This window comes from Schistocerca cancellata, chromosome 3, assembly GCF_023864275.1.
Source record: "Schistocerca cancellata isolate TAMUIC-IGC-003103 chromosome 3, iqSchCanc2.1, whole genome shotgun sequence".
Classification (NCBI taxonomy): Eukaryota; Metazoa; Arthropoda; class Insecta; order Orthoptera; family Acrididae; genus Schistocerca; species Schistocerca cancellata.
In genome coordinates this window covers 590,441,757-590,730,114 of record NC_064628.1, presented here as the reverse complement: position 1 = coordinate 590,730,114, position 288,358 = coordinate 590,441,757, and the positions used below count along the sequence as shown (strand labels likewise).

Here is a 288,358-nt window from a genome sequence, read left to right as displayed (position 1 = left end):
TGGGCTGAGCTAGCACATGGATGGGTGACCATCTGGTCTGCCAAGTGCTTTTGGCACTCAGCCCTTGCGAGGAAAACTGAGGATCTACTTGATTGAGAAATAGCAGCTCCGGTCTCGTAAACTGACATACGGCCGTGAGAGCAGTGTGCTGACCACATGCCCCTCCATATCCGCATCCACTGACGCCTGAGGATGACATGGTGGCTGGTTGGTACTGTCGGGCCTTTCAAGGCTTGTTCAGATGGAGTTTAGAAGCGAGGTTTCTTCTAATGTTTTCTGTTACATCTGAGGGTGAGTCAAGTGATCAACAGAAAGAGCCAATTATTAGTTTATACCCACCTTTGATATTTAGTTCTACCCATATAATCTCACATGTAGCTTCAGTTTCTATCTTTGCCAGCTATACATCTGAGGGTGAGTCAAGTGATCAACAGAAAGAGCCAATTATTAGTTTATACCCACCTTTGATATTTAGTTCTACCCATATAATCTCACATGTAGCTTCAGTTTCTATCTTTGCCAGCTAAAGTTTCTTGTCTGTTGGGAAAAATACATCACTTTCATTTCCTATCTGGCTATCCTTTCAATACACACTTACAGCCCAAAAATCTCAGTAATGTCAATCTCTGGCTTTAGCCAGCTTTCTGTACATAATTTCCTAGATATTAGTTGAAGAAAAAGAAGGTCCTTTAATTATTTATCTTACGGGTAGGCCTATTTATTTCCAATCTGTTGGTTAACAGTTCACGTGGAAAGATGATTTGCAGTGTTAGTTTTGTTCGCTGAATATGTGAAAAGCCTGACAACAGGGATAGCAAATACGTGTGAGAAATTGTTACACGAAGGGAGACAGTGCTAAAGTTAGCAAAAATTACCACAACTGATTTGGCTTTTAATTCCAGATGCTGATAAAAAAAGACTGGTTGTTCTAAAGACAACAGACCAATGAGTCTTAAATATCGACTATTTTCTGGAATGAATATCGAAACTGATGCGTTGCCGAAGGCAACATTAACACATAAAGTACGAGTTAACTACTTTATTTCAACTTGGTTATTGTAGATGGGTTAGCCGCTAAATTTACCTTTACATATTTGTCCAGTGTAAAAATGTCTACGTTTTTGGAGTTCACGTTTCTAAGACGAACTTTGATAATGACAACAGCTTCTGTTTGTCGCCAGTCGTAATCTGTTACGAGAATAGGCATGGCACACTGTAAGCACTAGATACTATAATAAAAGAGATAGCGCAGGGTTATTAAATTGCGAGTAAACTGTTCGCCACGTTGGATGCGCTACCATGGAGACAGAAATAACGTTCCCATGCCGTAACCAGCAACAACATTATTCAAGTTCTTAACGAAACAATGCCATACAGTACACTATACCATGGGTTCTCAAATTTTCGCCTTCGCGAACCCCTTCTAAAACAGGAATTATTTTGTCCTCTCCCCCTCTTATTTTTCTTACCATCTTCAGCACTTCTCATCTTGGCAAAAACCAGCTCACGATACTATATACTCCCGTCTGATTATTACAACTATGAGTTACAACAACAACAATAATAATAATGATTGGAAAATGTCCTTCGAGCACATCACAGTAAAAAAAAAAATTAAATTATCACAAACGTGTATGGTTGGTGGTCAAAGTAAAAAATTACACCTATGCGATAAATAATCATGGCTACAACACATGTGCACTTATTGTACAGGAGCAAATATGTTATTTCACTACATTTTTTTTATAAATTAGTTGGTTAGTTGAAGTTTAACTGTATTCACCGATACTGCTTTAGAATAATTCAGAATGTTTTTCACGATTTAAAAGTGATGATAGAACAGAAAGTCACTTAAATGCATTTTTAAAACTGTTATATTCAAGCCGATATCCATTAAGGAAATAATCGAGACAAAAAAACGCAGAAAATTAGGAAATTTTCTGACACTTGCACGTTTAGCGCGATGTGTGTTCTTGAATTTGTGAAGAAAGCAGATCAAGCCTTTTGTCTTGATTAATGCCAATGTGGGAATGTTTCTCATACAAGTAAGTGGATGCAGAAGGTAGTAACACGTGCACTGCTCTCCTTGCTAAATTGCATGATTCGTTCCGAGTCAGGGCTGGGAAGTTTTTGAGAGACTTCGAGTTAAATTCATTTCGAATTGTTCTATCACTTGAGTTCTATCAGCGCCACCTGTTCTGCTGTTGACAACTGGTCTCCTGTGATCATATCGAAGGGACAATGAATCCAATCATACTCAGATGAAGGTCCTGGAAATTTATTCTCGAACTGTCGACGAAGGTTTTCGTGATGTACTACACCAACTCTACTAATTTTACCTTCATCCAACTAATTTTCCTCCACGAAATCATGCAGACAAGAAAACATCTCAAATCCATACAATGCATATTGTTAACAGATGAATAAAGAGATGGACTGATTGATTAACCTTCAAGTTTTTTCTTGAACCCAAGCACTTTCTCCATCAGAAAGATGATGTCATTACGGCCTGGAAGTAATACGTTAAGATTGTTCATTTTCTCAAAAACGTCGACCAAGTAGCTCAATATTAAAACCATCTTTCGTTCAGGAACAGAACCGCGAGTATAGGACTTCTATTCAGAACGAAAAGACGAATTTCATACTTAAGCTCCAAATCGCGACGAAGAACTTTACCATGAGACAACCAACTTACCTTCATAAGCGATAGAAGCAAATCATAAGTGGCGCCCATCTCCTCGCAAAAAATGGAAAATAACCTACTGTGTTTAGCTCATGCGTTCACAAAATTTACAACACCGACTTCATCGTTCAGCGCGTTATTGATTTCCGGTTGTACTACTTTAGAAGCCAATGCCTCCATTTGTGTCAGACAATGGCTGAATTTTTTTTTAGGAGAAACAGCACACACTCTTGTCCTGATCTCCTTTTTAGTTCCAGTACGTGCTGCCGCCGCATTGGTACATATACAAACACAATTTGTCCATGACAAACTGTTGTAAAAAGACAAAAATAAAAAAATAAAAAAACGAGGGATTAGTAAGAAAGAAAATATGTTCGCCTGTAATCCTCTCTTCCACAACTTTACAAAATGGAATGTCCTCTTGCATTTCCTTTTCATAAAAGTAGCGTACAAAAACAAGAGGCTGGGAAAAATTTCCGATATCAGTACTGTCATCAAGCTCCTGCAATATGAATTTTGGTTTATCATGAAGACGTTCTAGCAATCGATTTTTCATGTCAGTGGATATTGCATCAATAAGACGAGCCACGGTATCGACTTCAGACTCTTGCCAAACCTTTCTCCATGGATAAATTCGCACATTTTGACAGCTGCGGGAAGAATTAATTTTTCACCAATGTTATGTGATTGCACACGTCGCTTAAAAAATTCGATAGGTTTACTTACATGGTCTGGATGTTTTGTCTGCAGGCGTCTATTAAGTTTTATGGGATTCAAGCTATCGTTGGCTAAAATCTCCAAACAAAGAACACGTTATTGTCGCCTCATTACTCAAGAGAAATCTGGTGAAGCCTAATGTCAGATAATCAACTCGATATTTATGCACTTTGGTTTTGCGTTTAGAGCTACTATTGCTGGTAGGAACAGAGGAAGGTGGGAAAGAAGAATGTACTTTCAAATTCGAGTCTTTTTTCTTTATTAAATAGAACTGGTTCATGGTGTGGGTTCCTGTAGTCATGTCCTAGTTCATGAACCACGGGCAACGTATGAGTGCCCAAGTAAGTGGTCCCGACATTCGGGATACCAGTTACTTTGAAATAAGGCTGGGCATCTCGGACATATTCTGAGTCGTGGTCACCTTTGTGCTCATACGGCAAAGACTACCAAATCCACCGGTTAGTCCCTCAGCCGTTAGGGGTAAAACCCAATGGGACTCGGGGCAAGTAAGGCTAGCAACCTGCTTCCCTGGTACTTTAAATATGATGCTGGCAACAATCAGAGCAAAATGCCTCAGACCTTTGGAGGTGACGGAGTCCCACCTCTAACTGACAAACCAAGGACTCCTAAGATACGACTTGGCAAACAAATGGTAATGAGATGGGGAGCTATTAATATCAATGGGGGCTACTCTGGGAAGAAGGTAGAGCTGGCAGGGGCTGGACGTTTTAGCTGTTAGTGACATTCGGGTAAGGGGTGAGAAAGAAGAGGAAGTGGGAGAATACAAGGTCTACCTGTCAGAAGTCAAAGCAGGAATAGCACAATGGGGTGTAGGGCTTTACATCAGGAAAGAAATGGAACCCAGCGTAGTTGCAATAAGATATGTAAACGAACGACTGATGTGGATAGATTTGACAGTGTCTAGCAAGAAAATTAGGATTGTGTCAGTATATTCGCATTGTGAAGGGACAGATCAAGATAAGATGGATAGTTTTTATGAGGCACTCAGTGATGTAGTTGTTAGAGTAAAGGACAAGGACAGTGTTCTGCTCATGGGTGATTTTAACGTCAGGATTGGAAATCGAACAGAAGAGTATGAAAAGGTTATGGGTAAATTTGGAGAGGATATGGAGCCCAACAGGAACGGGAAACAACTCTTGGATTTCTGTGCCAGTATGGGCTTAGTAATCACAAACTCCTTTTTTTAAACATAAGAACATTCACCGGTATACTTGGGAAGGCAGGGGAACCAGATCTGTCATTGACTACATAATAACAGATCAGGAATTCAGGAAGGCTGTGAGGGACACACGTGTATTCAGGGGATTCTTTGATGACACTGATCATTATTTAATCTGCAGTGAAATTGGGGTTGTGAGGTCGAAAGTGCAGGAGGTCAGGTCCATATGTAGGAGGATAAGAGTGGAGAAACTTCAGGATAAGGAAATCAGGCACAAGTACATAACAGCGATCTCAGAAAGGTACCAGTTAGTTGAATATAGTCAATTACAGTCATTGGAAAGGGAATGGACAAGGTATAGGGACACAGTACTAGAAGTGGCTAAAGAATGTCTTGGAACAGTAGTGTGTAAAAGTAGGATGAAGCAAACAGCTTGGTGGAATGATACAGTCAAGGCAGCCTGTAAAAGGAAAAAGAAGGCGTATCAAAAATGGCTACATACCAGAACCCAGGTAGACAGAGAAAGTTATGTTGAAGAAAGAAACAAAGCCAAACAGATAATTGCAGCATCCAAGAAGAAATCGTGGGAAGACTTTGGAAACAGGTTGGAGACTATGGGTCAAGCTGCTGGAAAACCATTCTGGAGTGTAATTAGCAGTCTTCGAAAGGGAGGTAAGAAGGAAATGACAAGTATTTTGGACAGGTCAGGAAAACTGCTGGTGAATCCTGTGGATGCCTTGGGCAGATGGAGGGAATATTTTGAAGAGTTGCTCAATGTAGGTGAAAATGCGATCAGTAATGTTTCAGATTTCGAGGTAGAATGGGATAGGAATGATGATGGAAATAGGATGACATTTGAGGAAGTGGAAAAAATGGTCAATAGATTGCAGTGCAATAAAGCGGCTGGGGTGGATGAAATTAAGTCGGAACTCATCAAATACAGTGGAATGTCAGGTCTTCAATGGCTACACAGGATAACTGAAATGGCCTGGGAATCAGGACAGGTTCCATCAGACTGGACAAAAGCAGTAATCACACCAATCTTTAAACGTGGAAACAGAAAAGATTGTAACAACTACAGAGGTATCTCTTTAATCAGCGTTGTGGGTAAAATCTTCTCAGGTATTGTTGAAAGGAAAGTGCGAGTTTTAGTTGAGGACCAATTGGATGAAAATCAGTGTGGGTTTAGGCCTCTTAGAGGTTGTCAGGACCAGATCTTTAGCTTACGGCAAATAATCGAGAAGTGTTATGAGTGGAACAGGGAATTGTATCTATGCTTTATAGATCTAGAAAAGGCATATGACTGGGTTCCTAGGAGGAAGTTATTGTCTGTTCTACAAGATTATGGAATAGGAGGCAAACTTTTGCAAGCAATTAAAGGTCTTTACATGGATACTCAGGCAGCAGTTAGAGTTGACGGTAAATTGAGTTCATGGTTCAGAGTAGTTTCAGGGGTAAGACAAGGCTGCAACCTGTCTCCACTGTTGTTCATATTATTTATGGATCATATGTTGAAAACAATAGACTGGCTGGGTGAGATTAAGATATGTGAACACAAAATAAGCAGTCTTGCATATGCTGATGACTTAGTTGTGATGGCAGATTCGATTGAAAGTTTGCAATGTAATATTTCAGAGCTAGATCAGAAATGTAAGGACTATGGTATGAAGATTAGCATTTCCAAAACGAAAGTAATGTCAGTGGGAAAGAAATATAAACGGATTGAGTGCCAAATAGGAGGAACAAAGTTAGAACAGGTGGACGGTTTCAAGTACTTAGGATGCATATTCTCACAGGATGGCAACATAGTGAAAGAACTGGAAGCGAGGTGTAGCAAAGCTAATGCAGTGAGCGCTCAGCTACGATCTACTCTCTTCTGCAAGAAGGAAGTCAGTACCAAGACTAAGTTATCTGTGCACCGTTCAATCTTTCGACCAACTTTGTTGTATGGGAGCGAAAGCTGGGTGGATTTAGGTTACCTTATCAACAAGGTTGAGGTTACGGATATGAAAGTAGCTAGGATGATTGCAGGTACTAGTAGATGGGAACAATGGCAGGAGGGTGTCCACAATGAGGAAATCAAAGAAAAACTGGGAATGAACTCTATAGATGTAGCAGTCAGGGCGAACAGGCTTAGATGGTGGGGTCATGTTACACGCATGGGAGAAGCAAGGTTACCCAAGAGACTCATGTATTCAGCAGTAGAGGGTAGGAGGAGTCGGGGCAGACCGAGGAGAAGGTACCTGGATTCGGTTAAGAATGATTTTGAAGTAATAGGTTTAACATCAGAAGAGGCTCCAATGTTAGCACTGAATAGGGGATCATGGAGGAACTGTATAAGGGGGGCTATGCTCCAGACTGAACGCTGAAAGGCATAATCAGTCTTAAATGATGAAGATGATGAAATAGAACTGCATAATTTCGGAGGAGAAGAGACACTTGGAGAATCACTTCCATGGAATCTCCTGTTGCCACTGCGAATCAGCCACTTATTCCCCGGGAACAGCGGAACTTTGCGACTTTACTTTAGATACGGTTAGCTATATTTACTGATGACGCATCAGAACTGAACTCTAGCTAATTCACTGTCTTTGAACTACTCCAGAAATCTGGCTGAAATCGAATGGACAGTGTGACAACGGCTGCGATTAAAGATCTATTTTTCTAGCCAGTGTTGCATGCAAGTTGTGGTCATGTTGTCGAACAGCTTAGGGTCACAATAGTTTTGAGTCGCGAACGATGGCAGCCGAGTTTAGGCTTGTTCTGCACACCTAAGTCATGTGTTCTCCGATAGCCAATGAGCCTTTTATAGTGTTCTGACCGCTCTGCCGTGAATGATATGTGTGGAATGCGAGCATTATTAGCGATCGTAGTGTTATTTAGTGAATTTGTATTCGGTTTGTTGTGAGTTGTCATAGCTGATGGTGGTGGTGGCCGACAAATTCTACACGAGCAAAAGCGAGGTATAATTTGCATGATACAGGCTTTCATCAGGCCCAAAGTACTTGTATGCGCGTACCGCAACTATCATTTGCAACCGCCAACAATGCAATCCCTGTCGTTGTCTCGACCTGCGTGAACCGGCATCATTCGTGGATCGGACAAAAGTGGTTGTTAAATATGTTGTTTGGTAAGTAGCTAATTCTACGGGTGATTGGTGGCAGGGGTTGGGTGATTGAGTATTACTCACTACTTTTCTTAGTATTCCAGCTGACCTCATCTTCTCGTCAGTTCTCGTGAAATAAGACAGCAAATTAACGGTAGTGGAGCTACCTGACATGATTCATGGAAATGAGACTGTGACACAAGCAATATTTTTTCACCGGAAGTTTCTTCCCTTCATAATATGTAATATAAGCATTTCAATGAAAGTACTCCCACTATTACTCTTGCCCCCCCCCACCCCCACCCCCACCCTTCCAGAGGGCGCGCTCCTAACTTTGAGGATGGCTGCTCTATATCGCCTATTGTTGTACGACGGAATGTTTCGGCCCTTTCCCAGAAAAGAAAAAGGAGGCAAATAACCATATAAAGGCATACAATAAGAATTTTTCACCAGAACATTTTTAAACAGTCTCATACAAAAGGTGATGATGATGATGATTGGTCTGTCGGGCGCTCAACTGTACTGTCATCAGCGCCTGTACAAAGTCCCAATTTTTACACAGTCCAATTCTTTTACACAGTTCAGTCTAGCCACTGTCACGAATGATGATGATGAAATGACGAGGGCAACACAAAACACCCAGTCCCTAGGCAGAGAAAATCCCCAACCTGGCTGGGAATCAAACCCGTGGTCCGGGCAAAAGACATATGATGTGCAGTAAATTTTCCATTTTTCTCCTCAGTGTGCACCACACAGCAATAAACCATCATCTCTACTGGAGAGTGAAATGACACTTTTTATTTCCAGTTTCATCGATCTGATTATAGAGAAAATTATTATGCATAACTCCCAATCCATAATGTTTTAACAGTATAGTTTCTTTCTGTCTGAAACTAGTTGCTTCCCAAACTTCCTTGCTTGTGTTTCTTTGAAAGTATCAGAGCCACTGGTGATACACAGGCTGTTTCAAAAGGAATATGCGTATTACAATGTACTGTGTTGTCAGAACTATAGATCGCTGCTCCACAGCTCGGTTAATGGAGGAACAAATCCGTTATCTAGTTTATATTCAGTGCTGGTTGTCTTCTGTTTGCTTGGTTACTGTAAAATGTTGCAAAGCAACTACTCCACAGCAGAAATCATTTTGTGTTCTCGAGTTCGTGAAGTGTGATTTTGTGATTACTGTACAAAGACGTTTCAGATGAGGTACCAAACTAAGGCAACTTCATTTTTCAACACGATAGCGCACCCAGTCTCTGAATTCACTGATTACGTGAATATCTGAATGAAACTCTACCGAGCTGTTGGATTGGTAACAAACAGCCGATAAGTTAGCACTTTTCGGATGGTCTCCACACACACCGGATTTGACGTCCTGCGACTTCTTCCTTTGGGGTTTCATTAAGGACGACGTTTATACATCAACATTACCACAGAATCTAGGAAAGCTGAAGATCAGGACCCATACTGCCATAACATCAGTGACAATGGACATGCACATCCGAACATGGGAGAAATTCGAGTATTCATGTGATATTGTTCTGTAACCTAAATTTGAGAGATTTGTAACTATCTGACCCAAGGTTCGTGGTTCTATTTCTTACAGTTTAATAAATATATTTGTTCGAAATACGTATATTCTTTTTGAAACACCCTGTTTAAGCACATATCAATATGTCCTAGCCCATAGATATTCCTACTGCATCAACAAGTCACAGCTTCCCCTTCCATCACCCTCCATCTTATAAATACGTTTTATATCTTTCAATGTAGGTTCCCTAAATCGTGGCGATAACTGTACTACATACATCGAGAGAAGAGTTCTGACAGCTGGCAGCGCAGTTGCCAGTATTCTACACAGACGGGCAGCGAGTGAGCAGCGGTCGCTCAGCTCAATGGCAACAATGAGGCGTTGCTATGGTAATGTAAACAAAAGCACACGATCTAATTGGCCGTTGTGGATGCGCGAATCACGTGCGCCAAGGTCGCGTCAGCTGTCAGAGCTCTTCTCTCGCTGTATGCATTGTAAACTGAAACCCAAGAACAAGCATAATACGGTTTCAACTCATACCTGAAAGCTACAACTCAAAGTTTCCTTATTTTACATGTTATTTACTTTTGTGGTTCAGTCTTACCTTATCTTCTCTTTTGCTCTGACTGTTTATTACCACATTTGATATCCACAATGTTCCTAATCTGCCTAACTTTGACTGTAGGTCCATGACTATGTCACTCCTTCCTGGGTCATGTCAAATACATTCTTTTATCATCTCTTATCTCTGTTATTTTGTCGTGGCATTTCTTCAAACCCTCTGCTACCTGTCATTTCAATAGTCACAATTTATATTAAAGTACTGGAAAGACTCTGTGAAGTAAGAGAAGATAAAAACAGTATATATATGGGGATACCATCTGGCTTTGAACCCTGCAGGAAGGATAGCGAGGGAAATTGCTAAAATGTATCGTTTGTACTGTCACAGGCATCATCAATAATGGAAAAGAAAAATTTTCACATCATACTCTCATCAAAATAGCAAATACTTTTGTAAATCAGTGTATTGTTTTACTCATCAACTATATCCTCATGGTGCATCATTACTTCATATCTGCTATACCACACAGCGCAGAATTCCTTGATACCTGGTATCCCTAAACTCTTGTTGTCTCATTACTACCTAATGTCGCTCACATAAATTCGAATTATCAAGCTCCATGGCTTCTTGCTCAGTGCTCCTATGCATTTGGCGAACATATATAAAAAGTAAACTTCAACAAATACACACATCTCACATCAATAGGCAGCTACAGACAATGATCTGCTTGATACTTCTTTTTTTAGTACCTTACCCATCTTCTTGACTTCTCCTGATGCCAACTGGAATTTTTACATACGAATACTCACTTTTACGACGTTAGGACTCCTTTACTTTTCCAGGGATTACTCCATGTTATTGATACATCTTCTTACAAGAGACCTGAGACTGGATGTCACATCCCTGCCCAGTCGTACACAACTTCTCATTCCTTGAATGTTTTGACATGAGACATGTGGCGTTTTTTGCCAATTGGTTTGCAGCTTCTTAGAGTTTATAATTCTATGACATTGTAATGAAAATTTTTCTGCACATGGTAAGGGCCACGAAATACATAAAAGAACTTACTGCTTAGATATCAGCTCTTCTTGGATCGTTTCTGTGATTGCAGTAAAACTTTGTCGCCTACAGTAACCTTCATCAGTCTTATCGGACCTCTCTGGTTTTCCTTCTTCTTTCAGCTTTCGTGCTTATCCTCTCCAGCACTAATTTTACATTTTCTTGGTGGCATTTATGTCTAACAGATGGCTAATCCTCTATCTTTTTATTAGATCTTCAAGTGGTTGGTTTCTCAGAACTAATATTGGTGCCATTCCAGTAGCCTCATGTGGTAAGTCATTGAACACATCTCGAAAATATGCCAGACACATGTCCCATGACCGATCTTAATTGTGACAGCACAAACGATACATTTTAGCAGTCTCCCTCACTATCCTGGCTGCAGGGTTCAAAGCCTGGTGGTATCATGATATATAGCCTGTTTTTATCTTCTTTTGCTTCACCAAGTCCTTTCAATACTTTGATATAAATTGTGGCCCACTGTCTGACAGAATCGTACTTACTTTTCTAATCATGCAAAGAAAGTAATTGTTGGTAGCTCTACCAGTGGCCTTTTTCAATGGTGCAAAAATTACAGATTTGGAGATAAGTTCAATGGTCACAAGTATGTATGGATACTCTTCTACATGAGATGGACATTGGGCCAAGAATGTCTGTTCTCATGACATCTCAGAGTCCTTTTGGTAGAACTGGGAACGTGGGAGCCTGACAGTTGTAGGTTTTGCCTTTTGACATGGTGCACATTTACTCTGTACCTTTCTTATGGTTATATCATTATTATTATAGAGAACTGACTCTCTCAACTTAGAGTAACACCAGTGGGGCCAAAATGAGCATGACCAAGGTGTGTATACCAAACTGTCTTACTGAAAAATTTCTCTGGGATACTCTGTAACCAACTGTTCTCAGCCAGGTTGGTACATCTAAATAGGATGCCATTCCTAATCAAGCATTATTGCCTAATGTTTGTTGCCATCCTGTCTCAATGGCTCTCCTTAACATCCCTTAATATTTGATACCTGTCCTGCTCTCTGCCAACGTTAGCAAGCATTGTATCAACAAAAATTTCAAATGTTACTTTCTTCAAGTATAACACATGAAAATTTTCCTCCTTGATCTCATTGTCACTCTCCTGCTCATGATTGTGCATCCACAACGATCTTTTCTTTTCTAGGGAAGTTGTGTTAGTTCTGTTGGTCGATTTTGGAATAACCAGGCAGGGAGGCAGCCCAACAGCTAACACAAAGAATATGAATAGGCATGAAATTTACGCAATGAGAGATAATTACAGTACTTGAAATAAAGTATGAATTCTTGTTGAAACTAAGTTTGGTGCCACGAACCATCTTCCTCGCAACATAAGAAAAATACAATGCAACATACCAATACTGCAGTCACACAAACCATATTTTGCAGCTAACTTGGAACCTAACAAAAAGTCAGTTGTTCGATTGTTACACATTTATGTGTTTAAGGATACAGGGTACTTATAATTTTTTATGACTTTATTAAATTCTATAGGCTTTCCTGATTACCTTGATATATACATTATAGAGTTTCAAACGAAAAATGTCCTATATATGCCAAATTTTAAAGTTACAGTCGTGTATGCCGCCACGCCCCCTTTATTTCTGTTACAGAAACCAGTATTATTTCGAAAAGAACTGTGAACTTTCTGTTTACATCGTTTATGTGTATGATACATTGTATATGTTGGTAACAGTGCGAGTTTCTAGTGTCTGTAAATGATTATCTTTGCTAGTATTTACTTTTGTTTCATTGAAGCAGTTTGTTCACGTGTTACTGAATGTTTGTTGCCAAGTGCTATATATATTTGTGGAAGTACATATCCTTTAGTGTGCAAGAAATATTAACTATGCCACACATCAAGAAATTCAGTAAAAGGAAAATCTGTGGTAACCAGGTCGCAAACAAAGCAAGCCACCTGTTGAAAGTAACATATGTGTCTGTTCTTTAGGGAAGAAACTCCCACTTGGCAAGCCTCCTGGTGATTCAAATTTTTGTGTTAACAATGACGCTGTTTGTAATGGATTTGTTGTTGTTCATGTGGGCATCTTATCTTCTTTGATGAAGGAAGTGGCGAAATGTAAACAATGTGATGGTGTAGGCTGTTTGGAATAACTGTACAACAAAGTAGCAGGAAGGGTTTAATATCAAAATTAGTTGTTCTGTCTTGATGCTGCAATAAATCTACCTCGACAATGACTTTGAACATTGTACATAATTCGTATGATGTGACTTTGAAGTTAGTGTATGCAATGCGTGCAATAGAAAAAGGAAACAAGGCTGCTCAAACGTTTTGTTGTTTAATGGACCTTCCTCCTCTTCATAGTAGGTTCACCAAGTAAAGAAAAATACTTTTAGATGCCCTGACAGTTGTGTTTAAAGCATCCATGAAACATACAGCAGAAGAAACTGTAAATATTACTGGAACCAGGGACATTGCTGTTGCACTTGATGGATCATGGCAACATCGAGGATATTGTTCCTTGAATGGTGTAGTAAAATATACATATCTGGAGAATGGAAAAATTGTTGATGTTGAGTGCATATCTAAGTACTGCCACACCTGCCATCGTAACACTGAAGGACATATTGAACATCAGTGTTCTAAGAATTATGATGGTTGCAGTGGACTTATGGAGTATGATGGAGCTCTAAAAATATTTCAGAGATTGGTGCCCGTTTATAATGTTAGGTATACAAAGTACTTAGGGGATGGAGACTCTAAAGCTTTCAAGAAAATTAATGAGTTCACTGTTTATGGTAATAATAAAACTGGAGTGTTGTGGACATGTGCAAAAGAGGATGGGTGCTAGATTGAGGAAGCTACAAAGAGAAATGAAAGGGAACTTGCTGTCTGATGGAAAATCCCTGTCTGGATGAGGCAGATTGACAGTAACTGAAATAGATATTCTTTATAGTTATTATGGACTGGACATTCGACGAACTGCACCTCTCAGTGATGTTATAGTAATGAGAAAAGCTGTATGGGCCACCTACTTCCATAAGTTGTCCACAGATGACCACCCTGTTCATCTACTTTGCCCTAAAGAAGCAGATTCTTGGTGTGTATACCAAAAAGCAAAACAAAGTGGTCAAATATACCATCATAAGCATTCTCTTCCTAAGCCTGTTATGAATGAAATAAAACCAATTTTTAGAGACCTGAGAGACCCTGATTTGCCTAGTAAATGTCTTCATGGGGGCACTCAGAATACAAATGAAAGTTTCAACTATTGCATATGGGAAATATTACCCAAGAATGTTTTTGTTTGACTAAATATATTAAAAGTTGCTGTACTAGATGCAGTGATATATTTCAAAGATGGAGTGATAGGAAGGTTGGAAGTCCTGAGAAATTTAGGCACAAAATGTGGCTCTAATATGAAAGAGCAATTGCTTGTGTGTGACAGAAAACAGGTGCATGAAGCTGAAAGATTCACTCTTCAAATTACCAAAGAAGCAAGAAGTGCTAAAAGGAATGCCAAGAGGAAGCTTGAATATGAAGAAATGCTGCAGGGTGGAGACTATGCTTCAGGAATGTTCTGAGGCACGGTTTTCTTTTTTTCTTAATTTCCTGCAAGTCATATTCTTCAGACTTCAGGTACAAATATTTCCTAAAGTTTGTGAAGCATTGCTCTGATTTTTTTCTGTAACTTGCAATAACCCATACTTATGTAGTAGATCTAAGATTTATTACAGAATCAACTAAATCATAGAAAAAATAACATTTTTATTAAGAAAAAATTATAAAAATTAAAAAGTAAGATGTGATATTTTTTTGTCCTTGTAATATACAAAATAGGTGGAATTAAATAGTTCTAGTACCTGAGCCATCATGTCATGTATATCTGATAAAAATTTGGTCTCCTTCAAATTTATAACATTTGATTAAATGGTATTTCAATTTGATAAAACATTGGAAAAAACTGCATCAGTTTCTTTGTAATTTTTTCAATAACCCTAACCAGATTCAAAAATAGACAAAATACTTCTAATTTGTTAAGAAAGTGTGCTGCATTGCCTGATATCAACAAAAAATCTGTAAAACATATACGTTATAAACTTTGCCTGAAAGAAATAGCTTTTGATTTTTGCATAATTGAGCTGGAAAAGTACCCTGTATTCTTAATAGAAGTCACAGTTAAGTTACGTTGATATTGTTTTACCTCCAGTTTTTCTTGGTTGCCGATCATACAGTCCGTCCATTAAATCTTGATGATTAGCACACACATATATATATATATATATATTTTAAGATGTCTTGCAGGATGGAGGAAATTACAGTTTCTTCTTATGATTGCAGGTAAAAGTGATGCTTAGAAATAAAAAATATTCTTGCATCCATGATAAATCTTAATATAAATTTTTTGCGTTCTTTCTTATCACACATAGCATTTACTACACTCATTGTTGATGCAGGAATAAAAATTACACGTCCTTCTCGTGTGAGATCTAAAACATAAGTGAAATTGAAAGGAAAGTTGTTAAAAATTGAGTATTCTCCTGACGTTGCTCTTTTGTTACTAAGATAACTTTAAAAGCCTCTCTTTGGCATCATCTGCGTCAGTGTACCAGTTTCTTATTACTAATGAGGAAAAGAAAACATTCATATAAATTGATACTGCGAGAAAAAATGGAAAGGTATTACAGAACTGCTGTGGATTCCTCCACAAAAATTTGTTCATTTCTTGGAAACGATGTACATGCTTGTGGTAATTTCGATGCTGTGACACAAGACCTCCAGCTTTACTGCCCAGGACCCATTGTTTACCCCTTGTAACGTGCTTATTCAGCAGAGAGGATTTCCATCGATCAGTACCCAATGACAAGGTAAGTTCCTTATAAAATAATTCTCCATTTATTCAGAGTTGAGTGTAGTTTAGCAAAACGTTTTGTAGGTTTGCACATGCCTACTAAGCGTCAACCACTTCACTTTTTAAAAAGAATCATTTTTACACAGGTTCATTGCAGAATTGCTGTCCAACTCTATTAATCATTTATTTTGCATAGAGTGTCTGCTTTCTTATGCTGTTACTCTTTAAATAAACTTATTTACATATTTACAATTTTGATATATCCATATATTACATATTATTGCTGACATTCCACTCACACTTACTTCATAAACAGTCATATAACTTTAGTTTCTAAATAAAAGGCTCACTGACATTCATATTATAGAGTAAACATGCATAACCTCAGTTACATCGATCATCCTTGTACACATATATACATCCGTATGTTTGTGTATCTCAAATCTTTACATAAGAAACATTATACATAACTCCGTTCACAATATTCATGGGAGCTTGTTATTTATTTATGGAACAGGTGGGAAAGTATCGTTATCTACTTCAAGTAGACTACGCGCTGCTTGTCTAAGTACACTTAGCATCGCCTCTAGGAAAGAAGGAAGGAATATGTTCGACTACAGGCCCATCGGGTTACTAAGGACAGGACGTATAACTCATATATCGTGTTACAAGAAGACTCTCAGCCAGCTTTGTTCATAGTAGATTCTTGTTATGTTCCTACTACATGAAATGGACATAGTTTACTTCAGACAACATGTAACTTAAGTACTCATGACACATGTGTAGGTCGGCCCCTGACTTGTTCGGCAGCATCAACTCTATATCATTATGATGTCACTTATTGGACTGCTATGTGTATACTATGAACTGTTCATTCATATCACTTACATATATCTTGTAAGAAATACGATATATATATATATATATATATATATATATATATATATGTAGTCCACTTAAGTTTATAGCTATAGTTATTCTTTCTTTCTTCCTATATGTGTATAATTCATATAAATAAGTGTGTGAGCGAGTTGCCATTAATTGTGTTAGCTGGTGGCTGTTTATCATGTCAGCTGTCTAATAATGAAACCTGTGGCCATGTTTACATGCGCATGAACGCGAGTTGTTGCTTTCACCTCGGCTGCTGACGTAGCTCACCTTTAAAATTACACCACAGTGGGTCACAAGTTCTGATCTGCTTCGCCACTCTTCACGTCAAGCAAAGCACTGTATTGTTTAATATCCCTCTCAGTTTCACTTACCTGCTACTTTATATATCAAAATACAAGTAAAATCTCTTATATCTAAACATGTTTCCTTAACGCTAGTATTCAAAAGAAAACAAATTAAATTACTATTATGTAAACTATGTATACTCATCTTCAGTAAAAGTACTTGTGTCAAAAATATTTATTCCACAAATGCCTTAAGTCCTTGTGGGGGTAAAGACCTTTGTCTCGACCAGTCCCCTCGTCAGTCAATCCATCAGCTCCAGGATATGGGATTTTGAAAATTATATACAGTCCTGTATAAAGTAATTGCCACTTCTTTTTTAACTTTGATATTATTGTTGACTTAGGATGTGTTCGTAACAGAACTCACTGGCCTTCAGTAAACTGTGTAAAATGTTTCGGTTTCCGATCATAGATTTTCTTCCTATATTCAGCCCTGTTTTCCAGTGAGATTACTGCTTGGTAATTTTCTCCTCCAATGTCATTTTCACTGCTGGTATTTTTGGTATGGGTGACTCCCATACACCCTTTTGTCTGATGTAAAACATTAATTCATTTGATGTGAAACCAGTGGAAGAATTTGTAAGATTGTTAATAATCTACATGAAAGGTGTGGCATATTCTACCCAATGTGAGTGAGTGTGCAGTGTGTATGTTCTTATGAACCGATTAAATTCTTTAAATATTCTTTCTATGGGCGGTGCCCCGTGGCGGAATCTTGATACTAAGATGTGGTTTATAATCTGTGATGTGATAAATTGCTTCCATTTCTGTCCTATAAAATAAGAGGCATTATCAGTAAGTATCACTGGTGGGTTTCCTATCCTCCTCAAGTAATCTTCTGCGATCCTTTTCCTGATAGAGGTTGCTGCTGCACTATGTACAATGTACATCTTAATATTTTTTGTAAAAAGATCGTACAGTGCTACTGCGTATCTTACTCCACCCTTGCCTCTCGGACATGGACCAGCTACATCCAGGGACATTAAATCTAGAGGTTGATTTGTTAAAATTGGGTGAAGCTCGTTATATTTGGAAGAGTTGGAATGTTTTGCCTTCTGACAGGCTATACATTTTCGCAGTACCTGAAGTACTCGTCATCTCAAGTTTGGAAAGTAGCAGTGTTTACCTATCTTCTCGGTACATTTACTTACGCCATAGTGTCCCCACACATCATGGGTGTGCACTATGAATTCCTCAATGTATTTCTCAGGAAGACAAACGCACCATTGTTCAAAATGATTCAAATGGCTCTGAGCACTATGGGACTCAACATCTGAGGTCATCAGTCCCCTAGAATTTAGAACTACTTAAACCTAACTAACGTAAGGATGTCACACATCCATGCCCGAGGTAGGATTCGAACCTGCAACCATAGCAGTCACACAGTTCCGGACTGAGGCGCCTAGAACTGCTCAGGCACCGCGGCTGGCACCACGATTGTTCTGAGTCAGGATGTTTGCAATGGAATAAAACACCTTTATTTCCCTCTACCACATTTTTACCTGCTCATTGCCTTCCTGTGTTAGTTTTTGTTTGATCTTGCTCCATCTTACGTCCTGTTGGATTGGATTGGATTGTTTGGGGGAAGAGACCAAACAGCGAGGTCATCAGTCTCATTGGATTAAGGAAGGACGAGGAAGGAGTTCGGCTGTGCCCTTTCTAAGGAACCATCTCAGCATTTGCCTGGAGTGATTTAGGGAAATCACGGAAAACCTAAATCAGTATGGCCGGACGCGGGATTGAACCGTCGTCCTCCCGAATGCGAGTCCAGTGTGCTAACCACTGCGCCACCTCGCTCTGTTAATGTCCTGTTGTTGCATGGTTTTCATTTGTTTACAGAACTTACTGTAGTCAGATTGTGGTATTTTACTTTGCATAAGCAGATTTCTTATTTCAGAATCTTGTTCCAAAAATTCACTTAATTCATCTAGACCTTGAGGTAACCTTCATAGAGCATTGGCAATGATGTTCTGATTGCCCTTGAGATAAATAATTTCGAAGTTGAATTCTTGCAGATGTAGACACCACCTTCAAGTCTCCTGTGCAGTAATCTGCAGGTCAACAAGAATGAAAGGGAATGGTGATCACAATATACATTTATACTCTTACCCCATAAAAAGTAATCAAATTTTTTGAATGCCCAGCCTATATCAAACTTTCTAATTCTGATAAAGAGTATGATCTTTCTGCCTCAGTCAAGGAGTGTCTAAAAAAATTTTAACCTTTGGCAATATTTTGCTGTCTTTCTCTCTCATATGGAACAGGCATGCCCCAGACCGTACAAGGAGGCGTTTGTGCACAGACAGAGGTCCTTCTCCATATCAGTGTGACCAAGCATATTTGCATTAACTAATGCCTATTTTTTCGTTCAAGGAATGGGATATGATGATACACAAGAAGTTTCATGTGAGTGAACATCCATTTTGTACTGCTAACCCTTGATAACTCAGGATTGTTTTCCAAATACCTGTGCATACTTAAATAACATATCTGTAAGTTCCTGTTGCTCCTGGATATTTGAGGTGCTGGACTCATTTAGCTTTTGCTCTACCATTTCATAGTTTGCATCTGATTCTGACACTTGTTCATTATAGAGAGTTTTTACAAATAATACATTAGGAAACACAGACTGAACTGTCACATCAGGCTCCTCCTCCTGCTTGACCTTCTTGTCTGTCATTTTTATTAAATCGACAGAAAATACCTGTTCGTTTACACTGAAGTAGCATTTACCACTCCCTATGTCAATTTGCGTCTTATAAGGTCTGAACGTATCCATCCCAATCAAACAATTTACTATTAATTTACCAATGATGGGAAATTATATTTGACCATAAGGTGTTCTATTTTCAATGGAATAAGTGCTAGTAACTTCACTAATTTTGATTTGTTTCCAGCGGCTGTCTGTATTCTATAATTCTGCATTGGTAACTTGGGAATCTTATCTTCTTTGTTTAACTCTTGGAAAAATTCTGTTGACATTAAACTAGTAGTTGCATCTGTGTCTAGAACCAAGTATACTTCCATGTCAAATATCTCTGTCTTTATAACTGCCTGTACTTGCTCTTCATACCAGTTTTCTTTAACTTCCTCCTCATATCAGTATACATCATCTTCCATATCACCTTGTTCCTCGTATCTCATAAAACATGAAAACATGTGTTTATAAGTGTATTGCCCCCCTCCCCCCTCACTCCATAACTGTTCAGCAGTGTGGGGCCTCACTGTGACTGGTAACCTAATCATCAATCATTTTGTCTAATAATTTAATCTGTTCCTCGCATTTCTTTACATGATTATTGAGTTTTTTATTTACAGCCGCAACTTGTTCATCCATCTTTTTATTTAGATTTTAAAACTGCTTCCTATTTTTCCTCACTCTTCTTGAACTGTTCTTCCAATTTTCCAAACTGTGCATCCCCATTTCCTTCACTTTTCTCGAATCGTTCAATCACAAAACAGTGCAGGTCGAATGCTGCTGGTTACTGAGATTTTTCTCATGACGGGCATCACTCTATGCGGAAGTCTCCATTACACATAAAAAATTTTATAGTCATCTCTCGTGAATTTAACTGCTGACAAACTGCTCAATAACATTTGCCTGACTTTGTTTGTTTCCTGCATCTGTGTCGCCTTATGAGTATTCACTTCAGGGCCCAGTGGAATCTACATTTTGAATATTCCCTTGCCGTACTTTCACGTCTGACCACTGTGTACTGTTTCTGAATTAAGTAAAAATTCTCTCTCTACCTCATTCACTCTCACTAAGCTCCTAGCTCTCTCTCGTGTGGATTTATGCATGCCCTAACAGAATCTCTAAACTTGATAACCTGCAGTAACATGCTCAGATACCATGTACATAAGTACTACTCACTTCTCTCCTAAGACAAAACACACAAGAGTACATAGGAAACAGAAAAACAAATAAAATCCCCCTCATAATTTTAATGGCGATCTTTAGGTGAACAATGATGGACATATACTAACCTCCCCTGTTTCTGTAATAAAATACATGAAATGGCTACATGCTAGTAACTAAAAGGATTTTTGTTAATTTTTGATTACTGAGATTAAAAGTAATTGTAGTTACTTTGATGATTATTGAGTTTACAAAAATGCAAATCCTTCTTCAAAAGTATGTTTTAAATGGAAAAAATTTCGTGGATCTAACTGCAGCGTCAGCAGTTTGCAAGTAAATGGATCCTGAGCAGAGTCACCATTTTGTTGGGTTACACCTCATCATGTGATGTATTGTAAGTAGGCTTTTAGGTTTTCTTATTGGTAACGCCATGTAGTGCTCTGTATGAAAAATCACTGGCTGTGCTGTGCGCAGTCTGTGGGTAGTTTGCATTGTTGTCTGCCATTGTAGTGTTGGGCAGCTGGATGTGAACAGTGCGTAGCGTTGCGCAGTTGGAGGCGAGCCGCCAGCAGTGGTGGATGTGGGGAAGTGAGATGGCGGATTTTTGAGAACGGATAATCTGGAGGTGTGTCCATCAGAAACAGTACATTTGTACGAATGGATGTCATGAACTGCTATATATATTATGACTATTAAGGTAAATACATTGTTTGTTCTCTATTAAAATCTTTCATTTGCTAACTATGCCTATCAGTAGTTAGTGCCTTCCGTAGTTTGAATCTTTTATTTAGCTAGCAGTAGTGGCGCTCACTGTATTGCAGTAGTTCGAGTAAAGATTTTTGGTGAGGTAAGTGATTTGTGAAAGATATAGGTTAATGTTAGTCAGGGCCATTCTTTTGTAGGGATTTTTGGAAGTCAGATTGCGTTGCGCTAAAAGAATATTGTGTGTCAGTTTAAGCACAGTCATGTATAATTTTTCTAAGGGGACGTTTCATATGTCGAACCTTAGCCGAGGATGCCTCACTGGAATCTTGATTTTTTTCTTGTAGTTTGTGTAATTAGTGTAGCTTTTGTTTATTGCTAGCGCGCAATTGTAGAGAGAATCTCCTTTGTAGCTGCAGTCTTTCATTGTTGTACAGTAAAACAGTTGTGGCATGCATGTAGATTTGCACCAAGTATTTCGCAGCTGCGCTTGCAAATTAACTAGATATTATTTTCAGTGCTATGTTAATGTGTTCTCTTATTTTTGCTCTTCAAATTGTGCTTTTCTGTGTTATCGTGTGAAATATTGTGACAATAATGGCGTGTGAAAAACGTAATACTAGGCTCCAAAGTAAACTGAGAAATGACAGTGAAGACGAAAGCAGTGTGTTAGCACCGCCGAGTAATGAATTAACTAATGTTCAAAGTAGTAATTTGGTAATTGTGTATAGGGAAATGGAGCGGGCTGCAAATAATGGCGTAGACAGTCAAACAAATAGTGAACAGGGAAGCATTATCGATCGATCGGTCGGCAACAGCTCGCCTCAGGAATCCGAAATGACAGGACACAATCTTACAAATACTGTAGATTCAGGTTTTGCGTCCTCACCGTTTTCTCAAATAAGACAAGACACATTTTCTGCTTTTCAAAATGCGAATACTGCCGGTTCAAATGCACTACCGAATAGCACTGAGGAACATGTTTCAGACACCAGTGCATTGTTATTACAGTTAATGCAACAAATGGGACAAGGGCTACAAAAGTTAGACGCAATGGAACAAAATCTTCAAAAGTTAGGCATGATGGAACAAAATCAGAGACAAACACAGCAAAAGCTTCAAAAGTTAGACGCAGTGGAACAAAATCTTCAAAAGTTAGACACAATGGAACAACACCAGAGACAAACACAGCAAAAGCTTCAAAAGTTAGACACAATGGAACAAAATCTTCGGAAGTTAGACACCATGCTTGAACAAACACGTGAAGATTTAACTACTGAGTTACATAACATTGAATCGAAATGTCAAAAAGTCTGTAATGACGTAAAAACACAAATTTGTGAGCATTTTCAACCTATTTTTTCGCGGCATGAAAATGCATTACAGAATCACGAAGCAGCCATAAAAGAACTGCAAACTATTGTTCATGAAAATCATGAGACCTTGTAAGCTAAAATTGACTCAGTTGCATCTACCGATTCGGTTACGCAACTTGCAACAACTCAGGTAAACTTAAAGGACACAGTAGATACGATTTCAACACAAATGGACACTCTGAAACTTGGTCCAGAAAAACACACAGAGGAAATAATTTCACTATCGGATAAAGTAGCCGAACTTTCAGATCAGTTCACTAACTTATCTACAAAGGTAGATGATGATCTGAATGACACAAGACCTGTAGCCTTCACTGACACTGAAGAGTATGAAAAAATTAGAAAATTCAAACAAAATCAAAATCAAATCAATACACAGTACAAAAGAGAAATCTGGGAAGTACAAGATCAGTTGGCACAAGTAATACAAGACTTACATATTTCAGAGGACACTCGCGCTCCAGTACTGGAAGAGGGACATAGAAATACGGAACAACCACAAAATAATAACACAGGACACTTCGGAAATTATGAAAGAAATTGGCAAGGCGCATTGAATTTTGAGATGGAACCGCCGAAACGAAGTAACAATGAGCGATGTGCGACTCGCCGACACGATAATTTTGACTATAAGCTGTTCATTACTACACGTAAATTCAAAACATTTAAGAATTCTGGCAACGACATTCATCCACGAGCATGGCTTCATCAAGTCTCTCATTGTTTTCCTCCCAACTGGTCATTGCAGCACAGATTAGAATTTATGTGTGGCTACTTAGAGAATGAACCAGCTGTAAGAATGCGAACGGTCATTCACGATTGTCACAGTGAAGGAGAATTTTATCATGCCTTCCTCTCAGCATATTGGTCTCAAGCTACACAAGACCGAGTGAAACATAGCATCATAATGATGAAACATTTCGAACAATCTGAATTCTCCAGTCTTGTGAAATATTTTGAAGACAGTACCTGTCAAACCCATACAGCCCCTCAGAACTCATCCGCATTTGGTTAATCAAATTACCTGAACATTTATGACATGTTATTTTGGCAGGACGTTGCAAAGATGACATTGAAGCTTTTCAGGGACTCTTACAAGAATTAGAAATTGACACTGACAATCGCAGAATGCGAAAACAGGAACACAACAAATGCAGATCACATCCGTTGCAATTCCGTGATGAAAGAAATAATAACTGGACACGACAAGGCTATTCTCACAACACAAATCGTGACCAAAACAGACACCACCCGTATGACAACTGTTAGCAGAGTAGTAATTACAGGGAAAGATCACCTCTCCGTGGTAGTGACTATCACAGAGACAATCAGAGAAACAGACAATATGGGAACCAAAATCATTATTATCAAGGGAGACAGAATAACTCCAGACGCAATGGTCCACCATTCAGTTACGATTCCAGGAGAAATTCTTCACCACGTGACCGACAAGAAAGAAATTATGGAATCTACCGACATGACGACAGACGATATAATCGTAACGACAGACCTGAATTGCATCAGAATTGGCGGAATTCAAACACGGCAGGGCCCTCTCGACAAGGTGAATTTGTAGAAGTTAGGTCTCCTAATCCCAATAACGACGCACGCCAACAAAGAGACAGACAATGACTCGCACCGCAGGCAGCCACGTACGTCGGCTGGCTCAGAGGAAAATAACATAGAGGCTAACCTTGACAAAAATTCCAGTATTCTTTACCGACATATACCACATGATAACTGCATTGAAGTTGAAACTCTATGTACTAGGAAGAGTAAAGGATTGCACCACATTTCACATGTAAAATCGTTTATTGAAAGATAATCTGCTTTTTAACTTAGTCTTTGCCATAAAATTTTTCGCTTCACATTATTAGTCTGCCTTGTCAGACTTAGAAACTGTTAACATGCAACAATGTTTTGAAGTTCACTATCCAGTCTAGAACCTAGGGAACATATTTAGACAGTATTTACGAGTGCATTGTTATAGTGAACAGACGACACAGTGTTATTGTGTGTGTACATTCTTGCTTGTTAGTTGCACGATTACGTAACGACTATAAGGCTGACATACTTAGAACATGTACCGGTACTGCTAATGAGATTTTAATGCAACATTTTGGTTTACTTGAAAATACATTCTAGATTTAAAGTACTTTCTGAGAGATACCAGATGACACAGTGGTTAGTTTATTTGACAGCTACACGATTATATCATGACACTACTAATAAGTGACACAATTTACATTGTTGCTTTTGCGGTGTATCTGTTTTATATCTGCACAGTTTTTCTGAATTCTTCTGGAAAGTAAAACATGTTTTAGTAGTAACTTTTGTGGTATAGCTACAATGAGATAGCCTTTTCCGTAGCACAACAGTACGTTACATTATAGTACTTTCTTGATCACAGTAAGGTACGTAATAACTAGGATATCTATATGCAAAGCATTTCACTTTCGTTTATGATGAGGTAAGTACACTGACTTCAGCAGAACTTTGCTTACAGAGGACGATAACTACGACACTTCCACAGAATTATCTTACAGCAAGATGCACATTTAGCGCTACGGTACACACATTTGAGTGATTTATTTTGTACTTAAACCATTTATTTTTCAAGATTTTTCAATTACAAAGAAAGTTTTCCATGATACATTTCATTCCATTGCTGTAATCTGTAACACCTGAGGGTATAATTACATTAATCCTCAGGGGGGTACACGCGTACTTTGTGTACCATGTGTTTGGCAAGCACAAGGAGCCCTAGCTAATATGGTATTTGCTTATACAACTTTACACATCGGTACCATATTCCTCTAACACAGAATTACATAGCTATCTGATTATTTAACAGAGATACAAACTTTTTTTTACTACGTCAGTGACAGATATTTACGCAATTACACAGTTGGATAACTTCACACTTATGAAATTGTATTTTGTCAGTACTTTGTGAAATGTTCATATTTTTTTGGAACCATTGTGATTCTATGAGAGCTTTGAATGATGTATTTGGTATGGGATCATGATTTTTAAAGTATGTTTGATGTAGATGAAACTTTTGACATGAGCAGAGAATTTTTTTTAGGTTTCGAAATTATTGCAGAAAGCTACAACATTTTGAGATTTGGCTGAGTTTTATGATGTTATGATGACGATGTGTATTACGCTGTTGCGGTATGTTTATGATGAATAAGCTGATGCTATATGAGGAATTTGATTATGCTACGTATTTATTATGATAAAATATTGAAGAAGTGTCTACGAATATGTATATGTGTAATAAAGCAAGGAATAATGAGTAGTGGTTAGGGACTCTGGTTTGTGAAAAAGGATGTTGGAAACCGAGAATTGTACTTTAAGAGTCATGAAATGTGTGTATATGCGTGAATGTGTCACTATGCTGGCGAAAATTTTTTGGACTCTGTTATATTTACAGGATTTTGTTCCTACAGAATTGAAACGCAAATTCTCGACCTGTGAAATTTTTGTATGTGACTGTCACTGTAGTGCAAACTGGTGTCGTAAATATTTCGGTAAGAAAGTTAAGTGAACACCTGCACTAATGCGTCGTGGGCACCCAGCAGCGCGACAGTCGCCTGGAAAAAAGCATTAGTGTGTGCCTTTCAGAGGCACAGGTGGAAAAAAAAGAGGCCATTATCCTCGCTATTGACATTTCTTTGTCGAAAGCATCGCAAGTACGACACGCTCAAACTTGAAAACATATGATTACACTGTGGAGCTCTTAATTTATGATATTTACTAAAATGCCTAATGAAAGGATGAGAAACATTTTACATCTATTGTCTTTCTAGCTGAGAGATTGCTCATTTTGTTTAATATCTGGTTTCCAGCTGTGTTGCAGCATTGGCTTTATAAAATAAAATTAAGTGCATTTGCTAATGTGAACACTTTCTGCCAACAGATCTATTAAATATTAATTTTATGATCCATATTCTTCGAAAAAGGAGCACTTGGAATGGAAAGAACAATAAGAAGGGATTAATAACAGTAACTGCATACATAATTTTCTTTTCAACTACTTGGTAATTTTTTTTGGTAGAGTAAGTTATTGTGATGCATCACTCTAGTGTTAAGATGTGACATAGGTATTAAACATTGCCATTTTTACTGTAATATTTTTTCTGCTTGAGCTTTGTCATGTTTAGGTATAAGTTATTGCATTTGCTGCTGCTGTGTGCGAGGCATAGTGCTACTAAATTTAACTTTGCATTACTCTGTTAAGCCAGTTTTAATATTGATTTATTTTTCTTGTTGCTGCACATTGGCTCATATTAGTTGTAATTTTGCATTTTATCTGTTAATTTAGATTTACTGCTGCTTGCTTTGCAAATTGGCATTTTTTGTCATTGCTGTTTGTGTTAATTTGTTATGTGCTGCTGCATTGCCTCGTCCCTTGGTATATATATCTGAGCTCAGTAGATTTAAGTTAGCTTAAGAGGGGGTAGACTGTATAAGAAACTAACTATGATGAATTGGAAGAAATGCATTGAGAATCTATAAGAAAATGGTTTGGCCAAAGAAAGTAGTGTACAGTGGAGAAAAACTATTTTTGAAAGAGGATGTGAACAGAATACAGAAAGCAGGCTTAGATAGGACTTTTTGAGAAAAATGATGAACGAAGGGAGATCTCCATGCAAAATACTGCAGTAAAACAAACCCTGTCCTTTCCCTTTGTCTTATCCCTCTATGTGTTTGTGTACCCTTGTGTATTTGTGTTTTTCCTGTCTTTATGTGTTTAGCTGATGTTGTTATGTTGTAGAATTTTTTTAATACTATGTTATTTACTTTGTAAAGATGTTTAGACATTATTAATTCTGTTCTGTTTTAATGCTCATGTGTGAAGTTGATGTTTCGAAAGTTATTCTGATCTTTTATGTATGTACTTATGCCATAATTCCTGTAACACTGATGGATATGTTTATTTCTATTATTTTGTAAAGCCTGTATTACTACAAATGTTATCTGTATTATTATGTTTTTAATGATGTATTTTGTACCTTTGTTATTGTATTCTTATGTTATAAAATTGTAATTGACACCAGTTTATCAAATTAAGTAACTTGTAAGTTACATTTCACTGCACACGTTTCTGTTGGTCATAGTATATGGACAATATGTGAGAAGTAGGGACTGTTAGTGTTTGCACGTGTGTTGATAATTCAGCAAGGGACTGGATAACAGCATTGCTGGTTCTAAGGACAATTCCAAAAACTTGGTGAATGCACAAGTGGTGGTTTATGGACTTGCTATATTGTCCGCAAGACTCTTTGATGGTGATTGTGTACCTGCACAGTCGCAGCAGATGGCTACTGGCCATCTCTACAAGGACTACAGTGGGTCTACACCTTTGATGACTCACCAATACCATTATTTCTACAAGGACTGCAGTGGGTCTGCAGCTCTGGTGGCCCACCAATACCATAATCTCTACCAGGACTACAGTGGGTCTGCTCTGTGATGGCCTACCTACCAATATTCTTCAAAATTTCGACTGACTCTGCTATGGGTTTGCTCTGTTGTGGCCCATTACCTGTGTGCATGTCAAGAGTCAGCACTGTCTTTCCATTGGAAGGACAACACTACTTCTTCAAGATGGCATGGAAATCCACTACTTCTGTGTCCATTCTCTTTTACTACTCAGACTTTGAGAAAAAAAACACTGTAATTTTACTGTGATGAATGATCAGGGCTGTCTTTATGGGACTGTGAGAAAATTTTAGCTTTTGACCAACATTGTATCAATAAGTGTGTGCATTTGATATCTTTGTTATTGTAATTATGAAAAATTTTATCAAATCGTTATTGGCCACTGCCCAAAACAATTTGTAAAATTTTTTGTGGGGAGCATGGGGGCTATGTAAGTAGGCTTTTAGGTTTTCTTATTGGTAACGCCACGTAGCGCTCTGTATGAAAAATCACTGGCTGTGCTGTGCGCAGTCTGTGGGTAGTTTGCATTGTTGTCTGCCATTGTAGTGTTGGGCAGCTGGATGCGAAGAGCGCGTAGCGTTGCGCAGTTGGAGGCGAGCCGCCAGCAGTGGTGGTTGTGGAGAAGTGAGATGGCGGATTTTTGAGAACGGATAATCTGGAGGTGTGTCCATCAGAAACAGTACATTTGTACGAATGGATGTCATGAACTGCTATATATATTATGACTATTAAGGTAAATACATTGTTTGTTCTCTATTAAAATCTTTCATATGCTAACTATGCCTATCAGTAGTTAGTGCCTTCCGTAGTTTGAATCTTTTATTTAGCTGGCAGTAGTGGCGCTCGCTGTATTGCAGTAGTTCTAGCAATGAAGATTTTTGGTGAGGTAAGTGATTTGTGAAAGATATAGGTTAATGTTAGTCAGGGCCATTCTTTTGTAGGGATTTTTGAAAGTCAGATTGCGTTGCGCTAAAAGAATATTGTGTGTCAGTTTAAGCACAGTCATGTATAATTTTTCTAAGGGGACGTTTCAGTATGGGTGGAGATCCTTAATTGGAATCTTTAATCAAATATCTTTAATCGACCCTGTATGTCTGATGTAACAAAATCATCACCCATCAAAACAATGATGTAGAAATTCATCTGATTATGATATTAGGCAATGAACTCAATGAAATCAGTTTATTACAAATGGAACAAACATCATGGTGTGTAGACAAATGCCTTGGCAATTTAGATAGGTGACCGGGGACATGATTCAAATAAATGTGTATCTTGACAAAATATTTACATTTACAGAAATCGTACCACAATTGATGAAGATTAGTGTGTAAAAACAGAAAAATGCTACAGAAGGATATGCGTGTGCATCTATTGCCAAAGATGAAAGAATGCTGAATCTCTTACTGCAACCATACTGAACATTGTTAGAAATGATGCGGATTTCCCTACAGATCACTTCGCTGATGTAGCAAGGTATCACCATTCCCTTAATCTGCAAGTCGTGACTAATGTGGCTTCAGTCAACTCTTTCCTGCCTGTGACAAAGTTCACCTTAGCCAGATGAGTGCCTCTTATTCCAGACGAGCCTGGAGAAGTCGTCTAGAAGTCAAATTTGCCCATTTAGAATCCTGCCTGTCTAGATGCTAAAATACACTACTGGCCATTAAAATTGCTACACCACGAAGATGACGTGCTACAGACGTGGTATTTAACCGACAGGAAGAAGATGCTGTGATACGCAAAATGATTAGCTTTTCAGAACATTCAACACAAGGTTGGCGCCGGTGGTGACACCTACAACGTGCTGACATGAGGAAAGTTTCCAACCGATTTCTCATACACAAACAGCAGTTGACCGTCGTTGCCTGCTGAAACGTTGTTGTGATGCCTCGTGTAAGATGGAGAAATGCGTACCATCACGTTTCCAACTTTGATAAAGGTAGGATTGTAGCCTATCGCGATTGCGGTTTATTGTATCGCGACATAGCTGCTCGCGTTGGTCGAGATCCAATGACTGTTAGCAGAATGTGGAATCGTTGGGTTCAGTATGGTGATACGGAACGCCGTACTGGACCCCAATGGCCTCGTATCACTAGCAGTCGAGATGGCAGGCATCTTATCCTCATGGCTGTAACGGATCGTGCAGCCACGTCTCGATCCCTGAGTCAACACATGGGGACGTTTGCAAGACAACAACCATCTGCACGAACAGTTCGACGACGTTTGCAGCAGCATGGACTATCAGCTCGGGGACCATGGCTGCAGTTACCGTTGACGCTGCATCACAGACAGGAGCGCCTGTAATGGTGTACTCAGCGACGAACCTGGGTGCACGAATGGCAAAACGAAATTTTTTCTGATGAATCCAGGTTCAATTTACAGCATCATGATGGTCACATCCATGTTTGGCGACATCACGGTGAACGCACATTGGAAGCGTGTTCTCGTCATCGCCATACTGGCGTATCACCCGGCGTGATGGTATGGGATGCCATTGGCTACACGTCTCGGTCACCTCTTGTTCACATTGACGGCACTTTGAACAGTGGACGTTACATTTCAGATGTGTTACGACCCGTGGCTCTACCCTTCATTCGATCCCTGCGAAACCCCACATTTCAGTAGGATAATGCACGACCACATGTTGCAGGTCCTGTACGGGCTTTTCTGGATACAGAAAATGTTCGACTGCTGCCCTGGCCAGCACATTCTCCAGATCTCTCACCAATTGAAAACGTCTGGTCAATGGTGGCAGAGCAACTGGCTCGTCACAATACGCCAGTCACTACTCTTGATGAACTGTGGTATCGTGTTGAAGCTGCATGGGCAACTGTGCCTGTACACGCCATCCAAGCTCTGTTTGACTCAATGCCCAGGCGTATCAAGGCCGTAATTACAGCCAGAAGTGGTTGTTCTGGGTACTGATTTCTCAGGATCTATGCACCCAAATTGCGTGAAAATGTAATCACAAGTCAGTACGTGTATAATATGTTTTCCAATGAATACCCGTTTATCAACTGCATTTCTTCTTGGTGTAGCAATTTTAATGGCCAGTAGTGTAGGAAGTAACTATCGCTAGAGCTCTTCTGACTAGGAAATATCTGTGCTCTATGTTTTTCGGCATAAAATAATTTTGATTTTCTGAATAATAATTTTTGTATGTGCCGAGCATTAAAAAAAGTTGTCTTACAAGACTCTGGTCTTCCTTCCTTACTCGTATTTCATATGGTTAACCAGTTAAAAAATTTGTTAGTCCTGGCACTCCAGAATTTCTCCACATTCTCTTAGTCTCTGTCTGTTGTAATGTGCTGGCAAATCCGAAAGAACTTCTGTAAGCACAGTTTCGTTTCCAGCTCCCACTTCTTAATTAGTTATGTGAACCAATGGTAACTGTTTTCACAGTTCCTTAACTAGTCAGTTACGTGGAACCTGAGCAAGGTGTCGGTATCCCCTGATTTTCAAACGAGCCCTAAACTTTCTATTGTCGTTCCACTTTCTGAGATGTTATCTTAACATACAGTGTTCTTTGGCGAATTTTGATTGCCTACAGTTCCTCTCCACAACGGCAGTTCTGCTGGGTCTTTGCCATTATGCGTAATGCACCAGTGACCATACAGGTCACGAAAAACAGACTAGGTCGTCCAGCACATCCTGGAAATATGACCCACATTGTTTGACTTCAGACAATCTCCGCCAGTGTGATCTCAGCTCAAAACACAGCGTGGCCTGACATTATATCTGCCTGGTATTTCCCTTCACATAGGGTCGAGCAACAGTTATACGAACGGGGGTGGGAGCTGACTTTCTGCAATTTGTAAAGATACTGTTCATCCCTTATTCTTCACGGAGGAGGAGGAGGAGGAGGAGATTAGTGTTTAACGTCCCATCGACAACGAGGTCATTAGAGACGGTCTTCACGGAGTCCAACTTGCTTTCACAGTCGCTTCTCATGTAGCTATGCATGCAGTTCAACATAGGAAACTGTAATCTAATTATTTAAGTATTGGCAGTCGCTGTAATGATTCACATTTCATTAGCTGGTGGAGATCAATTTATCCTTATTTATTCGACTCTTTTTTATGGGTTTTACGTACGTTACAAGACAGTTTGACAAAAATAGTCATATAGCACCTGGACAGCTATGCATTTCTCAGCCAACTTGGCTGGGCAGGTCCCAGCTACCTCGCTGGTAGTATAACAGTGTGGATAGCCACAACAATTCTGGACACACTGCTGCTTCGAATGTTTACCACGCAAGATGGCTCTCACTTGCGCTGCACTGAATGTAGCAGATGCCGACGTCTTTACGACAATGCTTACTGCTGAGGTCTACGAGATTTACACCTGATTATGCCTCAGTAACATGTATGCTGTGGACAGAGGCACATGGATGCAGTTGACTGACGCCAGGCTGTATAACATGACGAAAACCCACACCTGTAGCAGCTCCAAGCTTGTTGAAACAATAACGAGTATTCAACACCACTGTCTGTCTTGCTGCAGCCATCTTACTTTTGTGGACCTCACCAGCTCATCGAACCCACAACACCGCTACAGAACTATCAGTTTACAAATTAAAAACTGAAATATGCGCTACTGATATTCCACAATAATAATTATCTTGTAGTTCTTTGTGAAATGGCTTTCGGCTTTTTAGGCCACCCTCAGACAATTTTATCCCTAGTGATACATGCTTCTACATCCTTACATTTGTCCTCTAGCCATCCATGCTTAACAATATTGCACTTCCTGTCGATCTTATTTTTGAGACGTTTGTATTCCTTTTTGCCTGTTTCATTTACTGCATTTTTATATTATGTCCTCTCATCAATTAAATTCGTTATCTCTTCTGTTACCCATGGATTCCTACTAGCCCTCGTCTTTTTACCTACATGGTCCTCTGCTGCATTCAGTGTTTCATCTCTCAAAGCTACCTATTCTTCTTCTACTGTATCTCTTTCGCCTGTTCTTGTCAATCGTTCCCTAATGCTCTCTCTGAAACTCTCTACATCCTCTGATTATTTCAGTTTATCCAGGTCCCATCTTCTTAAATTCCCACCTTTTTGCAGTTTCTTCAGTTTTAATCTACAGTTCATAACCAATAGATTGTGGTCAGAGTCCACATCTGCCCCTGGAAATGTCTTACAATTTAAAACCTGGTTCCTAAATGTCTGTCTCGCCATTATGTAATCTATCTGAAACCTTCCAGTGTCTCCAGGTCTCTTCCACGTATAAAACCTTTTTTCATGTCTCTTAAACTAAGTGTTAGCTATGATTGAGTTATGCTCTGTGCAAAATTCTACCAGGCATCTTCAACTTTCATTCCTTAACCCCAGTCCATATTCACCTACTTCCTCCTTTTCCTTCTCTTCCTTTTCCTACTATCGAATTCCAGATCCCCATGACTATTAAATTTTCGTCTCCCTTAACTATCTGAATGATTTTGTTTTACCTCATCATTCATTTCTTCAATCTATGCTAGTTGGCATATAAACTTGTGCTCTTGTGGTAGGCATAGGATTCGTGTCTATCTTGGCTGCAATAATGCTGTTCGTAGTAGCTTCACCGTGTTCCTGTGTTTTTATTCATTATTAAACCTACTTCTTCATTACCCTTACTTGGTTTTCTTATTTATTGCTCTGTATTCATCTGACCAGAAGTCTCGTTCCTCCTGCTAGCGAACTTCGCTGATTTCCACTATATCTAACTTTAACCTATCCATTTCCCTTTCTAAATTTTCTAACCAATCTGCCTGATTAAGGGGTCTGACATTCCACGCCAGTTTTGTTTCACTGACGATGATGTCCTCCTGAGTAGTCTCCGCCTGGAGATCCAAGTAGGGGACTATTTTACCTCCAAAATATTTTCCCAAGAGGATTCCATCATCATTTAACCATACAGTAAAGCTGCATGCCCTCGGGAAAAATTATGGCTGTAGTTTCCCCTTGCTTTCAGTCATTTTCAGTAGCATTACAGTAAGGCCATTTTGGTTGATGTTACAAAGCCAGATCAATCATCCAGATTACTTCCCCTGAAACTGCTGAACCACACGTTTGTCTGGCCTCTCAACAGATACCCCTCCATTGTGGCTGCATCTATGGTGTGGCTATCTGTATCGTTGAGACTCGCAATCCTCCCTACCGATGGCAAGATCCATGATTCACGGGGGTTACCAGCATAACCTTTGCAAATGGTATCTGTCGATGGTGTCTGTCCAACACCTCTTCACAAGGTGGAGTTAAGTATTTGCTTGCCCTTTATGATCGTTTTCGAAATATGTCAAGCCATATGCCACAAAGTCAGCAGTAGCATCTGCCATCATCAGAATTATTCTTAGGCGCTACATAACAACATATTTGTCACACCTGTAACATCATACACATTCGGTGGAACTGACTGAGCCTTTTGAACATACAGTAAATGATTTTCCAAATCACACAACCCCTTATACACCTTCAGACTTATTAACTAACAATAAAGAATGTATGCAGGAGGAAAATGTGTGAATTACGCTAACTGCACTTACTAAATATGCCAGCATTAGAAAGAAAACTTATGACATTAGGTCATGTGCAGGAATATTTTGTTGGAGAAACTGTATTCCTTTAATCACATCCAAAACCTTCTGTCCTAAAGAAAAGAAATAGTAAATGGCAGCTACTGGATACAGGGCCAAATACGATTATCAGGGTTTTCCAGAAACAAACAAAATTAAAGGACTCCACAGTCACCAAGATTTAAAAAAAGTATCTGAGTGTGTAATAGCTATTGTTACATTTCTTGAACTGGGTAAATGTGAAAGGTGTAAATCCTTGACCATTGATTCACATGAAAACAATTTCGTATGTGAATGTAAACGGAAAGGCATCCAAGGTTTTTTGTGATGATTATGCTAAACTATCAAGTGCCTGTAAGGAAACACTAGAAAGTGAACCATTATCTGAATAGTTTTACTGCAGTGTACCAATATACTAAGGGTAGTGAGTGCTACATAACATTCTGAACAGTTAAGCAAGAAATAAGTATACAAATATGCTCCCATGTAATAATTAGAATCTGAAAGAGAATATGTATATTTTAGTCTTTAAGTTATATTGTGCATAATGAATGGTTATTTGAGAATGCCATTCCATTGAAATAGCTGAAGTTGATATGTGCCCTCAGGAAGAGCACTGTTAACAAAAAGTAGACGTTTCTGATGAAATCAATGGTTAGAATATGGCTGTGCTATTCTTTAATGGTTTGTACTTATGAGGTGAAGATTCATGAGCCTGAATGAGACAGACTTCCACTCCACTGACTTTAAATTTATAAGTAGAAGTGGTTAAGTGATGGGCAAATATTTTGTTGTGAAAGCTGTGTGTACAATGGGACATGATGTTCCTCTGATTGAGCTTATCTTTAGAATTTTAAGTTTAATTTTTCATATATTTGGCACTAGGCATGATCATTTTTCTGTTATGAGCAGATGAAATTATGTTCGCAGAATAGACTGAAATCTGTTGTCCTCGCCTTGAATAGTGCTGAGTCCTTACTGTAACAAATTCTTAAAATCATTCTTCTTCAGCGATCACAGGCCCTGTAGACCACGTCCTGCATCAACTATCTGCTTCCACCGCCTTCTATCTCTCGCAGTCTCTCTCCATCATGCAGAAATTCCTTATGCTGCGATGTCCTTCTCTATGTCATCATTCCACCTTGTACAAGGTTGGCCCAATGGTCTTGTTGTCTGGAGAGTTCCTTCAAATGCTTTTTGGTGATTCTATTGTTTTCCATTCCAGGAATGTAAAGACAAATGTATATCTACCATCATGTAAGTATATGTCATGAAAAGATTTTGTGTTTCATAAAAAAACATTAAAAAGTCGACGAAGGGATGAACTAGAAATGTGTTTACATAATATAGAACTCTAAAGTGAAATCCTGTGTTAAAACTGTTTTGAAATCTGTGCATGGACCCAAGTGCAATTAAGCATTTGTGAGTGGAATAAGAGTACTTGCAGACAAGATAATATGTGAGTGAAAAGTTGTATTTGATGCGTGTTGTATAGTGCAAACGGACAATTTTAAACAGATCGACAACGCATTTCACACACGCAGCCACGTAAACACAGTAGCCACTAGGCAGTATCACCAACTGACAGTTAACACTGCCCACATGTGTATCTGACGACAATCCCTGTGAAGCAACACAAATTTGATTGTCAGTGCTGAGTGTCGTGCCCATGGTCTGTTAAAAAATATTCAGATAACATGATCAAGGTACACACAAAAATATATTTGACAAGGAGGCTTGATGTGCCCATTACGAACAGTAGTGGTGTGTGGGACTGATTAAATGTACGTTGTGGTGCGAAATAATTGAAGAACTAATAAGATCTCCTATAACATCAAACAAAAACATTATAAAAATAAAATTAAAACGATATCCCATGATAATAACACATAAATAGCCCAGCTTTGTGTGTATTTCTCATAAGATCTGTTTGTATAAAAAATTATTATTAGTAGTAAGGACTTTTATTTCAGCACTATCACTAAGAATTGAGCGAAGACGTTTTGATCCTACTGAACGATTGTTCCATGAAACCTGGGCTATACTCAGCACCTGATGCCTGCATAGGTGAGAACCCAGGTAATTCGAGATCTTCTGTTCCAGTCCAGCTGTGTAACTCATCGCCTGGGTCCTAACCTTTTAATTGGTACCGTATAATAACCACTGACATCACCTGTGATCTGTCTGTGGGTCCACTCAGTATTCTTAGTTAGCAAAACCGTTTCAAATTCTTTTGTAAAAAAACAGGGAGAGTAATATCTAATTGGTTACTGAAGGAAACGTTGACAAATATTTATCTGTGTCTCTCATATGAACGTTGAACTAAAACTGAAAATATGTAAGTAATTAAGTAATAGGGCTTATGTAATCTGAGTGAAATTTTATTATCTTTAAATCAACTTCCTTTTATGTACATATGTCAACTAGGCAAGTCTATTCCATATATCTGTATATACAATGTAATATGTATTGAATGATTTAAACCCAGAAATGGAAAAATGACGCTATTTATGAATGTAAATGAAGTGTAACTATAACATAGTGAAACACGGTGAACTCAACAATGTGTGTCTGCATATGCAGTTATGGTTCACTGAATGGCGTCGTAAAGTTGCAAAAAAGAAACTGAGCTAACGCCATTCAAGGGGGCTATATAATGGAACAATATGTAAAGAAAACGCGTAAACTTAAAAAATCCTCTGGTAACGTTAAAGATACTTGTAGAATGAATAGCATCTATGATCCAAATTACATTCTGTCTTTGTTTGAAAGACAAATGCCAAGCCTCATCAGCTTCCAATTCACCTTTCTATAACTGGCCTTCCCCATTTAAACTACTAGCATAAGGCTGTCTCGTGTGTTCCTTGTATTGCTTAGACTAACAATAATTATTTGAAAGATAAAATATTTATCATTAGTGTTATCATTATTCCTTGGCCTAAAATTGCTTTTTCAATATTTTTGCAGCCTCTTTTAATGGTGAGCATCGAGCTAAGTTGGATGTTACTAATATAGTGACGTTATTGATCGGCCGTCATTGCTGCAGCCGTGAATGTGAATTGCATGGTTAGAAGAATCTGCATTTACTCTGAATTCCTGTAATTAAGTCTGATATCTTTTACAGAAGTTTAGCAATATTTATTCTCATGGTCATGCATCAGCTTGTTAGCAAAGGGCCAAGTACTGATTACACTTATTTCTACCTCAGTTCCTATCAGTAAGATAACCTGATTTCTCTTCTTACTAGTAATCAAGTACAACCAACCTTTAATATTTACTCAAGAGAAAGAGGAATGAGACTCCTGACACAATAGTTATGTTCTCTTATGGTGGACCTTCCTGTCCAGAATAGGGATTTCTTAGAGAAATGAGACTATTTTAATTTATATAGACTGTACTCATACTTGCATTTTTGTTTCAGTATTAAGCTTGTAATTTGCACTACAGTTTCAAGCAATGACAATACAGCATCCATATAGAAATGTCTAAATGGTTGTGGAAGAATTACACGTAGTTCCTTGCAGGGTTGGCAGAAGACTTGGAAGACACAGACCTCCAGTTGATATATGTGTTACAACAACTTTGTGGCCAAGGCATACTCTCATACTTTTATTATGTGAAATGTCTTTTTTGTGATTTGACTGGATCTTTGCTTCCCACGCACATATTTTTAAAAAAAAGGCTTCACCCTCTGTCATTTTTAAGTTTCACATTTCTCTGATGTAATTGTGTTTCACTTACGACATTTTCTGTAAAAACACAGAACTTTAAATAAGGTTAAGCATAAGTAGTAACGTCTCTGATAAAGTATGTATTTCTTTTCGTATGAGTTCTTTATATCTGTGACTACACAATAGTGCTGTGAAATGCGTTGTTATGCACTCCACCTGATTTTAAAACGTTAGCCACACCATGTGTAGTTTAACTTGAAATGTGAAAATAGCTTATTGTATCACATTGTACGCTGGCACAGAGACAAAACCAGAACAAGGGTCGCTTTCTCCCTTTTTTGTATATCGAATTAACTTCTGAGATAGTAAGTTGTAACGTCAGTAGACTGTAATATATTATGAAATTCATATATTCAGGATTTTAGTATGAATTGTGCTAAATACGAGTTGTGATGTACATATAGACAGTGCCCATAACTACAATGACCATAAGAAACCGTTGTTTAGGGCACCATCAGATGATGCTTCCCCAGCCCATAGATTTGTGGAATATGGCACAATATACTAAACGATCACATTTTTTTACTGTGACAAAATGAACAGAGGTGTGTAAACTAGGATATATGTATATTTTTGCTTTCATGTCTTGTTGTTCTTGCAGCTGCTGCAACTTTTTCTATTGTTTGACTACCAAGTAGCCTGAAAATGCTCAAGGGGGCGAAATTAGCTGATAGCTAAATTGTGAAATAAGGTGATTATTTCAAAACTAAAAACAGCCCACATAAGAAAACGAATTCCCTGAAATTTATGAAATGAATCAGATTTCTGATTGCACTTTGTAATGTACGTTTAAAATTAAATTAGTACTTGCATAGTTCATTTGTAATTTGTATCATCAGTACTGGAATGTCTGAGCAAACTTTCTCAGCTTTGTTCAAGAGGCTTCATTACTAATTATAGCAACTTAAATGTTTGGCTAATATAATAATTAGTTTACTGTTTTCTGCTTCATTTCATGCCAATATTTTCCACAACAATGGACTGTGGAAGTATAGTTTAAGTGAAATAAAGCAGAATCAATTTTTTTAATCATCCTGTCAATGTTTGGACCACACTTTTGGCTTGAAATGATACATTGTTGTACTTTCACTGGTTCTGAAACAATTTTATTCTTTTCCAGATATCTGGAACAGCTTATGTAATGGTTTAGTAAAGGTGCAAAATTTTAAGTATTTTGTTTCGTGTTCTAGAGGCACTTCATGACTGCACATAGTAGTTATGCAAGAAAAGATATTTCAGTATCTTTGGCAGGCTCACAGGGCTATAGTTTGACAACCAGTCTAGGTAGAAATCACTGATTAGTTCTGTGCCACCATCAGTCCAGAGATGATATGAGGACAGATTGACAAGTAAAGCTGGATCAAGAGTTAGTAAAATGAAAAGTGAAATGAACAGTGGAGGAAAACAGAAAAGGAGTTGGGATAAAAGCGAAACAAGAGTAAGAGAGAGAAATGAAGAAACCGAAACTAAAAAGTAATACTGAAAATTATGTGTGTAAGTAAAGAAAAACTACAAAAAATGTGTGTGTGTGTGTGTGGGGGGGAGGGGGGGGGTTTGTAAGTCAATGTGGCGGCATTGAGGATATACTGGAGAGTAATTTCCTATCTCCAAAGTTCAGATAAACTAGTACTTGGCAGGACGACCGAAACCTAGTGGTAGAGGCAGGAGTAAGTAGGAGTTGGTGGGTACAGGGGTCAGATTTAACAATGAAAACATTAAATTTCAGTATCAGGGACTTTGACATTGACGCAATAGTTTGGAAATTTCTCATAGTTTCACAAGAAATAAAACGAAAGTGATACAACCAGTGATGGGCATGTCATGTAAAATGTAAGAAGTTTATTGCTGGACCTATGGGCAGTTTACGAAACGTGTGAAAACTCAGTAGGACTGCTTAAATTCGGAGATGTGCATGTATTAATCATAGCAATAAGACATCTGATAAGGCACATTCATCCAAAAGGTTGTACCATAAGTTTTCTTGTCATGGAAGAAGTTGATCATATTCAGCTCACTGCCAACAACTTGCTTACAAATACAAAGAAACTGCAAATTCTACTTGACGTCGTCTTTAAGAGGAGGCAGAAGGCACTTCATATTGAGTATCAGTACACGTAATTAGTGGTGACACATGGCCGAATTGTATATGATTACAAGATAGATTGGCCCCATACCTATGTGTTCACTACGCTCTCGTAGCATTCACTTACAATAAAATTGCACACCAACGGCAATGGAACAGAGACAAATGAATAAAATCGACCAGATAAATATGATTCGTGGTGTCACTGTGATGCGAGAACTCAGGAAAATGTTAGAGGAGTTGGACCTACACATACTATGGAGACGGGAGCCATATTCCAGGCTGACACATGCCAGTTACAGCACAAATGATAACATCAGGTCATCGTCAACTGGCCGCGTTTGTGGTGTCAGATAAAGACATAAAAGCGATGCATCAACTCTGTGACGAACACGTGATAACGACAGAAGTAATGAGCGCCTTAGGTAAATTTTACATGCCTAATCAGCATGTAAAATCCAATAGAGTCAGGAGATACAATCACATATAGAACACTCAAAAACAGCAGCAATACTGGATCGACACGACAGACACATTTTCGTAATGGACGCAAATGCGGAATCAATATTGTGGCATAGCAGAGTAACGGATGAAAGAAGACTCTGCCTTCAGGACGCTAGACAAGAACTTGACCTTCATGTCATGAATAGGCCACTCGGCAGACTAGTTTCTAAAATCGCGAAGGTGCGGCAACAAATACGAAAATCACCCTTACAAACTAAAGGGTCAAGTGAGCATATTTTCAACTGGAAGGTCTGTGATGAACTTACAACATGTGACCCTAATCTCATTTGCTTCACAATTACAGACGCAGATAACGGCTCAGAAGCTAACATCCAGCCTGAGCGACTATACAATCTACCTAAATCGAATTGGGAACTTTTAAAGGCAGAATTCAAGGAACTGGATTTGGTGTTGACGCCGAAGCGGACGAATTGGCGCAAGCATTGCAGACAGCGCAAAACAAGGCGATCCCAGCGTTTGTTAGGAAGTCAAAAGGGTTTAAAATTCCCTGATGTCCCACCCTACGGCCCTTATGATGCAGAGCTAGACAGGCGAGGAGATACCACAAATGTCCTTTGGGGAAACAGAAAGACAAGGATGGTTGGGTTTCTATCGAACAGTCAAACAACAATATATAGAACAACTACACCAAAAAAGAGTAGAAAAATGGAAAGCATACAATAAGGACCAAATGGTAACAGATGTTTAAGATTTTCCATCACTGTATTATCAATTCTGAGACGATCCGACAGCACTATAACGACACACTGGGAGACATCAGTGCAGTACCCACTCAGAGCCTCATTTCCAGATGATACAATGATGGAAGATACAGAGTACCATAAACATCTTCGCTCTGTGTTACAAAAGCAACATGTGATTAACAGCCGGCCGAAGTGGCCGTGCGGTTAAAGGCGCTGCAGTCTGGAACCGCAAGACCGCTACGGTCGCAGGTTCGAATCCTGCCTCGGGCATGGATGTTTGTGATGTCCTTAGGTTAGTTAGGTTTAACTAGTTCTAAGTTCTAGGGGACTAATGACCTCAGCAGTTGAGTCCCATAGTGCTCAGAGCCATTTGAACCATTTGTGATTAACAGTGCTGTGATTCCATTTGCCCAGGAGGAAGTGAGACTGGCAATAAAGATGTTAAAATAGAAGAAAGCACCAGAATCTGACAGAATACTGACAGAAGTATTGCATCACCTAGTGGACCAAATTGTGTCATATGTAACAATGTTGGGATTCTTCAATTTCTCCAGACGTATTTCATGACGAAATAAATCTCGGGTGAACAGCCTGGTGGGAGTGTGCAAAGGACACAATATTTCGGCACTCGACCTTGTTGTCATCATCAGGTGTGTTGATGTACTGCCAAGGGCTCTTTCTCACCTTTTAACTTTCCCCTCCTTGGGGAAGTGTATTGAGGAGTTTGTAGCCTGTTGGCTTTTACTCCACAGTGTGTGTTGTGAGTGTGTGATTGTCTTTGACTGCTTTGGCTGTCTGTGTGTTATGTTGGTGTTCTGGCGGTGTCTAGTACTTGCCTGAGGTTGGTCAGATGTTGGGTGTTTTAAGGATTAAGGATTGGTGTTAGGATTTAAGGATTTTTGGGATTTTTCGACTTAGTCGTCGAAGATCGTCATGGGGCGTTAGTGCTTGTTGCGGGACATGTCATAGCGACATAGGGATTGGATAAGGTTATTTCCAGATCTGGAAGAGCTCTCATATAAAGCCCTTGCCAGATCCTGGAATCTTTCTTTGAGGAGTGGGATTTTGGCAGCGGCGTGCAGATCGTCAGTGGGGAATCCCATGGGTAGGTACAGAGCCCTCCTGAGGGCGCGGTTCTGCAGCCTCTGGAAATTGTCCAGGTGCTGCTTTGCTATGTATCCCCAGACAGGGCATGCATACTCCATTACGGGCTGTGTGAGGGCCTGATAGACGTTTAGTCCTACAGATCAGGGAAGGGAGCTGGTTGTTTTGAGGATTGGGTATAGTACGGACATTCTGGCGCAGACCTTCCTGTGGATCTCGTCTATATGGGGTTTCCACGTTAGTCTCGAGTCCAAGGTTACGCCGAGATAATTGGTGGATCTGCGCCAGGGGAGTCGGGATCCATGTAGGTGAAGGTGAATGGGGGGGGGGGGGGGACGTTGAGGGGGTCCGCGTCTCCCGAGTCTCCACGTGATCTACATAGCCTGCGTCTTTTCAGGATTGATGGTGATGCGCCAGCGATGGGCCCAGGTTTCTGTGTTATCTAAAACCCTTTGTAACTTACGAATGACCGGGTCATTATTCGCATTACGAGTGTAAAAGGCGGTATCGTCAGCATGCTGTGCAGTGTGCACCAGGGTGGGCCGTTGGGGGTGTCCGCAGTGTACAGACTGTACACAACGGGCCCCAGGATCGATCCCTATGGCACCCCAGCACGAATACGTCTTTTGGTGGAGGTGGCTGTTTCCACCTTGAGAGAGAAGGTTCTATTCGTGAGATAGTTTTGGATTAACCTGACTATGCTCCTGGGGAACCCTTGTGTGTATAACTTGTATAGTAGCCCTTAATGCCATACTGATTCGAAGGCTTTGGCTACACCAAGTAGCACTATCCCGCAGTAGCCTCTGTGGTTGAAGTCTTCTGTGGCTGCTTCCACTAGTCTCATGATCTGTTGTGGGGCGGAGTGCTTCTGTCGGAATCCTAATTGGGAATCCGGCAAAAGTCATTCGTTGGTGATGTGGTCTTGTATGGGAATAAGCAGGAGGCGCTCAAAGATCTTGTTGAGAGTTGGCAAGAGGCTAATCGGCCTGTAGTGCTGCGCGAATAAAAGGTTTGTGTATCGCGACCACTTTCGCGTGTTTCCAGTATGCTGGGAAATCGCAGGTACGAGTAATCTCGTTGATGACGTTCGCGAGGTATTCGATGGCCGAGGGCAGGAGGTTTTTAACTAACTGGTTGGTGACACTGTCGTGTCCTGGAGCCTTTTTTGTAGGGAGGGACCTAATTACTTTTGACACGCACGTCTCTGGGGGCGAGAAGTGGGGGTTCGTCTTCTGGGTCTTCATCAGCGTTGAGGAAGACTGACAGTTGGCGACGAACTACCTCTTCATGTTCTTCATCCTGGGGTTCTGCCGCTTGAATCTGCTTCTTGAAGGTGTCGGCGAGGGCGTTGGCGTTTTCAGCATGGCTGTAGGACAGACCCTTCTCGCCGTGCAGAGGCGGCAGCCTAGCGCGTCTTTTGGTAAATTGTTTGGTTGCTTGCCATAGTGTATGATCGTCTACTTTGAGGGCTGTGAGGCAGGTTTGCCATTGCTGGTTTCTATGCTCATTGAGCGCTACCTTCAGCTCTCTCTGTAGACGGTTGAGCAGCCTCCTGGTGGCCTGATTTCTGGTGATCTTCCACACTTTTGCCACTCTGTTCTTGTGACGGATTTGGGCTAGTGGATGTTCCGGGAGTTGTACTTGCAGGGGCAGGCCATCCCTTTGTTTGGGAGTGGCATCTTCCGCTGCCTGCAAGATGGTTCCTGTTAGGTCTTGTAGCGCTTGTCCTGCTGTTTCGGCAGTAGGTGGCGGAGCGTGAGCGATATCAGAGGCGACAGTTTCTCGGTATCGCTCCCAGTCAGTAAGTTTGTAGGACGTCTGGTACTGTGGGAGTGCTACCCATTCTCCCACATCGACCTCTAGAATCAGTTGGTTGTGATCGGAGGGCATTCTGTTGATTGTCCTTGCGGCCACAAACCCGGTGATCCTCCTAGTGAGGGCTATGTCTAACACGTCGAGCCTACCTCCATTTTTTGGAAAATGTGTAGGCTCGACCGCACCCCATGTTTCCAAGTGGTGGTCGCTCGCTAGTCGTTGCGGTTTGGCGCCTGCTCTGGAGGTTACTCTAGAGTTCCAATCGGGTGTTTGGCATTGAAGTCGCCCCCTATTATGAGTTTGCTTTCAGTTTGCCCTAGAGCAGCTATGTCTTCCTCGTCTATCTCATCTTGTGGGAGGTCGGTAGATTGCAACGATTGTTAGGGGTGCGGTGGCAGTGGTTACATCCACGGCCACTGCTTCGATTTTATTGGCAGCTGGTATGAATACCTGGTGGTGGAGGATCCCTCTTTTTATGTATATGGCCACTCCTCCGCCTTGGGTTGGCCTGTCTTTATGGTAGCTAAAGTAGTTGGGAACTGCCGCTTTTATTCCCAGTTCTAGGTGGGTTTCTCACATCATGCATATGTCGATGGAGGACTCCTTCATGAGTTCTCTGAACCTCTTGATTAACACTGCCGTCTGCGTTAAAGATGCACATTGCCAGGCCTTGTATATTTGGTCGTCTATCCATGATGGGGTTTTGTGACTACTGTGGAACTAACAAAGGGGAACGACTGCTGGACTGTTGCCTGAAGGGCAACGAGGATTGGAGTGTTCTGCTTCTGGGCATCACTGAATTCCTCCATCATTTCCATGACGAGGTTCATGGTCTGGACCATAATGCCTAACAATTGATACGAGGGGGTGGAGTGTGTGTGGGGTTCCCTAGAGCTTCCTCTGTCTTGGTGGACCTCGTCGTTGTTGTGTTTTTCCCGGTGTTGTTCTTGCGTGTGTGTCTGGTGTTGTGGTGACAGGGCTTGCGTCGATTTCTCGACGTTTTCGTGGCTCTTTGGTGGAGAGACCACTTCTGGATATGTTGCCCTTGGAGTGTCAGGCCTTGGTTTTACCCAAGTTTTGTCTGTCTGTGTTGTCCTGTTTTGTCTCTCTGTGTGGTTTGATGGGGTAGCTGTGTCTTGTTTTCGTGTGTGGGGGGCGGCCTTCGCACCCTTTGCCTTCTGTGTGTGTTTTTTGTAGCCCTCGCAGTCTTGGTACCCTGCCGTGTGATTTTTCCAACACAGCGCACAACATATCTGCGGGTGCATGTGTTTTACTGTGCAAGTCCTAGTGTCTTGGGGTTCGGCGCATTTTCTACAGCGCACGGGCATCTGGCAGTGGGCGGCAATGTGATCCAATCCCTGACACCTGAAGCACTGCACCACCTTGTTCTTGCAGCAGAGCAGCTCCGTGGTGACAGGGACTGCCAGAACAGTTTTTATCTCGCGCCTGTTCTGCGGTATGTCCGGCAGAGTGACTCGGAATAATGGTAACTTACTCTCTGCCTTATTTTTGCCCATCTGCTCTACGGTTTTGACAACAAAACCCTGGGCTGTCAGGTCTGTCTTGACTGCCTGGGCTGAGAGCCGTCTGGGGAGGTCCCTAATGACATTGTTTTTGTTCCTTGTCTTGGTGGTGGGGAACGTGTAATGCGGTACATTTTTATCTGTGAAGGCCTTTTTAATGGTGTTGTAGTCTTCAATGTTGTGTAGAGTGCCAAGGGACGGCAGGGGTGAGGTATATACCAGATTCCCCCTCCCCCTTCCTCGGGCGCTCCCTCCACCGTCCGCGCCGCGGTTCGACGCCCGGCTTGTGGCCTAGCGTCTACATCTACATCTACATTTATACTCCGCAAGTCACCCAAAGGTGTGTGGCGGAGGGCACTTTACGTGCCACTGTCATTACCTCCATTTCCTGTTCCAGTCACGTATGGTTCGCGGGGAGAACGACTGCCGGAAAGCCTCCGTGCGCGCTTTAATCTCTCTAATATTACATTCGTGATCTCCTCGGGAGGTATAAGTAGGTGGAAGCAATATATTCGATACCTCATCCAGAAACGCACCCTCTCGAAACCTGGACAGCAAGCTACACCGCGATGCAGAGCGCCTTTCTTGCAGAGTCTGCCATTTGAGTTAGCTAAACATCTCCGTAACACTATCACGCTTACCAAATAACCCTGTGACGAAACGCGCCGCTCTTCTTTGGATCTTCTCTATCTCCTCTGTCAATCCGACCTGGTACGGATCCCACACTGATGAGCAATACTCAAGTATAGGTCGAACGAGTGTTTTGTAAGACATCTCCTTTGTTGATGGATTACATTTTCTAAGGAGTCTCCCAATGAAACTCAACCTGGTACCCACCTTACCAACAATTAATTTTATATAATCATTCCACTTCAAATCGTTCCGCACGCATACTCCCAGATATTTTACAGAAGTAACTGCTACCAGTGTTTGTTCCGCTATCATATAATCATACAATAAAGGATCATTCTTTCTACGTATTGGCAATACATTACATTTGTCTACGTTAAGAGTCAGTTGCCACTCCCTGTACCAAGTGAGTATCCGCTGCAGATCTTCCTGCATGTCGCTCCAATTTTCTAATGCTGCAACTTCTCTGTTTACTACAGCATCATCCGCGAAAAGCCGCATGGAACTTCCGACACTATCTACTAGGTCATTTACATATATTGTGAAAAGCAATGGTCCCATAACACTCCCCTGTGGCACGCCAGAGGTTACTTTAACGTCTGTAGACGTCTCTCCATTGAGAACAACATGCTGTGTCCTGTTTCCCAAAAACTATTCAATCCAGCCACACAGCTGGTCTGATATTCCGTAGGCTCTTACTTTGTTTATCAGGCGATAGTGCGGAACTGTATCGAACGACTTCCGGAAGTCAAGGAAAATGGCATCTACCTGGGAGCCTGTATCTAATATTTTCTGGGTCTCATGAACAAATAAAGCGAGTTGGATCTCACACGATCGCTGTTACCGGAATCCATGTTGATTCCTACAGAGTAGATTCTGGGTCTCCAGAAACGACATGATACGCGAGCAAAAAACATGTTCTAAAATTCTACAACAGATCGACGTCAGAGATATAGGTCTATAGTTTGCGCATCTGCTCGATGACCCTTCTTGAAGACTGTGACTACCTGTGCTCTTTTCCAATCATTTGGAACCTTCCGTTCCTCTAGAGACTTGCGGTACACGGCTGTTAGAAGGGGGGCAAGCTCTTTCGCGTACTCTGGGTCAGGAGAGAGAGCTGCTCCCACCGTCCAGTGTGGAGCTCAGAGACGGCGCACCGTGCTGAAAGCGACGCTGAAGCAAAGGGTGTGACAGATCGCCGATCGGGAGATCTTGCTCTCTCGACGGCCCCATCCGACCCCCCAACCGAGATGGACCAGCTGTGTGACCCGGAAGTCGAGGCGGCTGATTTCCTGGGACTAGAAGACGAGAACAGAGTGGCAGATCGCCTCCCTGCGGAGCTTGCTCCGCCGGCGGCCCCATCCGACGCTCTACTTACGACGGACTGGTCAGTGAAGATCCAGGGGGAGGAAGGAAGGGAGATGAGATGGCATTATGCGGCCAATGCTTCGGCGGAGGCCGCAAGTAGCGGGGGGAGTCGCCGCCCGGGGGATAACACATTACTGGCGGCCACACACTGTCCGCAAACTACGGCAACCTGTTCCCAGAAAGGGAACAAGAAGAAGCAGAAGCGCACCATTACCATCGCAGGGGGCATGTCCTCTTACGCAGTAACGCGCGCACTCGACGTGGGGGAACCAAAGAACGCCACTGTCAAGATCGAGACACCAGAAAGGTTAACATCGCCCACTGAAGACCCAGTCAGATAAAAGACGTGTTCGCGGACACAGTTCAACGGACGGCCCAGTTCACGCTGGGGAATGACGGAGAGGAAGCTGAAGACACGGAGGACATGGGGGTGGAGGAAAGTCGCACTAAGAAGCGCCCAGCAGAAACGAGTCCGGAAAGCTACCGGAAACGTGCGACTACCGCCGCTCCTACCACCGCACCGACGCAGCAAACATGAAGAAAGGCGTCGTCGAAAGGGTGCAACGCCCCTAAGACGACCACTGACGCGGATGGATTTCAAATACCCAAACGCAAGAAGATTGGAAGAGATGTACAGGTGGCCACTGCTGCAGGCATGGTCGTTAAAAACCAGTTTGCTGAGCTCGAAGGAAAGGAGGAGGAGACAGCAGACCAGCAGCAGAGAAGCAAGGGGCCCCTGCCGCCACCCAACATGGTGAAATGGCCGGGCTCCTTTAAAGAAGTTAAACAGGCGATCCTCGCGGTCGTCAAGAACAACTTTACTACGAAGACAACAAGTCACGATATGTACAGAATCGTGACGCGAACCGCGGAAGACTACAAAAGCATTATTGACCTCATTGACGGTCACGGTCTAAACTGGTTCATGTACTGGTCGGAACCTACAAAGACGCTCAAAGTAATCTTCCGACCCCTGCCCTTCAGTATGGACCCACCAGTACATCAAGAAGCTTCTTGAGGCCAAGGGGTACACCCTAAGTACAGTATCCCGGATGAAGTCGCTGAAAGACAACGCAGACATACTGCTCTTCCAGGTCATACTGGACGACACACCGGAGGATAGTAGGATCTTCCAAGAAACGAGAGTGGGAATTGTCAGCGGGGTCACAGTTGAAAAACTGAGACCAGCTTCAATGCTTTATCTGCCAGGGAATCGACCACCTGGCAAAATACTGCAAAATGTCCCCACGCTGCGTAAAGTGTGCTGGGGAGCACCTGAGCCGGGAATGTCCGTTCCCGATCGAGAAGACACCCACGTGCTGCAACTGCAGTGAAGACCACGTCGCCAGCTTCCGTGGCTGCAAAGCCTTCAAAAAAGCAGCTGCAAAAGGGCGGCAGGCACCAGCGAGGAGAGTTCAGCCGGGAAGAAACTACGTTACTGTGGCAGCAGCGGCGACTGCGGCAGTGGCCGTAAGGGAAACGCCTGCAAGACCGACAAAGCAACACGCCGAGCAGGCGCGGCAGGCGGAGCGGCCAACCCGCGCAGCGGAAGGCGCTCCCCGACCGCCACGAGATGAGCACGAGACGCCGAGCAGGGCCGGCCGTACGCGTGGGCGCGGAGGAGGGAGGCCGCCACCTACGCCCGCCCCACCAGCTCCGACCACTGTAACCACCGAAGCCGCAGAACTACGACAGCTGCTGAGGGAGTTCAAACAGCCGCTACTCCAACTACCGCAGACGATCGTGTCTGCACTGATTACGGCCAACAAGGCCTACACCACAAGAGAAGCCAACAACACCCATGATGCATAATCAAATCATAGGTCTCACCGTCTGCGCATGGAACGTCAACAGCATAAGGCAGCAGGAGGGCGAATTTAGCCAGTTTTTACGCGAGGAGGCCGTGGATGTGTGCTTCGTTGTGAGACGTGGCTGAAGCCCGGCGTAAACGCGAGGGCACCTAACTATAGGTGCTATCGCGACGATAGACCACCAGCAGGCGGCGGAACTGCGGTCTACGTAGGAAGAACGCTGCGACACCACCAAATCCAGCTATCAGAGCTGACGCAACTAGAAGCAATAGGCGTCGCAGTCAGCACCTCAGTGGGTCAAGTGACCTTCATCGTCGCGTACCGGAAGCCTAGAGGACTCCTATGACAACAGGACTTCGAGACGCTGTTGTCAGTGAGTGGCAACATCTTTATCGGCGGCGACTTCAACGTCAAGCACCCGGTGTGGAACTCCAGGGTCACCACAACCAGCGGCTGGAGGCTTCTTAAGGCGGCCACAGATAATGACGCTATAGTGCTGGGGCCTTACGACCCTACACACTATCCCAAGAGAGGCCGCCCGGATGTCCCGGAAATCGAGATCTTCAAAGGGGTGACCCACGACGCAGTCGCAACGACACGCGTGGCTCTCATCAGATCACCTGCCAGTATTCTTCGATCTGAGCACGGACGGGACCGCATCACCTGAAGGACGCAAGACCTACTTCAACAACGACTGGGAACACTTCCGGGTGCACCTGGCAGAGACGCTCGCCGCGGTACCGGATCCTGATGTTGATGGCGTGGACGCCACACTCGCGGCGCTCTCGCATCTCGCAATCAGAGCGACTGATGCACCAACGCAGCACAGACATCAGAAGCCGCGGGATTTCTCCCGCCAGCTACCGCCGGACATCCTGCAGATGATGGGGGAGAAGAACCAGCTGGTACGAGAGTTGCACGTTACCCGCTAGGCGGCGACGAAAAATCGAATCAACCGAATGCACCGCACCATACAGTACGCGGTCGCGGAACACAGGAACAGGGACTGGGCTGGGAGGATAGCGACCCTGAACAGAGCAGACGGCACTGCTTGGCAAGCAACCAAGCAGTTCCTACGCAGGAGGCAACGAGTCCCACCGCTATATGTTGGACAGCATGCAGTGGCCAGGCCTGACGCCAAAGCTGTGGTACTGGCCGATACCCTAGTGGCCACCTTCACGCTAGTTGAAGAAGATGTAGATAACGACCACATCCGATTGGTGGAAGATAGGCTCCGTGTATACCTCGGGGCAGAAGGCCCTGAGGACTCCATCGAACCCACAACGGAAGAAGAGATTCAACGGCAGCTACGGCACCTCGACCACCGCAAAGCGGGTGGGTGGCATAACGCCAGCTTCGCAATCCTGAAGGAGGTCCCCCCAGAGACTGTGAAACTGCTCACGAAGATATTCAACGCCATCCTTAGGACCGGCCGCTACCCCATATCCCCCCCCCCCTTCCCGCCTGGAAACATGCGGAGGTGGTGGTAATCCCTAAGGCTGGCAAAGACAACAGGCCTATCAGCCTGCTACCTATAGTCTCAAATGTGTTTGAGCGAATATATGTCAGGAGACTGCACCGTCACGTCGGAGACGAAGGCCTGCTTCCCGACGAGCAGTCCGGCTTCCGAACGGGGCACGGGACAGTACATCAAGTGCTGCGACTAGTGGAGCAGGCGATGGGGGCGCTGGAGAGGACGTCTCCCGCGCCTTCGACAGCGTGTGGCACTACACACTAGCCTACACGTTACTAGTATGGGGAGTGCTGGTGTCACACGCCTGCCTGATCCACTCCTACCTGGCGGGACGTACCTTCCACGTGAAGATACAAGGCGGGACCTCAACAGCATGGGAAATAGCCGCTGGAGTCCCACAGGGCTCAGTATTGGGGCCCCTCTCGTATACTCTATTCACGATAGACATGCCGCGATCGCAACGGGTGCAGACGGGGCTGTATGCCTATGATACAGCCCTGTACACCAAGAGCATCAACCCACATCTAATGCGAGGAAGATTACAAATAGCCTGCAACGAACTGGGAGCTTGGGCCACAAAGTAGCGGCTCAAGTTCAATGTAGCGAAGAGCCGGGCTGTGATCTTCAGGAAGAAACGTATACCTGAAGCTCTGCCACCAATCCGCATCATGGGAGGCCCCATCCCATGGTCGAACACCGGCCGCTATCTGGGCGTCACACTGGATCGGCGCCTTACGTGGGAGACGCACATCGCCGAAATACGGGGTGAGCGCGCGGCAGAATGCGCCTCCTATACCCGTTCCTCAATACCACGAGCACACGGAAAGACGCTGTTTCTGGTACTTGTCAGGCCCGTGCTGGAATACGCCACCGTGGTGTGGGTGAATGCCGCCGAGACGCACATCGACAGTCTCCAGGATATTCAGAACAGGTGCCTGAGACTGGCATTACATCTTCTGCATGATTTCAGCATGGCCTAACTACATTGGCTAACGGGCGTGCCGATGCTGAAGGACTACTTCAAACAGTCGGCGAGACACTTCTATGCCGACACGAGAAGATTCACGAATCCTCTCATCAGGAATCTGGAAAACTAGATTTACTGGCGAGAGACAACAAGATGGCCGGACGTGCTACGAGAGTACCAACGCTGTTTAGGCAGCAAGAGGAAGGAGAAGGAAGAGTGTCAAACAAGAAGAAACAAACCAAGACGCGATGAACCGAAAATAGAACCAGAGGAAGAAGAAGGAAAAGCAGCTAGACCTGCTAACCGTTCAACCCAACGAAGCTGCAGCTGCGAGATGACACAAAGCAAGCGAAGCAAGCAAGGAAGAGTCTGGGTGTTCCCTCGTAGATCTGCACCCAGGGAGGTTTGCTGGCGGCGTTTCAGAGGTTCCTCCCCCTGCCCTCGAAGTCAGTACATTCTGGAATATTTCTATTTTCTCCTTAATCCGGGTAATGGCTGGTTCTCAAGCTGAACTGAACCGTGACAGTGGCTATTCCCTTAACCAAGCTTGTGAACCAGCCATTACCCGGATTAAGGAGAAGATGGAAATATTCCAGAATGTACTGACTTCGAGGGCAGGGGGAGGATCCTCCGAAACGCCACCTGGGCGCGGACCTACGAGGGAACACCCGGAAGGTGGCCACAAGCCAGGCGCCGAACCGCGGAGCGGACGGATGAGAGAGCGCCCGCGGCGCGGTAGGCGGAGGGAGCGCCCGAGGAAGGGGGAGGGGGAATCTGATATATACCTCACGTCCGGCGTTGTGTCCTTTGTACACTCACACCAGGCTGTTCACCCGAGAGTTATTTCGTTACAACAATGTTATTAAACAAATGTATTTTGCATGGTCAGGTGCTCAAAGACTGGAAAATCTGGAAATCATTACACTAAAAAAAGGGGGAAGACAAAGACCTAAGAGAACCGAAATCTTACAGGGTGATTAGTTTGCTAAATGCTCTAGGCAAAGTATAGGAAAAGCCTCCGCGACGCTGCTTGAGGGATCACAGACAGACGGTAGGCATGAGCCCCCTGCAGTACGGTTTCAGGAAAGGGAAATCCACCGAGGATGCAATAAACGCGCAATGAATATTGTGAGTACCTCAGACGACAAGTTTGTTATAGGCATAGTGATTGATGTGGTTGGGACATTTGATAATTTGTGGTAGTCTGCCCTGTCCAAAAGACTGAAACAGATGGATTGTCCCAGGTGTCTCTATGAAAATCTGTGAAAATATTGCACAGTCAGGCAGGTGCAATTAGAATGTCCTGGAAAGAAAATTGCGAAAGACATCACTGAAGGTTGCCCAGAGGCCTCTGTGGTCCAGAGTTTTGAGAAATTGGCATAGAACCATTACTGAAGCAGCTTCAGAATATAACAAATACTAGAGGCTGCATCGCCTACGCTAACACGAAGACTAAGTTAGAGGAAAAAAGAAGAGTAGTTCTTGAAAGACTAGGAAACTGGTGCATGGAAAACAAACTAACGATAGCAGATACCCCAAAACAGTTCATATGTTAATATGTTACTAAAAGGAACATTATTAAGAAAGAGAAATCCCAACAGAGTAAATCACCAGCTCGTGAAAAGAAAAGAAGTACATAGGTATCTTGGAATTAACATCGACGAAAAACATAACTTTCATGCATATGCAGAAATCATATACCAGAGAGGCATTAAAATCCTAAATAAAATAGCAATAGTTGTCCAAAGAAGTTTTCAGTTGCTACTAAATGCAACAAGAACGTACCACAACACAGTATTACTCGTTATTGTGGCCCACAGTTCGAGCGTTTGGGCTCATAGAGCCAGAAATGTAAGGGCAGCGCAGCGTCTACCTGGAGCATAGATAAATGTACTCCAGCACCTGACAGGCGGGTGTAAACAACACCGACCAAGGCGTTGCTGGTAATGTTAGGCTTGTTACCTTTAAACCTAAGAGTAAGAAAGAGAGGTGTACAATACTGGCTCAAAAAGCGCTAATATGATAAGGTAAAGGAGATACTGGGTACGAGAGCCGTATCGAAAAGGTAATATAAGCGTGCATGGATGGAGAATGACAAGAAATTTGGGACAGGGCAGGAACGGGAAGGAGAACCTCTCAACTCCTTCCTAACGTAAAAGAAGGAACAAGTACGACATATTTCCTTTTTACCAAGGGAGCTATATACTACCTGTCGTGAAATAGCCCGTATTACACTACTTACTGAAAATACGACAGCGTACAAGAGACACTTGTGAATCTGGAGCAACCAGCACCCCGGATCACATCATCTGGGAATGTGCCAATAGACAAAATGTTACAGAACAGGACAGGAATGCATTTAGAAATGTGACAGTCTGTAATATAATAAGGAATGAGGAAATGTGGCATAAGCTGAACTCGATGACTGCTAAGATATCACCTTATGAACTACAAGGCTGCACATCTGAAAGACAACCAAGAAGGGGCCTTACATCAAGTTAACGACACACGCCATGGCAGAACATCCACCTATAACAACATTCTGGAAGCAGTTAGGAGATGAGCCTCAGGGAGGATCAGGAAGAATTTCCTAACATTCTGACAGCCATCTCCCAATCTCTACACCTTGGGTGGCATAGCAGCACAGCAGCGCAGCCCCTGTTAATCCTGAGTTGCACCTCAGCACGCTGGAGGAGGGGGGAAGGGGGGGGGCAAGTTGACCATTCAGGCAAATGAAAAACCCAGCTTGGTTCTGATACTAAGTACTTAGTGTAGTTTAGTGTTGTGTTGTGTTGTGTTGTGTTGTATGAGTGTATGTATGTATGTATTAAACTGGGGACCTAGAAACGATGGAGAGGCTTTGTCGCACCGTAGCCCTCAATGGTTCACAATCCCATAACAGGCCACAGCAGTCCACCCACCCCACCGCCGCCCCACACTGAACCAAGGCTTACAATGCGGTTCAGCCCCCAGTGGACCACCCCACAGGATCGTTTCATACCAGACGATGTAACCCCAGATCTTTGTGTGGTAGAATAATGATGGTGTACACGTACGTGGAAACGGTGCTTGTGCAGCAATCGCTGACACAGTGTGACTGAGGCGGAAAAAGGGGAACCAGACCGCATGCGCCGAGATAGATGAAAAACCGCCTTAAAAGCCATCCATAGGCTGGCCGGCATACCAGACTTTGACACAACTCCAGCGGGTGGATTCGTGCTGTTGACTGGCAAGGCCTTCCCACTCGAAAAGCAGCACGTTAGACCGCGTGGCTAACCAGGCCGGATGTTGTGTGGCAGTAGAGTACATGATTATAAAATACAAAATTTGTAATAACAAATTGTGCATAGTGTAATATACAGTAACGTGTGCCTCCTGGATTTGGGATGAACACCTATCTGCGCACAAGATGGCCAAATGGTAATATGTAGACTTTTTTGTTCGGTTCTTATTCTTATTCTTATTCTTTTCATATAGATGTTCTATGTAGATTTTTCCCTTAAACAGCATAATGCTTAGTTATTACCAGTATTTTTGAAATTATATTAAAATAACATGCGCTACATTTATGCCAGTTATGGTGGACCATTGGGTATGTCCTTTTATATAGATAAAAGACCAAAATAAGATCAAACAAATAAATAATAATAAAAGTAACAATAAACTTTGACAAGGATGTTACAGAGGTTAGGTGAGGAACAGAAGGTGGTAGTAGGTGGTCTGGAAACGATATCATGGAGTGATTCCCTCATTTATGGGCTTGGACTGAGATTGCCATAGCCTTGGCAGAGTAATGTATTGAGGCATTAGGGGTCTGGGTGATACCAGGTGACAAAAGGAGAGTTTTTTGTAATGGGAGCTCTGTTTGTTGTAGAGTGAGAGGAAGAAACTACCTGGGAGACTTATATGTGGATAAGATGCGTGGGGTAGTTGTGGAACAAGAAAGTCTGATAGAGGTTTTTGGTGTAGGTGTTGCAGTATACGCTGGTGGAGCACATACATTGGCCATGTATGCGTAGGTTGCATGGAAATAGGATTAGCATCTCAACAGGAAAATATTTTGTTATTAAATTCAGAAACTGGGCAGAAGCTTTTAATATTATGTTAAGGAATTACATGTTTCCTGATGATTCAGCTAGGAAGTTTCTGGGAATGACGTTCAATGATTGCCTGAGATGGATTCCACACACACGGCAATAAATAGTTGTGATTCAGATACGAATGTAATTATTTCATTGACTAAAGCCAACCGTGGTGGCTCGTTCGTGTTTGAATCGTCCTTGGCGGTTTCACGTTGAGTTTCGTAAATGTGCGCGGTTTGAGGATGGGGTGGAGTCTCAGGAACGCCGGCGTTTGGACGGGGGCAGTTTGAGGTCCGGGTTTGAGGTGGACACGTTATCCCTACACGTCTTGGAGTGAACTTTCCACCAGTACCATGTGTGCTTGTTGGTGTATGTGCACTTGAATTTACGATTTTTTCATGGCGATTTAATTATTGGTTTTGTCTAGCTCTTGTTTCTGGCTCGGCAGTAAGCATGAAAGCACGCGAATGTGGACCTTATTTTAAAATTTGTGCTACCACTCTATTTAAACTATAACTGCATTAGTGTTTGTGTCTAAAATAATTGCTTGTTTCAATTTGATTTTAATGTAGTTTGCTATTCAACCGAACGGCCCCTGTGCCGACCGTAACTTTAAAGCTTAGCTCCCTTTTGAAATTTAATTGGCCACTGTGCCGTAGTCTTTGGAATACTCTACTTAAAAGTCTATAGCCAACCTTTGGTCAGGAGTGTGGCATTTTCCCAATTGTTCCTTTAAAAAAATTCTTTAAAAATTTATGACCTTGAAATTGAAATGATTCTGCTGTTAAATCGAAATCTGTTTTTTGGACAAATATTTAGCGACCCATGGTACCGTCTCTTTTTTAAAAGTTTGTAGGTTGCTGTTACATTTAAATGGTTTTTGCATTTTTTTAATTAGTCGGCCACCGAGTCGAATTTAAGCTTAAACCTCAATGTATGAGTTGGTTGTAATTTATTTGGGGCACTGTACCTCATTTTTCCAAGCATTATGACTTAAAACCTTTAGCTGGATTTGGTCAGAGATATTGTATTTCTCTGTTATTTAATTTAGTTTTTTAATATAAGAAATGGCCCATGCGGTCGGAAACTTCAGTATTTAAAATGGTCCTGGTACCGATTGCTTAAAGTCAGGAATTACCCGGCTCTAGATAACTGTATGCCCTTAAGCTGACACTTCTAACCTGTAGAGGCCCTCTTATGGCAAAAGATTTTAGTAACATTGCAGAGAGTCTGCCTGTTTTTTTAATTCTTAATATCGGCATTACTTAAGAGCCCTCTCCTGTACAAGTCCTCTTTGGGATTTTAGGTATATATATATATATATATATATATATATATATATATATATATACTCCTGGAAATTGAAATAAGAACACCGTGAGTTCATTGTCCCAGGAAGGGGAAACTTTATTGACACATTCCTGGGGTCAGGTACATCACATGATCACACTGACAGAACCACAGGCACATAGACACAGGCAACAGAGCATGCACAATGTCGGCACTAGTACAGTGTATATCCACCTTTCGCAGCAATGCAGGCTGCTATTCTCCCATGGAGACGATCGTAGAGATGCTGGATGTAGTCCTGTGGAACGGCTTGCCATGCCATTTCCACCTGGCGCCTCAGTTGGACCAGCGTTCGTGCTGGACGTGCAGACCGCGTGAGACGACGCTTCATCCAGTCCCAAACATGCTCAATGGGGGACAGATCCGGAGACCTTGCTGGCCACGGTAGTTGACTTACACCTTCTAGAGCACGTTGGGTGGCACGGGATACATGCGGACGTGCATTGTCCTGTTGGAACAGCAAGTTCCCTTGCCGGTCTAGGAATGGTAGAACGATGGGTTCGATGACGGTTTGGATGTACCGTGCACTATTCAGTGTCCCCTCGACGATCACCAGTGGTGTACGGCCAGTGTAGGAGATCGCTCCCCACACCATGGTGCCGGGTGTTGGCCCTGTGTGCCTCGGTCGTATGCAGTCCTGATTGTGGCGCTCACCTGCACGGCGCCAAACACGCATACGACCATCATTGGCAGCAAGGCAGAAGCGACTCTCATCGCTGAAGACGACACGTCTCCATTCGTCCCTCCATTCACGCCTGTCGCGACACCACTGGAGGCGGGCTGCACGATGTTGGGGCGTGAGCGGAAGACGGCCTAACGGTGTGCGGGACCGTAGCCCAGCTTCATGGAGACGGTTGCGAATGGTCCTCGCCGATACCCCAGGAGCAACAGTGTCCCTAATTTGCTGGGAAGTGGCGGTGCGGTCCACTACGGCACTGCGTAGGATCCTACGGTCTTGGCGTGCATCCGTGCGTCGCTGCGGTCCGGTCCCAGGTCGATGGGCACGTGCACCTTCCGCCGACCACTGGCGACAACATCGATGTACTGTGGAGACCTCACGCCCCACGTGTTGAGCAATTCGGCGGTACGTCCACCCGGCCTCCCGCATGCCCACTATACGCCCTCGCTCAAAGTCCGTCAACTGCACATACGGTTCACGTCCACGCTGTCGCGGCATGCTACCAGTGTTAAAGACTGCGATGGAGCTCCGTATGCCACGGCAAACTGGCTGACACTGCTGCGCAGCTAGCGCCATTCGACGGCCAACACCGCGGTTCCTGGTGTGTCCGCTGTGCCGTGCGTGTGATCATTGCTTGTACAGCCCTCTCGCAGTGTCCGGAGCAAGTATGGTGGGTCTGACACACCGGTGTCAATGTGTTCTTTTTTTCATTTCCAGGAGTGTATATATATATATATATATATATATATATATATATATATATATATATATATATATATATATATATATAAGATTCCGTATAATGTTGAATGATGTCTAACTGAGCCGGCCGCGGTGGTCTAGCGGTTCTGGCGCTGCAGTCCGGAACCGCGGGATTGCTACGGTCGCAGGTTCGAATCCTGCCTCGGGCATGGGTGTGTGTGATGTCCTTAGGTTAGTTAGGTTTAAGTAGTTATAAGTTCTAGGGGACTTATGACCTAAGATGTTGAGTCCCATAGTGCTCAGAGCCATTTGAACCATTTGATGTCTAACTGAAACTTGGTCCAGCCCTTCCTCGATTTCTTTTTCCCCCTTACGACAGCATACCTAGATTTCCCGTTCCATAGGGTGTGGTGACCGTAGCATCCACGGCAAATGCATATTCTCCATCACAGAATCCTGTAATATTTGTAGTAGTCCATTTTGAAGCTGTGCTCAAATTGCAACAGGTATGTCTACATCCCATACCATAAGATCCACAGAGACACTTCTGGGATTAGGTAGTGCCTTGTGCATGATGTTCGACAATTCCTCTGTCCACCTCAATCATCAGTTCTAATCCACTGAGCACCCGTGAGACGAGATAGGTCGTGTCTGCGTCGCCAGTCACATCCCTTGACCAATAACGACTGCAGTTGGAATATCGCGTTATGCTATCTACAGTGATGACATCAGACGTCTCCGTGATCGTCTCTGTGCACGTTGTACCTAGACGGCTACACTACATCTACATCTGCATGACTATTCTGCAAGTAACAATTAAATGCCTGCCAGAGGGTAAATAGAACCATTTCCATATACTTCTCTACCATTCCACTCTCGAATGGCGCGTGGGAAAAAGGAACACCTAAATCTTCCCGTTCGCGCTCTGATTTCTCTTATTTTATTATGATGATCATTTCTCCCTACGTAGGAGGGTGTCAAAAAAATATTTTCGCATTCGGAAGAGAAAGTTGGTAATTGCAGAAACCCGCATTTGTTTCAGTGACTGTCACCCCAACCCGAGTATCATATCAGTGACACTCTCACCCCTATTGCTCGATAACACGAAACGAGCTGCCCTTCTTTGCACTTTTTCGATGCCCTCCGTCAATCCTACCTGGTAAGGATCCCATACCGCGCAGCAATATTCCAGCAGAGGACGGACAGGTGTAATGTAGGCTGTCTCTTTAGTGGGTTTGTGGCATCTTCTAGCCGGCCGGAGTGGCCGAGCGGTTAAAGGCGCTACAGTCTGGAACCGCACGACCGCTACGGTCGCAGGTTCGAATCCTGCCTCGGGCACGGATGTGTGTGATGTCCTTAGGTTAGTTAGGTTTAAGCAGTTCTAAGTTCTAGAGGACTTATGACCACATCAGTTGAGTCCCATAGTGCTCAGAGCCATTTGAACCTGGCATCTTCTAAGTGTTCTGCTAACAAAGTGCAGTCTTTGTTTCGCCTTCCCCACAATATTATCTATGTGGTCTTTCCAATTTAAGTTGCTTGTAATTGTAATTCCTAGGTATTTAGTAGAATTGACAGCCATTAGGTATGTGCGATTTATCGTATACCCAAAATTTATCGGATTTCTTTTAGTAGCCATGTGGATGACCTCGCACTTTTCTTTGTTTAGTGCTAAGTGCCACTTTTCGCACCATACAGAAATTCTCTGTAGATAATTTTGTAATTGTAATTGATAAAAGGTTCAAAGGTGTGTGAAATCTTATGGGACTTAACTGCTAAGGTCATCAGTCCCTAAGCTTACACACTACTTAACCTAAATTATCCTGAGGACAAACACACACACCCATGCCCAAGGCAGGACTCGAACCTCCGCCGGGACCAGCCGCACAGTCCATGACTGCAGCGCCTTAGACCGCTTGGCCAATGCCTCGCGGCTGGAATTGATCGTCTGATGATTTTACTAGACGTCATCTGCAAACAATCTAAGGGGGCTGTTCAGATTATCATCTAGATCATTTGTGTAAATAAGGAACAGCAGAGGGCCTATACACTACCTTGCAGAACGCCAGATATCACTTCTGTTCTAATCGATGATTTACCGTCTATCACTACGTACTGTGACATCTCTGAGGCGAAATCACGAATCCAATCACACAACTGAGACGATACTCCATATGCACGCAATTTGATTAATAGTCGCTTGTGAGGAACGGTATCAAAAGCCTTCTGGAAATCTAGGAATACGGAATCGATCTGAGACCCCTTGTCGACAGCCTCTGTCTCTCATTTTATTACGATGATTATTTTTTCTTATACAGGTCGACGCCAACAGAATATTTATGCTTTGGGAGGAGAAAGTTGGTGATTAAAATTCAGTGAGAAGATCTCGCTGCAAAGAAAAATGACTTTGACATACTGAAAGTGTTGTTCAAGACAATCTGTCTAAATGTTGAGTAGTTTGTGAACGTGGCTTCTTACAGAACACTTGAATGAAAACCTCAATCAAGTAGGATCTTTCTTTCAAAGTGTTCATTGACGAATCGCGTTGTAAAAATACAGACAGACAATAAGGACTTGCATAAGCGGATGGATCCTTTAAGAGAGGATAGTCCTCTTCCAATATGTCAGTAGCCATCTCAGCTGCTAGTACCGCTACTCCAGTTTCTCCTTTTTCAGGTAAGGCAGGGGAGTATGCGTTAGCGTTTACAGACAATTTATTGACAACCTAGAAGCTGAGTTATTTGTTGGAAGATCAGTTATTACATACGACTAAAAGCCACATTTAGTGGGAAATGCTAAAATGTGTGTGATGTATCATGAGGAATTGCGGAATGCTCACACATTTGAAAGTCTGTGGGGGCATTTGCTACAGTGACATAGGAAGACATACTATGGGTCAAAAGTATGCGGACACCCCTAAAAAATACGTTTCTCATATTAGGTGCATTTTGCTGCCACCTACAGCCAGGTGTTCCATATCATCAACCTCAGTAGTCATTAGACAACGTGAGAGAGAGAATGGGGCGTCCCACGGAACTCACGGACTTCGATCATGGTCAGGTGATTGGTTGTCACTTGTGTCATACGTCTGTACGCGAGATTTATACACTCCTAAACTTCACTAGGTCGACTGTTTCCGATGTGATAGTGAAGTGGAAACGTGAAGAGACACGTACAGCACGAAAGCGTACAGCCGACCTCGTCTGTTGACTGACACAGGCTGCCGAAGTTGAAGAGGGTCGTAATGTGTAATAGGCAGACATCTATCCAGACCACCACACAGGAATTCCTTACTGCATCAGGATCCACCGCAAGTACTATGACAATTAGGCGGGAGGTGAGAAAACTTGCATTTCATGATCGAGAGGCTGCTCATAAACCACACATCACGCTGGTACATGCCAAACGACACCTCGCTTGGTGTAAGGATCGTAAAAATTCGACGATTGAACAATGGAAAAACGTTATGTGGAGTGACGAATCACGGTACACAATGTGGCGATCAGATGGCAGGATGTAGGTATGGCGAATGCCCGGTGAACGTCGTCTGCCAACTTGTATAGTGCCAACAGAAAAATTCGAAGGCGGTAGTGTGGTCGTGTTTTTCTTGGCGGGGACTTGCAACACTTTTTGTTTTGCGTGGCACTATCACAGAACAGGCCTACATTGACGTTTTAAGCATCTTCTTACTGTCCACTGTTGACGAGCAATTCGGGGATGGTGATTGTACCTTTCAACACGATCGAGCACCTGTTAACAATGCACGGCCTGTGGCGGAGTGGTTACATGACAATAAATCCCTCCATAGAAAACCTTTGGGATGTTTTGGAACACCGACATCATGCCAGGCCTCACCGACCGACATCGATACCTCTCCTCAGTGCAGCACTCCGTGACGAATGGGCTGCCATTCCCCTGAAACCTTCCAGCACCTGATTGAACATATGCCTGCGAGAGTGGAGCCTGTCATCAATGCTACGGGTGGCCAACACAATACTGAATTTCATCATTACCGATTGAAGACGTCACGAACTTGTAAGTTATTTTCAGCCAGGTGTCTGGATACATTTGATCGCTTAGTGTAGATAGTTGTAAATCACAGGGAAAATTGAATTACGTTTCTTAGCTGAAGCCATAGAAGCTGCGACAGCATTTGAGGAAACAGAGCAGTAAGTCAAGTCCACAGACATTTGGAAATTTTTCCTGCAGAAATCAAGTTCACTACTGGCCATTAAAATTGCTACACCACGAAGATGACGTGCTACAGACGCGAAATTTAACCGACAGGAAGAAGATGCTGTGATATGCAAATGATTAGCTTTTCAGAGCATTCACACTAGGTTGTCGAAGGTGGCGACACCTACAACGTGCTGACATGAGAAAAGTTTCCAATCGATTTCTCATACACAAACAGCAGTTGACTGGCGTTGCCTGTTGAAACGTTGTTGTGATGCCTGGTGTAAGGAGGAGAAATGCATACCATCACGTTTCCCACTTTGATAAAGGTCGGATTGTAGCCTATCGCGATTGGGGTTTATCGTATCGCGACATTGCTACTCGCGTTGGTCGAGATCCAATGACTGTTAGCGGAATATGGAATCGGTAGGTTCAGGAGGGTAAAACGGAACGCCGTGCTGGATCCGAACGGCCTCGTACCACTAGCAGTCGAGATGATGGGCATCTTATCTGCATGACTGTAACAGATCGAGCAGCCACGTCTCGATCCCTGAGTCACCAGCTGGGGACGTTTGCAAGACAACAACCATCTGCAAGAACAGTTCGACGACGTTTGCAGCAGCATGGACTATCAGCTCGGAGACCATGCCTGTGGTTGCCCTTGACGCTGCATCACAAACAGGAGCGCCTGCAATAATGAGTAGTGGTGCAAGGACAGCGTCGTGCCACGTTCCATTGTTGCCACATTTATTCAAGATTGCGGCGATGACGTCATTCAAGATGGCGGCATGTAGACTTGGCAACAGCGCATGACGTCATCCAAGGTGGCGGCTTTTGGGGGGACGATGGGTCAATTGGGCTACGTCCACTAACCTATGCCTCCAGAAAAATGGCGGGAAATTTGAATTTTGGCGGGAAAATAGGCCAATTCGTCTATGTCCACTAACCTAACCCTCCAGAAAAAATTGGCACCAAATTTGAATTCCAACAAGATAATGCATGCAAAACCTTACTTGTGTTTATTATTATTCATTACCATTTATTATTATTCATTATCAAAAAATGGTTGAAATGGCTCTGAGCACTATGGGACTTAACATCTGTGGTCATCAGTCCCCTAGAACTTGAGCATTTAGTACTTGTTTTGGTGGTTACTGGATTAAGAACTGTAATATTGAAGGTCATGTCTTCAGCGGGAATGCTTGAAATAAAGACTTCAGTCCCTATCCCCCTGCAAAATCAAAGGACGTGACTTAGGTTATAAGTGCATTTTATTATTTGACACGATTCTGATAGGTTAGCAGTGAAAAAAGATAAGTGAGCGCGAAAGTTCGTAGGATGTGGGATTTGAACTTGTGATAGATTTTTGATATGGATGTAATGCAAATGGCTTTCTCGCCGCGAAAATCGGACATCTTGAATAAATAATAATAAATGATAATAAATAATAAAAAATAGTAGTACAGTTTTCGAGGCATTATCGCGTTGGAATTTGAATTTGGGGCAATTTTCTAGTGGACATAGGCCAATAACAATAATAAAAAATAATAATAAATGATGAATGATAATTCATAATAATAAATGGAAGTACAGTTTTGCAGCCATTATCGCGCTGGAATTTGAATTTGTAGGGAATGCTAACCTAAGGACATCTCACACATCCATGCCAGAGGCAGGATTTGAACCTGCGACCATAGCGGTCATGCAGTTCCAGACTGAAGCGCCTAGAACCACACGGCCACACCGGCTGGCCTACTCATTATCATTTATTATTATTTATCGTTATTATTTATTATTATTGACCTGCCTCCACTAGAAAATTCCCTCCAAATTCAAATTCCAGCACGATAATGGCTGCAAAATTGTACTTCCCTTTATTATTATGAATTATCATTCATCATTTATTATTATTTTTTATTATTGTTATTGGCCTACGTCCATTAGAAAATTGCCCCAAATTCAAATTCCAACGCGATAATGCCTCGAAAACTGTACTACTATTTTTTATTATTTATTATTATTTATTCAAGATGTCCGATTTTCGCAGCGAGAAAGCCATTCGCATTACATCCATAACAAAAATCTATCACAAGTTCAAATCCCACATCCTATGAACTTTCGTCTCACTTATCCTTTTTCACTGCTAACCTACCAGAATTGCGTCAAATAAAAAATGTGCTTATAGTAACCTAAGTCACGTTCTTTGATTTTGCAGGGGGATAGGGACTGAAGTCTTTATTTCAAGCATTCCCACTGAAGACATGACCTTCAATATTACAGTTCTTAATCCAGTAACCACCAAAACAAGTACTAAATGCTCAAAATAATCCCATTGCACCTTACAAAGCGAGCATCCGAGCGCCGCTGGTGACATGTCAAACCCACATATCTATCCATCTAAACAGCCGTCCACTAGGCCTCAGGACCAGTATGCCGAAGTGGGCTCTCTCTATACCTGCTCTCCAGATATTGTCTAACGACATACACTGCACAAATGGATTCCTGAACAGCGCAGATCTCTATCCTCCCCTCCATCTCCAACTCGACATGTAAACGCTGTCTCCCCCAGCCAGCAAACCCAACGTCATTCACGCTGCGCTGAGAATTTCGAGTCACAAATCTTAAATACTCGCATATATAAAAGTCTATTCACTCCTGCCACCTTATAATAATTTTGTACAAGCATTTGCGCCCCCACATACTACCCAGCTCAATAGAACATAATAATTCCTTTTTCCACAGATAGTCATATTCGCTGAACAATTAAACATACTAAATTACGAATACATCTAATCAAATAAGCAAATACTTTTACCGGCATACATAACCCTCTCACTGAGGATAGTGCATTTAATATTATATACTTATACACAGACCCATGGTGACAATATTCCAATGCATACCTTGTCCTTCTAATAAAGATACAACAAGTTGTTTATGAAAAGCAGAAATATATTTTGTGAATCTTATTTCTTGAATCGCTGCAATTAGTATCTTATGTTGCTGCAGGATATCTGTTAGTTTTCTTAGTTTACTAGCCTTCAGAAGTGAGCTGACATTAAACGTGCCAAAGTAATTTGGGCGTTTGTGCGTAATCTTTGCAGGAGTCTCCGATACCTTCAAGAATGTTGGTGCAGGCTCCCCAGATTCCGAAGGCCTGCATGCGTCGTCCAAGACGATGGTGGATTGGGTACCACCTGGGGTAGTAGCATTTGCTGAGCTTTCCTCCATGCTTTTGTCAGTTGAAAAACTGTTTTTTGGGTTCGACCATGTTTCGCCCCGACCAAGATACTGCCAAGGTTGTGAGTCTTGGAGGCCCCAGCACTGATCGGTTCGCCGACCCAGCTTCCCGTTGGGATTGGTTACCCAACCATCCACTGGGTTGCTCGGCTTAACAGGGGAGTGAAAGAGGCTAGATGGATTCTCTTGCTGAATCCCATACATTATGGTTGCAAGTGACAGACAATGATGCGTTTCACTCACATTGGCCCAAAGTCACGAGGACTCCTCCCAGGTTGATTCCAAGGACCGTGAAAAGTACATTTTATTATTGTTTTTATTATTTTATTTCATTTCATGAGAAGAAAAGGATATCCAGAAGGTGAGGAGGAAACGAACTGAAACTTCACGTGTTGAGAGAGTATGTGATGTTATTTCAGAGATTACAAAAGCGAGTCAAATTTATAAAGTACTTCGAAGTATGAGCCCATTATCAGCACGACATTGCACGCTCTCTGGCCTGAATTCAAGCACTGATCTTGTTGGGAAGGGTGTATCCTCTCCTGAGACAAGCTGCCTCACAACTATAGTAAGTTGTCCTTAATATCCTGCATACTGGATCTGGGATAGAGTTGACATTCGAGGATGTCTCACACATGTTCTATCAGGGTCAGATCTGGGGATCTTTCTTGCCAGAAGTATCTCATCATCACACAAACAGTTCACAGAGACAACTACCACGTGTGGAATAGCATTGTCCTGTTGAAAAGTGGTACCACAGAACTATAGCATGATCGGTAAAACTTGAGGACGCAGGATGTCCGTAATGTACTGTTGTGCCTTCAGAGGTCCCCCAGTGACTACCATCCGATACCCAATGGCTCCCCACACCACGGCGCCAGTTGTAGTCCCGTAGTTCGGCTGCTGCTGATCTCCGACTATTGGTGAGGTATAGCACAGAATATTGTAGGGAATCCATTGGTTGTTCTCGAATGGTAGCACAGATATAAGGGGTTGGAAAGTGCTTGGTACACAGAACGACGATCCTCACTTGTGCTGGTGAGTCGCGTTTGATCGGAACCTTGACGACGAGCATGTGTGCACCACATTCCCGTGCAATCCAACATCGGACTAATGTAACATTCGAATGGCCCACAAATCTGGATATTGCACGATTCCACCACCGCCCAAATGAAAACCCACGATAATCCCTCTTTCAGACTCTGTCAGGAACTGATAACAATCACACGATTATGCAGCATCTCCGTGACCTTGACAGTGATCACTCAATATCTGACGCTCCTCATGAGCCTTCTATACCCTACGAGGCCTGGTAATAACTCCGGATACGCACAACACTAATGCACCATGGTGGCCATTGTACCTGCCACAGAGAATTGCAGCTCAATCACTCAATAACTGCCGATCTTGTGTATGTGTACAAAGTTACGCTGACATTTGACAATGTCATCTGGGTGCTTCACTTTTACTGTCAGGCAGTGTAAATGTTTACAACACATCACACATTAACAGATGTAATTAGCTTGTCTAAGCTTTGCGTCCTACCAGAATAGTACCTAAAGGTAATATCCGGAGTACCACAGGGAAGTGTGATAGGACCGTTGCTGTTTACAATATATATAAATGATGTAGTAGAAAGCGTCGGATGCTATTTAAGGCTATTCGCAGATGATGTGTTTGTCTATGCCAAAGTAGCAATGCCAGAAGATAGTAAGAATTTGCAGAACGACCTGCTGAGAATTGTTGAATGGTGCAGACTCTGACAGTTGATCCTGAACGTAAATGTAAGTATGTATTAAACTGGGGACCTAGAAATGACGGATAGGATTCTTCCCGCCATAGCCTGCAGTGGTTCACAACCCAACAACAGACCACAGCAGTCCACCCACCCCCCGCCGTCCCACACCGAACCTAGGGTTATTGCGCGGTTCGGCCCCCAGTGGACCACCCGGGAATGTCTCTTAGCAGACAAGTGCAGCCCCAAATGTTTGCGCGGTAGAATAATTATGCTGTACGTGTACGTGGAGATGGTGTTGGCACAACAATCGCCGACGCAGAGTAACCGAGGCGGAATAAGGAGAACCGGCCCGCATTCGCCGAGATAGGTGCAAAACCGTCTGAAAAACCATCCACAGACTGGCTGTCACACCGGATGTCGACACTAATCCGCCGGGCGGATTCGTGCTGGGGACCAGCATGCCTTCCCGCTCGGGAAGCAGCGCGTTAGACCGCGCGGATATGCGGGCGGGCCAAATAAATAACATATTGCGCATACATAGAAAAAGAAATCCACTACTGTACAGCCACACTATTGATGAAAAACAGCTGGATACATAGTCTTCTGTAAAATATCTAGGCGTAACTATACAGAGCGACCTTAACTGGAATGACCATATAAAACAGATGGTGGGAAAAGCAAACACCAGACTCAGATTAATCGGAAGAATCTTAAGGAGATGTAACTCATCTACGAAAGAAGTGGCTTATAAGGCGCTTGTTCGTCCGACTCTTGAGCGTTGTTTATCTGTCTGGGATCCCTAATCGAAATTTAGGGACAGCACTCTTCAGGAGGAGTCAGACAACATATTACTTCCCCCCACATACATCTCGCATATTGGCAACGAGCAGAATATTCGAGAAATTAGAATCAATACAGAGGCTTACCGACAATCATGCTTCCTACGCACTATTCACGAGTGGAACAGGGTTGGAGGGATCAGATAGTGGTACCGAAAGTACCTTCCGTCACACACACCATTAGATGGTTTGCGGAGTATGCTGTAGATGTAGATGTAGATAGTTACTTCGCGGAGAACACGTTGCTTTCCTTGTGTGAAACACTAATGTAATATGAAGATACACAGTAACAATACGTCGTAGTGACTGTGATTCATGCTTGTCTTCACAATAAACTACAGAAAATAGCATTGTGCTTGGCGGAATACATTGGCTTGTTCACCAAAGCAACAACAAACAGAATTAAGAAGTCTGGCATGAAAATGCGTTTAGTTGAAGGTAAATGTCACCAGAGCAGAACGAAAGCAGTTTTATATGTGCTTCACGGTCCTAAACACTGCTGCAGATGTGTTAACCAAACCACCTCTCTCAACCTTGCATCTGTATTTGCCACAGGCCAGATGTATAGTCACCTGGGCACATACAGGGCACAATTATAAGTTCTTTACGCTTTGCACATGTCGACAACACAAGAATCTTTCGCACAATGTATCCTGACACACAGCGCGTGCTGAAAAGTAATGCCTCCGAAGTTTTTACTTGAAAACTCTCAAAGCTTTTTAAACAAAACAAACGTTATTAACATTCTACATCTACATCGAGCCCACGTGTGACCAAGGTTGTTGCGCCTACGCTGCTGAAGTTTCGCTGGGAAACCATCACATATCCTCCATACGGTCTTGGTCTCTCCCCGTGCGGTTTCCATATTAATACAGCCATGAAGAAAGACTTTCGTCGCTTCGGACGAAGAGGTGCGCGCCTGGAATACAATCGTAGTTCAGTAGGCAACCGCAAGCATTTCCCCATGATGGCATTGACCATCTTGTCTCACTGTGGAATAAATTAATAAGAGTTAAGGCGATTTGTTTTTGAAATAAAAACAGTTTAGATACTTTTTGTCTACCTGTCTCGTTTTCATTTGATTGCCCCTCATAGAAAAAGCTGTGATCTGATACATTATTTCTTGTTTAGGTACGACTGTATATTCCGCTGCGCTTCGTTTTTTGATGCATAGTATCAAGAGTTAAGTTTCTTTGACATGCAGGTAACTTTCAACATGTAAGTCAGTTTTTTTCACTCCTTTGTCCGCTCCCTAAAGAAGAATGAGTAGCTCTGTAGCGCATATATCAAAATCCGTAAATGAGACTTCCAGTGTTACTTTCTTTTACTAATTGGCTCAAATGGCTCTGAGCACTATGGGACTTAACTACTGAGGTCATCAGTCCCCTAGAACTTAGAACTACTTAAACCTAACTAACCTAAGGACATCACACACATCCATGCCCGAAGCAGGATTCGAACCTGCGACCGTAGCGGTCACTCGGGTCCAAACTGACGCGCTTAGAACCGCACGGCCACACCGGCCGGCCTTTACTAATTCATGTGGGTTCTTTCTCTGGCATGTTTCACTTTCCATCACGTGTAACACCATTACGTGTCTTTCTTTTTTTCCTTTTGTGATGCCTGTGGTGCAAGCCGGTGATCGGATCTCGATCTGAGTACAGGTAGCCGTTCTGATCGCTGCGGTGCTAGGAGGGGGATACGTGGAGAATCCATTGCCACCGTCGCCTTTTAGCCCGGGAAAGATCTCCAGCACTCATTTAGACAGCAGGCCAGTGGCGAAGCGTCCATTAAGGCTCTAAGACTGAGCCAACCCAAAAAAATTCCGAAGTAATTCGTCCAAACTGAATTTTATCCGATCAGATCACGTATCCTCGTAAATGTTTTCAAATACAGCGTGCATAAAAAAGAATCATCCTATTTGGCACGCCTATATTTCTAAAACTAATAAAAATATTAAATCAATTTTGTTTTTTGATGAACGGGAAACTCCAAAAGTTTTTTTTTCATACCTTTTCATAGGTGTTGCAGATTGCAACACCTATGAGATGCAAGACATATGTCAGTGCGTTATTCGAATTGTTCTCACACTGCAGCGAGCATGTTTAGAGTTATAGCTTTCACAGCTGCTGTTATGCGATGTCTCAGTTCATTCATTGTTGTTGGTAACGGACGCATATAAACAGTCTCTTATAAACCCCATAAGAAATAATCATATGCAGTCAGGTTCGGCGACCTTGGAGGCCAGCAATGTAAGATTGAATCATTTGGTCCAGTGCGACTGATCCATCGTTCAGTAATCCTTTGACTTGAAAATTCCCGCACTCCCAAACGCCAGCGTGGTGGTGCCCCATCCTGTTGGTAAAGGAAGCCGTTCGGATCAGTCTCCAACTGTGGGAAAAGAAGGTCCTCAAGCATATAGAGATATATGCTTCCTATAAAAATCGACCGTACACCTTTTCCCATTGAAGCTGCATAGAACACATTAAATTTTGGAGAGTGCCTCTCATGCTGTACAACTTCATGTGGTTGTTCCATACCCCATACTCTCACATTACGACGGCCTTTCCATTTAAATGGAATGTTGCCTCATCACTAAACACTAAGCGTGGAAGAAAGCGGACGTCCTCCATCTTGTTAAGAATGAAATTACAGAACTCCACACGCCGGCCGGAGTGGCCGAGCGGTTCTAGGCGCTACAGTCTGGAGCCGCGCTGCTGCTACGGTCGTAGGATCGAACACTGCCTCGAGCATGGATGTGTGTGACGTCCTTAGGTTATTTAGGTTTAAGTAGTTCTAAGTCTAGGGGACTGATGACCTCAGATGTTAAGTCCCATAGTACTTAGAGCCATTTGAACCATTTTGTCCAGACAAGTGGGTACAGACTGCTGCTACCTAGCGGAAACCATGAAAAATTCGAGAATTTGCTCTTTCCAACAGTACTTGTTCACGCGCATATCTCAAATAACATAATAGTTATGATTTTTTAAAAATCGGATGATTCGTTTTGATACACCCTGTATGTATTTTACGTTTGAACTTCGCCGCAGCGATCAGAACGGCTACCTGTACTCAGATCGAGATTCGATCACCGGCTTGCACCACAGACTTCACAAAAAGAAAAAAAAGAAAGACACATATAGTTACAGATCTTGCATCGGAATGTCAGCTCGTTGGCTTGAACATGAACCTTTCCAAAACAAAAGTAAAGTCCAACAAATGGGTCCCAGCTGGAGATGTGAAAGTCAAGGACAGTCTACTAGAAGAGGTCAGTGAATATGTCTACCTTGGCCAGATTATAAATATGAAGGGAGACATAAGGCCAGAAATCTATCGACGCATCAAGCTTGGCTGGCAAGCATTTGGGAAGAATTCAAAAGTATTCCGATCAAAAATGCCAGTAAATCTGAAGAAAGCAGTATTTGATCAATGCATTCTTCCTGTGATGACGTATGGTTGCGAGACATGGACACTGAACTCATTTACAAAAGGGAAATTCAGGACAGCACAGAGAGCCATGGAGAGATCAATGCTGGGCTGTACAAGAAAGGACAGGAAAAGGGCAGATGACATCCGGTCTGTGACGGAGGTTAATGACATCTTAGAGACAGTAGGTTCCTTGAAATGGCAGCGGGCTGGCCACGTTGCGAGAAGAAAAGACAACAGATGGACGAAGCTAGTACTGGAGTGGAGTCCGAGAGAGCACTGGAGGCCTAGAGGAACACCACCAGACAGATGGGACAAAGACATCAAGAAGATCGCTGGTAACACCTGGCAGAAAACTGCCCAAGACCGTCCCACTTGGAGAAGACTGCTGAAAGCCTACCTGAATCCACGACTCGAAGAGGCCACATCATTTAATGATTGAATTGGCTGATGATGATGATGATATGTACCCGCCAGTATAATGCATCTCTTCTCTAGCTTTGTAACCAATAGCAACTCGGAATTCTGCTACTGTTACGAGCATGCGCAGGAAGCCCGTTTCTTTAACATCTGGGGTTTCTATAGCGTGGATAAGGTTTTTAAAAAGGTGGCTTTTGACTTGTTTCTACGTCTCGCCAGCATGTGGATACAAGCCTCGAACACGAATTTTGTAATTAAAAGGTAGTAGGTAGTGGTAGTAATTTACTGACTAGTGGAGTAATTTCGGTGTGCCCGGTCACGTGTGAGGTGTCATCGTCAATCTGTCTTGACACTGTGTTGTCGAAAGGAAAACTGTAAGTTGTCTAATATTTAAATCATTATGTTGTAAAGAATAGTATTGCTGACTATCTCAAACTACCAAGGACGCGTTTATTTCATCAGAAGACCCACTGAATTTTTTAACTGGAAATCCTGCATTCTTCTCTTATCTTTCTTTGGAAGATAAACTGTTGGTGAAACAACGAAAGCAGACACCAAATCTGCTTACCAAAAAATCTTGTGGAAAATTTGTAAAACGTTCCCAAACACAATGGTATAATTCAAAACTGTGGTTAAGTGGGAGCCTTGTAGGGAACAAAGTTTTTTCGTTTTACTGTGTACTATTTGCAATGGGTAACGACGGATTTGAATGGGGTAAGTGGAGAGTGGACGAAGAGAGTCTTCAAAATTTCCTTTTGAAAGCTAAAAAGCATAAATGTTCCATTTCATATAACACAGAAGCTGTTAAATACCATCATCTATGTACAGTTAGAATTGACCATGTCCTTTCAGAAGCAACACGCTAGGAAGCGTTGAAACACAACGAGATGGTTGATCGAAACAGAAGTATAATGAAGAGACATATTTCGACACTGCTTTTTAGCATGACAAGTGTCAGCTCTGCGGCCGCGCGGAATTAGCCGAGCGGTCTGGCCCGCTGGAGTCATGAAACGTGGGGCTGGTCCCGGCTAGGTTCGAGTCCTCCCATGGGCATGAGTGTGTGTGTTCGTCCTTAGGAGAATTTAGGTTAAGTAGTGTGTAAGCTTAGGGACTGATGACCTTAGCAGTTAAGTCCCATAAGATTTCACTCACATTTGAACATTTTTTTGTTTTGTTAGCTCATCGGGTTCTTGAGGAAGCTGAGGTATCAGTATATAAAGGAAATTATATAGAATCCTCGGATTTTTGGCAGAAAAAGAACCATACATGAAAGATCATTTAGTATCCGGTGGAGTATCAAAAGGCACTTCCTCTGACACACAGAATGATCTAATAGCTTGTATTACGGATGTTGTTAAAGAACAAATTTCAAGTGAAGTTAAAAATTGTATGACGTGAAATAAACATTGTAATAAGTAAGAAACTTTGGAAAGGTAGACATACGTCAGAAATGAAAAATACAATAAAATTATGTTAAACGAGACACTTCTCCAACTATGCTTCAAATTTCAATGAATATTTTTCACAAATCCTGGTTCAGATATAACATTTAAGTGACTTTAAATTTCGGTAACAACCACGGCATTGTCATACCACAAACAATATTTCCGTTTTGTTCGAAAGGTAGTAAACTGAACATTATTCTCGCACTACATAAAGAAAGGGCACATCATAACGGAGAATCGTATTTCCAATCCCCCCCCTGTTCTGTCATACGGGTATGTGTTCTCGTAAGTATATGGTATCCACCGATTCTTATCTTCCGCTCATTCTTTCTTCGCATCGATAATTTAACTTCGCCTACCCTGGACGTTCCAGCTATGCAGGGGCTCTTGAAACGCACTCCACAGGAAGTTACAGAAATACTGTCGGTATTTTGCATTGTTCACGATCTTTATATGTCTTTCCTGTATGTTGTTGTTGTGGTCTTCAGTCCTGAGATTGGTTTGATGCAGCTGTCCATGCTACTCTATCCTGTGCAAGCTTCTTCATCTCCCAGTACTTACCGCAACCTACATCCTTCTGAATCTGCTTAGTGTATTCATCTCTTGGTCTCCCTCTACTATTTTTACCCTCCACGCTGCCCTCCAATGCTAAATGTGTGATCCCCTGATGCCTCGGACATGTCCTACCCACCGGTCCCTTCTTCTAGTCAAGTTGTGCCACAAACTTCTCTTCTCCCCAATCCTATTCAATACCTCCTCATTAGTTACGTGATATACCGATCTAATGTTCAGCATTATTCTGTAGCATCAAATTTCGAAAGCTTCTATTCTTTTCTTGTCCAAATTATTTATCGTCCATGTTTCACTTCCATACATGGCTACACTCCATACAAATACTTTCAGAAACGTCTTCCTGACACTTAAATCTATACTCGATGTTAACAAATTTCTCTTCTTCAGAAACGCTTTCCTTGCCATTGCCAGTCTACATTTTATATCCTCTCTACTTCGACCATCATCAGATATTTTGCTCCCCAAATAGCAAAACTCCTTTACTACTTTAAGTGTCTCCTTTCTTAATCTAATTCCCTCAGCATCACCAGACTTAATGCGACTACAATCCATTATCCTCGTTTTGGTTTTGCTGATGTTCATCTTATATCCTCCTTTCAAGACACAGTCCATTCCGTTCAACGGCTCTTCCAAGTCCCCGTAGTGGCCGACTGAGCACAAGGCATAATGCTGCTGAGACAGTTCAGGAAGAAATGGAGTCTGTAGCCGGTTCGTCTATGCACGGGGAAGTCAGCGCTTGTGCAGTCGCACGTCGCACCGGCATTACATACACTATTGTTTGGTTGACACTGAGGCGTACCCTCCGATGCTATCCGTACAAAATCCATCGGCATCATGAACTGTTACCTGGCGATTTAGTGAAGCGGGGGGCATTTCCGATGTGGGCGTTTCAAAACATGGCGGAAGATGACGATTGGTTGAGTAACGTGTTGTGGACCGATGAAGCTCATTTCACGCTCCGAGGGTCTGTCAACGCCCACAACTGCAGAATCTGGGCTACCGAAAATCCTAGATCTGTCGTGGAAACTCCATTGCATGACGAGAAAGTCACGGTATGGGTTGGATTTACCACATCTACCGTTATCGGGCCTTTTTTCTTCGAGGAACTGCGCGATTCTGGTTTTGTAACTGCTACCGTGACGGGTGAGAGGTACGCCGATATGTTACAGAATCGCATCATCCCCAGCCTGGCTGATAAACACCTGCTGGAACGTGCGTTGGTTATGCAGGATGGCGCTGCACCCCATATTGCTAGACGCGTGAAAGATCTTTTGCGCGCGTCGTTTGGTGATGATCGTGTGCTCATCCGCCACTTTCGTCATGCTTGGCCTCCCAGGTCCCCAGACCTCAGTCCGTGTGATTATTGGCTTTGGGGTTACCTGAAGTCGCAAGAGTATCGTGACTGACCGACATCTCTAGGAATGCTGAAAGACAACATCCGACGCCAATGCCTCACCATAACTCCGGACTTGCTTTACAGTGCTATTCACAACATTATTCCTCGACTACAGCTATTGTTGATGAATGATGTTGGACATATTGAGCATTTCCTGTAAAGAACATCATATTTGCTTTGTCTTACTTTCTTATGCTAATTATTGCTATTCTGATCAGATGAAGCGCCCCATGTTATTCCAAGCATGTGTGTCAATTTGTACCTCTCTATCTACATTATTCCGTGATTTATTCAGTTTTCAAATTTATACTGACTTTTTGATCGCCCGGTATATTGTTATTCCTGTACAGGGGAGGATATGTGATTGAAAGTCGCTGCCTGTTATCGGCAAGTAAATACAATATTGCAGGGCCGGTGTTGTTAGGAAGAACGCTGCAATATTTCTTTGGACATTCATACAGGAACAGGCACTTCGGCGAGTACAGCTGTTATGAAATACGTGAATTGTATTCGCAGTTGCGAGTACGAATGACAATCGACCGTATAAGGGAACGAAAACAAATGAAAAAAAAGGAAATGACGATACTGACAATAATGTTGCCTATCCGTGGGATTTATTCCATATTGTGCAACATTTTGACAAATATTTTTCAGGAAGGGGCAAAGAGATTTTTTTTGCAAAAAGTAAGATGAATGTGGGACATTTAATTGCTGCCTCTAACATAGTGTAGTAATGGTTATGGTGCATACAAGAATAAAGATAAACATTTCACGGAAGTTAAATACACGACACCCGCCATCTGTCATTTTTACAACCAGCAATCAGCATTCTCACTAAGGTTATGCGTGTTCCGTTATAGATATGATTGTCGCATGTCGCGAAAATAAGGTAAAACAGCTCACAGAAGTAATTATACAACACCCACTGACTGTCATTTGTTCAACCAGCAGCCACCACTGCCACTGTATTAGTTATTTTTAGTTCAAATTGCCTTTCGCATGCACGACTTAAATGAACCATTATTTATGAATGAGTGACACGTGTGAAACATTGTCGAATTTCCGAATAAAAAATGCATATCAGAATGCAAGTTAGGCGGGAGGTCAAGTCAAGTGGCATATTAAGCTGTAACGTAGCACATTCTTATACCGTGTTGTTTGAAGTCGTTTAACGCTCAGTTCAGTGTCACTTGAGGTTTTTATCCGTTGGCTGTCGCTTCGACGAGGTGTCTTGTGTGCTAATCTTAATCTTATTAAATAATAATTGTATGCATTGTAGAATGTCAGACTGCGGTCCTTCGAGTACAAAGAAATCGAAATCGGTTTCAGTGAATTAGATCCAGAAAAACATAGTAAAACTTTCAAAGACTCTTGGCTTCAAATTGACAGATTGAAAGGGTGATTGGAAGCCGTTGAAGGTGACAATAGAAAGGCGAAGTGTAAAGCGGTAACTCGATTGCTACTTGCGGTAAGAGCGAACTAGGAAACCATGCTTCTAGAGTTAAACACATTAAAAATGTTAAAATTGTGCAAAGTAACACAACCGTTGGTGACAGTTTTACGAAAATGTGTGATGAAAGCAAACATGCGGAAAAAGTGAAGACAGTTGAAATAAGATTAGCAACTTATTTCGCAGGACATAATGTTGCGTTTTCAGCAGTGGACCATCTTGTTACTGTGTGAAGACATGTTTTTTCTGACTTCAAAATAGCTTCAGAGGTGACTTTAGGTCACATAGAGTGTACCAATATAAGGAAAACTCTTATTGCGAAGGTGGAAACTGATAAAACGGTTCAGTCACCAAAGGACATTAAATTTTCTATTCTGGTGGAGGAAAGTATGGGCATACCAGACAGCAAACATATATGCGTTTTAGTGAAATATGCTTCAACAACTGACGGGCGTGTGAAAACACAACTTCTGGAATTGATCCCTTTGGATGCCGAAGATTGCTCGGCAGAAAACCTATTCATAGCTCTGGAGAGAATGTTGAAAGAGAAGGATATTCCAAATTACAAATGTAATTGGTATGGCTTGTGACAACGCGTCTGCAATGTTGGGAGGCCGTAATTCTGTCATAACAAATTTTAGAAATGTTGTACCAAATATAATTGTTCTCAACTGTATATGCCATTCATCTGCTTCAGTTGCAAGAAAGGCATGTGAGAAGCTTCTCAGATCCTGTGGGAAGCTACGTATCTGGCAGTGCAAAGCGCTGTGCTATTTTACAGTGAGCCGTGCACGGCTCGTGTTCATGCCATTTATTGTTTGTTATCTTCTATTAAGGTATTGCCGCCTCTTTTCTTATTCCATTTACTGGCGTCACTAAATTCCTGCCTTATTTGCCCGTGAGCGGCAGCAGCAGCGCGTATCGATAAGTGCACTGTCGTACCGTCTCTGGAGCGACCGATAGTATTTCCGGGACGTCCTGTGTATGGAAGTGAGTTGGAGACAGACCAGCAGTGCAGTTGGGACGCACCAACAGTGAAATTGGGGACGTAGCCCCGATGAGGCACGGACAGCCAATGATCGCCGACCACTGGCGATACACATGAACTGTCCGACGGAGGGAGATTGGGACGGGACCACCGTTGGTTGGTCGTTCGGTGTGTCGTCTCATCGGCCGACGTATACTTGCTCCTTTCACCGTTTCCAGGTCTAGGCGGTCGGTTGGTGTGGAGCTGCAAGGAAGTCCCCATCGCGCGGAGTCGGGACAGAGCCGGTGGCGGTGTGCACGCGCGGTTGGACTGCGAGGTGCTGCATGCGAGTGCTGCGAAGTTCGTCGCCCACCGATCTTGAACACGAAAGTTGAGTCCTCACATAAGCTACTATCGAGCCTCAACTATTTACATTTCTTCGTTTGATCCTGGTCGTCGCTTTTAGGACATTCCCGCGAGCAACAACGTGTGTGTGCTTAAGTCAGCTAAGATTCCAGCCGTCTTTCTGTGGAGTATAACTTAACATAATTATTCCCTATTACTGAAGTTGACCAGCGGTATCTTCTGCCTTGTGGGCATTGTCGTTCTGGTTACCTGCCCTGGTCATTGACGTAATTTTAGACAGTGTATTTTCGTCGTCATGTTGTTGCTGTCCAGTTCGGCGTGTAGTTCGACTGCTGAGCTGTTGTTGGTCGTTTTGGGCGCCAATATTCTGTGTGTCGTTGTATTGAAATCTTGTGGTCGTTTTGCTGGTTGCGTGTAGTGGAACTGATCTTGTTCATTGGTCGGTCGGCTGTCTGTCGGTTGGGTTGCCTTCAGATTAAGAAGTCGTTGGACAGGCTGCCTGTCTCACCTAATTGGGCGCTAGTGTTACAATTCCAGGCCGACCCTTGGAAACTTTTGAGCGCGGTTCCTTGTGTGTGTTACATAGTAATCCCTGTTTGGGTTTTAGCTATTTGGATGATGTGTGGCTTTCAGCAGAGTATCAATATCTCTTAAATTAATGTTCTTGTCTTGCCCTTAAGGCATGAGATTGTTTTTTTTTTATATGGGGCCTTTAGCCCAATTTTACATGAGATGTTTTAAGATAAGGCTTTCGGCCTTTTAAATTGAAACTCTTCTCTAGGCCTTAAGCCGTTAAACATATTTGATCGGTAAGTGGCCTTCAGCCGAGTATTAATATCTCTTAAATTAATGTTCTTGTCTTTCCCTTGAGGCATAAGATTGTTTTAAGATAAGGCCTTCTGCCTTTTGATTGAAACTCTTCTTACTGCTTAATATGTGGCCTCCAGTCAAGTGCCATTAAAATTAAATTGCCTTCAGTCTGTTTAGATTGAAAATTTAGAAAATATTCTTGGGTGAAACCTCTAGAAGAACCTTGTATTTCAATTTCTTGCTTAGGCCCTGTGTCTTGAATTTTGAGTGTAGCCTTCAGCTGATCGAAGGTTAATCAAAGGAGATCGATTAAAGTTTTGAGAGTCTTGCATCCTTGTTGTAATATTTTGTGTTGATTAATAAAGTTTATATGTTGAGTGAAACTGACAGCAACTTATTTTGACCACTTTCCACATCCTAATTAACTCTATCCTGCTAGCCCAGGCATTTCATATAGGAATTTCAAGAATTTTTTGGAGTCGAACGTAAAAAGGTGCTTAAATTATCGGGTACACGATGAGATGTTTCACATGCATGTGTTGCTCGTCTACTGGAAAACAGAGGTGTATTTTTGTACCTGGAGGAGCCACAAATACGGAATGGAAGAGAGGTGGGTTCGGCAGACGAATATTTTCAACCGTCTTCCTGACGTGTGCTCAAAAGACAAGCACCAGTTTGACCACCAAACCTGATGCTAGGGACCTACCCCCAGTATGTCTGTGACCTGATAGTTATCAAGAAGCCCCTGAGGAGGGATTGGCAGTGTTACAGTTATCCAGCCGACCTTAGATTGCTTAGGCGGCTTGAAGCCCAAGTGAAAGAAATATTACAGGAGCAAAGAGACCACTGATGGAAGAACGGCTCATAAACGCAGAGCAGGGCATGAACCAAGTATGGAAGATCATGAAAGCGCAGAAGACTAGTCCTAGGGTATACAGGCCACTCAGACGTCAGAATGGACTAGTCTACGAAGACGAGGAGAAAACAGAAGTGCTGGCGACATCACTAGAATCACTGTTCCGAACTCATGTCAGTAGTAGGCAAGAGGAAGTAATAGTTGGACGAGTGACTGAGACAAGAGAAGCTGGAGACAGATTTTATGACGGTTTCCTATCGCCTTGTGTGTGCCTATATCAGACGACTAGAGAACAATAAATCCCCCAGTCCTAGTAAGGTCCATGTCCCATGCCTAAAGCACCTACCTCCTACGACAATCTCCTGTCCCACCACTTTATACAATCAATACCTCTCCCTCATCTATTCCCAGCTGCCTGGAAAACTGCTCACGTCATAACCTTACCTAAACTCAGTAAAACCCCCATCCTTCCCAAAAGCTATCGACCAATTTCACTCCTGTGGTTTCTTGATAAAGTAATGGAGTGTCTTATGAATAGAGAAATCACCAAATTCTTATGTGACAACCCCTGAGCAGTTTGGCTTTCGTCCAGAACATAGCGCCAACCACCAGTCTCTTTATCTGGTGGGATACATGTGCTGGGGAAGATATAGAAAACATGGTACAGGAGCAGTCTTTCTTAACAGCGAGAAAGCGTTCTACAGAGACTGGCATGATGGCTTAATTTGCAGAGTATCCCACTGAGACTTTCGAGGACACATGATCAGTATGAGTGACTCGTTCCTGGCTGTGAGTCAGTACTCCATCAGGTATGGCAAACATGTCAGTGCGATCAGGGATGCTGTGGCTATAGTTCTGCAGGACTCGGTTGTAGGCCCCATATTATACTTGCTGTACACCAACGACAAGCCAGAACTGTCAGGTGGTGAAATAGCGCTATATGCCGATGATACGGCCGTCTATAAAAGCAAATGCAATTTCAGCTTCATCACAAGGAAACTACTGGAGCACCTAGACGAAATCGTCTACTGATGCAACATGTGGATGGCTAAGACAAATCCAAAAATATCCATAGCATAATGTTCATGAACAAGTTTACCCCCATAACAGATAGAACTCTAAGACTGGTAAGGAACCAAAGAGGAATGACTCAACTACCTGTCTCGACCTCCAGATGGGTAGGTACACACCTTTTGCTAAGAAAGTTAGTAGGTCCCAAAGTAGAAGTTGCGCTGTTTACCCACTCCTCAAGAGTGGGGGGCTTACTCTAGGGACAAAGTTAAGGATATGTGGAGTGTCATTCTTCTGGTTATGTTGTATGGGTCAGGAGTTTGGTCAGACACTGATCTGTAGAGAAACTTCTGATGCTCTGCACCATTACAGACGTAGACCGTTAGATGCCCAACATTCTCATTAAGGGATTTTTAGGCGAACCATTGGCTCGTCATGCACCAAAAGGAAGTCAGGAAACTCTCATGAGAAAGCCTCCACTTCGACCCACCACCTTATCAGTTAAGCAGGCAATACCCCGACGCTTCAGATAAGAGGCCAATCTCCACTTTAATCAGACAGTTTAGGGCATAACAGATTACAGACATATGGTCATATGTACAGTTATTTAGACAAACAAACAAAAGCCATGCCCAAATATAATTCAGCCATACTATAAGTTGGAAGGCAAAGCCCTGTGGTGGTTCTATGGGACAGAAAAAAAGATACCTGAGCGAGCTATCTGGCAATCAACGTTAGACTATTACCACACAGTATCTGCTGCATTCACCAACTCTGCTGGCCACCATTGAGACTATTTTCTTTTAATTATTCTTATGTTTAAGCAGTAATTTGTAACTCTTGCTGTTAATTGTTCCTCTGAGTCTGGAAAAGTACTTATATTTCAGAGAATGGTCTGAAGATGGTATAAAAGTAAACGTATACTGATAATCATTGTAATAAATGTCCTTTATGCCATCAAGATCGTTCTATTTTTAACTTAAAAAACACTCCATTTGTTATTGGTAGTGTTTTAACAGACTACTTGCAAAAGGAAGTCTCTAAATATGTAAAAAGAAAAAATTACTTCACTGAAAATTAATCTTCCTCTAAATGCTAACAAAACCAAATATACGCAAAGAAAACTTATAACTTGAAAAATATTACTATCAAGTTTGCAGATTAGATTCTAAAAGATAAAGAAAGTTGTAAATTCCTGGGGGTGATGGCGGATAGGTACTTGATATGGGGGCGTGAAATTTCTAATGAGAAATATGTCCAGGACAGTAAACTCACGAACATCACTGATAATGTATTATGGGCTAGTCTATTGACAACTACACTCTACGACAGAAAACAAAATGAGAAAAAGAACCAGAAAAAAACGACACACCATGAAGGAATTTTTATATGGAACAGAAATCGATGGATATGGTGTATGCATACAGACAAACTAATGATTATAATTTCAAAAAAGAATCAGATGACTAATTCAAGAGAAGGAGCTTCACAAATTGAGGAAGTAGTGGGTTGGTCCTCCTCTGGCTCCTATGCAGCCAGTTGTTCAGCTTAACATCGATTAATAGAGTAGCTGGCAGTAGTAGGACAAAGTTCATATGGCCCCACTCTCCACTGTTGCCAAATGTATTCGAGATGGCAGATTCAAGATGGTGGCGATAGACATTTCAACGTCGCAATGATGTCATGGTTGGAAGTTTAAATTTTGTAGAGAAAATAGGTCAATTGGGCTACTTCCACTATCCTAACCTCCTCCCTTGCCTTTAAACTTACTTGCATCTACATTAAAGGGTAACAGAGAGAGAGAAGATGGAGTGTACGATTGAGACGAGGTAGGATTTAATGGCAGACTGCTGATGCATTCTAGAGAGGGAGAAGTTGCTGCAGGTCATTTTTCCTGATGTTCAGTCAGGATGCATCAGTTGTGTGACATAGTCTGCGTTTGACTCATATACAACTGGGTGTTCCATGTGGGTCTTAGAGCACTGTCTACTTGTAATCGATAACAGTAAACCTCTCGGTCATCAGAAGACTTCCATTTTATGTGTGATGAAGCGTGACACATTCCTCTAAACGAAAGAAGATTTATGCGATGTACTCCATTCCTCTGTCGCATCTTGGGTATAAAATCGAGACTTCAGTTTCATAACTAAGATGATTCTAAGTTAGTGATGGGTGTTTGTGAGACACTGAAATCACTGTGTATACATCTTCTTAACAGATGTGTGGTTTACACAGTTAGTGGTGGTATGAGATGTAATGTCACATGTCGGACGCCACTGCTATGTGTTTATCTGTTTCCTTCTAAGAGGCTCCATTACTAACGATCATTTTATATAGGACTGATTCGGGCATAGTATAATTTCTGAATCATAATCGGATGTGAGCAGTGGACACTATAAATCTCCAGAAAGCTCTATTGCACAGGTATCACACAGAGCCGCTTTTTTAAGGAAGTAGTTTTTTCGTTTTACTGTTTGTTACCATAGTTTATAGTAGACAAACCTTCAAGAAGGTTGTATGTCATGCACTGGAAATATATTTATTACAGTGGGATATTAACTGCACTGCATTCAACCTGGCTGATAGGTCAGAAACTGAAGCGATCTAACATTATAGCCTGTTTTAAGAGCAGAACCGTGTAGCTTTAGGACTGCATGTGTTTATGTCCTCTCTTACTAATACCCTCCTGGTACTGATCCCAGACACTAGCACAATATGGCTCTGAGCACTATGGGACTTAACATCTGTGGCCATCAGTCCCCTAGAACTTAGAACTACTTAAACCTAACTAACCTAAGGACATCACACACATCCATGCCCGAGGCAGGATTCGAACCTGCGACCGTAGCATTCCACTAGCACAATACTTCAAAACTGAGAGAGTAGTTGATTTATGTAAAATGTTTGGAACACCATCTGTTTGGAGCTCCATCATGAATAAAAACCACCCATTTCTTGTTCTTCTTAATCGTCCGCTTCTACAACACTTTCAAATCTGTTACTATACACAGATAAGGGGTGCTAACCTCCTCCACATGAGCGCATCTGGAGAAATCTTGAGCACTTGGATGGGCGAGGACTCGGCAAGGTCCATTCATTCAAGAGATGTGGAATTTAGCAGTCTATTTCTGGTCAGCTGCAGATTAAATCGATAACGGTACTGCAGGGTGGGCTGGTCAAACACAATGCGAGGAGGTCTTTCAGACTAATTTTATCCCAAGACTGCAAGAATGCTCTGTGACTCCTTTCTGCATAGAGATAGATCGTAAATTAGGCACTATGCTCGAGGTGCTAGAAATATGTAGAGCGCTGTCTGGTATTCTTTGATGATGTATATTTTCGAGAATTAACAGTGAATTGACGTATTTCATAGTCATCTATCTACATTCGCAATGATACTCGCAAAGTAGAGAATGGACGATTTAGCGATGATATTGAAATTGGGAAATATGCTGTTGCTGTTGCTGTTGGTCAGTGTTGAATTACTGTAAAATTGCTGATATTGTTCGCACTATCAACTGTGATGCTTATTATTACAGTACATCAACGGTGTCTTTTCCATCCCATCCGTCCACAAGTACACTGTTGGTCACCACTTAATAATTGACTGTCATCACTTGTTTTAGATGGAGAAAGAATTTTGGTGGAGGGGCAACACCTTCTGGAGATGGTTAGCACCAAAAAAGTGATAGCATACACGAATGCAATATGAGGAATCAGTCGAAACAGAATGCAGAGCCATCAGCTATTCCGTCACAGTGACAGATGAGTTTAAATGTAGAGGCAGTCAATCAATCACCTTTGGACTGCACTTTGGAAACGCTCCATGCCACCAAACTCTCCCAGTTTCCTTATATTGTTACAGTCTTTTATTTAAAATCATCCAGTATGTGTGGTGTATTATGGTAGCAACAGTAACAACATAATTTACGCCATGCGACGTCTAGTTTTCTGTGAGAGGCAATGGACCAGAACGTGTTAATGTTGGTTTAGAACCTGACACAGACCCCGAAGTCGTGGTGGAAAAGACAAAATGTTTGGCAGTGTACAAAGTGTGTTACTGTAGAAAAAAAAGCAATGTTTCAAACAACGATGCAGGGTCATAGGCAGCATCTCTCGCACCTTACAGTATAGTCTGTGGGATACGGTCATCCTCCTACAGTACAGGCGATGCAACTTTAAACTTGTCTGTGCAGTGGATCAATACCTGTATATTTAATAGGATCGTCACATGTGCTCGATGTCGGCACACAGACGGTATTTGTTTTCGATATATGGGAGGAGAGAGACACAGTAAAAATCTTATCAAGTTCTCTATAAGATGAAATTAATGGAGCTTTCATAGTTCGAAATTTTTCTCTGTTGGATGGTACAGAATAACGATGATAGCATGTTGGTGTGATAAAGGTGAATGGGCCCTGAGGTACACGAATCTGCTTTGGAGTGCAGTATCCGTATGTAGTTTGGGGACGCACCACAATGCTGTAGCAAAATCCTCATTCTTCTCCCAGTTCCCATACTGTCTTTCCCACTACCTCGTGTTGCAGGAGCAGGCTTTGTTTGGCGCTGACGTTACACATCGTACACTGTTGGCAGAGCTATGACAACTTGTTCCCATTTCCACCGAATGGTCAGAACATGGTACTGTCGCACTAACCCAGGTCACTCTGTTTCTACATGGGTTGGCCGGCCGGAGTGGCCGAGCAGTTAAAGGCGCTACAGTCTAAAACCGCACGACCGTTACGGTCGCAGGTTCGAATCCTGCCTCGGGCATGGATGTGTGTGATGTCCTTAGGTTAGTTAGGTTTAAGTAGTTCTAAGTTCTAGGGGACTTATGACCACAGCAGTTGAGTCCCATAGTGCTCAGAGCCATTTTTTTTACATGGGTTGCAGAAGGTGGTGGATATAGCTCAGTTCCGACTTAAATTGATACGATCACACGTGCGAAGTTACAAGAGGCATAGGGACTACCTAAAACGACATTCGAATTTTACTGTAGCAGATAGGTTCGATCAAGGTGACTCGTTTTGAGATATGAGAATGCCAGAAATATGAATCACTGATTCATTGGCGGCTGTAATCATTAAAGGACTTCTCCATAGGATCCAAGGTAGGTATGTGGTTGAATGGATAGACTTGATTTCAAATACCACACTTCATTTCTAGTGGATAGCGTAACACTAGAGATCTGAAAAGCCCATTTACATTTCGTATGACCTCAACCAGCACACCATCTACTGTTTGTGATCTTTCTCAATCAGCCTTTGCCTATAACCCAGTCGATATACCACAGAACCTCTGACATGGCGTCGAGGCACCATGCGTTACAAATACTGGAGAAGTATCTAGTGGCGACTTGAGGGGGTTGCAAATACTGGTTTCATACCACTTTCCTTAGCTGAATCACTTTCAAAATTCAGAGATTTTATCACGAGGTTGCATCGTAGGCTACATGTAACCCACTGCTGGTCTGATAGTATACGCTCTGGCGATCTTCGTCTATATTCAGTATCATGGTGTTTGTCTGGAAAAACCAATTCGTTCAGAGTACCATACGTAGATTTATAAAGCCAGTATAGCTTTTAACATGAATACTTTTATGTACCTATAGAACCGAGACCGCTTGTGATAGTGATATGGTCGTGTTTTTTAACATCTGGCGGTTTGTAAGACAATTACGTCTTTCTTTCTAAGACTCAGTGATACCACTCCCAAGAAAAATTTATGGGACATATCCACCCATGGCTGATTTTTGGTCAGTATTATTTCGTATCGCTGGTAATCAGTTATTGGCCAAGTATTATACTTAGTAGTAGTGGATGCTGGATAGGTTCACCTTGAGCATCCGGCTTATAAAGTATGTGTGTGTGTGTGTGTGTGTGTGTGTTCTGACATGTGCAAAGGAAATGAGTATGTCCAGTCGTAAGGAAGGTCTGGATTTGACATGGAATACTGTGACAGCAAAGGGAAGAGCATGTCAAGTAATAAGAATGGTACAGATATCTCTATTTCCAGAGCCACAGCCATCAACAGGGTGTATTTCCTATACTTTGCTCATTGTCGAATGCCGTCCAGTTGAGACCGCGATCGTAACATTTAATTGTAAGGACAGTGATAAAATATATATGTGGCTGGCTTCCTAGAATGATGATTCTGCCTATGTGTGTTTGGCATACAGCGCCGGTGACCTGTGGCGGGAATGATTCACGTTTCCTGCTAATGGTAGGAGCTGTCTGAATGGAGCAGCCTGTGTTGGTGCAGGAATGTAGCTGACTTAACCATGTTGTTCTCCAGACCGCCGGATAGCGAATTAATACTTATTATGTGTTGGACAGCTTTTGTTGTCACATGCAAATTTGGGAAGATTCAATAGGGACATGTTTCCAGAATGAGATTTTCACTCTGCAGCGGAGTGTGTGCTGATATGAAACTTCCTGGCAGATTAAAACTGTGTGCCGGGCCGAGACTCGAACTCGGGACCTTTGCCTTTCGCGGGCAAGTTCTCTACCAACTGAGCTGCCCAAGCACGACTCACGCCCCGTCCTCACAGCTTTACTTCTGCCAGTACCTCGTCTCCTACCTTCCAAAGTTTCAATAGGGACATGTGTTTGCGCTGGACCAATATTCCCTCTCATGTAAATTATCCAGTTGACTGCTTCTGCACATTTCGCGCCTTTATTTAGTTGAGAGAACATCGATTGTGGCGTATGCTTCTAGCAGGTGAAAAACAGGTGGAAGACACGTTAGCTAGTTCTCTAAACATGAGAAACACCATAGTTGGCTTTGTAAATTATCGGGATAATTGGAATCTGTTACATAACCGACATTGGTATTCACGAGTGGATATATCAGTTTCCTCTATTTTTTTCGCGTTTTCATGTAAAGATCTTCACGGATGGGATACGTTTCTAGTTACTCAGTGGTTTACAGCACGCTGCACTTCACTAAAGTTTCGGGTTTCTAGAGAAATAATTTCCAGTCTATATCTTTGGTATTTTGTTGCATGAGTGATAGTGCTATGCAAGTGATATTCCTATGTGTTTGATATCGAGACGTATCGTGTAAATGGTACGATATTCTGGCAAACTATGTGAAAATACATGTGTTCTTCTAATCCCAGAGTCTGGAGATTGGTGTAGGAAGCAATCAGGTCGGGGTCAGAAACAGTAACGCCTTTTTGCCAGTGGGAGTCGACTCCAACTTTGTACAACAGTTCTGAGAGTGTCTTCAGTCTGGTGAGAGCGCCCTGGTCATGCATTGGGAGTGGATGACCACCCGATCTCATGGGAAATATCTAGTGCAGCAAGGAGTATACTTGCGGTGCATGTGCTTATGCGACAGATGGTGGCCGAGCGGTTCTGGGCGCTACAGTCTGGAACCGCGCGACCGCTACGGTCGCAGGTTCGAATCCTGCCTCGGGCATGGATGTGTATGTTGTCCTTAGGTTAGTTAGGTTTAAGTAGTTCTAAGTTCTAGGGGACTGATGACCTCAGATGTTAAGTCCCATGGTGCTCAGAGCCATTTGAACTATTTTGTGCTTATGCTGTCTGTCTGCGCGGTATATGTATGAGTGTCTGGCGGTCGATAGCTATATGCATGATGCAAACGGGCGATTTTGAATGGCACAGGATACGAATAGTATGTTTACTACATCAACATGGTACGCAGTGATATATTGCTGGGTTGGAGATCGGTTTCATGGGCCATATTCAAGCTTCTGTTCTCAGTGGCAGAGCAGCGTAATTGAGCAAGTGTCTTCCTGTACTGGACAATCTGTATGTTACTTTTGAAGAGTTTAACTGTCAGTGTAAAATGGCGATCTGTACAAAATAGTTTTTCCACTGAAAGTCTCACCTATCAAAACAAATAAAATGGCGGACAGTGCTTCCACACTGGCAGCATCAGTAATTTGGTGGGTAAACTCAGTAAGAGCTGATCAGAATGCTCCATTCATTCATAAGACATCCTTTGTGCCAGGATGTAGGAGTCTCTACACAGCGGTGAGAGCATTTGCGTTTCTGAGACGTGTATTGAAAGCAAGGATGTCGCAATTTCCAGGAAAGGTAATACGTGATGGATGGGGTGCCATGTTAGGACCATCAGGAGGAATGCATTCAGTGTTATTCTGGGTTATTTCCGTAAACAGGTTCTGTTAGGACAAGAATTTCCATGTGGACAAGCTGAGACATCACGAAAGCTACTACAAAAGTGACTGTTAACTATTTCTGCAGCACTTTCCCAGTTTCCGAGAGATAGACTTCGCTCTTATTTACATAACCATGTGACATCAGTACAACATCGAGAGCCTTTTAGATGGTGAGTTGCCACGTGGACATTTTGCAGCAAAACTTAAGCCATGCTGTGGAGGTAAATACATGCACAGCTAGATGCAGCTCTCATGTCCCATTAGGATCGCTAGGAACAATGCACTGCCGGCTGGAGTGTCCGAGCGGTTCTAGGCGGTACCGTCTGGAACCGCGCGATCGCTACGGTCGCAGGTTCGAATCCTGCCTCGGGCATGGATGTTTGTGATGTCCTTAGGTTAGTTAGGTTTAAGTAGTTCTAAGTTCTAGGGGACTGATGACCTCAAAAGTTAAGTCCCATAGTGATCAGAGCTAACAATGCACCCTGCGCTATTCTGGGAAGTATTGGAACAGATTTCTATAGTGTGACCTGTGGCGTCATTATCAACAGTTAGAGAGGTATCGTGCCAGTGACGGTGAATGCGTGCATGGCCCAGAGCTGTCTTGTGTATGGGACCGGCATGAGTGTGCCGCCCCACCTGCATGCCTTGGGCTTCTGTAGGGGGTCAGTTCGCTGATATGTTGCGGTTGATGAGTCTGAAAGCATTTTTTATGTGCAATGAGTGTCTATGCACAGCATTATTTTCGGCTGTTTAAGTGCTTTGATTGTGTTTTCATAGCATTACACATGCATTATATTTTGACAATTTATGAGTTGTTTTCATGTCTGTTGTATTATTTTGTGAACAGCTGTGCAGGCTGTGCAATGCATGATTTCGACAGTTGATGATTAGCAAGCGTTTCAGCAGAGCCCTTTACATGCATTATTTTGACAATTCACGAGTTGTTTGCGTGTCTGCACATCGGTGATTTACGAGTAGTTGACAGGTCTGTGTACTATTTACTGCGCTCTCAAGCACACCAGGGTGAGTGTTTTGGGTGAGTGTAATAAATAAACTACCTGAAATCCGTCCCTAAATAAACTGTTCCAAAATAAATAAAGTACACTCCTTCCTCTCTCCAGCAGCCCAGCAAAGACTTAGTCCTTTTCCCACTATTGTCCCGACCCCAGACCGCCATCTCGGATTACATCACAGAAGGGAAGACAGCGCCCTCTGGTAGCAGTAATGTGTACTAGGTCAGTTGGACTCTGGACCTCAGGGTGAAAACACTTGATGGAGCTACTGCCTCAATTTGTATAAATAAAGTCTGCGTGCAAAATAGCGACTCACATTGATCATATCCAGCAGCCCAGCACAGGCTGAGTCCTTTTTCCACCAATTCTTTGGAAGAGGTGGCCGTCAGATGACGTAGGTTATTGGAGATGGCTCAAGTCACCTTTTTTTCCCGCCGTTTTCTTAGGTTAGCGTAGGTAACAGTGGTGTGTTGCATTGTCCTGCTGGAATTTGAACTTTCCGCCATTTTCTAGGGAGGGGGTTAGGTTAGTGGAGGTAGCCCAATTGACCTATTTTCCCACCAAAATTTGAACTTCCAACCATTAGGTCATTGCGATGTTGCCATATCTATCGCCGCCATCTTGGATCCGCCATCTTGAATACATTTGGCAACAATGGAGAGTGGAGCCATACGAACTTTGTCCCACTACTGCTTGCTGTCCTCTTGAGAGATATCATGCCATATGCTGTCCAACTGATGTGTTAGCTCATCAAAATCACAAGCTAGTGGAAGGGCCCTGTCCATCATGCTCCAAACTTTCTCAGCTGTGGAGAAGCCTGGGGCTCTCCTGGCAAAGATATGGTTTGGTGAGCACGAAGACACGCAGCTGGAACTATTTCTGTGTGCGAGTGGGTGTTATCTTGAGGAAATGTAAGCCCATGATAACTTGCCGTGAAGGGCAACAAAATGGGGCATAGAATATCTTCGATGTACCGCTGTGCCGTAAGGATACTGCGGATGACAGCCATATGGGTCCTGCTATAAACCGGCACCTGATACCAATACTTTTGGTTGTTTGCACCGTATTCAAGTAACAGTCAGGTTGGCATCCCACCACTCTCTGGGGCATCTTGAGACACGTTTTCGTCTTGGAATCTCATTGACTGGGAAAGAATTGTCTTTAGTGATGAGCCTTGATGACTAGTGAATATTTGTCTGGAGACTTCCTGGACGGCAGTGGCATACAAACCTGACTGTCGATCACCATATGGAGTGACAAGCAGGAGCGATGGTCTGGGGTGTCGTTTCTTTTCATAGCATGACCTTTGTTTGTAGCCCATACAGAACCCATACGCCCCATTTTATGGTCCTACATAGCACTCCATCTTGGGCTTACATTTCAGCAAGATAATGTCCACCTAGATACGGCGAGAGTTTCTACTGCTTGTCTTCCTTCTTGTAAATCCCTACCTTGGCATGCAAGATTACTGGGGCTCTCTCAATTGAGAACATTTGAAGCATTATCGGCAGGGCTCTTCAACCAACTCGGGTTTTTGACGATCTAACGCCCCAGATTTGGCTTGATATTGCTCGGGAGGACATCAAAGAACAGTCACTCGATGTCGAGCTGAATAACTGCTTCCATAAGATCCAGGGGCGGACCAACACGTTATTGACCTCCTCAATTTGTAAGCTCTTTCTCTTGAATAAATCATGAATTTTTCTGAAATTATAATAGTTTGATTGTATGTTTGGGTACAAAAACAAAGGTGGAGAAGTGTATCAATATTGTCTCCTAGAGATTCGAGCAGAAACAGATTTAGAGAACTAAAAATATAGTATTATTAACAGTATCATTATACAAACAACTATTTATGTAAAAACTAACCGTGCTTCATCATTAAACAGTGTACTTACCATCATAAGATACGAAGTAAAAGTGAATTTCATGCTGAAGGAAATCGACTGAAAGTAAATGAAAAGGAGTTTGCAAATGCATGATGCATTCTATACTACAATTTATCACGTTACACCTGTACAAAGATTGTAGAAAATAAAGTTGTTTTCAAAAATAAATTAAAAGATCACTTGGTTAAAATTTGTCCATACAGTGTTGAGGACTATCTTGAAGCTAAAATGAAAGTGGTTTAGTGGTACGCAAATGTGAAATTTTTCAGATAGCATCAACTGACGTTAATGTATGTATGTCACGTATTCATTGCTTGTAAGGAGTTATTTTAAGATAAATAAGCATGCCTTCTGTTGATATATACCGGATGATCAAAAAGTCAGTATAATTTTGAAAACTTAATAAACCACATAATAATGTAGATAGAGAGGTAAAAATTGACACACATGCTTGGAATGACATGGGGTTTTATTAGAACAAAAAAAAAACAAAGTTCACAAAATGTCCTACAGATGGCGCTGGACAGCAAAACGTCAGTGACTGCGCATTACAATCATATATAAAAGGAGCTGTAATGATAGAGAGAATCAGATGTGCCAGCAGTCGCAGCATGTTGATGTTACCTGAAAAGTCCCTTTAGTGAAGCTATATTATCAGAATGGGGAATGTGCTAGTTCAGCGGCACGATCCTATCACCATAGGAAGGGGATTCGAATGGGTAAAGGTCCGTTGACAAATGGAGCTGTGGCGAGAATGATTTTGAAGTTCGAAGCCACTGGTTGTTTAGATGAGAGACCCCGTAGTGGCCGACCGTGCACAAGGCGTAATGCTGCTGAGACAGTTCAGGAAGAAATAGATTGTAGCAGGTTCGTCTATGCACGGGGAAGTCAGCGCTCGTGCAGTCACACGTCGCACTGGCATTCCATACACTACTGTTTGGTTGGCACTGAGGCGTACCCACCGATGCTATCCGTACAAAATCCATCGGTATCATGAACTGTAAGCTGGAGATTTAGTGAAGCGGAGGGCATTTGCGGTGTGGGCGTTTCAAAACATGGCGGAAGATGACGATTGGTTGAGTAAAGTGTTATGGATCGACGAAGCTCATTTCACGCTCCGAGGGTCTGTCAACGCCCACAACTGCAGAATTTGGGCTACCGAAAATCCTAGATCTGTCGTGGAAACTCCATTGCTGGACGAGAAAGTCACGGTATGGGTTGGATTTACCACATCTTCCGTTATCGGGCCTTTTTCCTTCAAGGAAATGCGTGATTCTGGTTTTGTAACTGCTACCGTGACGGGTGAGAGGTACGCCGATATGTTACAGAATCGCATCATCCCCAGCCTGGCTGATAAACACCTGCTGGAACGTGCGTTGGTTATGCAGGATGGCGCTGCACCCCATACTGCTAGACGCGTGAAAGATCTTTTGCGCGCGTCGTTTGGTGATGATCGTGTGCTCAGCCGCCACTTTCGTCATGCTTGGCCTCCCAGGTCCCCAGACCTCAGCCCGTGTGATTATTGGCTTTGGGATTACCTGAAGTCGCAAGAGTATCATGACTGACCGACATCTCTAGGGATGCTGAAAGACAACATCCGACGCTACTGTCTTACTATAACTCCGGACTTGCTTTACAGTGCTATTCAGAACATTATTCCTCGACTACAGCTATTGTTGAGGAATGATGTTGGACATATTGAGCATTTCCTGTAAAGAACATCATCTTTGCTTTGTCTTACTTTCTTATGCTAATTATTGCTCTTCTGATCAGATGAAGCGCCATCTGTCGGACATTTTTTAAACTTTTGTATTTTTTGTATTTTTTTTGTTCTAATAAAACCCCACGTCATTCCAAGCATGTGTGTCAATTTGTAGCTCTCTATCTACATTATTCTGTGATTTATTCAGTTTTCAAATTTATACTGACTTTTTGATCACTCGGTACTTGTGGAACTCCGTGTAGCATGCTAAAATTATCTGTGGGTATATCGGTGTTGCTAGGTACATATATAAAGATAGTCATACATCTTATCCATATATTTGTGTAATTAAGTAATTTTCAGATTAGTAATTGTGTATTTATTAAACTTCATTAAACATGTCTTGCCCAATAACACTGTACAGAATGGCCCACTGACAAATAAAACTTTTTCTATTACCTCACGTGGAACGACCACATCAAAATTAGTAACGTTCACAATTCGATCCAAGCTTAACCCTTACAAACACAGTAGTATCGCAGTCAGTAGGTCTGACGAATGCAACGATATAACTGTTTATTTTATGCTGTTAAAATTCACAAAACTGTTAAGTAAAATTTACACAAACGTCAATTTTACAATTTGCAAGTGCTTGACTAAGACGGTGGCGTAATAAGGCCCGTCATATATGACCAAAAAAAGATCGAATGTGGGAAATAATTCGTGCAGTTGTAAATTTTTATGCACTAGTATGTGCTTCATCGATCTAGAAAAGGCATTTGACAATGTGGTTTGGGATAAGCTGGCGACTATAATGAGGGAAAAGAGAGTGGACTGGAAAACCAGAAGACTTATAAACTCATTATATCTTAATCAAAAAGTTTCAATTAAAGTGAGAGGAGAAAGTACAACTGGATCAGACTAGGAAAAGGAGTAAGACAAGGATGCTGTCTATCATCTACTCTCTTCAACCTCTACTTGGAAAATATGATTGACGAATGCTCATTAGATGACAAAGGAGTAGAAATTGGAGGAAGAAGAGTAGGGTGTTTGAGGTTTGCTGATGACATGGTCCTTCTAGCCACAGGGGAAAAAGAATTACAGGTTTTGGTGGACACCATTGAAACTAACGGAAAAAAATATGGAATGAAAATTAACACAAATAAAACAAAAGTATTGGAACTAGGAGGAAATAAGGAAATAAAAATATGCTGAATGGAGTGTTTTTTACTCTGTCCATCCAACTTATTCTTTCCATCCTCCGCCATGTCCAGATCACAAAAGCCTCCAGCTTTTCTCTGTCTTTCTTCCTCATAGTCCATGTTTCAGCGCCATATAGTAGAACACTCCATACAAGACATTTTATGAGTCTCTTCCTTCTAGAACAGGTGCAAAATTTTAAGTTTCTTGGAAGCAGGATAGACACCGACTGGAAGTGCACCACAGAAATTAAAATAAGGATAGCAATGGCAAAAGTGGCGTTTTATAAGAAAAGGACAAAGAACTCAGGAAGAGACTCATAAAATGTCTTGTATGGAGTGTTCCACTATATGGCGCTGAAACATGGACTATGAGGAAGAAAGACAGAGAAAGGCTGGAGGCTTTTGTGATCTGGACATGGCGGAGAATGGAAAGAATAAGTTGGATGGACAGAGTAAAAAATGAAGAGGTACTGAAAAGACTGGGAGAGAAAAGACAGTTACTAGATGTAATAAACAGAAGAAAAAGATATTGGATTGGGCATATATTAAGAAAGAATGACGCGCTGATAAAAACAGTTTTAGAAGGATATGTAGAAGGGAAAAGGAAGCGAGGAAGGCAGAGATTCCAGATACTGGATGACATGATGGACGGTACAATATACAGCAGAGTTAAGAAGGAAGCAACGGACCGCAGAAAATGGAGAGGCAAAGGACCTGCTAATATAGCAGATAACTGATGATGATGTGTAGGAGGGAGTGCCCTCAACAACGTACTAGAAATCCTGACTGGTGAGGTTTGAGTGTGGGAGTGGGGTTGAGTTTGAAGGCCACTTGTGTATGTTTTTCTTGAGTACCTCGAAAACTGCGGCTTCCAACGAAAACGTATCCCGATTGACAATGTACATACGTTAATTTTCCTACGAAAAAGGCCTTGTGGGACTAATAAGAAAATCTCACGATGGTTTTTGTAGGCCAGATATAGCATTGGCTGTTGCATACAATGACGACATCGATATGGGCAGCTGACTCACCATGTACAACGTGTTGGAACTAAATGATAACAATTGGAATTTCAGCATATGATTTCAGAAGGCTGTGTTCTTCCGGCGATAACGAAACAGCTTAATTTGGTTGTTCCTCTGCTGACTCACATAGGCTCTGGAATCCTAAGTTATACTTCTGATACCAGTACGGAAAATACAGGTGCAATAACGATAGCCTGTCTTAGTTATGTATCCTATGAGCAATAGATCATGAGGGTGAGCAGTTTACGAAGGTTCGCTGGAACCGCATTGCTCCGCTGTGTATCCAGGAGGTGGTTTGGGTTTCCAGCTCCAGTACGGGCGTTCTTTGCCGAAGAGCGCTGCATCCTGCAGTGTTTCTGGCAATCGCTGAAGCGCAGATTCTGGCAAAAATGAGACAGCGAGCGCTGCTGCCAAGTTGAGAGCAGTGAGAACGGCGAATGGTTGGCGCTTGTCCTTCTGCGAAGAGAGAGAACGTCGATAAATGAGTTGACAAAATAAAATAATAGAAATAATACTAAAATGGAGCAGAATCAAAAGAAGTATAGTGAAAATGAACGATACATTATATGTATCTGACCAGTATGTCTTGTATTATTAACGAATGCAGTCGCAACTGCTGTTTTGTTCATCTTGAACATAAACAAGTTTCGGGTAATGTGTATTCAGTTGCTGAAATACAGCGACTACCCAAATGAGTTCTTATTATTTATTTGTAAATCATATTACCATAGCGTATCTAAGGCATTCGCCCGTCCTCACCTTTCAAAAAGGAGTTCTTTTTCTACTGCATTGTGAATTCTACAACTGTCCTGTATGAAGTAGTAACAACTTTAGCAACAAAGTTATTCGAATCGACTACTAATATTTGCATTATTTATCGGACACCTTACTCGAGAGATTGATGGGCTATATAAGAATACATAATAACGCTATAACTCGTGTAAACAGACACTGATGATCGGATACATTAGGAGCACCTGCTAAATAAAAGGTAAGTCCACATCTGGAGGTCAATACAGCAGCGATTCAGTGTGGAAAGGACTCTGAAAGTCATTGGAAGGTTTCCAATGATATATAGCGCCAGGTACCTATGCAAATGTTACGCAATTCCGGTAAAGTATGGACCGGTGGTTTGAAAGCCGCTGAATTGACACTTTTTGAGGTACCATATGTGCTTCATCGGTTTATCAGATGAATTTAGTGACCAAGACATCAACGTGAGTTCACTATCATGCTCCTCAAATGGCTTTGTGATATGGGCAGTTATCTAGCTGGAAGATTCCATAGCCACTGGGAATACATCAAGCACAACATGGGCAATAGTTTTGACGTAGTCCACAGTAGCCATAGTGCCTTCGATTACTATCACAGGTTCCATGAAAGCCCAGGTGAATGACCTCCATTGCCTATTACCGTCGCAACCAAACAGCGTCCGTGATGCGGTGCATGTTTTAAGCGTCTGTTCTCCTAAACGATGGCGTATCTAGACGCGACCCTTAACCTAGTGTAATACGAAACATGATTCACCCTGCAGGGTGACATGTTTCCTTGATCCACCGACCAGTCTCGATGAACCTGTGACCACTCTTCGTCGCAATTGTTGATGTCATTGGCTCAGCATGGGAATACCTAAGAACTGTCTGTTGTGGTGGCCCGTGTTCAGCAGCATGTGCTGAACACTTCGAAATACTTGTGCCTGCACCAGCCCTATATTCTGTCGTGAAATGTGCTGTGCCACAGAGCGCCGCAAATCCTGCTTTACCGAGGCAGCGGGTCTCAGTGGACGTCAAACACCTTGTCGCCTAGTTGTGGTTCATCATTCTTCAGTCACTCTGTGCAGATGCTCGCGACAGACGCATGCAGGCAGCTTCACCGTCACTCAGATGCTCGTTCCCAGACACCAGGCCATAACAATCTCCCCTTTGCCAAAACCACTTATGGTAGTGGATGTCCCCATTTGTGGCCCATAACATCAGTAGGGTGATTCCCCATTCCACTGTCCTCCACTTATATACTTTCCTTCCCACGTTACGTGCCAGCAGTACGTCCAGTCTGTCTGTGGGTAGTGGTTATAATGGTTTGGGTCATCAGTGCATGCCGATAATGCCTTCTTTGGTCCTGATCTCCAAGGATCACAATGATACAGCGTTCCTCAAAACGGTTCATCGTCTATGGCAGAGACATCTTTCGTGATGAAAAACCAGTGGTTCCAGTACGATGTTATAGGGCCTTTTAGTGGGGATTCCATGAAAGCTGCAGTCGCAATAGAAGGGACCATGATAGCGTTGTCTACGTGTACATTACTGCGGACCATCTGCATCTCTTCACACTTGATGTCTTTCTCAACAGCAATGCCATCTTGCAAGAGGATACATGTCTGTGTCAGAATGTCATAATCTTACTACAGTGATTTGAGAAGGATGATAGTGAACTCATGTTGATTTTGTTGGTTACCAAATTCGTCAGTTTTGAACCAGGTTGAAAACATACAGGACGCTAAAGGTGCAAGATCGATACCTACCAACCACTGGGTCATAATTTACGTGAATGGTGTTACCTACGCTTAGACCTCCGGTGTCATATATCTCCGGAAAACTACCAAGCACTTGTGGAATGTATGCCATACAAAGTATCTGCTGTATTACGTTCCTTGGGTGGACCAATATGCTACTGAGCAAATTGTCATCCATCTCTTTTTTAAATCAACAGTTAGGTAATTTCATTCCTAAAAGAGGAATAATTAGATTTATTACGCACTGCCTGGCATAAAAAATGTGCAGCGCCCAGAAGGGGAGGAGGAAACCAAATAAAACTTCACGGGATGAGAGGGTATGTGATATTTTTTTCGCCCGCATCTCGTGGTCGTGCGGTAGCGTTCTCGCTTCCCACGCCCGGGTTCCCGGGTTCGATTCCCGGCGGGGTCAGGGATTTTCTCTGCCTCGTGATGGCTGGGTGTTGTGTGCTGTCCTTAGGTTAGTTAGATTTAAGTAGTTCTAAGTTCTAGGGGACTGATGACCATAGATGTTAAGTCCCATAGTGCTCAGAGCCATTTGAACCATTTTTTTGATATTTTTTCAGTGATTACAAATTAGATTAAGATTTGCAAAGAACTTGGCAGCATAAGCCCTCTTACCATTGTGAGATTGGACCCTCTCTGGTCTGGATCTATGAAGTGATTCGGCTTGGAAGGGTATCATAAAGTCGTTGTATCTCTTGCTGAGGCAAGCTCGCTCACAATTAATTGGTATTTGGTGGTAAGGACGATGGGACCAAACTGCTGAGGTCATCGGTCCCTAGGCTTACACACTAATTTAACTAATTTAGACTAACGTAAGCTAAGGACAACACACACACCCATGCTCGAGGGAGGACTCGAATCTCCGACGGGGGAGCCGTGGCTCACAACTGTTCTAACACATCCTGAGTACCCTAGATGCTGATAACAGGATGGCGTCGACATCGTAGCTGGACCCAAACATGTTCTATTGGGGACTGGTCTGGTGGGGATCTTGTTAGCCACGGGAGTACCTCAACATTACGTAGACAGGTCATAGAAAAATTTAAGTGCTCGTTTTTCCCGCGTGCCGCTCGAAAGTGGAATGGTAGAGAGACAGATTGATGGTGGTTCATTGAACCCTCTGCCAGGCACTTTATCGTGAATAGCAGAGTAATCACGTAATTGTAAATGTAAATGTAGATAAATGTACCATGTGCGTGGGCGAACATTGTCGTGTCAAAAATTGTACCATGGTACTGTCGAATGAGAGGTAATACGTGAGGATGTCGTGATGTACCATTGTGTCGTCGGAGTTCCTGAGTCACTACCATCTGTAACCTGAAGTCATACCTCAAGTCTGATTTAAAGTAGTTGTCACTTGACGTTTGCGCTGCGAAGTTGCATCGTTGTCACGTCAAGCACTGGCTGGAGGCAGCCGCCTCAGCACATCGCTACCCCCGGCGATAGAAAATCGTTTTAAAGCCTGTATCTTCTACAAAAAGTAAGTAAAAAATTTCAAACCCACATATGATGTATATCTCTACAATGTCTCTCAATCTGTCAAATATCTATTCTTAATTTTAATTAGGACAAGAGTTGCGTTAATTTGTTTAAAACCATTTAAATTCTCGATTTCGCAAACAGCTTCTAACTTATCACGTCATTACTGAAAAACTATTGGAGTCACAGCAAAATATTTTTTTCCATTCATTACCAAAATAATGCACTCGGCAAAGAATCTTTAAAAGTTTTCGTAGTGCGTTACGTTTCCTGTATATAAATTTCTGAAAACAGGATTTTTAAGCAACCCTATCAGTACTGAACACGAAACAAGTATGACGTTTAAAATCTCTATCTCCTAAAATATTATGTAAATATTTTGAAATTTACGTACAGTATCGGTCTCAGTGGTACCTATAAGCATATCAAATATCTTTTCTTAATTTTAATTAGGGCCGTTGTTACATTAACTATTGAAGTATGAGAAAGTTTCGCGTCCGGAAAAGTTTTCTTCTTTAGATTGCAAATCTCGAATACTATTACACACATTGAATAACATCTTGGTGTATATACAAAATGAAATAGAATTAAAATTCAGTCTAACTTACCGTAAGGAGATGACGAGAGCTGACCAAATAGTATTTCTTAGTCTCACAAGAAGAATAAGAATTAATCGAAATAAATTCACAAACACAATATTTAATGGCAGTAAGTACACTACACACTAATCAGACAATGCGAAAACACCGCTTAGTTCAGAGTCAGAGTCAGTGGAACTATCCGTGTCGCTGCTAGTATTGACACTTTGTTGTAAGATACCTTCATTGTTCCATGCGTCCTGTATCACTCCTTTCACCTTCTGCCAGTCTTCCGATGTCACAATTTAAACTGCCTCTTTCAAAAGGCGTTCCACTTCGGTTAATATGAATTTCTTATTTTCTGCAGCAATATGCCGTTTAACCTGAGCCCAAATCAGCTCTATTGCGTTGAAATGGCAATGGTAAGGAGGCAATCTGAGCACTTTATGCCCGTATTTTTTTTGCTACTTCATCCACAATGTAATTCGGGTTCTTTGGCTTGAGTTGCGATACAAGTTCTAATAATTCTGCCCTTGTCAAATTACTGTCGAACTGTACCTTATATTTCTGTAACCAGCTAACAATTTCGTTTTTCCTCGTTGCCTTTGTGGGTGCTTTATCTTGTATTACTGAGTGATACGGAGCGTTATCCATAACAATGAGAGTTTTTTTGTTAAGTTCTGGAGCACACAGTCTTCAAACCATTTCACAAAAGTATTGTGGTTCATCTCTTCGTGGTAGTTGGAGGTCTTATTTGAAATGAATAGCAGCAGACAATTTGGAATGAAAGCTTTTGAATTTCCGGCATGTGCTACAATTATCCTTTTTCCTCTGCTGATCGGAGCTGCCATACTACCGCTGATGGTACCGTCAGTCCAGCCTTTTTTTAAACTGTGTCCTGCATTCACCCACGTTTCATCAAGCCAAACGATATCATCAAAATTAGTCCCCAATTCTCTAGAAAGCGCCATCGCCAAGCTGCAATATCTCGGCGTTCCATTAGTAACTTTCTGCCAGAGATGGATTTATAGCGGAGTCCTAACATTTTCACGACTCGTGACAAAGACGATTTACTAGCCTGAAACAGGCCAGCCACTGTGAGGGTAGCATGTAGTTTTATGAGTGCTGGATACTCCTTCCTCGAATAAAATGCGTTTATTGACGACGAATGGCATCTTCCTGAAAAGAGCCAAGTTTTGTGACCCTCTTCTCTAGTCGCCTCTTTTTCCCAGGTGTCTCCAGTTTAGATGATTCACTTGAGCCTTCTTTCGTGAATTTCTCCTTGCAGATTCTTATTACTGATCGTTCGCTAACTTGCAGAACAGCTGCAGTTCGCTCCACCACCTTATCCAAAGGAACGAGAGGCCCTCCTGCATCCCTCTCTCTCTCAAAATACTTCCTTAAGGAACACACGTATTCACGCGCATGACTGCATATAACGACGCCATGTCCGCCACTTTTTGGAGGTTTCCGAGGAACGTGCAGCCTCGGCCTCCCTCTCTTGAGACTGCTTTCATCAGACATCGTAATCACGCGAAGCTGCAAGTCACTCAAATCTCTCACCCGCACGTCTACAACGGCTCGCTGAGGACTGTCTGGCACAATGCCTTAGTCAGCTCAGCAGAGCGAAGTGGCAACGCAGTGGCAGCCGACAGCGCCGGCTGCCATTGGTTTATTGGTGGCGGGAGTCCTGCAGCCCGTTGCCTGTCAAGTGACAACTAGTTTAAATAATAGTATAGTGGCTCCCCACGCCACGACGGCCGGAGAAACACCGCTGTTCCTTTCCAAAACATTGGAAGAATGTTGCCGGCATACTCGCTGACGACAGTCATCCAGGATAGTGCATAACTGCAGCCCACCCCTGAATACATTGTGACACCATTTATTCTTGCTTCCCAGTCAGGCACTATTCCAAACAGATCTTTTTGTGTAGTAGCGTTAACGGTGGCCTACGCATGGGGCAGTAATACCCTCATCTGGCTCCTGCTAGTCGCTGACGAATAGTGTGAGATGACAGAGAGCATTGCAGGTAGACCATCATTTATTCTCGGACAACAGGCTTAGAAGTGAAGGGGTTACAATGTGCTCGGCACACGATATGGCGATCACCCTTGTGGTAGTCAGACGTTTTTAACCGGAGCCTTGTCTGCAGGTCGTGGTCTAGTGCCTAGCGTTGGTGCTTCTGGATCATGGGGTACTGGGTTCGATTTTCGGCTGGGTTGGGGATTTTTTCTGCCTGGGGACTGGGTGTTTGTGTAGTCCTCATCATTTGAATATCATCGTCATCATTCGTGACAGTGGCTAGACTGGATAGTGTACAAAACAGGATTGTGTAAAAATTGGTACTTGTTACGGGCGCTGATGAAAGCGCAGTTGAGCGCCCCACAAACCAAACATATGGGTTGGGGATTTTCTCTGCCCGGGGACTGGATGTTTGTGTTGTCCTCATCATTTCTGTATCATCATCATCATCATCATCATCATCATCATCATCATCGTCATCATTCGTAACATTGGCTAGATTGGACTGCGTAAAAAACTGGACTGTGTAAAAAGTGGGATTTTGTATGGGCGCTGATGACCGCGCAGTTGAGTGCTACACAAACCAAACAACATCATCATCATCATCATCGTAACTGGAGCCTTGACAACATGTGTACCTCTCCCCCAATCCCCTTTCTCACGGAGTCGAACTAAGGGTGCTGTCGCATGCGAATGATCCACGTATCAGGATAATGTCCGATTCGACCAGCTGGGCGGATGGAGACCCGCAATGAGATCGCTTTCGAACTGTGTCAGCTGCTGACAATGTTGTTGCACACGCGTACCTGGCATCGTGGGTCCCATATTTTTCCACGAAACAATAAACGCACAACGATACTGCAGTGATATTCTGTACCCATTCATAGGAGAACTTGTGTTAAGTGAAATACTCAACGGATATTTTCAACAAGACGGCGCAATCGCGCATTCAGTTCGCGTTTCAGTGTCACTGCTTGCTGATATGTTTGGTGATCGCATAATTTCACAGGGACTTTGGCCTCCACCATCGCCTGACCTAGCACCACCTGACTTTTTCTTCTGAGATGCAGCGAAAGCAACTGTACAAAACCGTCCAAAATCCATCGATGAATTGAAAACTACAATATCCACTTTCTCTGATTCTGTTACAGAGGAAATGTTACAGCTTGTCTTTGGAAACATGATTAGATGAATTGAATTGTGTATTCAACAACAGGGGGAACACTTTCAACATTTGATGTAAAAATTTGTAAGTATATTCACTGCGGCATACGGCACGCGCTGCTAACAATCATACGGCCCTGCGGAGAGACTTTTTGTACACCCCGTGTCATATAGAGTTAGGTATAATAATAAAAGCAGCCTCAAAATATGAAGAAACGCCGCAGCCCTTCCCCACCCCCACCCCTCCCACCATTAAAAGAGACAACAAAGTGGAAATTTTTAAAGATAAGTGTGATATCTACAAAAGTCTTGGATTTTTCAGTCTACATGTTAATATTAATCGAAGATCCAAAAACTTGCCAGAAAGCAAGAAACGTTTAGTAGATCGTAAGTGACATCATTGCCCAATGACACCACCTTACAATCGTTAGACAACACTACTTCTATCCAACTGCCAACAGGTCTTGGTTAGCAAAATGGCAAGAACAAGTGACTGCCATGCTGTGGCTGCTTTCAGTCACCTTCAGTCTCTGCGTTGAATTAAGAAACATAAGGCACCATTAGGTGAAACACTTATCAACACAGGGGATCATTCATCTGTTAGTCAGCACTTTGACTGTCACAAGATTAGCAACGAGTAATTAGGCGGTAAGTGGAGAATATTCGGGTACACTGTATCATTTATATGGCAGAGAGCTTGTGATCCTGTCAGTGGTTCTCGTGGGAAAGAAATATGGCACATGATGTTTCTGCGTCGAATACCAGTGAATGAAGGGAAAAAAATCACAAGAAAGGATATCTTCACAATGCTACGAAATTTATCCTAACTCATAGCTAACGAAATTTGTAAAAAAAGTCTCGAGGAACACTCAGCGATTACGAGGTTGGTTGTGTGGCTAGCAGGTCAACCCACATGTTCGATGCTGTTGTGAAAATGGTGCTTGTCATGCACCCAGTTCCGAAAGTTTTGGGCAATGTTTAAGTGGACCCTGATGAGGATATCTCCCCAACATTTTGTCGAAGATCTGGGAGTTCCCTAGGTCCTCATGTACGACGTTATTCAAAAATGGCTCTGAGCACTATGGGACTTAACATCTTTGGTCATCAGTCCCCTAGAACTTAGAACTACTTAAATCTAACTAACCTAAGGACATCACACACATCCATGCCCGAGGCAGGATTCGAACCTGCGACCGTAGCAGTCGCGCGGCTCCGGACTGAGCGCCTAGAACCGCTAGACCACCGCGGCCGGCTACGACATTATTGTGAATCACAGAGCACCACTAAATAGCGGAGAAGTTTGAGGTCCAAATAAGTTTTAAAGATATCCTCGTGCTGCACCGTTTATTACAGAAAGACACAGATAATTGTCTTTACCGAAAATTTTTGCGTTCGTAACACTGGAAGACTTGCCCACATCTCATACAGTGACCTTCCCAAATATTCACAACTTTCATGCGCAGTGAACATACTCGAAAACAATTTTAATTTTTGTCTGGGCCCATGTAGAGCTCTGTCCGTGAAGTAAATGAAAATAGTTTCAATCCTCCTGTTTCCAAGGACTTTGGAAGGTTTACCTTGGCTGTCAAAAAATGCTGAAACTGTTAAGCTCTTCTCATTTATTTTCACACCTAGAAGAACCACGACTCTAGAATGGGCCGCTCTACACCTTGACGTGGAGAATCAAAAAAGAAAAACCTACTCATTTGTCTATCAGATTTTTGGGCCTGAGAGCGATACTGACATGTAGGCCGAAACGTTATGACCATTTGATTAATAGCATTTTGGTCCACATTTGGAGCGAAACACAGCAGTGATTCTGAGTGGAAAGGATTCGACAAGCCCTTGGTGGGTTTCCAGACGTATACTGCATCATACGTTCTACGTACCGGTGACGCAATTCCCACTAATTAGTGGCTGGTGGCTTGAAGACGCGGAGTTGGCGCCCGATACTGTACCAGACGTGTTCCATGGGTTTCACATCAAGCGAATATGGTGACCAATACATCAACGTGAGTTCACTGTCATGCTCCTCAACTAACTGTAGCACCATTGTGGCTTTGTGACCAATGCAGTTATCATGCTATATGCCACTGCTGTCGAGGAATACATCAAACACGAAGGTATGTAAGTGGTACGCTAAAACGTTCACGTAGTCGATAACTGTCATAGTGACTTCGATTACTACCATAGGTTCAGTCTGGAACCGCGCGACCGCTACGGTCGCAGGTTCGAATCCTGCCTCGGGCATGGATGTGTGTGATGTCCTCAGGTTAGTTAGGTTTAAGCAGTTCTAAGTTCTAGGGGACTGATGACCACCGAGCGAGGTGGCGCAGTGGTTAGACACTGGACTCGCATTCGGGAGGACGACGGTTCAATCCCGCGTCCGGCCATCCTGATTTAGGTTTTCCGTGATTTCCCTAAATCACTCCAGGCAAATGCCGGGATGGTTCCTCTGAAAGGGCACGGCCGACTTCCTTCCCCATCCTTCCCTAATCTGATGAGACCGATGACCACGCTGTCTGGTCTCCTTCCCCAAACCAACCAACCAACTGATGACCTCAGAAATTAAGTCCCATAGTGCTCAGAGCCATTTGAACTACACGTTTGAACTACTACCATAGGTCCCATGAAAGCTCATGTGAATGACCCCCAGATACTACTACCTCCACTTGCCTGCACCTGTGGTGTGGTACATGCTTCGAGCAGCCGTTTCCATGGATAACGGCATATCCAGACACGACCACCGACCTGCTGAACAGGAAACAGGTGACATGCTTTGACTGATTCACAGTCCAATCTCGGTGATCCCATGCCCACCACAATAGTAACTGTCGTGTTGTTGAGTCATCATGGGGGCACATAAGAATGATTTGCTGCGGAGCACAACAATACGCACCGTACGACGTGCTTCAAAACACATGTGCCTGCACTAGCATCGTACTTTGTCGTCAGATCTCATACAGATCGCAAATGCTGGGATGGTTCCTTTCAAAGGGCACGGCCGATGTCCTTTCCCGTCCTTCCCTAATCCGATGAGACCGATGACCTCGCTGTTTGGTCTCTTCCCCCAAACAACCCAACCCAACCCAACCCAACCCTCATACAGATCGCCGCCTATCCTGCTTCACACAGCGAGCAACCCTCCGACCTCCATGTTTTGTGATGAGCCGTGTGCGTCAAACATCTTGTACTCTACTCATGGTTTCACCGACCTTTAACCATTGTCCATAGATTCTCAGGACAGCAGAACATGAAGAACCAACCAGTTTTGCTGTTTATGAGGTCATTTCCAGGCGCCGAGACAAAACAGTGTGATCTTTGTCACGGCCGGTTATTTTAGCAGATTTCCACATTTGCGCACCATATCGTTGGTAGAATGATACTCCATTCGTCTTTGCTCCTTTTAAGTACGAGGGTCACTCCAAAAGAAACGCACATTATTTTTTTTAAATCCATCTTTTATTCTACATGTTTGAAAGTTTTACAGTGTGTACATACATCCTTTAGGAACAATATTTTCATTTCTCCACATAATTTCCATCCCTCTCAACTGCCTTACGAAATCTTGGAACCAGCGCCTGTATACTCGCACGGTAAAATTCTGGACCAACCTGGAGCCACTGTTTGGCAGCGTGCACAAGGGAGTCGTCATCTACAAACCTTGTTCCACGAAGAGAGTCTTTCAGTTTCCCAAAGAGATGATAGCCACATGGAGCCAGGTCAGGACTGTAAGGCGGGAGTTTCAGTGTTGCCCATCCGAGTTTCGTGATCGCTTCCATGGTTTTTTGACTGACATGTGACCGTGCATTGTCGTGCAACAGCAAAACATCCTCCTTTTGCCGATGTGGTCGAACACGACTCAGTCGAGCTTGAAGTTTCTTCAGTCTCGTCACATACGCATCAGAATTTATGGTGGTTCCACTTGGCACGATGTCCACAAGCAAGAGTCCTTCGGAATCGAAAAACATCGTAGCCATAACTTTTCCAGCAGAAGGTGTGGTTTTGAATTTTTTTTCTTGGGTGAATTTGCATGATGCCACTCCATTGATTGCCTCTTCGTCTCTAGTGAAAAATGATGGAGCCATGTTTCATCACCTGTCACAATTCTTCCAAGAAATTCATCTCCACCATTCTCGTACTGTTCCAAAAGTTCGTTGCATACCGTTTTTCTTGTTTCTTTGTGAGCCACTGTCAACATCCTGGGAACCCACCTGGCACAAAACTTTTTTAACGCCAACACTTTCAGTACTCTGCAACACTTCCTTCCCCTATCCCAACATAGCGTGACAATTCGTTCACTGTGATGTGTCTGTCAGCAGTCACCAATTCGTTAACTCTCTGCACATTACCGAGCGAGGTGGCGCAGTGGTTAGTGCACTGAGCTCACATTCGGGAGGAAAACGGTTCAATCCCGGGTCTGACCATCCTGATTTAGGTTTTCCATGATTTCCCTAAATCGCTCCAGGCAAACGCCTGGATGGTTCCTTTGAAAGGACACGGCCGACTTCATTCCCCTTCCTTCCCTAATCCGATGAGACCGATGACCTCGTAGTTTGGTCTCTTCCCCAAAACAACCCAACCTCCCTGCACAATGTCTGGAGTGTGTGCAGAACGAAGCCTACCGCTGCGAGGACAATCCTCAATATTGCCGTGCCCGCTTTCATCACGCAACCTGCTTGCCCACCGACTAACTGTACTGCGATCGACAGCAGCATCTCCATAAACCTTTTTCAACCTCTTGTGGATGTTTCCCACTGTCTCGTTTTCACAGCGCAGGAATTCTATGACAGCACGTTGCTTCTGATGAACGTCAAGTGTAGCAGCCATCTTGAAGACATGCTGTGACGGCGCCACTCACGGGAACAGGTTGAACTAAGTTTGAAAACAAGCGGTAAGGATGTATCTACACACTGTAAAAGTTTCACACATGCGGAATGAAAACAGTATTTTTACAAAAATAGTGTGCATATCTTTTGGAGTGACCCTCATTTCACGTGCCCATAGTGCCATCAGCTGGCATTAAATCTCGCGGTGAACAGCGCTCATAGTAATTTGGATCAGCGGTGTAAGTACTCAACACATGTCGAGCAAGTCATCAACTTTACTCACTATAGACCTACTTACAAAACAAAAAAAAATGCACTTCCACACATACTATCCTTTCGTAATTTTCCAGAATTAAACTAAAAGCAGTTCCCATCTGCGGTTCTGATAAAGGTTTTCATGAGGTTTCTGAGCCAGAACTGGAAAACCCCTTGTTCCAAAATTTGGATCCTTCAGACACCATTTCCAGCTGGCCTTATGTTTGGCTGAAAAGTTGCTGACTACTTCTCGAGCACACCGCTATACTTAGACTTAGAGAATGAAAAATATTTACAGAAAATATTTACCTTAAAGCATAAAACTTTTTCTACGACAGCTCAACCAACTGTCAAGAGCAAAAAATGAAAGATGTGAAAAAAAGGCACTGAGGTCCACATGTACACAGTACCCACACTGAATGTTCAAATTTAAAAGAACGCAAAATCTCCAAGACTGGCAAGTTTTACATAATTTGGAAATATACTGCATACTTCAATGCGAGATGCTTTTAATAATTTCCATAACGAAACTCTGTCTCGAAATATGGAAGAAAACCCAAAGACATTCTGGTCATACATAAAGCACACCAGTGGCAAGACGCAATCAATACCTCCACTGCGCGATAACAACGGGGAAGTCACTGATGACAGTGCCACTAAAGCAGAGTTATTAAACACGGTTTTCCGAAACTCCAACACCAAAGAATTCCAATCAAGAACAATCGCCAAGATGAGAAACGTAGAAGTAGCTATACTCGGTGTCGCAAAGTAGCTTAAATCACTTAATAAAGGCAAGGCTTCTGGTCCCGATTGCATACCAGTCAGGTTCCTCTCAGAATATGCTGATACAATAGCTCCTTATTTAACAATTATTTACAATTGCTAGCCCAGAGAAAGATCCGTACCTAAAGACTGGAAAATTGTTCAAGTCACACCCAAACTCAAAAACTGAATCCGTTGAATTACAGGCCCATATTACTAACGTCGATTTGCAGTAGGGTTTTGGAACGTATACTGTATTCGAACATTTCGTATTACCTCGAAGAAAACGATTTATTGACACATAGTCAGCACGGATTCAGAAAATATCGTTTTTGCAAAACACAACGCTCTTTATATTCATGAAGTAATGAGTGCTATCGACAGGGGATGTCACATTGATTCCATATTTTTAGATTTCCAGAAGGCTTTCGACACCGTTCCTCACAAGCGTCTTCTAACCAAACTGTGTGCCTATGGAATATCGCCTCAGTCGTGCGACTGGATTCGTCATTTCCTGTCAGAAAGATCACAGTTCGTAGTAATAGACGGAAAGTCATCGAGTATAACAGAAGCAATTTCCGGCGTTCCCCAAGAAAGTGTTGTAAGACCTCTATTGTTCCTGATCTATATTAATGATATAGGAGACAATCTTAGTAGCCGCCTTAGATTGTTTGCAGATGACGCTGTCATTTACCGTCTTATAAAGTCATCAGATGACCAAACCAAATTGCAAAATGATTTCGATAAGATATCTGCATGGTTCGAAAAGTGGCAATTGTCCCTGAATAAGGAGAAGTGTGAAGTTATACACATGAGTACTAAAAGAAATCCGCTAAATTTCGATTACGCGATAAGTCACACAAATCTGACGGCTGTAAATTCAACTAAATACGTAGTGATTACAATTACAAATAACCCAAAGTGGAACGATCACATAGGTAACGTTGTGGGTAGAGCAAACCAAAGACTGCGATTCCTTGGCAGAACGCTTAGAAGGTGCAACAGGTCTACTAAAGAGACTGCTTACACCATGATTGTCCGCCCTATTCTGGAGTATTGCTGTGCAGTGTGGGATCCGCATCAGGTAGGACTGACGGATGACATCGAAAAAGTACAAAGAAGGACCGCTCGCTTTGTATTATCGCGAAATATGGGAGATAGTGCCACAGACATGATACGCGAATTCGAGTGGCAATCATTAAAACAAAGGTATTTTTCGTTGCGGGACCTTCTCATGAAATTTCAATCACCAGTTTTCTCCTCCGATTGCAAAAACATTCTGTTGACACTCACCTACTTAGGGAGAAATGATCATCACGATAAAATAAGAGAAATCAGGGCTCGCACAGAAAAATTTAAGTGGTCGTTTCTCCTGCGCGCCGTTCGAGAGTGGAACGGTAGAGAGACAGCTTGAAGGTGGTTCATTGAATCCTCTTTCAGGCACGTTATTGTGAACAGCAGAGTAATCACGTAGATGTAGATGTTCAGCATCCAATATACGATAGTTAAAATTCAAAATATGAAGCACACGCATCCGTACAAACACACAAAATGTTTCTTTTCTTTAGTAGACTTTCTCCAGTATTTATGGTCGAGTCAGTATAAGAATATCCCTGACAACAAGCAACACCGTTGTCAACCTTAAGCTGCGTAGCGCTCTTGGCTGCAGGCTAAAACAATAGTCGTCTGTACAGCTACGTTGCCATAGAGACGTTTTCAAAATCGTATTGCATTACTGGCTGAGATAGGCGCGCGAAGCTGCCGCGCTCAGCTCACTGCAAATGTCAAGGCTCTTCTTGTGCCGGCTCGACTGTAGATTGACACCGGACAGAGAGAAAAACGTGTCGCGCGATCTCGCACACAACACAGAGAACCAAGATTTTACGTTTCACCTAACAACAAATGCCCTTTCTCGACCTCGTCCTGACAGCAGAATTATTTCATCCAAAAGCTTATCACTAGAACTGAAAAGACAACCGACGCAGATATGGATCTTGTAAGACTGTAGACCACTCTAGTGCCAAATGGGGACCTTTAAGTTACAACAGAGTGGCATTAGCTTTAACTTTTGTCTGCCCAAAAAAGTCGGGTTTTTTGGAAATTTATGAACACTCCACTGCTGTCAGTGTGGAATCATACAGTGCTTGTCAGACGTGTCACACGAGGTCGAAATTTACGACACGTGTATTTACGCGTATCCTTGAAGATACGTGAAATAAGTGACACAACTACTTGTTTTATCAGCACTTCACATGAAATTTGTCAATTTAAATTTATCTTTTCTGTGAAAAATAAACGTTGCGCAGTTTATGCAAATACTTGTAATTACATTTTGCCGATAACAATTGTGACAACGTTAGTGTGGAATACACTGCATTTTAAAGTGACAGCTCTATGAAACTTCAGCTTGTTCATTGCTTTGAATGAGAACCCGAACGAGATGGAGATGTGGTTAGCAAACTGGACTCGCATTCGGGAGGACGACGGTTCATATCCTCGTCTGGCCATCCAGATTTGGGTTTTTCCGTAGTTTCCTCCAACAGCTCAAGGCAAATACCGCGACGGTTCCTTTGAAAAAGGCGCGGCCAATTTAGTTCCCCATCCTTTCGTAATTCAACCTTGCGCTCCTTCTCTAATGACCTCGATGTGGACAGTACGTAAAACTCTAATCTTCCTTCCTTTGATGTATGAGAGAGAGAAGGAAAGAGGGGAGGGATGTAATTGAAATGTCGCTTGTGTGGAAAAATGGAAAAGGGTGGGGTGGGGGAGAGGCGCGTGTGGAAATATTCTCGAATATGCCCTACTGATACTGTGACAATCAAAATTATGTTTTAACGAGTTCGGTGAGTGAATGGAGGACAAGACTTTTCATTACGTACGTGGTGTAAAACATCTCTGAAGTCACTATGTGAATGAGAATGAAAAATGTAATGATTCGTGCAATTTTTGGCAGAATGAGCACCAAAGAAGGCTGACGTAACCTCTCTGAACATTCACAGCATGTTGCCAATTTCTGTGCCACAGTTCTTCAACTTGATGCCAATTACCTGTGCATAAGTGTGGAAATAAGCCTATTTAAAACATTGTTACAGAGTGCCAGGTGAAGACGACATATTAATTGAGATGTGGAAACTGGGAAGGAAGCAGGCAACTGTAGCCATTTATGAGTTCATTAAAGATTGCTGGCAGAAAAAAAAGAATACCGTAAGACTGGAAACAAGTCATAATCCATCCGCTACATAATAAGGATACATGACAGACACCAACAATTACCGAGGAGTATCTCTACTTCCAGTCACCTACAAAATTGTGTTCAAAGCCCTACTGAATAAGACAGATGATCAAGCAGAACCCACAATTCATCTACATCTACATCCATACTCCGCAAGCCACCTGACGGTGTGTGGCGGAGGGTACCCTGAGTACCTCTATCTGTTCTCCCTTCTATTCCAGTCTCGTATTGTTCGTGGAAAGAAGGATTGTCGGTATGCTTCTGTGTGGGATCTAATCTCTCTGATTTTATCCTCATGGTCTCTTCGCGAGATATACGTAGGAGGGAGCAATATACTACTTTACGGTGAAGGTATGTTCTCGAAACTTTAACAAAAGCCCGTACCGAGCTACTGAGCGTCTCTCCTGCAGAGTCTTCCACTGGAGTTTGTCTATCATCTCCGTAACGCTTTCGCGATTACTAAATGCTCCTGTAACGAAGCGCGCTGCTCTCCGTTGGATCCTCTCTATCTCTTCTATCAACCCTATCTGGTACGGACCCCACACTGCTGAGCAGTATTCAAGCAGTGGGCGAACAAGCGTACTGTAACCTACTTCCTTTGTTTTCGGATTGCATTTCCTTGGGATTCTTCCAATGAATCTCAGTCTGGCATCTGCTTTACCGACGATTAACTTTATTTGATCATTCCATTTTAAATCACTCCTAATGCGTACTCCCAGATAATTTATGGAATTAACTGCTTCCACTTGCTGACCTGCTATTTTGTAGCTAAATGATAAGGGATCTATCTTTCTATGTATTCGCAGCACATTACACTTTTCTACATTGAGATTGAATTGCCATTCCCTGCACCATGCGTCTATTCGCTGCAGATCCTCCTGCATTTCAGTACAATTTTCCATTGTTACAAACCTCTTGATATACTACAGCATCATCCACAAAAAGCCTCAGTGAACTTCCGATGTTATCAACAAGGTCATTTATGTATATCGTGAACAGCAACGGTCCTACGACACTCCCCTGCGGCACACCTGAAATCACTCTTACTTCGGAAGACTTCTCTCCATTGAGAATGACATGCTGCGTTCTGTTATCTAGGAACTCTTCAATCCAATCACACAATTGGTCTGATAGTCCATGTGCTCTTACTTTGTTCATTGAACGACTGTGGGGAACTGTATCGAACGCCTTGCGGAAGTCAAGAAACACGGCATCTACCTGTGAACCCGTGTCTATGGCCCTCTGAGTCTCGTGGACAAATAGCGCGAGCTGGGTTTCACACGACCGTCCTTTTCGAAACCCATGCTGATTCCTACAGAGTAGTTTTTTTAGTCTCCAGAAAAGTCATTATACTCGAACATAATACGTGTTCCAAAATTCTACAACTGATCGACGTTAGAGATATAGGTCTATAGTTCTGCACATCTGTTCGACGTCCCTTCTTGAAAACGGGGATGATCTGTTCCCTTTTCCAATCCTTTGGAACGCTACGCTCTTCTAGACACCTACGGTACACCGCTGCAAGAAGGGGCCAAGTTCCTTCGCGTACTCTGTGTATAATCGAACTGGTATCCCATCCGGTCCAGCGGCCTTTCCTCTTTTGAGCGATTTTAATTGTTTCTCTATCCCTCTGTCGTCTATTTCGATATCTACCATTTTGTCATCTGTGCGACAATCTAGAGAGGGAACTACAATGCAGTCTTCCTTTGTGAAACAGCTTTGGAAAAAGACATTTAGTATTTCGGCCTTTAGTCTGTCATCCTCTGTTTCAGTACCATTTTGGTCACAGAGTGTCTGGACATTTTGTTTTGATCCACCTACCGCTTTGACATAAGACCAAAATTTCTTAGGATTTTCTGCCAAGTCAGTACATAGAACTTTACTTTCGAATTAATTGAACGCCTCTCGCATAGCCCTCCTCACACTACATTTCGCTTCTCGGAATTTTTGTTTGTCTGCAAGGCTTTGGCTATGTTTATGTTTGCTGTGAAGTTCCCTTTGCTTCCGCAGAAGTTTTCTAACTCGGTTGCTGTAACGCGGTGGCTGTTTTCCATCTCTTACGATCTTGCTTGGCAGATACTCATCTAACGCATATTGTACGATGGTTTTGAACTTTGTCCACTGATCCTCAACACTATCTGTACTTGAGACAAAACTTTTGGGTTGAGCCGTCACGTACTCTGTAATCTGCTTTTCGTCACTTTTGCTAAACAGAAAAATCATCATACCTTTTTTAATATTTCTATTTATGGCTGGAATCATCGATGCAGTAACAGCTTTATGATCGCTGATTCCCTGTTCTGCGTTAACTGTTTCAAGTAGTTCGGGGCTGTTTGTCACCTGAAGGTCTAATATGTTATCGCCACGAGTCGGTTCTCTGTTTAACTGCTCAAGGTAGTTTTCAGATAAAGCACTTAAAAAAATTTCACTGGATTCTTTGTCCCTGCCACCCGTTATGAACGTTTGAGTCTCCCAGTCTATATCCGGCAAATTAAAATCTCCACCCACAACTATAACATGGTGGGGAATTCCCCACAGTACAAGCGTACTGTAACCTACTTCCTTTGTTTTCGGATTGCATTTCCTTAGTCCTATGGCTACCAGGCAGGGTTTAGAAAAAATAGATCGTGCCCAGCAAAATTTTTAACTTGAAAACTATCCTCAGGATCTGGACAATGCGGAACCTTAACACAGTCGTTACATTCATTGATTTCAAAAAATGCTTACCATTATGTAGGTAGATAGACAGTATTCCTAACACTGGAAGATGCAGGTATCGACAAAACCACCAGACAATTAGTCGAACAGGCACTCACAGACTACAAAAATTAAATTTCTAGTTGGAGTTTCTGAACCCTTCACAACTAACACAGGTGTTCGGCAGGGCGATGGTCTCTCACCGACACTGTTCAATCTGGTCTTAGACAAGATCATGAGAGAGTGGGTTAAAGAACTACAAGAGAAAAACATGGAATGAATCCATCTAGGACAAGGAAGAGGAAAATCTGTGGTGAAATGTCTCTCTTTTGCTGACGGCAATGCAATAATTTCTAAGGACAAAACAGATGCAAAGATAATGATAGAAACACTTCAAAAAAACTGCAGTTAAAACGGGATTACTAATATCATATGAAAAAACGGATCAAATTGAACATAAACGCAACAGAGAAAAATGTATGCAAACGCAGCATGAAAACATCAAAAGAGTGGATAAGCTCAAGTATTTGGAAGAATGGATATAATCAAATGGGTTAGATAACATCACAAGTAAGGAAAGATCGAAGAAAATGGAATTAGCATACCGACTCACCCAATACCGATATAATAAAAGATCAGTAGCATTCCAGGCAAAAATTAAACTACGCAACAGTAATTAAACCGCAAGCTCTTTACGGATCCGAAAACCTAACGCTGAATAAAAAAGGTGAACAAGAAGAACTGGAAAAGGAAGAAAGGAAATCACTCAGAAAAATTTTGGGACTACAAAAGAACAGCCGGCCGGGGCGGCCAAGCGGTTCTAGGCGCTACAGTCTGGAACCGCGCGACCGCTACGGTCGCAGGTTCGAATCCTGCCTCGGGCATGGAAGTGTGTGATGTCCTTAGGTTAGTTAGGTCTAAGTCTTTCTAAGTTGTAGGGGACTGATGACCTCAGAAGTTAAGTCCCATAGTGCTCAGAGCCATTTGAACCATTTTGAACCACAAAAAAAACAAATAAAACTACTGGACAAAGAGGCGCAATGAAGATCTACATAGATACACAGAAACAATTACAGACACAATAAGAAAGAGGAGATTAAAGTTTTACTCTGATGTACAGAATGAATGTCTATCTCCGCCATTGCCGGTCCCAAGCCCGGGGACCCATCTCGCAAGTCATGGGGAAGTAGGAGGGGGAGGAGTAACAACCTCGTAAAAAAACCTGGGACCATCTGTCTCCCGATGGTAGCACCCAGTTAGGGCCCCTACCTAGGGTTACAGGCGAAGACCGGCTAACGGTCTCGAAGGCGGAAGAGGAACGTCGTTTCCCAGTGTCAGAGAGAGCGGAAGAGCCAATGAAACATATCATGTAGCGGCTGTACTCCATGTTAGGGGCGGCTACCAAAGGCGTCTGTGTCCCCATGTCAGAGGCGGCCTGAACACATCTTCTGCGGCTAACAACTTCAGTCGTACAACTGGACGGACATGAGCCGTCCCATCAAAAAATCTTTTTAGCTCATGGAATGGATCGCACTGTGGAATCGAGATTACCCCAGGGGTACAATCCCCCGTTGACTAAGGTCGACGCAAGCAGGCATTCGGATTCTGGGGGACCTGCCAAAAAGTGCATAAGGGAAGATTCGGAGCTCCCAAGAACCTCAAAGAAGATTAGAACTAAAAAGAATTTCCGAATTTGAACCATAAATGTACAGACAATGATTAAGACTGGTAAACTTAAACAGGTAATAGATGAGATGAAAGAGAGAAGCATTGGAATATTAGCGATGCAAGAAACAAGATACACTGACGAAGAGTCAGAAGGCTTCATAATACTGAAGGGGAAACCAGGAGTTAAAGTGGGAAAGGAAAGACATGCACCTAGATGCTTTGGTACAGGGTTCATATTAGACAAGAGATACGACGATGGCATAACTGAAATGAAGAGCAGGTCAGACCGGACACTGACATTTCAAGCAGGGAACAAAAAGTATACAATAATAAATGGACATGCACCTACAAATGACAAGAACAGGAAAGACAAGAAAGTTGCAGATAGTTTCTGGGAAGAGCTAGATGATACACTGAAAAACATACCATATAGACACGTGAAGATACTCGTAGGAGATTATAATGCACAGATTGGAAGAGAGAAGCAACATAAAGGAGTAGTGGGCGAGTATCCTTCACACCAACGGACAAACAAAAATGGAGAAAGACTAATTGAACTGTGTCGAGAACACAAAATGAGATTGATGACAACACACTTAAGGGCCAAACTGTGTAAGAAAAAGACATGGGCAAACCCATGCACCCGCCTTGGGGAATTCCAAATTGACCACATAGCAATCATCTGGACAAATGCTAAAGAGATCATGAACACAAAGGTCAGGAAGAACACAAAAATAGAATCGGACCACTATCTTACAGAAGTTAAGTGCCTTTGGATTCCAAACAGGGACAGACTGCCACAGACGAATAGAACAACAGAAAACATAAATGCAGACAGAGACAAATTAAGACACAATCGATACAGATATGAGAAAGGAATTGAATCATTCAATGAATGGGACGACATGAAGCGAAATATGACGAAACAGGCTGAACTATGGGGAAAGGAAGAAAACAAACGGAAGCACTGGTGGTGGAACAAGGAATGTGAGGAAGCGGTAGAGACTCGCAGGAAAGCCTGGAGAGACTGGAACAGCAAGAAGGGCCCGGAAAAATGGGAAGTTTTCTTAGGAGCAAGAAAGGAAGCGCCCGAACAATAAGATGGACCAGAAGACAGTAGATGAAGCAGGAACTGGACGAGATTGAGACCAACTTCAGGAAAAACAACAGCAAACACTTTTCCGGGAAATTCAGAAAGAGTCTGATGGGATAAAAGGGTAGAGAACTGTTTATAAGAGACAAGAAAGGGGAGCTGGCTGTCAGTGCGAAGGAGAACTGACGGATTTTTGCAGAGCACTTTCACGACCTGCTGAACTGTGAACCACCTGAAGAACTGCTGGAACTGGGGACTGACACAGAAGAGAGAGAGCCACGCCCTCCAACCAGGGATGAAGTCGCACATGGCATAAGCGATCTAAAGAATAATAAGGCAACTGGAGAAGATGGTATAGCAGCCGAGATGATAAAGTGTGGAGGCAACAAAGCAATAAACAACATGACCAACATAATTCACCAGATATGGAGAACAAAGAAATTGCCAGAAGGATGGAAGAATGCAATTGTAGTACCATACAAAAGAAGGGGGACAAGAGAGATGCAAACAACTACAGAGGAATATCGCTGCTAGAGGTCGGATACAAGGTGCTGTCAAAACACTTGCTCAGGAAAGTAGAAGAACAGGTATAAAGTACAGTTGGCGACTACCAAGCGGGATTCAGGAAGGGAAGAGGTTGTATAGAACAGATATTTATCCTGAAGCAACTTATAGAACATAGAGCCTTAAAAAACAAAAATACAGTAATAACCTTCGTGGATTTCACAAAGGCATATGACTCCATCGACGGACAGACTCTAGTTAGGATACTGAAGAACAGAGGACTTGATGGAAGTACACAAGAACTCATAAAAGAAATTCTGACAGACACAAAAGCAAGGGTGAGATTCAGATGAGCACTGTCAGAAGAATTTGAGATCAAGACTGGTGTTACAGGGAGATGGATGGTCACCATTGTTGTTCAGTATAGCACTGGACGAAGTGATAAAGCAGTGGAGAGCAATAAACGAGGAGATGGGATTACCGAAGACACATGTGGGAGACAAAAAGAACAACAGGGCTCAAGTGGACTGCCTAGCCTTTGCAGATGACATAGCAATAGTAAGTGAGACAGAAGAAGACGCAAAGACACAACTCGACAACTTAAGTAAGGTAGCCAGAAAGGTGGGACTGAGGATCGCCTATAACAAGACAAAGACATTAAATACCACTGCAGACTGGGAAACACCGGAAGGCACTGTGCAAATGGTGGACAAATTTAAATACCTGGGAGAATTTACAACAGGAAGGAACAGGAGCAAGGAGGGAATAAAAGAGAGGATAAAGAAGATGTCAGCCTTCTGCATGACGAGAGAGATATACAATAAAAAGAATATATCCATAGAGGCAAAGATAAGCCACTACAAGGCAACGGTGAGGAATGCAGTATTATACGCTACTGAGACGATGACACTAGAAAGAAATGGGGAAGAACAGCTAGAGAAAGAAGAGAGAAAATACTGAGAAAAAATAGGTCCCAAAAGAGCGGGAGAGAGGTGGATGCGAAGATCTATAGAAGAATTGTACCGGAACATGAGAACAAAATCCGGGGAAATCAAACTCCAAAGGGCAAGGTTTGCTGGACGTGTAGTTAGGATGAGTATGGACAGAATGACGAAGAGAGTGTGGGAAACAACAGGGAGGACAAGGGGAAAGACAGGAACCAAGTAGGTTGTTGAACTTCGGAAGGACTGGTTGGAATTGGAGATCAAGGTCGAAGGAAAGGAAAATTGGAGGAACAAATATACACCGACCAATATGCCGGAGATCAATGACAGGAATACAGGAAAAGATTAGAGTGTCACCAGTGGAGCCAACAGGAGAAACGGAAACTGAAGATCTCGGAAGACGAGCGGGAGAGAAGAAGAGAAAGAATGAAGAGGTTCTGGGAGAAGAAGAGGAAAAAGTAGTCCACAAAGGGGCTACCCGTGGTCCTACAAAGGCCGTAACGCAAGAAGAAGAAGAAGAAGAAGAAGAAGAAGAATGAATGTCTATAGGCTAACGAAGAAAATTTTCAAGTTCCTTTAAAAAAATGGTTCAAATAACTAAGCACTATGGGACTTAACATCTGAGGCCATCAATCCCCTAGACTTAGAACTACGTAAACCTAACTAACCTAAGGACATCCATGCCTGAGGCAGGATTCGAACCTGCTGTCCGTAGCTGCCGCGTGGTTCCGGACTGAATACGTTCATTTTCAAATAAAAAAAAAAAAACACCGGGGGATGGCTGGAAGAGACAAGAAAGGACTTGAGAAAGCTTAACGTCGCAGGAAACACTATGCACAACAAGGAAAGTTCAGGATACTGACCAATACTGCAAAATTTCCTGTGCCACAACGAAATTCACAACCAAGGAGAGTGACGTCAAATGAACAGTCAGGCCATCAGCCAACGCATGAACAAGTTCTGGGAAGGTTTCTACCTTTGTCATAGGATCTGAGTGGTCTATGATTGGTCGAATTCTCTAATAAAAAAAAGTTGTTACCTTTATTGTTTATCGTTGGCCGATGTCTCACTTTAACGCTCGCCCTTTATGGGGATTTATTTCGTTTGTGTGTGGACTGCTGTCTTGTGCATGAAAATGGCTAGATCAGTGAAATACTTGAAAAATCTGTAAAGATGTGGCGCTCACAGGCGAGAACACATTTTTGAAAATAACACAAAGATCATGTACACAGACTGTCTTCAGATATACGTAATGTAAGAGTGATCACTGTCAAGACTTTGCCTACTTATATTTCATGATATGCTACTGGCCATCGTATCTTCAGTCCTATGTTGTCCAGTTAGGGCTGCCATACGGTAATTGAGAGAGCCGCATATATAAGGATTGCCTCCCAGTTATGGAAACGGTAAGCACATATATATCACGCATATATATTTCAACCGATTTCAATCACTATAATCTTTACTTTAACAGCATCGATCTTCCTTATATTTACATTAGAAACTGGCAAATTAAGAGCGATGATTCCTTAAATAACTGAACGTATTCCTATTTTCCTCAATAAAATTCGTTGGTACAACAGAGCGTTGATTATCTTAATAACGACCATCGTAAACAGCGATTAACCCAAGACAGTGTAGTGGCAAACTCAAATTTCGGCGCAGGTCATTTAGAAACTCTACTAGCGCTGGACGGCCTGTTCCGCTGATGTAAAGTACGTACGGGACAGTACGACGCGGTATCTTAAACAAATGCAACGTGCATTTGGTTGTTAGGGCCTACCTTAAGGAGTCGGCATCACACGTCTCATTGAAAAGGATAAATTTAAGAAAGATTTTTTTCTTTAAAATAATGGAGATCGACCTGGATAGCAGCTGGATTGAGTTAATTTGGGGCTTTACAGCAGCACTCCTGTCATTGATTATTGCACAAACAAATTAAACTTGATTGTAGGAACACCAAATATACCTGTCCACATGCCGAAAAGTAGTTTCTTCCGCAGAAATGCTCTGAAAAGTCATACGATTCGTTAACATTCGTAAAACTGTTAGAATGGTGTGCACCCATTACGGACACATTGTAATATTCTGAATGTACCAGTTCCGCAAATGTGGTATTTGAGTGGGCGATGGGAGCTGCATTTGTTGCCTACAGACAACAAATGCGTGTTTCGAGAAACTGTAATTTAATCCAAAGGAGTTCTAGCGCCGGATTGTAACTCTGTAGTGGACTGAAAAAAGGGAAAATTATTCTGTCAATGGAAAAAAGTGATGGCTATTGTTTTCCATATTTCATATATATATTATTTCAAAGAGTTTGTATATCGTTACTGAGCTTTTTGAAAGAGGGAATAACAGTGGACAGACGTAATTATGCTATGTTGTTGAAATATTTGCGTAGTGTGTTGAAGCAAAGGTGACTAGAATGAGCATGCAAGAAAGTATTATCGCATCAGCACAATGTGCACATGTACTGTCGATTATAATGGTGAAAGCGTACGAACTGAGCTTCAAAATAGTTCCCCAATCATCCCAATTCTAATATTTGGTCCCCACTATGTAATATCAAAAGATGGCTCAAAAGGCAGAAATATTCATGAAGTGGATCAGATAGATCTACTGTAAATGAGTATCATACGTGGGTGGAAATAAATTTATTTTGTGAGTGAATAAATATACAATCTAATATTCAGCATTGTTCTGTAGCATCACATGACAAAATTTTGTAATCTCTTCTTTTTTAAATTGTTTATCGTCCATGTTTCACTTCCATACATGGCTACACTCCATACAAATACTTTCAAAAAGTACTTCCTGACACTTAAATCTATACTCGATGTTAATAAATTTCTCTTCTTCAGAAACGCTTTTCTTGTTATTGCCAGTCTACATTTTATATACTCCCTACTTCGACCATCATAACTTATTTTTCTTCCCAAATAGTCAAACTCTTTTAGTACTACTTTTGTTGATGTTCATCTTATATTCTTCTTTCAAGATACTGTCCATTCCGTTCAACTGCTCTTTCATGTCCTTTGCTGTCTCTGACAGAATTACAATGTCATCGCAAACCTCAAACTTTTTATTTCTTCTCCATGGATGTTAATTCCTACTCCAAATTTTTCTTTTGTTTTCTTTACCGATTTCTCAGTATACAGACTGAATAACATCGGGGATAGGCTACAATCCTGTCTCGCTCCCTTCTAAGCCACTGCTTCCCTTTCGTGCCCCTCGATCACTGCCATCTGGTTTCTGTAGGAATTGTGAATAGCCTTTCGCTCCCTGTATTATACCCCTACCACCTTTAGAATTTGAAAGATAGTATTCTAGTCAACAATGTCAAAGCTTTCTCTAACTCTACAAAACCTATACACGTAGGTTTCCCTTTCCTTAACCCGTCTTCTATGAGAAGTCGTAGGGTCAGTATTGCCTCGCATGTTCCAACATTTCTCCGGAATCCAAACTGATCTTCCCTAAGGTCGGCTTCTACCGATTTTTCCATTCTTCTCTACAAATTTCGTGTTATTATTTTGCAACCATCACTTATTAAACTGATAGTTCGGTAAATTTCACACCTGTCAGCACCTGCTTTCTTAGGAATTGGGATTGTTATATTCTTCTTGAAGTCTGAGGATATTTGCCTGTCTCATACGTCTTGATCACGAGATGGAAGAGTTTTGTCGTGGCTGGCCCTCCCAAGGCTTTCAGTAGCTTTAACGGTAAGTTGTCTACTCCAGGGGCCTTATTTCGACTTAAGTCTTTCAGTGCTTTTTCAAATCCTTCAACCAGTATCATGTCTCCCTTCTCAATTTCCTCTACGTCCTCTTCCATTTCCATAATATTGTCGTCAAGTACGTCGCCCTTGTATAGACCCTCTATATACTCCTTCCACGTTTCTGCTTTCCCTTTTTGATTAGGACTGGTTTTCCATCTGAGCTCTTGGTATTCATAAATGCGATTCTCTTTTCTCCAAAGAGCTCTTTAATTTTCCTACAAGTAATATATATCTTACCGCTAGTAATATATGCTTCTACATCCTTACATTTCTTCTCTAGCCATTCCGGCTTAGTCCTTTTGCACTTCCTGTCGGTCTCATTTTTTAGACGTTTGTATTCCCTTTCGCCTGCTTCACTTATTGCATTTTCATATTTTCTCATTTCCTCAATTAAATTCAATATCCCTTGTGTTGCCCACAGATTTTTACTAGCCCTCGTCTTTTTACCTACTTGATCCTCTATGAAAGTAGCTAGGATGAATGCAGGTACTAGTAGATGGGAACAATGGCAGGAGGGTGTCCACAATGAGGAAATCAAAGAAAAACTGGGAAGAACTCTATAGATGTAGCAGTCAGGGCGAACAGGCTTAGATGGTGGGGTCATGTTACACGCATGGGAGAAGCAAGGTTACCCAAGAGACTCATGGATTCAGCAGTAGAGGGTAGGAGGAGTCGGGGCAGACCGAGGAGAAGGTACCTGGATTCGGTTAAGAATGATTTTGAAGTAATAGGTTTAACATCAGAAGAGGCACCAATGTTAGCACTGAATAGGGGATCATGGAGGAACTGTATAAGGGGGGCTATGCTCCAGACTGAACGCTGAAAGGCATAATCAGTCTTAAATGATGATGATGATGATGATCTTCTGCTGCTTTCAGCTTTCACTGTTTAATCCCGCAAAGCTTCTTCTGTTGTATTCCTTTCCCCTGTTCTTGTCAATCGTTCCCTAATGCTCCCTCTGAAACCCTCTACAGCCTCTGGTCCTTTCAGTTTATCCAGGACCCATCTCCTTAAATGCTTACCTTTTTGCAGTTTCTTCAGTTTTAATCTGCAGTTCATAACCATTAATTTGTTTGTCAGAGTCCACATCTGCCCCTGGAAATGTCATTCAATTTAAAATCTGGTTCCTAAATGTCTGTCTAACCATTATATAATCAATCTGAAATATTCCGGTATCTCAAGGCCTCTTTCACGCATACAACCTTCTCTCATGACTCTTAAACGAAGTTTTATCTATGATTAAATTATGCTCTGTACAAAATTGTACCAGGCGGCTTCCTCTTTCATTGCTTTACCCCAATCCATATTTCCCTACTACTTTTCTTCCTCTCCCTTTTCCTACTATCGAATTCCAGTTCCCAATGACTAATAAATTTTCGGCTCCCTTAACAATCTGAATACTTTCCTTTATCTCGTCATACACTTCGTCAATCTCCTCCTCATCTGCGGAGCTAGCTGGTGTATAAACTTATACTACTGCGGTGGGTGTGGGCTTCGTGTCTATCTTTGCTACTATAATGCGTTCACTATGCCGTCCGTAGTAGCGTAACCGCGTTCGTTTTCTTTTTACTCATTATTAAATATATTCCTGCATTGATCCTATTTGATTTTGAATTTATAACCCTGTATTCACCTGACCAGAAGTCCTGTACCTCCTACCACCGAACTTCACTAATTCCCACTATATCTGGCTTCAATCTATCCATTTCCCTTTTTAAATTTTCTGACCTACCTGCCCGATCAAGGGATCTAACATTCCACGCTCCGATCAGTAGAAGGCCAGTTTCGTTTCGCCTGATGACGACGTCCTTCTGAGTTGTCCCCGCCCGGATATCCGAATAGGAGATTATTTTACTACCGGAATATTTTACCCAAGAGGCTGGCATCATCGTTTAACTATACAGTAGAGTTGCATGCCCTCGGGAAGTATTACGGCTGTAGTTTCCCCTTGCTTTTAGCCATTCGCAGTACCTTCACAGCGAGGCCGTTTTGTTGATGTTACAACGCCAGATCAGTCAATCACCCAGACTGCTGCTGCAACTACTGAAAAGGCTGCTGCCCCTCTTTGGGAACCACACTTCCGTCTGGCCTCTCAACAGATACCCCTCCCTTGTGGTTGCACCTGCGGTACGGCTATCTGTATCGCTGAGGAATGCAAGCCTCCCCACCAACGGCAAGGTCCGTGCTTCTAGGCGGGGGAGGGAAGGGGGGGGGGGGGAACAAACTACTGTTCCGGAAAAAAATGTAATCTTCATTGTAAGGCGGCAAGATTTCGTTGCGATTTATTTAATATTCTTGTAGATTTATATTTATATTAGATCACTGTTACAATGTATTGAGAGGTAATATTTTTGTAACATAACTGGGATTCGTCTCCAGCAGCGCAAACATAGACCCTGTGTGTCCAGGAGGGAGCGGAACTTCTCTCCAGGGAGCGATTGACAGCAGTTCTCTGCTGGGAAAGACGGTTCCCTCCAGGCATCGAGCTAGAAACATTGCTGGCGAGAGCCACAGTGGAGAATCTGGTGGTTATATTTTAAGAAGTGTTGCTTTCGACACAGTGAGAGCGTGAACTTGTTTCTCCATGACAGAGCTGTTATACTGTTTACTCGATTGAAATTCTTTAGCGTTCTGTGGAGTCTGTCACACATTAAAGTGCTTCTTTGTGAGAGAAACCTTGAGTCGAATTTCTGTTCCTGACTAGTAAGCAAACAGAACTCGTGACTCATGTTCTGTCTTGTATTGGGGAATTTCAGCCCTAGGAGTGTTCGGACTGCGTGTTGCTTCGACTGTGTAGGTGCACAATTGCAAATGCACCACTGCATCATCTGCATAGAGGCCACCGCCTCACCGAACAGATCATGAGAGCAGTACACCTGCTTTCTGTACTTCAATAAGTGATATGCGCGTTCCTGTTCGGCAGATAGGGAAACACTCACAGTACATGCGTTGAATTCCATTCTCTTGCCCACTGAGCGTTTTCTGAAAGAACCACTCAGTGTGCAGGTCTGCTATTTCTCGCCACTAAGCAGTATCAGCCAACACTGTGTCCGTCTGTTAATGCGGAGAAAGGCATGGTACCAAGGAAGTCAAAGATCCAGAATCACAGTTATTAAACTATATGAAAAAAAACGTAAATTATTCACAAACTACGGTGCGTACACACTTTATTCAACATGAAAACGTCGCTACAGGTATTCGAATTTAGGTTAAGACATGTTCGATATGCCTGCCATCATTGGCGACTATGTGACGCAGACGAATAGCGAAATTCTGCATGACCCGCTAAAGTGTCGGAACATCGATTCTGTCGATGACCTCGTGAATGGCTGTTTTGAACTCAGTAATCGCTTTGGAGTTATTGCTGTCGTTAATATAGCCCCACAAAAAGGAGCCGCATGTGTTCAGATTCGGAGAATATGGCGGCCAGTCGAGGCCCACGCCAGTGGCCTCTGGGTACCCCGGAACCAGAATGCGGTTCCCAAAGTGATCCTCCAGGATATCAAACACTCTCCTGCTTCGATGGAGTCGAGCTCCGTTCTTGCATGAACAACATATTGTCGAAATCAGGGTCTATTTAGATAATGGAGATGAAATCATATTCCATAACCTTCACGATTATTCCATGACTGGACACTGAACATCACACAGTCACCCCTTGAGTGTGAAGAGACTTCTCGATCGCGAAATGCAGATTCTCATTCCCCCAAATGCGCCAATTTTGTTTACTGACGAATCCATCCAAATGAAAGTGGGCTTCGTAGCTAAACCAAACCACGCGCATGCATATACTAATTCCCATCATACTACGCGGCCAACCATGCAGTTTGAGCGCCCTAACGCATACCGTTCAGAAGCTACGACGATTTTATTTCACATAGTTTAATAATTGTCACTCTGTATGTTCTGCTAATCTCTAAATTACATAAGGGTAGAATCCGAGGTTTTGTATTTAATACACTCCTGGAAATGGAGAAAAGAACACATTGACACCGGTGTGTCAGACCCACCATACTTGCTCCGGACACTGCGAGAGGGCTGTACAAGCAATGATCACACGCACGGCACAGCGGACACACCAGGAACCGCGGTGTTGGCCGTCGAATGGCGCTAGCTACGCAGCATTTGTGCACCGCCGCCGTCAGTGTCAGCCAGTTTGCCGTGGCATACGGAGCTCCATCGCAGTCTTTAACACTGGTAGCATGCCGCGACAGCGTGGACGTGAACCGTATGTGCAGTTGACGGACTTTGAGCGAGGGCGTATAGTGGGCATGCGGGAGGCCGGGTGGACGTACCGCCGAATTGCTCAACACGTGGGGCGTGAGGTCTCCACAGAACATCGATGTTGTCGCCAGTGGTCGGCGGAAGGTGCACGTGCCCGTCGACCTGGGACCGGACCGCAGCGACGCACGGATGCACGCCAAGACCGTAGGATCCTACGCAGTGCCGTAGGGGACCGCACCGCCACTTCCCAGCAAATTAGGGACACTGTTGCTCCCGGGGTATCGGCGAGGACCATTCGCAACCGTCTCCATGAAGCTGGGCTACGGTCCCGCACACCGTTAGGCCGTCTTCCGCTCACGCCCCAACATAGTGCAGCCCGCCTCCAGTGGTGTCGCGACAGGCGTGAATGGAGGGACGAATGGAGACGTGTCGTCTTCAGCGTTGAGAGTCGCTTCTGCCTTGGTGCCAATGATGGTCGTATGCGTGTTTGGCGCCGTGCAGGTGAGTGCCACAATCAGGACTGCATACGACCGAGGCACACAGGGCCAACACCCGGCATCATGGTGTGGGGAGCGATCTCCTACACTGGCCGTACACCACTGGTGATCGTCGAGGGGACACTGAATAGCGCACGGTACATCCAAACCGTCATCGAACCCATCGTTCTACCATTCCTAGACCGGCAAGGGAACTTGCTGTTCCAACAGGACAATGCAAGTCCGCATGTATCCCGTGCCACCCAATGTGCTCTAGAAGGTGTAAGTCAACTACCCTGGCCAGCAAGATCTCCGGATCTGTCCCCCATTGAGCATGTTTGGGACTGGATGAAGCGTCGTCTCACGCGGTCTGCACGTCCAGCACGAACGCTGGTCCAACTGAGGCGCCAGGTGGAAATGGCATGGCAAGCCATTCCACAGGACTACATCCAGCATCTCTACGATCGTCTCCATGGGAGAATAGCAGCCTGCATTGCTGCGAAAGGTGGATATACACTGTACTAGTGCCGACATTGTGCATGCTCTGTTGCCTGTGTCTATGTGCCTGTGGTTCTGTCAGTGTGATCATGTGATGTATCTGACCCCAGGAATGTGTCAATAAAGTTTCCCCTTCCTGGGACAATGAATTCACGGTGTTCTTATTTCAATTTCCAGGAGTGTATTTATACAATTTTCGCACTCTACATGTTTTTTGAGAGTAAATAATATACGGTGTTTACATTGTGATTCACACTAGTAGCATCCCGTTTGGAATCATTGTTCTGATGCGTTAAACTTCGGTTTATAGAAACGACTGAGTGTAGGTTGTCAGCAGGGTCATCTTAATCATTTGTAGTCGTGAGAATTCTGTTGTGGAGAGGACATTAAGAACCAAAAATTCAGACGCCATATCTTACATACAACACAGGGTTTTAAATAGAATAATGTTGACCCTGCCAGGATAGTTCACAAAGTCAGAGTTTTTGAAAGTAGTTGGGGACTTATCCTTTCAGCATAAATTTGTTGCTGTCAGAGTGTGTAGGAAAACTGGCCACTAGTCAGTTATAAAATTAGATTTCAATTGTATAGAACTACAACTAACTTGGTCACAGTTGCAATTATGTTCTATAATTCACGTAGAACAATTATTGATATATGTTTTGCGGTTTGCTAATCTTTTCTTTTCGGAATTTTTGAAGTGGAATCTGGCTCCACACATTTTTTTCCAATGGTGTTTTTTTGGTTTGGAGGTTATGTTAGTACAGAAATTCGTATAGCTCAAGATTAGAGAAAGTTAGAATGCTGTAATCTGTCAGTACATATAGGTACTATCAGCCACATTTAAGTCCAGATAGTGAGTCGTACTTTATATGTTTTATGATTACTCTCATTATATCTATGTACGTGAGGAGAGTTGGAAGATGTGTCACTGCTGAGACGAAGTAAGGCATGTAATGCTAGTGAATAGAATAAATCAGGAAACGGCGACCACCTGGCACAAAAACGCTAAGTACAGAAAAATATTTTGCGTGATGTGGACAGTATCATTCTGGCTGGATGGGCAGCTCCAGAAAACGAGTTGCAATCTGCAGACGATACTGGTTATAATAATGCAGTGGGGGAGAGGGGGGGGGGGGCGCACTCAGATGCCAAAGAAGGGAACGTAGACACGTGGGGATGATCCGTAACTACCAGGTAGATGAGTGGACAGGTCCTATAGCCTAAAAAACATCGAGGAGAAATTTTTGTAGGTCACCATCATCCATGTTAGTCCCATAGAAAAACAGCGTCTCGAAATGTTTAATCGGGAACAGGCAGGATCACCAGAGCGAAGACTTCAGCTCACCGGTTTAGGTGGAGCCAGAGAAACATTCAGTAGAAAGATAAGGAATGACGCACTGCGTATTCTCGATTACTTAGGAGGAATGAAGCAAAACAGAGCAACAACCGCAACACGTTTACAGACAAAAATCGAAAATCTTGATAAAGTAATACAGGAAAGACAGAAACAGATAAAGAAAGTGGGTCAAGAAACGGGAAATAAAATTGTTCAGATGGAAAACCAAATGATGGTGCTCCATACTGAGTTAAAACGGAAATCTTGGAGGCTAGGAAACAGGCGAAGAATGTCAAAATTATCGCAAGAGGTGCTAACCGAATTGCACAAGAGACCCGCGAGGAAACTCTGAGTATTACCAAAGCTGGGAAAACGGTACTAAACAAAATTCAGACCGAATAAAGAAACTGGAAGGAGACAGAACAGCATTTAGGCCAACTGACGGCTGAAGCTCGAGAAACGAAATAGAAGGATATAGATAAACGTTCAGAGAAGAGACTCCCGAAAATATTTGAGAGAAAAGAATCCTCTGTGGAATCAGTGTCAAATGTACAGGAAATGGACACGCGTGTCATGAATACAGAAGTAAACAGTGTGACCTCCAGAGAGTGTGGGTTAACTCAAGACATAACGTGCCAATGGTACTTGGAGATAGTAAATGTTCGGCATACAGAGATCTGACAACTGCCAGAAGCTAACTCATCAAGTGAAAGTCCGATTTAGATGTGCCCACACGATTCTGAACCGATACGAGAAAATCGGTCGAATCGGGAATCGAAGCACCGCCAAAACAGCATTCCATTACGAAGATGCGGCTCGCGCATCACGGGCATGAGTGGGTCACACCACCAGGTGGAGGAAGCAGGACAGGGAAGCACGCGTCCATGAGAGACACACGAAATACTGTGACTGACAGACAAGACACCGAAGTGGCGTTTGACTATGAACTTTACCTGTCAGTCAGCAAGTGACAGCACTACAAGGAAGACGGGAACAGTCTACATCCTCTCACATTCCTAGAGAAGTTCGAGGATGCTTTACCATCATACTGGCCAGCGCAGAAAAAGTTAGATTATGTGCACACCTAGAAAGTGGGATCGCAGATATATGAAAAATGTCAAAAAACATGCACAACATAAAACGAGTTTACATAGACGTTCTAGACTTGCTACTGGTCACGCACCACCCAAAACAAAATAAACACGAGCTTTTGATACACAGAAATATGAAGTCTTCTGGATTTAAAAGCCTGGTAAAGTTTTTCGATCAGATGACTAAGATCAGTGCCTGCCGTATCGTGTAGCGACTGCGAGATCGTTCGCATATGCTTCACAAAACTGCCGCTGCCACATGAACAAGTATTGACAGGCAGACGTGGGGACTACGTCGAAGCATTCAGGGAAATTATCCTTGAGGAAGAATTAGTGCTGAATGAAGAACAGGCATTTAGCAAAATACAGCGAGAGGCAAACTTGGACAACCGTGAAATTACAATAACCAGGGCAATTTTAAGAAGTCAAACAGGTGGAAAGCTAACGAGAGCAGGCCACACCTTAACATTCTACAATTGCGGAACCAGAACGACAATAGGTGGCACTGGAATGACATTCAACGAAATAATGGGTCGCATTTTCAGTGTAATGAGACTGTGCAAAATGAGACGCAGTCAGCGGATCAGATCATGGAGGTCAGTTCAGCGAACCTTGGCTGCGCACAGCGGGAAGAAGGAAGGCAGGTTTGATTAGAACGCGAAGAGGGCAAGACTTCAAACAGACCTGCAACGGAAATCAGAAGCAGTCATCTGCAAATGTTAGACTGCGAGGGCATTTCAGAAATATTAATAGAGGGAGCTGCGACAAAGAGCAACCATGACTCGTAACGGATCATACAAAGCTCAGATGGTGAGATCATAGTGGGGGCAATTTTAGATTGTGGCAGTCAGCCGTTAGCTCCAAAGAACGATATAACACAGGTTAAAAAAAATGAAGACTCCCAAATTAAAGGTTCAGAATACCAAAATACGTGGCGCGCGATATTAGGAAAATCTATTGAGATCAGTAGGCAAACCAGATAGGAATTTACATGCCAAGAGCACAGGCTAGAAGCACACTTCATTCGTGGTATGTACATTAGTCACAGGAATAGCTATAGGACTGGACTTCTTGAGTGAAAAGAAAGCAATAATGGACACGGTGACGCTAGGAGTGAAGGGTGATATCAATATTCGGTTTGAGGAGCAAGTTACGAAGGGAAAGATTCCTTCGAGCTGTCTCAAAATGGGGAATGAGAACACGGTTAAAGACTTACTCGACCAGCGTCCAAGGTAAAGCAGGCAGAAAAATGCGACAGATGGGGACAAGGTGTCACTGTTAGAAATTCACCAGGATATAGACGTGAAATTAGCCGAGCTTACAGGGATGACAGAGATCGAGATGTCGGAATTGAGATTTCGGAACTGAAGTATTCTTGTCAAAAACGTGGTTCTATTAAGAACTTCCATTTGTCGGTTTAGTGTACAAACTCAGAAACCTTTCCGAGTGCCGCCATATTCAATTCCACTAGGTTCCAGAAAGGTTTTTCTGGAGCTGCACAAATACACAGTACAATGCTACTCCCATCGACAAGAGTGTTGAAAAACAAACACCCGCCGCAGTTGATCAAGGCTCTAGTGGATTTTCCACCCGGCACGCAGCTGCAACATAAAGAAATTGTGAAGCAGGCACTCCGCAATGTCCTTGTTATAGGACACAGACGAAAAGCAAGGGCTGACAATACGGCAACAGTTAGGAAATTTCACATGGAACAAATGGTTCTCCCGAAAGCCCTTCGGTTGTCGCATCATCTTTACTGACATGACCTGCCCCTCTTTTACTAAACATACTTGTGCATATCGTGCAGTTTTACTGCAAAAAAGGATGGCCAGGTGAATCTCATAATTATGTAAGTGTAACGGAAATTTCAGTTATCAGTAATAAAGTCAAGCTACTAATGCCCGAAATGGGCCAAAATGATAAGCTTACGATGGAACACGACGATTTAATTCCCACAGTCGATAAACAGTGGACATATATTCTAATTTACATTATTAATAATAGTCAATGTTCAAAAGATGATACTGGAGAAAGTGACCGCTGGTAGAGTTTCCAGATGAGCACATTTTACGTACCATGAGGGCCAAGTAGGGCAACGCAGACATGGCAACTCCGGCGATGGCCCATTCGACGCAGGCCGCTATCTGGCGCAGGCATGTGGGGTGCACCTCGACGCTCTGTAGGTTGGCAACACTGAAGCTGATTGTTGTGCTAAACTGCATCACCATTATCATCGCCACGAGGGCTGGACCAGCGATGTCCACTGTGAAACAAGCACAACTACTGCCAGCAGCTATGCAATGCCATACAAGTGTCGCAGCCGAATGATGAAGACACTTCCAAGAAAAAAAGCAATCATGTCCTGAAGTGTAAATAAGAGTATCTTACAGCACTGAGTGCTATTCATAGCTAAATTACTTAAATTCATAATTTAATATACTGTTGTCAAGATGATTGCATTATCCGGCTGTGTACCGAGAAGAATATCACCAGTCAATAAACCAGGAAAGTCTAAGTAATCAATATACATTTTCTTTAATGCATTCGTTTCTCACAACTCATCAGATAGCTACTATGCCACTGAGCTTCTGAATTAAATTCAAATGTGGAACCAAAGAAGCTAACATTATCCTTTTCATTTTGTGACAGAATGTAACCAAGGATTCCTCCTACTTCTACATCTGTTACTGACATTTGGTCTAGTTCTGTTTTTAGCTGATTAATTTTTTTTAATGCAGGAAAACTATCTCACCGACTTTATTACTTTATTGTATCTGCTACAAATCTAAGTCTCTTTATTCGTACCATTTATTGGTGTATTCCTTAAAATGTGTGCAGTAAATGCTGTTGTTGGATTTCCATTACTGTCATATTGACTTCAATCATAATATTCTTGATTTATCACGTGGAACTTCTATTTTGGAAGTTCTGTTCATGGTGAGTGTTACCTTTGACATGTTGGGTCAACTGTAATACCTGAGAGACATTTTAGTTACTGAAATAAATGAATTTTCAGTTTTCTATGAATTATGTGAGATATATTACTGAATTCAATGCCTTAGGTATAATATATGATACTTTAAATAATTTAGTTATAAGGATGTATTGTCTGTAACTAACTTGCAGAGTGTCTAGGCATATAAATCAACACAAATGTGAGTTAAAGGAAAAAGGGGGACTACATAATTTGTAGCAAATTTATCGTAAATATAGAGTTGTCTTGGTTAGAATTATGGTATCAATTGCGTTTTATAATCTACAAATATGAAATGAAAGAAAAATGGTATTATCTGTCTCAAAACTAATACAACAGTATGAAATCAGTTTGTAATCCAAATATAACCTTAAAAAACATAAACACAAATACTGATTAAAGCATCAGCTAGCGTTTTATTGGGACCAGAAGCACCAGGCGGAATATTCTGTGGTTATAGTAAAAACAAAATTAGAATATATATAAATTTATCATTGATAAAATTATAATAAAACTCGATATTTGTATTAAATGAATTTAGTTGTTCCATTTCATGTGCATTGTAGACGAATACTGAAAGAGTAACAAGTAACATGTACAAAGCCCTAAAACATAATTTTCAGAAATAGAACTCTATTGCAATATGTTCATCACACTTACTAACTTAGTCAAGTTGAATTTAATCACCATCAACCATTTGACATATACTGCTTTATAATGTCCTCCTCCAGGATTTTCTATACTTTTCTGATGTCATGTACCCACGTGCCTCGTGGTAGCTGTTTTGGTCTTCTATCTCCTCTTAGAATCAATTGAAATAACTGTTTTGGGCTATCATCCATTCCCTGCTACATGTCTCACCTACCTACATTTTATTTTCATCACAAAATTATGTCTCACACTGCAGCCCGTCTCCTTCTCCACTTGCTTGTTTTCCTGTGTCTTCTAGTAATTGCCAATTATACATCTTCCCCTCAGAAACTACAGAGTTTTGAAAGATTTCGCATTAATATTTAACGTAAGTGAAATTGGTACTGCACACTGATGGTAAACTTTACGTTTCGGACACATCGAAAACGAAAGTTTCAAAAACTGTAAAAGTTACCAAAGGACTTGAGATAATTTTTATTCTTCTACAATGTCAATGCTGGGCCATCAACAAGTGTCCGCGTGCGAACCGTTCAACGAAACATCATTGATATGGAGTTTTGGAGCCGAAGGTCCACCCGTGTACCCTTGATGACTGCACGACATAAAGCTTTTTGATTCACCTAGGCCTGTCAACACGAACATTGGTTTGTTGATGACTGGAAACATGCTGCCTGGTCGGACAAGTCTGCTTTCGAACTGCATCAAGCGGATGGACATGTACGGGTACAGAGAAAACCTCATGAATCCATGGACCCTACATGTCACCAGGTGACTGTTCAAGCTGGTGGAGGCTCTGTAATGGTGTGGGGTGTGTGCAGTTAGAGTGATATGGGACCCCTGCTACGTCTAGACAGGACTCTGACAGGTAACATATTCGTAAGCATCATGTCTGATCACCTACATCCATTCATGTCCATTGTGCATTCCGACGGACTTCGGAAATTCCAGCAGGAAAATGCGACACCCCACACGTCCAGAATTGCCACAGAGTGATTTGAGGAACACTCTTCTGAGTTTAAACACTTCCGCTGGCCACCAAACTCCCCAGACATGAACATTACTGAGCATATGTGGGATGCCTTGCAACGTGCTGTTCAGAAGAGATGTCCACCCCCTCGCGCTTTTACGGATTTATGGACAACAATGCAGGATTGATGGTGTCAGTTCCCTCCAGCACTACTTCAGACGAGTCCATGTGACGTCGTGTATCGACGGTATTAGGCAGGTGTACCACTTTTCTTTGGCTCTAAAGTGTAGAAAAAGTAAAAGTTACGTATAACGGTGAGACTAGAACGGCATTGATAGATTTTGTAGTGTCACTTTGGCACCTTACCAGTTAGCATACAGAAGATGACTCCACTTGCAATTGCCGCCAGTAATGGAGCGGCTACACCAGACCATCGTCGACCGATGCGGGATGCGCAGAAGTTCGCCACACAGTAGGAGACGAACTGCGCGCCTCCCTGCGCGGCCACTGTCAGGAATGGATTCACGCTCAGACTGCTCACAGCCAGCACTGGAGAGAACATGGTGAGCAGGTACACCGACCTGATGGGATGGATCAGAATGAGCATTTCACCAGTTTGTCGAAAATACTTGTCATTATAGAAAGGATCCTTTAAACGAATTCAAAAATTGTTCAAATGGCTCTGAGCACTATGGGACTTAACATCTGAGGTCATCAGTCCCCTAGAACTTAGAACTACTTAAACCTAGCTAACCTAAGGACATCACACACATCCATGCCCGAGTTGGATTCGAACCTTCGACCGTAGCGGTCGCGCGGTTCCAGACTGAAGCACCTAGAACCGCTCGGCCACTCCGGCCGGCAAACGAATTCAGCATACACACTTTCAATCCAAAGAATTCGAGAATCGCGAAGTCGTTTTTCAGATAAATGAAAATTTCTGGGAGACTATACACAAAAAATATTAATTTGTGATGATTACAACTGTATTTAAAAATGATTAAAGAAATAAAAATCATTGATTCGATTATGATCCGTAAAATGATCTTAAAAACTTACAAATCAGATCCAATTGTTCCATTACCATAGTGTTTATCAACAAATCAGTAAAATACTTTATAAGGATTTTTAGGAAACTCATTATTAATAGAAATAATTAATAATGATATATTCTCTTAGACAGACTCAACTACCGAAGACCTCATTTTTTATTCCAGTCACAGTTAAAATAGAACAAAATGTTCAAATGTGTGTGAAATCTTATGGGACTTAAGGGCTAAGGTGATCAGTCCCTAAGCTTACACACTACTTAACCTAAATTATCTTAAGGACAAACACACACACCGATGCCCGAGGGAGGACTCGAACCTCCGCCGGGACCAGCCGCACAGTCCATGAGTGCAGCGCCTTAGACCGCTCGGCTAATCCCGAGCGGGGTTAAAATAGAAATAAAGCAGTAATGATAAGCAACAAGCAGCAACAAAAAGTTGTGATACATAAAAATAGTGTAATAACTGTTACACTCACTTTTATTAATAGAAAACTACTATTGTTGTTTTTTGTAGATACCCAACCTTTCAACAAATGGTGAACCATAGATGTATGAATATAAAGCCATACTACAATCACAGTTGTCACAAAATTACAAAAATTAGGTGCTAATATAGAGATATTTTTCTAACTCGATAATTCCTGTGACCAGACGCATAACTACATCATAGAGAAACGGTGTAACTACAGACTTTCAGTGAAACTGAAAGTTAGTTAGGCAACATTGAATAACGAGTGTAAACCTTAATGCTACGATGACGGTGAATGGTTAAGGAAAGAGACAATTAAAGTGTACTATTAAGTCAATTGTTTGAGTTTGATAAGAGTTTTTGAACGTCCATGTACGAAACTAAAATTAAACTGAGGTAAAGTAAATCAATTATCTTTTCTTAGGCTTTGCTTATCTATATCTAAGATACTATTCTGTTAAAACTTGAAGAAATATTTTGACATTAAGAAATTGGAGAAAACTATCAGTTACAGTTTCTATTACACTTTTATGAAAATGTGAGCAGTCACTTCATTAAAAATGTGTAATCTCGCTTCACATTGAATTAAAATTGTGTACACTTATTTTTTAAAAAAAGTATTGCTCTCACAAATATCTAAGACACTAAACTCTTCCACGTTATTTGTTAAGGAATGTTATAATTACTTTAAAAACAATGAAACCATTGACAGACTTGATGTATAAAATAAGACGGTTGTTTTTGAAATATAAAAGCAACGTGAGTTACTTCTCGGGTAGTACAACACCACTGACTTGTAAGATGATCCTTATATCTTCAGGCAGTTCTGATAACAGCTCGTTCGCCTTCCTGATGCTGAACGTAGCATATGACTACTGAAAGGAACGTTTCTAAATTCTTTAAGTCGGGTAATGTGTGTTTTCTTTTTCCGTTGTTAATGTGTTATGTTTCTGGATCGCAGATAAGAAAAGAGAAAACCAACTCATCACGGCCGTACACTACTCGTAGACTGTTGGTAGGCGATGGTGGGACCTGAGGAGAAGAGGTACTGCCGGAAGTAAAGTTGCGATGATGGGTCTTCAGTCGTATGTGGGTAGCTGCGTCGGTAGAGCAGTTGACCGCTAAAGACAAAGGTCCCGAATTCTAATCTCGGTCTGGTACGCAGTTTTAATCTGCGAGGAAGTTTCGTATCAGCGTACACTCCACTGCAGAGTGAAAATCTCATTCTGGAAACATTCCCTAGGCTGTTGCTAAGCCAGCTAGTTCTGGAAGGTTCGCAGGAGTGCTTCTGTCATGTCTGGAAGGTAGGAGAAGAGGTACTGGCGGAAGTAAAGCTGTGTGAATGAACCGTGAGTTGTGCTCGGGTAGCTCAGTCGCTAGAGCGCTTGCCTGCAAAAGGGAAAGGTTCCAAGTTCGAATCTAGGTCCCACACACAGTTTTAATCTGTCAGGGAGTTTCATACTTGTGGACTGATGGGCGAAGCCAATAATCGTTATTATATGCACGCAACCATTCAGATTTTGACCCACCACCTGGTCACATGGAATAATATTAAAAACATTATGCTGTATGAGATGATACTCGAAAAATTATCACTGTCGCTGTTTAGTTAGTACCTTAGAGAAGGAATGAATCAAATATAACAGAAATTGTGACAAAGTAGAAAGTTGGAAGATACAGTAAATTCCCTTATGTCATTATATTTCTTGTTGCAATACCGCGTACGACCAATGAAAAGTAGAATATGGAAGAGATGTATTCAGTTTAATAATAAAGGAAAAAATGCAAATGAAAATATGCTAGGGCAGAAATAACAATTAGCTAGAATTAGAAATTGGGTTAGATTCTGTTGACGAAATGGATCATTGTTGCTCTTCATTAATGTGCATTCGCAAGACGTACTAAGCAAGGAGGGCATTTGAAAGCACAGCAGAAGAGAATAAACAAGCCAGTTCCGGTAACAGAAATCTGCAGATATTAACCATTGACCCAATACTTCAATTGTTTTCCTAATTATACTTAACAATAAATGGAGGAAATAAGAAATGTGGAGAATGAAAGTCTCAAAGACGAATCATCATATGATTATGAAATGAAGCGTTGGTGATTAATACCAAAAGTCAAAATACAGAAAAATAGCATACCGAGGCAAAAGTTCCGCGAAACAATCTAATTGGATGCAGCAGCATCAGATGCTTGAAAGCAGGCATGCTTCAAAGCAAAAATGCTGCATACACGATCTGATCAAAAGTAACCGGACATCTCTATGTTATGCGGAATCTATCACTATACGTTACGAGAGGAGGGCCTCCCAGCAAAAAGGAGGCAGGGTGTATTGTGTTGTCAGAAGAGAAAAAGAGTAGCAGCAGAATGAGTCGATCAGGAGAACACACTGACTTCCGGCGTGTACTAGTCATCGAATGTCACCCGAGTAACAAATCCATCAGAGAAATTTCAACCTTTGTAAAGCTGCCCAAGTCAACTGTTAGTGATGTGATTGTGAAGTTGAAACGCGAAGGAATAACCACAGTTAGACATGCTCATGTACTGACGGCTAGGGACCATCGAGATTTGCGGAAGGTGGCTGTAAAAAAGCGCACGAAATCAGCGGAAGGAAACACTTGTGAGTTCCAAAGTGCTATTAAGACTGCAGCAAAGACAATGACTGTGTGAAGGGAGTTAAAAAGAACGGAGTGCAGTGGTCGAACAGGTCCTTATAAGCCACACATTTGTGTAGCCAATGCTAAGCGACGCTTGAGGTGCTGTAAAGATCGACACCACTGGACAATGGATGACTGGAATCGAGTTATTTAGAGTTATGAGTCACGCTCTATCCTGTGGCAGTCCATGGAAGGTTACGCATTTGGCGAATGCCTAGAAAACGTTACCTGCCATTATGTGTAGCGCCAACAGTCAAATATGGAGGAGGTGGTGTTATGGTATGGGTCTGTGTTTACTTATTTGGATGTAGAACTCGTAGTCTGGTTAAGAAAACGTTAAATGTGGATGGATATGAACTCATTTTAGAGGATTCTGTACAGTGTACAGCAGAGGATAAGTTAGCAGTCGATGATTTTTCATATACACATGACAATACACAAATCATCATCTATGAGGCAATGGTTCATGTATGATAACATTCCTGAAATGGACTGGTCGACCATCAGCCCTGGCCGGAATTCAATGGAACACATTTGCTGTGAATTACAACCTCGACTTCGATCCAGACCGCAGTTTCCACCATCACTATCTTCTATGGTTACGCATCTTCAGGCAGAATGGGCTGCCATTCCTACACAGTACGACGGTACTGGGCACTACGCACTGTTGATTGAATAATTACGAGGGTCACTCCAAAAGAAATGCACACTATTTTTTAAAAATACAGTTTTCATTCTTCATGTGTGAAAGTTTTACAGTGTGTAGATACATCCTTCCCGCTGGTTTTCAAACTTAGTTCAACCTGTTCCCGTGAGTGGCGCCGTCACAGCATGTCTTCAAGATGGCTGCTATATTTGACGTTCGTCAGAAGCAACGTGCTGTCATAGAATTCCTGTGCTGTGAAAACGAGACAATGGGAAACATCCACAAGAGGTTGAAAAAGGTCTATGGAGATGCTGCTGTCGATCGCAGTACAGTTAGTCGGTGGGCAAGCAGGTTACGTGATGAAAGCGGGGACGGCAATATTGAGGATTGTCCTCGCAGCGGCAAGCCTCATACTGCACACACTCCAAAGAATGTGCAAAGAGTTAACGAATTGGCGACTGCTGACAGACGCATCACAGTGAATGAATTGTCACGCTACGTTGGGATAGGGGAAGGAAGTGTTTGCAGAATACTGAAAGTGTTGGCGTTAAAAAACGGTTTATGCCAGGTGGGTTCCCAGGATGCTGACAGTGGATCACAAAGAAACAAGAAAAACGGTATGCAGTGAACTTTTGGAACAGTATGAGAATTGTGACAAGTGATGAAACATGGCTCCATCATTTTTCACAAGAGACGAAGAGGCAATCAATGGAGTGGCATCATGCAAATTCACCCAAGGAAAAAAAAAAAAAAATACAAAACCGCACCTTTTGCTGGAAAAGTTATTTCGAAGGACTCTTGCTTGTGGACAACATGCCAAATGGAACCACGATAAATTCTGATGCATATGTGACGACACTGAAGAAACTTCAAGCTCGACTGAGTCGTATTCGACCACATCGGCAAAAACAGGATGTTTTGCTGCAGCACGACAATGCACGGTCACATGTCAGTCAAAAAACCATGGAAGCGATCACAAAACTTGGATGGACAACACTGAAACACCCTCCTTACAGTCCTGACCTGGCTCCATGTGACTATCATTCATTGGGAAACTGAAAGGCCGGCCAGTGTGGCCGAGCGGTTCTAAGCGCTTCAGTCTGGAACCGCGCGACCGCTCCGGTCGCAGGTTCGAATCCTGCCTCGGGCATGGATGTGTGTGATGTCCTTAGGTTAGTTAGGTTTAAATAGTTCTAAGTTCTAGGGGACTGATGACCTCAGATGTTAGGTCCCATAGTGCTCAGAGCCATTTGGACCATTTTTGGAAACTGAAAGACTCTCTTCGTGGAACAAGGTTTTTAACATGATGACTCCCTTGTTCACGCTGCCAAACATTTGCTCCAACAGGTTGGTCCAGAATTTTACCGTGTGGGTATGCTGGCGCTGGTTCCACGATGACGTAAGGCAGTTGAGAGTGATGGAAATTATGTGGAGAATTGAAAATATTCTTCCTAAAGGATGTATCTACAAACTGTAAAACTTTCAAACATGTAGAATGAAAGATGGATTTAAAAAGAAATAGTGTGCATTTCTTTTGGAGTGACCCTCGCAGATCAATCCCCTACGTTGTATGGCATGAATATATATATATATATATATATATATATATATATATATATATATATATATATATATATATATATATTTGTTACACTCAACAGTCAGCTTAATTGAGCGGCCCAGAGATGTAGCTGGTCTCAATGTTTAGCTACGTTTTTCGTCATAGGGTGCCAGCTCACACCTGTCGTAATCTCAATTTTCAAGCTGAAATAAAATATAAAAAAATGCAATGCAGGCAGCTATTGCGGTGAAATTTAAAAATATTGTGTCACTCAAGTTGGTTTATAATTTGAACAAGCAGTTTATTTCTATTTTTCCACGAATATTGTTCAGTATATTGACTAAACACTTAAAATGCAGTCTGAAGGGCTTTTACGTAAGGGCGGCCGTTAATAACTGATGCTAGAACACTTCATTACAAAATTCATATATCGTGATCACGGCACTCGACAGTCTGTTCACAATTCACAAAATACACTGTTGTCTGCCGTCCTGAACCACTATATTGAGCTCAACTTGATCGTTGTCGAACGTCGCTACATACATACTTGTCCCCGATCGTGTCTACCAACCCACTACTATCCCCAGATGGGCGGCAATTCGGCTCTTAGCGTCGCTCCTACACCATTCCGCAAAGATGGCCGCCCTATACACCTTAGAAACGACTGCATAACTCAAAACAATGTTTGACAAAAAAATTGCGAGTATTCTAAAATTAAACACAAAAACACATATGATACACTGAAAAATATGGAAATTTTCTGGGCAATAACAATTTAAAGGCCAGTTTTTTGTATCTGCCACCGTTTTTTCACAATTAACGTTCTTGTGGTGTGATTTTGCTTTTCCCTCTTTTTGATACTGAACATAAATAAACAAATAAAATACATACTTAATTACTCACCTACCTCTTTAAACTTTAGAATGCTGCCGTTAGTTTAGTCTCTTTAAATTTATTTATTACCAGTCTCTCAGTTGACTCCCATATTCCGACCTCTCATTCAAAAATGGTACATACTCTGCTAAATCGGCTGTGATTGCTCGATGCATCTCTACTAGCCGCATCCGTAGACACTTCGTTTATATTAATCGTCCAAAGCATTGCCGAGATATTAGTTTTTAAACTTTCATAAATTTACAATTTTAAGAGTATAACTTTTAATCTATTACATATTTTTTGTGGCGCGTCTAGATAATTAAGCTTTACATATTTTTCTGTCCATGAGTGCCGACTCGCACCTTCGTGTCACTCTTAGTTCTGTTTTTATCAATTTTTCTCTGGCAAATAAACTCCTCCAAGCGCTTCAACACAGCCATACACTTTCCTGCCAAGCTTGCGCTCTGGTTTTTCCAAGGCCACAAGCTGCTCGCCACGAACCCGTAGCACCGCCAGCTCTGCAGCGGAAAACTGTCGCTCCAATCTCCCCCCACAGCTTGTACGCTCACAACAGACATTCAGACGCCTCACTGAAAGTGTTCACCACCGAGTTCAAGCGTTTATAAAGGCGAAGGGTGGGCACAGCCCATATTAACGTCCGCTAATAAATGACCAGATACTTTTAACCAGATAGTGTACATTGCACCAAAAAAGAAATGTTTCTGATATGATTGTTTTTCAGCGAAGTAAATGAATATTTTTATCCACATTTTTTCATTTTATTTTTTGTTCACTCAACTATATTTGTCATTTCAATTTCACGTGTTACCTAATTCAAAGCCAAATGGCTTTATCTTCAGGAAAAAAAATGCATTAATCGATGTACATTCCCAACGTATATTGTCTGGTGGAGAGCACGTGGAGACTGGTCTGAAATGAGAACCTGATGAATGAGGAGTGTGATAAGCATGTTACAGGATATCTGAACTGGGCCATTTACATTTACTTTATGTATCCAAACATCAACTAGTTCTAACATATTTCGACTTATTGATACATGAATGGATTACACATATAACAGGAGTACTAGTTGTTTATCACTGAGATTCTCTAACTTGACAAGCAAAATGCTCGTTCAATAAGTTCTCATTTCTGTGCACTTTCCACATAGTCTTGACCAGTTAACGTAAGCTGCTGATGTACATAGTTTCCTGCATCCTTGTTCCTCAAGATCGAGCAATTTTGCTTTGTATTAGGTAACATGTAAAACAGAAAATAATAAATACAATACGGTCGATAAACGAAACGAAATGAAAAGAGACAACTTTATCTGTTTTCCACCATGAAGTTCTTACTAGCTGATATCCTCAGCACACTCCATCACAATGGAAGCTACAAGATGGGTGTTAAGAAATGAATGGTGGAGTGCAAAGGTATTGCTGCAGTATATTCAGGGAGGACAGAAGCTAGTAAATTTTTTTCTGAAAGATTGTTTTACGGAATATGCAAATGTAGGAAAGACGTTAAAAATAGAAGGAAAATTGTGCATTCTAACATGTGAGAATGTGACATATATACACGGTCGGCAGCACTAGCAGTGGAGGGTATACAGCGCTGTAAAGGGAGCGCGGAAAACAGTGCAGTCATTGGCGTAACGCGGAAACGGAGCGGTTTATTTGGTGTTACAAAGGATATGATCATTGGCTTTCGGGACAAGTGCGGAAGCATTTCCGAAACGGCTAAGTCTGTGAACTGTTCGCTTCTCACCGTGGTTAGAGTATACCGTTCTTAGCAAAATGACGCTGTCCAAAATCGGCTCCAAGTCGACTGTAGTTGACCACGGACCATAGATGACATGGGTGGACCGACGGCTGCGGGGACGTGCAACCGCTGAGCACCTGACCGCCCGTTGAAGCAAGAGGCTACCAACAGTGTCTGCTCAACGACGGCTCAGCGACCGTTGCTGCCTATGGGCTTCGGCAGCAGCCATCTGGATCATGCATTCATGCTGACTATGCTGACTGCTGTTCATCAGCGGCGAAGGCCGAAATCTGCGCATCAATACCGCAACTGGACGTTCACTGAGTGGCGACTGGTGGCCAGGATGAATTACGTCTTATGGTCCATCGGACAGATGGCCGTTGGAGCGTACGACGTGCAACGTCAGAAAGCAAACACCGTGCAACTATTGTAGGAAGAATACAAGTCAGAGAGGATTCTCTGGGTGATCTTGTCATTCTGCAAGGCACAATGGACCATTATAAATACACTACAGGCCATTAAAATTGCTACACCACGAAGATAAAGTGCTACTGACGCGAAATTTAAGCGCCAGGAAGAAGATGCTGTGATATGCAAAGAATTAGCTTCTCAGAGCAATCACACAAGATTGGCGGCGGTGGCGACACCTGCAACGGGCTGACGTGAGGACAGTTTCCAACCGATTTCTCATACATAAATAGCAGTTGACCGGCGTTGCCTGGTGAAACGTTGTTGTGATGCCTCGTGTAAGGAGGAGAAATGCGTACCATCACGTTTCCGACTTTGATAATGGTCGGATTGTGGCCTATGGCGACTGCGGTTTATTGTATCGCGACATTGCTGCTCGCGTTGGTCGAGATCCAATGGCTGTTAGCAGAATATGGAATCGGTGGGTTCAGGAGGGTAATACGGAACGCCGTGCTGGATCCCAACGGCCTCGTATAACTAGCAGTCGAGATGACAGGCATCTTATCCGCATGGCTGTAACGGATCGTGCAGCCACGTCTCGAACCCTGAGTCAACAGATGGTGACATTTGCAAGACAACAACCATTTGCACGAACAGTTCGACGACTTTGCAGCAGCATGGACTATCAGTTCGGAGACCATGGCTGCGGTTACCCTTGACGGTTCATCACAGACAGGAGCGCCTGCGATGGTGCACTCAACGACGAACCTGGGTGCACGAATGGCAAAATGTAATTTTTTCGGATGAATCCAGGTTCTCTTTACAGCATCATGATGGTTGCATCCGCGTTTGGCGACATCGCGGTGAACGCACATTGGAAGCGTGTATTCCTCATCGCCATACTGGCGTATCACCCGGCGCGTTGGTATGGGGTGCCATTGGTTACACGTCTCGGTCACCTCTTGCTCGCATTGACGGCACTTTGAACAGTGGACGTTAAATTTCAGATGTGTTACGACGCGTGGATGTACCCTTCATTCGATCCCGGCGAAACCCTACATTTCAGCAGGATAATTCACGACCGCATGTTGCAGGTCCTGTATTGGCCTTTCTGGATACAGAAAATCTTCGACTGCTGCCCTGGCCAGCACATTTTCCAGATCTCTCACCAATTGAAAACGTCTAGTCAATGGTGGCAGAGCAACAGGCTCGTCACAATACGCCAGTCACTACTCCTGATGAACTGTGGTATCGTGTTGAAGCTGCATGGGCAGCTGTACCTGTACACGCCATCCAAGCTCTGTTTGACTCAATGCCCAGGCGTATCAAGGCCTTTATTACGGACATACTGATTTCTCAGGATCTATGCACCCAAATTGCGTGAAAATGTAATCACATGTCAGCTCTAGTATGATATATTTGTCCAATGAATACCCGTTTATCATCTGAATTTCTTCTTGGTGTAGCAATTTTAATGGCCAGTAGTGTATCTTCTATGCTTGGGGACCATGTCCTCGACTACATACAGTCTGTTCTTACTCCGCACAATGGCATTCACTGGCAGGATAATACAACTTGTCACACAGGTCCTAATGTACGTTCGTGGTTCGAAGAGCACAAAGATGAGTTAACCGTACTTCTCTCGTCACCAAACTCCCCGGATTTGAACCCAGTCGAGAATCTGTGTGTCCATGGATCCTCAACCGACTAACCTAGCGCAGCTGGCCACAGTTCCGGAGTCGGCATGGCTCCATATCCCTGTCGGTATTTTCCAATTGAAACGTGGACGATAACTAGTTTGGACAAGAAGAGAATAGAAGCTTTCGAAATGTGGTGCTACAGAAGAATGCTGAAGATTAGATGGGTAGATCACGTAACTAATGAGGAGGTATTGAATAGGATTGGGGAGAAGAGATTTTGCAGAAAATGTGTATCCTCAACTCGGTATTTTCTGCATCCCTTTCCAGAGCAATGTTACCGCATAGTTTACAGAAGGGTGATTAGAAAATGTATAAACTAAAGAATTACCGAGAGAAAGATGAGAGAGTATATGAATAAATACCACGTAAAAGAGGAAAGTTCTGAACTAATGCTAGGAACTCCTCTACAGAATAGAAGGATTGTGCCACAAGGAAACATTTGAGCTTGAATTTCAAGACTTGGAGTTTAGAACTCAGTATTTTAAGTTCTAAGGGAAGTCTATTGAAAATGAAACATCTTGAATACTGAACACTTTTCTGTACAATAGTTAACGAAACGTTATCCAACTGCAAATAGTTTTGTCGGCTGGTGTTTACTCAATGAATATTGCCATTTCTCTTGAATGTTAATGTTGTTAACAGCAAATCCCATGACGCTGTGTATGTGCGGGGATAACACAGTTACCATCCCGAGACACCAAATCAACGTCCTACACGAATTCCGCGAATTGAGGTCGCAGATCTGCCAGGCCGTCTTTTTCTGGGCAACCCAGATCTGTATCCTCGTAGGTAAAAAGGAACAGTGGAAGGTCAGAGCGAAATCGTTAAGTGTGGAAGCAGTTTTTTTTTTTTTTTTTTTTTTTTTTTTTGCCACTTACCTTGCGATGATCAGCAGCACAGAATTCTTGAAGACATTCCGGCTGGAGAAGAGGCTCAGGAACCCCCTCCTGTCTGTCTTGCTCTTGCCCAAGGTCCGAACCACAGCAAAGGCGAGCGGAGGTACTGTAGTGCCGTTGGTGGCCGCGATGCGGCGCAACAGTCGCATCGTCTCCTGCTGGCGGCCTCTGCATGCCAGCCAGCGTGGTGACTCTGGAAACCAGCTGAAACACCGTAAGCACCAATGAGAGGAATCTTAGTTCTGCACTCGAGAAGTAATGGGCCTGTAATACTGGTTGAAAATATGGTGGAAGAGTCAAAAACTGATTGTCAGTCACGAGCCTCCTGACATTCCACATTAGGCAATTTACTGTCTCCTACGGAATGTTTCTTTTCCTTTGTCTATCAGGGCACCTTTTTATTTTGGCTTAAAATGTTTGATCTTGATAGTTTACTTCCATTGTTCCGTTCTTGTAGATGTTTAGCCCAACTCCAGCCTACCTTTGACCATTGTTTTTCTCTCCTAGTATCGAGTTATAAGCTAGGATAAATATATCTATTTCTGTTTATTATTTTACTGTCTTTGATAATTTCTAGTAACATTATGTGAAATGTACCGGTTCACGTGAGATCACCGAAGTTAAGCGCTGTCGGGCGTGGTCAGCACTTGGATGGGTGACCATCCAGGCCGCCATGCGCTGTTGCCATTTTTCGGGGTGCACTCAGCCTCGTGATGCCAACTGAGGAGCTATTCGACCGAATAGTAGCGGCATCGGTGAAGAATACCATCATAACGACCGAGAGAGCGGTGTGCTGAACCCATGCCCCTCCTATCCGCATCCTCTACTCAGGATGACACGGCGGTCGGATGGTCCCGGTAGGCCACTCGTGGCCTGAAGATGGAGTGCTTTAGTAAGAGAATGTAAAATTTCACAAAAAGTGAGTAACTGTACTTTTTAGAAAATCTACAATCAATTTTTGTACAACAAAATTTATTGACCGTCTACGTCACATAAACGTACTCTTATGAGCCAAAACATTACGACCAATGCCCACCGCGACGTTGGATGCCGCGTGGTTGCACTGCAGGCACGTGACGCGGTAACAAATGTATGTAAGCGGAGCAGAGACAGGCGGAGGATCACCCTAGCGAAGATATGGGCTGCAAATGGAGAAATCCATTGAGATAAGCGACTTCGACAAAGGGCAGATTATTATTACGCAGAGCCTGTGAACGAGTATCTCGAAAACGGCGAAGCTGCTTGAACGATCACGTGCTGCTATCGTGAGCATCTATAGATATAGATATAGAAGGACAGTGAAACTACCACTAGGCGCTAAATGGTTGCACTTCTACGACTCTTCACAGACCGTGAGTTACGGAGGCTTCTCCGCTCTGTAAAGTAGGATAGATGGTGGTCTGTGTCATCTCTGCCGAAAGAGCACAAGCCGGCCGCGGTGGTCTAGCGGTTCTAGGCGCTCAGTCCGGAACCGCGCGGCTGCTACGGTTGCAGGTTCGAATCCTGCCTCGGGCATGGATGTATGTGATGTCCTTAGGTTAGTTAGGTTTAAGTAGTTCGAAGTTCTAGGGGACTGATGACCACAGATGTTAAGTCCCATAGTGCTCAGAGCCATTTGAACCATTTTTGAAAGAGTACAGTGTTGTTGCACGAACAAGCGTTTCGGAGCACGCCGTTCATCGTACATCGTTCAACAAAGAGCTCAGCAGCAAACCATCCCTACGTGCTCATATGTTAACCCAACGACATCGTCAGTTACGACTGCAGTGAGCACGGGACCATCGGGATTCGACCGTCGATCAATGGAAACGTGTCAGTTCTTCGGGTGAATCACGTTTCTGCTACATTAGGTTGATGGTCGTCTCCACACACGCTGTCATCGAGGTGAACGGCAGCTCGAAAAGTGCAGCGCACCATGGATACAGTCTGGTGGGAGCAGTATTATGCTATGGGAGACGTTCTCCTACCCGTGAACGGGTGGTAGTAATCGAAGACACGCTGACAGCTGTGAACTACCTGCATCCCTTCAATGTCTACATCTACATCTACATCCATACTACGCATGCCACCTGACGGTGTGTGGCGGAGGGTACTTTGAGTACCTCTATCGGTTCTCCCTTCTATTCCAGTATTGTATTGTTCGTGGAAAGAAGGATTGTCGGTATTCCTCTGTGTGGGCTCTAATCTCTCTGATTTTATCCTCATGGTCTCTTCCCGAGATATTCGTAGGAGAGAGCAATATACTGCTTGACTCCTCGGTGCCGGCCGGTGTGGCCGTGCGGTTCTAAGCGCGTCAGTTTGGAACCGCGTGACCGCTACGGTTCGAATCCTGCCTCGGGCATGGATGTGTGTGGTGTCCTTAGGTTAGTTAGGTTTAAGTAGCTCTAAGTTCTAGGGGACTGATGACCTCAGTAGTTAAGTCCCATAGTGCTCAGAGCCATTTGAACCATTTGACTCCTCGGTGAAGTTATCTTCTTGAAACTTCAACAAAAGCTCGTACCCGGCTACTGAGCGTTTCCCCTGCAAAGTCTTCCACGGGAGTCTATCTATGATCTCCGTAACGCTTTCGCGATTACTAAATGATCCTGTAACGAAGCGCACTGCTCTCCGTTGGATCTTCTCTATCTCTTCTATCAACCCTATCTGGTACGGATGCCACACTGGTGAGCAATATTCAAGCAGTGGGTGAACAAGTGTACTGTAACCTATTTCCTTTGTTTTCGGATTGCATTTCCTTAGGATTCTCAATCTGGCATCCGCTTTACCGACGATCAACTTTATATGATCATTCCATTTTAAATCACTCCTAATGCGTACTCCCAGATAATTTATGTAATTAACTGCTTCCAGTTGCTGACCTGCTATTTTGTAGCTAAATGATAAGGGATCTATCTTTCTATGTATTCGCAGCACATTACACTTTTCTACATTGAGATTGAATTGCCATTCCCTGCACCATGCGTCAATTCGTTGCAGATCCTCCTGCATTTCATTACAATTTTCCATTGTTACAACCTCTCGATATAGCACAGCATCATCCGCAAAAAGCCTCAGTGAACTCCTGATGTTATCCACAAGGTCATTTACGTACATTGTGAATAGCAACGGTCCTACGATACACCCCTCCGGCACACCTGAAATCACTCTTACTTCGGAAGACTTCTCTCCATTGAGAATGACATGCTGCGTTCTGTTATCTAGGAACTCTTCAATCCAATCACATAATTGGTCTGATAGTCCACATGCTCTTACTTTGTTCATTAAACAACTGTGGGGAACTGTATCGAACGCCTTGTGGAGGTCAAGAAACACGGCATCTACCTGTGAACCCGTGTCTATGGCCCTCTGTGTCTCGTGGATGAATAGCGCGAGCTGGGTTTCACACGACCGTCTTTTTCGAAACCCATGCTGATTCCTACAAAGTAGATTTCTAGTCTCCAGAAAAGTCATTATACTGGAAAATAATACGTGTTCCAAAATTCTACAACTGATCGACGTTAGAGATATAGGTCTATAGTTCTGCACATCTTTTCCACGTCCCTTCTTAAAAACGGGGATGACCTGTGCCCTTTTCCAATCCTTTGGAACGCTACGCTCTTCTAGAGACCTACGATACACCGCTGCAAGAAGGGGGGCAAGTTCCTTCGCGTTCTATGTGCAAAATCGAACTGGTATCCCATCAGGTCCAGCGGCCTTTCCTCTTTTGAGCGATTTTAATTGTTTCCCTATCCCTCTGTCGTCTATTTAAATATCAACCATTTTGTCATCTGTGCGATAATCTAGAGAGGGGGCTGCAGTGTAGTCTTCCTCTGTGAAACAGCTCTGGAAAAAGACGTTTAGTATTTCGGCCTTTAGTCCGTCATCCTCTGTTTCAGTACCATTTTGGTCACAGAGTGTCTGGACATTTTGTTTTGATCCACCTACCACTTTGACATAAGACCAAAATTTCTTAGGATTTTCTGCCAAGTCAGTACATAGAACTTTACTTTCGAATTCATTGAACGCCTCTCGCATAGCTCTCCTCACATTACATTTCGCTTCTCGGAATTTTTGTTTGTCTGCAAGGCTTTGGCTACGTTTATGTTTGCTGTGAAGTTCCCTTTGCTTCCGCAGTAGTTTTCTACGTCGGTTGTTGTACCACGGTGGCTCTTTTCCATAAAATGGTTCAAATGGCTCTGAGCACTATGGGACTTAACATCTGAGGTCATCAGTCCCCTAGGCTTAGAACTACTTAAACCTAACTAACCTAAGGACATCACACACATCCATGCCCGAGACAGGATTCGAACCTGCGACCGGAGCGGTCGCGCGCTTCCAGACTGTAGCGCCTAGAACCGCTCGCGCCCCCTGCCGGCGGCTCTTTTCCATCTTTCACCCGTATAATTGTTCGTCTCTCTGAGCCTAAAGCGTGCTACAGTAGTTTCAGGACGATTTTAATGAACTTTCGTTGACGCCTAATGTAATTTCTATGAGAGCGACCACTGCATACGCAAATCAGAGGGCCGTTATTTACGTGAATTACATGACCTCTGCGTAGACATCTAATCCCACATACACAATGTGATCAAAAGTATCCGGACACCCCCAAAAACATACGGTTTTCACGTTAGGTGCATTGTGCTGCCACTTGCTGTCAGGTTCTCCATATCAGCGACCTCAGTAGTCATTAGACATTATGAGAGAGAAGAATGGGGCGCTCCGCGGAACTCACTGACCTCGAATGTGGTCACTTGATTGGGTGTCACTTGTATCATCCGTCTGTACGCGACTATTTCCACACTCCTAAACATCCCTAGGTCCACTGTTTCCGATGCGATAGTGAAGTGGAAACGTGAAGGGACACGTACAGCACAAAAGCGTACAGGCCGACCTCGTCTGTTGACTGTCAGAGACTGCTGGCAGTTGAAGAGAGTCGTAACGTGTAATAGGCAGACATCTATCCAGACCATCACACAGTTTTGCATTTGCTACGTGCTGTGCTGCATACTGATAGGACAAACTGAACACGCTGTGACAAAAGAGTACGTGTTTCGTCTGGGGATTGTTGCATTACTATGTGTTATGTGTTTTACATTTTGAGTTCTGGTTCACTCTAATCAAAAGTATCCGAACACCAACCAGGAGAGCTCAGTGGTTTGCAGCGTGAAACTGAACTAGTTATTGGATTTCACCTGAGGAGTAAATTCAACAACGACATTTCCACCCTTCTAAAGTTGCCCAAGTCGAAGTTGATGATGATGATGTTGCTATGTGGAAACACGAAAGAAGGACCAGAGCTAAACCGAGACCACGGAACTTCATGCCTGACGGACGGGACCTGCCATACACTGAAGCGCCAAAAAACTAGTATAGGCATATGTATTCAAATACAGAGATATGTAAACAGACGGAACACGGCGCTGCGATCGGCAACGCCTATTTAAGACAACAAGAGCCTAGTGCAGTTGTTACGTCGGTTACTGTTGTTACAGTGGCAGGTTATCAAGATTTAAGTGAGTTTGAACGTGGTGTTACAGTCGGCGCACGAGCGATGGGGGCACAGCATCTCCGAGGTGGCGATGAAGTGGGGATTTTCCTGTACGACCCTGTCACGAGTGAACCATGAATATCAGGAATCCGGTAAAACATCTCCGACATCGCTGCGGCCGGAAAAAGGTGCTGCAAGAAAGGGACCAACGACGGCTGAAGAGAATCGTTCAACGTGGCAGAAGTGCAACCTTGCCACAAATTGCTGCATATTTTAATGCTGGGCCATGAACAAGTGTCAGCGTGCGAACCATTCAACGAGACATCTTCTGTATGTGCTTTCGGAGCCGAAGGTCCATTCGTGTACACTTGATGACTGCACGAAGCAAAGCTTTACGCTGCGCCTGGGTCCGTCAACACCGACATTGGACTGTTGTTGACTGGAAACATGTTGCCTGGTCGGACGAGTCTCGTTTAAAATTGTAGCAAGCGGGCGAACGTGTGCGGGTATGGAGACAATACCATGAATCCATGGACCCTGCGTGTCAGCAGGGGACTGTTGAAGGTGGTGGAGGCTCTGTAATGGTGTAGGGCGTGCGCATTTGGAGTGATATGGGATCTCTGATACGTCTAGATATGATTCTGACAGGTGACACGTACGTAAGCATCATGTCTGATCACCTGCATCCATTGTTGTCCATTGTGCATTACGACGAACTTGGGAAATTCCAGCAGGACAGTGCGACACCCCACACGTCCGGAACTGCCCAGAGTGATTCGAGGAACACTCTTCTTAGTTTAGACACTTTCGCTGACCACCAAACTCCTCAGATACGTACGTTATTGAGCATATGTGGGATGCCTTGCAACGTGCTCTTCAGAAGAGATCTGCACCCCCTTTACTCTTACAGATTTATAGACAGCCCTACAGGATTAATGGTGTCAGTTCTTTCCAGCACTACTTCAGACGAGTCCATGCGTGCTCGCGTAGAGGGGGGGGGGGGGGAGTGCCTACAGGTGTACCAGTCTGGCTCTTCATTGTATATTGCGGAGAGTGGTTGTAAAAAAATTCGCATGAAATTAGCGAAAGGAATCGCTGGTGAGTTCCACAGTGGTACAGGCAGTCCAGCTAGCACAACGACTGTGCGTGCGGTGTTAAAAAGAATAGGGTACAATGTCTGAACAGCTCCTCATAGGCCACACACTACCGCAGTCAGTGCTAAATGGTGGTTGAAGTGGTGTAAACGCCGACGCCTCTCGCCAGTGGATGGCTGGACACGAGTGATTTGGAATGAAGAATAACGCTACGTCCCATGATCTGATGGAAGTGTTCGGGCTTGGCGAATACCTGGAGAACGTTACCTGCCAATCTTATTGATATGGGGGTGCTTTTTGTGGTTAGGGTGTGGTCTCCTTATTATGCTTAAGAAAGCGCTAAATGCGGAAGGATAGGAAACCATTTTATAGAATTGTGTATCACTGCTGTGTATCACTGTCAACATATGATACACACTGCCGCAAAAAAACAAACGCGAGACAGAAGATCTACGCCTACAAATTAGGCTGCATTTCACAATTAAGTGCCTGGCAGACGGTTCATCGAACCACATATGAGCTATTTCTTTACCGTTCCACTCTCGAATGCCGAGCACTTAAATCTTTCTGTGGGAGCTCGAATTTCTCTTATTTTATCATGACGATCATTTCTCGCAATGTGGTTGGCCGCCAACAGAATATTTTCGCAATCGGAGAAGAAAGTTGGTACACACATCAAAAAACGTTTTGTATCAGCCCGATTCCCAGAACTCCTGAAGGTAGACGTTGACTGTGGATATTGTACCACGTAGACAGTCCCTTTGACTGTTCAGAGATGTCACTAAACCCGCACAAATATGTAAACAACCATGCATGAGCAGCACCTATGACGGAGGGGGTCAGACAGCCGATCAGTTCCAGTCATTCCACCAGGAAGGAGGTACACGGCTCGTGTTGTCTGTAGTTCAACCATGCCTAGACGGTCAATACCGCTCTCAGCAAGGGAAGTGTCCAGGCGTCCCGGAGTGAACCAAAGTGATGTTGTTAGGACATGGAGGAGATACAGAGAGACAGGAACTGTCGATGACATGCCTCGCTCAGGCCACCCAAGGGCTACTTCTACATTGGATGACCGCTACCTACAGATTGTGGCTCGGAGGAACCCTGACAGCAACGCCACCATGTTGAATAACGCTTTTCGTGCAGGCACAGGATGTCGTGTTACGACTCTAACTGTGCGTAACTTCACTCCCGACGCCCATGGCGAGGTCAATCTATGCACCCACAAAACCATGGAGCGCTGTACAGATGGACCCAACAACATGCTGAATGGACCGCTCAGGATTGGCATCACGTTCTCTTCACCGATGAGTGTCGCATATGACTTCAACCAGACAATCGTCGGAGACGTGTTTGGAACAACCCGGTCAGTCTGAACACCTTAGACACACTGTCTAGCGAGTGGAGCAAGGCGGAGGTTCCCTTTTGTTTTGGGGTGACATTATGTAGGGCCGTGGTCATGGAAGGCCCCGTAACGGCTGTACGATACGCGAATGCCATCCTACGACCGATAGTGCAACCATATCGGCAGTATATTGGTGAGGCATTCGTCTTCACGGACGACAATTCGCGCCCCCATCGTGCACATCTTGTGAATGATTTCCTTCAGGATAGCGACATCGCTCGACTAGAAGAGTGGCCAGCATGTTCTCCAGACATGAACTCTTCGAACATGCCTGGGATAGATGCCTGGGCTGTTTATGGACGACGTGACCCACCAACCACTCGAAGGCATCCAAGCCGAATCGCCGTTGAGGAGTGGGTCAATCTGAACCATCAGTGCCTTGATGAACTTGTTGATAGTATGCCACGACGAAAACAGGCATGCATCAATGCAAAACTTTTTTTGATGTACGTAATTAAAATTTTATGAGAAGATTTGCCGCAATGAAGAACTCTTTGTTTTAATGATTACCACCCCAATTGCGTTCTCGAAGTGTTCTGTCAATAAATTGCAGTCTTTGGTCTGCTTTATCCACAATATTACCTATGTGATCCCGTTCTAGTTTAAGTTATTCGTAATCGTACTCCCTAAGAAATTTACTGTATGTATAGCATTCAGATTTATATGATTTATCGTGTAACCGAAATTTAGCAGATTTCATGTGGACGACTTCATCACACTTTTCATCATTTGGAGGCAGTTGTCGCTTTTCGCATCATACAGATATCTTGTCTGAATTATTTTGCAATTGGTTTTGCTCATCTGATGACTTTAAAAGATAATAAATGACAGTATAACCGGCAAAAAATCTAAGAGGGTCACTCAGATTGTCTCCTAAGTCGTTTATATAGATCACGAGCAGTAGATAACCTATAACACTTTGTTGGGGAACGTCAGATGCACTTCTGTTTTATTCCTCGACTTTCCGTCAATTACTCGTACTCCGAACTGTACTACAGTATCGAGTAGTACAGTGAAGAAGTTCAAGGGTTAAGAGAAAAATGGGTAGTACTGTTTTTAGCAGCACGTACCTTGAATGAATGGCCTAAGTTTTGTTCTCAAAGACGATGCACTACTTGAGCTGTCGAGATTAGTGCGGTTGCGCTGATATTTGCAATGCAGATACAAAGAGGGATAATTATTAAACTAAGCGCAGTCACTCTGTAGCGAACCGCAGGATACCACGAGTACGTTGCATTAAAATACTCTGGAAATAAGAGGTGTGGCTATAAAACAACGTGACATGTTGTCACAGAGTAAATACGCATGCGCTGAAGATGAAAGAGCAACTGCTGTCAAGTGTGAAAGCTCCTCAGTCCAATGCGACACCTCTAGTATATGTAGACAAATCAGTGTGGCCAAAGCCTTCACTTGTGTAATAGCTGTCATTTTGTTTTGCTGAAAAAATTATAAGTGTAATAACAGAACAAGGAATTGTCATGAAGTTTCACATGAAATTTGAAGCCGGCCAGAGTGGCCGAGCGGTTCTAGGCGCTACAGTCTGGAACCGCGTGACCGCTACGGTCGCAGGTTCGAATCCTGCCTCGGGCATGGATGTGTGTGATGTCCTTAGGTTAGTTAGGTTTAAGTAGTTCTAAGTTCTAGGGGACTGATGACCTCAGAAGTTAAGTCCCATAGTGCTCAGAGCCATTTGAACCATTTTTTGAAATTTGAAAAAAACTCTACTGCCATCTGTCTTTTACTAAAAGAAGTGTATGATGAAGACTATTTATCACGTACGCGAGTTTCTGAGTGGTATAAAGCGTTTCCAAGATGGCCGACAGGACGTTGAAGATGAAACACGCCCGGGACACCATTCAGCATCAAAAACGGATGAAAATATCGAAAAGTAGGTAATCTGATTCTATCTGACCGTCGGTTGAGTATTCGATAGATTTCTGAAACTGTAGGAATTGACAAAGAATGTGTGAGTCAAATTTTACGTAACCGGTTCAATATGCGAAAAGTGTGTGCGGAACTGGTGCCGAAAATTCTCACAATCGAGCAAAAAGAAGTTCGCGAAAATGTTTGTACTGACACTTTAAATACTACTGAAAATGATCCTAATGTCTCAGCAAGAGTGATACATATGACGTATCTTCTTCTTTTTTTTTTTTTTTTTCACTTACGATCCATGCATCGGAAGGACCCAGATTGATCAAAACGAAAAAGCTCGAATGAGCAAAAAAAGATTCAAAGGGATGAAATTGCTTTTTTTTTATATTCAAGGAATTGTGTATCTTCAGTGGTTTCCTGAAAGTAGCCCGCCAGGGTGGCAGATAGAACTAACGTGCTGCTTCCTGGACTTGGGTAGGCGCGCCGGCCCCGGATCGAATCCGCCCGGCGGATTAACGACGAAGGCCGGTGTGCCGGCCAGCCTGGATGTGGTTTTTAGGCGGTTTCCCACATTCCACTACGTGAATACCGGGCTGCTCTCCACGTTCCGCCTCATTTACACGCGTCGCAGACATTTGAAACTCGTCCGCTCTGTTTCACGATTTACACTCGACGCACACAGTTGGGGTACACTGATTCCGTCCTGGGGGGTACGGGGTAGCGGCAGGAAGGGCATCCGGTCGTCCCTCACACTAACATTGCCAAATCCGTTGTAACCACGAGGACCATGTGACTGCTGTGGGACTATGGCGTAAGCGAAAGAAAGAAAGAAAGTCAAAGTCTTAATCAAAAAGTTTTAATCGACATTACTACCTTCAAGTTCGTATTCAACGACCCGAATAGTGAAAGAACTAGTAATAGGTTCTGCATCAAGACAATGCACTGGCACACCCCGCACTGTCTGTTAAGAGGTTCCTAGTGAAGTGCAGGAGCCCAGTATTAGACCAGCCACCTTATTCGCCTGTCCTAGCACCACGTGACTTTTATCTATTCACCAAGGTCAAATCTGGATTAAAAGGAACAAGAGTCCATTCCGTTGAAGCAGTGAAAGGAAAAGTAGTATGCGTCATCAAGGACCTCATACAGGCAGACTTCCAGCATTGTTTTCATCAAAGGGAAATTTGCGCGGAGAGATGTAGGGATAAAGGAGGGGAGTATATTGAGGGTGACAGAAAACTACATATACTATGTTTTCGAAACAAATTTTGGAAATTTGTGGTAAGATCTTATGGGACCAAATTGCTGAGGTCATTGGTCCCTAAGCTTACACAGTACTTAATCTAACTTAAACTAACTTACGCTAAGGACGTCACACACACATACACATGCCCGAGGGAGGACTCGAACCTCCGACGAGGGGAACCGCGCGGACCGTGACGCCTCAAACCGCGCGGCTATCCCGCGCAGCCGAAACAAAATGTTTAAAGCAATAGTCCCATTATTTTATAGCCACACTTCGTATCCCTGAACAACCTTTGGATCTTGTCGGTGTGGTTCGCGTTCACACTGTGTACAGATGATGGGCGCTCACTGCTGCGATGCGTACAAGGACACTGTGCTGAGGGCCCACGACTGAACACCACGTGTTTACATGTGGACCTCCAACAGCAACTTTGACAGGAAAACACTTCCGAAGGGATCTACTGTCACTGGCGTGTCATTAAAGTGTCGTTTAGGTTGAGACCTAGTTGTGAAACTCGTTTTTTGAAATCAGTGTTGCATGGTTGTGTGCGCATTATCAGTGTGCATTTCAGTTTCTTCATTTTATGGGTAGAAGAACCATTTTTGTCTCTGAAGTGTTAGTTTTGACTATTACATCGATGGTGGTCGTGTTGAAGCTTGTCTGCTTAAAATCAGTGCAAAAGAGAAGCACATGCATGTTTGAATTCATGACTGGATAAACAAAAGATGTGAGCTACAGCGTCCAGCTACTAAATTTTGGTACATTACTTCAGAAGCTACTTCAGCCACATAGGAGTGACGTCAGAACGATTCACAGCTCTTAATAAAGATCCAGATGCTGTAAGGACAATAAATTCGTTAATACGTGAAACGTTTTTGTCGAAGTTGAAACTGGAGAACACACAGTGCTCCTTTTTGGTAAGTCGAGTTTCTTGTTTTTCGTCCCTACTGTATCCCCATCATGTTCCAAAGTCTACAGCTGCCAAATATGTTGTAATCTTTGCGATGCCACCTATTTGGGAAGTTCCTTATGCAGCTTACTGGGAGGTCTGTATGCCTGCATGGTACCACTCTAGTGGTCGCCATCGGTGCCAACGTCTGGCTGCATCAGTAACGACCCCACCATCCACGTACTGTTTCCCGCGGAGTGCATCCTTCATCTGGTCGAACAGATGGACATCGGAAGATACGAGTCGGAAGGTACGAGTTCCAGGCTGTAGAGCGGACGAGTAAGAACAGTCCAATGAAGTTTCGTAAGGCCCTCTCGCGTGTGCAGACTTGTGTGTGGCCTTATGTTTTCATGGAGAAGGAGAAATTCGTTCGCATTTTTGTGGCGACGAACACGTTGAAATAGTTTCTTCAATGTACTGGGGGTTGAACAACACACTTCAGAGTTGATCGTTGCACCAGGAGGGAGGACATCAAACAGAATAACCCCTTTAGAATCCCAAATGACAGTCGTCATGACTTTAACTGCTGAGGGTGCGGGTTTGAACTGTTTTTTTCGGAGGGGAGATGATGTGATGCCACTCCATGGATTACAGATTTGTTACCGGGTCGAAGTGATGAACAAGTGTTTAATGACCTTTGACCATTTTCGACAAAAGAATTGTCACAATCAGCCTTCAACACGCATGAAACTCCGCACAGATGGTCCTTCGTTGCTGTTTATGGTCTTATATTAGGGGGTCAGATCACCGAAGATAAGCGCTATCGGGCTTGGCCGGCACTTGGATGGGTGACCATCCGGGCCGCCATGCGCTGTTGCCATTTTTCTGGGTGCACTCAGCCTCGTGATGCCAATTGAGGAGCTACTCGATCGAATAGTAGCGGCTCCAGTCAAAGAAAGCCATTGTAACGACCGGGAGAACGGTGTGCTGACAACACGCCCCTCCTATCCGCATCCTTAGCTGAGGATGACACGGCGGTCGGATGTACACCAACTGCAGACGAGTGTGTCAGCACTAGCAAACGAGACGTCCAGTTGAGCAGCGAGTTGTTTGATTGTGAGCCGTCTATCACCTCGCATGTGAGTGTCCGGATGTTCCAAATTGCGGGAGTCACAGCGGAAAATCGAACAGGTTTATGCAATCTTGTTGCGGTGAGGACAGACGCGTCGCCCAACGACTCTCCTCGCTTTTGTTCACTGCCAGGTGTCCCCATACATTGTGCAAACGCCTATGAATATCTTCGATACTGTGGTTTTCCGGCAGAACAGCAAACCCCGTTGCAGGCGCCATTTTGAAGGCTATGGATAGCGTATCAGAGCTTCACGACACTACAGGGACTAAATCGGGAATATTCCACGGTGTCCCACAAACTCGACATTTTTTTCAACCGAAATGAGCCGAGAAAAAAAAAGTGCTGGATTACTTACTGAACGGCCCTCGTATATTGCCGGCTGGAGTGGCCGTGCGGTTCTAGGCGCTATGTCCTTAGGTTAGTTAGGTTTAATTAGTTGTAAGTTCTAGGCGACTGATGACCTCAGAAGATAAGTCGCATAGTGCTCAGAGCCATTTGCACCATTTGAACCCTCGTATACACTCCTGGAAATTGAAATAAGAACACCGTGAATTCATTGTCCCAGGAAGGGGAAACTTTATTGACACATTCCTGGGGTCAGATACATTACATGATCACACTGACAGAACCACAGGCACATAGACACAGGCAACAGAGCATGCACAATGTCGGCACTAGTACAGTGTATATCCACCTTTCGCAGCAATGCAGGCTGCTATTCTCCCATGGAGACGATCGTAGAGATGCTGGATGTAGTCCTGTGGAACGGCTTGCCATGCCATTTCCACCTGGCGCCTCAGTTGGACCAGCGTTCGTGCTGGACGTGCAGACCGCGTGAGACGACGCTTCATCCAGTCCCAAACATGCTCAATGGGGGACAGATCCGGAGATCTTGCTGGCCAGGGTAGTTGACTTACACCTTCTAGAGCACGTTGGGTGGCACGGGATGCATGCGGACGTGCATTGTCCTATTGGAACAGCAAGTTCCCTTGCCGGTCTAGGAATGGTAGAACGATGGGTTCGATGACGGTTTGGATGTACCGTGCACTATTCAGTGTCCCCTCGACGATCACCAGTGGTGTACGGCCAGTGTAGGAGATCGCTCCCCACACCATGATGTCGGGTGTTGGCCCTGTGTGCCTCGGTCGTATGCAGTCCTGATTGTGGCGCTCACCTGCACGGCGCCAAACACGCATACGACCATCATTGGCACCAAGGCAGAAGCGACTCTCATCGCTGAAGACGACACGTCTCCATTCGTCCCTCCATTCACGCCTGTCGCGACACCACTGGAGGCGGGCTGCACGATGTTGGGGCGTGAGCGGAAGACGGCCTAACGGTGTGCGGGACCGTAGCCCAGTTTCATGGAGACGGTTGCGAATGGTCCTCGCCGATACCCCAGGAGTAACAGTGTCCCTAATTTGCTGGGAAGTGGCGGTGCGGTCCCCTACGGCACTGCGTAGGATCCTACGGTCTTGGCGTGCATCCGTGCGTCGCTGCGGTCCGGTCCCAGGTCGACGGGCACGTGCACCTTCCGCCGACCACTGGCGACAACATCGATGTACTGTGGAGACCTCACGCCCCACGTGTTGAGCAATTCGGCGGTACGTCCACCCGGCCTCCCGCATGCCCACTATACGCCCTCGCTCAAAGTCCGTCAACTGCTCATACGGCTCACGTCCACGCTGTCGCGGCATGCTACCAGTGTTAAAGACTGCGATGGAGCTCCGTATGCCACGGCAAACTGGCTGACACTGACGGCGGCGGTGCACAAATGCTGCGCAGCTAGCGCCATTCGACGGCCAACACACGGTTCCTGGTGTGTCCGCTGTGCCGTGCGTGTGATCATTGCTTGTACAGCCCTCTCGCAGTGTCCGGAGCAAGTATGTGTTCTTTTTTCCATTTCCAGGAGTGTATTTCAAGCTAAAAAGAATATTTTCTCTTTAAAATTCAGCATCGACGGCTTTGACAGCTTGTGCAGATAGGCAGACAATATGCCGTTTAGTTTACTGCCTCGTTAGCAGTCGGCTGACACTTATTGCACTGGCTGCCCACCCTGACGTGTGTTTATGTTCAAGACTGCATGACAACGCCCATGATAGTGGAGACGTTTCTCTTTTCCACATTCGTTCTTAAATATCATGAAAATTGACATACTCTAATTTAAATTGTAAGTAGGCTGTTTTGGTTTTTATATTGGTAACGCCACGTAGCGCTCTGTATGAAAATCACTGGCTGTGCTGTGTGCAGTCTGTGGCTGGTTAGCATTGTTGTAACATTCGCTATTGTAGTGTTGGGCAGTTGGCTGTTAACAGCGCGTAGCGTAGTTGCGCAGTTGGCCAGCACGGTCTCCAGATCTCTCACCAATTGAAAACGTGTGGTCAATGGTGGCCGAGCAACTGGCTCGTCACAATACGCTCCAGTTGCTGTGTAACTACACTACTGGCCATTAAAATTGCTACACCACGAAGATCACGTGCTACAGACGCGAAATTTAACCGACAGGAAGAAGATGCTGTGATAAGCAAATGACTAGCTTTTCAGAGCATTCACACAAGATTGGCGCCAGTGGCGACACCTACACATGCTGACACGAGGAAAGTTCCCAACAGATTTCTCATACACAAACAGCAGTTGACCGGCGTTGCCTGGTGGTGAGCCGCCAGCAGTGGCGGATGTGGGGAGAGAGACTCCTCAGGTGAAATCCAATAACTAGTTCAGGTTTCACGCTGCAAACCACTGAGCTCTCCTGGCTGGTGTTCGGATACTTCTGACGATGGTCCATAAGCACGCAATTTGATTACAAGCCGCTTGTGAGGTACAGTGTCAAAGGTCTTCTGGAAATGTAGAAACACGAAATAAGTTTGAAATCCTTTGTCGATAGCACTCAAGACTTCGTTCGAGTAAAGAGCTAGTTGTGTTTCACAAGAACAACGTTTAACTATGTGTCAATAGACAGTCATCCTCGAGATAATTATTCATAATGTTCGAACACGGTGTATGTTACAAAATACTGCTACATATCGACGTTAATGATATAGGCCTGCACTTTACCGTATTACTCCTATTGCCTTTGTTGAATACTGGGCTGACCTGTGGAAGTTTCCAGTCTTTGGGTACGGATCTTGCTTCAGTTCTGTGTCTAGTTTGCGTCTATGTTTGAATATGTGAAGTTGAGCATCTACTGTTCGTTGAATCCCTGAACTTATGACTCGTCTTTCATGTTACTTTCCCTCCCTCTAAATAACATTACAGGATTTAGAAAGCTAATGGGTTTTCTTCTGTCTTTGTAACTATGTGGTACTGTACAGACATGTGGTCCATTAGAGGAGATTTGCATATATTATTCATGAGCTGCTGTGACCGTGTTCTGAATAATAACTGAATATACAATCACATCTCTCATAAATTATTTTCAGCCTTACAAATGCTTAATCGCACACGTGCTGATTTAAAATTTATTCTCTCAAGCACCATGTACGAATGCAGGACAATTGAAATGTATTGCCATCAACAGAATTGATATTTCTAGAAACTGTCTTCAGTAGTTACATTATTTTCTGATTTCAAGTACAATTTTCAGTTAAATAACCTGAATGTGAGTTGCAGTGAACTTCAAGACATATGCTGCAGCAGAGAAGACTCGACACTTTGCTTTGAAATGAATCGTTTTTCTTTCGATATATGTTAAAAGATACCGCGAGCAGTTACAGTGGCCTGGCACGTGTAATGTTGCAAGCAGAAGTGAAATTATACTGTTAAGTTGTCTCAGGACAGTTGAAAATCTTGGTTGCAGTTTATCTTCTTTACTTAATATTAAATGACCCTTTATTGTTTCGTTGCACTATGAAAATTAGCTCACTGCCTCATATTTCATTAAAAAATAGTGACATGGCGGTAATGTTTATTCCTCGGTCAGTTTTCATACAAAGGAGAATGTTGTCAGGACACTAATACTGTTGTCATAAGCTGCTTTGCACTCACAGATAAAACTAATTAGGTAGTGGTAGCGCTCTAAGTGTTCATTTGTCATGTTAACATTATCTTGTCTTTGTTTGTCCATAGGCGGTGTAGGGTATGTACTGCGAAGCATTCTACGTAATCTTGAAGGAAGTAGCCGGTCGCTGTCACCGAGCGGTTCTAGGCGCTTCATTCCGGAACCACGGGGCTGCTACGGTCGCAGGTTCGAGCCCTTATTCGGGCATGGATGTGTGTGCTGACGTTATGTTATTTAGGTTTAAGTAGTTCTAAGTCTAGGGGACTGATGACCTCAGATGTTAAATCTCATAGTGCTTAGAGCCATTTGAACAATTTTTTTGAAGGAAGCAGATACAGGATGATAAGTTAGGTGTTAACGTCACATGGACAAAGAGGTCACTAGCGTAAAAGCACAAACTAGGCTAGGAGTAGGCTAGAAAAGGAAATCAGCCGTCTCATTTAAAAAAAAAAATCAGGAAATTTTTTTAAACTGTCTACAAAACCACAATAAAAACCTAAATGTGGAACACGAGAAGGAGATTCAGACTACTACACTATTGGCCATTAAAATTGCTACACCAAGAAGATGACGTGCTACATACGCGAAATTTAACCGACAGGAGGAAGATGCTGCGATATTCAAATGATTAGCTTTTCAGAGCATTCACACAAGGTTGGCGCCGGTGGCGACACCTACAATGTGCTGACATGAGGAAACTTTCAAAAAATGGCTCTGAGCACTATGGGACTTAACATCTGAGGTCATCAGTCCCCTAGAACTCAGAACTAACTAAACCAAACTAACCTAAGGACATCACACACATCCATGCCCGAGGCAGGATTCGAGCCTGCGACCGTAGCAGTCGCGCGGTTCCGGACTGAAGCGCCTAGAATCACTTGACCACAACAGCCGGCGAGGAAAGTTTCCAACCGATTCCTCATACACAAACAGCAGCTGACCGGCGTTGCCTGGTAAAACGTTGTTGTAATGCCTCGTGTAAGCAGGAGAAATGCGGACCATCACGTTTCCTACTTTGATAAAGGTCGGATTGTAGCCTATCGCGATTGAGGTTTATCGTATCGCGACATTGCTGCTCGCGTTGGTCGAGATCCAATGACTGTTAGCAGAATATGGAATCGGTGGGTTCAGGAGAGTAATACGGAACGCCGTGCTGGATCCCAACGGCCTCGTATCACTAGCAGTCGAGATGACAGGCATCTTATCCGCATGGCTGTAACGGATCGTGCAGGCACGTCTCGATCCCTGAGTCAACAGATGGGGACGTTTGCAGGACAACAACCATCTGCACGAACAGTTCGACGACGTTTTCAGCAGCATGGACTATCAGCTCGGAGACCATGGCTGCGGTTACCCTTGACGCTTCATCACAGACAGGAGCGCCTGCGATGGTGCACTCAACGACGAACCTGGGTGCACGAATGGCAAAACGTCATTTTTTCGGATGAATCCAGGTTCTCTTTACAGCATCATGATGGTCGCATCCGTGTTTGGCGACATCGTGGTGAACGCACATTTGAAGCGTGTATTCGTCGTCGCCATACTGGCGTATCACCCGGCGTGATGGTATGGGGTGCCATTGGTTACACGTCTCGGTCACCTCTTGTTCGCATTGACGGCACTTTGAACAGTGGACGTTACATTTCAGATGTGTTACGATCCGTGGCTCTACCCTTCATTCGATCCCTGCGCAGCCCTACATTTCAGCAGGGTGATGCACGACCGCATGTTGCAGGTCCTGTACGGGCCTTTCTGGATACAGAAAATGTTCGACTGCTGCCCTGGCCAGCACATTCTCCAGATCTCTCACCAACTGAAAATGTCTGGTCAGTCGTAGCCGAGCAACTGGCTCGTCACGATACGCCAGTCACTACTACTCTTGATGAACTGTGGTATCGTGTTGAAGCTGCATGGGCAGCTGTACGTGTACACGCCATCCAAGCTCTATTTGAATCAATGCCCAGGCGTATGAAGGCCGTTATTACGACCAGAGGTGGTTGTTCTGGGTACTGATTCCTCAGGATCTATGTTCCCAAGTTGCGTGAAAATGCAATCACATGTCAGTTCTAGTATGATATATTTGTCCAATGAATATCCGTTTATTATCTGAATTTCTTCTTGGTGTAGCAATTTTAATGGCCAATAGTGTACTACCAGGAAAAAAAGTAGTACACCCTTTTAGAGGTTTACAGTTCCATTAAGGTTTATTGTTGCAACAGATCAACAGCACAAGCGGTCCTGAGGTACTAGGATCGACCCATGCTGAAACACACACACATTAGTACGTGGTGTAGCCTCCATGGACGGCAATGCGGCAATGCAGGCGCTGACTCTAGCATCCGATGGATAGTACAGATGTCGAATACTGTCATGGCATACGTTATGGCAAGCCTGCTCCACCTGTTCACGTAGATCTGTAAGAGTTGTTGGTTCACGAGTTGCACTAGTGACTACCCGTCCTATCATAAATACATACGTGCTCCATTGGAGTCCACAGAAGTTGCTGCAGGCCTTGGAGAGCACTTTGAGTTTCACAGACAGTGTCTGAGCGAGCATTGTCCTGTTGGAACGACACATTACTTTCCTTTCCCAAGAACGCAAACGAACGGATCTGACAACATTCTACACGTACGGAGCGCTTGTTAGCGTCCCCTCCAGAAAGAACACAGGCGAACGAGAAGTGTAGCTTAACGTATCCCAGACCATAAGGCCTGAGGTGGAGCCCCGTGTGTCTCGTACGAATCCATTCTGCGGGACAGCGTTTACTAGGTCTACATCGTACGCGCAAACAACCGTAACTTGGTTGCAGACAGAATCTGCTTTCATCGCTCAAGACCACAGCGCGCCGTTTCGTCTCCCAAGAGATTCTTTGACGACACCAGTAAAGCCATGCACTTTGATTCTGTAGCACCAGTGGAAGACGGGCTAGAGGTGTGCCAGCTCGTAATCCTACTGCTAATCACCGGTCCGCAACAGTGTTGACAGGTCTGGGCTCACAAACCCTCTTATCAGTGCTATGGTAGCTATAAGATCTACCAATGCTGCCATTACAAATACGACGATCTGGCGGACGTTATAGCGTCCCCAGTGAAATAATACGAAAAGACTAAAAAAACAGTATTTATAAAGAAGAGACATTTAAAAATTGAATCATATACATTTTTCTCATGTGCCCGTAAAATAATAATTTCTCTGTGTAAGTTTCGAGGGCAAAGAAATATAACAAAATGATCCAAAGAGACGACAAGATACGCTCTTTTGTTAATTTTTTAGTCGTCTTCACTTCTTCTCTTGTCTTGGTTGCGAGTAGACTGACATCTTGCGAGTGCTGGCCAATGTAAGCATATTTGTACTAATTAAGCAGATAATATTTGATTAAATATTATTGTTCACTTTTAATTTGTAAGAGGTGATTTCGATTTCATGTCCGCCTTCCTTAAATTAACCTGCATTCAAGTAATTTACAGTACAACAATTGCAGCGCCCGATGCAGCCAACGACGCCATTACGTGGCGATATTAACTTATAAAATTTAGCGGAAGCGAAAAACTCGCCCGCTATTAACATAATGTACATTTTTCTCCACAGCCGCCCGACGCTGCAGAAAATACGTAGCTTTAAGATTCTTATTTTCAGTACAACAGCCGAGAGCCAGAGCCAGGACTCCGACTACAATGCAAATGGTTAACGGAGGTAAGAAAAAATACTCTCGCACGTGTGTGGGCCACAATTGTAATTAATAACTAAAGATTTTTTGCTTTAAAGTGAACTGACTAGCCGAGGAAATTAATATGAAAAGTTTATTCCATTGTTCAACTTATATACTCATGTTTTAAGATTCAGCGAGTCTAACATTCATTAACGTAACAAATAATTTAAGATTAATATTGTTAAAAAGGAAATATTTTGATTAAGGCCCACCACGTAAGTCGGCAAAAATAAACATTACCAATAAATAATATATTAAATTACAACTTCCGACGGACGCGAGGTAGTCCTACTGCTAATCACCGGTTCGCAACAGTGTTGACAGGTGTGGTCTCACAAACCCTCTTGTCTCTGTTATGGTAGCTATAAGATCTATCAATGCTGCCATTACAAATACGACAGTCGTGGCGGGTGTATGTGCTGCATGGAAGTGCAGGACCTCGTCTATGAGTGTGAGAATGTTCACGCGACCACTGATACCAGCACAATTGACGCAACACGTCCAATTTGCGTGGCAATTCTCCAAATGGACCATCCCGCCACTCGGAAGGCCTAAAATTTGAGCCGCTCAGTTGGCTGTGGGAAGCACGTGTGCGTTTCCGTGGCATGTTTTCGTGTTTGCTTCACGCGTTTGCACCACACTGTACCTTCTGGCTGTGAGCGTTCACTGTTAAAGTATAGACAAACATGGTGTTCTGGAAGTTATTTCACTAAGCTGTATGTTCGCAGCCGACGTTGAAACTGCAGTGAAGCACAAAAGAAACAGGTACAGGCATGCGTATTCAAATACGGAGATTGAAAGTGGCGTTGTAGTTGGCCCACGAGCAAAGGACACGCCATCTCCGAGGTAGCGAATAAGTAGGGATTTTCCCGTACGATCATTTCACGAGTGTACTGTGAATATCAGGAATCCGGTAAAACATCAAATCTCAGTCATCGCTGCGGCTGGAAAAAGACCGTGCAAGAACGGGACCAACGACGACTAAAGAGAACCGTTCAACGTGATAGCAGTGCAACCCTTCCGAAAATTGCTGCAAATTTCGATACTGGGCCGTCAACAAGTGTGAGCGTGCGAAAAATTCAACGAAACTTTATCGATATGGGCTTTCGGAGCCGAAGGACCACTCGTGTACTCTTGATGACTGCACGACACAAAGGTTTACGCCTTGCCTGAGCCCGTCAGCACCGACATTGGACTATTGATGACTGGAAACGTGTTGCCTGGTCGGATGAGTCTCGTTTCAAATTGTATCGAGCTGATGGACACGTACGGATATGGAGAAAACCTCATGAATCCATGGACCCTGCGTGTCAGCAGGGGACTGTTCAAGCTGGTGGAGGCTCTGTAATGTTGTGGGGCGTGTGCAGTTGGAGAGATATGGGACCCCTGATACGTCTAGATACGACTCCGACAGGTGACACGTACGTAAACATTATGTCTGATCACGTGCATCCATTCATGTCCATTGTTCATTCCGACAGACTTGGGTAATTCCAGCAAGACAATGCGAAGCCCTACACGTCCAGAAATGCTACAGAGTGGCTCCAGGAACACTCTGCTGAGTTTTAGCACTTCTGCTGGCCACCAGACTCCCCAGACATGAACATTATTGAGCATATGTGGGATGCCTTGCAACGTGCTGTTCAGAAGAGATCTCCACCCCATAGTTCTCTTACGGATTTATGGACAGCCCTGCAGGATTCGTGGTATCAATTCCCTCCAGCACTATTTCAGACATTAGTCGAGTCTATGCCACGTCGTGTTGGCAGCACTTCTACGTGCTCGCGGGGGCGCTACACGATATTAGGCAGGTGTACCTGTTTCTTTGGCTCTTCAGTGTATCTTGTCATTATAGCCTGGTTAAACTGTGTTGTTCTATTTTAGGCTCTAGTGGAGTGCATGGGCATGTTGTAAACTTGTTCACTTGTTGTACTGTGACTGCTATTTCACTGTGCTGAGTAAATCAGGGTAGTCCCAACTACAGTGTCGAATTTTGCATGGTGACAAAGATTCTAGTTAGAGCGCCGACTGGATTTTGCTTGCAGTATGAAGTGCCGCTATGCACACATAACTCTTGAAATTGTGGCAACTGATGCTGATGCATCTGGTTGAGCAAGACGAACTACAAGAAGCCACGTGACAGTCAAACCGGAGGAACTAACACAGCGGGCAGCACCTGCAGTGCACCACTTGCCCACTGTTCCAGTCTTCAGACCGGGGGATCAAGACTGGGGCAGCTTCCATCGCAGAGTTCTGGACTTTCAGACGTACAACACAACCGACCTCGGGGAAGATCAGTTTGGATTCCGTAGAAATATTGGAACACGTGAGGCAATACTGACATTACGACCGATCTTAGAAAATATATTAAGGAAAGGCAAACCTACGTTTCTAGCATTTGTAGACTTAAAGAAAGCGTTTGACAATGTTGACTGGAATACTCTGTTTCAAATTCTAAAGGTGGCAGCGGTAAAATACAGGGAGCGAAAGGCTATTTACAATTTATACAGAAAGCAGATGGCAGCTATAAGCATCTAGGGGCATGAAAGGGAAGCAGTGGTTGGGAAGGGAGTGAGACAGGATTGTAGCCTCTCCCAGATGTTATTCAATCTGTATATTGAGCGAGCAGTAAAAGGAAACAAAAGAAAAATTCAGAGTAGGTATTAAAATCCATGGAGAAGAAATAAAAACTATGAGGTTCGTCGATGAAATTGTAATTCTGTCAGACACAGCAAAGGACTTGGAAGAGCAGTTGAACGGAATGGACAGTGTCTTGAAACGAGGATATAAGGTGAACATCAACAAAAGCAAAACGAGGATAATGGAATGTAGTCGAATTAAGTCGGGTGATGCTGAGGGGATTAGATTAGGAAATGAGACACTTAAAGTAGTAAAGGAGTTTTGCTATTTGGGTAGCAAAATAACTTATGATGGTCGAAGTAGAGAGGATATAAAATGTATACTGGAAATGGCAAGGCAAGCGCTTCTGAAGAAGAGAAATTTCTTAACATCGAGTATAGATTTAAATGTCAGGAAGTCGGTTCTGAAAGTATTTGTATGGAGTGTAGCCATGTATGGAAGTGAAACATAGACGACAAATAGTTTGGACAAGAAGAGAATAGAAGCTTTCGAAATGTGGTGCTACAGAATAGTGCTGAAGATTAGATGGGTAGATCACATAACTAATGAGGAGGTATTGAATAGAATTGGGGAGAAGAGGAGTTTGTGGCACAACATGACAAGAAGGAGGGACCGGCTGGTAGGACATATTCTGAGGCATCAAGGGATCACAAATTTAGCATTGGAGAGCAGCGTGGAGGGTAAAAATCGTAGAGGGAGACCAAGAGATGAATACACTAAGCAGATTCAGAAGGATGTAGGTTGCAGTAGGTATTGGGAGATGAAGAAGCTTGCACAGGATAGATGGAGAGCTGCATCAAACCAGTCTCAGAAATGAAGACCACAATAATAACAACAACAACAACATAACAGATGTTGATAAAATTCTCTCGTGGTTTGAAAATCCACGAACTTCCGGCCGCCTACCCCTCGGCCTTTGTCAAGTGATGACTTTCTGTCGATGGCCGAGGAGGACGCGGCAGAAAGCTCGTGGATTTTAAAACCACTTGATGCAAACTCGAAAGGATTTTATCAGTACATCTCGTCACAAAACCATGCATTCGTATTTAAAAGACGGTGTTACTCAACGTAGTCGTCTTTCCGCAGACAATCTCAAGTTGCATGTTATCGTTCGTAAATTACACTGAAGAGGCAAAGAAACTGGTACACCTGCCTAATATCGTGTACGGCCCCCGCGAGCATGCAGAGGCCCCGCAGCACAGCACCACGTGGAGTGGACTCGACTAATGTCTGTAGTAGTGCTGGAAGGAATTGACACCCTGAATCCTGCAAGGCTGTCCGTAAATCTGTGAGAGTACGAGCGTGTGGAGATGTCCTCTGAATAGCACGTTGTTAGGCATCCCAGATATGCTCAATAATATTCATGTCTGGGGAGTTTGGTGGCCAGCGGAAGTGTTTAAACTCAGTAGAGTGTTCTCGCGCCACTCTGTAGCAGTCTTGGACGTGTGGGGTGTGGTACTGACCTGCTGGAATCGCGCAAATCTGCCGGAATGCACAATGGACATGAATGGATGCAGGTGATCAGACATGATGCTTACGAACGTGTTACCTGCCAGAGTCGTATCTAGATGTATCAGGGGTCCCATATCACTCCAACTGCACACGTCCCACATCATTACAGAACTTCCACCAGCTTGAACAGTCTCCTGCTGACATGGAGAGTCCATCGATTCATGAGGTTGTCTCCATGCCAGTACGCATCCATCCGCTCGAGACAATTTGAAAGGAGACTCGTCCGACCAAGCAACATGTTTCCAGTCACCAGCAGTCTAATGTCAGTGTTGACGGGCCCAGGCGAAGCGTAAAGCTTGGTGTCGTACAGTCATCAAGGGTACACGGGGGGACCTTCGGTTCCGAAAGCCCATATCGATGAAGCTCGTTGAATAGTTCGCACGCTGATACTTGTTGATGGCCCAGCACTGAAATCTGCAGCAATTTGCGGAAGGGTTGCACTTCTGTCACGTTGAATGATTCTCTTCAGACATCGTTGGTCCCGTTCTTGAACGATCTTTTTCCGGCCGCAGCGATGTTGGAGATTTGATGTTTTACCGGATTCCTGATATTCACGGTACGCTCGTGAAATAGTCGTACGGGAAAATCCGCACTTTATCGCTACCTCGGAGATGCTGTGTCCCTTCGCTCGTGCGCCGACTATAACACCACGTTCAAACTCATTTAAATCTTGATAACCTGCCATTGTAACAGCAGTAACCGGTCGAACAACTGCTCCAGACGCTTGTTGTCTTATATTGGCCGCTGCCGACAGCAGCGCCGTGTTCGCCTGTTTGCATATCTCTGTATTTGATTACGTATGCCTATACCAGTTCCTTTGGCGCTTCAGTGATGATGATGATGTTTGGTTTGTGGGGCGCTCAACTGCGTGGTTATCAGCGCCCGTACAATTTCCCAACCTTTGCTCAGTCCAATTTCGCCACTTTCCTGGATGATGATGAAATGATGAGGACAACACAAACACCCAATCATCTCGAGGCAGGTGAAAATCCCTGACCCCGCCGGGAATCGAACCCGGGACCCCGTGCTCGGGAAGCGAGAACGCCACCGCGAGACCACGAGCGGCGGACATTGGCGCTTCAGTGTACAATCTGTTGGTGCAGAATGATATGCTACCTTTTGCAGACATTTGCAACTTATTGTCTTCGTATTATGAGCAAATTTGTGACGTGGTCACTAATAGGTTCGAATTTTTTTTAGTATCGCGAGAAATCCTGGACAATTTACGCAACTTACGAGTAAGATTTACTATACTTCGTGTGCTTACCTGAAAAAAAGCAGCAATGCAAGGCAGCTGCCAGTAGCGAACGACAGACAGTAGGTCCAGTCAGGCATAACCCATGCCACCAAACCGGTCGCCATCATTCCAGTGGCCATGCTGCATGATGCATAGCGGTTCACTGTAGTCCGGTATCTCACGTCAGTTAGTTCCAGCCCTGAAACACAGCATTACAAGACGTTTGTTTAACTTGAGCACCAAATATCCGTCACTTATACGGACTGTCTTTCCTAAATACGCCTCTTTCTAAAAAGAACGACATGTTTCCCGTGTCATGTAAACCGCGGGCTCCGAAGTCTGTTGTTGCATCGTGTTGGACAATGATTAATTTGTTCTGTTCTTCGTAGCGAATAGAATTTTGTTAGTGAAGCACAGTAATATTGGAAATTAGTGGTAAGTTCTATGGACCAAACTGCTGAGGTCATCGGTCCCTGCGCTTACACACTATTTAATCTAACTTACGTGAAGGACAACACACACCACACACCCACGGCCAAGGGACTCGAACCTCCGACGGGGGAAGCCGCGCGAACCGTGGCAAGACGCCCAAGACCGCACGGCTACCCCGCGCGGCCACAGTAATATTGCAACACAACGTGCAGACGTGTTGCATAGCCCTCGTCCTCCACTTTAAATAGGTGAATGAATGAATGATAGAATTGTCTGGATGCACGACATCGAGGTCTTTAGCGTTCATACTGAGCTCTGGCGAGAAGAATGTGGTTAAAGTGAAGTACAGTCTTAAATGACGTTAGCACAAAAAAAAAATATTTTATGAGACTTACCTTCTAGAAAACACAACCCCCCCCCCCCCACACACACACGGCGCAGTGGTTAGCACATTGGGCTCGCATTCGGGAGGACGACGTTTGAAAACCGCACCCGGCCATCTTGATTTAGGTTTTCCGTGATTTCCCTAAATCACTTCAGGTAAATCCCTGTACGGTTCCTTTGAAAGAGCACGGCCGACTTCCTTCCCCATCCTTTCCTTATCCGATGAGATCGATGACCTCTCTGTTTGCTCCACTCCCCCAAGTCAGTCAACCAACCAACACACACACACACACACACACACACACACACACAATAAAAGCTTACCATGTGGAAAATCTTCAAAACTGGTACAAGAAGAAAAGATACCATAAAAAGAAAAGACGAAAAACACACTGCGCAACAGAATTAAAGGATGTATCTTGTGAAACCCCATAGGTGCTTTGAGTTGTCCGCCTGCTTAGCCTTGTGGTAACGTGCTTGCCTCCTATGCAGCGAGCCCGGGTTCGATTCACGAACGGGTTGGACATTTTCTCCGCTTGTGGACTGGGTGTTGTGTTGTCCTCATCACCGGCACGCAAGTCGCTCAATGTGGCGTCGACTGAAATAAGACTTGCACTCGGCGGCCGATCTTCCCCGCACGGGGCCTCCCGGCCAACAATACCACACGATCATTTCATTTTTTGCCTTCCATTGCGACACGTAAGTTTGAAATTTGGCTCAAATGTGCCTACGCCCGTCCTCTGCAACGGTGGCGCCCTGCGACGTCACCATCTGGCTCGAGGACGCTACAAACAGCAACGTATCGATATATGCGAAAAAAGGCCAGAGCTCAGAAGTTAATGTGAAGTGTGAAGTTGGTTAAAGATGTCACATTGCCATCACATTTCATCATAATTCTGCCCAACGCTACTGTGGACGTGTCACGTTTCACCTTTGTTTTGACGCCCAGCGTTGAAACCGTAAGGTTTTCTTATGAGTGGCCGAGGAAAAAATTTCAAACACACCGCAGCTCAGGTTCGACACGGAAAGGCCTCAGGGTGCAGCATAAACGCGGGTCAGTGAAACCACCCCTATCCTTGGGACGTTGCTTCCCACACATTTCTTGGTCGTAAACCACAAATTTCAGTGTGATAACTGATAAGCAACAGGAAGACGTTCTTGACGATCTTTGTTACCGCTGACATTTCTCTGACGCTTTAACCAACGATGTTGTGTGGTAATCATCGAAGCAGACGAAATGAATTAAAATTTGTACTGCAGCTGAATCTCGAACCCGGGACTTCTTCCTTGCTAAACAGAAACGCTAACCATTACACCACCGCAGTACAATGGTCAACATTCCTGTTCGAACAACCTAAGGTGAGTGCCCTCCCCAACACAAACTTAAATTCATTTTTCCCTTACATATTGTCACTACTGCCAGGGCTCTCCGATATTGGCAAGCACCCGAGCATTGGACGTAATGGGATGTCCTTGTACCACTGGTGATCTTATAGATCGCATAATTAAATGTTTCCCTGAGACATTTAAGTCTCTTTTTATTATCTACGATAATCATCGAAGCAGACGAATTGAATTAAAATTTGTGCTGCAGCCGGGACTCGAACCCAAGTCTTCTTGCTTGCTAGACAAAAATGCTAACCATTACACCACCACAGCGAAGTCAACTTAACTTCACAAACTACCTAATTTGTTCAAGAAGACGCGGGTTCGAGTCATGGCTGCAGCACAAATTGTAATTCATTTCGTCTGCTTCGATGATTATCGTAGATAATAAAAAGAGACTTAAATGTCTCAGGGAAACATTTAATTATACAATGTTGTGTGGGTTAGCAAACACGTTAAATGTGATCTTAACTCTTTGCAGTGCAGTGTGACCACAATGTTTGCTCTGGTGTACATGGTGGAAACACTAGAGGTCTTTCAAAACCATTCAACAAAATCTGAATGTGTTCCGAAGCAGCAAAGGGTTCTTATGCGTTTTCAGGACTCCTGCTTCACGTCCTCCTGTTGCATGATCACAGAGGAATGCGACATTGACATATGTGTGAATGAAACGGGAAAGGCTGCCTGTAAGACCCTCCAGTCGGGCAAAATCCTGTGGTGGCACCCACCCCCATTTATTGAGAATTGTAAAAATGTGGATTTACAGAGAAAATCGGCGAAGTAGTCCTTGACTCCTACAGGGAGGCATCTGGCATTGAAAGTGCCAAGTTATTAGCGACCTGCAGGCGGCTAGGGCTACTTTGAAGTTTTCTCTGCAAAGGCACATTTTTATAATTCTAAATAAATGTCGAGGTGAGTGGGGCACTGAGGGTTTTGCCAAACTAGGGGGTCTTAGAGAGACTCTTTTCCATTTCGCTCACATATGTGTGAATATCCCACACTTCCGTGATCACACCACAGAATGGCGTGAAACAGGAGGATTGTAAAATCATAAGAACCACTTGCTGCTTTGCATCACATTCAGATTTCGTCGTAAGTATTTGAACGGTACCTAGTGGTTCCACCGTAAACACCAGCGTAAAAATTGCAGTCGCACTGCATTCAAACAGGTGAGAACACATTTAATGGCGTTACTAGCTCACGATGTCCTTAGGATTTAAGCATCAGTGAGATGTCAGCGGTATCAAAGAGTGCAAGGAACATCGTCCTATTGCTCATCGCACTGTAAACTGTCGTTTACGACCATGAAACACGTGGGAATCGACGTCCCCAAGGAAAGGGGTGATTTCACTGACACCGCTTTTGAAACCCCCTGAAGCCTTTTCGTGCCGATTCTGACATCCAAACCTCCACATGTCAATCAGATCGGTACAAAGCTTTCTTTATCGATAGAGTATCAACCGAAACTCCGATTTAGTTCGCGCTATGTGCCGTCGTCCAACAGAATATACCGTTGTATGAGTGAGAGTTTTGTAAATCTCTTATCGGTGGGTTGCTACTGTGTGAGGTCCCACACGTCCCGCATTCAAACCCCACTAGTGACAATTTATTTTAACTGTTTACGTGTGAAACTGTTATATGGGAGAACATTTTCCTGGCATGTAAAAGGCTTTTCCGCAGTTCGCAGTTTCATGCATAATACAGTAAAAAAAAAAGTGATAATTAGGATTGGAACTCAAGACACTTTATGCAACGATCCAACTCTCGACCAACTTCCCCACGGGAGCTGTGCATGTATGTAACTCACAGTTACGCTTTTCTTGTGCTCCGTAGTTCTAGTGTTGCAATCAATTAACGTTTACGCCCGTTCTACTGGACGACAGCACAATAGTACGAACTACACTCATGATCATAAATTAAGGATAATTGCAGAATGTCGTGCCATAGGCACAAAGGGAACATAAACGACACAGATCTTTAAGTCCACGGTATTCGTGATAAGTTGAGAAAATCGTCCCGAAAGACATGTGCTACAAAACGCCACTGTTTCCTGCGCATGTACCCCGACATCAATATGGGATATGATCACCACGCACATATACACAGGCCGCATAACGGTTTGGCATACTCTGGATGAGGTGGTCGAGCAGGTGCAGGGGTATAGCCTCCCATTCTTGCACCAGTGCCTGTCGGAGCTCCTAGGGGTTTGAAGACGTGCAGCGATACGTCGACCGAGAGCATCCCAGACGTGCTCGATGGGGCTTAGGTCTGGAGAACAGGCAGGCCACTCCATTCGTCTGATATCTTCTGTTTCAAGGTACTCCTCCACGATGGCCGCTCGGTGGGGCCGTGCGTTACCATCAATCTGGAGGAAGGTGGGACCCACTGCACCCCTGAAAAGGCGGACATACTGGTGCAAAATGACGTCCCAATACACCTGACCTGTTACAGTTCCTCTGTCAAAGACATGCAGGGGTGTACGTGCACCAATCATAATCCCACCCCATACCATCAAACCACAACCTCCATACAGGTCCATTTCAAGGACATTAAGGGATTGGTATCTGCTTCAGCGTTCATGCCAGATGAAAACCGGGCGAGAATCACTGTTCAGACTATACTGGGACTCGTTCGTGAACATAACCTGGGACCAATGTTCCAATGACCATGTACTGTGTTCTTGACACCAGGCTTTACGGGCTCTCCTGTGACTTGGGGTCAGTGGAATGCACCTTGCAGGTTTGCAGGCGAACCATGGCTGTTCAGTCGTCTGTAGACTATGTGTCTGGAGACAACTGTTCCAGGGGCCTGCAGTACTCCGTGGCCGTCTGCGGGCACCGATGGTGAGATATTAGTCTTCTTGTGATGTTGTACACTGTGGACATCCCGTACTGTAGCGCCTGGACACGTTTCCTGTCTGCTGGAGTCGTTGCCATAATCTTGAGATCACACTTTGTGGCACACAGAGGGCCTGTGCTACGACCTGCTGTGTTTGACCAGCCTCCATTAGCGCTAGTATTTTACGCCTCATAATGTCATCAGTATGTGTTCTTTGAGCCATTTTCAACACACTGTCACCATTTGAACGTCTGAAAACGTCTGCACACTCACTCGCTGCACCGTACTCTGACATGCACCAATACACCTCTGCGTATGTGGACTGCTGCCAGCGCCACCGTGCGACGAACGCAGGTCAAATGCACCGCATTATCATACCCCGAGGTGATTTAAACCCGCAAACCGCCCACCAGAGCGTTGTTTCACCATGTATCAGGATTATTCTTAATTCATGAGCATGAGTGTACATCGGAGTTTTGGTTAATAATGTATTGACGTACAGCGTTTGGTACAGATCTGACTGATATCTGGAGGTTTTGGTCTGAACGGCGGTGTGTCTGGAATGTTTTCTTCGGCCGCTCATAAGAAAACTCCATGATTTAAACGCTGAGCGACGTACTGTAAGAAGGGATGAAATATGAGCAAGAGCGACTGTAACGACTTTCCCATCGTGTAGCGTTGGGCAGAATTGTGGTGAACCATTATTAACTCACTTTGCACTCCACTTGAACTTCTGAGCTCTGTCCTTTTTCCGAATGTGCCGACACCTTGCTGTCAGTAGCGTCACCGAGCCCGAGGGTGACGTCACAGGACGCCCCGCTATTGTACCATTACACAGGAAGGTTATATGCATCTTTGAGCTAAATTTCGAACTTACGCGTCGCAATGGGAGACAGTTACGGTGTTTCAAAAAACTGAGCATTTAATCGTGTTGCACAGTCTAGTATATAAGATACATGTTGCTACCTGATCGCGAAATAAAAAATTAATAAGCCAGAACTATGCGACACACTACAATCAGGAATGTGTGCAATGTTCATCCTACACAGCTTGACTTGAGAATAAAAAAAAAAAAATAAAAAAAAAACAAACAAACCTGTGGACGTGTATTGCGACTTGACAGAAATGAAAAGCGCAGATATTTCTTCTCTGGAATAAATCATCATGGATAACGAGATTTGGTGTTATCAATATGAACGTATCACAAAACGACAAAATGCAGAATGTGTCTCTGATGGTTCACCAAGACCGAAGAAGGAGGGCTATGTGTGAAGCGTTCAGTGAATTCGAAAGTAAAATCTATGTATCGACTTGACAGAAAATCCAAGGAAGTTCTGGTCTTACGTTGAATCAGTAAGTGGATCGAAACAGCATATCCAGACACTCTGGGATGATAATGGCATTGAAACAGAGGATGTCAAGCGTAAAGCTGAAATACCAAACACCTTTTTTCCAAAGCTGTTTCACAGAGGAAGACAGCACTGCAGTTCCTTCTCGAAATCCTCGCACGAACGAAAAAATGGCTGACATCGAAATAAGTGTCCACGGAATAGAAAAGCAACTGGAATCACTCAACAGAGGAAAGTCCACTGGACCTGACGGGATACCAGTTCGATTCTACACAGAGTACACGAAGGAACTTGGCCCCCTTCTAACAGCAGTGTACCGCAAGTCTCTAGAGGAACGGATGGTTCCAAATGATTGGGAAAGAGTACAGCTGGTTCCAGTTTTCAAGAAGGGTCGTCGAGCAGATGCGCAAAACTATAGAACTATATCACTGACATCGATCTGTTGTAGAATTTTAGAACATGTTTTTTGCTCGCGTATCATGTCGTTTCTGGAAATCCAGAATCTACTCTGTAGGAATCAACATGGATTCCGGAAACAGCGAACGTGTGAGACCCAACTCGCTTTATTTGTTCATGAGACCCAGAAAATATTAGATACAGGCTCCCAGGTAGATGCCATTTTCCTTGACTTCCGGAAGGCGTTCGATACAGTTCCGCACTGTCTCCTGATGAAAAAAGTAAGAGCCTACGGAATATCAGACCAGCTGTGTGGCTGGATTGAAGAGTTTTTAGCAAACAGAACACAGCATGTTGGTCGCAATGGAGAGACTTCTACAGACGTTAAAGTAACCTCTGGCGTGCCACAGGGGAGTGCTATGGGACCATTGCTTTTCACAATATATATAAATGACCTAGTAGATAGTGTCGGAAGTTCCATGCGGCTTTTCGCGGATGATGCTGTAGTATACAGAGAAGTTGCAGCATTAGTTAATTGCAGCCAAATGCAGGAATATCTGCAGCGGATAGGCACTTGGTGCAGGGAGTGGCAAGTGACCCTTAACATAGACAAATGTTATGTATTGCGAATACATACAAAACAAGGATCCTTTATTGTATGATTATATGATAGCGGAACAAACACTGGTAGCGGTTACTTCTGTAAAATATCTGGGAGTATGCGTACGGAACGATTTGAAGTGGAATGATCATATAAAATTAATTGTTGGTAAGGCGGGTGCGAGGTTGAGATTCATTGGGAGAGTCCTTAGAAAATGAAGTCCATCAACAAAGGAGGTGGCCAACAAAACGCTCGTTCGCCCTATGCTTGAGTAATGCTCACCAGTGTGGGATCCGTACGAGGTTGGGTTGACAGAGGAGATAGAGAAGATCCAAAGAAGAGCGGCGGGTTTCGTCACAGGGTTATTTGGTAAGCGTGATAGTGTTACGGAGATGTTTAGCAAACTGAAGTGGTAGACTCTGCAAGAGAGGCACTCTGCATCGCGGTGTAGCTTGCTGTCCAGATTTCGTGAGGGTGCGTTTCTGGATGAGGCATCGAATATATTGCTTCCGCCTACGTATACCTCGCGAGGAGATCACGAATGTAAAATTAGAGATATTCGAGCGCGCACGGAGGCTTTCCGGCTGTCGTTCTTCCCGCGAACCATACGCGACTGGAACAGGAAAGGGAGGTAATGACAGTGGCACGTAAAGTGCCCTCCGACACACACAGTTGGGTGGCTTGCGGAGTATAAATGTAGATGTGGATGTAGAAGGTGCGAATGAGAATCGTAAGTTGAACAAAATCCCAAAGAAGGACTTTTGTGACAGTTTCACATGGTTGTATGAATGTTCTGCGTGTTGCAGTCAATTTGGGACGGTCTGTGTAGACACCTGAAGCATTAAAATCACCATCTTAGGTTCTCTATATTTTTCATTAATCCAGCTGCAAGCTGCCGACTCTAACTAACCTCAATAGGGTCATTTTAATAATGTCTCGGCTGGACCGACTGAGAGACAGATTGCTCTCTATGAACTCAGACATGGAAAAAGATCTGTCGCACAAGGATCGAATAATAAGAAATATTTGGGCCACGTGGATGAGTCATGGATGTTGGTTCTTAGAAAAACTCTCTGTCAGGCACTTAAACGTGAATTTTAATAATGTAGATGTAGTTAATTAAGGATTATTAACTGGAGGGGTCAACCATCTACTGCATTGAAGGCCTTGGTCGAAATTGAACCTAACGCTCTTAGAGTGCACACATATGAGAAAATGGAAAAACTACCTATTAATAAAAATAGCAAATACAAAACAAAAGTGTTAACAAACATTGAACATAGTTGCTTATTAAATAAATATTAGAATGGTTTGCAAAGCCTACAAGGGATAGGTGGGATAAAAGTGATTGTCATCCCAACAGATGGTTCTCTAAAATTCATTATCACGGCTGGACGCGCAGTGATTGCTCAGACAGAACCAGAAAACAAGGATTAGATTGCATAAGCAAATCCTTAAAACCGTTCAGTCAAGGCTGAGTCCATGGCTACGATACTACACTACTGGCCATTAAAATTGCTACAAAACGAAGATGACGTGCTACAGACGCGAAATTTAACCGACAGGAAGAAGATGCTGTGATATGCAAATGATTAGCTTTTCAGAGCATTCACACAAGGCTGGCGACGGTAGCGACACCTACAACTTGCTGACATGAGGAATGTTACCAACATATTTCTCATACACCAACAGCAGTTGACCGGCGTTGCCTGGTGAAACGTTGTTGTGACGCCTCGTGTAAGGAGGAGAAATGCGTACCATCACGTTTCCAAGGTCGGATTGTGGCCTATCGCGATTGCGGTTTATCTTATCGCGACATTGCTGCTCGCGTTGGTCGAGATCCAATGCTTTGCACTCACAGATAAAACTAATTAGGTAGTGGCAGCGCTCTAAGTGTTCACTTGTCATGTTAACATTATCTTGTCTTTGTTTGTCCATAGGCGGTGTAGGGTATGTACTGCGAAGCATTCTACGTTGTCTGGAAGGAAGCAGCCGGCCGCTGTGGCCGATAGGTTCTAGGCGCTTCTGTTGGGAACCACGGGGCTGCTACGGTCGCAGGTTCGAACCCTTATTCGGGCATGGATGTGTGTGCTGACCTTATGTTAGTTAGGCTTAAGTAGTTCTAAGTCTAGGGGACTGATGACCTCAGATGTTAAGTCCCATAGTGCTTAGAGCCATTTGAACCATTTTTTTGAAGGAAGCAGATACAGTATGCTAAATTATGTGTTAACCTCACATGGACGAGGAGGTCACTAGAGTAAAAGCACAAACTAGGCTAGGGGAAGGCTAGAACAGGAAAACAGCCGTCTCATTAAAAAAAAAAAAAGATCAGGAAATTTTTTTCAACTATCTACAAAACCACAAGAAAAACCTAAATGTGGAACACGAAAAGGAGATTTAGACTACTACACTACTGGCCATTAAAATTGATACACCACAAAGATGACGTGCTACAGACGCGAAATTTAACCGACAGGAAGAAGATGCTGTGATATGCAAATGATTAGCTTTTCAGAGCATTCACACAAGGTTGGCGCCGATGGCGACACCTACAACGTGCGGACATGAGGAAAGATTCAAAAAATGGCTCTGAGCACTATGGGACTTAACGTCTGAGGTCATCAGTCCCCTAGAACGCAGAACTAATTAAACCAAACTAACCTAAGGATATCACACACATACATGCCCGAGGCAGGATTCGAACCTGCGACCGTAGCAGTCGCGCGGTTCCGGACTGAAGCGCCTAGAACCGCTTGACCACAACGGCCGGAGAGGAAAGTTTCCAACCGATTTTTCATACACAAACAGCAGTTGACCGGCGTTGCCTGGTGAAACGTTGTTGTGATGCCTCGTGTAAGAAGGAGAAATGCGTACCATCACGTTTCCGACTTTGATAAAGTCGGATTGTAGCCAATGGCGATTGCGGTTTATCGTATTGCGACATTGCTGCTCGCGTTGGACGAGATTCAATGACTGTTAGCAGAATATGGAATCGGTTGGTTCAGGAAGGTAATACGGAACGCCGTGATGGATCCCAACGGCCTCGTATCACTAGCAGTCGAGGTGACAGGCATCTTATCCGCATGGCTGTAACGGATCGTGCAGCCGCGTCTCGATCCCTGAGTCACCAGATGGGGACGAAAAAATGGTTCAAATGGCTCTGAGCACTATGGGACTCAACATCTGTGGTCATCAGTCCCCTATAACTTAGAACTACTTAAACCTAACTAACCTAAGGACATCACACACATCCATGCCCGAGGCAGCATTCGAACCTGCGACCGTAGCGGTCACGCGTTTCCAGACTGACGCGCCTAGAACCGCACGGCCACACCGGCCGGCAGATGGGGACGTTTGCAAGACAACAACCATCTGCACGAACAGTTCGATGACGTTTGCAGCAGCATGGACTATCAGTTCGGAGACCATGGCTGGGGTTACCCTTGACGCTGCATCACAGAGAGGAGCGCCTGCGATGGTGTGCTCTACGACGAACCTGGGTGCACGAATGGGAAAACGTCATTTTTTCGGATAAATCCAGGTTTTGTTTACAGCATCGTGATGGTCGCATCCGTGCTTGGCGACTCACTTCTTGTTCGCATTGACGGCACTTTGAACAGTGGACGTTACATTTCAGATGTGTTACGACCCGTGGCTCTACCCTTCGTTAGATCCCTGCGAAACCCTACATTTTAGCAGGATAATGCACGACCGGATGTTGCAGGTCCTGTACGGTCCTTCCTGGATACAGAAAATGTTCGACTGCTGCCCTGGCCAGCACATTCTCCAGATCTCTCACCAATTGAAAACGTCTGGTCAGTTGTGGTCGAGCAACTGGCTAGTCACAATATGCCAGTCACTACTCTCGATGATCTGTGGTATCGTGTTGAAGCTGCATGGACAGCTGTACCTGTACACGCCATCCAAGCTCTGGTTGACTCAATGCCCAGGCATATCAAGGCCGTTATTACGGCCAGAGCTGGTTGTTCTGGGTACTGATTTCTCAGGATCTGTGCACCCAAATTGAACTTCTCAAGCAATGTGCGATGGGGCCCCATCTTGTATGAAAGCTGTTGAGCTCAATGTGTCTCTCTCTTGTAGGGCGGGTATGACATGCTGGTGAAGCATGTCGCAGTAATGCTGCCCAGTCACACTGCACGTCTTTGGCCCTTGAGCGCTAACTTGTTAAAAAAAGAATTAGCCGACCCACAGGATGTTCAATTGTCGCGACACAGTCGCACACTGCCTGTCAATCGGGAATTGAGCGCAGCGTTGTCTGCCATAGCAACAGCGATTTCATCAACCACCTGTGGTGCAACCAGTCGTTGGTTCAAATGGTTCAAAGCACTATTGGACTTAACTTCTGAGGTCAGCAGTCCCCTAGAACTTAGAACTACTTAAACCTAACTAACCTAAGGACATCACACACATCCATGCCAGAGGCATGATTCGAACCTGCGAACCGCTCGGCCACCCCGGCCGGTTCAGTCGTTGGCCTCTTCCGGGAGCGACGCCCAGTTCTCAAGTTGATTCGAACTTTTTCATCATGTTTCGCATAGCAAGTGGACAAAGAGGTTCCTTCCGTAATCCTTTCAGCCGACGATATTCTCGACGTTGCAGCTGCAGCATTACTGTTGTTTTGATAATAGAGCTTCATCAATAGTGCCCTGCTCCATTAGTTGAAGCTCATATTGACACTTCAACAAGCGCACTGCGACTGGTCAGGTATGTAAGACTATGAATCACGATGACTGAGCACGGCACCTGGTGGCTATAGTTAGAACTGGACGGTGTCGCTGTGACACACAGAAATCATGCACCCCTTACTCTGGACATTAATGCTGCTAAGTCTGGTACTCTTACGATAATTAGTTTCCCTGTTATAATGTGTTTAGTAGGGGAAGTTAAATTATAACCACCCTGTAGATAACTCTGAATTTTGAGGCAGGAGTCGTTTCTCGTCACCGGAAACCAGCACCACCACGCCAGATAACGAGAAGACTGGGCACTACCAGTGGTAGCCATGGGTTCGAGACCAGGCTGTGCCTACTGCCAGCGTTAAGTCCTTCACGAGACTAGGTGCCACAGCCGTGCCAAACTGCCATCCATGCCTGTTGCTGCCGACACTGACTTCCCAGTGGCACTTGGCACCAAAGTGTGAGCCGCCATCTGACTCCTGTCCAGAGCAGAGTGAGGAGCTATGTGGGCACCATGACGTTGAAGAAAGTGGTGCATTGCTAACTGAGACGTGTGTGGCTCGTGTTCCCGCCATCATGTATTTTACACCTTGTTTTTTAACGTACTTCCACCTCACTACGTTAATTTAAATTACTGCTGTCACTGAGTTGCTGCTTTGCCTGACCTTGAGTGGCGCTAGCAGCGCGTTTCGATATATCCCCTCTCGTAGAATCTTTGCGCGACTGCTATTACTTCCCGGTTATTGCCTGTCGTAGGGGGTTCGGGTCGCGAGTTCGGGTCTGCAAGTCAGTTGGAACGCGTCTGGAGTGCAGTCCGATCTGCCAGTCGGGGAGTTGCAATGCGGCACTAGTGCAGTCGAGTAGGAGCAGCAGTGAGGTCTACGTCGACATGGCTCGCCCGACCATTGCCGCCACGCATCACCTGAGCCAGACCATGGTCCTGGTGGATCGTCAGTCGGTCGTCCTACCGGACGACGCGTTTTGGCTCACCGATCATTCTTGAGTCGGCTGTGTGTGTGCGCATCGTCTTCCGATTTGTCTTCGTGCGTCCTTAGTTACTGTTGGGTATTGTTCAGGACTTCGTGCAAGTGTTTTTCAGGTTGTGTGTGTAGTTCGCGTTATTTCCACTGATGACTGTTTTAGATGTTGTCGGCATTCTGGGAGGAGTCGGTCGGTTGCTGCAGACCAGGGAAGTTATCTCCGCGCGGTGCAGTTGGCTGGGTCCGCTGGCGGTCCCTGTTTAGTGTCGGGGCGTGTGTGGAGCTGTCCGATCGCTACGAGCTTCGTGGTTCACCGACCCAGGACGTCAAAGTTCAGTGGTGGTTTCAACTACCCAAGTCACATGCATTCATGTTGTGTGGTTCGTTTCGGTGGTTCGCTGTGGGGAGGTTTTCCTGTGAGCAACACCAAGTGTTACTATTGTTGAAATTTAGCCTCCATGCTGCGCAATTAACTATATTGGTTGACTATAATTCGAGTGCACTAGCGGAATTTTCTGCCTTTTGACCGTTAGTGTTCCGGTTACCTGCCCTGGCCACTAACATAATTTCAGGCAGCGTCCTTTCCTCACCTATTGTTGCTGTCCAACATGGACAGCTAATACATATTTCAGGGTTCGTAACCTTTTGTGTTTGAGTTCTCATATACTGATTGGTGGCAAGCAAGTCGTTGTGTCAGTCGGTCCGTGGCTGTCCCCTGGTTGGGTTCCGATGGATCAAGTGTAGTTGGGCTCACCACCTGTCTCACCTAAGTGAATGAGGGCAGACCGACCACCCTGGAGACTTCCGAGTGCCGTTTTCTTTATTGTACTTCTGACTGCTGTTTAATTGTCAGTTAATTGCCAATGATTTAAAAATTCTTGTTTTTACTGGACTTTATGTATTTCGAATTTTGAAAAATCAATTGTGCGCCTTAAGCCGCTTAAAACCTTATTCTTGAAATTATCCTTTAAGGAAAAACATTGAGGCCTTCTGAATTAAAAGATTATGGTAACATATTTTCAAATTTTCAAATTTAATTGTGGCTCTCAGCTGCTTGTATTACACACTGCATATGTTTGTTCTATCTACTTTTGGCTTGAGGCTTTCCAGCCTAGCTGTGATACCATATATACACTCCTGGAAATTGAAATAAGAACACCGTGCATTCATTGTCCCAGAAAGGAGAAACTTTATTGACACATTCCTGGGGTCAGATACATCACATGATCACACTGACAGAACCACAGGCACATAGACACAGGCAACAGAGCATGCACAATGTCGGCACCAATACAGTGTATATCCACCTTTCGCAGCAATGCAGGCTGCTATTCTCCCATGGAGACGATCGTAGAGATGCTGGATGTAGTCCTGTGGAACGGCTTGCCATGCCATTTCCACCTGGCGCCTCAGTTGGACCAACGTTCGTGCTGGACGTGCAGACCGCGTGAGACGACGCTTCATCCAGTCCCAAACATGCTCAATGGGGGACAGATCCGGAGATCTTGCTGGCCAGGGTAGTTGACTTACACCTTCTAGAGCACGTTGGGTGGCAGGGGATACATTCGGACGTGCATTGTCCTGTTGGAACAGAAAGTTCCCTTGCCGGTCTCGGAATGGTAGAACGATGGGTTCGATGACGGTTTGGATGTACCGTGCACTATTCAGTGTCCCCTCGACGATCACCAGTGGTGTACGGCCAGTGTAGGAGATCGCTCCCCACACCATGATGCCGGGTGTTGGCCCTGTGTGCCTCGGTCGTATGCAGTCCTGATTGTGGCGCTCACCTGCACGGCGCCAAACACGCATACGACCATCATTGGCACCAAGGCAGAAGCGACTCTCATAGCCGAAGACGACACGTCTCCATTCGTCCCTCCATTCACGCCTGTCGCGACACCACTGGAGGCGGGCTGCACGATGTTGGGGCGTGAGCGGAAGACGGCCTAACGGTGTGCGGGACCGTAGCCCAGCTTCATGGAGACGGTTGCGAATGGTCCTCGCCGATACCCCAGGAGCAACAGTGTCCCTAATTTGCTGGGAAGCGGCGGTGCGGTCCCCTACGGCACTGCGTAGGATCCTACGGTCTTGGCGTGCATCCGTGCGTCGCTGCGGTCCGGTCCCAGGTCGACGGGCACGTGCACCTTCCGCCGAACACTGGCGACAACATCGATGTACTGTGGAGACCTCACGCCCCACGTGTTGAGCAATTCGGCGGTACGTCCACCCGGCCTCCCGCATGCCCACTATACGCCCTCGCTCAAAGTCCGTCAACTGCACATATGGTTCACGTCCACGCTGTCGCGGCATGCTACCAGTGTTAAAGACTGCGATGGAGCTCCGTATGCCACGGCAAACTGGCTGACACTCACGGCGGCGGTGCACAAATGCTGCGCAGCTAGCGCCATTCGACGACCAACACCGCGGTTCCTGGTGTGTCCGCTGTGCCGTGCGTGTGATCATTGCTTGTACAGCCCTCTCGCAGTGTCCGGAGCAAGTATGGTGGGTCTGACACACCGGTGTCAATGTGTTCTTTTTTCCATTTCCAGGAGTTATTTTAATTATTTTATTTACTATTAACTGGATTTTTATTTTGTTGATTTTTAAGATTTCTTGTTTGGAGGCCCTCAGCCACGAAATAATTGCCTTTTTGAAACTTGTAGTTCTAAAGGTTGGTTATGTGCCGTTTTGGGTGAAGGTGTTATTAAATTATAATAAATTACAATTTTGAGTGGACCTGACTGACACCTTATTTGGCCCTTTCCCCAATCCTAATCACCTGTTCTGCCCTGCAGGTTTAGTGGGGCGTCTCACTGACATTAATGGCCAGGTCCTCTGAAGTTTGTCAGCCCACCGTGGGACTACTGACAACAATGCTGTGTGCTAGGTCAGCAGCCATGGCAGAAGCTGTTACAAATATGTCAGCTACTTCCAGTGACAACAGAGAGGGGCATGGTCGCCTCGATACATCGTGTACTGAAGTCAATAAAAGTAATTCTTAACTGTCAACAATGTTTATACTGAGCAATTCGATCCCACCACTCACCACCATACCGTTCAGAGTGGTGTCAGGAGGCTGACGTCGCCGCAATATAAGCAGGCCGTTTGACACTCAGCGTGGAAAAATATCACTTTGTGATGGAAGAAGTTAATTATTTGGGCCATATCATTAGTAAAGATGGTGTAAGAACTCATTCTAAGTTGGTACAGGCAGTGCAAGATTTTCCAGTACCAGGAACAACCAAGGAGTTGCAATTCTTCCTGGGCTACAAGAATTATTACAGGAAGTTCAAGAAGGGATTTATGGATATTGGAAAACCACTTACACAATCGTTGAAAGAAGGTGTTAAGTTTGTAGGGTCACAAGAATGTCGTGGATCATTTGTTGAAAATTATGTTAATGTCAAGCCCATTGTTGATGATTCCAGACTCTTAAAAGGAGTTCAAATTATCATGTGATGTATTGAGTCATTCACTTGAGTGTGTTTTAAGTCAGGAAATGGGTGGTGAGGAACATCTTGTTGCCTTTTGCACCAAGACAGTTGACTGGAGTCGAAAGGAATTACTCTATAACAGAGAGAGGCAAGCTTAGGTCGGTGTACAGAGTAACATGCTTCTGGTGTTACCCGCTCGGTAGAAAATTCAAAGCAGTGTAGGACCACATAGCTTTAAAGTGGTTACTAGTTTTGAAGGACCCATCCAGCTGATTAGCAAGGTGTGCATTGAAAGTCATTGAATTTGAGTACAAAGTAATCCACAAACCTGGGAAGAAACATGATAATGTGGGCAGGTTCAGCAGGAATATAGCGGTAATACAGGTCAGAACTAATACTAGGTCAGAACTTTGGGGAATGACAAACAGCACAGAGTGCCTACGAGGAGTGTAGACAGTATGGCTAACAACAGTGGATTATTATGTACAGAAACGAAATTTTGACCACAAGTGGTGGTTCCAGCGAAGTTGAAGCTAGAAGTATGATGCGAAATGCATGATCACACCTTATCGGGCTATAGGGAATGCATAACATCGAATCGGAGAGTGGTAGAAAAGTACTGTTGAAAGGGGAGGTAAGAATGATGTTGACCAGTACGTCAGAAATTGTGTGGGTTGTGCAAAGGCGGCACATTTAAATGAGAAGCAGACACTGTTACAGAGGTTGCCTGAAGCTATTCTGTTTCACTGAGGTGGAGATGTTAGGCCCATTCAACTGAACACCAACAGGTAATCACTTTGTGCTGACTATAATAGACCATTTCAGTATATCCATTGTGGATGACGAACTGAAACTGTGATTTAAATTGGTGTCTTTCTAATTGTTCAACGAACTTGTTCCATTCCTCTGTTAGTTTGTGGATGAAGTGGATCAGTTCTCAATTTTTATACTTTTAACAACAGTCACATCTGGCATGTGTTTTGTCCCCTGGTCTGCAATTATTGTTTATGGCACCTCTGTAAGGTGGCAGAATAAATGGTCAGATTCGCACCTTACATGAGAGCTTTATACATCGCAATGAGAAGGTGAATATGACACCTGACTTAAATCGGAGGTTATGAGAACATTTGCCTATCAGTATGTAATGCAAAAAGGGATGACAGTCAATTGACGGTAATTAACACAACGTTCCTATATAATGCATGTCTTTGAGTGGAAGGTGGAACAGGCAATGCGAGTCGTTTTTAGTTTGAAAAGCCAGGTGGACAATGGTGTAGTGAAGGTGCGTGCTGCAGGGGTTATGAATGAAACCACTTAAAGGGGTGGCAAGAGGAAGGTTAGCGACTCTGACTAGGTGATTCAGGAGGGAGGACCACGTGTAGTGGCACATCTGCATAAGGGACAGAGAAAAAGCTTTAGAAAGCTGCGTTTCGGAATTCCAACGGGATACAAACAAAAATTAGTTACGCATTTCGATTACATGTCCAGCGAGTGCGACACATGGCAAGGTCAATGTACCATACTTTAGACGTCTACAACGGGCACAAAACATTCGACTGGCGGAAACGCACTAGGAACAAGAAAAATACTGAAGTTTCGACGCAGTTTGATAGAAGGGATATTGTGATTGGTAGAGAGAGTTTCCACAAAATAAGAGGAACGCTCCTAATGGTCGGAAAAAGCGGTGACGTGAAGAATGAATGAACCCAACTGGGGGAGGAAGCTCCGCCATGAGTAGGACAAGAGAGAAATTTTTGGGGACACTTCTCTTAACTGGCGTCAAGTGCAGAACAGAGCACTTAACGCTTTGCATGGCGCAGAGAAGAAATTTGTGTGGACACTTCGTTCACAGCCGCTACAATCCAGCTAGAGATTAACTGTAGCAACGTTTAGGTCCAACTGTGGAGAAATGAACCAGCCAAATTAGTTAATTGTTTTTGCAAGAACTGAGGGTGCATTATAATATGCATGCTGCTCCAACCATACGCGTGTACATCGCCATGTACTAAGACTAGGGCTGAGATATATTTTCTTCCATAACAAGAAACATAGGGGAGGTTTCTGCTGAAAAATTCAGCAAAGGCCTGATTAGTTTTGTAGGAATTTCAGTGTGAGAGAGCGGCCTTGGAGTCGGCAGCTCGTCGCAGCTTAAGGTAAATACTGCATGCAGAGGCGTAAACTTTGTTGGTTCACCAGCTTGCGTTCACTGTAAGCTCGAGGGGCCTTGGGTAATCTTGCGCTCAAATTTGTCACATAACTAACCATCCACCGTAGATTTAATTGTCATCCTAAGTAGTACCGGATTTAGAACCGGAATCGGATGATTTTCGTAGTACTGACCAACATCATAACGTATGTGTAGGAGCAATTCTGTAAAGAAACTTCCAATTAAAGTTTCATATTATTGTGCTTAGGATTAATATTCTTTCAGAGAGTTAATATTCAATATTGTTGTGTATAGAATTATTTCGCTTTTTGATGTTGGCGGGATGCATTATCCATTGCGCTGTTTTTACGATGTCGAGTTGAAAACTATGTAAAAGTTGTAATTTTATTCTAAAATTTGCGACATTAAACTTGTCATTTCAACTTACACAGTTGTTCTCCATTCTAGAATAAGCCCCCATGTTCACCTCTACATTCAATACACACCTGTTAATCACCAATACCTGCGCTACTGTGATTGTTTGCTGGTTCAGAATAGGCACCATCTGTGTGTAACGAGAAAAATGGTCTATTATTGGCATTTATCTGGTAGTAAATTAAATATGCAACCAGTCGATTTTTTACGATTTATTCAACCGTGAACATGTTTTCGAGCCACTGCAGGCTCATGGACCGTCATGGTGACATGAGGAGAGTGAGGAGCTATGTGGGCTCCATGATGTTGAAGACAGTGGTGTATTGCTGACATTAATGGCCCACGTGGCAATGAAGTAAAGGCAGTGGTGTGTCTGCGGGCAGACGGACTACTGGAGTCAACACATCATGAACAGGAAAGTTCAGACTGGTGTGGTTACCAACGAACTCGCGACTTCGAGGCAGTCGCGAGAACGGTACGTCGATCCGCGGAAGGCAATAAAGCGCGGATCAGAACCAAGTATGAGACACGAGAAGTCGTCACCCAAATGTAGAATATTCAAAGAGTAAGTCCAAACCGAGGTTCGAAGATAGTGAATGGCACACAACGTACAGCTTCACGCAGTACTTTAGATGACTGTCGGGTTATTCCGCTCAGGTTCTGAACGGACTTAGTTGGTTGCCAAGAGCAGTACCAGTGTAAATATTTGGATAAGAACAACTATAATTTTGGCTGAAATTGGAATACTTGGACGACCTTGCTTGTACATTCAGCAACAAGTACTTCAGTAGAAAGCAATATAGTTCAAGAGCTGACGAGCAGAAAGTAGGGAACTTACAGATTAATGTAATAGACACTATCTGATCACCAGTATCCGAACACCCGTAACTGGACGTAAATATAGAGTATGTCGAGCCTTCTTCTTTACGACGACTTGATCTCAGCTGGGGATACTTTCGTAAGGTGCCTGAATGTCTGTGGACGAATGGCAGCACATTCTGCCTCAAGAACTGAAATCAGAAAAGATAGTTATGTTGGACGCTGGGGTCTGGAGCGAAATTGACGTTCTACCTCATCCCAAAGGTGTTCCATTGGCTTCAAGTCAGTGCCCTGGGCTTACCAGTTTATTTCAGAGATGTGACTGTCCGCAAACCATTGGCACACAGATGCTGCTTTATGACAAAAAATGGTCCAAACGGCTCTGAACACTATGGAACTTAACATCTGAGGTCCTCAGTCCCCTAGAACTTAGAACTACATAATCCTAACTAACCTAAGGACATCACACACATCCGTGCCCGAGCCAGGATTCGAACCTGCGACCGTAGCGGTCGCGCGGTTCCAGACTGAAGCGCTTATAACCGCTCGGTCACACCGGTCGGCCTTTAAGACAGAGGGCACTGTCTTGCTGATAAAAGTAATCATTGCATTCGAACTGTTCCTCTACTGTACGTAATACACAATGTTGTAAAATGCGTTCGTGTCCTTCCCTTTCTTAAGTGCAATAAGGGGACTATACCCTACCGATGAAAAACACTTTCGCCTCCTCTGTACTTCGCTGTAGGTAAAGTTTTCCAGGTTTTTTTCCAAACCCAATCCCTTCTATAGAATTTTCACAAGATATAGCGCGACTCATCAGTTCAGATCACTCTTTTCCAGTTATCCATTGCCTAGTGGCGTCCTCTTTACACCACCTCTAGCTTCGCTTAGAAATGACTACGGAAATGTTTACGCTGTTATTTTTAACTTCCTATGCACGGTCATTGCTCTTGCTGCACTCTTGGGAGCAACTTGCAACACACGAGTGACTCCTTTCGCGGATTTCATGCGATGTTTTACAACCACCTTCAGCTCCCTCGTTACTCAGGTGACATCCAATGAGCAGCCCACGTTCGAAATCACTCAGTTCTGACCGGTTCGACGTGGCCCACCACGAATTTCTCTCGCGTGCCAACCTCTTCATCTCAGAGTAGTAATTGCAGCCAACCAGCCAACGTCCTCAATTATTTGCTGAATGTATTCCAATCTCTGTCTTCCTCTACAGTTTTAGCCCTCTACAGCTCCCTCTAGTACCATGGAAGTCATTCCCTGATGTCTTAACGGATGTCCTTATCAGTGTTACCCATATGTTCCTTTCCTCTCCGATTCCGCGCAGAACCTCCTCATTCCTTATCAGTCCACCTAATTTTCAACATTCGTCTTAGCACCACATCTCAAATGCTTCGATTCTCTTCTGTTCCGGTTTTCTCCTGAGACCATGTTTCACTACCACACATTGCTGTTCTCCAGACAAACATTCTCAGAAATTTCTTCCTCAATTTAAAGCCTATTTTTGATCCTAGTAGATTTCTCTTGGCCTGGAATGCCCTTTTTGCTATTGCTAGTCTGCTTTTGATATCCTCCTTGCTCCGTCCGCCATTGGTTATTTTGCTGCCTAGGTAGCTGAATTCCTTAACTTCAACTGCTTCAGACAATCAATCTTGATGTTAAGTTTCTCGCTGTTCCCATTTCTGCTACTTCTCATTACTTTCGCCTTTCTTTGATTTACTCTCAATCCATATTCTGTACTCATTAGATTGTTCATTCCATCCATCAGATCATGTGAAGCTAACGTTTTAGACCTCATAGCAACAAATAGACCGGAACTTTTCGACTCCGTGAATGTAGAAGAGGGTATCAGTGATCATAAGTCAGTGGTTGCATCAATGACTACAAGTGTAATAAGAAATGCCAAGAAAGTAAGGAAAATATATTTGCTTAACAAGAGTGATAGGGCACAAATCGCAGAATATCTGAGTGACCACCATCAAACGTTCATTTCTGAGGAAGAGGATGTGGAACAAAAATGGAAAAAATTCAGAAACATCGTCCAGTACGCCTTAGATAAGTTCGTACCGACTAAGGTCCAAAGCGAGGGGAAAGATCCACCGTGGTATAACAATCATGTACGAAAGGTACTACGGAAACAAAGAAAGCTTCATCATAGGTTTAAGAGTAGTCGAATCATAGCTGATAAGGAAAAGCTGAACGAAGCGAAAAAGAGCGTAAAGAGAGCAATGAGAGAAGCATTCAACGAATTCGAACATAAAACATTGGCAAACAATCTAAACAAGAACCCTAAAAAGTTTTGGTCATATGTAAAATCGGTAAGCGGATCTAAATCCCCTATTCAGTCACTCGTTGACCACGATGGCACCGAAACAGAGGACGACCGAAGAAAGGCAGAAATACTGAATTCAGTGTTCCGAAACTGTTTCACTGCGGAAAATCGTAACACGGTCCCTGACTTCAGCCGTCGCACGGACGCCAAAATGGAAAATATTGAAATAAACGATATCGGAATTGAAAAACAACTGCTATCACTTAGTAGCGGAAAAGCATCCGGACCAGACGAGATACCCTTAAGATTCTACAGTGATTATGCTAAAGAACTTGCCCCCTTTCTATCAGCAATTTATCGTAGATCGCTGGAAGAACGTAAAGTACCTAGCGACTGGAAGAAAGCGCAGGTCGTTCCCATTTTCAAGAAGGGTCATAAATCAGATGCGAATAATTATAGGCCTATTTCGCTTACGTCAATCTGTTGTAGAATAATGGAACATGTTTTGTGTTCTCGTATTATGACGTTCTTAGATAATACAAATCTCCTTCATCATAACCAACATGGATTCCGCAAACAGAGATCATGTGAAACTCAGCTCGCCCTATTTGCCCAAGAAATTCACAGTGCCGTAGACACTGGCGAGCAGATTGATGCCGTATTCCTGGACTTCAGGAAGGCATTTGATACGGTTCCGCACTTACGTTTAGTGAAAAAAATACGAGCTTACGGAATATCGGACCAGGTTTGTGATTGGATTCAGGATTTCCTAGAAGAAAGAACACAACATGTCATTCTTAACGGTTCAAAATCTGCAGATGTAGAGATAATTTCGGGAGTACCGCAAGGAAGCGTGATAGGACCTTTATTGTTTACAATATACATAAATGACTTAGTTGACAACATCGGTAGCTCCGTGAGGCTATTTGCAGATGACACGGTTGTCTACAAGAAAGTAGCAACATCAGAAGACTCGTACGTACTCCAGGAAGACCTGCAGAGGATTAATGCATGGTGCGACAGCTGGCAGCTTTCCCTAAACGTAGATAAATGTAATATAATGCGCATACATAGGGGCAGAAATCCATTCCAGTACGATTATGCCATAGGTGGTAAATCATTGGAAGCGGTAACGACCGTAAAATACTTAGGAGTTACTATCCGGAGCGATCTGAAGTGGAATGATCACATAAAACAAATAGTGGGAAAAGCAGGCGCCAGGTTGAGATTCATAGGAAGAATTCTAAGAAAATGTGACTCATCGACGAAAGAAGTAGCTTACAAAACGCTTGTTCGTCCGATTCTTGAGTATTGCTCATCAGTATAGGAGCCTTACCAGGTTGGATTAATAGAAGAGATAGACATGATCCAGCGAAAAGCAGCGCGATTCGTCATGGGGACATTTAGTCAGCGCGAGAGCGTTACGGAGATGCTGAACAAGCTCCAGTGGCGGACACTTCAAGAAAGGCGTTACGCAATACGGAGAGGTTTATTATCGAAATTACGAGAGAGCACATTCCGGGAAGAGATGGGCAACATATTACTACCGCCCACATATATCTCGCGTAATGATCACAACGAAAAGATCCGAGATATTAGAGCAAATACGGAGACTTACAGGCAGTCGTTCTTCCCACGCACAATTCGTGAATGGAACAGGGAAGGGGGGATCAGATAGTGGTACAATAAGTACCCTCCGCCACACACCGTAAGGTGGTTCGCGGAGTATAGATGTAGATGTAGATGTAATTCTTCTTCACTTTCATTCAGGATAGCAATGTCATCAGCGAATCGTATCACTGATATCCTGTCACCTTGAATTTTAATTTCACTCCTGAACCTTCCTTTAATCTCCACTATTGCTTCTTCGATGTACATATTGAACAGTAAGGGTGAAAGACTACATCCCTGTCTTACACCCTTTTTAATCTGAGAACTTCGTTGTTGGTCGTCCAATCTAATTATTCCGTCTCGGCTCTTGTACCGTCTCTCTCTATAGCTTACCCCTATTTTTCTCAGAATTCCAAACATCTTGCACCATTTTACATTGTCGAACGCTTTTTCCAGTTGGACAAATCCTATCATCGACCGCAACGTCGGAATTGCCTCTCTGGTGCCTTTACCTTTCCTAAAACCAAACTGATCATCTATCAGATCCTTAATTTTCTTTTCCATTCTTGTGTATATTATTCTTGTGAGCAACTTGGTTACATGAGCTATTAATCTTATTGTGCATTAATTATCGCATTTGTCAGATCTTGCAGTCTTCGGAATGGTGTGGATGATATTTTTCTGAAAGTCAGATGATATGTCGAAAGACTCATACAATCTGCACAATAAAGTGAATAGTCGTTTTGTTGCCACTTCCCCCTATGATGGAATTTTATCTATTCCTTCCGCCTTATTTGACCTTAAGTCCTCCAAAGCTCTCTTAAATTCTGATTCTAATACTGGATCCCCTATCTCTTCTAAATCGACTCCTGTTTCTTCTTCCAGCTCATCAGACAAATCTTTCCCCTCGTAGAGCCCTTCAATGTACTCTTTCCACTTATCCGCTCTCTCCTCTGCATTGCAGTCTTTATCTTATCACCCTTGCTTTTAATTTCCCCGAAAGTTATTTTGACTTTCCTACATGCTGCACCAGTCTTTACAACAAACATTTCTTTTCCGATTTCTTCAGAATTTTCATGCAGCCATTTCGTCTTAGCTTCCCTGCACTTTCTATTTATTTCAAACTTCAGCGACTTTAATTTCTGTATTCCTGAATTTCCCTAAACATTTTTTTACTTCCTTCTTTCATGGATCAACTGACGTATTTCTTTTGTTATCCATGTTGTCTTTGCAGTTACCTTCTTTGTACATGTGTTTGTCTTTCCAACTACTGTGATTGCCCATTTACGAGATGTCCATTTCTCTTCAGTTGTACCAAGTACTGAACTATTCCTTACTGTTGTATCTATAGCCTTAGAGAAGCAAGCGTATCTCGTCATTCCTCAGTACATCCGTATCACACTACTTTGCGTATTGATTCTTCTCGACTAATTTCGTAAACTTTAGCCTACTCTTCGTCACTACCGCATTGTTATCTGAGTCTATATTTGCTCCTGTACGTCTTACAATCCAGCATCTGATTTCAGAACCTCTATCTGACCATGAACTAATCTAATTGAAATCTTCTCGCATCACCCGACCTTTCCAAGTATACCTCCTCCTCTCGTGTTTCTTAAAATGAGTATTCGCTATTACTAGCTGACATTTATCACAGAACTCAATTAGTCTTTTTCGCATCTCATTCCTTGTCCCAAACCCATATTCCCCTGTAACATTTTCTTCTGCTTCTTTCCCTAAAACCGCATTCCAGTCCCCCATGACTACTAGGTTTTTGTCTCTCTTTACGTACTGCGTTATACTTTCAGTATCCTCATATACTTTCTCTCTCTCTTCATCTTCAGCTACCGACGTCGGCATGTATAGCTGAATTATCGTTGGCGGTGTTGGTTTGTTGTTAGTTCTAATAAGAACAGCCCTCTCACTGAACTGTTCACAGTAACACTCTCTGCCCTACCTTCCTACTCATAACAAATCCTACTCCCGTTATACCATTTTCTGCTGCTGTTGACATCACCCTTTCCTCATCTGGCCAGAAATTCTGGCCTTTTTTCCATTTCACTTCACTGACTCCTACTGTTTCTAGATTGGTACTTTGTATTTCCCTTTTCAGATTTTCTAGCTTCCCTACTCGGTCCAAGCTTCTCACATTCCACGCCCCGACTCTCAGAACGATTTCTTTTCGTTGGCTATTCAGTCTTTTTCTCAGGGACACCTCCCTTTTGGCAGTCCCCTCCCAGAGATACGAATAAGGGACTACTCCGGAATCTTTTGCCAACAGAGAGTTCATCATGACACTTTTTCAATTGCAGGCCACATATACTGTGGATATACGTTATGTATCCGTGAAGAAGTGGTTTCCATTGCCTTTTTCATCCTCATGCCTTTGATCATTGCTGATTTTTCCACCTTTAGGGGCAGTTTCCCACCCGAAGTACATTGGAGTGCCCTGAACCTCTGTCCGCTCCTTCGCCCTCTTTGACAGTGCCGTTGGTCGAATGAGGGTGACGTCTTACGCCGGAAGTCATTGGCCGGCTGATTATTAATCAAGATTTAAGCGCTGCCGGGTTTGGAACCCTGGCCCGAGGACGTTTTTATTACTAATGAAAGACGCTATCCTTAGACTAGGGTGAGTGATGATCAGTGTCAATTAGACATTTGGCTCTAGGCTGAGACCAGAAGATACACAGACTATATACCCGTCTTCAAATTTACTGAGTCACACAACGTTTCAGACTTATGAAAGTGAAGCTAAAAGCTGAAGAACTCACCAACGGCCAAGGCAGATTCTAGCAAAGGTCCAGCGACGGCTGACACCAGAGACTCGGCCAGGATGAAGAGTACCAGGACGTCTGGAGCGAGGACGATCAGCAGCCTGCTGGCCACGTGGGCGACCAGGCACAGGAACTGCTGCGGACGCCGGCCGTACCTGCAGTCACAAACACCTCATACTTCCTGCCAAATTAAAACTGGGCGCTGGACCATGATTCGTGACTACAGCCAGGAACCTTGCCTCTCACTGGCAGTGCGCACACCGAGGGAGCTATCCACTCTCCACTGATTTTACAGGTTTTCTTTTGCCAGGACCTCTCTCCTACTTTCCAAACTTCACAGGAGTTTTCTTCCGGGACTATCAAACCTGGAGAGCCGGAAACGATGCTATTGGCTGTGTCCAGCCATTTGACAGCCATGTTCTCTTCCAGGAATGTAGTACCCCCTCTAGCTCCGGTAATGGCCTCATTTTGGTGGGGAAGAGAGTTCAAAAGTGTCTTCACCACGCCATATCCAGCTGAAGCCTCTCGCTGGTATTGTGAAGGGTCCACTTTTACGTGGAGCCCGATTTTGTAAAATATTTCGTGAAAAATGACATGAAATGGTTATCATACGTAGGAGAGACTGTATCTTTGGCAACACTGAACAAAAGATGTTGCCTGAGTGGCAGAATCGATTGTTAAGTAGGAGCGCGCGGAGCGCAGTAGCAGTTGCCGTTGCACTCTGTTTGTTTAAAGTATGCAGCAATGCAATGTGGCTTTTGCTAATTTTACAGTACTGACCCTTGAATGTAGGAACCAAGTATTTGCCATCAGATTTTATGTATAGGTTGATTAAGTGTGTCCGATTTGTAATATTTTGTGTGTTTTGTAATCCTGATACAGACAAGTGAAATTCTGGAATCTATTTTGTTAAACGATGTTAGACTTTTGCCGTGTAACAATCCAAGTCTCTTTAATTACGTCAGTAAGTGAGAACTGTAGAATAATTGTGAAGTTCACTGATTTTGAAGTTAATGTAAAACGTTTCAGACTAGATTTTCTGAAGGAGAAACTTTGTTTTGAATACAATTTTCGAAATGAAGATGTCGGTCTTAGCAAATCCCGTTATCAGTACCTAATCTTCTTCGATGTCCTGTTTGCTTAAATCCAATGAGTATTTTTTAAAAGAAATTATTTTTCAACCAGAATCAGAAAAGTATTAATGTTTGTAACAGTTGCATTGCGGGCAGCATTGCACACTGCTGAGACAATATCCAAAATTATCACTGAACATTTGCAAGGCTATTCATTTATCAACTAATATACTGACGTTATTTGTGTGAAGCTATTTTACGGCCGGCATTGCACTTCTCTGAGCCAAGATTGACTATTTTGTATGTCTACTGTGAAGAGAACAAAGTAACAAGATTATATCCGTTGCGACTCGAGAGCTATGGAAAATGTATTTCATTGTTTATTTGCATTGGAAATTTTATCAGTTAATTGAGCAGGGTCATAGAACTTGGTGCTCACGAGACTGAGGAAATTTCAGAGGGATTGAGTTCATTATAGGCATTACATACTGGTTTTTCCAGATGAGGTTGTTTAATTTTTCTTTGGATTCCAGTAAAACTGATTAAGCGCGCCATTCGTTCAACAACACATTACACAGTTAAATCATCATTAAAGAACGTAACAGTATATAGAGCCTTTAGAGCTACTAAACTACGGCGATGTTAATTGCTTCGTTCACCAACTTTGATTGCATGCGGAGCCGTTGTGCACAGCGACTATAGATTATTACGAAGAAGAATAGAAACAGAGCAATCAGTCGCAATCCATTTGGTTTTATATCATTCTTGCATATCCAAATTTCAGCTATAATAGCCATCTTCAGCGTCATGATGGTCGCATCCGTGTTTGCCGAGATCGCGGTGAACGCACATTGGAAGCGTGTATTCGTCATCGCCAAGAAATTGCAGAATCAGAATTGATTTACATAAAACGATAAGTAAAACATCACGTTACCCAATGAAAATGATGTATTTTAGTCATCAGACCATCTGAGTGAGTTATAAACCAACGAACTCCCACCAGTAAATGTCACCAGACGACTTTACTGGTTTAGAGACAGAAGGAAACTGAAGTTGTTGTTAACAACAAGTACAGCAGCCTCGTTAGCATCATGTAGTGAAAGTAAGGCCCAGCAAAGTCCAAAATCTAACTAACCCAATTTCTTTCCGATATAGTAATTTAAAACTAATTTTTAATTAAATAAAATTAGCAAGTATTCTTTCACATCGCCATTAAATACACCAAGAAATGCCGATTTACAATATATTGATTAATATGTTACTGGTGAAACGATCCAGCAGATCTTATGCAACAGACCGTAATTGGTTCGTATAGCTGTCCCCAACAGAACTGTTACATCACATTCGAAATAAGAATTTTAAAAATTTCTGAAGGTCGTCTTCATAACATACACTACTGACCATTAAAATTGCTACACCAAGAAGAAATGCAGATGATAAACACGTATTCATTGGACAAATATATTATACTAGAACTGACATGTGGTTACATTTTCACGCAGTTTGGGTGCACAGATCCTGAAAAATCAGTACCCAGAACAACCACCTCTGGCCGTAATAACGGCCTTGATACGCCTGGGCATTGAGACAAACACAGCTTGGATGGCGTGTACAGGTACAGCTGCGCATGCAGCTTCAGCACGATACTACAGTTCATCAGGAGTAGTGACTGGTGTATTGTGACGAGCCAGTTGCTCGGCCACCATTGACCAGACTTTTTCAATTGGTGAGAGATCTGGAGAATGTGCTGGCCAGGGCAGCAGTCGAACATTTTCTGTATCCAGGAAGGCCCGTACAGGACCTGAAACATGCGGTCGTGCACTATCCTGCAGAAATGTAAGGTTTCACAGGGAGCGAATGAAGGGTAGAGCCACGGGTCGTAACACATCTGAAATGCAACGTCAAAGTGCAGTCAATGCGAACAAGAGGTGACCGAGACGTGTAACCAATGGCACCCCATACCATCACGCCGGGTGATACGCCAGTATGGCGATGACGAATACACGCTTCCAATGTGCGTTCACCGCGATCTCGGCCAACACGGATGCGACCATCATGATGCTGTAAACAGAACTTGGATTCATCCGAAAAATGACGTTTTGCCATTCGTGCACCCAGGTTAGTCGTTGAGTACACCATCGCAGGCGCTCCTGTCTGTGATGCCCATGCTGTTGCGAACGTTGCCGAACTGTTGTCTTGCAAACGTCCCCATCTGTAGACTCAGGGATCGTGACGTGGCTGCATGATGCGTTACAGCCATGCGGTTTAGATGCCTGTCATCTCGACTGCTTCCTAGTGATACGAGGCCGTTGGGATCCAGCACGGCGTTCCGTATTACCCTCCTGAATCCACCGATTCCGTATTCTGCTAACAGTCACTGGATCTCGACCAACGCGAGCAGCAAAATCGCGATACGATAAACCGCAATCGCGTAAGGCTTCAATCCGACCTTTATCAAAGTTGGAAGCGTGATGGTACGCATTTCTCCTCCTTACACGAGGCATTACAACAACGTTTCACCAGGCAACGCCGGTCAACTGCTGCTTGTGTATGAGAAATCTGTTGGAAACTTTCCTCATGTCAGCATGTGTAGGTGTCGCCACCGGCGCCAATCTTGTGTGAATGCTCTGAAAAGCTAGTCATTTGCATATCACAGCATCTTCTTACTGTCGGTTAAATTTCGCGTCTGTAGTACGTGATCTTCGTGGTGTAGCATTTTTAATGGCCAGTAGTGTAGTTACATAGCAACTGGAATTCGTTCAGAGCTAAAATCTAGTGTAGTCGCTGGTATCATAGTGATCGACTAAGCAGTTAATTTGAGAGAAATATAGAAGTTCATACAAAACTTTTTTGAAGAGCTGTTAAATATTTTAATTTTTATTTCGATTGTGATGTAACCACTGGGTATGGTCAGCTGTAGGACCCAATTAATGGTCTTTTGCAGAAGATTTGATGGATCGTTTCGCCTCTAACATATTAATCAACACATTGTAAATCGACGTTTCTTGATGTGTTTTAAAGGTGATATGCAAATATATATCTTGTTTAGTTAAAAATGAGCTTTAATCTACCACATCGGAAAGGAAATGGGTTTGTTAGTTTGCGGACTATGCATGGCGTTACTTACTCCTGTACTTGTTGTAAACAACAATCTCAGTTTCCTTCTGTCTGTACACCAGTAAAGTCGTCTGGTGACATTTACTGGTGGGAGTTCGTTGAATTATAACTCACTCAAATTGTATTTTGATTGAAATGGATCATTTCTATTGAATAGCGTGGTGTTTTACTTATTGTTTTATGTAAATCAGTTCTGATTCTGTGATTTTCTTGCATTTTAGCGCTGAAGATGGCTATTTTAGCTGAAATCTGGATATGCAAGAATAATAGGAAACCAACTGGACTGCGAATGATTGCTGTGTTTGTATCTTTCCGCATGATTGCTATGTTTCGGGCCAAACATTTTATTTGGTATTAAGTCGGATGATTTAGTGTGTTAGTCGAGGTGCGAAAGTGTGTCTCAATCTTTGTCAGATGAGTACTCATCTTTTTAAACGTGACTGTTGACATAATGGAACACAAAGTGTCCTCAGCGTACTCACCACAAAGGCAGAGAAGGAAGGGCAACGGTTGGTCACCGACAATGTTGAAGAAGATCCTCTGTTTCATGTTCACTGTAAACTGAATGGACTTGGTAGGAAAATCACCTGTGAATCTTACAGAATCACCTCCGTCCCGAAACACACCCACCGCACTCTGCGCGTTAGACGCCTCATTCGGACGTCGGTGTTCTTGATGCCTTGTATCATTTACAAAGAGAAGAAAATGGGGCTAGTCGGGCTACATTGCACTCTCCCGGTTAGGAACCAGGGGCATTCAATAAGTAATGCAACACATTTTTTCTCGGCCAATTTCGGTAGAAAAGATCCGGAATTTGTTGGAGGTCATCGTGGAATATCCCCGCTTCAGACCCTGAAGTTCCCTGAATTTCCGGTTGTCGGCAGCGCTATATGTAGCCTTCAAAATGGCACCTGTAACGCAGATGCTTTCTAAACAGAGAACAATAATTGAGTTTCTTTCGGCGGCAAACCAGAGCGTCGAAATTATTCATAGGCACTTACAGAATGCCTACGGGGACTCGGCAGTGAAGAAAAGGCGATGAGTCTTTAGGCGAAGCGTCTCTCATCATCGCAAGAAGGTTGTGCAAACCTGTCCGATCTCCCGGCACACGTAACTATCACTCCTGCAATGTTGTATCGTGCGGACACTCTCATTCGAGGTGATCGACGGATTACAAACATCTCGCTGCACCACTAGACGCCTCTGTTGGTGGTGCTGCCACACTTGTCCACCAGTTGGGGTATTCAAAGGTGTGTGCCCCCTGGATTCCTCGCCGCCTACGCATCTTCCGATTTCCACCTGTTTGGCTCAATGAAGGATGCACTTCCCGAAAAGCAGTACGTAGATGGTGGGCAGATTATTGATGCAGCAAGACATTGGCTCCGACGTCCGACGTCGACCAGTAAAGTGGTACCATACGAGCCTACAGGTCCTTCCAATTAGGTGGTGTAAGGCCGCCGCATTGAATGGAGATTATGTTGAAAAATAGGGTTTTGTAGCCTAAAAATTGGGGAACAATATGGTGATTTGGAAACCCGAATAAAGCCAATATGTTTTCAGAAAAAAGTTTGCATAACTAATTGAACGCCCTCATATTTGAAGACAACTGTTGACAGTACGTGTTGTGCTACTCACCTACGTACAAAAAGCGCTCCGTCTTCAGGCCACAAGTGGCCCATCAGGACTATCCGACCGCCGTGTCATCCTCAGTTGAGGATGCAGATAGGAGGGGCGTGTGGTCAGCACACCGCTCTCCCGGTCGTTATGATGGTTTTCTTTGACCGGAGCCGCTACTATTCGGTCGAGTAGCTCCTTAATTGGCATCACTAGGCTGAGTGCACCCCGAAAAATGGCAACAGCGCATGGCGGCTGGATGGTCACACATCCAAGTGCCGGCCACGCCCGACAGCATTTAACTTTGGTGATCTGACGGGAACCGGTGTTTCCACTGCGGCAAGGCCGTTGCCGACATTGATGATGATGTCCCATACTCCGAGGAGCAGAGGGAACGATGCGGGAGACCCGTACCGCCATACTAGGCAAGGTCCTAGCGGAGGTGGTTTGCCATTGCCTTCCTCCGACCGTAATGGGTATGAATGATGATGATGAAGACGACACAACACCCAGTCATCTCGAGGCAGGGAAAATCCATGACCTCGCCGGGAATCGAACCCAGGAGCTCGTGCGGGGGAAGCGAGAACGCTACCGCAAGACCACGAGCTGCAGACACCTACGTACAGGATGATCTTAATTATTAAAGCACATAGATAGTTGTAAACGAAAAGTGTTGCTCCAAACACTACCGTAGTTACAGTCCAGTATCTACGAGGGTTATCCCAAAAGTAAGGTCTCCTTTTTTTTTTTATAAGTACAGAACTCTGTTTGTGTGGCAGTTGGTCACACTGTTATGAAGAGTGCTTCACGCACTGTGTGTAAACATGCGCACGCTGCACTAAGGCGCTAAGTCTTGGCCTGGCAGCCGTTGAGAATGGAGATCCCGTTGGATCTTACCGCCAAGTGCGAATTGCGCGCAGTTATTCGGTTTTTCAACGCAAAGGGCACTGCACCGATTGAAATCCATCGCCATTTGACGGATGTGTATGGTGAGTCGTGTGTGGATGTCAAAAATGTTCGTAAGTGGTGTAGAGAGTTTGTAGCTGGTCGGACCGAAATTCACGACGAACAAAGGAGCGGGAGACCATCAATTTCTGAGGAGACAGTCTTGAAGGTTGGGCGAAGCATGCGTGAAAATCGGCGGATCACCCTGGATGACCTCTGCACGTTGGTTCCTGAGGTTTCCCGAAGCACCGCTCACAGAATTTTAACGGAAACACTGAACTACCGCAAGGTGTGCGCAAGATGGGTGCCACGCATGCTGACTGAGGACCACATGCGGCAACGAGTTGATGTTTCCCGCGCAGCCGAACAGGACAACTTTCTGGACTCAATTGTCACGGGTGACGAATCTTGGGCACACCACTTTACACCTGAGACCAAGCAACAATCACGCCAGTGGCGGCATCCTTCTTCGCAAAAGCCGCTGAGCTGGGCATACAAAAACTGCCACAGCGTCTACAAAAATGCATCGACAGAAAAGGTGATTATGTCGAAAATAGCTAAATGTTCAAGCTGTAAACTGATGTAAACCATTGTAGAAATAAACAGGTCTATGTAATTATAAAAAATAGGAGACCTTACTTTTGGGATTACCCTCGTACATGCCTAATTGGGACACTGATTAAATTTTCATCCATATGACGGCTTATTTTCAAGAACAGAAAACAGCTATTCCAATAGATGAAGAACAGTATGAATACGTGACGGCTGTTGGGGGGTTTGTAACGTTAGTGGAACTAATATTGTTAATATTAGCTGGAACTTCTCATCAGCTGGAAATGGTAACACAATACGTCCGGATGACGTGCACGTGTAGCTTACGCTATGGCCATCCGTCGGATTTACAGAAAGGTCGCATAATTTACGGGAGAGACATGAGAGCATCACAGCGGTAGATCGCGCAGGAAATTCGGTGTAAAGCCTCGGTTCCTACAAGCAGCTAGCTGGTCTGGTGAAGACAGGTAACCTCGCCCGCACGGTGAAAGCAGCGATATCGTTTTGAAGCACCGTTTCCAGAACCGACAGCGGTCTTCTGGTTTGGAGCAGAGTGGAAACCCTGAACCAGAGACGCAGAGCAATCTGGTATTGGATGCAAATTTCTCCACCACCGCTATCGGGTGGAGAACCGTAGGATACCCTTCAAAAGGTTAGGGAAGCACTACATGCAGAAAGGAGCTGGTAGGGTAGCGTAGTACATAAGGCGTGCGTATGTGGGTACATTAGGAGAGAGAGATCCCTCACAGGCCTGACAAGATACCCTCTGAGTCCAGACATAGTAGCATTCATCGTAGGAGATATGAGAAAGAAAATGTTAATGTATTGTTACTTAACAGCAAGAGCATCTATGGAAAGGTCTCGGAACTAACCTCACTATTTAACGCTAACAGTGCCCACATAGCACTTAGGACGGAAAACTTGGTGAAACCAGAGGTTGGCAGCAACGAATTATAAATTCCTACTCGAATGTTTATTGCAAAGATAGTTGAACGCTAATGGTGCGTGATCACAGCAATAAAAAATACAATAATATCTAGTGAGATTAGTTCAGACTCTGAACGCGAAATAATTTGGGTGAAGATAAGTTCAAAGGTAGATCGAACGTGATCATCGGTGCTTTTATAGAATCCCTGTCCCAGCAGTAGTAGTGGTGGAACAGCTGAGGGAACATGGAGAACACCTCGCGTAAATTTCCTAGTCAGATTACAGTTTTAGGTGGAGGTGTTAACTTACCAGCTATAGACTGGGAGTCTCAAATTATTAGAATGGGTAGCAGGGACAGAGAAGTATGTGAAATTGTAGTGGGTGCCTTATCCGAAAATCACCTTGAGCAGTTGGTGAGAGAAGATAGCATCTTAGTCCTGCTGGTGGTAAATGTGCCCGAACTTTTCGACTCAGTTAGTGTAGAACAGAGAATCAATGATCATAACGCTGTTACGATTGTTAATAGGAATACAAAGATAGGTAGGAAGATCTTACTGTTTAGTACGAGAGACAAGAGACAAATTTAAGATTACATGACAGGTCTTCACGAAAATTTCTTGTCGAATACTGACACAATGTTGAGCATCAATGGACAAAGATCAAGAGCATCGTACAATACACTTTAGACAAGTATGTATCGAATAGAATTGTACGGATAGAAACGACCCGTCGTTTGGCAACCGTGTTAGGGAGCTGTTACGAAAGCAGAGAGAGCTTCACTGGAAATTTTAGCGCAGCCAAAGCGTCACAAATAAAAAAAATTAAAAGAAGCCAAAAGTACCGTGAGGAGGGATGTGTGTGAAGTGTTGAACTAATACGACAGTAAAACTAGCTACCGACTTGACAGAAAAAAGTAAGAAGTTCTGTGTTACTTTAAATCAGTAAACAAATGGAAGCCATCTGTACGGAATCTCTGTGCCCATAATGGCACTAAAACAGAATGATACAGTAAAGTCCGAAATACTAAACGTCTTGTTCCAAAACTGTTTCACGAAAGAAGATCATATTGTAGTTCCTCGCTGAAGTCGTCTCACGAACGATAAAATGATAAATATGGAATAAGTGAAGGAGGGATACAAAAGCAACTGAAATCACTCAACACAGGCTAGGCTACTGCACCTGACAGGATACCAGTTCGATTCAGCACAGAGTATGCGAAAGAGATTGCCTCTATTGTAGCAGCAGTGAACCATAGGTCTCTAGAAAAGTGAAGCGTTCCTAATTATTGGGAAAAAATCACAGGTCATTCTCGTTTCCAGGTCGCCTCTGTAGGAACCAACATGGGTTCCGAAAACATAGAACGTCTGAAACCCAGCTCGCTCTGTTCGTCGACGAGCCACAGAAAACAGTAGATGCAGGCGCCCAGGTAGAGACTGTGTTCCTTGACTCGTGGAAGGCCTACGATACAGTTTTGCACTGTCGCCTAATCAACAAAATACGAGCATATGGAATATCAGACCATCTGTGTAACTGGACAGAGGAGCTTCTGGCAAACACACAACACGGCATGTCATTCCGAACGGAGAGAAATCTTCATACATAAAAGTGGCTTCGGGCGTGCGCTACGGGCTTGTTGCAGGACCATTACTTTTCACAATATATATAAATGACTTAGTAGATAAAGTCGGAAGCTTCATGAGGCTTTTCGGGGATGATGCTGTTGTATACAGAGAAGTAGCGACGCTGGAAAAATATAGCGATATGCAGGATGCCTAGCAGCGGACCGGCGCTTGGTGTAAGGAGTGGCAAGACCCTCATCAGAAACAAATGTAACATAGTACGAATGCAAAGACAGTACTATACTTTATTGTATGGTTACAGAATTGCAGAACAACCACTTGGAGGCAGTTACTTCCATACAAAATGTATGTGCACGGAGCGATCTGTAATGGGACGGCCACATAAAATTAACTGTTAGTCAGGCAGATATCAGACTGAGATTCAATGGAAGAATCCTCAGGATAAGCAATCCAGAAAAAAAAGTAGGTAAGAAAACACCCGTTCGATAAATATTTGAATACTGCCCGTCAACATCGGATCCGTACTAGGCAGCCGGCCGCTGTGGCCGAGCGGTTCTAGTCGCTTCCGTCCGTAAACGCGCTGCTGCTACGGTCGTAGGTTCGAATCCTGCCTCGGGCATGGATATGTGTGATGTCCTTAGGTTAGTTAGGTTTAAGTAGTCCTAAGTCTAGGGGACTGATGACCTCAGATGTCAAGTCCCATAGTGCTTAGAGCCATTTGAACCATTTTTTCGTACTAGACAGGACAGGTAGAGGAAATAGAAAAGATCGAAAGAAGAGCAGCATGTTTCGTTATAGGAACACCCTTTATTTCAGTCATTAATCTTCTGACTGGTTCAATGCGGCCCGAACTATATCTTCTCCTATCCCAAACTTATCATCTCATAGTAACAATTGCTACCTAGTAACTGGCCACCTTCGACTTAGTAAGCACGAAAGCGTCACAGAGGTGCTAGCAAACTCCAGTGGCAGGCGCTGCAAGAGAGGCGTCTTGCATCCCTTTATGGTCTACTGTTAAAGTGCCGAGAGCGCCCGTTCCTGGAAGAGTCAACCAGTATATTGCTTCCTCCAACGTACATCTCATGAAAAAACCACGAAGATAAGATCAAAAACTTCTCGCGAACCATATGTGACTGGAACAGGTAGAAAGGGAAGTGACAGTGGTACACAAAGTACCCTCCGCCACACACCGTCGTGTGGCTCACGGAGTATAGGTTTAGATGAAGGTGTTGATGCAGGTCAGTGCAGAACAAATGGTGACGAGATGGACTCAGGACAATTATGTGGGAAATAGAGCGACATTACTTCCAGAAGGAAGAAAAAATCCTATTATTGCTCAGTTGGCTCTAACGAACGTTCAGACGACAGCTGAAATCCGGGCAATGTGTGATCATGAACCGCCAAGGTCAGATAACTGGAAGCTTGCGACGAGCTGCCACGTGTCGTTCTCCGCTGACGTCATACACTGAAGTGACAAAAGTCATGGGATACCTGCTAATATCGTGTCGCACCTCCTCGCCCGGCGTGGTGCATCAACTCGACGTAGCATGGACTCAACAAGTGGTTGGAAGCTCCTGCAGAAAAACTGACTCATGTTGCCTCTACAGCCGTCCGTAAGTGCGAAAGCGTTGCTGGTGCTGGATTTGCGCACGAACTGACCTCTCTATTATGTTCCATACATGTTCGTCGGATGGCCAAATTATTCGCTCTAACTGTCCAAGATGTTCGTCAATCCAATAGCGAACAACTGCGGCCTGGTGAAGAAAAATGGTTCAAATGGCCCTAAGCACTATGGGACTTAACATCTGAAGTCATCAGTCCCCTAGACTTAGAACTACTTAAACCTAACTAACCTAACGACGCCACACTCATCCATGCCCGTGGCAGGATTCGAACCTGCGACTGTAGCGGTCGCGCGGTTCCGGACTGAAGCCCCAAGAACCGCTGCCGGCTGCGGACTGGTGACATGGCGCATTGTCATCCATAAATATTCGTTCGTTTTTGGGGTCATGAAGTATATGAAAGTCTGCATATAGTCTCGAAGTAACGGGAAGTAACCATTTCCAGTCAATAATCGGTTCAGCTGGACCAGAGGACCCTAACATTGCGCAGTGTCTTGTCGACAGCTTGGGTGCATGTCTTCGTGGGGTCTGCACCACACTCGAACCCTACCATCAGGTCTTACCAAGCGAAATTGGGACACATCTGACAGGCCACGGTTTTCCAGTCGTCTGCGGTCCAGTTTATATGGTCACGAGCCCAGGAGAGGCGCTGCAGGTGATGTGCTGTTAGCAAAGACTCTCGCGTCGGTCTTCTGCTGTCATAGCCCATTAACACCACATTTCGCAGCACTGCCTTAACGGACACTTTCGTCGTACGTCCCACTTGATTTAGGCTGTTATTTCACATAATGCTGCTTGTCTGTTAGCACTGAAAACTCTACGCAAACGCCGCTGCTCTCGATTGTTGAGTGAAGGAGTGAAGGTTGCCAGCCACTGCGTTGTCTGTGGTGAGACGCAATACCTGTACTTTGGTATTCTCGGAAAGCTCTTGACACTGTGGAGCACGGAATATTGAATTCCCTTACTGTTTACGAAATGGAATGCCCCATGCTTCCAGCGCCAACTATCATTCCGCTTTAAAAGTCTGTTAATTCCCATCGTTTGGCCATAATCACGTAAGAAACATTTCTACATGAATCACCTGAGTTCAAATCACAGCTCGTCCAATGCACGGCTCTTTTATACCCTGCATAGGCGATACTACGGTAAATGTGCACATCGCTATCCCACGACTTTTGTCACCTCTGTGTACTATAGACAACAGAGGCGAGCGTTGTGTACAGCCAAAGACGGCTGTAACACAGAGTGGTATTCTGTGTCGTTCAGCGACGCGGCTCGATTTTTTTTCTGGCGGTCAAATCGACACCACCGTTTCGCTGAAAGGTCAGTGAAAGCTGCTACTCTCAAGACCCATACTTCTCTAAGTCCTGAAATCATGTTATATAGTGCTATTGGTTTTAACAACAGGACTGATTCGGTAATTGAAGAGACGCTGGATGCTAACCAGAGTGTGGAAAGAATGATTAATTCGGTTGTCATACGATTCATGATCTGGATACCAAATGGCATATTCCTACAAGATAACTGAAGACCCCCCACCCCCACCCACTTCAGTTGACACCATAAACGCCCTAAGAAATGCTTTGACATGTCTATTGAAGGCCTTATTTGTCAGTCACATTATATACAAAAAACTGGTGATTTCTCAAACTGGGGAACAATCAAGAATGGGGTGCCGCAAGATTCGGTCTTGGGTCCTCTGCTGTTCTTAATATACCGCGTGATCAAAAAGTCAGTATAAATTTGAAAATAATGTAGATAGAGAGGTACAAATTAACACGCATGCTTGGAATGACATGGGGTTTTATTAGAACAAAAAAAAAAGTTCAAAAAATGTCCGTCAGATGGCGCTTCATCTGATCAGAATAGCAATAATAAGCATAACAAAGTAAGACAAAGCAAAGATGATGTTCTTTACAGGAAATGCTCAATATGTCGACCATCATTCCTCAACAATAGCTGTAGTCGAGGAATAATGTTGTCAACAGCACTGTAAAGCATGTCCGGAGCTATGGTGAGGCATTGGCGTCGGATATTGTCTTTCAGCATCCCTAGAGATGTCGGTCGATCACGATACACTTGCGACTTCAGGTAACCCCAAAGCCAATAATCGAACGGACTGAGGTCTGGGCACCTGGAAGACCAAGCATGACGAAAGTGGCGGCTGAGCACACGATCATCACCAAACGACGTGCGCAAGAGATCTTTCACTTGTCTAACAATATGTGGTGGAGCGCCATCCTGCATAAACATCGCACAATCCAGCAGGTGTTTATCAGCCAGGCTGGGGATGATGCGATTCTGTAACACGATTGTCATGCGAAGTCACTGACGTTTTGCTGTCCAGCGCCATCTGTCGGACATTTTGTGAACTTTTTTTGTTCTAACAAAACCCCATGTCATTCCAAGCATGTTTGTCAATTTTTACCTCTCTATCTACATTATTCCGTGGTTTATTAAGATTTCAAATTTATACTGACTTTTTGATCACCCGATATATTGATGACTTGCCATTCTATATTCACGAAGATGCAAAGCTGGTACTTTTTGCCGACGATTCAAGTATAGCTATCACACCCAACAGACAAGAATTAACTGGTGAAATTGTAAACGATGTTTTTCAGAAAATCATTAAGTAGTTCTCTGCAAATGGGCTCTCATTAAACTTTGACAAAACACAGTATATACAGTTCCACACAGTAAATGGAATGACACCATTAATAAATACAGACTTCGATCAGAAATCGGTAGCTAAGGTAGAATATTCAAAATTCCTAGGTGTACGCATTGATGAGGGGTTTAACTGGAAAAACACACTGAGGATCTGCTGAAACGTTTGAGTTCAGCTACTTATGCTATTAGGGTCATTGCAAATTTTGGCGATATACATCTGAGTAAATTAGTGTACCACGCCTATTTCCATTCTCTGGCATCATATTCTGGGGTAACTCATCATTGAGTAAAAGAGTGTTCATTGCACAAAAGCATGTAATCAGAATAATTGCTGGAGCTCATCCAAGATCATCCTGCAGACACTTATTTAAAAAGCTAGAGATCTTCACTGTAGCCTCACAATATATATATTCACTTATGAAATTTGGTATTAGCAATCCTAAACGAATTCAAAAGTAATAGCAGTGTACATGGCTACAACACTAGGAGAAAGGACGATCTTCACTACTCAAGGTTAAATCTAACTTTGGCTCAGAAGGTGGTAAATTATGCTGCCACAAAAGTCTTTGGTCACTTACCTAATAGCATCAAAAGTCTGACAAATAGCCATATAGCATTTAGAAGGAGATTAAAAGAATTTCTTGATGGCAACTCCCTCTACTCATTAGATGAATTTTTAGATATAGTAAGTGGGTAATTTCCCCAACCCCCAGCAAAGAAAAAAATAATTAAAAATATTAAATGTCATGTAATATTTTGTGTAATGTAATATGTTGTATAGACACCTTTTATTAAGCTGACACATTCCACATCATTACGAAGTGTCGTATTCATGATCTATGGAACAAGTAGTAATCTAATCTAATCTCTAATCACCATATAACATGTCTGGGACGCGGTGGGAAGACTTACACCTACTAAGAAATTCCTCAAGTTGATGTTCGAAAGTTGGTTGCTTCCATTTCACAGCAAATGCAAGATAGTATTTGAATCACACATCATTCGTACCATGCCACTTTCGCATCCCATCTCATACTGATGTTGATATGTTCCCAATGGAAAGTTTAATCAGCTACTACATTCTAAGAAAAAAAAACAACGCACCACGAAGGAATTATCCGAACGTACAGACAAACAAATGATTATAATTTAAAAAAAAAATTGAATCATTTGCTCAAGAGATAGAATTTCAAAAATTGATCAAGTCAATAACGCGTTGGTCTACCTCTGGCCCTTATGCAAGCAGTTATTCGGCGTGGCATTGACTGATGGAACTGTTGGCACGTCTTCGCCTTGGAATCGCATTGACTCTAGTAGAATTGTCTTCAGTGATGAGTCCTGCTTTGAACTTACCCCTGATGTCCAGCGCAGTACTGGAGACGCTCCGGACAACGGTGGGATACCTGACTGTCGCTCGCCATACGGCGCAACAAGGAATGATGATGGACTTTGGGCGCCATCTCATTTCATAGTAGCACCCATTTGCTTGTCAAGCGCGGCACACTTACAGCACAGCAGTACGTCGACGATATTCTACGTCCCGTTTTGTTGTCCTCCATGTCAAGTCGTCCTGGGCTTATATTTCAGTAAGATAATGCGCTGAGAGCTTCTACTGCTTGTCTACGTGCATGCCAATTTCTAGCTTGGCCAGCAAAGGTAGCCAGACTTCTCCCCAGATGAGAAAGTTTGGAGCGTTATAGGCAGGGACCTCCAAACAGCTCGAAATTTTGACGATATAACGCGACAACTGGACAGAATTTGGCACGATTCAGTTGGGGGGAGCACACCACAGAACTGCAGAAACGCCTTCACAAATCTGTATTTGCAATTCGAATGTTACCTGATATAGGCGACAAAATGAAACAGATTGCATACTTTGCCTACTTTCCTTCCATAATATCATATGGTATAATATTTTGGGGTAACTCTTCAAGTCAAACAAAAGTTTACAGAGTCCAAAAGCGTGTTAAACGTATTATTTGTGAAGTAAATTCACGGACTTCCTGTAGAAACCTCTTCAAAGAACTGGGTATACTAACTTCTGCCTCTCAGTATATTTACGCCTTATTGAAATTTGTCCGAAATAATATATCTCTTTTTTCCAACAAACAGCTCAGTTCATACATACAATACCAGGAACAAAAATGATCTGCACAATGACTTAAAAGCACTTACTTTAGTTCAAAAAGGGGTCCACTACTCAGGAACACTCATCTTCAATAATTTGACAGCAAACATAAAAAATTTCGTTACAAATAAAGATCAGTTTAAAAGGAGCCTGAAAGACTTACTAATGGCCAACTCCTTCTACTCCATTGACGAATTTTTTAATAGAAACAAATGATGTATTGTATATATTCATACTATTAGTATTGTTATTTCAGCTTAAAAAAATGACATGTTCCACATCCACGAGGATCTCCTCAGCACGGATCTATGGAACGAAAATCTAATCTAATCTAATCTCCGGTGGACATCCAACAATTCTATCTATCAATGCCAAGCCGAATAACTGCTTTCATGTGAGGGATGTGGCCCAACGCTTTATTGACTTGCTCAATTTTTGGAGCTCTTCCTCTTCAATAAATCATACAATTTTTTTGAAGTTGTAATCGTTTGTTTCTCTGTGGATGTACATCACATCTATTGATCTCTGTCCCATTCGGATAGTTCCTGCATGGTGCGTCTTTTTTTTTTGTCTTAGAGAGCACCTGTTTTGTGATGATTTCAACAAAATTTGATAAACATAGGACTGGCGTTTCATGTGATAACACTTTCCATTTGCTTCAGTGCAATTGCAGATCGAGCCTTGCTTGAACTTAATACAAAAAAAAAAAAAAAAAAAAGAAAATGGCAGAAACCTATCACCCTCTCAGTTCAAGAAATTACTTCAAAGTTACCAGAAGGCTGTAAAAACCGCTGCTAACTTTAGTTGTGGTACAGAGAATTTGTTGCTTACATGTCACCTATGTAACCGAAGAGTAAGCCGAGCGCCACGCCAATATTCTGCGAGTAGAACAAGATGTCGTTGATGGCCTGCTGGTTATCACAGACCCAGTTCATCTGTGACGGAGCTGTCCTGGTGAACCACGTTTTGTCGTATTCCCATCCGTACTGACACTTCACTGATTCCGTCCTGTTGCTCAAGTGGAGCACATCGCTCTCGTTGTACATCAGGCACTTGCTGAAGGACGGTCCTTCCCTGTGTGAGAGCAGAAAGATGCAGATTCATGAGTTTCCATCTTATTCTTTAACAGAAAATTCATACAGGGTGTCTCAAATCTTTTGGGTCAGACTGAAACATGCGACAGCGGATCCACAACCGATTGTACTGAGACAGGGGACCAATGTCGGAAATGCATGCTTATTGTGTTATCGACAGAGTTTTTAGCAAACAGAACACAGCATGTTGGTCGCAATGGAGAGACTTCTACAGACGTTAAAGTAACCTCTGGCGTGCCACAGGGGAGTGCTATGGGACCATTGCTTTTCAGAATATATATAAATGACCTAGTAGATAGTGTCGGAAGTTCCATGCGGCTTTTCGCGGATGATGCTGTAGTATACAGAGAAGTTGCAGCATTAGAAAATTGCAGCCAAATGCAGGAAGATCTGCAGCGGATAGGCGCTTGGTGCAGGGAGTGGCAACTGACCCTTAACATAGACAAATGTAATGTATTGCGAATACACACAAAAGAAGGATCCTTTATTGTATGATTATATGATAGCGGAACAAACACTGGTAGCGGTTACTTCTGTAAAATATCTGGGAGTATGCGTGCGGAACGATTTGAAGTGGAATGATCATATAAAATTAATTGTTGGTAAGGCGGGTACCAGGTTGAGATTCATTGGGAGAGTCCTTAGAAAATGTAGTCCATCAACAAAGGAGGTGGCTTACAAAACACTCGTTCGACCTATACTTGAGTATTGCGCATCAGTGTGGGATCCGTACCAGATCGGGTTGATGGAGGAGATAGAGAAGATCCAAAGAAGAGCGGCGCGTTTCGTCACAGGGTTATTTGGTAACCGTGATAGCGTTACGGAGATGTTTAACAAACTCAAGTGGCAGACTCTGCAAGAGAGGCGCTCTGCATCGCGGTGTAGCTTGCTCGCCAGGTTTCGAGAGGGTGCGTTTCTGGATGAGGTATCGAATATATTGCTTCCCCCTACTTATACCTCCCGAGGAGATCACGAATGTAAAATTAGAAAGATTAGAGTGTGCACGGAGGCTTTCAGACAGTCGTTCTTCCCGCGAACCATACGCGACTGGAACAGGAAAGGGAGGTAATGACAGTGGCACGTAAAGTGCCCTCCGCCACACACCGTTGGGTGGCTTGCGGAGTATAAATGTAGATGTAGATGTAGACATAGACTGATGAGCCAAAACATTATGACCGCCTGCTTAACAGCTTGTTTGCCCGTCCTTGGAACGAAATACTTCGCTGATTCTGTGTATCAGGGATCCGACAGTTTAATGGTAGGTTTGTGGAGGTATGTGGCATTACATATCTAAGCACAGGTCATGTAATTCGCATAAATAACGGGCCACTGATTTGCGTACGCCGTGACGGCGCCCGATAGCGACCCAAATGGGTTCCAAAGGATTTACATCAGGTGAATTTGGTCGCTGAGACATCAACGTGAGATCACTGTAATGCACCTCAAACCACTGTAACATGGTTCTGTCTTCGAAACATAGGCGATTATACTGCTGAAAGATGACATCGCCGTTCAGGAAAGACATTAAGCATTAAGGATACTGGTGGTTCACAGCTGTCAGTTGTTTTCGATTATTACGACAGATCTCATGAAAGGGCAGGAGAATGTCTCCCACAACACAGTACTGCTCCCATCAGCCTGTGCCCGCGGCGCGCTGCAAGTTTCGAGCCCCAGTTCTCCTCGACGACGACGTTTGTTTAGACGACCATCGAGCTAGTGAAGCAAAAATGTGTTTCACCTGAAGAGCCGACACTTTTCCATTGGTCTATGGTCGAATCCCAATGGTACCACGCCCAATCGACTATGTCGCTGGGTCAAGATGTGAACTCGTCGGGGTGGTCTGCTGCGGAGCTCCACGATCAACAACGGACGACGAATGGTGTGCTCCAAAACACTTGCGCGTGCCCCAGCATTGTGATCTTACGGCAGTGATGCCACAGACCACCATCTACCCTACTGTACAGAGAAGACGAGCCTCCGAACTGCACGTTCTGTGAAGAGTCGTGGGCGTCCAAAAGTGGTAGCTTCACAACCTTAACTTTTTCCGCAGATGCTCACCACAACAGCACGCGACCACCCGACCACCTTCGCCATTTTCGGGATACTCGTTTACAGACTCTGAGTAATAATAATCTGACCTTAGTCAAAGTTGCTTATCACAATGGGTTTCCCCATTTGCAGCCCGTATCTTGCTAGGGTTATCCCCCCTAGGTCTGCTCCACTTACATTCTTTTGTTACCGCGTCACCTGCACGCAATGGAACCAGGCGGCATCCAATGTCGCGGTGTGCAGCGGTCATAATGTTTTGGCTTGTTAGTATACACAGCGTATACTACGGAACAGAGAAAATTCCTAGTAATTGTTCGAACTGACCACCGGCAGTGTCAATGGATGTATTGCAATGGCTCATACAGCTCTGCCACACTCTTGCAAAGATCGTAGGTGTCTTTTGCACACTGGCACAGGCAGCAGGTGACAAACAGCATACACTCCTTGCCACCAAACAGACACACTGTACAAAACTTAGATCACAGCGCATGTGTCGTGTGACGACCGCATGCATCGCACTGGGTAAGCCCTTAACCCTCGCTTGCAACACGTCCAAGTATGGGATTGATGTGGACCCGTCGCCTCGGAATGCACATGTCAGTGAGTAGCCATCGCTCGCATATCGAACTTGCTTTCAGTAGCTCAAATTTTCATATTTTATTGTATGTAGAGAAGTTCGTGCTCATCATGGACCACATGCCACTGATTTCAGTATTCGGTTCCCATTTTAAAGTACCAGATAGGACAGCCCATCGATTTGAGAGGTAGTCCTCTTTCTCAGTAATAATCGCTATGATATTTGTTACTAGTCCACCACCAAGCACACTAACGCAGATATACTACCATGCTTGACATCAGGACTTGCCACAGACTTCGATCCGCAGGAGGCTCCTCTTTTCGCGTCGGACGATATCTTGCAAGAGACTTTCCTGGATTTTCCATTGAAGCCAAACGACGCTGCAGCCGGCGACCTGCTTTTCCGGAAAATCATCTCATCATTCCTGCTGCAAGATCGACCGTGTGTTGCCCAGGGGGTCCTCACACTTTCCACGGAGGAACAATGATGTTGAGTGGCCATCCCTCCAACTTTGTGTCCCCTTGTACTCTCAGCTGCTGCATTTGTTGCACTTTGGTAAGACATGGCGTTGCATCACGTGACGACGCTTCTGTTGGCTGACAAATGAACGAGAATTTAACACACTGGGTGGGCTTTCAAGGCCTGTGCACACACCCAGGCTGAACCATCACGTTCGTTATCTCCTTTGCTAATCGAGGAGTCCCACTGTGGCAGATGCAAGTCAACTTTTTGGGTCCATTTTTTGCGAAGCACGTGGTTGATGTTTGTGGATACGTTGTCCAATTTCTTGCATGTCACCAAACTGTAGTCTATGACGTCGAAAACAACTACTCTCACGTTGTTAATAATTTTTGTTGTCGAGGGATTTCCTCCCCAGGTCGCTCCTGGTCCAGAGCAATATTCGCCATCCCCGACAGCTGACACTGATGTGGACGTAGATGAGCTGGCCTGAGTCTCCACGTCAGTTCATTTCTAATGCCGAGGTCGACTAACACGAAGCTGGCTTTCGAATCGCGACCTACTCTGGGCTCTGCATGCCGGTTGTATCAGTCATTCATGCTCATCGCATTTTGTGCTTTTCTCTGTGCCAGTCTCTAGACTCTCTGCTCCCCTGTAGACAGACCACACATCGACTTTCCAAAAAGAGCTACATTTGTACCGTCAGGATGGTTTCGCGGCATTGACACGCCTATGCAAACAGAAAAGTCCAGAAATGCACAATATGTGTTTTTCTAAGAACAGTTTCATAGGATTATTACTGATACAAATGTCAAAATATTTGTCTGTCTTTCTGTGATTTCTTCGTTTTTGCGGTTAACTACTGCTGGTGAGTCATTTATGTACGTGCATAACTGTTTCGAGTTTATTTTACATAGCATTTCGGTAATGTGGTATGTGGACAGCAAAGGGTCTCATGCCGATCCCTAGGACACGTGAACTTGTCAATTTCTATCTCCTTCCAACTAGAACAGACTCTCTCATTTTTTCGCTGTACAAGTACCCTTTACTTTCTACTTTTGAGATAGGATGAGAACCTGGCTAAACATTTCCCGTCAGACTCATAAGCAGCCAATTTGAGAAGCATCAGCTAATGGTTAACTGGGTCAAATACTTTAGTAAGGTCATAAAAAATACCGGATACCCACAGCTTGTCGTCAGGGCATTTGCTAATTATAATGATTAATTCGTTAATAGCACGAACAGTGTCCTGCTCTATAATTTTTATGCCTGCAAATATGACCTTTTATTATATAAGGGGCGATCGTAAAGCTTCCATTTGAGGGCATTGCTGCAGTGTATATGCAGCGTAGCGTGACTCCATAGAGGGTAGACAAGCAACGACATACAGGGAAAGGGATTAGTGTGGCACTCGTGTCCCTCTGAGGTGCATGCGGCGAATGCGGAAACGTGAAATACTGTGACGTTATTACCAAATGCGGCCAAGCAGGTCAACGTGCTGTAATTCTTTTCTTGGCAGCCAAAGGATAAACACCGTTAGTCATCCATCAGTGAATGAAGATTGTACACTCCTGGAAATGGAAAAAAGAACACATTGACACCGGTGTGTCAGACCCACCATACTTGCTCCGGACACTGCGAGAGGGCTGTACAAGCAATGATCACACGCACGGCACAGCGGACACACCAGGAACCGCGGTGTTGGCCGTCGAATGGCGCTAGCTGCGCAGCATTTGTGCACCGCCGCCGTCAGTGTCAGCCAGTTTGCCGTGGCATACGGAGCTCCATCGCAGTCTTTAACACTGGTAGCATGCCGCGACAGCATGGACGTGAACCGTATGTGCAGTTGACGGACTTTGAGCGAGGGCGTTTAGTGGGCATGCGGGAGGCCGGGTGGATGTACCGCCGAATAGCTCAACACGTGGGGCGTGAGGTCTCCACAGTACATCGATGTTGTCGCCAGTGGTCGGCGGAAGGTGCACGTGCCCGTCGACCTGGGACCGGACCGCAGCGACGCACGGATGCACGCCAAGACCGTAGGATCCTACGCAGTGCTGTAGGGGACCGCACCGCCACTTCCCAGCACATTAGGGACACTGTTGCTCCTGGGGTATCGGCGAGGACCATTCGCAACCGTCTCCATGAAGCTGGGCTACGGTCCCGCACACCGTTAGGCCGTGTTCCGCTCACGCCCCAACATCGTGCAGCCCGCCTCCAGTGGTGTCGCGACAGGCGTGAATGGAGGGACGAATGGAGACGTGTCGTCTTCAGCGATGAGAGTCGCTTCTGCCTTGGTGCCAATGATGGTCGTATGCGTGTTTGGCGCCGTGCAGTTGAGCGCCACAATCAGGACTGCATACGACCGAGGCACACAGGGCCAACAGCCGGCATCATGGTGTGGGGAGCGATCTCCTACACTGGCCGTACACCACTGGTGATCGTCGAGGGGACACTGAATAGTGCACGGTACATCCAAACCGTCATCGAACCCATCGTTCTACCATTCCTAGACCGGCAAGGGAACTTGCTGTTCCAACAGGACAATGCACGTCCGCATGTATCCCGTGCCACACAACGTGCTCTAGAAGGTGTAAGTCAACTACCCTGGCCAGCAAGATCTCCGGATCGCTCCCCCATTGAGCGTGTTTGGGACTGGATGAAGCGTCGTCTCACGCGGTCTGCACGTCCAGCACGAACGCTGGTCCAACTGAGGCGCCAGGTGGAAATGGCATGGCAAGCCGTTCCACAGGACTACATCCAGCATCTCTACGATCGTCTCCATGGGAGAATAGCAGCCTGCATTGCTGCGAAAGGTGGATATATACTGTACTAGTGCCGACATTGTGCATGCTCTGTTACCTGTTTCTATGTGCCTGTGGTTCTGTCAGTGTGATCATGTGATGTATCTGACCCCAGGAATGTGTCAATAAAGTTTCCCCTTCCTGGGACAATGAATTCACGGTGTTCTTATTTCAATTTCCAGGAGTGTATATCGCGCAACATGTCTGTCGAAAATCACTATTATGGAACGGTGCTCCACATTATGTGCTGGTCACAATTCGACACAAGACGCCACTCGATCTGGGAGACAAACTTCACTCAAGTGGCAGACATTCGAGCACCTGCTCTATAGTTCTGAACTGTCCCCAAGAGAGGTCCCTTAAAAAAGGTTTGAAGGATCCACGATTCCTGTCGAACGAAGATGTGCATCAGGCAGTTACAGATTTCTCACGCAGCAGGACACAGCGTTTTACTTGAGGGGTCTCTTCATACTGGTGCGTCGCTGGGATGATTGACTCATTGCTCACAGTGATTTTCCCTGATTAACATGTCGGTTCTGGACTGTACAGCCTTTGTGCGCAACCTTTTTTTTTCGACCCTTATTACAAATGGTTACACAGAAGAAATAAATGAACCCGTCCATGCCCACAACACCGTACGTTGTAATGGTTCTTTATTTACGTGACCATTACGGCACTCCAACCCCAGTTCTCGATACCAGTAATATCGTACTACTTTTCTGCGAAGTAACAGACATATTTTTGTTCCAATATTCACATTTGGTTTTATTAATGTATAGGTACTCCGATGTATCGATATATTGCAGTGATATGGTTCTTGTGTGTATTTATTTCTGTGAGGCTCATAATCTTTGACTTACTTGTAACCGTTTTGGCGCGAATGTGCACGTAGCAGTATTTGTTTCACTTTGGAGAAGTTAAGTTGTTATTTCGCTTTGTAAAAGAACAATCAAGTCTTGTGTTTGGTTAAAGTGGAAATTAAATATATGAAGGTTGAGACAAAAGTGTTTTCTTGATGATGTGACAATTAAGAAGAAGTATATGTGAATTTACAAGAAGTTTAATAACAATGTGGATCGTGAACACCAAGTCAAAAATTATTTCTACCATACCATTGTTCTAATCTGGGATTGTTTGATCATTAAGAATTTCATGAAAAACGCATTTGTTAGGTCTTCAAATATTGCTAAAATACAGATCTGGACCTTATAGCAGTCAAAGTGGAATCACCCTAGAATCAACAAGATGAGCCATAACAACTTCGACGAGATCTACGTGGGAATCCATTCAACATAAGTGCCAAAATTATTGACTTTTTTACAGTGACTTCATTATTTCCATTCTGACGATACCATCCACAGTCAATAACTTTGTTGTTGCCCGATAAAGCGAACATATGCTGCGTGAGCAACATTATTAATCTGATATCTAACCTACTTTGCAAGTGGTGGTATTGTTAGAACGTCGACATAGATACATTACTGAGAACCACAGAAAGTTGGCGTAATGAACATTACTGGAGCCTACGCAACATACAGCACAACGCAGTGAGCCACGATAGTAATCCGAAAAATATACTGAAAGCTTAAGGAGACCAAACACTTGTGTGTGCACGCGCGCGCGCGCACGTGTGTGTGTGTGTGTGTGTGTGTGTGTGTGTGTGTGTGTGTGTGCGTGTTTGCATGCGTGTGTGATATCTAAAACTTTTTAAAAGTTATGGTTTAACGAAAACGGCAATTAAGAACTCTATCTCTGGAAAGTCTTGCGCCATATGTGCTGTACATTCGATTCAGAAACATGAAAATTCGTATTTTAGGTTTTCGTTATGTTTAGTTACTGGAGGAACCATAAGCCCTCAGCGATAATAATGAAATGATTATCAACTATCATGTATCAAATGGTACCTGGGTATGGTGATGTTCTTCCATTCTTCCAGAGACAGGCTGGTATTTTCTCTGCCAGGGACATGGCACCAATGATTGGGAGTCTGCATTGCGAGATAGAATAGGTTCACACTCATCATATTTATGCACGGGCCAACGCAGATGAACACGATTATGAGTCTCGTCTGAAACTTTCCTCTGGACCCAATGGACTCCAGCACTTCCTCAAATGCTGGAGTGGACGATGATTTTGGTCTCGTTTCCAGAGTTCCATTGTTCTCCTGCAAATAAAAGATGCAAAATATTCGACATAGTTATTGTGTCCCATTTAGTTTTGAGTTAATTGCACTTACGTATGTCTCTAACTCTCTATGCTGTGACTTGAATGGAATGGCTCATTGTGAACGGGCCAGGGTACTGTACACCGGATGTGCCAACATTTACTTTTTTACATTGTCGACGAATTTGTCTGATTGTATATAGTCCTAGAATCTGGAACAATTCGGCAGTCTAACCATAAATGGTCAGAAAATTCTTGCAGGTGAAAATAAGCAACAAATGTTCTGTGATTTATTAACAACACAACTATCTATGCATTCATCAAAGCAGACATAATAATCTACGCGTTTGTCAAAGGAGAGGAAGTATTTGGAAGAAATCAGACCTCTCGCTTTCAGTGCCCCGATTTATGAAAGTGACGGAAGACCTAAATCTGGATGACAACACAGGGGTTTGATGTGTCACTCTGCAAAACACAGTTCCAGTGACTAAAGACAATACTAGGACACCCAGCACAAATTTCTGATATATATAGGTCAACCAAAAGCGTGTTTAAAACTGAAAATTTGTTTCTTGTCGGTATGTTAAAATTCAAGATAGTGATTAAATCAGCAAATAAAGAATATTATTTTTTAGAATTTTGTAAAGTACCCACAAAAGAATCTGAGAATTTTGTTTGTTCAAAAACTGCAAATATCACTGTCAGATGGAGCTTCCTAAGCGGCAGAAAACAGAGAATTCATTCACCTGCCTTGTTTATGAAAATTTACAGAAACAAGCAGAAAAGTTTCCTGATACCAACATTCACATTAGTCATTATCTACATTATGGGAAAAATAATAGTAATATACTTAACAAATGGTCTGTGTATGTGATGATATGTTTTCTCTAAACGTATATGGAGGGACAACATTGTATGAGTAGTAAATAAATTGCATTATAAACTTATTTGAATTATATTTTCCACTTATAGCTGTCATTTCTTCTTTATTCGTATAGTATTGCGTATTTTTTGTCGCACGAAAATTCAGTTATGGTATGCTATGCCGTAGCAGAGTTTTCTTTTTTGTGTTTTCATGTCTGAAGATTTATCGGCTTTGGCGATTTCTTCCTCTAAGTTGACATGTTCATGGGTTGGTTCTATCTCTTTAGTTATCATTTGTATGTGCTGTCTGTTCTTTTGGACATGTCGGTAATGCTGTGAGTAATGAGGATAATGAGCAGAGGCACTACATCAGTAGTGTGTGGTTTAAGTTTGGAATTTGGGTCTGACGGCAGGTGGGCTAGGGTAGTCCATGCGGTTGTGGTGACCACTGGGTCTGTATGGCATACTGCTCAGTAAGCAGGAGACCATGGTTTGAATCCCAGTCTAGCACACATTTTCAATTTGCTCCACTGAAATAAATAAATGCCCAATGGCAGCTAATGTCTGTAACTCCTTCGTGTATTAGTTATCCGTTTCACAGTTGTTTGGTAGTTTAGTTTCTTGAGTTTCTACTTGTTAATTTAATATTGAACACACGCAGTACTCATGTTCTCGTTTGTGTCAGAAAGTAAACCGATATTGTGACCTATTAAAAGTTCCTAATCAGGAGCGAATTACTTGATCTCATCTGAGTGCTTTCGTAGTTAGTTTTTGAATCTTTGCATATTAATCTAATTTATGATACACAGTTCTTGCATTTTCGTCAGTGTCTACAGTAGAGTTTCGTAGTACATGTCGATAGTCCTTTGTTTGTCTGTGTAATGTAGTTCTACATGGTCTTTAGTACAGTCTGGGAGTGTGGTTACTGTGTCCATGTGAGCGGAGTTGGTGACACTTCGCTTTCAGCTCCAGGCTGTGCTGGCTTCGGTTACACAGCTTCAAGCTGCAGTGGATGGTTGTAACTGTTGTTGGTCGGCCATGCGGATCCAACGGACGTCCAGCACGACTCACCAGTTCACCGATTTCCGCGCTGGTGGCCAGTCTAGTTACTGCTCACACTGAGTTTGAACGTTCATAACAGTAATTAACCCGAAATTAAAACTTCCACTGACAAAATTAAGTTTAAAGCTCTCATTATTCGCGACCTCCACGACGAAATAATACATTCTGATACCTACCTTTCTTACCCAAATATGAAGAGCTGCACCAGGCTGCGACCACTGATCTTTTCAGGTCCCGGTATGATAGAAGATAGCGTGCTCGCTGGCAAGGGCTCTGCCGTTCAGATTTTGCTGGTGGGGGTACGACGACCACCCCTGTGATCAACTTGATGACCCTTACTCTGCCAGTTAGGTTATCTTTAGGGTACCTTCCCTCTGCTGAACTTACCCACCTGTACATTACTTTGTCTACCTCTGGTCCGCCCATATCCCGTTGAATTTAACCTTTCAAAAAAATGTTCAAATGTGTGAAATCTTATTGGACTTAACTGCTAAGGTTATCAGTCCCTAAGCTAACACACTACTTAACCTAAATTATCCTAAGTTCAATCATACACACACCCATGCCCGAGGGAGGACTCGAACCTCCGCGAGAACCAGCCACACAGTCCATGACTGCAGCGCCTGAGACCGCTCGGCTAATCCCGCGTGGCAATTTAACCTTTACTCACTCTCATACGATCAGTCATACAAGGATGGAGAAGGAGAAAAGGGAATGCGACGCGTAACACAAAAATGATCGTGGCGTTGATGGTTCAAAGGGCTCTCAGCACTATGGGACTTGACATCTATGGTCATCAGTCCCCCAGAACTTAGAACTACTTAAACATAACTAACCTAAGGACATCACACAACACCCAGTCATCACGAGGCAGAGAAAATCCCTGACCCCGCCGGGAATCGAACCCGGAAACCGGGCACGGGAAGCGAGAACGCTACCGCACGACCACGAGCTGCGGACGATCGTGGCATTGATGGCAGACAGGCCCTATCCGGGGAACTTCGGCCGCTGAATTGTAAGCTTTATTTCAGGTGACGCCACATGGGGCGACTTGCGCGTCGGTGATGATAGGACGAGGATAACCCCCAGCCTGCGAGGGGAGAAAATTTCCAGTCCGGCCGGGAATCGGACCAGGGCCCACTGCATGGTAGGCAAACACGTTACCTCTCAGCTAAGCAGGCGGACACACGTAACGCAAAATAAATAAGAGAGTCCAACTTTTCCTTCACCAGACGAAGTATATGAATGAAAAGTACGAAATGGTATCATAGTTGTCGATATCAAAACTGTTATTACTTAAAAGTAATGAAATGAAGCGAAACAAAAGTAGGGTTTCAATAGAAAGCATTGACGCTGAAATCGTTATAGACACTGAAAGCTGGCTAAAGCAGGAGATAAGTGCCACCGAAAGTTTTGCAAAGGACCTAACGGTAATTAGAAAGGATAGGTTAAACACAGTTGGCTGTGGTATGTTTGTTGCTGTTAGAAGTAGCATATCTTGTAGCGAAATTGAAGTAGTAGTTCCTGTGAGTTAGTATGAGTAGAGACCATTTTTGGCAACCGGAATAAAATAATAATTTGATCCTTTTTCCAATCTTTTACCTGATCCCCCTTGGTACGCAAAACGGGTCAGAAGACTGTTGCAGAAATAACAAAAAAGCTCGAAATTCAGCGCAGACTTCAATGCGAGATGCTTAAAATAGTTTGCACTACGAAACTTATCTCGAAACCTGGCAGAAAATCGCAACAGGTCCTGCTCGTACATGCTAGCGGCAACTCTTTCTCTGCACGGTAACAATGGAAATACTATCGATGACAGGGCTGCCAAAGCAGAGTTACTAAACACAGCCTTCTGAAAGTCCTTGAAGATGTAAATTTTCCAGAATCGACTCAAGAACAGTTGCAAACATGAGTAGCTTTGGAAGTAAATCTCGGAGTAGTCAAGTACCTTAAATCACTTAATAAAAGCAAGTCTTCCAGTCCGGACTGTATTCCAGTTAGGTTACTTTCAGAGTATGCTGATGAAATAGCTCCATATTTAATAATCATATACGACCGCTCGCTAGGCGAAAGATTCGTACCCAAAGACTGGAAAGTTGACAGAAAGGTAGTAGGAGTAATCCACTGAATTATAGGCCCATATCATTAAGGTCGATATGGAGCAGGATTGTGGAACACATATATTGTGTTCGAAGTTGATGAATTACCTGGAAGAGACACACAGTCAACAGGGATTTAGAAAACATGGTTCTTGTGAAACACAACAAGCTCTTTACTCACACGAACTGCTGAGTGCTATTGACAAAGACTTTCAAATTGATTCCTTATTTTTAGATTTTCAGAAGGCTTTTGACACTGTACCTCACAAGCGGCTTCCAGTCAAATTGTGTGCTTATGGAATATCGTCTCCTTTATGTGACTGGATTCGTGATTTCCTGTCAGGGAGGTCACAGTTCGTAGTAACTGACGGAAAGTCATCGAGTAAAACAGAAGTGATTTCTGGCGTTTCTCAAGGTAGTGTTATAAGCTCTCAGTTGTTCCTTATCTACGTAAACGATTTAGGAGATAATCTGAGCAGCCATCTTAGGATGTTTGCAGATGATGTTGTCGTTTGTCGTCTTGAAAAGTCATCAGGAGATTTAGAAAAGGTATCTGCTTAGTGTGAAAATTTGCTTAAAGGAATCCGTTAAACTTTGGCTACACGGTAAATCAGTCAAATTTATACGCCGCAAATTCAACTAAATACCTAGGAACAATTACTAACAACGTAAGTAAGAAAGAAAGCACAGAAAAAGATGTGGGGAAGTCGAACCAAAGAGTGTGTTTTATTGGCACAACACTTAGAAGATGCGACAGATCTACTAAAGAGACTGCCTACACTACGCTTCTCCGTCCTCTTTTGGAGCACTGATGCACGGTGTGGATCTGTGACGTATAATTTTATATATATAAATTTTCTGTGCCTACAGTGTCACGTCTTTCAGTGTCACACAAATTTTTATTTTTAAAGGGTATCACTTAAGACTATTTCCATGGGTTCGCCCCTCAAATTTCTTCCTCATATCACAAAATTGTCGTCAGATGTAGTACAAACTGAAAAAATCAATTCCTTTTAAAGCACAGTTTTGTATATAATTTACATTCAAAACCTTACACCTGTGTCTCAGAACAAATCCTACATCGAGAATACTTTGCACAAGATAATTATTACAGTACTTAAATAACATCAAAATATAAACGGGCTGAAATGAACAAACAGTACATGAGACTATGTTAATCAATTCAACTGTAAAAAGCTAGGGAGCATATTATTAGCAAAATGTGAAATATGCGAAAGTGAAATGCCAAAATGAGCACTTCTCAATTGGGAGTAAATCAAAACAATCAGAATGGCTGAAAGAGAGCACAATAACATGAGCCATAAACGAATAAGAGCTAAGCAACAAAGCAAATAAGAGCATACGCAAAAATGAGATGCCAACAAAATGAACCTAGTCGAACTGCGTCGGCACTTATATACGGTTGCGCTCGTGGCGGCACCTCGCGGCCTGTACGCAACACGCGCGCCTGCGACCGCAATGCACTCTTAGCGCTCGCGGCGGCGTCTAGCGGCCCGTACGCAAGTTGTGCGATTGCCGTCGCAGGTCGACCCTTAATCTATGATGGTACAGATCCTTACCAGACGGGATTAACAGAGTACCTCGAGAAAGTTCAAAGAAGAGCGCCACATTTTGTATTATCGAGAAGTAGGGGAGAGAGTGTCACGAACATGATACAGGGTTTGGGGTGGACATCATTAGAGCAAAGGCGTTTTTCGTTGCGGAATCTTCTCACGAAATTACAGTAACTAACTTTCTCCTCCGAATGCGAAAATATTTTTTTGACGCCGACCTACGTAGGGAGGAACGATCATCAGAATAAAATAAGGGGAATGAGAGCTCGCATGGAAAGGTATAGGTGTTTGTTTTTTTCCACGCAGCGTTCGAGATTGGAATAATAGAGAATTATTGTGAAGGTGGTTCGATGAACCCTCTGCCAGACATTGCAGAGTATCCATGTAGATATAGATGAGTGAGTACTTTTCTCCTCTGGATTGATGAGGATTCTTCTTTTTTGTTAAATGTCCTACTCACGCCGTATCGAACTTTTTATGTTTGTTTATTACAGTTTTTTAACTTGCCTAATCTGAGGCTTTTTCTAAGTCTTCATTAACTGCTCTTGTCACGTTGCATTTCTGCCATTTGTTCCAGTGTTATTCAGTTGACTTACAACGCCTCTGATTGCGTCCATTTTGTTGAAAAGTCTTTTCGTGTGTTATCTTTTAGACGAGGTAGTTCTCCTCTAATTATTCGTGGAGGTTTCTGATGCACTACATCCGTGGACTCCTCGGCACCACTTCAGGCATTTGCCCTGTGAGGGCAGTAAATTTTTATCTTCGGAGGCGCAATTTGTTCTTCATGATGTCACTCGATAGAGAAGTTTGGCTGTATTGTAGCTCTGTAAAGCTTAAGTTTTGTGGCCGGGCTCAAATCTTTACTCTTGAAGAATATGTGCTCTGATCATCTAACCCGTATTTTGATTTTATTGTTGAACGTGTGTGGTAAGCCCTCTATCTAGTACAATACTTAGATACTGACATTATTACACCATGACATCTCTTGATTTAGGATGACTAAGTTCGGCCTGAATACTGATTTTTCTTGATTTTTTCCCTTTTTTTTGAAGAGCGAACGACTGCTGTCTTTATTGGGTTCACGTGATCCTGTTTATTTTCTCTCAGTGTTCTGTCCTGACAAATCGTCGTGGTAACCATAGTAATCTTTCTTTCTTTATTATCGTCCCCTCGCCTCATATTGGCAGGAGTTGGACTACCAGCGGTACAAGCATTATGTTTTTCAGCCAAAAGTTAAAAAAATATAAACAATGACGAAAAAATATGGTTAAATGGTAAAATTTTCAGACAGATGAATCTCGTTATTTTTTGTATAACATTAAAACTGTTAATTTTCTTTGTTGTTTGGATTAAAATCGAAGGATTAAAGGATGAAAATAAAAACAAAAACAATTATTTGAATCAAGTGCCAGTGACGGTGACGTTCCTTTGAAAAAGTATGTTACACTTTCATTAAAAACCTGCGGAAAGCAGATTTGGAGAAGGGGGAAATCTATTGGTTTGAAGAGCGTGGATGTAAATATAAGGGTCCATTGGGTAGTATAGATGGAGCTGAAAGTAGTTATTGGCGTGGATAGATAGATACACAGAAAGTAAGGAGAAGTCTGGTGGATTGGCATGATGGCCATAGTATCAAGAGGAGAAAGAATAGGGAAAGATGGAGGGGGAAGAGGAAGGAGGGAGCCATGATGTGCAACGGGACGGGTGGAAAAAAATGAATCGATCGTGTGGCATCGTTGGCAGGGAGGCCCCTATGTGGGGAAGTTCGGCCGCCAAGTGCAAGTCTTATTGCATTCGACGCCACATTGGGCGACTTGCGCGCCGGTTATGAGGATGAAATGATGATGAGGACAACACAACACCCAGTCCCTGAGCGAAGAAAATCTCCAACCCAGCCGGGAAACGAACCCGGGCCCGCTTGCATGGGAGGCAAGCACGTTACCACCCGGTTTTTTTTTATTCCACAAAAACAGTAACAAAAATGGCTACAATGAAATGACATAAATAAGGTGACAGATAATTGCAGTCATAAATTACAGCATTCAAAGAATGAGAAATCATATTCAGTCTTTAGCAGTAGCACAATTTAGCACTTTGACTGTCACCTTCAACTGGTGGCAGTTCAGTATGTACATTTTCTTCATCATCATTTCCCATACCCAAATTAATCATTCAGTAAATCCTTGATGAATGTTCCTTCCAGGGTAAATTACATGAACAGAAGAGCAGTCCCGAACAGCGACATCGCAAAATCCTTCACTGCCTTGTTATTTTTGTCAGTTCCAGTCTTCTAAACGCATCATTAGGGAGTTCAAGATCTTCCTTTATATCACACACCAGATGTTTGCCGCGTAAGCGCCTGCCACGGTGTTCCTTGAGCGCCATGGTTCCTTGAATGGTAATGCCTGTCAGCCTGTGCTGTAGATGTCTCAGGAAAAGTTCCAGCGATATAACGAACAGGAGCATGGATAAGGGGCTTCCTTGACGGGACGGGTGGAGAAGAGTTCCAGTTAGATGACGAATAAAGATCATAGCGAATTTCATTATATTGGAGAGGGAGTAGGTGGAGAAGGAGTCGGTTGCACTTGTGACAGGATAAGGAGTGTGTGTGTGTGTGTGTGTGTGTGTGTGTGTGTGTGTGTGTGTAGTTGTAGGGAAAGATAGATATATTCGTATAGCCACAGTAGCCCACCAGCATTGGTGATCAGAGGGGGAAAAAAAGGGTTTATTGGAATCCAGTTTGTGAATAGTGTAGGATATGTGGAGGTGTTCAGTGTGGGTGAAGAGGGTTGCAAATTGGATGAGATGGTAGAAGATCTGTGGAGGAAGAGGTAAACGGATGTGGAAGACAGAGTCCATGGCGCTCAAGGATTTGATGGGAATGACAGAACTTCGGAGGTATGGTATCCAGGCAACGTTTTCGTAGGAATAGATAGGGTGGATCAGCGTTCTTTAGGTGTGGAGTACGGTTGAGGGTAATATCGCCACCCCCAGGTACTTAGTAGTTTTAGTAGTTTCGAAAAATTATTTTTGTGTTTTAGTTATTCTTGCCAGCGGATATTGAGACAGTGGCAGCGGAGCTGGCGTAGGCATCCCAGCAGACTAGTACAGAACACTGCCACATAGGGAACGTGAGGAGCGTGTGATGGGTAGAGCCACTGATACAGCAGTTTACTGTCGGCAGCAATAAACCAGTGTGGCAGTTCTACGGCGCTGCAATGCCACGGCAGCTCTGCTAGCAGAGACACCAGACACAAGCGTGGAACAGAGTCGAGACTGCAGCACCCAGCATGTACCTGAGCGTGGAGGCTCTGCAGAAGACCTGCCGGCGCGAGATTCTGCGGGCAGCTCTGCCAGTCAGGCAGCAATGCTAGGCGAACTCGCGGTTGTTTATGGCCAGTCCCCCACCATTACATCAGCAGAGCAGACCGGCTCTGCCTGCCACTCGCCCATACATACGTAGTTTCTTCCGCCCACATGAGCACTATGGACAGTTTTGACACCAAGTCTCTCATGGCGAGATTCAGATTAGAGCAATTTGGATCACTTCATCTCAGGCCTGTTCAAACCTAAAACTGAAAAAGAAACGAAAACGAGTTGGGAATCATGAGCGTCTTAAATGAAGCTCAGTTCCAAGCTTAAGCCCCTCCACGTTACAATAAAATTCAATCTATTTGCAGGATGATAATTACTGAACTATATGAAAAAAAGTAAATTAATTAGAAACTACGGCGTGCACACACCTCATTTGACATGTAACCCTCACTATACAGATATTGGGATTTAGGTTATGACACGTTCGACATGCCTGCCACCATGGGCGATGATATAGCGCAGGCGAATAGCGAAATTCTGCATGACCCGCAGAAGTATCGGAACATCGATGCTGTCGATGACCTCCTGAATGGATGTTTTCAGCTCAGCAATGGTTTTGGGGTTATTGCTGTGCACCTTGTCTTTAATATAGCCCCACAAAAAGGTGTCTCATGTGTTCATATCCGGAGAATATGGTGGCCAATCGAGGCTCATGCCAGTGGCTTCTGGGTACCCCAGAGCCAGAATGCTGTCCCCAAAGTGCTCCTCCAGGACATCAAACATTCTCCTGTGTCGATGGGGTCTTGCACGAACCACATCTTGTCGAAATCAGGGTCACTTTGGATAATGGGGATGAAATCATCTCCGTGCCATCAAGGATTATAGTACTGATCATTCCGTGACTGGACATGTCACATCACGCAGTCACCCGTTAAAATTGAAGAGACTTCTCAGTCGCCCAAATGCGCCAATTTTGTTTATTGACGAACCCATTCAAATGAAAGTGAGCTTCGTCGCTAAACCAAACCCTATTCACCTACTAATCTCTATCATGCCCCGAGGGCAACCGTGCAGTTTGAACGTCCTCACGCAAACCGTACAGAAATTACGACGATTTTATTTCATATAGCTCAATAATTGTCCCCCTGTATAATAACGCGCTTTTCGGATACTGGCCAGATGGAGAACGTGGAAACTGTCGATGTACAGTTTACTCACAACCTCTTCCTGACGCTGCGCTCCAATCACAAAAGCCTTACAATACAGACAAAGCACATTACTATCCACTATATGAGAGTTTTCCCTCAAAACCCGCTTCCAGACCGAAATAGCACAAATAGAGCTTCTGCCACGGCAAGTGATGCTAATGGGTCTTTTACATTAGACGCTCTTGTATTTTAAGAAATATAAGAGCTGTCAAATGAAAACGAGACTGCTGGAAAAAAGTAGGTAACTGTTTATTATTTCAAAAGTAATCGCCATAACGTTTAACACATTTTTCCCACTGTGAGGCAGGACGATAAATGGCTTCACGGAAAAATGTTTCCTGTTGCCTGTGGAACCTTGACTGAACACAGACGTGCACCTATTCGTCCGAAGCAAAGACGGACATGAATGGCTTCCTTTCGGGGTCAAAAAATGTGGAATTCACATGCGGCGGGATCAGGGCTGTATGAAGGATATATGTGGGGCCCACTTGTTGCCACGGCTGTTTCGAATACGCTGCGAAGTTCATCGCGGAAACCCTTACGCATACTCCGCACTGTTCCGATCTGTCCCCATGCGATTTCGAAATTTTTGAGCCCTGAAGAAAGATATTTATGGTTATCGATTTGCTTCAGGTAAAGAGATCCACGTCTGAGTGCAATCATGGTTCCATAGGCAAGTGCAAATATTTTTCCATGACGGCATTGACCGTCTTGTCTCACATTGGGATAAATGTGTTAACAGTTATGGCGATTACTTTCGAAATAGTTAACAGTCTGATTGCTTTTTTCCATCTATATCGTATCCCTTTGACTTCTCCTTATGAGATACGAGACAGATGGAAAAAAGTAAGTAAACCGTTTGATATTTCAAATGTAATTGCATAAATGTTATTACATTGACACTACTGTGAGACTAGACGGTAAATGCCTTCACGGAAAAATGTTTGCCTACGGAACAATGAGGCAGATTTTCTACGTGCTCTCTAAAATGTCTCAAATTAAATTTGAGTTTATAATAACACAAATTTGAAATGCAAACTGAAAAACCACTTCTATGTATACTTTGCGGTTACAACTAAAGCTGCAGACAACAAATAATTAGCTGCTGATTAGACACGTCACAAAAATCTTTTCTTTTGGCGAGATTACTTATCTTAAAGCAGTGTCCATTTTTCTTCACTTCGTCACGGAAGGTCTCCGTAAACACTCTAAGTTCTCTAAGTAATTTGTCTGTACATGGGATATTACATATCCTTCTTTTCAAAAACTATCTCTTCCTGTAACGTGTGCTTTAGATATTGTATTCAACTGCTGATGAATACTAAATGTTGGTTGGCCGCGTGTTGCGCATGTGAACAGTGTCGCGAAACAAATAATCTTAGTGAATAGCTGAATTTGAAATAATGAAAATGGATCTAATTAAAAGCAACTACTTGTGTACTCAGTGAAAACTGTTTAACTGGAACTCAATAGCAAAGTGAGTTACAAAAATTACATAACATGAAGGGTAATGTGTGACATGAAATATCCACAAAATAAAATACTGCCTAACGCGGTGGAAAATAATTGTTTGAGATAACCTACGCTGTTCACTGTGGTTTAATCTGCTTGCTTAGTACAAAACCTGGAAATTCTGGCGACGTACTGTTTACTCACACAAATGCAGAGAAAAGTGACTTACCCCTCGCTCAGCATGTTGTTCCGTGTCTGGTGTACTGACTGCAAGTGCAGCAGATAAAGAAAAATAATCTACTCTATTTTTTTGTATGCTTATCAGAAACAATCTGTGGCTGCGTGCTGCTTAAGATGCAAAGCACACACGACAAAATAATCAAAACTTAATTAAGAATGATGGAGGAGGGTTTCACTTTAAAGAAAATCGTACTTGAAAAATTAAACTCCGTTTGTCAGAAAAGACTATACGCCATAAGATGACCCTAAAAATTACGAAATTCGGTCATTACAAAAATTACAGATATTTCAGTCAGTTGCGAAATTTCTGTCATAATGAAAACAAAGAGGTCACATTAACACACATCATGAATATTATTAGTTATCTAAGGGACATATATTTCCTTCAATTAATAGTTCTGACGAACAAACATTTCATTCTTGCGCGTGCAAGTGTTTCTTTGAAATATTCCTCCGAAAATCTTCTCCATCAACACAATAAAAATAGCTTTATAAATAAATTGTCATCTCCATTATAAAGTATTCCAGATAATTTCTCTCAGATACATAAATACCAGATCTCCTCCTGTGAAGACTTACTGCTCGCTACTACACGTCTAATAAGAATGCCTCAGCGCTGCAAAACTGAATGGCAATCAAGCGCACCACAGATCATATTAAACACAGAGTCAAGGAACTTACCCACTACTCGTGCAGCACTCTCGTGCATCTTTGTCCCAGGACCGTAAAGATGAATTATTGACAATGGCAAAAAACATACGAAAACCTTACAATTAGTTAAATGAGTTGCATGACATTCTCACGATATTGAAAAATTTAACATCGTAATTTCTTAAATCATTGTACTGCTACTAAGGAGACTGCCTACAGTACACTTGTCCGTCCTCTTTTAGAATACTACTGCGCGGTGTGGGATCCTTACCAGATCGAACTAAATGGTTCAAACGGCTCTGAGCAGTATGGGACTTAACATCTATGGTCATCAGTCCCATAGAACTTAGAACTACTTAAACCTAACTAACCTAAGGACATCACACAACACCCAGTCATCACGAGGCAGAGAAAATCCCTAACCTCGCCGGGAATCGAACCCGGGAACCCGGGCGTGGGAAGTGAGAACGCTACCGCACGACCACGAGCTGCGGACACCAGATAGGACTGACGGAGTACATCGAAAAAGTTCAAAGAAAGGCAGCACGTTTTGTATTATGGCGAAATATTGGAGAGAGTGCCACAGAAATGATACAGGATGTGGGCTGGAAATCGTTAAAAGAAAGGCATTATTACTTGCGACGGAATCTTCTCACGAAATTCCAATCACCAACTTTCTCGTCCGAATGCGCAAATATTTTGTTGACACCGACCTACATAGGGAGGAACGATCACCGCGATAAAATCAGAGCTCGTACGGAAAGATATAGGTGTTCATTCTTTCCGCGCTCTATAGGAGATTGGAATGATAGAGAATTGTGAAGGTGGTTCGATGAACCCTCTGCCAGGCACTTAAATGTGATTTGCAGAGTATCGATGAAGATGTAGATGTAGATGCATGTGAAATGACACGTTTACATCAGGATCAGCAATAAAGGGACTTCTTTTTTGCATCCTCTTTTTATTTTGAAGTCGACACAAAGCTACTAGCTCTTTTACTAAGAGCGTACTGAAGGATATCCTCTTTCGCCTCTGCTGGCGTCTTGTACTGCCAGACCTGAATGCTGCCAGCAGACCTGCTGTGATATCCCACTGTGGATCCAAATGCTGATTCTGATCTCCGCGGACTAGCTTTAAGGTATCGGCACACGGACCGTGCATTCGAAAGTTGAGCGTTTAGCATGCCGAGTTTCTGGCGGAAAAGAGCACGTTGAGGAGACTTTTCGAAACTGCCGTGCAATATATAGGCCTAGCATGTCAGATATGCTGAACTTGCGTTTGAAGGAAGATCATTGAGATGGAAGAACGCCAGCTACGTCAAATACACATAATCTATCTTCGGTACAGAGTCGCGAGACACCGTTTTCTCTTTCACTTGAAGCCTAGCAAATTGCGGGTCTCTCGAAAACCCGCCGTTAATTGTGTGATTTGTTGTATTAAAATGATGGGAACTTCTTGGTGGTTAAAGAATCATTGTAGCTTGGGTATTATGACAGTATCCCATTTCATGCTGGTTCGCGACCCACTGAGTCCAAGTACAGGGTATTTGAATAAGGACTTTACAGCTTTAAAAATTCATAAAAATTTATTGAAAGAGGATACAGAGCTGGGTGCAGTGTTATTTTGCAGGGGAACACGTCAGGCTTTTTTTATCTCGAGCAAAAGATTTTGTATGTGGCTTCCGTTTGTTATCCTGCACTCAACCTATCGGAAGTCAGTTTCTTCCCAAACTCTCTGTAGCATTGCAGGTGTAACTTGCTCTGTGGCGGCGTGATTCTTGCTCTAATTTCTGGTAGAGAAGCCAGCACAGGAGGTACAAACACAATATCCTTGATGAATCCCCATTAAAAAAAATCGAGTGTGTCAAGTCTGGGGAACGTGGGAGCCATGCAATTGGCGCATCACGGCCAATCCATTGACCTGGAAAGCGGTCACTCAGAAAATCCCAGGACGTCAGTCAGGTACTAGGGTGGTGTACCATGTTGCATGAAGTAAACATTTCGTTCTTGGTCATCCTCACCGATCTGTGGAATCAAAATTGTTGTAAAATATTCAGGTACACTACCCTATTGATGGATCTCTCACGGAAAAAGTGGCTGTACACTTTGTTCTTGCTCAATGCACAAAAAACGTTCAGTTTAGGGCTATCACGAACATTTTTCAATGTTTGATGTATGTTAATCTTGCCACTTAATTGAAAAGACGACTCATCAGAAAAGATGATTTTGTCTAAGAAATGTTCATCCTCATGTAATCAATTTAACATATTTGCACAGAAATTCTTGCGAGCAGTTTTATCAATGTCTTTTATTGCTTGTACGATCGTCAATCTGTACAATTTCATATGCAAACGATTTCTCAACACACGCCAAACAGTCTTATGCGGGATTTGCAGTTCGCGAGATGCACGCTTGGTCGATTCCGTAGGGCTATTGACAAAACGTTGTCTCACTCGCTCAACGACGTCGTCAGATGTGCTTGTACGACCTGATGATTTCCCATGTCTTAACGAGCACCCTGTCTCTACAAAACATTTATGCCACTCATAAATTGTAGGCCTACTAACTGTTGCAGCCGACTTCTATTCTACAAACCAAAACACACAGCTAGCACGCTCGGGTCCAGTGAAGGTTGCCATTTTTAACGCAACGGCCGCTAGCGCTCCTTACAGTGCGATTCGCCACTAGCGAACTACGCGAGCCAAAAGTTGATGTATTTCACCACAAATTGACACTACAGTCACCTCTGTAGGTAATATGAATTAATTTATATGAATTTTCAAGATTGTAAAATCCTTTTTTGAAACAACCTGTATTTTTGTACCAACCTGGCGTTTTCAAATAGGTTCTGATGCTTTCTTATTAGTGTTATAGAAGAATATTGTCTAATACTAGATGTCACGTGAATAAAGTGCGCTCTTTCTGAGGAGTGAGTTTGTTTGATTGGCTTCATCTACAAGACAGTTTGGACTACGTGCAGTAAGATATTTTCTAGTTTCTTGTTTCAAGTTTTGTATTTCACATGTTTTAAATATTCTGCTAGTGAATAGGAAAGGTGCTCAAGGAAAACTGAAGTTAGGGTTTTACTAAAAAGTGAGAATGATGAATTAATTTTTGTCTTATGTGGAGAACTATCGTAAGTTGTATCGCACTATTTGTTACGAAAATTTTATAAGCCGTTGTCCTTTTTGACTGGACGTGGTATTTTCCTTTTTGTCTTACAATTAGATCTTGTTCATACACATTGCAAATTTTTTAAATTTATACTACAGACAGAACAACATGACTAGTATATGGATGTTGGAGAAAATGTGCGTTTTAATACAGCTAACGAAGTAATTTTACGCCTGTCTATTTCGTAACCGCATGTTTTGCGAGCCAGCTACAGTCGGGTGCGCGATACGACCGCGTACACCACCTTGAGGCACACGTACCGTATGCACAAGTAGCATCGCTCCTGAGCGTTCAAAATCACGTCGAGCTCAGCACGCTTAACGTTGGCGTTCGAAACCACGGTCTGTGCGCCGACGGCTTTATCTTCGCGCACTGCTCTGTTCCGTGTGTTCCCTCGTCAGTCACTCGTTCTCTACGTGATGTACGGACATTTTGCTCTCCCGTAGATGAAGTCGCACGTCGAGATTCGTTCCCCCTTACAGAGTTCATCTCCCCTGCTTATAGTCCAGTGACTGCCGGCAAGCACAGATACATTGGTGCCCAAATGACGATTCCACGGCGTCACGCCCGTGCCGGTACTTTATTGATTAACTAGTCAGGACGATTGTAAATGGTGAGATAAAAGTCATGAGTATGAAAGCCATAGGTGGTTCATTGTACACTGATGTGACGAAATGGGATAGTGATATGCACATATACAGATAGCGATAGTATCGCGTACAGAAGGTATAAAACGGCAGTGCATTGGCGAATCTGTCATTTATGCTCAACTGATTCATGTGAAAATGTTTCCGTCGTGATTATGGCCGCACGATGGTATTCAACAGAGCTTGAACACATGGGACATCCCGTTTCGAAAATCATTAGGGAATTCAATATTCTGAGATCCACAGTGTCAAGAGTGTGCCGAGGATACCAAATTTCAGGCATTGCCTGTCACCACAGATAACGCAGTGGACGATGGCCTTCCCTTAAAGACGGAGAGCAGCTGCGTTTGCGTAGATTTGTCAGTGCTAACAGACAAAAACGCTGCGTGAAATAACCGCGAAGATCAACGTGGGACGTACGACGAACGTATGCGTTAGGACAGTGTGGTGAAATTTGAAGTTAAGGGCTACGGCAGCAGACAATCGACGCGAGTGGCTTTGTCAACAGCACGGAATCGCATGCAGCGCGTCTCCTGGGCTCCTGATCACATCGGTTGGACGCTAGACGACTGCAAAACCGTGGCCTGGTCGGATGAGTCCCGATTTCCGTTTCAGGGGTGACGCAGACCCCACGAAGCCATGGACCCAAGTTGTCAATAAGGCACTGTGCAAGCCGCTAATGGGTCCACAATGGTGTGGGATGTGTCTGCATGGAACGGATTGGATCCTTTGGACCAACTAAACCGATCATTGACTGGAAATGGTTATGACCGGCAACTTGGAGACCATTTACAACCATTCAGGACCTTATGTTTCCCAACAACGATGAAGTTTTTATGGACCTCAATGCGTCATGTGACCAGGCAACCATTGTTCGCGAATAGTTTGAAGAACATTCTGGACAGTTCGAGTGAATGATTTGGCCACCCAGACCGCCCGACCTGTTTAAGAGACGTAATCGAGAAGCCAGTTCGTGCACAGAATCCTGCACCGGCAACATATTCGAAATTATGGACGACTTTAGAGGCAGCATGGCTCAATACTATTGCAGGTGTCTTCCAACGACTCGTTGAGTCCACTCCATGTCGAGCTGCTACACTACGACGGGAAAAAGGAGGTCTGACATGATATTAGGAGATATCCCACGACTTTTCACCTCAGTGTATAATTACCGCTAGTGCCTTGGAGAAGCTTATCTTCAGGATACATCACGAGGAAAACTAGTGGAGATGTAGTTGCGAGAATGGCTGGGATTTCTGGAATGTTGGGTAGAGGTCTAGGAATGCAACGTCATCAGTGTACTGGAGGAAATGGACTGGAGAGTAGAGTGTATAAAGGAGAGGAGCTATGATTTAGACAGAAAGAAACTAATTAGATTAATTGAAGGGGAATATGTCGGGAGTTCGATGATATGAAGTAGCCATAGGCAGTCGTAGAATTGCCCGAGGTCGAGGGATACGAAAATCGAGGATTTCCCGTTAGTATTGGGCTAGGTGATGTGTAAGGTATAGGACTTGATCGAAGAGTAGAAGTTGGGATGGAAGCTAGAGTGGTTCATGGGAATGGTTAACTGTTGATTCAGATGTTTTGGATGTTTTCTACCCCCATGAATCATGGACCTTGCTGTTGGTGGGGAGCCTTGCATGCCTCAGCGATATGGATAGCCGTACCGTAGATGCAACCACACTGGAGCGGTGTCTGTTGAGAAGCCAGACAAACGTTTGGTTCCTGAAGAGGGGCAGCAGCCTTTCCAGTAGTTGCAGCGACAACAGTCTGGATGATTGACTGATCTGGCCTTTTAACATCAGCCAAAACGGCGTTGCTGTGCTGGTCCTGCGAACGGCTGAAACAAGGGGAATCTACAGCCGTAATTATTCCCAAGGGCATGCAACTTTACTGTACGTTTAAATGATTATGACGTTCTCTTGGGTAAAATATTCCGGAGGTAAAATAGCCCTCCATTGGGATCTCGGGTGGGGACTATTCAGGAGGACGTCGTTATCAGGAGAAACAAAACTGCCGTTCTACAGACTGGAGCGTGGTATGTGCGCCCCTAAATCGGGCAGGTAGGTTAGAAAATTTAAAAAGGGAAATGGGTAGGTTACAGTTTGATATAGTGGAAATTAGTGAAGTTCGACTATAGGAAGCACAACACTTCTGGTCGGGGGGATGCAGGTTTATAAATACAAAATCAGTTAACGGTAATGCAGGGGTAGGTTAAATAATAAGTTAGATATAGTGGCAATTAGTGAAGTTCGGTGGCAGGAGGCACAAGACTTCTGGTGAGGGGCACTCAGGGATATAAATACAAAATCAAATAACGATAATGCAGGAGTAGGTTTAATAATGAATTAAAAGATAGGAACGCGGATAAGCTACTGCAGACAGTATAGTGAACGCATTATTGTAGCCAAGAAAGACACGAAGCCCACCTTACCACAGTAGTACCAGTTCACATGCCAACTAGCTTCCCAGACGATGAAGAGATTGAAGAAATGTATGATGCGATAAAAGAAATTATGCGGATAGTTAAGTGAGACGAAAATTTTATAGTTATGGGAGATTGGAATTCGACTGTAGGAAAAGGAAAAGTAGTAAGTGAATATGGGCTAGGGGTAAGGAATGAAAGGGGAAGCCGCCTGGCAGAATTTTGCACAGAGCATAATTTAAACATAGCTACACTTGGTTTAAGAATCGTGAAAGAAGGTTGTATACATGAAAGAGGCCTGCAGACACTGGAAGGTTTCAGACAGATTATATAATGGTAAGACAGAGATTTAGGAACCAAGTTTTAAATTGTAAGACATTTCTGGGGGTGGATGTGGACTCTGACCACAATTTGTTGGTTATGAACTGTAGATTAAAACTGAAGAAACTGAAAAAAATGTAGGCATTTAAGAAGATAGAACTTGGATAAACTGAAAGAACCAGAGATTATAGAGTGTTTCAGAGAGAGCATTAGGGAATGGTTGACAAGAAGAGGGGAAAGAAATACAGTATAAGAAGAATGGATAGCTTTGGGAGATGAAATAGTGAAGGCAGCAGGGAATCAAGTAGGTATAAAGACGATGACTAGTAGAAATCATTGAGTAACACAAGAGATAATGAATTTAACTGATGAAAGGAGAAAATATAAAAATTCAATAAATGAAGCAGGCGAAACTGAATACAAACGTATAAAAAATGAGATTGACAGGAAGTGCAAAGTGGCTAAACAGGAATGGCTGGAAGATAAACAAAAGGGTTTAGAAGCATATATAACTAGGGGAAAGATAGATGCCGCCTACAGGAAAATTAAAGAGACCTTTGGAGAAAAGGTACGAATTCCAAGACCTCAAATGGAAAACCAGTCCTAAGCGAAGACGCGAAAGTAGAGAGGTGGAAGGAGTATATAGAGGGTCTATATAAGGGCGATGTACGGGACGGCAATATTATGGAAATGGAAGAGGATGTAGATGAAGATGGAGATACGATATTGCGTGAAGAGTATGGCAGAGCACTAAAGATCTAAGTCGAAACAAGCCCCCGAGAGTAGACTAACACGAATTCTTTACAAACTAATGCAAAAACTGGTAGAAGCCGACCCCGGGGAAGATCAGTTTGGATTCCGGAGAAATGTTGGAACACGCGAGGCAATACTGACCCTACGACTCACCTTAGAAGATAGGTTAAGGAAAAGCAAACCTACGTTTCTAGCATTTGTAGACTTAGAGAAAGCTTTTGACAATGTTGACTGGAATACTCTCTTACAGATTATGAAGGTGGCAGGGGTAAAATACAGAGAGCGAAAGGCCATTTACAATTTGTACATAAACTAAATGGCAGTTCTAAGAGTCGATGGGCATGAAAAGGAGGCAGTGACTGAGAAGATAGTGAGACAGGGTTGTAGCCTATCCCCGATGTTATCCAATCCGTATATTGAGCCAGCGGTAAAGGAAACAAAAGAAAAATTTGGAGTAGGAATTAAAACCCGTGGAGAAGAAATAAAAGCTTTGAGGTTAGCCGACGACATTGTAATTCTGTCAGAGACAGCAAAGGACCTGGAAGACCAGCTAAACGGAATGGACAGTGTCTTGAAAGGAGGATATAAGATGAACACCAACAAAAGCAACACGAGGATAATGGAATGTAATCGAATTAAATCACTTGATGCGGAGGTAATTAGATGAGGAAATGAGACTCTGAAAGTAGTAAATGAGTTTTGCTATTTGGGGAGCTAAATAACGGATGATCGAAGTAGAGAGAACATAAAATGTAGACTGGCTATACCAAGGAAAGCGTTTCTGAAGAAGAGAAATTTGTTAGTATCGAGTATAGATTTAAGTGTCAGGAAGTCTTTTCTGAAAGTATCTGTATGGAGTGTAGCCATGTATGGAAGTGAAACATGGTCGATAAATAGTTTGGACAATAAGAGAATAGAAGCTTTCGAAATGTGGTGCTACAGAAGAATGCTGAATATTAGATAGGTAGATCACATAACTAATGAAGAGGTCGTGAATAGAAGTGGGGAGAAGAGGAATTTGTGGCAAAACCTGACTAGAAGAAGGGATCGGTTGGTAGGACACGTTCTGAGGCATCAAGGGATCACCAATTTAGTATTGGAGGGAATAGTGAAAGGTAAAAATCGTAGAGTGAGATCAAAAGATGAATACGCTAAGCAAATTCAGAAGGATGTAGGTTGCAGTAGTTATTCGGAGATGAAGAGGCTTGGACAGGCTATAGAAGCATGGAGAGCTGCATCAAACCAGTCTTTCGACTGAAGACCACAACACAAATAACACATGGATGTTTTGGGGAGGACTGATTTTAACATCTTGCTAAACATCGAGGAGAAGCTGATGGGTCGATCGGAGGAAGTACCGCTAGGGACTTTATTTGATTTGAGGAAATTTAGGAGTCTGGAGGTTTTCCATAGCACAAGACAGTAGCTTGCAGAGGGGATCGTGTTGGAAAGGGCTACTACGAAAGTAGAGAGACATTCCTTTAGGTGTCTGTAGATCATATATTCGTGACTGGGAGCTGTGTTGCGTAGATAATATATTTGTGACTAGGAGCTGTGTTGCATTTTTTCCTAATACTTGTTTTATGTCAAGTGCTGTAGTGGGTGTGTTCTGTTTTGTCAACGGAATGTCCTCCAAGTAACGGTAGGTGGGAGCAAGTGGTGGGACAGTGGTGTCTACGTTCATGGCCTATAGGGAATAGGCAGTAGTCAACATGAGGGTCATCAGGAATTGTGAAGTTGTCGGAGAGATAGGATGCAAAGTGATTAGTGTTACTCAAGGCGTGAGGTTGTTGTGAGGGAATGGGTAATGAGGAAAGCAGTTGCTGCCTGTGAGTCGGTAGAAAGGTTGCCAGTACTTGGAGGAGTTAATAGTGGGTGAAGAGCTAAGACTGGTGTATGATTCGTGCCAACTCTGGCGTTTCTTAGCGTTGAGTAAGTTTTTGATACGTCTCTATAACCGACTATGGCGTATGAGTGTGTCCCAGTCTCGAATCTGCAGTGTAAGTGACGGGAGTCGTGTAGAAGAAGGAGAACTTTCTGAGGGCAGGTAGAACGGTTGATGTGAACGGGTTTGGCAGGGATTTGTGTGGAACTGACGTCTAACAAGGTCTGCTGAAGGAAGTGGCACGAGCTTTACCATCAGGGTTTTGAAAAGTTTGTGGCAGGCTACCGATATGAGTACCTATGGATTTCCAGTCGGCATTTATTTCGTGCGAGAGTAGTCTTTGATAATTTGGTGAAGATATTGGAATGGGATGGCGAGTAGGGTGGGTAGGTTATTACTTCCAAAATGAACCAGAACTTCTGCAGTGATATGTCCAAGAGTTCAACCCTAGCCGCTAGGACGACGCCTAGGGTAGTATTTTCATGACGTGTTGTGGGATGGGAAGCATGTCACCTTTGAGGCACTGAATAAACTGAGGCCACCGTTGGATTCTACTGGGGATCTGTTGTGGATTTTGAGGTGAGTGGCAATAATATAGATGGAAAAGACGTAGTCTGTGTGTATAAGATGATGAGGGTGGATGTACATTGCCACAAGTAACTGTTCACATTCTTAAAAAGAGGGCCAAGATAAGCTGTTTGGTGGGAGAATTGTTTAATGGGTGTGGCTAAACAGCGGTCTTCTTTTTGTGGCCGATTGCAACTGCACGTTCGGCCAGGGGAAGAGGACTGTCTGTATGATGTAGGATAAAAGGAAAGGACCGAAAGATGTGATAACGGTTGGAGGAAGGTGTTATTTAAAATGAAGTCATGGATTTTGTGTTAGGACAGTGTGTGCATAAATAGGGCTTATTTGATGAGAGGAAACGGATGTTGTGGAACATGATAAAGGTTTGTTAGCGGTTTGTACGCGTGAGGATGACGTAGACTAGGTGTCGAAACGGTTGAACACACATGGACTTAGTGGTGGAACTAGGTAGTTTGGGCGTTTATATGACATGCAGAGCAGGCAGATTTGTTGAATTGTGTGTAGTTGTTGGAATGAGCGAATTTTCTGGTGTTCGATGGTCAAGAACGTTATAATATCGTTAACAATAACTTGGGATGAATTGGATACTGAAGGGATAGGTAGACATTGTTAGTTCAGGTTTAATAGAGTGGGTCTTGACTTTGCATTTCGTGGAATAGGAGCGATGGGAGTTGTTGCAGGTATTGCAAGTGGGAGAGAAAGTGAGGTTACGGCGTTGTTTAAGGAACTGAGAGGCTTTATAGTGTGAGCGGGTGCATGGATTCTTGTAGTTGGCTGTGAGGTGATCATTTTAGTGGAGATACTTTTTACAGTGATAGGGCTGAGGATAGGATTTGAAAGGTTTAACTTTGTGGTGATGGTGGTGTCTCGTTTTGGAGATGATCTGTGGTGATGGCAAATTCAGTAAAAACATGGACGAGGTAAGGGGTCTCAGGTCACATTATTGATGTGGAGGCTTTTCGGATTTCTGTATCGGGATGCTATTCAGATTCTACTTCCTTATCAAGGATCTCGAGGCGAACTTATTTAGTGCTGAGTAGTGATGCTAACAAGACTTTCATACCATTGGTAATGCGAGGAATCTGCTGAGAAGGTCAAAATGGGGATTAGGATTTGCGGATTCTCTGGAATGGGCTAAAATAAGCGACATTCTGGAGAAAGTTCCTTAACATTTTTCTCCTTTTCTGGTGATAGTCTGACCCACATATGAATAATAGCGTGAATATATGCTATTTTATGTGCCGTAAAAACATCTAAGTCGACTGTGGTGGTGCGTAGAAATACAAATAATTTTAAATTTGGAACGGTGCTGGCGATACTTGTTTTATGACAGTGACGACTTTTATACACACAATGGCAATGAACGCCACTCGAGTATAACACATGGAGAGACCAATATGGCACACTTGGACATTGCTGAAATTTTGTACAGTAAATTTGGATTAACCATGGCACATTTTATCATCTAATTTGTTCTTGTGTTTAATCTTTTACCGATTATTAATTCCTGCTGCTTACATTTGTCGGGATACTTGAAAATGTATAAGGGCAAAACTGTACAGTATGATGATTTATGATGGAGGGCGCTAAACAGCAAGGTCATCAGCGCCCTAACTGTGCAGTATTACACAAATAAAGAAAGAATAACAGTTACCAGCGGTATTAAATCATTCAAGCAATTTGTCGCAGCAGTGGCCCCGTGATCACTGAAGAACATCAGCATCTTCACTGTGTTTAGTTCATTTGCTGAAAATAGATTTTTGTTTCACTCTTGTTATTTTACTACACCAGATGCAGATAAATTCATGCTTTTTCACGTTATAGTGTTGAGAATCACTCCATTGCAAAAGTAGAGTCGACTGAGAGCATTATCAATTCATTCATTATCAGACTGCATAAATACAACTCAGAGCAAATCACCCCAAGCATTTCATTAGCGATGATATAACTGAATTTCATTGAAAACCGCTACAGCTTATCAGGAAACAAGTGAGGGTGTGGTGTTCTTATAATTAGGTTTTCAGATAAACAGTCATTTACCAAAACATATTGTAGCAGTGTTCATAGTAGCACGAGATAAAGAAACACCGACGTAAACACAAATCGTACACTTATTTTTGGGTCGCGTATCTTGTAAAAAACACACAGAACTGATACTGTACCGTTGTTTGAAAAGTTAGTTGTCCTTTAAAGCAGGCCTATAGTTTATGAAATACAGTCCAAAATTTTTTGATTCAGAGATCACACTCGTCTTTTTTTCCTTCTTTTTGCCGCTAAATCTCGCGCACATTTTAAGACTGAGTTGAACAGCATCAAGTTCTTCTTGTTGTTCCAACCACTTCATAGCCGTCTTGAAAGCAATGTAAGGCTTCCTCACTGGATGGTTCTGTCTCTGCAAGATCACGGTCGCTAGGTACCTCCTCGTTGTCTTGCTAGTCGATGACACTGACTATTATTTCAGCATCCGTTAACACATGATAGCCTGAGCCAATAACGTGAAATTCTAGCTCGCGTTTTTCAAATCCTGAAAATTCTTTAATCTACCCACATTGGATACATACTGGCTGTTTAGGAGCAGTGATAGACCCATCTTAAGGAAAGAACTTCTTCTAAACTTTGTACTATGTCTAAATACTGTACTTCTACCATTTTCATAGTTTTTCTGTGCAAGTTTCCATTATTTTCATCAAGTATAAATGGGAATTTAGTTTTGACATCACTGTTATTTTTAAGGTCCGATATTTTTGTATTTCCATCTCCACATTCCTGAGCCGAGCTTGATCCACTATCACGTTTCTTCACCTGGTCTATTGATTTAAGTTTATCAGGAACACTAAGAACAATGTGTTTATGTTAAGTCGCCATTGCGAACGATAAAACAAAAGTCCGATCTGTCACAAGTGAAGGTCAACACAGACCAGAAATGGTGACGGTTGGCCTAGGGCGTCTTGTCACGGTCCGCATGGCTCTTCCCGTCGGAGGTTCGAGTCCTCCCTCGGGCATGGGTGTGTGTGTCGTCCTTAGCGTACGTTCGTTTAAGTTAGATTAAGTAGTGTGTAAGCTTGGGGACCGATTACCTCAGCAGTTTGGTGCAATAAGACCTTGCCAAAAAGTTCCAAAGTTCCATAATGACGGTTGGCAGGGAGAGGAAAACTGCCTAAATGGCCAGACACTGTAAGCGGGGCTTACACATGGTGCATGATGCGCGATCTTGAACTTGCCTACTGGATCGCTTTCGGTTAAGTGATGTTTCGGTTGATCGGTATTCGCATACTCGTGGCTCTACTGTACTTTTGAAGCACGTTATTCCGTCAGTGGTCAGCTGAGTATAGAATCAAATGATCTAGTGTATTGGTTGTCGGCAAAATGTTAACAAAAGCCTTCGATTTCTATAGTTTGTAAATCATTATCACACAAGACAGATATAGGAATTGGATATTTCACTACATTACGCCGGCAGTGATAATTTCTTTGGATATGTTTGTTAAAAGGGCCTTAGTTTTGGCTATAAATTCCAAAAATTTCAGAAATACAAAGTCCTTGAATCATTAATTAATACAAAACGTCACTCCAGTCCAGTTAGCTGCACGTCCCACCACAGATGATATTCATAATAAAAAATATATTGAGTTACATGCCACTTTTTAAACAATGTGTGTATGTGGATACATAATGGCCATTTGTAAGCTTCTAGTTGCCTTTTTCTTGCCTTTCGGAATTTTTGACATGCTGAGAGATGTCAATGAGAAACAAATTTAATCTGCATTTGGAAATACTACTGATGTCTATCGGACACTATTTTCGTTGATGATTTGCCAAAGAATTTTACAGTTTCTGTTTCACTCTTTCTATGTCAAAGATATATAGGGCAGTGCAGGTAATTTCTTCTGATCCTATATATGAGAATATTATGGTTACTCTTAGAGTCAATTGTTAACAGATTTCATTGGTGACTAAATGTACTATTAGGCGGTAGCTAACTTTCTCTCGTTCTTAAACAGATGGCTGAGAGATATCATCTGTGAGCACCAAATACAAATCTATTTTTTTGTATAATACTATTTACTTCCTGTAAAGACACAATTCTGTTAGGCGTACGTCTTCGTCCCATGAAATAAATAACCATTAGACTGCACACAAGTGAAATGTTTCTCAGTAATTAGCAGTAAATAAGCCATAACCTCTAAGTAAACACTAATCTTCTCGTTCACATTGAAAACTGGCTTTAAAGTGAGATTCTGTATCTGGGCAAGACATCAGTGTTAGGAAACTACAATATGAATGCGATTATACACAATTACTAAACAATACCGTTTGTCGTTTTTAGACAAACATAATGGGATCGTCACTTAACAGTACCTTAAGGGGTTGCGAGTCGCTCCTTATCATTTCTGCTGAAGAAGTCCCAGCAACAGCGGCTGACGGCAGAACCACCACGGACCGATCACGGAAATCTAGTGAAACAGGACATTTTTGGAAAGAGGCCCTGGGGCAACCAATGAAGTGACTTGAAGCACCTTATCTGCTACGCTGCCAGATATGGGCCTCTAATTACAGTGTCCTTCGCGATAAAAACTGGAAGTCGTAGTGTTCACTTGATATAAGACTAAGGCTTTTGTGGAAAAAAAATTGTCAACTGCTGTGGATATATAGGCAGCAAGAAGCCTCCTCCAAACCTTTGCTATCTAGTGGCTATTTTCGGAGTAATCTTTCGGTACATAGCACCAACGACACTTACAATCGAGTTCAGATATGTGTTAGATGATATGCGTATCGTTTCTATTTGCACATGGCACACTTTGTTGTCAGCACCCTTTTGCCAACTCGACCCAGTCTAAAATTCTGACAACGGTAGGACTGCTTTGAATACTGAACTCTTATTCACGGGGAATGGCGCTCGAATAGCTGTCCGGCAGCAATTTAGATTTACAGTCACATCCTTAAATCGCTTTAAACGATTGCTGGACTACTTCCTTTAGTATCTTCAGAAGACGCGACAACGCCACTACTCGACACAGTCTACACAGGTACCTCACAGTCCGATGGTGACCCGGTAACAGCCGGGGACCAGAAGAGCGTGAGTGGAATGAACTCGCCATGCGAACTGAACTATTGGGAAGTGGAGCATCTGAACCATGTAGACTCTCTCAGCTAGCCAATGAGCACACGACAACTCTAGGCTCGAGTGCAAAGCTAGGTCTGCGGTGGCCCAGCTCAGCAGCAGCACTGGCCTACTCCACTTATTGCCGCTCGCAAGTAAACACTTCAGTCAGTGGGACTGCCCATGTAACGCGACACGTGCATACTCCATGCCAGTTTTCTGAACTACTCTGCTGCACTACCCATGCCTTCATCGAGACGTCCGCTGACAGGAATAGTAAATCCCCCCCTACTGAAAAGGCTACATGAGGCCGAAAGTGGCCAGGCTTGGGATGCGACCTCAGGTACAGAACCGGAGACAGCGCTGGAGAAACCGGCAATGGACCAATCACCGAACGAGGCAACACTGATGGCACTGGCCCCGCCGGAAGGGCGGAAGGACACGGAAGCTGCAGCAATGACAGGTCCACCGCTGGCAATCGGGGCTCCTGCATCGATAAAGGGGGAGAGGAGGCGGAAGATGGGGCACGGGTCGAACTCTACACCACTGCAGCATGAGTCGCAGTGGGACCTGAGACTGCAGAGGACAGGAGGAAAGAGAAAGCTGAGGTAGGAGGGAGGTGCTGGGGGAGGGGGGAGGTAAGTTAGTTAGTTAGTTAGTTATGTGTTCCATTCATCAATAGCACAGAAAAAACCGTTATGATGTGGAACGTGTCAAATGCGCTTTAGAAACAAGTGTTTTTCTTTTTTTTTTTACATATAGTGTTATACCTAAATATTTCTATTATCTATCTCATTCCCTAAAATGGCACAAAATGCATATATTATATCTTCAGATTTATTTACTCATATTCAAGAATTCATCTATGGTATAGAAGGAGTTGTCAAGAAGGTATGTATTCAATTTGTTTTAAAACTATTACTGTTGTCTGTCAGACATTTTATTTCATTTGGTAATTTATCAAAAAGTTTTATAGCAGCATATTTTACCCCTTTCTGTGCCAAAGATAGGTTAATTAAGGATAGTGTAGGTCTTTCTTTATTCTGGTACTGAAATCATGAATGTCGCTGTTGACTTTAAACAGGGCCATGTTGTTGAGAAAAAATTTCATTACTGAGTAAATGTACTGTGAAGCAGTTGTAAGAATTCCTAATCTTTTAAACAGATGCCTATAAGATGTGCGGCTATGAACCCCACACATTATTCTAACTACTTTCTTTTGAGCAGTGAATACCTTTTGCCTAAGTGTTGAGCTGCCCCAGAATATTATTCCGTATGACATCAGAGACTGGATGTATGCGAAGTATGTTAGTTTACCAATTTCTACATCCTCAAAATTGGCAATTATTCTGACTGAAAAATTTGCTGAACCTAGTCGCTTTAGGAGATCCAAAATATGACTTTTCCAATTAAGATTCTCGTCTATATGTACACCCAAAAACTTAGTATGTTCTACCCTGGCTACTGACTTCTTTTGATGTGTTACGTTTATTGAAGGAATTATACTTTTTGCAGCAGAAAATTGGAGTACTGTGTTTTTTCAAAGTTCAGAGCAAGCCCATTCGCAGGAAACCAATTAATAACTTTTCCAAAGACCTTATTTGTATCATTTTCTATCGGACTTTCTTTTACTGGATTAATAATTATGCTTGTATCATCAGCAAACAGTGTCAGTTCAGCAACTTGTTTCACATAAGAAGGGAGGTCATTCACATATATCAAGAGCAGGAGGGGACCCATGATCGAACCTTGTGGAACACCTAATGTAATTTCACTCCAGTTAGATGAAGTGGCAAACTCCTTTGAATCACTTGAAGCATATAAAGAGACTTTTTGCTTCCTGTTCTGTAGATATGACTTAAACCACTCATATGCTGTTCCATTTATACTATAAAATTGTAATTTCTCTAACATAATGGGGGCAACAGTGAGCGCGCTGCTGCAAATGGGAGCCTCGGGAACGACGTCGCAATCACCCCTGTTGGCATCAATGCAAACATTCCACGGCACTGCATGCGTTGGCAAGCATCAGCCATTACGGAGTCAGAAGACTCGACAATGCATCATCGCGGGAAGAAGCATACGTGAACGTCTTCATTCTGGTCTTGAATGTACATACAAAGCATTCCACCTCCGAGTTACAAACGAGATGAAACAGGACGGTAGTCAGATGTTGAATTTCACTGTGGATGCTAGAGGCTTCAAACTCCTGCAACACAAATTGCCTACCGTTATTTGACACAAGGGTCCTAGAGGATCCACAGTAGCAAACATAACCGACAACGCACGAAGGGTGGCAACGGACAACGTCAACGACAGCTTGACTACGTATGTATCAACCACCGACAACCGCATGCTACCCTGAAAGGGACCCGCGTAATCGACGTGCACGCAGTTCCAAGGATTGCTCCGGGACAAAGAGAGAACTGCCACAGTGGAGCGTCCCCTAAGACCCGCAAGCCCTTACCAGATGTTCAATGTAACGATCGATCGCTGGCCAGAAGACGTGACGTTGCGACAGTGCCTTCATCTGAGTCATACCCCAGTGTGACGCATGCAGCAACCGCAGAATGCGAGGACGCAACGCTTGGCGGCCAACCACTCGACAGCTCCTCTCCGGCGAGCATAAGGTTCGCCTGGACATCGTTGAGCTGAACACGTAGGGGAAAAGAAAGGAAGCCATACTGAACTACTGGCCATTAAAATTGCTACACCACCAAGATAACGTGCTACAGACGCGAAATTTAACCACAGGAAGCAGATGTTTGATATGCAAATGATTAGCTTGCACACAAGGTTGGCACCGGTGGCGACACCTACAACGTGCTGACATGAGGAAAGTTTCCAACCGATTTCTCATACACAAACAGCAGTTGACTGGCGTTGCCTGGTGAAACATTGTTGTGATGCCTCGTGTAAGGAGGAGAAAAGCGTACCATCACGTTGCTGACTTTGATAAAGGTCAGATTGTAGCCTATCGCGATTGCGGTTTATCGTATCGCGACATTGCTGCTCGCGTTGGTCGAGATCCAATGACTGTTAGCAGAATATGAAATCGGTGGGTCCAGGAGGGTAATACGGAACGCCGTGCTGAATCCCAACGGCCTCGTATCACTAGCAGTCGAGATGACAGGAATCTTATCCGCATGGCTGTAACGGATCGTGCAGCCACATCTCGATTCCTGAGTCAACAGATGGGGACGTTTTCAAGACAAGAACCATCTACACGAACAGATCGATGACGTTTGCAGCACCATGGACTATCAGCTCGGAGACCATGGCTGCGGTTTCCCTTGACGCTGCATCACAGACAGGAGTGCCTGCGATGGTGTACTCAACGACGAACGTGGGTGCACTTATGGCAAAACGTCATTTTTTCGGATGAATCCAGGTTCTGTTTACACCATCATGATGGTCGCATCCGTGTTTGGCGACATCGCGGTGAACGCACATTGGGAGCGTGTATTCGTCATCGCCATACTGGCGTATCACCCGGCGTGACAGTATGGGGTGCCATTGGTTACACGTCTCGGTCACCTCTTGTTCGCCTTGACGGCACTTTGAACAGTGAACGTTACATTTCAGATGTGTTACGACCCGTGTCTGTACCCTTCATTCGATCCCTGCGAAACCCAACATTTCAGCAGGATGATGCACGACCGCATGTTGCAGGTTCTGTACGGGCCTTTCTGGATACAAAAAATGTTCGACTGCTTCCCTGGCCAACTGAAAACGTCTGGTCAGTGGTGGCCGAGTAACGGGCTCGTCACAATACTCCAGTCACTACTCTGGATGAACTGTGGTATCGTGTTGAAACTGCATGGGCAGCTGTACCTGTACACGCCATCTAAGCTCTGTTTGACTCAATGCCCAGGCGTATCAAGGCCGTTATTACGGGCAGAGGAGGTTGTTCTGGGTACTGATTTCTCAGGATCTATGCACCCAAATTGCGTGAAAATGTAGTCACATGTCAGTTGTAGTATAATATATTTGTCCAATGAATACCCGTTTATCATCTCCATTTCTTCTTGGTGTAGCAATTTTAATGGCCAGTAGTGTAGATCCGCACTTGCAGAGGCACGCTCTAGCCCACTCATCTGGAACGTTGAAACGGTTTTATGGGAAAGCGGATCAGCAGCCATGGCGGTCGCTACTTCTCATGCTGTCGGTTTGCCTGTTTCAGCTAGTAGTAGTTCAATTTTCGGTTGCTGATTATTTAACATACGTAACTTAATGAATAATGACGTAGTTTTATAAAAGTGTGCGTGACTCAGGGCTGAAATGTTCTGGAGCCTAACATCGACTAGTGATATACGAGCCGCGCGGAGTGACCGGCGGTTTATGTCACGGACTGCGCGGCCCCTCCCACCGGAGGTTCGAGTCCTCCCTCGGGTATGGGTGTGTGTGTTGTTCTTAGCATAAGTTAGTGTAAGTAGTATGTAAGTCTAAGTACCTATTATCTCAGCAGTTTGGTCCCATAGGAACTCACACACGTTTGAACAAGTGATGTACGAATCACAGTAGATGGATCTCAAGGAATCACCCGACTGCACATGGACTAATTGAATACCGCAAAATCAGATGTTCAGTTTCAATATACAACATAATATACACTATGTTTCTGTTAAATTAACAGAAACTGACATAAAAGTGCTCATTTTGCAAAAAAATTGAAAATTTTTTGTTTTGACGAACGACAGCGCCCTTGGTACTGGGTGCAGATAACGATTGGAGGAATTAAATACGTAGAGAATTTAATGCTCTATAAAAAGGAAGCAGACATTAGAGCAGTAAGAGGCAAAGAAAATGAGATTTTTTGCAAACAGCTGAAAAAGTCTGATATTTTCAAGTTTTTTTTTACTACTAGAGAATACTTGGTTTTCCAATCTTTCCATAATGAACGAGGTTAAAAAATAAAATCTTCTACCCGACTTTTTGCAAGTTACATCTACCATTTGAATGGACTTAATAGGCTCACACTCTAGAACAGTCGTAACTTTGCTTGCTGAAAAAAGGGAAAAAATAAATGGACCTGCATGGCAATACTCAATAGTTTCCAAGGAAATGATATTAAAACTTTTGATGCCACTCTATCAGTTCGCGCGCTATAGCAAGCGAGTACGTAGAGTAGCGGCTAACAGCGAATACCGAATGTTTGAGCTCCATGTTCATATCCAGTCTTATACTGTATAGTTACTTTTTTTCCTTTTGCTGTTACGGAAGTAAGTCACACCAATTACGTCAATATTTTTGTGTCATCGATAAATACAACGGGATTCTTTACAAAATAAATAAGCACTTCAATTATTATTAAAATTAGGTTTTATCATCACAATTATTATCTGTATAACCTTATGTAACAACCATTAACTAGAAATGAAATCCATATAAATTTCAGTACATCGAATTTTCCTTTGATATCTACTTTTATACTGCAAGAGAACCAATGTATTCCACAGAGTGATATCTATCATAAAAACGTTCAAAGCATAAAAAATCGAAGCACCACAAGGCAAATTGTGAAGGCATATGTGCCACAATAGCATTCTTTAATGCGATTGTCATTAGGAAACGCAACAACGTCAACGTTCCAAATACCTCCAAATCTGGCGATAATGTCGCGGCAAATGAAGCTTATTAAAGCATTTTCTCGAAAGTTGGAGCCTGCAGTTGGTTATGGATGAGGGCATATGTCTCATATTTCATCACTTCTGCATACCATCTACTGTGCTATGAGAATAGGGTACTCTTGTAATGGGCGAATGTTATTCTTCACCTGTCACCAAAAGTTAACAGAACGACATGTGCTTTGGCGCAATCACTTTTAATGAACATGTCGAAAATCCAATTTCATCGACAACCACACCATCGAGTAAGGAGGGATAGCTTTCCACACCTCACTAATCAATAATGTACAGAACCGGTTCCATTTTTAGGGTTGGACAGGATTTTAGTAAGGACCGTGGTATAGGAGTAGCGTTTTTGCTTGGTAATCAAAACGTCCTTGGCACCGAGTTCGAATCCCGCCACTACATAAATTTTAATTAACACGTCACCCTCATTCTGCCAACGGCCTTGTCAAAAGAGGTCCGACAAGCGGACAGAGGTTCAGAGCACTATCTTGTCCTAGGGCTGGGAAACTATCCCTAAAGGCGGAAGAATCAGCAATGATCAACGACATGAGGATTCAGAAGGCAATGGAAATCACTGAATTAAAGACACGTAACGTGTGTCCGCAGGACATGCTGCCTGTAATTGAAAAAGTGTCATGATAATCCCTCAACTGGCAGATTCCGGAATAGTCAAATGGTTCAAATGGCTCTGAGCACTATGGGACTCAACATCCTAGGTCATAAGTCCCCTAGAACTTAGAACTACTTAAACCTAACTAACCTAAGGACATCACACACACACACGCCCGAGGCAGGATACGAACCTGCGACCGTAGCAGTCCCGCGGTTCCGGACTGCAGCGCCAGAACCGCACGGCCACCGCGGCCGACCCGGAATAGTCCCCCATTCGGATCTCCGGGAAGGGACTGCCAAGGGGCAGGTGACCATGAGAAAAAGATTGAATAATCAACGAAAGGATAACGTTCTACGAGTTGGGGCGTGGAATGTCAGAAGCTTGAACGTGGTAAAGAAACTAGAAAATCTGAAAAGGGAAATGCATGGCTCAATATAGATATAGTAGGGGCCAGTGAAGTGAAATGGAAAGAAGACAAGGATTCCTGGTGAGATGAGTGTAGGGTAAATCATCAGCAGCAGAAAATGTATAACGGGTGTTGGATTCGTTATGAATAGGAAGGTAGGGCAGAGAGTGTATTACTGTGAACAGTTCAGTGACAGGGTTGTTGTTATCAGAATCGACAGCAAACCAACACCGACAACGGTAGTTCAGGTATACATGCCGACGTCGCAAGCTGAAGATGAGGAGATAGAGGAAGTATGTGAGAATATTGAAAGGGTCATGCAGTACGTAAGGGGAGATGAAAATCTAATAGTAATGGAGGACTGGAATGCAGTTTTAGGGAAACGAGTAGAAGAATAGGTTACGGGAGGATATGGGAGAGGAGAAAGACTAACTGAGTTCTGTAATAAATTTCATAGCGAATATTCTGTTCAAGAATCACAACAGGAGGCGGTGTACTTGGAAAAGTCAAGGTGATACGGAAAGATTTCAATTAGATTACATCATGGTCAGACAGAGATTCCGAAACCAGATACTGGATTGTAAGGCGTACCCAGGAGCAAATATAGACTCAGATCACAATGAAGTAGGGATAAAGAGTAGGCTGAAGTTTAGGAGACTCGTCAGGACGAATCAATACGCAAATAAGTGGGATACGGAAGTACTAAGGAATGACGAGATACGATTGAAGTTCTCTAAGGCTACAGATACAGCAATAAGGAATAGTTCAGTAGGTAGTACATTTGAAGAGGAATAGACATCTCTAAAAAGGGCCGTCATAGAAGTTGGAAAGAAACACGCATGTACAAAGAAGGTAACTCCGAAGAAACCATGGGTAACAAAAGACATACCCCAGCTGATCGATGAAAGGAGAAAGTACAAAAATGTTCGTGTAAATTTAGGAACACTCAAATACAAGTCGCTCAGGAATGAAATAAATAGAAAGTGCAGGAGAGCTAAGACGAAATGGCTGCAGGAAAAATGTGAAGAAATCGAAAAAGAAATGATCGTCGGAAGGACAGATTCAGCATACAGAAAAGTTAAAACAACCTTCGGTGACATTTAAAGCAACGGTGGTAACATTAAGAGTGCAACGGGCATTCCACTGTTAAATGCAGAGGAGAGAGCGGATAGGTGGAAAGAATACATTGAAAGACTCTATGAGGGGGAAGATTTCTCTGACGTGATAGAAGAAGAACTAAGAGTCGATTTACTCGTAGAAGAGATAGGGGATCCAGTATTAGAATCAGAATTTAAAAGAGCTTTCGAGGGCTTAAAATTAGATAAGGCAGAAGGGACAGATAACATTCCACCAGAATTTCTAAAATCGTTGGGGGACGTGGCAACAAAACGACTACTAACGTTGGTGTGTAGAACGTATGAGTCTGGTGACACACCATATGATTTTCGGAAAAATATCGTCCATACAATTCAGAAGACTGCAAGAGCTGACAAGTGCGAGAATTATCTCACAATCAGCTTAACAGGATATACATTCAAGTTGCTTACTAGAATAATATACAGAAGACTGGAAAGAGGGTGTGCTAGATGACGACCAATTTGGCTTTAGAAAAGGTAAAGGCACGTGAGAGGCAATTCTGACGTTGCAGTTGATAATGGAAACAATGCTAAAGAAAAATCAAGACACGTTCACAGGATCTGTCGACCTGGAAAAAGTGTTATATGTTCGAAAAATAGGGATGAGCTATAGGGAGAGATGGGCAATATAGAATAGGTACAAGAGCCAAGCGGGAATAATAAGAGTGGAAGTGTTCGGATTAAAAAGGGTGTAAGACAGGGATGTAGTGTTTCGCCCCTACTGTTCAATCTGTACATAGAATAAGCAATGATGGAAATAAAAGAAAGGTTCAGGAGTGGAAGTGGAAGTTAAGGAATTCAGGTACCTAGACAGTAAAATAACCAGTGACGGATGGAGCTAGGAGGACATCAAAAGCAGACAAGCAATGGCAAAAAGTGCATACCTAGCCAAGTGAAGTCTACTAGTATCAAACATAGGCCTTAATTTAAGGAAGAAATTACTGAGAATGTGCGTCTGGAGTACAGCATCGTATGGTAGTGAAACATGGACTAGGGGAAAACCGGAGCAGAAGAGAATGGAAGCATTTGAGATGTGGTGCTACAGACGAATGTTGAAAATTTGGTGGACTGATAAGGTGAGGAATGAGGAGGTTCAGCGCAGAACCGGAGAGGAAAGGAATATATGGAAAACATTGCTAAGGAGAAGAGACAAGATGATAGGATATCTGTTAAGACGTGAGGGAATGACTTCCACGGTACTAGACGGAGCTGTAGAGGACAAAAACTGTAGAGGAATACAGAGATTGGAATACATCCAGCAAATAATTGAGGACGTAGGTTGCAAGCGATACTCTGAGATGAAGAGGTTGGCGCAGGAGAGGAATTCGTGGCGGGCCGCATCAAACCAGTCAGAAGACTGATGACACCGGTCCATATATCTGTCCGTCTGCCTATCTGCCTGTCTGTTAAGATTCCTTTCTTCAGGAACGGGAAGAGGCAGCAATTTAAAATTTATGTCAGGTACTAAGATCTACGTGCCTTGGCTTTTAAACCAATGGAATCACAAGATACGGCTGTGTATGACAAATATTTTGATACTCGCAAAGTCATTCATCAATAGATGAATTACCGACACACATGTTGCATGTGGTAGTCTAGGGGTAAACCTGAGTGAAATCAAATCTTGGTGAAATACGCAGAAGACCCAAGATGGTACACAAGGACATACAAACACCAACTCGCATACAGAATCACTAACATTTTCAAAATGCAGAGTGTAAACATAGCATACAAAAATGACAGTTCCCTCCAAAAATGCACCCCAGAACTGACGAAAGACATATACATGACCCAGGAAGGAGCTATATCTTGCAGTGTAACACGTCTGATGATAGATACGTGTGAGAAACAGGCAGAACGTTGGAGCACGTAATTATGGGACAAACCACTCCAAATGTGCAGAAAACCTAAGAGAAAACAATCACAAACCGATCTCTTGAGAAAAAGACACTCAAACAATTAGTATAAACAATAAAAAACACCTCCCACCCCTGGACGAAAATTATCCCATACAAATAATCAAAGCAGAACACAAAATCTTGATGAATGATCAAATATACATAACAAACAACTCACTGTTTACATTAGTGGATAAAATTGTAGAATAATGCTCTTTCATGACACGTCAGCAAGAACAGACACCACGCAATCATATAATTATAACAAAAGCTCAAATCAGCTTAACATGAAAACGAACCACACTCTGACAGCGATTACATTCACATTCATCTTTCTGCAATTCGCCGTGACTAACGACACACACACACACACACACACACACACACACACACACACACACACACACACACAGAGAGAGAGAGAGAGAGAGAGAGAGAGAGAGAGAGATAAAGAGAACAAAAGCGAACAGCCGTTAATTTTCCGCATATGCTTCACCTTTCCAGAATAAGATTTTCACTCTGCAGAAGAGTGTGCGCTGATATGAAACTTCCTGGCAGTTTAAAACTGTGTGCCCGACCGAGACTCGCACTCGGGACCTTTGCCTTTCGCGGGCAAGTGCTAAGCTACCGAAGCACGACTCACGGCCGCTCCTCACAGCTTTACTTCTGCTTCACCGTTGGTTGGCAACATGAATTGATTTTCGCCTGATTCGCACGCAACCCGCATAACGCAGCTCTAGAGCCGGTCCTCTAATCGCCCCTTGGTACAATCGTTTGAATATTGAAAATGGTTCCAACAAGTCACCACTAGAAAACTCTGCTCTTATCGCATTAACTCAAGATGTAAAGTAATACCACGATACTACAAATATCAGGGAACACCTTATCACAGATAAGACTATCCTTAATGCTTGCAAGCTCACATTTATTGCAATAAATGACATACCGGAAATGTTACCACTGTCATTATTACGTCAGATAGGTAATGAACATAGTAAGTTCGTCGTATTCATGATTTCCTTTTCAAAGTAACATACCATACTTGTTATTTAACACAAAATGACATTAAAATTTAAGTTATTCAATAGCAGCTAGTTGAGAATATGTATAAACTTCAAATGACACGACGAACCGTCTCGTTCTGCATTTGGATTCAAACCCAGGTCATGCAGACTAAGATTTCGTGACTGACTGAAACTAACAGTCATTCCTGACTAGGCATACAGAGAATGATATACCTCGATTTTAGACAGTATCAGGTAGCAAATATCAACTTTAAATTACATAATGTAAACATTTATAACGGACGCGAATACCTACCCAGCGTCTATTGTCCCTGTTAACGAACTGCAAGAGATGTTAAATATTGCTTCTTCACAAATAACTTACTTCAAATGCCGCGATATAAAGCTTTGTGTTGGACAGGGATTCGAACCCAGAACCTAATCGGATTGTTATCGAAGCCCAATCAACTGTGTCATATCGGATTTTCTCGGCAGTAGCGTTAAATATGGGTTTGTTACACCAGCAGCGACATGTGAGCATGTTTGAACTAGAAATAATATGACGAAGAGTTCAGTGTTGACTGGGAATCGAACCCCACACACATCGTTGTTGACTGCACACAAAGAGACGTCAGATACTGAATTTTTCTCCACCAGCAGTTCGGAATAACATCATTGACCTTACAATAATCTCTCAGATAGTTCTGTGTCTCATTGGGAGTCAAAAACGTAAGATATCGTTAGTGTTGAGAACGAATGAAAATGCTTTATAATACATAATGAAAACTTTAGTGCCGAGCTAAGATTCGAATCCATTCACGCGCAATATGTCGAGATGTTGAGAAATCTGCAGTTTTGAACAAACAACAAATAGTAGTCGAGCTGTATTGTCACGAAGGGATCAAATTCCACGTTAAGGGCGGTCTGAGTTGCATTCCCAGCTCATAACCAATTTTATCGACATACAGAAGCTCAAATAAAAGATGGAATAAGTGCCCTGTGACCTTAAATAGCGTTTGTTTCGTCACTAGAAATAAATAACTAGTACAAGAAAGGTTACTGGTGATAGAATTCCCACATTTCGCCACTCCTGACTTTATGGTGGTTCAACCTATCATCTACGTGGTAGAGAAGGAATATTATGTTTAATGTGAATTTCAGACCACAATGCCATTATATCTTCTTGACTTTATGTAGCCAGAAGAGAATAGAATCTGTCTCTACCTACTATAAATCATCGGAAGAAGTTAGAATCGAACCCAGACAATCATCATAGGAACCTATCATCAATCCAGCAGACCACCAAAACCTCTTCTATGGAATTCATTTTTCTATCATAATACCATTGCGGCACACTCGATGATAATTCTGACACACAGGCTCCCTGTGGTGGTTTGCAGCGTGTTCAGTACATTCATTTACTTGGTTGACCGAATCTCCATGAACTTGTTGCCTCGGCTACCCAGTGCATACATTCGACTCTATTTTGTAATCACCGAAATAAAATAACGTAACTGCCACCTACACAGAACTGCCAACAGTGTTGGATGCAGAAATTTAAATAGGAAGTGTTCCTTTCCACTTGAGCTAGTCTGTTGCTCTATCTGTTAGTTGAAAATGTCGTGCAATGCCAAAGAAAAGCTGTAACTGTCTGTCTCTCAGAAGACTAGATCCGACCATATGCATTATCTCACAGCACTGTGCAATGCGGAAGTTCATGAGGACCTGTTGTTGACTTCTGGAGCTGCTGTAGCTACATGGCAGCTGGTAGCATAACGGGAAGCATTACGCACTGTAGAGAAGACGTCGCGAGTTCTGTTACATTCACTGCTACATTTTTTAAAACGCAATTCTGATGTCTGATAAAGTTATCAATTTAATGGAATTCCCTTCACTTCTCAACCTAAAATAGCCGCATGGGAAAAAACGGCTAATTTCAGCGACATTTTGTTCTCTTCAGATTTAATAGACGGCCAGGCTGCAGATACATCTGGAAGCTTTTGTATTATGTATGGGGAGAGTGCATCGTGCCAAAATAGTCAGAAAAGTATTTTCTACATTAGCTGTCGTCTGGTAGTGGCATTTTATTCTTCTTCAAACCTTCTTTGACAGCTTTAACTCAGAACAAGTTTTCTACATGCATGTCATCAATAATGCCAGGCTGTTATAGATAAAATCAGAGAATTCGCATATATCGTCGATGATTAATTCTTCTCTCATGTTAGTATTGTTTTAACATCACTAAAAGAAACCTTACGAAAATTGTGCACTGTATTATGAGAAATGAAATTAAACTACCCACGATAACCTTACGACGAAAGTCTGTTTTAATAAAACTGTGTACCTGTACACAAGCGTGCCCCTATCGGCACGAATTAGTAAAATACTTCTCACTTAGATTTCGATTGGGTCAATGTTTAATTGGTATGCTGTGTCTTACTCAACAGGTATGCAAATGTGGCATTTCATAAATAAAAATATGTATTCCTAGAAACCCATAATTTGCTTGTCAACAGCGAAAAGAGGCGTTACCTGTTGTGCAGCATCGTAAGTTTTTCACCATTGCACTATGAGCTGAAAGTATTTTCTTGCGATTTCCTCATCGATGTTTCATCTGACTGCTTGTAGCTCTTTCACAGAAGGGATAAAATCGTTACAGTCAGCGAGAATGGAACCACGAACCATAACAAACGCTTTTTCACAGGTCAGCACGTCATCACAGAGCTGGCAAAGAGGTCTGTGTTGTGCCTTCCTCTTACGAGTCCAATAGTGGCTAGAACTCGTAATCCGCTACTTAAAGGACGAGATTAGTTGCGATTTCCACGTTCAACTACTTTCCTGGGCTTAAAACCGTATATTTACAATCTTTTGTTACACCTCAAGCGATAATAGCTCAGATTATTCAATGGAAAATACAGAAAAATCAAGTGAAATTTGAGGCTTAATTCCATGCACACCAGGAAGTAACTCGTCGATCACAGAGTTACCAAACATACCTTGCCTTGTTGCCAAATCTAAGTTGCAGTACTAGCAGGAAGAAGACGAACCGATGTGATCATACAGTGGGCTGGGAAGTGACCGTACCTGGCGTATCAAAGACGCGGCTGCTACGGCCTAGAATATGTAATGCGTCTGATTCGCATTTCTGTAACTAGGTTTAGGGACTGGAGCGTAGTTACTAATAATACTCAGAACTGACTGCAAACTACTCTCATAGTTGTTTTTATATTTCTATCGTAACTGTACTCAAAACAAAGAAACTCATTCACAGACGGTTTCGTGCCTCGCCGATAGTCGAAAACACACCAAACAAATAAAAATAAAAAAAAGAACGTGTGTGTGTGTGTGTGTGTGTGTGTGTGTGTGTGTGTGTGTGTATGGGAGAGAGAGAGACAGATAGAGTGTGGGTGAGAGAGAGAGAGAGAGAGAGAGAAAGAAAAAAGAATAAGAGAGAGGGTAAAAAATTGTTGTCTAGAAATTTAATGAGGATGAGTCCCATACCTCTGTTACAGAGGGTAGTGCGACGACGCGGGAGACTCGCCTCGCCTTACTAGGCAAGGTCCTAGAGGAGGTGATTTGCCATTGCCTTCCTCCTTAACTTGATGAACTGGTGTCAATTACAATTTTATAACATGAGAATACAATTACAAAGGTACAAAATACATCATTAAAGAACATAACAATACAGATAACATTTGTAGTAATACAGGCTTTACAAAAGAATCGAAATAACATATACATCAGTGTTACAGGAATTATGACATGAGTACATACATAAAAGATCAGAATAACTTTCGAAACATCAACTTTACACATGATGAGCATTAAAACAGAACAGAATAAATAATGTCTATAGCTTAGTATTAGAGAAATTCTACAACATAAATCTTATTAGCTAAACATATAAAGACAGAAAGAACATAAATACACAAGGGTACACAAACATATAGTGGGATAACACAAAAGGAAAGGACAGGGTTTGTTTCGCTGCAGTATTTTGCATGGAGATCTCCCTTGGTTCATCATTATTCCCAAAAGTCCTACCTATACCTGCTTTCTGTACTTTTTTCGTATAACTTCTCAATACATTTTTTCCAATTCATTGCAACTCATTCTCTTATAGGCTACCCCCTCTTAAGCTAACTTAAATCTACTGAGCTCAGATGCTACAATAAGTGACGAGGCAATGCAGCAGCACATAACAAATTAACACAAACAGCAATGCAAAAAAAATGGAAAATTGCAAAGCAAGCTACAGTAAATCTAAATTACCAAGCAATGCACCATTACAAATAATATGAGCCAATGTGCAGCAACAATAAAAATAAATCAATAGTAAAACTAGCTTAACAGAGTAATACAAAGTGAAATTTAGTAGCACTATGCCTGGCAAACAGCAGCAGAAATAACTTATATCTAAACATGACATAGCTCAAGCAGAAAAAAACATTACACTAAAGACAATAATGCAGACAAGGGAAATGCATATTCACATCTTAATGTCTATGTAATTAAAGTGGTGCACCACAACTTATTCTACGAAAAATATTACCATGTACTTGAAAAGAATATTACGTATACAGTTACTGTTACTAGTTCCTTCTTATTGTTCTTTCCTTTCCAAGTGCTCCTTTTTTTAAAGAATGTGGATCATAAAATGATTATTTAATAGATCTGATGACAGAAAGTGTTCACATTAGCAAATGCATTTTATTTTATAAAAGCAATGCTGCAACACAGCTGGAAACCAGATATCAAATGAAATAAGCAATTATGCAAACCAAAGCATAAAAATATCATTCAGTAGTCATGTGACATTTCATAAGTTAGTATAAATTCTCTCAACTCTCGTAGAAAGACGCTTGTCATAATCAGGTGTGCAGATAAAAGTATCTTTCCAAGTAATGAGGGTGTCGCATTTGCAATGTTTTCTCTAAAGGAATGTCAATGGCGAGGATAATGGCCTCCCTTTTTTTTTTTTTTTCTACCTGCGCTTCCGGAAAGGCACACCCTAATGGCTTGTTCTCCAGGTGTCTTTCTGAACCAATTTTCAGGGTATCTACTGTGTCCTTTAAATTTTCCTGAGTTTTTGCAAGTTGCATAACCGAATCGGTAGATGCAACTGAGTCAATTTTAGGTTGCAAGGTCTCATGATTTTCATGAACAAAAGTTTGCAGTTCTTTTATGGCTGCTTCGTGATTCTGTAATGCATTTTCATGACGCGAAAAAATATGTTGGAAATGCTCACAAATTTGTGTTTTTACGTCATTACAGACTTTTTGACATTTCGATTCGATGTTATGTCACTCAGTAGTTAAATCTTCACGTGTTTGTTCAAGTGTGGTGTCTAACTTTTGAAGATTTTGTTCCATTGTGTCTAACTTTTTAAGATTTTGTTCCATTGTGTCTAACTGTTGCTGTGTTTGTCTCTGGTATTGTTCCATTGTGTCTAACTTTTGAAGCTTTTGCTGTGTTTGTCTCTGATGTTGTTCCATTGTGTCTAATTTTTGAAGATTTTGTCCCATTTGTCTCTGATTTTGTTCCATTTGTTGCATTAATTGCAATAGTAATGTATTAGTGTCTGGAATCTGTTTCTCTATGCTTTTTGGCAGTGCATTTTCACCGGCAACATTTACATTTTGACAAGCAGAAAATGTGTCTTGACTCATTTGAGAAAACGGTGAGGACCCAAAACCGAAGTCTACAGTATTTGCAGTATTGTGTTCTGTCATTTCGGATTCCTGAGGTGAGCTGTTGCCGACCGATCGATCGATAATGCTTCCCTGTTCACTACCTGTTTCAGTGTCTACACTATTATTTGCCGCCCGCTCCATTTCCCTATGCACAGTTACCAAATTACTACTTTGAATGTCTGTTAATTCACTACCCAGTGGTGCTGATAAGCTCCACTCGTCGTCACTATTATTTCTCAGTTTACTTTGGAGCCGAGTGTTACATTTTTCACACGCCATTATTGTCACAATATTTCACATGATAACACAGAAAAGCACAATTTGAATAGCAAAAATAAGAGAACACATTAACATAGCACTGAAAATAATATGTATGAAATTGCAAGCGCAGCTGCGAAATACTTGGTGCAAATCTACATGCATGCCACAACTGTTTTACAGTACAACAATGAAAAACTACAACTACAAAGGAAATTCTCTCTATAATTACGCGCTATCAATAAACAAAAGCTACACTAATTACACAAACTACAAGAAAAAATCAGAAGATTCCAGTGAGGTATCCTAGGCTAAGGGTCGACATATGAAACGTCCCCTTTGGAAAATTATACAAGACTGTGCTTATAAACCTCTTACACTATTTGCTTTTCAAACAGCTGAGCAAAATTGAATGTACTCACACATTCACTAAAGTGACACACAATATTTTTAGCGCAACGGAATCTGACTATCAAAAATCCCTACAAAAGAATGGCTCTGAAAAACATTAAACTATACCTTTCACAAATCACTTACCTCACAAAAATCTTCGTTACTCAAGCTACTGCAATACAGCGATCGCCACTACTGCCAGCTAAATAAAAGATTCAAACTACTGAAGGCACTAACTACTGATAGTCTTAGCAAATGAAAGATTCTAATAGAGAACAAACAATGTATTTACCTCAATATTCATAATATATACAGCAGTTCATGACATTTTTCAAAACTCCGCCATCTCTCTCCCCACATCCACCACTGCTGGCGGCTCACCTCCAACTGCGCAACGCTACGCGCTGTTCACATCCAGCTGCCCAACAATACAATGGCAGACAACAATGCAAACTAGCCACAGACTGCACACAGCACAGCCAGTGATTTTTATACAGAGCTCTACGTGGCATTACCAATATAAAAATCTAAACAGCCGACTTACATTATGATCTATGGAACTAGTATTAATCTAATCTAATCGAATCATATCATATTGCTGACTAGCCGTGAAGAGTCATGAATTACCGGAATTTTCGCCAATATAAGTAACCAAATCTAAACCTGAAAATAAAAGAAGATAGTTTTTGTAATAAACCGGGACTCCTATCAAGACCCTTTCATCCCTGTTCACTAACTACGAAAGATGTCTGATATATCTCGATTCAGAAGCAACATAGTGTGCATGCATTTAAAGATGAAGCGCATGATGTGAAGTTCTGTGTCGGAGATACGACCCCAACACGTAATCAGATTGTTAACTAAGCAAAATCAAATGTTACCTATCGGTTTTTCTTACCAGCTGCTAGGTATTTGAATCTAAAATAAGGATACAAATTTTTCTGCCTGAGCGACAATCGAACCGCACTCCTATCGTTCTTCTGTATCGTCCACGAATATAGCTTCAGTATCAATTGCTTACTCACCAACAGTAAGATGTGTGCGTGTTTGACCAGAAATTGTTGGCAACACATGAACAGACATTAAAATTGCACGTTAATTTTCACTAGCACGCCGGTGTGCACGTGGTAGGGCTTGAAATGAAATCATGAATATTTTTGTACTGGATCAGGAATCGGACCCACATACTTACCTTTGGAGGAGACCTACAGAAGATTGCAGTCTCGGAAAAAGGAACGAAATGATTGAACTATACTGTTCCGAGAGATTCAGAACCCCGAAAGAAGAGATACGAATTCGAATCAGAGTCCAGCACCACATTTTTCAGCGTCTCTAGTTCAATCAAGTACAAAATAAAATTTTCTAATGTAAGTAAGTTTACTGGCGACAGTATTCCTGTTTAAAAATGACCTCCGCCTATGTCATTTGCCAAAGTAAACCGGCTCTGTCCAGTTGGGAATGAAGGAACGTGATGTTTAATTCGGATTCTGGATTATAACGTGTTTCTCTTGAAGTTACCAGAGGTAAAGTAAATCTGTTTGTGCCTCTTAAAAGTAAATGCCTGAACCCACGCATTGCACTTGTGATAGTCCGTTCCACCTGACCATTGTGACAACATTTCACAGCCCCAGGAGTGTGCTGTAACAGATGATGTGGTAAGCTTACAAAATTAGTCACGTTGGAAGAAATGCGAGTCTATTAAATGGTTAAGTAGAAGCAAGCTTCTGACGCGGAGATTATGCTATTCTCACGTCTGCAGTATGTAAAGACTCTTCTAGGCATTGTAGCCTCGACGTGAAGCCATTTTGAAATTTTCAATAATTCAGGATATCCACTGTGAAGTGTGAAGTTAAGGATAATTCGATTATTACCGTCATTATTACTATCATTTTCTTCATACCGCTGCTGGAACACATGTGCTCGAAAATCATTTAAGGGCTTTTGGTCATCATAGAAGTAGTTGCCCAAGAACAGGTTCTTTCCCTGTCTACGGAATCCTTTTTATGTTAATATCAAACATCAGCAATTACTTGTAGATTACATTAAAACTAAAGTAATTGATGAAGACGTTACTTGACATGCCGTCAGCGAGCTGATGTTTGAAATACATTTCTGTTTTCTCTCTCTGTCTCTCTCTCTGTCTTTTATTTTTATTTTTTGAGGAAAGCATCGAGAAGCCCGAATAATAAGCAAGTAGGCATATAACCTGTTTACAGTTATTTTCATTGGGATACATGATAGAAAAATACAACTTTTAAGTGTATTATTGTGTAATTCCAGTTATTGACAGTGTATTTGTGAGCATGCTCGCATTCAGTGGGGTGAATCCTATCACAGAAGCAAGCAAACCACAAATATTTCTTGCACCATGCGCAACTCACAAACGAAATCTAGCTGCACTGACGTGTTGTGCGACATATTGCACGGAAAATACATCCGATTCATGTTGCTAAATACAGCTCTCTCAGATATCTATTTGAATGCGTACCACGTGTATAAAATATATCTTTAAATACGCAGAAAGTCACATAGAGGTATTCCACTGAAACATAGCCATGACCAAGATTGTAACTGGTGTCGACAGCATCGCCGTCTACCACCTTGACGACTCGAAAGGTGACAGTGCTCGTCCGGTTACTTACGTTTACTGGTATCAAAGCTACAGCATGAAAGCACAAACATGTTAATAACCCGAAGATCATTAACTTTGGAACCCATAGAAAGTAAAGCACTCATCAGCCGGAAGAGTGGTTTGAACACCACAGTGCTTTAATAGGCAAGGTCTTGGAGGTGGTATACCGTTGCTTTCCTCCGAACTTTAAGTTGACTTACCTAGCCAGTTAGTAGGGGAACCTATAGATTAACGTGGCTTTCGGACCACAGTGCAACTCAATATTTTTCACATCAACAAATACTGCCGAGGAGAAGTAAGCGTAAAATGGCACATAAATGTCGTGGGCCTGACTAGGGATTGAACCTGAAACCTTCGTATCTATAGCCCGGCTCTTTATTACTTTGTCACAATGCAGCCACTACTGCGGTCTCTGCTGGGCATTAAAATTAAGGATCTCTCGTTTGTGCCTGCGTTGGCACTTGCGTGTCCCTTACGAGTCCTTACTTTTGGGATTATGCTCATACACGTGTGTGTAAACGCCTCCGGCTGCCCACTCAAGGATTACAAGGATACACAGTCTACCTTCAATATCATAAATACGCCTCAGTTTGTAGATGAACTCAGACTTAGGTTGATAATCATTTTGAATATTTAGCAGTGCTGTAATCACTGGTGTTGAACTCGTTCTCAACCAATGATGCCCACAGCTACAGGAACACTACTTGTGATACCTCTTAGACAAAATACTTACGCAGTGCTGTCAGAAGAAAAGATCAACCTGACATAAACTGTGGGGAGTTTGTTTTACAACCTTTGTATATGGATAAAGAGCTTTTCCTATTTGAGATATCTGTGAACGTTGCTGCATAAGACGGTTTAAGAAGAAACTAAATTCCTTCAGCTACGCCAATGTTTAAAGAAATTGCCTTAACGGCATTAAATCGTGGTTTGTGAATCGTTTACCGGCCGTACTCTGCCGAATTTCGCTGGTTGGAAGGCATAAAGCTTACTGGCAAATTTCACAGAAGGAAAAGGAGGACGAAATGTCTCTCACTGGAAGGTCATGTTGTTTTATTTAAATGATTACAAAATCAGGTAAAACGAACAGTGAAGTTGTCAGTATAAGCACATTACTGTTGTCAGTATGATGTTGCACCGCCCGGAGCCTGTAATGATAAAGGGCCCATTTCGCTCAGGCATATTGTATACAGAAGTGGAAGCGCAAATTCTAAAATCCGTATGCATTGCATACACACAGAAATTACTGTTACAGTGTACTTGTGGAGCCCAATGAGTGAATTGCATATTTTCCGGTGAGAAAGAGCACTGGCAAACAGTCTTCGCTACATTAGGTTACTTAAACTGGTGTCACTCTGAGCTGCAATTTATGGTCACCTACTAAGTGTAAGGACAATGAGTCGGATGCGGGTTTTGCAACTGTGAAATATTAAATTTGAAATAATATTGCGAAAATTTTGAACTTGGATAGCTTAGAAGGAAAATCTTTCTGTTTATTGCAAAGGAAAACAATTGATTTTATAAAAGATTCTCTGTCATACACAACTTGAAACCGGTCACGTCGACCAAATCATGTGGAAGAACTGATAGCGACGTATATCGGAAGGCAGTAAGATCCCTTGGCTTGTGGTTTGGCAGTATTCGACAGCCATTTCTAGGCGCAAGTAAATGAAGAAAGGCAGCGTGTTTTTGTTATCAAGTAACGTCTTCATCAATTACTTTAGTTTTAATGTAATCTACAAGTAATTGCTGATGTTTGATATTAACATAAAAAGGATTCCGTAGACAGGGAAAGAACCTGTTCTTGGGCAACTACTTCTATGATGACCAAAAGCCCTTAAATGATCTTCGAGCACATGTGTTCCAGCAGCGGTATGAAGAAAATGATAGTAATAATGACGGTAATAATCGAATTATCCTTAACTTCACACTTCACAGTGGATATTCTGAATTATTGAAAATTTCAAAATGGCTTCACGTCGAGGCTACAATGCCTAGCAGAGTCTTTACATCCTGCTGCGTGAGAATAGCATAATCTCCGCGTCAGAAGCTATCACAAGTGCAATGCGTGGGTTCAGGCATTTACTTTTAAGAGGCACAAACAGATTTACTTTACCTCTGGTAACTTCAAGAGAAACACGTTATAATCCAGAATCCGAATTAAACATCACGTTCCTTCTTTCCCAACTGGACAGAGCCGGTTTACTTTGGCAAATGACATAGGCGGAGGTCATTTTTAAACAGGAATACTGTCGCCAGTAAACTTACTTACATTAGAAAATTTTATTTTGTACTTGATTGAACTAGAGACGCTGAAAAATTTGGTGCTGGACTCTGATTCGAATTCGTATCTCTTCTTTCGAGGTTCTGAATCTCTCGGAACAGTATAGTTCAATCATTTCGTTCCTTTTTCCGAGACTGCAATCTTCTATAGGTCTCCTCCAAAGGTAAGTATGTGGGTCCGATTCCTGATCCAGTACAAAAATATTCATGATTTCATTTCAAGCCCTACCACGTGCATACCGGCGTGCTAGTGAAAATTAACGTGCATTTTTAATGTCTGTTCATGTGTTGCCAACAATTTCTGGTCAAACACGCACACATCTTACTGTTGGTGAGTACGCAATTGATACTGAAGCTATATTCGTGGACGATACAGAAGAACGATAGGAGTGCGGTTCGATTGTCGCTCAGGCAGAAAAATTTGTATCCTTATTTTAGATTCAAACACCTAGCAGCTAGTAAGAAAAACCGATAGGTAACATTTGATTTTACTTAGTTAACAATCTGATTACGTGTTGGGTTCGTATCTCCGTCACAGAACTTCACATCATGCGCTTCATCTTTAAATGCATGCACACTATGTTGCTTCTGAATCGAGATATATCAGACATCTTTCGTAGTTAGTGAACAGGGATGAAAGTGTCTTGATAGGAGTCCCGGTTTATTACAAAAACTATCTTCTTTTATTTTCAAGTTTAGATTTGGTTACTTATATTGGCGAAAATTCCGGTAATTCATGACTCTTCACGGCTAGTCAGCAATATGATATGATTCGATTAGATTAGATTAATACTTGTTCCATAGATCATGAAAACGACATTTCGTAATGATGTGGAACGTGTCATTTTAATGAAAGATTTCTTTACATACCAGTATCCAATTTCATTATCCGCAGATCGTGGTCTCGCTGTAGCGTTCTCGCTTCCCGAGCACGCGGTCGCGGGTTCGATTCCCGGGGAGGTCAGGGTTTTTACCTGCCTCGAGATGACTGGGTGATATTGTGTCGGATTCATCATTATCAGTCATCACCATTATGTTCGGAGGAAGGCAATGGCAAATCACCTCCTCCAGGACCTTGCCTAGTAAGGCGACGCGAGTCTCCCGCGTCGTCGCACTACCCTCTGTAACAGAGGTATGGGACTCATCCTCATTAAATTTCTAGACAACAATTTTTTACCCTCTCTCTTATTCTTTTTTATTTCTCTCTCTCTCTCTCTCTCTCTCTCTCTCTCTCTCTCTCTCTCCCATAAACACACACACACACACACACACACACACACACACACACACACGTTCTTTTTTTTATTTTTATTTGTTTGGTGTGTTTTCGACTATCGGCGAGGCACGAAACCGTCTGTGAATGAGTTTCTTTGTTTTGAGTACAGTTACGATAGAAATATAAAAACAACTATGAGAGTAGTTTGCAGTCAGTTCTGAGTATTATTAGTAACTACGCTCCAGTCCCTAAACCTAGTTACAGAAATGCGAATCAGACGCATTACATATTCTAGGCCGTAGCAGCCGCGTCTTTGATACGCCAGGTACGGTCACTTCCCAGCCCACTGAATGATCACATCGGTTCGTCTTCTTCCTGCTAGTACTGCAACTAAGATTTGGCAACAATGCAAGGTATGTTTGGTAACTCTGTGATCGACGAGTTACTTCCTGGTGTGCATGGAATTAAGCCTCAAATTTCACTTGATTTTTCCTGTGATTTCCATTGAATAATCTGAGCTATTATCGCTTGAGGTGTAACAAAAGATTGTAAATATACGGTTTTCAGCCCAGGAAAGTAGTTGAACGTGGAAATCGCAACTAATCTCGTCTTTTAACTAGCGGATTACGAGTTCTAGCCACTATTGGACTCGTAAGAGGTAGGCACAACACAGACCTCTTTGCTAGCTCTGTAATGACGTGCTGACCTGTGAAAAAGCGTCTGTTAAGGTTCGTGGTTCCAGTCTCGCTGACTGTAATGATTTTATCCCTTCTGTGAAAGAGCTACAAGCAGTCAGATGAAACATCGATGAGGAAATCGCAAGAAAATACTTTCAGCTCCTAGTGCAATGGTGAAAAACTTACGATGCTGCACAACAGGTAACGCCTCTTTTCGCTGTTGACAAGCAAATTTTGGGTTTCTATGAATACATATTTTTATTTATGAAATGCCACATTTGCATACCTGTTGAGTAAGACACAGCATACCAATTAAACATTGACCCAATCGAAATCTAAGTGAGAAGTATTTTACTAATTCGTGCCGATAGGGGCACGCTTGTGTACAGATACTCAGTTTTATTAAAACAGACTTTCGTCGTAAGGTTATCGTGGGTAGTTTTATTTCATTTCTCATAATACAGTGCACAATTTTCGTAAGGTTTCTTTTAGTGATGTTAAAACAATACTACCATGAGAGAAGAATTAATCATCGACGATATATGCGAATTCTCTGATTTTATCTAGTACAGTCTGGCAATGCACATGCAGTTTATTGATGACATGCATGTAGAAAACTTGTTCTGAGTTAAAGCTGTCAAAGAAGGTTTGAAGAAGAATAAAATGCCACTACCAGACGACAGCTAATGTAAAAAATACTTTTCAGACTATTTTGGCACGATGCACTCTCCCCATACATAATACAAAAGCTTCCAGATGCATCTGCAGCCTGGCCGTCTATTAAATCTGAAAAGAACAAAATGTCGCAGAAGTTAGCTCTTTTTCCACATGCGGCTATTTTGGGTTGAGAATTGAAGGGATTTCCATTAGAATTCCATTAAATTGATAACTTCATCAGACATCAGAACTGCGTTTTAAAATAATGTAGCTGCGAATGTGATAGAACTCGCGACGTTTTCTCTACAGTGCGTAACGCTTACCGTTATGCTACTTTTTTTTTTAATTGACTGCATGGATTTATCTCTGGCACGCCTCCCTCGAAACCCACATTCTCAACGTATTGTCCCGCACTACGTTTGTGGTGCCCCCGCCCATTATACTCATTACTCGTGGCGCGTTGCTGATTCCCGTTAGAGTTTGGGCACTGTTTGTGCATTCGCACAGAAGAAGAAGATGGTCAAGTGGTCGGTGAGCCTTAACTGTATACATATACTAAGATGGTATCTGTTCTTTCGGACATGTTACCATCGGTGACCATGCAGCTCGTTAGAATGAAATTACAATGAAATGAACACCCTTTGCTGCTTATAGGCGTTGGCATAAGTCAACGGGGAAAGATGAAAATGTGTGCCCCGACCGGGGTTCGAATCCGGGATCTCCTGCTTACATGGCAGACGCTCTATCCATTCTTTTTTTTCGGGTCTCCTTCCTCCCCTTCAACCCGTCCTTTACGCTCGCTAAGTGTTGCCTTCTCGGCCCGGATTCTCCGCCTTTAAAGAGAGAATGTAACTTGATGATGTGGAAACAACGCTTCTTCTGAACGACAAACGAAGTATGCCCCTTCTGTTGCCTTTGTTTGCAACATGGCTTGAATAAAAATAAATGTTAAGTCCATTGAGAAGGCAGTCACGTAATTGTTATGGAAATGAAACTGCCTCTATAAATTTCGTTCTCCGTGCGTGGAAAAACGGAAAGAAGCAAACTCATTATTGCGTATAATTTTCTTCTTCAGAAGGTAATGAAGTAAAGTAGGCTTCTTCTGCTTGATTTTACACATAATTAACATAAATGTGTCTTCCTATGAAAAGAAAAGGAAAGAAAGACAGAAACTAAATAAAGGGTATATGCCAGTTTCATCACTGTGCTTCCCGCAAAACAAAGTAATAGACACACATAGGCTTATGTGGTCTATACTGATGATCTTCTCTGGTTACTTTCTGTTGGAAATCCTCCTCCTGCTACGTGAAGTACAAACTTTAACCAAAAATCATTCGTCTAATATACGAAATGCTTGGATGTGTAATGTAAATTACGCATTTTTATTGGTTACAGCATTGTTTTAATTAAAAAATTTGCGTAATTTTCTTTGTATTTTTAGTACATATCAACTTGTGGTCCTCAGTTGTAAGGTATACCCAGAAGTCCTCCCTATTGCTTGATTCTTTTGTTAGGATGTAATGCATCGTTTGGCCTTTCAACCAGTTAACTGCGTTTCGTTTTGTTTTAGGGTAAGGTATACCGTCAGGGTTTAAAAATTCAGCAGTCCTAACAGCATTGGGCGTAGTTCTGCTGACGCTCGCTATCTTTTGTCTTATGTAGAGCCATATTTCTTTTGCCCTGTCACACTGCAATCTATGCTCCTCGGTATCTGGTGTATTACATAATGCACATAGCGGTGACTCGACCAGTCGAATAGAGTGAAGTTTAGAGTTCGTCGTAATTTTTCTGTTTACAGCAAAGTACCAGGTCGATTTGACATACGTTGGCAAGTTCCGGCAGTGAATATTTTCCCATTTTTTTCCCCAATTATAACAAGGATACTTTTGTTCTACGTCGTTTCTGGGTTTGTCTTTCATCAAGTTATTGTAAAGTTCTTTTACTTTCATGATGCATTTTTCAGGGATCCTTGCCTGTATGTAGCTGTATTCTACGAAAAAGTATTTCAAGTGGTATAGTCCGTTGGGTATGTATTGGACATTTATAGGTGCACTGACGTCAGCAGGAGCTATTTCGTTTAACAAATGTGCAGCAGTGGTACCACTTGGTTCTTTCCATTGTTTGTGTGTGGTAGAAAGGTATAAGGCTTGAGCTTTTTTGCTGCCATCGGTGAGATTTAACCCACCACATTTCGTAGGGAGCATCAGAATGTCATATTTGACTTTGAAAATACGTCCGCGGCTCACAAAGTGTCCTAGTGCAGATGCGATGCTTTTCAACAAAGTCGTAGGTGGTGGCAGAACTTGTGCTACGTAATTAACTTTGGATGTGATGTATACATTTGCCACTGTTACTTTTTGAACTTCATCGAGTTTCCTAATACTATGTGCTTGTGCAGAGGCGCGTATGCTGTTAGCGAATTTTTGATAATTCGCTGCAATAGTGTGCTTGATATCTCTTTTAAAATCTATGCCGAGACATTTCATGGTTACAAGCTCGCGTAACAGATCCTGCGTTTGCGTCCCAAATACACGGCCGATGTTGAAAATCCCCGACTTTGTTCTATTAAGTTTTGCACCAGATGCCTGTTCATATTTTGTTACTGTTCGTAGTGCGCTCTGTACTTCAGCGCCATTCACGACTAGGAAGCCAACATCATCAGCGTACGCCTTGCACACGATCTTTTCTCCATGTATTTGTAGTCCCTGTAGATGTTTCATAAGGGAGGGAAGCAGGGGCTCGATGGCGATGGCGAAAAGTGTCATTGACATTGGACACCCTTGCCTAATGGAGCTGGTGACGTCAATCGGGCGGCTGATGTGTACATTGATGACAAATCTGGCTGTGTTGTTTGTTAATGTATTTCTTACTACTGCAATGAATCTAGGTGGGAAGCCCATTGCGCCCATGGTCCGAAGGAGAAAACTATGATTAACCCTGTCGAAGGCTTTCTCAAAGTCGAGTGAGATGAGTGCACATTTTATTTTGCAGATTTCGGCCATTGAGATTAGGTCCCTGTAATCACAGAGGGTCTGGAGAATTCTTCTGTCTTTGCCCACACTTGTTTGATAAGGGCCAGTGACGCTGGTCATTGTGGTTTTCAGCCTGCGAGCGAGGATGCGGCCAAAGATTCTGTAATCGCTGTTTAAAAGCGTAATTGGCCTCAGAGCGCTTACAGTTTTCGTGTTGGAATTTTTTGGCACTAGCACTACGAGTCCCTCACGAAATTCTTTCGGGATGGCATTTTCAGGGTTTAGCAGTTCGTTACAGATGAGAGTGAACTTTCCTTTTACGAGGTCACTGAATCTGCGATAAAATTCTGCCGGAATTCCGTCTGTCCCTGGAGCCTTATTTTTCATGCTTCCATATATAGCTTCTTCGAAGTCTTCTTCAGTCACTTCCGAGATGAGAGTCTGTGCTTCCGCGTGGCATACATTGCCCTGGAGGTTGATCATTAACTCGTCTTGAAGCTGTTCGTCAACTGGTTGACTAGACATTAAGGATTCAAAATGCGGTACGATTGCCTCATTAATTTCTCTTTGCTTCGTCAGCTTCCTTCCATCATCAGTTGTTATTTCAGATAATATCTTGCGAGACGCCCTTTTGCTTTCACGAATGACATGATAAATGGAAGAGACCTCGTGCTGTGCTATATTCTGGGCACGCGACCTTATTTGGTAACCTTCCAGTTGTTTACGCCGAAGTGCTGAAATTTTTGCTTTAATTTTGTTAATTCTTTCGTAGCTGTCCACAACTGTTGCACCGGACTTGTACAAATCCCTTAGACATTGAAAGTAGAATTCTATAGTTGATTTGTACCAAAAGTTTTTGTCTTTTGAGTAGTTTATGAAAAACCTCCGTATTTTAGGTTTGGCATGTCTCAGCCACCAGTCAGTGCCAGAGTTGTACGAACTAAATTTACTTTCACACTCTCTCCATAGCTTGTAAAATGCCTCCTGACAAGCATGGTCTTCAAGATGTGACACGTTGAGCTTCCATGTGCCTCTACCTCGGTAGGTCCCTTGTTTTATTAGATTTATTGTGCATATGTATGCAGCATGATCCGAAAAAACGGTAGGCCATACTTCGGGCTGCAAAATGAGGTGTTTCAAATTGTGCGTTACATATGTCCTGTCGAGACGGCTCGCCAAGTGACTTGTGGCGTGGGTGAAGCCAGTGGCTGCACCGTGCATATGTTCCCATGAGTCTATTAGTCTTAAGTCATTAACTATACGTTCCAGTTCAGTACACTTGTTGAAATTGGGAATTTGGTCTTTGGAATGCAAAACACAGTTAAAATCTCCTCCCAGGATAAGGTGTTCATATCGAGTTCCAAATAGTGGCACAATTTCTTCTTTAAAGAACTCCGTTCTGCGGTGTCTGTTACTGGATCCTGAAGGGGCATATACGTTAATGAGTCGTATTTGGTTTATTGTGACCGCTATGCCTTTACTGTTTGGTAGTTTTACTACATCTTGGACTACTATGCCCTCCTTTGTGAGCAGAGCCGTGCCCATTTCCGCTCCATGCCCTGGGTTAGTAATGGCGTTGAAGCCAGGTACGTTACCAAGCTCAATGTCTGTTACTTCTTGTAAAAGTATAATGTCACTGTCAGAAGCATATATAAAATCTTTTAAGTTCTGTAGTTTAAAGGAACTACGAATCTTATTAAGGTTTATTGTCGCTATTCTGTATGCTTGTATGTCAGACATTCTTCGTTCTACTCGATCAAACTTTAAAAAACGTTCTTCCGTTTTGTCTCGCAAGTGTCAGCTTTAAAACGCATTTTAATAATATTCACCGGTAGCAAATGTTTCAGTGGTGTGTCCTTGTTCTTTAGAATGTTCGTTCACGGAGACGTCTTCGTTGAAGAAATCAGCCACCTGTGGGGCTAGCTTACGGTCTGTCTTAGTTTCTGAAACTTCTGTCATTTCTTCGTCGGCATTGTTATGGTCGCTTTCGTCTGCCCAGCTGGTTGAGGTTGTCGTCGTGGGTGGGACGAGTGAAGCTTCAGGAGAGTGACTCGTTTCTTGGGGGTGGGTGGATGCTTTCTTTGTTGGCTTTCCTTGGACGTCTCGTTTTTCCAGTGCAGAAGGGGAACGCTCCTCAGAAACTGGTGTCGCTTTCGTGTTGCTATAGATCTGTTGGCTTAATGTACTACCTATTTCCTTCGCTTTTTGTCGGAGTGTGGGAGCTGTCTACTCTGCACCTTTGCGCGCCAGCCGGCGTTTCTTATTTTTCTTTGGAGAATTGCCTCTCGACGGACTTTCTTCAGTATCCAAGTTAGTGTCGCTTTCCTGTAACGTGTGTCGGTCTTCAATTTCCGGCGGATCTGCTGCCTTTACAGTTGCAGCTGCCTGTTTCGGTGGAACTTCAACTGTTTTCGTAGATTGGCGGGACTCTTGTAGGTCGTCAGCTATGACGGCACTGACGTCCATCGGAATTTCAGTGTCTGGAGAATTTGTATTTGCACACGATTCAGGGGCTGAGGAAGCAGTCGGCCGTTCGCGTGCCACGGCGGCGTAAGTTCCAGGCAGTGTTGTCATCGCCGGTGGCCTGGCGGCCTCGCCAGCCAGCAGCTGTGCAACGCGCCGCTGTATACATTCTGCGCGAACGTGCCCAGGCTTGTTACAGGCGGCACAGGTTTACGGTTGGTCGTCATAAATTACAATCCCTCTGTATGCGCAGACATTGATGTACGACGGGATGTGCTTTTGTAACTCTACTCGAACCTGTTGTACGCCAGTTAGTACTGGGAATTTATGCGCGCTTGACCATTTCTCGGCAAAGTTGCTGAGCACTTTCCCGAAGGGTGAACTTACGGCATTAATTTGGTCTGTTGTAATCCCAAAAGGCAACTCGACGATTTGAACAGTGCGAATGCCAAAACTAGCATGTGCAACGGTGACTTAACCAACTTTTCCATCTGAATGCTTAAATTTCATGACACCCCCGGAAGACTCAACTATTTTCTCGCGCAACTGGGAATTACGCATTTTAACAAACACGACATAAGCTACAATCGACAGGTCGATCCCAATTACATCATTAAAGGACAGCTTCACATCTTCTTCTAACCAATTTTCTACTTCAAACGGTTTAGGTCTGGCATATCGAGGATCAAACGTAAGTTTCAAAGATTCTTTTCAACTTGGTTGAGCCATCACTGCATGCTACTCATTACTTCTCGAAGTGTTCTATAAACAGACTTTTAAGCCGCAGCAAGCGCAAGACTTACCACGCGGAAGCACAGACGGCGCAGCGCACAGCACACTACGTCGTACCTCCACACCGTCCGCCGGCGAACTGATCCGCCATGTAGCTACAGCAGATCCAGAAGTCAACAACAATTCCTCATGAACTTCAGCATTCCACAGTGCTGTGAGATAATGCATATGGCTGGATCTAGACTTGTGAGAAACAGACAGTTGCAGCTTTTCTTTTGCACTGCACGACACTTTCAACTAACAGATAGAGCAATAGAGGAGCTCAAATAGAAACGAACACTTCCTATTTAAATTTCTGCATCCAACACTGTTGGAAGTTCTGTGTAGGTGGCAGTTACGTTATTTTATTTCGGTGATTACAAAATAGAGTCGAATGTATGCACTGGGTAGCCGAGGCAACAAGTTCATGGAGATTCGGTCAACCAAATAAATGAATGTACTGAACATGCTACATAACACCACAGGGAGCCTGTGTGTCAGAATTCTCATCGAGTGTGCCGCAGCGGTATTATGATAGAAAAATGAGTCCCAGAGAAGAGGGTTTGATGGTCTGTTGTATTGATGATAGTTTAGTATGATGATGGTCTGGGTTCGATTCTAACTTCTTTTGATGATTTTTAATAGGTAGAGACAGATTCTATTCTCTTCTGGCTATGTCAAGTGAAGAAGGTATAATGGCATTGTGGTCTGAAATTCACATTAAACATGATATTCCTTCTCTACCAAGTAGATGATAGGTTGCACCACAAGAAAGACAGGAGTGGCGAAATGTGGGAACTCTATCACCTGTAACCTTTCTTATACTAGTAGTGACGAAACAAACGTTGTGTTGGGTCACAGAGTGCTTATTCCATCTTTTATTTGAGCTTCTGTATGTCGATAGAATTGGTTATGAGGTGGGAATGCAACTCAGACCGCCCTTAACGTGGAATTGGATCCCTTCGTGACAATACAGCTCGACTACTATTTGTTGTTTGTTCAAAACTGCAGATTCCTCAACATCTTGACATATTGCGCGTGAATGGGTTCGAATCCTAGCTCGGCACTAAAGTTTTCATTATGTATTATTAATCTCTAGCATGAGAACACCTATCTGCTGGTGGATAATAATTTTGATTTTTAATACATTTTCATTCGTTCTCAACACTAACGATATCTGACGTTTTTGACTCCCAGTGAGACACAGAACTATCTGGGAGATCACTGTAAATTAAAGGATGTTATTCCGAGCTGCTGGTGGAGAAAAATTCGGTATCTGACGTCTCTTTGCGTGCAGTAAACAACGATATGTGTGGGGTTCGAATCCCAGTCAGCACTGAACTCTTCTTCATATTATTTCTAGTTCAAACATTCTCACAAGTCGCTGCTGGTGTAACAAACCCGTATTTAACGTTCGTTTTCTCTAGAATATAACAGCGATAGGTGAAGGGTTGGAGTACTAGGAAGGAAAAAAGTAATGTTTCTTCACGTCATTTCAGTTAAAACATCTAGCTATTGCCGAGAAAATCCGATATGACACAGTTGATTGTGTTCGATAACAATCCGATTAGGTTTTGGCTTCGAATCCCTGTCCAACACAAAGCTTTTTTTTGTGAGGAAACAATATTTAATATCTCTCGTAGTTCGTTAACAGGGACAATAGATGATGGGTAGGAATTCGCGTCCGTTATAAATGTTTACATTATGTAATTTAGAGCTGATATTTGCTAACTGAAATCGAGATATATCACTCTCTTTATACCTAGTCAGGAATGACTGTTAGTTTCCGTCAGTCACGAAATCTTAGTCTGCATGACCTGGGTTGAATCCATATGCAGAACGAGACGGTTCATCGTGTCATTTGAAGTTTATACATATTCTCAACTAGCTGATATTGAATAACCTAAATTTTTAATGTGATTTTGTGTTAAATAACAAGTATGGTATGTTACTTTGAAGAGGAAATCATGAATACGACGAACATACTATGTTCATTACCTATCTGACGTAATAGTGAGAGTGGTAACATTTCCGGTATGTCATTTATTGCAATAAATGTGAGCTTACAAGCCTTAAGGACAGTCTTAGCTGTGATAAGGTGTTCCCTGATTTTTCTAGTATCGTGTTATTACTTTACGTCTTGAGTTATTGCAATAGAAAGCAGAGTTTTCTAGTGGTGACTTGTTGGAAGCATTTTCAATAGTCAAACGACTGGACCAAGGAGCGTTTAGAGGACCTGCTAGAGAGCTGCGTTATGTGGGTTGCATGCTAATCAGGCGAAAAGCAGTTCAGGTCGTTCGGAACTTTTGAGCATGACTGTACGTAAACAAATCAAATATGAAGAGACATTAAGTGAATACACTGTAGTTACGATCTTAAATCAGACTTGCCGGTGAAATAGCTACAGCTAGAACAGAAAAATAATAATGATCCACAGCAATTCGTTTAAAGGACATGAAAATTGTGAAGAAGAAAGTTTGTAAAGCGAAAATGTACTTATGTTTCGTATATGAAGTTATAATGCGATCTGCAGCATATAATCAGATAGTGGGAAGCGCAGATGCACAGCCAAAACCTTACGTAATCATTTATTTATGTGAAAAGTAAGACATGATCTGTTTTGTAATGTACAACTATAGTACATCAAAATAAAACTGTATCGATCTAGAGTTCACTGCAGCTGTCTTGAAGTACAAGGAGAAACGCGTCTGGAACAAGTAAAATATATTGTTGCAAGAAGAAGGCGTTTTTATTTATCTCAATGTTCTGTTCGTCTTATCTCTGGGGCTGCCGCTTCGGAAGATACCGTCCCAACTTCAAGACTGGACGCTTTTTGGAACGACCCTCACTGTTCGCCCGTAAGATGGTGATATGATGGCTTTACTCCATCGACCTAAAAAGATACCTCTGTTGAAAGCGATCGTCGTGCCTCGGGGGCACGACTTGACGAGGGAAAAAGTGAACTTAATGTACGGGTGTTCGTTGGAGCAATAATCACGCGGGTCAGTGCTATGGGTTGACATACGTCACTGGAAGTTGCTACTGATCATTTTCCACTCCAAATGGCGCTTCTCAATCGGAAATGGGTTACTGATAAGATCCAGGAGGCTATACATATTACGTAGCACAACTTTCTCCGCTTCCCTCTATGATGGCTAAGAAACTGAAGCAGGTGTCCGGTCGCTTTTTATGGAAGCGTCATTGTTCCGGCGTAACGACAACGGACGGCACGAAGATGAAGAACGCAAGAGCAGAGATGGTTGTGAGACGATGTCAGCCATAGTATGCTGACAAGGACCCACCACGACAGGAGCG

General features: G+C 43.1%; 2 protein-coding genes and 1 non-coding gene across 3 annotated transcripts in view; all 3 read right to left on the bottom strand.

Annotated features, from left to right (window-relative positions):
• LOC126176447 (dynein axonemal assembly factor 4-like) overlaps positions 1-1,207 on the bottom strand; it is a 118,946-nt gene extending 117,739 nt beyond the window's left edge. The window contains exon 1 of the mRNA XM_049923603.1: positions 1,085-1,207. Coding sequence (XP_049779560.1) covers positions 1,085-1,207 — 123 coding nt within the window. The remainder of the gene's footprint in view (positions 1-1,084) is intronic.
• Positions 1,208-113,675: 112,468 nt separating this feature from the next.
• LOC126176446 (steroid transmembrane transporter SLC22A24-like) lies at positions 113,676-229,329 on the bottom strand. Its single transcript, XM_049923602.1, has 9 exons — positions 229,291-229,329; positions 226,719-226,978; positions 218,666-218,908; positions 201,601-201,758; positions 175,074-175,242; positions 148,826-149,047; positions 137,182-137,396; positions 134,299-134,486; positions 113,676-113,729 (listed from the first exon to the last, which is right to left on the bottom strand). Exons 1-9 carry the CDS (start codon positions 229,327-229,329, stop codon positions 113,676-113,678), a joined length of 1,548 nt encoding a protein of 515 aa, XP_049779559.1.
• Positions 177,446-177,518, bottom strand: Trnaa-agc (transfer RNA alanine (anticodon AGC)). The gene has a single exon. It is a non-coding gene; the product is annotated as a tRNA-Ala (tRNA).
• Positions 229,330-288,358: the final 59,029 nt, after the last annotated feature.

Bases quoted from the DNA above. Each gene is read 5' to 3' on its own strand.
- LOC126176446 (XM_049923602.1), bottom strand. From the start codon at position 229,329: ATGGGCGGACCAGAGGTAGACAAAGTAATGTACAGGTGG. The intron at 218,909-226,718 runs GTACCATTTGAT...GCTCTCACACAG, and splicing joins AAGAACATCACCATACCCAG to GGAAGGACCGTCCTTCAGCA. The intron at 149,048-175,073 runs GTAAGCACACGA...ACGGTGTTTCAG, and splicing joins GCATTGCTGCTTTTTTTCAG to CTGGTTTCCAGAGTCACCAC.